At 44.6% G+C, this 285,409-nt stretch overlaps 15 protein-coding genes and 4 long non-coding RNA genes across 28 annotated transcripts in view; 8 read left to right on the forward strand and 11 right to left on the reverse strand.

Annotated features, from left to right (window-relative positions):
* LOC132461703 (uncharacterized) overlaps positions 1-68,246 on the forward strand; it is a 74,412-nt gene extending 6,166 nt beyond the window's left edge. The window contains exon 2 of the long non-coding RNA XR_009526660.1: positions 67,946-68,246. This is a non-coding gene — a long non-coding RNA (uncharacterized LOC132461703). The remainder of the gene's footprint in view (positions 1-67,945) is intronic.
* LOC132461700 (14-3-3 protein epsilon-like) lies at positions 35,419-43,432 on the reverse strand. Its single transcript, XM_060056991.1, has 6 exons — positions 43,221-43,432; positions 41,345-41,544; positions 40,678-40,784; positions 40,231-40,437; positions 39,639-39,775; positions 35,419-37,024 (listed from the first exon to the last, which is right to left on the reverse strand). Exons 1-6 carry the CDS (start codon positions 43,282-43,284, stop codon positions 36,969-36,971), a joined length of 771 nt encoding a protein of 256 aa, XP_059912974.1. The 5' UTR covers positions 43,285-43,432; the 3' UTR covers positions 35,419-36,968.
* LOC132461698 (adapter molecule crk-like) lies at positions 43,744-51,322 on the reverse strand. The gene is made up of 3 exons (XM_060056990.1): positions 50,748-51,322; positions 48,515-49,098; positions 43,744-47,651 (listed from the first exon to the last, which is right to left on the reverse strand). The coding sequence occupies exons 1-3, from the start codon at positions 50,965-50,967 to the stop codon at positions 47,517-47,519; spliced, it is 939 nt and encodes a 312-aa protein (XP_059912973.1). The 5' UTR covers positions 50,968-51,322; the 3' UTR covers positions 43,744-47,516.
* On the reverse strand, positions 52,086-63,341 carry LOC132461701 (fibrous sheath CABYR-binding protein-like). 3 transcript variants are annotated; one of them, XM_060056992.1, is made up of 15 exons: positions 63,122-63,341; positions 61,550-62,204; positions 58,757-58,838; positions 58,380-58,484; positions 57,253-57,432; positions 56,629-56,727; positions 56,291-56,464; positions 55,648-55,821; positions 55,338-55,511; positions 55,108-55,170; positions 54,810-54,870; positions 54,573-54,722; positions 54,044-54,164; positions 53,588-53,739; positions 52,086-53,341 (listed from the first exon to the last, which is right to left on the reverse strand). In XM_060056992.1, exons 2-15 carry the CDS (start codon positions 62,177-62,179, stop codon positions 53,215-53,217), a joined length of 2,292 nt encoding a protein of 763 aa, XP_059912975.1. In that variant the 5' UTR covers positions 62,180-62,204; positions 63,122-63,341; the 3' UTR covers positions 52,086-53,214. The 3 variants fall into 3 exon arrangements, with proteins under 3 accessions (XP_059912975.1, XP_059912976.1, XP_059912977.1); XM_060056993.1 differs by lacking the exon at positions 63,122-63,341 and having other exon boundaries at positions 58,389-58,484; positions 61,550-62,517; XM_060056994.1 differs by lacking the exons at positions 56,629-56,727; positions 63,122-63,341 and having other exon boundaries at positions 61,550-62,521.
* tlcd3a (TLC domain containing 3A) lies at positions 64,377-83,266 on the reverse strand. The gene is made up of 5 exons (XM_060056996.1): positions 82,926-83,266; positions 77,910-77,996; positions 76,020-76,239; positions 72,621-72,716; positions 64,377-72,044 (listed from the first exon to the last, which is right to left on the reverse strand). The coding sequence occupies exons 1-5, from the start codon at positions 83,045-83,047 to the stop codon at positions 71,715-71,717; spliced, it is 855 nt and encodes a 284-aa protein (XP_059912979.1). The 5' UTR covers positions 83,048-83,266; the 3' UTR covers positions 64,377-71,714.
* A 2,884-nt stretch (positions 83,267-86,150) lies between these two features.
* Positions 86,151-88,500, forward strand: LOC132461704 (uncharacterized). Its single transcript, XR_009526661.1, has 4 exons — positions 86,151-86,290; positions 86,728-86,797; positions 87,293-87,652; positions 88,055-88,500. It is a non-coding gene; the product is annotated as an uncharacterized LOC132461704 (long non-coding RNA).
* Positions 88,501-97,994: 9,494 nt separating this feature from the next.
* LOC132461705 (ubiquitin carboxyl-terminal hydrolase 2-like) lies at positions 97,995-104,892 on the reverse strand. The gene is made up of 12 exons (XM_060056997.1): positions 104,522-104,892; positions 102,204-102,251; positions 101,916-102,036; positions 101,295-101,406; positions 101,007-101,114; positions 100,655-100,719; positions 100,437-100,540; positions 99,877-99,957; positions 99,700-99,778; positions 99,265-99,372; positions 99,048-99,168; positions 97,995-98,756 (listed from the first exon to the last, which is right to left on the reverse strand). The coding sequence occupies exons 1-12, from the start codon at positions 104,669-104,671 to the stop codon at positions 98,660-98,662; spliced, it is 1,194 nt and encodes a 397-aa protein (XP_059912980.1). The 5' UTR covers positions 104,672-104,892; the 3' UTR covers positions 97,995-98,659.
* Positions 104,893-107,895: 3,003 nt separating this feature from the next.
* On the reverse strand, positions 107,896-125,503 carry tecta (tectorin alpha). The gene is made up of 24 exons (XM_060057004.1): positions 125,347-125,503; positions 123,104-123,168; positions 122,853-122,989; positions 122,466-122,753; positions 122,181-122,318; positions 121,895-122,060; positions 121,228-121,640; positions 120,569-121,139; positions 119,745-120,355; positions 119,039-119,609; positions 118,292-118,932; positions 116,764-117,433; positions 116,213-116,412; positions 115,179-115,559; positions 114,493-114,779; positions 113,725-114,005; positions 113,021-113,131; positions 112,622-112,824; positions 111,964-112,127; positions 110,718-110,966; positions 109,846-110,008; positions 109,588-109,672; positions 108,701-108,820; positions 107,896-108,321 (listed from the first exon to the last, which is right to left on the reverse strand). Exons 2-24 carry the CDS (start codon positions 123,165-123,167, stop codon positions 108,218-108,220), a joined length of 6,618 nt encoding a protein of 2,205 aa, XP_059912987.1. The 5' UTR covers position 123,168; positions 125,347-125,503; the 3' UTR covers positions 107,896-108,217.
* A 5,138-nt stretch (positions 125,504-130,641) lies between these two features.
* LOC132461708 (uncharacterized) lies at positions 130,642-131,592 on the forward strand. Its single transcript, XR_009526663.1, has 2 exons — positions 130,642-131,177; positions 131,286-131,592. It is a non-coding gene; the product is annotated as an uncharacterized LOC132461708 (long non-coding RNA).
* tbcelb (tubulin folding cofactor E-like b) lies at positions 131,402-142,522 on the reverse strand. Of its 6 annotated transcripts, none has more exons than XM_060057002.1 (9): positions 142,384-142,522; positions 141,595-141,663; positions 137,647-137,850; positions 137,116-137,255; positions 136,573-136,754; positions 135,967-136,223; positions 135,274-135,400; positions 134,879-134,995; positions 131,402-132,450 (listed from the first exon to the last, which is right to left on the reverse strand). In XM_060057002.1, the coding sequence occupies exons 3-9, from the start codon at positions 137,789-137,791 to the stop codon at positions 132,102-132,104; spliced, it is 1,317 nt and encodes a 438-aa protein (XP_059912985.1). In that variant the 5' UTR covers positions 137,792-137,850; positions 141,595-141,663; positions 142,384-142,522; the 3' UTR covers positions 131,402-132,101. The 6 variants fall into 6 exon arrangements, with proteins under 6 accessions (XP_059912985.1, XP_059912983.1, XP_059912982.1 ...); XM_060057000.1 differs by having other exon boundaries at positions 137,647-137,801; positions 138,226-141,663; XM_060056999.1 differs by having other exon boundaries at positions 137,647-137,801; positions 138,222-141,663.
* Positions 142,523-142,954: 432 nt separating this feature from the next.
* On the forward strand, positions 142,955-150,518 carry foxred1 (FAD-dependent oxidoreductase domain containing 1). 2 transcript variants are annotated; one of them, XM_060057005.1, is made up of 11 exons: positions 142,955-143,285; positions 143,438-143,658; positions 143,896-144,006; positions 144,365-144,483; positions 144,718-144,812; positions 145,097-145,198; positions 145,290-145,366; positions 145,469-145,629; positions 147,852-147,981; positions 148,076-148,180; positions 148,593-150,518. In XM_060057005.1, exons 1-11 carry the CDS (start codon positions 143,132-143,134, stop codon positions 148,845-148,847), a joined length of 1,530 nt encoding a protein of 509 aa, XP_059912988.1. In that variant the 5' UTR covers positions 142,955-143,131; the 3' UTR covers positions 148,848-150,518. The 2 variants fall into 2 exon arrangements, with proteins under 2 accessions (XP_059912988.1, XP_059912989.1); XM_060057006.1 differs by having other exon boundaries at positions 143,438-143,491.
* Positions 150,519-151,940: 1,422 nt separating this feature from the next.
* kcnj1b (potassium inwardly rectifying channel subfamily J member 1b) lies at positions 151,941-155,583 on the forward strand. The gene is made up of 2 exons (XM_060057007.1): positions 151,941-152,392; positions 153,826-155,583. The coding sequence occupies exons 1-2, from the start codon at positions 152,376-152,378 to the stop codon at positions 154,985-154,987; spliced, it is 1,179 nt and encodes a 392-aa protein (XP_059912990.1). The 5' UTR covers positions 151,941-152,375; the 3' UTR covers positions 154,988-155,583.
* A 2,316-nt stretch (positions 155,584-157,899) lies between these two features.
* Positions 157,900-181,679, reverse strand: vps37d (VPS37D subunit of ESCRT-I). 2 transcript variants are annotated; one of them, XM_060057011.1, is made up of 9 exons: positions 181,362-181,661; positions 180,652-180,769; positions 180,160-180,211; positions 179,442-179,515; positions 177,763-179,210; positions 173,553-173,724; positions 166,706-166,788; positions 158,974-162,315; positions 157,900-158,909 (listed from the first exon to the last, which is right to left on the reverse strand). In XM_060057011.1, the coding sequence occupies exons 5-8, from the start codon at positions 177,883-177,885 to the stop codon at positions 161,746-161,748; spliced, it is 948 nt and encodes a 315-aa protein (XP_059912994.1). In that variant the 5' UTR covers positions 177,886-179,210; positions 179,442-179,515; positions 180,160-180,211; positions 180,652-180,769; positions 181,362-181,661; the 3' UTR covers positions 157,900-158,909; positions 158,974-161,745. The 2 variants fall into 2 exon arrangements, with proteins under 2 accessions (XP_059912994.1, XP_059912995.1); XM_060057012.1 differs by lacking the exon at positions 180,652-180,769 and having other exon boundaries at positions 181,362-181,679.
* Positions 181,680-182,046: 367 nt separating this feature from the next.
* Positions 182,047-200,844, forward strand: rabep1 (rabaptin, RAB GTPase binding effector protein 1). Its single transcript, XM_060057010.1, has 18 exons — positions 182,047-182,203; positions 183,783-183,911; positions 184,297-184,500; positions 184,864-185,024; positions 186,613-186,732; positions 187,085-187,220; positions 190,411-190,589; positions 190,772-190,882; positions 191,607-192,068; positions 192,309-192,413; positions 192,907-193,023; positions 193,147-193,245; positions 193,844-193,984; positions 194,695-194,884; positions 196,029-196,084; positions 196,295-196,393; positions 196,652-196,768; positions 197,919-200,844. Exons 1-18 carry the CDS (start codon positions 182,170-182,172, stop codon positions 198,018-198,020), a joined length of 2,562 nt encoding a protein of 853 aa, XP_059912993.1. The 5' UTR covers positions 182,047-182,169; the 3' UTR covers positions 198,021-200,844.
* On the reverse strand, positions 188,846-189,204 carry LOC132461714 (uncharacterized). The gene is made up of 2 exons (XR_009526665.1): positions 189,023-189,204; positions 188,846-188,960 (listed from the first exon to the last, which is right to left on the reverse strand). It is a non-coding gene; the product is annotated as an uncharacterized LOC132461714 (long non-coding RNA).
* Positions 200,845-201,053: 209 nt separating the features above from the next.
* usp28 (ubiquitin specific peptidase 28) lies at positions 201,054-220,439 on the reverse strand. The gene is made up of 26 exons (XM_060057008.1): positions 220,236-220,439; positions 218,111-218,185; positions 217,842-217,956; positions 217,321-217,408; positions 216,800-216,962; positions 215,258-215,344; positions 214,505-214,642; positions 213,984-214,054; positions 213,787-213,863; positions 213,548-213,696; positions 213,300-213,427; positions 212,999-213,094; positions 212,308-212,490; positions 211,745-211,953; positions 211,010-211,080; positions 209,878-210,106; positions 208,807-209,205; positions 208,374-208,531; positions 206,928-207,332; positions 206,311-206,406; positions 205,736-205,914; positions 205,035-205,113; positions 204,337-204,416; positions 203,808-203,931; positions 203,019-203,217; positions 201,054-202,243 (listed from the first exon to the last, which is right to left on the reverse strand). Exons 1-26 carry the CDS (start codon positions 220,278-220,280, stop codon positions 202,068-202,070), a joined length of 3,819 nt encoding a protein of 1,272 aa, XP_059912991.1. The 5' UTR covers positions 220,281-220,439; the 3' UTR covers positions 201,054-202,067.
* Positions 220,440-221,217: 778 nt separating this feature from the next.
* htr3b (5-hydroxytryptamine (serotonin) receptor 3B) lies at positions 221,218-227,672 on the forward strand. The gene is made up of 9 exons (XM_060057030.1): positions 221,218-221,455; positions 222,011-222,165; positions 222,391-222,435; positions 222,824-222,933; positions 223,413-223,582; positions 224,063-224,220; positions 226,156-226,366; positions 226,725-226,946; positions 227,278-227,672. Exons 1-9 carry the CDS (start codon positions 221,422-221,424, stop codon positions 227,550-227,552), a joined length of 1,380 nt encoding a protein of 459 aa, XP_059913013.1. The 5' UTR covers positions 221,218-221,421; the 3' UTR covers positions 227,553-227,672.
* Positions 227,673-230,327: 2,655 nt separating this feature from the next.
* Positions 230,328-236,212, forward strand: htr3a (5-hydroxytryptamine (serotonin) receptor 3A). Its single transcript, XM_060057013.1, has 9 exons — positions 230,328-230,559; positions 230,657-230,820; positions 231,005-231,049; positions 231,182-231,291; positions 231,662-231,831; positions 233,337-233,497; positions 233,911-234,121; positions 234,824-235,099; positions 235,582-236,212. The coding sequence occupies exons 1-9, from the start codon at positions 230,490-230,492 to the stop codon at positions 235,938-235,940; spliced, it is 1,566 nt and encodes a 521-aa protein (XP_059912996.1). The 5' UTR covers positions 230,328-230,489; the 3' UTR covers positions 235,941-236,212.
* Positions 236,213-258,421: 22,209 nt separating this feature from the next.
* Positions 258,422-285,409, reverse strand: part of zbtb16a (zinc finger and BTB domain containing 16a) — a 94,558-nt gene continuing 67,570 nt past the window's right edge. The window contains exons 5-7 of the mRNA XM_060057014.1: positions 269,022-269,192; positions 262,337-262,507; positions 258,422-258,680 (exon numbers count right to left, since the gene is read on the reverse strand). Coding sequence (XP_059912997.1) covers positions 258,451-258,680; positions 262,337-262,507; positions 269,022-269,192 — 572 coding nt within the window. The 3' untranslated portion in view covers positions 258,422-258,450. The remainder of the gene's footprint in view (positions 258,681-262,336; positions 262,508-269,021; positions 269,193-285,409) is intronic.

Consider the following 285,409-nt stretch of genomic DNA (forward strand, 5'->3'; position numbering starts at 1 on the left):
GTGGCGGAGTCTGGCTCCGAGGGGTTTGATTGTTGAATTCACCGCTTATTGTTTATTATTCGTTGGCTTTCATTTGGGTTCCAAGCAGTTAAGCTTAATATCGTTCTCCAATAAAAAAATGTATTGGCCCTCAAAAGTGCTTAAGGTTTAGTTTGTCAGTCAGTCAAAAAATCCAAACCTGGAACGAAGAACAAGGGAGTTTCACAGCTTTAAAGGGGATGGTTATATAATGAGTGGAATTGAATTGGTTTTTATTGTACAAAGTAAAGCAGCATGAACTGAACAGATGTAAGCCATTTTCTGGTATTTTTCCATACAGTACCGTTTTAGGAAGCACCATTTTGGAAAACATCCCCAGGCTCAAAGACATTATCATTGTGTTACTTATGAGGAACCTGCTCTTTTCCAAAGTCTCTCCATCCATCTCTCACTCTCCCTTCCTCTCTGTTTCTCTGACACTCTGTCATCTGCCCCCCACCCAGTGAGCACGGCTGGTGTCTAATTGGTTCATCTGTCTGTTCGCGCTCGCGCGATTGGTGGATCTGGCCCGAAGCCCCGGGTCACCGGGGGATCTTAGTGACAGCAGCATTTCACACAAAGGGACAGCCAAAGAAATCAGTGAGTGTGTCGACCGTTCATCATGAGAAGAAACCTCTAATGTTTTAGATTCTCCCTATCGACTGCAACAAAACACCAACCAAGCCTTCCCATGAGCCTGTAAAACACGTCTCAGGGCGAATGTATGTCCCACAGAACCACGCTCGATCGATATCGAGTTGTCTCGCTGGGAACTTCTGATGTCTCTGAAACACTGTCCGATAAGGGTGGATGCTTACAGAGAATAGAACAAAGGGACAAAAACACTGGCACAACATGGGAGTGTTAAACGCACGTTCATCACGCCATGTAATGATACAATATGAATTAACTGCTGTGTTTTGTAACTTGTATTCCCCTCATCGTCATTTCGTTTGTTTTCCACGAAATACGTAAACGATGCAGAGGAGGTTCCTGGGACTCTAGAGAATGCACCATCTAACACCACCCTCAAGTTTATGCAGCGGGAACCATAAATAGAAACACGTGCAGGCCCTGTAGGCACCCTCCCCCCCCCACACATATTACACACACACACTCACCCAAACACACAACCTCCGTTTAAATTCACCACTCAGTCTAATCCCAGTGCTGAGCTGTGAGCGTCTACAGTTGGGAAATCTCTCTCAGGGTAAAGAAGCAGCAGCAGCTTTGATGTTTGAGGACAACAGCAAAATAGTGCCGGGGAAACGTGGCTCATGGCCTGTGCTTTTCTCTTTCTCCCCACCCAGTTACTCTTCTCCTCTGTCCACTCCAGCCCTGCTGTGATTGGTTGAGAGAGAGAGGATGTAGATATGAATGCGCAATATGGCTCTGTGAAGTTGTGTGCAAGCCATACACAAATAGGAGACGAGGGGCCATCGCTATGCAAGGAAACAGTGATGTAGCTACTGCATTAGTCATTTTTGTTTACATATCGTGTGTGTAGGAAGGTCTGTACCCGGTTGGGGTGTGCCGTTATTGAAAACTGGGGGTTGGTGGTGGGGTTGGTGATGCACCCGAAGTACACCACAGTTACCAACAATGATGACTTTTATTGACTTAATCAGCTGGAATATAAATATCATTTTTCTCCGCTTTGAGTATTTTGTCTTTGTGGGTAGGAAACATCTGGTTAATAGTTCTATTGTCACAGGCATTGTTGGACTTGTAGGGCATTTATGTGGAAATATTAAAAGGCAGTGGAGTCCCGTTATTGTATCAGGAACAATGAGTCAACAATGCTGTGGTTTAAGCATATTTGTGTTGGGTCTTTAAAATTGTGCATACAGTCAGACATGATTCTTTAGAGCCTGGCAAGTGAGTGAGAGTCACACAAATCGCAAGGAAAGGAGCTTTAGGAGCCCTTACCCCATATCTGACACATCCCTAAGATTCCCCCAAAAAAGAACCGAAAACGCCTCAAACAAACAGCGCCATGGTGACGCAGATATCCCTGCTTCTCATGGGCTTAGGCGTGACTGCCTTCTCATCTCGCAGCTGTCACACACAGACACACAGACACAGACACAGACACAGACACACACACACACACACACACACACACACACACACACACACACACACACACACACACACACACACACACGCACACGCACACACCATCCCCACTCCCCATCACTTACATCCACACTGGTCTGGCCTGCTTTGGCCTCGCATGCCTGCACCTTCCAGCCAGGGATGGGGGGGGACGGGGGGGACGGGGTGGACGGGGTGGACGGGGTGGACGGGGTGGACGGGGGGGACGGGGTGGACGGGGGGGACGGGGGGGACGGGGTGGGGGGGGTGGGGGGGGTGGGGGGGGTGGGGGGGGTGGGGGGGGGGACGGGGGTGACGGGGGTGACGGGGTGGGGGGGGTGGACGGGGTGGACGGGGTGGACGGGGGGGACGGGGTGGACGGGGGGGACGGGGGGGACGGGGTGGGGGGGGTGGACGGGGTGGACGGGGTGGACGGGGGGGACGGGGTGGACGGGGGGGACGGGGGGGACGGGGGGGACGGGGGGGACGGGGGTCAGAGGAGTCGAGAGATACAGTAGGTATGGAGTGCCGGGTCTCGCTTCGTGTCCAGGGGCTACTGGCCTCTCTCCGTGTGACTGGCAGATCCCCCCCTCCCCAACACACAGACGCACACCCACACGTACAAGCATGCACACACACCCCTGAGCGTGCGCTCAGAGACATTACAGTTTGTCTTTGCGGGCCACTGAGCTGTGTTATATATCTAGTATTACGCGCCCAGCAATTCGCTCCCTGGTTTCACCAAAGCCGTGTTGAAAATGAGAAGTCTCTACTCACACAAACACACACACACACACACACACACACACACACACACACACACACACACACACACACACACACACACACACACACACACACACACGGTGCAGAAGAGACAATACGCCCTTACAGTGTGATGACGTGAAGATCTTGAAGACGTTAAATTCGCATTTAAAACAGACTTGTCTTCTTGGCTTGTATATGAGGTTCAGCTGTCCTAAAGATGGAGCACTGGTACATAGTAGCCACGCTGAAATGATGTACCACAAAAAAGTCACGTAGGCAACACATTTTGATTATCAACATGAGGGGGCAGTAGGGGTGTAACGATTCATGCAATGCATCGATGAATCGATTGTCAGTCCTACCGATTCAACTAAATCGTTCTGCTAAAATAAATAAATAGAAAGAATCGCTTTGGCTTCACCAATAATCGATATAAATGCTTTAAATCGTATGAATCGATTATGATTAATGTTTTAAGACTTAGTTTACACGTTTATTTTTTGAATTGCAGCTCGGTAATCCGTTTTCACCTTTCAGAAGAATACAGAGAGTCTCACTCACATTATTGCATGTTTATTTCACGGATATAGAATTTTGGTTCAAAGTTATTGAATCGAATCGTGGTTTACAGAATCGAATCGAATCGTTCCAAAAAAAAAAATTGTCCTTGAATCGAATCGCCAACGACTGAATCGTTAATCGAATCGAATCGTCTGAAGCCAAAGATTCACACCCCTAGGGGGCAGTGAACGAAACTTACGTTCGGCTGACTTTCAATGATTTAGGCAGAGATGTCCTCAAATATTTAGGATTGGGAAATGAGCATGGGTGGAATGCCGACACCGTCGCTCGAATGTAGCATGAACTGAACCCCATGTGCGTCCGTGCGACCAGCACACGTCCACAGGGACTTGGAAGCTCTTTCCGAATCTCTTCAGATCGACAGTTTGGGCATCCAGTATTACTATCGGTATTGAAAGGTACCCAAAACCCTTATTAGGTGGCAGCATAATAGTCGTTGGGGTGGTTGACCCCCAGCATTAAGATGATGGGTTTGATACACATAATCTGCAGTCTACCTTTATGCATCCTTGAGCTTAATGCCTGACCCCTGCCACCTAATGTTGGCCTGTAGTCACTACGATTCTACATCCATCCACCATGTAGGCACAGATAATGAACATTGTGTGTGTTTGATGTGTACCATGCTACTGTGTGTGTGTGTGTGTGTGTGTGTGTGTGTGTGTGTGTGTGTGTGTGTGTGTGTGTGTGTGTGTGTGTGTGTGTGTGTGTGTGTGTGTGTGTGTGTGTGTGTGTGTGTGTGAGTTTGCGTGTGTGTGTGTGTGTGTGTGTGTGTGTGTGTGTGTGTGTGTGTGTGTGTGTGTGTGTGTGTGTGTGTGTGTGTGTCACTTGTGTAGGCATTTGTGCGACTGTCACTTGTGTAGGCATTTGTGCGACTGCAAGTCACTCCAGCACAGCATATGCTTTTGTCACCAAAAAAAATCTTTTTTGTTTGAAGTGACCAGACGGGGAGATGAACCCATTACAACACAGCCAAATACTCTTAGGCAGCACACGCACACCCAAACACACAGACACGCGCACACACACACACACACACACACACACACACACACACACACACACACACACACACACACACACACACACACACACACACACACACACACACACACGTCAATGCCATAAGCTAATGGGAAATCTGGGTCACATTTCAATCGGAAACTGGTAAGATTTATAAACGACCAGAAATCTAAATTATTTATGTATTTTTTACATTGTTGGTCGGTACTCAGCTGTGTTTCGCAGTGTGTGATCAAGTGAAACGGGTTGACATGAACCCACACCACATCTGTATCAGCAGTAGCACAAGCCGAGTCGACAGATGTGCTTTAAAGTGCTAATGCAGAGATAGGGCACGGAATCCTCATTTTTCCCCCTCTTTATACATGAGCGATATGAGCTGGTGTCAGCACATCCAGGGCCGATAACAAGCTTAGTGCAAAGTCAGTTAAAAGTCAATCAATGTTGTTCAGGGAGCTCGCAGAACTTTAAATGAACAGCGGGGGAGGAGGATTCACATCCGCAACGGGAAGAGGAGTCTCTCGGTGACGCTGGTGATTTCTGTTCTTGGGTCAATCCCAAAGTCTCAGCCAAAGAGGCAGAAGAGGGGGGAAAATCAGGCAGAGATGAATTAGCTCTTTGACTATAAACACAAAATATCCTAAAGCTGTGTGCAGTGTTGTTTCCCCCAGAAACATCGCAAAGTGCAGGAAGGATAGTGTCTAGTGGTTAGGATGTTGGACTCCCACGCCAAAAGTTTCTGTATTCGAAGTCTAATTTCCGTCCTAATTTTTAAGACGCACACCCCGCCCTGGCTCCTTATTGGAGTGCATCTGAGTTCAGCGTCGAAGGCCCGATAGTGAATGAAAAGTGGGTGTGGACGACTTATAAGGACAGGTATGGCGACATGCGTCTGTCTGAGAGGGGCCACACCGTCCCTCCCCTGCTGCTTCCATGACCGCTGCTCGGCCAGGCCAATCAGGAAGCCTGGGTCCTCAACCCGGGTTATTTATAGGATGTCCAGCTCAGCCCTGCATGCGTCTAAAGCTGTATTGATTCACAACCAGGGGAAACACAAGCTCCCACGTTAATGATCGCCCGCCCACTGGACATAGTAGCATAAAGTAAGGTAGCCGGCTAATGTGTGTGTGTGTGTGTGTGTGTGTGTGTGTGTGTGTGTGTGTGTGTGTGTGTGTGTGTGTATGTGTGTCTGTGTGTGTGTGTGTGTGCGTGTGGGAATATGTGAGTGTGTGTATACGTGTGTGCATGTGTGTGAATGTGTGTGTGTGTGTGTGTGTGTGTGTGTGTGTGTGTGTGTGTGTGTGTGTGTGTGTGTGTGTGTGTGTGTGTGTGTGTGTGTGTGTGTGTGTGTGTGTGTGTATAGCCAGTGATGCGTGAAGAATCCAAACCTTAAACTAGCCAGACGGTTACAAATAGGGTCCACACACACACACCCACACGTTTCCATATTTCCCATATTACTCCAATCTCCTGTTGGCTACTGCTGGGGTAGAATCACCATCACGCTCATCCTAAAAACAGGTCAGGCAGCAGCAGTCGGGGAGGAGTGTGAGTGGGGGGGGTCGTCCAGGTTTGAGGAGAAGCAGGTGAGTGGGTGGAGAGAGAGAGAGAGAGAGAGAGAGAGAGAGAGAGAGAGAGAGAGAGAGAGAGAGAGAGAGAGAGAGAGAGAGAGAGAGAGAGAGAGAGAGAGAGAGAGGAGAGAGAGAGAGAGAGAGAGAGAGAGAGAGAGAGAGAGAGAGAGAGAGAGGGGAAAGATATGGGGAGAGATAGGAGAGAACAAGAGGTAGCAAATAAGAGAAAGAGGGACATAAAAAAACACTTGAACAGATAGAGAGAAAAGGAGAGGGAGAAAGACGCTGTTTACCCAACCCACCCCCCACCCCACGAGGAGTGGGGGGTGGGGGGTGTGTTGTTGGGTAAACAGCGTCGGAGCGCCCCAGCCCTTGGTTCTCTGGGCCTCGACATGTGCCGTGCGTATTGATCGGCTCTGCGTCACACACCGCACCCAACCCCCCCCCAGCCCCCCCTTAAATACTTCATCTAAATGCCGCCCTGAGTAAATAACCCCTGGATTTAATTGTGTCTCAGGGAAATTAGAAACCTTTTTAAGAATAAGTCACGGCCCAGAAGGTACTTCTAAGGTAAAAAAAATTATAATAATAAAATGGACATGGACATGGTTGATTTCAAAGCCATAGACCGATTGATAATTAGTGTAAATGGATAAATCATGGTCCTCTTTACACACACTCTGGGCCAGCCACGTTCATCAAAGCGCTGCCTTAACATATTTCCAAATAGGAAGAGAAGATTTAAACCCCATAGCAATTTGTACAGTAAAAAAAGCTTTGAATCTTTATTAGCAATTGAAAACTTCCCTCTAGTAATTCACGAAGGCATGACAGTTTTAGAGGATCTAGCAAAGTCATAAATCAATAGTTATAGTAATGTTAATCCATATGGGCTTCTCAGTCCTTTATTGATTTAATTCAGTGTAAAAGAAAAAGTCCTAAAATATTTATGCAATTCACTGACTGAAGGTTCTGATTAAATATTTCAATGATTATGATTAAGCTTTCTATCATCCTACTCAAGGATAAAGAAAGTTAAAATATTTTGACAAAATCTGTATGCCATGCTGCTTTCCATTAACATCTGGTTTCTATTACATTTGGACATTTAGATGGGTCAGGTGCAACATTTAAAGCAAAGATCCATCAAGACCACAAGAGATATATCAACATGAAGAAGGGTTAGTCAAATATGAATTTGACCCTGTCTGGTTGGCCAGGGCAGCTGAATGACTGTTGTCTCCTTGTTTAAACCCCAGCACAGGCCAGGCTGCTGTCCACAGTACTTTGGTGTTAAATAATTATTCTGAAAGAAACAAAACAGACTCGGAGTCGGGTTGGTGGGGGACACAGAGTACCCACTTAGAACACAAACAATACAGATGCTAATTAGAGGGTATTTAGCCCAAAAAAGGAGGCTGGAAATGTCAACATGATACTTAACTACTGTTAAAATTATAAAAATGTGGATGTAAAATAAAGCTGTTACAAACGGCTATACTACAGTGTAGACACAATCCTCTGGGTTTGGGTGTTCCTCAAACTGTTTTCAAGGCCTGGACTACAGCAGCCTCTCCCCCCAGCCCGACCAAATTTATGAAGGGTTATGAATAATGTTTATGTATTAATCATTAATGTTGGGCCAACCACGCTGATAGACAACCCGTCCCTCTGGAAATTACAGGCACACCTCAGCCACATAAATAATCCACCGGTCGCCAATCAGTGGCCACAGCAAAACCAAGCCCTGCGAGAGACACTCGCAGGGCTGGTTAGGCACTAAGTAAGGACAAATGCTCATCTCTGTGTCACTCGTCACATCCCAGACCGATAAAATATATAATGACATGTAGACACGCTACCTGTACCGAAAGCATGATTATGAATAATGATCATCTTAACACCAGCAAACAACACAATGTATTGTGTTACCTACAAAAGGAAGCAGCTGATATGTTATTTTTATATTGCAACTTAGATTCGATTTGATTAAATTTATTGTCATTGCACAGTAACAGTGTAGGTGGGTCTAACCGGAGTGCAAACATCAGTTTGAGCAACATGTATAAATATATTTACAGTATAATATCTGGGCAGCAAAAGTTAATTACAACAGTTATACAGTAAAGTGCAGGTAGTGCAGAAAAGTGTGATTTAGCAGTAGGGACTAGGCAGCATGAGATATGGATGGGTATTTTGTAAGCAGTCTGACAGCTGAGGGGAAGAAGCTGTTTTTAGTCCTGTTAGTTTTGCCGGGGAGGCTGCAGCAGTGTGCCCCAGAGCGGGTGCCACGTTGAAGGGTAAACAGTCCATGGTTGGGGTGAGAGGTGTCCTTTATGATGTTGCATGCTTTTCGAAGGCACCTCTTCTCGTATGTTGAGGTTAAGTAGGGAGTGTGGTCTTGGTGATGCGTTGGGTGATCTTCACCACCCTCTGCAGTGATTTTTGGTCCTTGCAGTTGCAGTACCAGACTGTGATGCAGGTGGTGAGGATGCTCTCGATGGTACAGCGGTAAAAGTTCAGCAGCACTTGGGGGGACAGCTGGACTGTAGTTATTATTATTATATTAAGTTATTATTTTACTTACTTATTTTTCTTATAACTTCATTACATACACACTGTACATAAAAATAGTAATGTAATGTTACTCTCACTATGATATTATGAAATATGAAATATTTATAATTGATCAGACAGGCTAAACGCTTTCTGAATAATTAATTGTATTAAACAAATCATGCACAGTTAAACATTACATGTTTCAGAGTTTAGAAACAAGTTGTTTCGTCAAAGGACGCTCTAAATGTTGGCCTTTGAAGCCTGGGTTGTATATTTCATTACTGCTATGACAAGAAAAGTATGAAAAAGAGATAAGGCTAGCACACAGAAAATGTGGTTAGAAAATACAATTTGTATGGAAATAGGAAAATAATAAACATGCATGCCTTCATCTCTTCCTAGTTCCCACTCAAAACTCTGTCTCAATGTGGTCACAAAGCAACAACTATCGACCCTGAATGCATTCATACCAGAGGAAGACCGGATAAACCCACGAGGTTCATAGTCATACGCACCGTTTGAACATATAATTGGTATCGGTTACGATCCCTAATAGAAACATGATCACGATCAGACAACACCACAATCTCAACAAATCTCCACGTTTTGCTTTTGTTTTCAGATGTGCTTAAAGATATTTTGTTTGCACAAATAGTAACTGGTGTTTTTTTTCCCTGATATCAATTGTTACCACAAAAAAAAAAGACCACAAACAAGACCGCAATCGTACAAATCTCCACAAACGTTTTTTTTTTGCGTGCAGATGCGCTTTGAGATTGTGTCGCTTGCCACACCGGCGCGATGTATCCTATTAGGAACAGCCGTGCGGCAGCAGCAGCCACGCGGTAATTACTTTCCCAGGACTGGGAGCAGCAGAAGCGCTAGCAGAAGTCTGTTCCAGCACGATAAGCTGCTTTGCTGTGGAGTGAACAGCATTCATTAGCTGGGCTGCAGTCACTCATTATCACCTCACTAAAGCAAGCAGGCCTGGAGAAGAATGCAGGGGGGAAAAGAAGAAGCCGAAAGACGGCGTCTCCTACGTTCACTTCAAGGCTAAAGTAACAGTAGACCCGGAACTGAAACTGTATTTTGGTTTTGTTTGATTTAATAATGACGAGGTGGCCAAGAGGGTTTAATGACTTGACTGTCCTCCATTTTGACAAGCGAAAGGGCCTTTATTCGTCAACCTCTGCTTTGTAGCCGTCCAGGGTCACGGTGACATCGTGTTTTCTGCTCTCTAAAACAACAGTTGATAACTGCGCTTGAACAAGGTGCAGGGTGGCGTCAGCGGCACCTGGGAAAGATACATGTGTTTCATTTGGTGGTCCCCTAGCAAGACAGTCACCTACCCTGACTTTAATTGGATGTTAGGCGCTGTTTTTTTACCGCGCCAGTTGTTTTTATTGTTTATGAAAGGACACCTAGCTGGTGTTCGGCTGGCAGGGAGATGAAGGCCCCACGGCCCTAGGATTTTATGGGGATTTGTGTTAGTTGCAGCCAGACCCAATCCTATTGATCGGTCAATATGATATTAAACGACGGCGGTAAACAACCCGCTTCGCAAGCAAATGAACAGCATGTTGCTGCAAATGTAAAATATGGCAAAGAGATTTTTCTTGGGAGCAAATTGGAACAGAACCAAAGAGTGTCTGCTTGAGAAAAACCACTGCTGCAGAACAAATAAGTCCTTGGTGTGCTCTGCCCGCTCCCTGGCATATTCACAAACCGCTCCCTGCGCCGCGTTTAAACTCATCGGTCTTACTTTACCTGTGGACACACTTCTATGCCTCACACTGAAGTGGTGAAGAGGGGAAGGGGGGAAGGACATGTCAAAATAATCGCACCACACCCACAGAGATACACGACAGGTAGACGACACACATGTGCACACATACACACCAAGTGGGCCATGAAGTAATTTTCCCATCAGCACAAGGCTGTCTGGTGACACTCCAAAGGTTAGATTTGAATATTGTTCTGCAGGCAATCAATTCGTCAAGGCCCTCTGATCAGTGGTGGTGGGGGGGGGGGGGGGGGGGGGGGTGCTTTCATGAGGTATTAACTGCTTATTCCTTCATGCTTGCTGGGGGACAAGCCAACATTTCAATTTATATCTCAAAAAAAGGGGACAGCGTGACATTTCCGGAGACAACGATGACAATGACAGAAGGTATATAAAACCAAACACAGGAAATATCTATTCCTACCCGTACGATCATGTTTAGACAAACAGCTTCGCTTCAGTGAAGCTGAGCTCTAGGTCTCTAGAATGCAATAATGTAGTTTATTAAAACCGCAACAGTGAATTCTCATTTTTACGAATCCTCTCATGAATACCTTAAGGTTTCATCCGAGCAACACACAACCGTGATCCAACTGTAGGCAGGTATTTCGTAATATTTCTTAATGTTTGAAGGAAATTGCTCCGTTCTGCGACTTCACCGGGGGGTAACCCGGGTGGAGCCAAGGTGTCAGGTCTACGTGCTTAAACATCGTCATCTCCCCTTCTTCGCTCACTTCACTCGGTGACTCAAGTTCCATTTCAGTGTGTACTCTTACCACCCAACTCACACTGAGTGCCTGATGCAACGTTGCACAAACAAAACGTGTTACACGCATAAAAAAAGGACAATGCAAACACATTTCTGTGCAATCAGCAAGCTATCGTATTGAAGAGCGGAGAGAGGGTGCGTGTTCTAGTCTGTGGTAAAGGTAACAAATGACCACATCCATTTAATTCTGCAGTGTCAAGGGCTATTTTAAGAAAGGATGAGGACGATCATTTGGAGACATCATTGCGATGGAACAACTGTGCGTGCGCCGGTTTTATATTTAGAAACCGAATCCAGTGCTCTGGCTCTTCAGTCGGCCGGTCTTAATTAACAGTGTAGAGATTAAAAAGAGCGCGCTTGCAGATGCAGACTCAGTAACTCGGGCATTAGAATAATTCCCTTACTTCTATTAAAAGGACAAATCTAAATGGATTGCCTTTTCCCCTGCCAGGCCCTCACAGGATTAGATCATTCGCCAAACAAATGAGAATGCAGCTGCATGGCAAGTTGATTTTGCCCAATAAAATGAAGAACTATCTTATGTAACTTCTGCATGTGTGTTGGATTGTGCATGTATGTAATAATGCACTTACAAATGGACACCATTTGCTGTGGTGTCTGTTTTCTCACTGCAATGAAACTCTCAGTGTAACTGATTTAAAACGTCTCACGGTCTGTCCACCGAAGGTTCAATCATTTAAAACCCCTGCAAAACCAGACGTTGTGTGACACAGTATGGCAGAAAACCAGTGCAAAGCTACTCATTGAAAAGCGCATACAGCTCTACTCCAGCATACAAGCAGTGAATGAGAAGGTGCTCATGAATAGAGCGATGCCCAAAATGTGCATTGTGTGAGTGAGAGAGGAAGGATTGGAGAGGCTCAACAGAAGAAGAGGGTGCAGGCTTTTGTGTGTGTTGTGTGTGTTGCTGCGGACACATGCGTGAAAGTGTGTGTGAGCGTGCACATATAATCCAGTTATCCAGCCAGTAATTTATTATCCATGACCTTGGACGGGGTTGTACAATTTCTTGATTCTCCCAAATACACTGTGGCGTTAATAAGGCAAAGCCTGAGGAAAGAGAGGGGCCATACAACAGATTGGGGTCAGGGGGGGGTTCCAGAATGTCACGGAAATATCTGGTCTCCTTTTTTGTCTTCGGCACACAAGAGTATCAAATTTAATCCCTGGTTCCCCAAGCAAGAGGAGAAAAACAAACAAACGCGAGACGAAGGGTATGCAGGTCACCGACGCATGCCTCTTGGACAAGTGGGAGACTATAATAGGGCCGTTGCTTCAGATTTCAATGTGGTGCTTTTCATCATCACATGGTATATTTGAATGTTTAATCTATCTATTTTGGGTTCTTTGCTGGATATTTACACACTGGTCTGTGGCAATGTATTCCCATCATGCAGAGCCAATATGCTAGGTTCAGAGCCTGCCGTTGTAGGCTTGAGTAACATATAATGAGTGCACATGAGCAGGGAGGATGTGCAGAGTTGAAACGTGACAAGCATATATCAGCACATTGTCACGTTTCAAATAGGCAAAGATACCAATGAAGGAGAATACAGCCATGCATACCTCCTATGGATCCTAAATTATAATGTTAGGAGTAAATGTCTGGCTTAACGAACCCGTGGGACAAATTAGCACATCCTTAAACCTCTGGGAAGGAAGAGCGAACACCCTTGTGCCATTAAAGCCAGGGATGAGAAGCCTTCTGTTTAATCCCCTGATCAGCAGTTGCTGCCTCATTTGTCCACGTAGTAACTCGTCACCATGGCGATTATCTTGTTCCGCCCAAGTCATAAAGATTGGCCCTTGCTAAACGCTGTACTTCATCATTCATAGTCAAGAGGGCAGCGATGATGATGACTATGAGGATGATGAGGATACTACTGCATAGACACCACTAAAGATAGAACCACAAAGATTGATGAGGAATTTGCAATTAAAAGAGAGCGAAAATGCACTGTGAATATTTCCATAGAGAAGAATGAAAGTGAGTCAGCAGTCATAAAACATACGGTAAAGCACTGACAGGTTAAAATGCTTGCTTTATGCGAATCATTACGAAGATTACGTTTCCGCAGAGAGGTACACACCCACAGACAGATGTGGAGAACACGATGCCTCTCAACACTCAAATGCAGTGAAATAAAATGAATCCGATTCATGGTAAATTGTCAACTCCCCCCATCCTCCCCCCTCCCCCACCTCTTGGTTCAGTGCACATAAAAAACACCAAGCATGCAAAGCTGGGAGTTTTCCGATCAGCGGGGAGGACATATGGTGGTCTATATTTAAAAGCTATAGAATAGAGGCCTGCGGGGGGGCTGACACGCTTGGAGACCACCCCGGGTAACAACGGACCTCGCTATCCTGTCTGCCGGCTTGGCAAGGCTTCTGCTCCATTCTCCTCCACAACCCTCCTGGGCCTTGTGGGGCATTCTCATCCCAGTGCCTCCATCTCCAGGCCTGGGCAACCAGGAGCTTGCCTTCCCTGGTACTTCACTCCATGTTCAGCCAGTAAAACGTCCTCTCCAGCCATTTGCTGAAATGCCTTTTAGGCTGTTTGCTTTTTCTCCTTTGAATCACTGTCAATTCCAGCAGATTGGCTTAGGTCTCATTGCCTGCCCCCTCTCCCCATCTCTCTCTCTCTCTATCTCTCTACCTCCCTCTCTTATATCAGGCAGATATGAGAGATAGCACAGCTGTGTTCCAGTTAGTGATTCTGATAACGACAAAGCTTCATTCAAAGCTATCAGAGATAGTTGAGCTTTTAATTAGTTTTTTTCAAGTTCCCTGCAGGCACCAAGCTGACTTGGTTCAGTTGTTGATACATGTAATGCTGCACAAATGCATCATCTATCTATATTTACCAGGAGGTTGACAACTTGTCAGGAGCAAATTGATTATTCATTACTGGACATAATTAATTGTTCTTTAATGCTATGAGGAGGAATGTCCCTCCGTCTGTGTCACAACCAAAATCAGGGATTGTTCTCCATCTGCGCTCTGTTCTTTAACAGATGGACCAAATTTAACATTCTTCTGTTCAAAGTCAAAATGCATCATGCACAGACAGCAGTCAGTCGTATTCCGATCATGATTAAATACAGCTCAGTGGTCAGTTTCCATTAGGCACATTCTTTAGAAAGATGGCAACATAGAATGTTGCAGTGAAGTTGCTAGAAGGAATCATGTTTGAATATCTCCCAGAATGCATTAAAAAAAAATTGCAGAGGGAGGCGGTTTATGAAGTAATATTATTCATTTGAACCGAAATCGTTATTCACACAGTACCTTTATACCAAAGGAATACATTTGCCGCTGATACCATGGCTCATCCCATTTATTACAACCTGGCCTCGGGGAACCCAGCAACGCTCCACTGTTCGCACACCTGTGCGGGACCTGCATGAGCAGGGGCAAACGCACAGCAACTGCGGAGATAAGAGGGAAATGACATTAGCTCTTTAGCCATGGCTAGTTATGTTTCACCCAAAGACGGCTGCTGGTTTTGCAGCCATACTGCAGCCTTTGACTCGTGTGGAGAATGGTAGCGCTGCAGGACATGTGTGGAATGTCACAGCTTGCGCATAATTTAAGACAAAGAGGACGATGATGACCACGGACTATTATAGGCTTTTACTAAAGAGCTTATATCAAGCATGCTCTATGTGAGACAGATTGGCAAAAAGGGTAGGTGAGATGTCTTCAGAGTCTGACTCCTGCCTGGCCAGCTCATTGATCTGCTTAGCCCGGACCGTGAGAGACGGCTCGCTTCGGCTCCACAGGGGAAGTGTCAATGAATGAGTTCCTTCTACCTTGAACGGTAAGGGATCACCTACAGTCACACTACGTCACATCCACCTGCAATCAAATACCATTTGCGCCCAATATGTGCTCCTCTCTCTCTCTCTCTCTCTCTCTCTCTCTCTCTCTCTCTCTCTCTCTCTCTCTCTCTCTCTCTCTCTCTCTCTCTCTCTCTCTCTCTCTCTCTCTCTCTCTCTCTCTTTGCAATAGAGTGTACACGCCAGGTAATTCTTGCAGACAGATCCGTGGACATTGTCACCGTCTGTTGAATCTGTGAATCTGAAGCCGATTGATTCGCTGCGGCTTGGCGGGTTCCAGGAAGATGAAGAAGTGGGCAGGCGGATTACATCATCATTCGGTTAGGACAGAGGAGGGGGGAAAAGTCGGAGTGCCTTAAAGATATTTAATACCCCAATGAATGAATACCCTAAAATGGCGGCAAAGATCGACTCCCTCCACCTTCAACTCAAGTCTCTGGTGTGGAAGGCTTTTAACACCAACTTGTACATGAAGCAAAGGTCAGCTCTTGCTTCCACCCACATCCACGCCCTACACACGCCTTCCCCCCCATCCACAGAACACACAGACCACCACGGATATGGAGCCAGCGGCACTGAACCCGAGTGATACAGTACTATAGCCTTAAGCACGTGGAAAACTTTAGAAATGTCACAATGAACTCCCTGACCTTCTTCAGCTCAACTACAGGGAGAATTGTCTATCAAATTTGTCCATATCTGTGCACATTTCTACAGATGAACTTTGCAGTGCTTTGGGGGAAGCACCCTAAGCCTCTTTCTGGTATAAAGAATCCTGTCTCAGCTTTTGCAGATAGTCTATCATGTGTCCAGCTCGAATGTTCAATGAGCTGTAAGCATGAATGTATACCGTGTGTCGGTTGGTCAACGAGCCTGTTCTGTGGATAACACAGCACACCATCAGGTTTATAAAAAAGGAAGACTGTGCTTTGCGACAAGCGGTGTGCACTGAGGGGTGGCACGTTTTGCCCTCCTTGTCTGACATGGCCTTCTGGACCAAATGAAAAAATGCTAATACAATTTCAGGAAGCCATTTCGCTGCTGAATATTTAAAAAGGGAACTTGACACATGCCTGGAGTGCAGTGGTTGATTGTAGCCCTACGACCCGTGTGGTTTCATGTCCACTCAGGCATGAAGGAGGCCCCATCTCCTCCTTGATCCATGGCCCACCCTGAAATGCAAAGTGGCTGGATGTAGTGCACAAATGTAGCATTGAATTGAGATTGTATCGTAAAACTAAATGTTTCACGATGCGGCGCCTCCGTTTACATGTGTGAGACTGCAGGGATCATGTGTCTCGTGACAATGATACCGACGGACACTGCGCTGGTCTGTGACCTTTGGCCACACTCCCTCGGTCCTTCCAATGTGACTTCAGTGGACGTGACCCAGTCATCTGTGTGCATTGTTGCCCATATTGCCGTTCACACACCTATGAAATCGTTTCTCAATGGGAACATGAATAGCCGCCCGGAAGGAGGTCTGGCTCCAGGGATCGCCACGTGCAGCAGGGCCCGACGGTGAGCCTGAGTCCCGTCTTGTCAGGATGATGAATGTTGCATTCAAAACGACGAGGGTTTCCCAGGTCATGTTTACTTGGGGAGGTGAACACTGCACCTTTCAACTCACGCCAAGGGGGATTGATTATCAAACACCACCTCATGATCAGGTCACTCATTGATTGGCGGCCACTGCTGAGAAGAGAATCCGTAAGTCCTGCAGTAAGGCTTGCACTACTAATTTCACTGTCCACAAGAATAATACTTATAAAAAGAGAATTCAGCCACAGATGGTGTAGCTTTAGTCTGCTGTGGATAAGAAGATTTTTAAGATTTCAGAATCTAAAGAAAAAAAACGTACTTCAAGTTCATACTTTCCTCTGCCTTTGAAAAGTGTTCACAGATCTATCAATGCATAGGTTGCAAGATGGATTCCCTGAGCCAAACAGGTAAGCTATTAGGGATGCAAACAATTAATCGATTATCGATTAATTGTCGATAAGAGATTACTCGATTAAAATAAATTACTTGCAATTAATCGCATTTTTAACCCGTAATTTTCCAACCATCCACGTGAGGGCGCGCTTGACGCCAGGCGTACTTGACGCACACGTGGGAACACAAGCGGGAACACAAGCGAAGCAGAACAAGACAAACGAAAAGCGGGACACTAGCTGTGTTCGAAATCGTTCCCTATCCACTCACTCACTATTCCCTATATGGTGTTCATGATATAGTGCACTATTTAGGGAACGAACAAACGAGAATTCGAACACTACGCTTAAGATTTCTAAACGTCATTTGCGTCAGTAAATGCGCCGGGTATTTGTGTGACGCAGACAGATGCGCCCACATCATGTAAACAAACCGGGCACTCACGACGAAAGCTGGAGGTTGTATTGATGTTGAATGTTACATTTCCTTGTTTAATTAATTTTGAATGTTCAATATTTAATGTTAAACCCCAAATAAATTGTTGACATTTGTAAACGAAAGCCGTCATTAAATGTTATTCGTTTTCGAGGTTATTCAGCTTCTTCTTTTCCTCCGGGAAAACACGACCGCATTGCATTGTGGTATACGGGAGTATCATGTAGGGTACATCGTATGTACCCTATTTTAAGTCCACTATATAGTGCCCTATATAGTGGACCACTGAGAATTCGAACACCCTACAAAATGGCGTGCACCCTATTTAGTGCACCACATCCATGATAGGGAACGATTTCGAACACAGCTACTGACACGATGAAGAGGGCAAAACGGAGTGCAGTATGGAGCCACTTTAAGTTGGTTAATGACGACAAATGACAAATGTACTTATTGTAAGTCGCTTTGGATAAAAGCGTCTGCTAAATGCCCTAAATGTAAATGTATTTTAAAGTACAACAACTAAACAACTTCGTTGAATTATCACCTAAATGTGTCACATTCAGAAGGAAATTCAGCTTCTCAGAAGAATTGCCGCTTATCAATTAATCGATCATCGATCGATAAGATGAAACAACTATCGATTAATGAATTACTCGATAATTTGCATCCCTATAAGCTATGCTATGATTGGTCATAAATTAGCCGAGAGCAGTCTGAAATCTAAATTGGCTTACACAGAGGCTAGTACAGCCCACAGAGCATTTTACCTGCTTACAGATGAAAAAATTGCTATGCCATATCTAACAAATTGCAGTCGAAAAATGCCCATAGAGCACCTTCAAGGGAAAATAATACCTGATGTAGTTCTACCATCACCAATTCACATGGATAACTGACTAATGGTTTATTTGGTCAATTTCAACACACACACACACACACACACACACACACACACACACACACACACACCCATAGGCACATACTCTACACAGGGAGCTGACAGGTGTGAGCATGCATTTATAGGGAGCCCTGATGTGTACCATATTTTAGCTTTTTGTTTGTCAAATTGTGATCTGTGTAATTACAGGAAATAGTAAGGGGTCTTCATCCCTTTCCCACTGGCTACCGTCACATGTCTCACCCTCTCGCTGTAACCTTGTGAGATTTGCTTTAATATTCATGGTGATTGAACCTGGAGGAATTCGACATGCATCACTAATTTAAAGTGAGATTGCCTTCATTATTCAACTGCTGATTTAATATGCATTGAGTGTGTAGGTGTGTGTGTGTGTGTATGTGTGTGTGTGTGTGTGTGTGTGTGTGTGTGTGTGTGTGTGTGTGTGTGTGTGTGTGTGTGTGTGTGTGTGTGTGTGTGTGTGTGTGTGTGTGTGTGTGTGTGTGTGTCTATGCCTTTGTAATGGATGGAGGGAATAGGCGGAGGGGGGGGGGGGATTACAGTGAGGAAATCTAAGAAATCCTCATTTCGATGGCGTGCCTCTCCGAGGATAAAGGTTCAAACAGATGTGACCGATAGCACATCCCCACATCCCCACATCCGCATATCCCCACATCCCCTCGGGAAGACAACTCTGTTACGCCTCTGTGTATTTTCCCTCGGTGTTGTCATAATGAATTATATCTCCCTTCCCTCTCCCCCCCACCCCCGACTCATCTTTCTCCCTCGGTCAAATCACTCCCTCTCTCTTCATTTGAATTCCTTCCCAATTTGCGTCACACACTTTGTCACTGTCACTTCCGCCCAGTCTCTGCTCCGTGGCGTCCAGAACACACCGTCTCCGTCGCCTGGTACTCGGGCGTGGCTCGCCGTGGCGTACATCAGGCCGTGTTCGAGGTTCATATTCGGGTGGACAACCGGTCCCTCACCTTCCTCGCCATCCTCCCTCCCTCCCTCCCTCCATTCGCTCTCCCTCTCGCGTCAAGGCATTATCTCTCCGCTTCTGCCCGCCTTTTGTATGCTAAAGATGAGGGCCATTTGTATTCAGGAGTCATTCCGATTGGCGCGCGCTTATCTCCTCAGAGAAAAGGCCTTTAAAGAAAAGGGAGAGGGCGAGGTGGGTCCCGATTGCACATGAAAAAGATGTGCGATACGGCGGCCTCGTGACATCTTTGTGACACGCTCACAGGATTATGGAGCAGAAGGGGTTTCTTAAAGGGGACATATTATGAAGACAAAATATTTCCTGGGATTTGGGGTGATGTTTTGGGTCTTTGGTGCTCCCAAACGCATACAAACTTTGAAAAGGTCCGTGCATGATTTTTTGAGTGAGATATGCATTTCTGAAAGTACCCCGCCTACAGTTACCAAACAAGCGAGTCAGTTTCGGCGCCCCCTCCTACGTAGGAAGGGGGCACAGTTGAATATTACCTCCCAACTCCCCACTCCCCTCCAATCAGGGCATAGCTACGATTTTCTGGACCAGCGGACGAGCAGCTCCGGCGGGGGGGAACTCAAAGGCAGCTCAGCTCCGGGAGTAAAATCCCTTTCTCTGCCGGCGGCACCGCCGGAGCTGCCGGACTGCCGCCCAAGTTTTGGCGGCAGTCCGGATAATGAGACATGGAGAAGAATGGGATTGTACTCCTGGAGCTGAGCTGCCGGACTGCCGCCGAGCTACCCCCGCCGGACTTTTCAGCTCCCAGAGGACACCCGCCGGAGCAGCCAGAATGCTTCGGCGGCAGTTCAGCTCCCGGAGTACACTGCCGGATCTTCCGGACTGGCGGCCAGACGGCTTCGACGGCGGCCAGACTGCTGCTGAAGCTTCGGCGGCAGTCCGGCAGTCCGGCAGCTCCGGTGGTGCTGCCGAAGCTTCGCTGGCAGTCCGGCAGCTCCGGCGCGGGGAGCTCGGCGGCAGTTCGGCATTTCAGCTCCCGGAGTACAATCCCTTTCTCCTCCATGTCGCGGTTCATGGACTTCAGAGAGTCAAGGCCAGAGTTCCTTTCCCCCAATTCTTCTCAACCATGGCCGAGATATCCCCCACTACGAGTCTTTACTTGTTGTGAAAGTGCCAGAGACGTCAGAAGCAGTCTTTATGATTCATAATATCATCCGACGCGCACATAGCTTTTGGCCGTGATATTAGATGTAATATTATATAAATACTAGTGCTGACAAGCAATTAAAATATTTTATCGCGATTAATCGCATTAATGTCATGGATCGCATTAATCGCAAATCTTTTTTCTATGCTAAATATCCCTTGATTTCTTTGTCCCATTAATTGTTCTAATTTTAATGCTCTCATCAACATGGAGAAGTGCATCGGCTTGCCTTGTGCAAATGTTTTTTTCTTGATATAACATTGGCATATACTGATCAAAACAGGACGATACAAAAAAAAAGCCTATAGTGCAATTAAACGATAAACATACAAACATACTGCCCTGAACATAGCAGTCAGGCTACTGCTTCTTTGTTTTGAGCCAAAAAAAAAATTAAAATCCAAAAAATAATAATGATAAATTGTGTTAATCGCGCGATAAAAATGTTAACACCGTTAAAATTGGTTTGCGTTAACGCCGTTAATAACGCGTTTAACTGACAGCACTAATAAATACCCATAGATAATATTATTATTATTATTATTATATTATCCTATATCAGGGGTTTTCAAAGTGTGAGAGAGTGAGCCCCCCCTCAGAGAAGAAATTTCAGCTGAGCCCCCCCCCCCCCAATTTTTTTTTCTAAATACCTGTGTTTTGAAAGCTATCTTAATTATTTTACACATTTTAAACATCTCTGATCATAATTTTAAAACATTTGAAACATATTTTTGAAACATTTGACACATATTTTTTCAGCAACACGTCAGAATATTTTAAACATATTTCTGAAACATTACAACATCTTTGTGCGTTTTTAAAAACATTTCTTAACACAATTTAACAACTTTATCCAGGCATGTTTTAGCTTAACCTTTTTTAAATACATTTGAACATCTTAATCTGTGTAAACTGCCAGTTTACACAGATTCATTCAGGGTCGAATCAGATCTGCCTTTTCAGTCCAGAGATTCGACTATTCGGCAGGGTTTGTTTACCGGCGTTGCTATGGTGACCTAAATTATTATAAGCAACTGAAAACGATGCCGGTTTGAAACTAAAACTGTGATTCAGAAAAAAGTATAAATGCTATCAAAATTCCGTTTAGATAGTATTGAAGATACAAGTGTGTAGATTTGTTTAATGGTTTGAACGATGGTAAACGGTTGAGAAATGAATGAGTTACGTTACGATGTCTAGAAGTAGGTGTATCAGAATGGGCTGACGTCTTCAATGAAAACAGCTGAAAACAAAGCGGTATGAAACTAAAACTGATTCTGAAGAAATTTTAAATGATATCGAAATTCTGTTTAGATATTATTGAAGATACAAGTGTGTCGATTTGTTAAATGGTTTGCACGAAGATAAACGGTTGACAATTGATTTAGTTATGTTGCTACTACAGTTGAAGTACGACTGATGATTTGAATCATCGACTTTCAGGTTTTTTTTCGGGTTTATTTTTTTCTCACGTCGCGCCCCCCCTGAAGAACTCTGGCGCCCCCCAGGGGGGGCGCGCCCCACAGTTTGAAAACCACTGTCCTATATTATATAGATATAGAGCTCCAGGAGTCCACAAACAATCCCTTTTCCTCCATGCTGTGGTTCAGTCTGACAGCTCATTGGTCAATGGGCAGCAGCTCATTTGCATTAAAGCTACTGAAGCTTCTGAAGGGACTGAAACAGAGGAGAATAGCGGTATTTCCGGCAAACAGCTTCAAAAACATGTTTTCTGGAACTCAAATACTATGTTTGCTTGTTGTGAAAACGCCATAATATGTGTCCTTTAAAAATTATATATGACTTCGTCCTACACGGGATAGGATTACAAGGAATTCACCTGCTTGGCATTAAGGTAGATGGTGGATCGCAGTTCACAGTTGCAGAGCTATATTGAGAATTGCCTATGATACAAAAAACGAAAGAATACACATTGCCTTTGCTGTGTGCACACCTGCACACGTGAAAATGCGTGTGAAGAATGACTTGTGTCTAAAGGGTAGGGCGGTGCCTTGTTTCCACATACTGTATGTTTATGCTTGACATCAAGGTCCTCCTTATACTCACTTCGCTGAGAACAAAGATGTGTTGCGCTAGCCTAGACGTGAGTTAAAGCGACAAGTCTACCACACAGTAACACCTCCTTTCAGAGGGATATCAGAGTGAACACAGTGTGAGCGTACTATACATTTGTCATCTCTCATGCCTATATTCTCAGGGCTTATTATGACAGGAAATAAGCAATAAGCAATAAGAAATTTCACAAAAAATGTATCAGCTTTTTACGGTGATACACCCAATAAACCCAAAGAGGCATGCTGGGATTCGAGTTACGCAATGGCTGTTGAGAAACTACTCGGCTTCAACTGATTGGTTCGACCCTGGCAACGGATCTGCATTGGGGTGCTTGTCTAACAGTCGATGCGAAAAATTCCAAAGTGAATGGGGAAAGGCTCACTTCAATTGGCAGATGTATCAGTTGATGCAGATCGGCAGATAATTAGGAGGCATGATATACTTCGGTGAGCATCTAGCAAACTAGAGAGTGTGGGGGGGGGGGGGGAGGTAGCGGTCAGGGGCCTTTCACATCTCAGAGTATTCTTTGGAGTATTCTTCTGAAGACTACATTGAGGACGTGAAAATGGATCTTAACTGTCCTTGTCCCCTTCCTTCTCAAACCATAAGGGGGCAGTTCGATCGTCCTCAGGCCATGGCTATAGCCGTTATTCAATAATAAATGAAGTCGGTATAACATGAACAGCCATTCAGGCTGAAAGTGGAGGATTTCATTTAACGTTGCCATATTTTATAGAATGGTTTTTGCACCTTTGAAGGACCTCTTTAAATCGTTACATCTACTAAACTTGATGTTTTGATAGTTCACTTTCTCTACTCAATTTAAAATTGATGTTGAGTGCAGCGCTAGGCTGCTCGAATAGCTCATGACCCATGACACTCCTGCCGTACTTCACACTTCTACACTCCGGCTGCAGGCCCTGGTAGACTGAGGTCAGGAAATAATTGTTCCATAATCACATTGTTGAATGTGAAATATGAACAGTATATAATGAGACTATTAACTATTTTCTAATTGTCAATTTTTGGCTTTCAACTTAATAATTTAAGCTTTGGTATAGCATTAGAAACGAAAATATAACTCTTAGATAGAAATGTACATCAAGAGATTTTGTGGGCAGGAAGAAATGTTTGGCCACTGCACACTGCAGAACACCAGTGAAGAGAGCTGTTGAGCATTTAACCTCTATTTATTTTGTGGTATGAACGGATAGTTGAGGCCAGAGTGTGAAATGCAATGTGGCAAGAATATTGGAAATTACCCCATTGTTAAAGAACAACAAACACATTTGCCTAGCAAGGCCTCTGCCGGCTGTTTGATAGAAATCAAAGGCCACCATCTATCACAAAGTTTTTTCTTAACTCAAATAAAAAATAGGTCGACAACAATTTATTTTTCCTGCAAGTAACCCACCAGCAAAGAATCAGGAAAGATTGGATTTGTCGAATCACACTTTTTGTCTTTCCATCTCTTTCTCCAGTGAAGAAGAGCAAGACAGAGTAGCAATTGCTTATAAGTGTCACGGACGGAATGGTTTGACTCCTAGCTTTCACTCTGGGTTCTACGCAATCAAGCAATGGTCCTACTCTTAGCAAAAATGATGTTTTTTTACCATCTAATATTTCTCTGAGTGCTCGCTCCAAGGCATTTTCTTGCCTCTCTGTTGTTGCCGCTGCCGGGAGCATCGTCTTAAATGACGTCCCCAGATGACAGTAGGCTTCATGATGCGGCGATATATTGCGGATAGAGCCGCGGCGAATTCCCTGCTCAATTTAGAAAACAGGGAAGTAAGGGGGAAAGCCTTGGCAAAATCAACATTTATAACAGCCCTGAGACTGTGGAAAAGTTAATTTCTTACCACTTAGCTGGATTTAAACCTTAAATGGGCTAAACCTTCTTTATCGTTCTTGTTCTGCATTCCTGCATAATCGCGTCATGAGGGATCGCGGTTGAGACAAAGCATGGAAGAGGCGAAGACCTTACATGCATCTGCAGTTTTTAAGATTAAAGACAGACATGTCACAGTAGTGTGACATATTTTTCATATTTGTGACATATTTGTTACAGTACCAAGTTTTAATGTTAAGATGCCGCAGCACATCGCTACACCGAAACTGGCTTCCCACAGTTTTATACCACAATCAATTAGGACTGTTGCTAAATGATCTGCAGCCGGCATCTGTCTGATAGTGGGAACTTTCGTCTTGATCCGTACATCACAAGGTTGACTCAGTCATCTTTTTTAAATCTGCTTAGACACATAGCAAAGGTGAGATATGTTTTAAAATGAAAGATTACTGAGAAGCAACACAGAAACACCCACACCCACACACACACCCACATTATTGTCAACTCAGTAGATAGAAATAGGAAATGTGCACCAGCCCCACCCTTCAGGGTTCCATCTTGTTATTCTTCATTCCTTTACTGTACTTTGTTTAAACATGTTCACACATCCAACCATAACAATATACGTGTTTCTATGTACTATGATGTTATTCAAACATTCCCTTCACCTTCACCCTAGCATTGCAGGTACAGCCGTGCTCTGAGCCAAAGTGCTGAGCTCACCCGAACGCACTAGCAGGCAGGACACAGAGGATCTGTGGCGAGCGTGCAAGCTCATTCAACACTGGAATGCCGCTCACTTAGTATGCATGGGGTGTCGGTAAGAGCTTACAGAAAGTTGCCGTTTACAGTAGCCCATACTGGCACACAATAACAGCCCCTGGTTATGTGCTTGCCTAGCAGGCAGCGCTTGCTGTAGCAAAAAGAAAAAAAAGAATAAAGTAGAAGACAAATAATAGGAATTTCTGATGACACCATTGTATGTTATAAACAGTGTTTTGGGCTGTATCGTTTACATGCCCTCTAGTGATGTGTTCTAACGTCCGTAGGGGGATTGATTGTGGCGCCACACATCAGAAGAATCTAATGAGGGATATGGCCCCAAATACCAAATCCATGACCCTCTCGCTTATTACTTTCTTGTTTTTTTCAACCAGCCTTTACCAACTCCGTCTCTCTTGAATTCGGAAGGGTGATAGTATACTTATCACATTAATTATTTCAATTTTTGTATTCATTCAGGTATTTTCTTATTAATGACCTGGTGGAATAGAAAAAGGTTGACTGGAAACATTCAGGTTTCGATCCCAGAATCTTTCTGCTGGGACTACAACATCCTAACCACTAGACTATCCTGCCTCAGCTTCCATTTTTCTCCACCTCTGCACAACATAGGACATGTAAGGTAATCATCTGCTGATTAGTAGTCATCTTTCCTTGTTTTCATTTTACCGTCATTTAAACCTTTCCTTTTGGCATTGCAACTGAGTAAATGGCATTACAGCCGTGTACGTCATTCACTTCAGTCATCTAAAAAGGTGTTCAGTTGAGTCATGCACCCCCTATCTATGTTTTCTTTGCCCGGATTGAAGACTTGGTTTTAAGGACTGAAGCCATCCCAACTATTTCTGATTCTGATTTGGACAAATATAGCAAGATCCCCCTTTGACCAAGATCACAGGTGGGGCCTCTGGAAAGGTAGGCCTGCATGAGGCTGATCCCATCCTAATCTGCCCTTCAATGGCTCCATCTCTCCATTTTTTTTTATCAGTGCGGCGGGACGGTGGAGGGGGGGGGGGGGCCGGTGGGAAGTCCTGACACAGTTATATTCACAGTTTATCGCGCGGCTCTCCTACGTCTGACAGCGTCCTCGTGACTCGGGGGACCGGCCCCATGCGGCAGCAGTTAGGCTGATAACGCAACACAAACACAGTCAGCCTCTGATGGGCAAAATTAGCATCGTGCTAAAGTGGTAATTACTTATTATGATAATAGTGCCAAAATAATCAGGGGTGACGAGCACAGTGCTCCCCGACAAAGAGGAGATCGGAAGCCAGATTACGATAAGGACAATGATCCATTGATCCCTGGCGCCACCAGTCACGAACACAGCGGTGAAAATGCTTTGAAAAAGGGAGACTGGATTATTATAATGCCAATACATAGTTGTATCTGCTGCGTGCGCTCATCCTCCACTCTGATGGGCTAGCGCGAGAGGAGCAGCCGGATTATGCAAATGCTGCTCTCGCAAGGAGCCCTGAAATTTTTTTTCCCTCCCTGGCAGTCAACTTCAAAGAGTGTAGGACTGGAGATGGAATTAGTGCTCTGTCTAATCCCACTTGGGGAGGGAGGGAGGGAGGGAGAGAGCGAGAGAATGAGGCAGGCTGCACTTTATTAATGCACAGGCAGGTCTAATCACAAGTGAAAGAGCTAGAGAGAGGGGAGAGAGATGTTAAATTGGACAAGTACAAGAGAAAAACAGAATGGCCCCACAATAAGATAAAATAGTTGTGAAACGGTTGGCTGCAGGACCGGCTTCAGGGAAGAAAAGAGGACGGCAAGGAGAGGGGGAAGGGGACTAAAGGAAAGGAAAAGGGAAGGAGGAGAGTGGAGGAAGAACCGTTGTCAGGGTGACTTGAAATGAGGATGACGGGGAAGGGCAAAATAAATAAAAACCTGCAACTCGACAGAGCAGTGGATCAAAGAGGAAGACTGCTGTGTATACCAGTAACCCTCATTTCTCTTTTCCATAAGAACCCAACACAGATGGCAGACTACCTCTCCCATCACGAAACCCCGGGTGAGCTGAACGTAGAGATTAGGGAACTGTCAGAGAAGACCAAATAAAGAGTGAATCCCGCTGTATGAATCCAACCCCTGTCAGGATGTTGAATATGTGAGCGCAACACCACCTATCTAACACACATATACACACAAACATCCAGCAACGTGCACTTTCAATGTTTAATCTACCATCAATGGTGGTTTGCTTATGCAATGTGTATTCCCCAAGTTTAGACATTAAGTAGCAGTAGTTAGAAGGGTTAGGATGGTAACTTGTCTCCCTGCACCTATTAGTTCCGATTCATGAGAGATCAGCAGCCAGTGCCAAATATCTTACATTTGAACCGGTATTGAAAGAATAGGTTTGGTTAATGCAATGAGCAGTAATATATTCCAAGGAGTTAAACGGAAAGAAGCTGTTTGTAAAGAAATTTGCTTGCCTTTTTTTTTTACATACCATTTTGGGTTTAATTGATGCTCATATACATACACAGCAGACTAAAATAGTAGTTCTGCACAAATCACAGTGGGCATAATAGGCTAGTTGTTCTATTACCCCACTGCTCTGCAGATGCAGCGAGCTGCAGAGATCGAATAAAGAAAATGAGATACCGTTACCACTGGCACCACCATGTGGTAGTTTTGTGCTACTGTATGGCCGCCATGACTTATTATATTGATTGCAATGTTACGTTACAATTAAGAATCGCAGCATAACTCCATGTCTGAGAATTGTGTGGTTAATTGTATAATAAATGACCTTGTGAAGGAATCTTCTATGTTAATGTTTTTACCTTAACGTGTGTGTGAAAAAGAGTTTCCTCGACGCACAATGTTGTTAGTAAAAACATATTTTTACTTAACAAAGCAATACCACAACAGTCGAGTCACTTGCACAACTCAAGCCTCCCTCCAGTCTAGAACTCTGGCCCTCTTAAGGAGCACCAGAATGGATGTGGCTCAATTAACTTATGAGCCACAGCTGCAGACTATTACAGGGCTTACAGCCGGACAGGAACACGTGAATCTTTTTAAAACATGTTAAACACATTGAAGATGCCATTCACATCTTAACAGTGTGTCTTCTCCCTGAGGAGATACGTGGAACTTGAGAGGAAACTGTAGATCAATTTTAATCATCTGACATTTAAACCTATTTTATTGTAAAACACATTAAATTGACAAATTCCTTCCACCAGTGGCGTAAATATCGACGGTGCAACATGTCCAGCTGCCCGGGGCCCAGACGGCGTCAGGGGCCCATGGAGGAAGAAAAAAAATAATCGCCCAGGGCGGCAAATGTGTCGGGGGCGCCCTCTGGTGGCGCTCTTAATTAATTAACAAAATTATACGAAACCCTCACCGCAGTAACGCCCCGTGCCCACTACCTCCGTCAGTTGACCGTTGCCCATTGACTTTGAATGGGGACGGACGCGCAATGCATTGTGGATCCGTCCGTTCAGTTGGAGCGTTCGCCACCGTCAGAAAGTTGAAAAATGTTCAACTTTTTCGGCAGCGACGGTTCCGTCATCCAATCAGATCGCGTATGCTTGGGCTTGGCTGACGTATGCCTCTGCAAAGACTACTCCCCCATCCGTCAGCCACGCCTTCCCACGTCCGTTGACTGACGGTGCAGTGGGCACGAGGCGTAAGGCCCCCCGCTCTGAAGTCCTGTCGAGGACCACAGAGTAAACATTTGCACCCGGGCCGGGCATATCACCATGATGTTACGCCACTGCCTTCCACTCACCCAGATCCAAAGACACCAATGGGGTGTCAAGAACTGTAGGATAGCTATGCTGCTGCTGCTATGGATATACATTTATTGTACGCTCCCCAGACAAACAGTGGACAGTACCTTCCAGTCTCAATGTTCATGGCTGATGAAGGCAATCACTGGGTGGCCAAACCCCTGTTGATACACTCCATCGGTCCTCTTTCTTCCTCCCCGTCTATCCACTCCCCGCAATCAGGTAGAGAGAAAGCAGCTCGTGTCTGGATCCGCAGATGCTCTCGGACCCGGATGTGAAGTCCCTCCTCTGATCCCTATGTGGTTTCCATGGACATAAGCAACAATACCTCAAGTTTTGTTGCTAAACTTCTTATAGAAATGATATCGCTGCGATAGAGGCCTATTGAGTCTCAATCTGTGGTTCAAAGGTTCTAAAACATCTATTTTCAGAGAAAATAAGAGAGGAAATAAAACCAAGGTACAATTTTGGGCCGGACAGGTGGGAGCCCACGAGCCTACCAGGGGGCTCGTGGGCTCTTCCATGAGAAGTAAAGGGGCCAGCAAACTGGGGAAGTATTGGAGGTGGTGATGACATCCCACAATGTTGTCACATTTGCCAGGACTTATGGTTTTCTCTAGCAGCAATCTAGCGTCAATCACAGACCTGCAAGGTTAGAGGAAACCATTAACATCATTCATGAAAGGGTGGCAAAGTCAGGAGAGGCAGGTGCTTAGTCGACTCAAATATTGTCCCCCGTCATCTTGGCCATTTCACTTCACATACATTTGTAGCTAGCTGATTTAGTTCTTGAAACAAAAACCCTCATGTTGAGAAATATTAATTGAGGATGATCATGAGGGCGTCACATTGTTGGACAGTGGAAACACCCTAGAAAATAGAATATGGGAAAACAGAAAATATCTCTAGAAATATCAGGTTTCTGTATTCTGAATAAGCCTCAAAATGATCCAGTTAATGCTGCCCGTTTGATTCATCGGCACCTCACCTGTCTTTCACGGCATCCATCACTACTCGACCCACCCACCACCACCATTAGCCTATCGGGAGCGTGTTTTCCTGATATGCTAATAGCACATCACTACTGAATCCATCCATTCACTTTCAGTGGAGAACAAGCGACACGGTGGCGCGTACTGCATTACGTTGTTCAGTGAGTTGTATCCCCGACATTGACTATCATTATAATGAATATATATTACCCCAACCAGTGTTCACGCCTAAACAATTCGGCTTTCTCCTCGGTTGTCTCGAACGCAGTAAGGACAAAACGACGTGATGAATTTAGGCGGACTTCCCCAAGAGCACGTGCCAACCATTTATCACAGAGTTTTCTGAGGCTCGATGACGTAGAAGTATCAGCCCAATGTTCTTCTCACTAAATTCTCATTTTGACCATCTTAAACAAACGTAGGCTACATTCCACTTAACATGATACATCACTTTCTCCAGCTCAGCTCTCTGGCTGGCTGGCTATGGAGACTAGAGTTACTCACCTGGCTCAATTCAAACTTGAGAAACGGCTTTAGCTGCTGTTGTTTTAGTGTTGACATGCAATGTATCAGCACGTTGATGTGATGTCGGCCACCTTAACCCAAGTCTTGAAAGTCTGGTTAAGCTATGTGTGTGTGTGTGTGTGTGTGTGTGTGTGTGTGTGTGTGTGTGTGTGTGTGTGTGTGTGTGTGTGTGTGTGTGTGTGTGTGGGGGGGGGGGGGGGGGGGGGGGGGGGGAAGAGATATCATCTCAGTTACGTGTTTCAAATATTATATTGCTGGTGAAATTTACAATGATAAAAACAAACATTTATTTTCCGTGTTTATGATGCTGTTATGATCGCTCGGGGGATTGAAAGATTGTGTACACAGATTATAGGAAGCGACCGGAAATTGGGTTGCCTTATACGCGTCTCTACGTTCACTTTGTATGGGATCTTGTCGCCCCGTCGCGTTTGGTGTGAACACACAATGCGATTCTTCCTCGGCGGCGCCATGTTTGCTGCGTTCTGAACCAAAACAAAAGCAGCGTGTGTGTGACGTCATGACGCATTTGCCGCGACCGGAACCGATAAGCGGAATCGTTAAGCAGGCTTGCTAATGATTCCAAGGAATCGGTTGACTCGGAACCGGTTCTGAACAAGAACCGGTTCTCGATTCCCATCCCTAGTCGTTTCCCTCCTGCCAGAAAATGATCTCAAGCCGAATCTTGGTACTGAAATGTTTTATATGCCTTAAAATGTGTTCATAACATTCATGAGTATCACATTACATAGATTATATCCCATCCAGTGTCTATTACCAGCTGAAACACCTTCACATGGGCAAATATAAGACATTTCAGTCGTTTCCATCCTGCCAGAAAATGATCTGAAACCGAACCTTGGTACTGAAATGTTTTATATGCCTTAAAATGAGTTGAGAACATTCATGAATATCAAATTACATAGATTATATCCCATCCAGTGTCTATTACCAGCTGAAACACCTTCACATGGGAAAATATAAGACATTTCAGTCGTTTCCCTCCTGCCAGAAAATGATCTGAAACCGAACCTTGGTGCTGAAATGTTTTATATGCCTTAAAATGAGTTGATAACATTTATGAGTATCACATTACATAGATTATATCCCATCCAGTGTCTATTACCATCTGAAACACCTTCACATGGTCAAATTTAAGATATTTCAGTCGTTTCCCTCCTGCCAGAAAATGATCTCAAGCCGAATCTTGGTACTGAAATGTTTTATATGCCTTAAAATGAGTTGAGAACATTCATTAGTATCAAATTACATCGATTATATCCAATCCAGTGTCTATTACCAGCTGAAACACCTTCACATGGGCAAAATATAAGACATTTCAGTCGTTTCCCTCCTGCCAGAAAATGATCTGAAACCGAACCTTGGTACTGAAATGTTTTATACGCCTTAAAATGAGTTGATAACATTTATGAATATCACATTACATAGATTATATCCCATCCAGTGTCTATTACCAGCTGAAACACCTTCACATGGGCAAATATAAGACATTTCAGTCGTTTCCCTCCTGCCAGAAAATGATCTCAAGCCGAATCTTGGTACTGAAATGTTTTATATGCCTTAAAGGGACACTGTGTAAAAATTACTCCCATCTAGTGGTACAATTTTATATTGCATTCAAACTAATAGTGCTCGCTTGTCCAAAAACTACGGTGGGCAGTATGTGCCAAGAAGCTGTGACATGACACCTACTAGGCTACCTCATCGAGTCATTCGAGTGATGATGAGGTTCGTGGACAACTGGACAAATCAAATCAAATCAAATCAAATCAAATTTATTGTCATTTTGTTGATTGAACAACAAAACGAGAAGGCGTTTCTCACGGATCAAGATCAACATACATTTCAAACAAACAAACAAACAAACAAACGTCCCAATGATGAATAAATAAATAAATAATAAATAAATAATAAATAAAGTCCAGTGAGAAGATCTGGGACGCTGGTGCATTGAGCATCCTGACAGCTTGAGGTAGGAAGCTGTTCCGCAGCCTGGTGGTGGAGCATCTTAAGCTGCGATAGCGTTTCTTGGAGGGTAGGAGCTGAAAGAAGCTGTTCAGTTTGTTTACGTCCAACCCGTCTCTGCTGCTTCCTCCTCCGGGCAGTTGCGGGCACGGTGTCACAGTGTCCGTTAGTATCCTGTGTTTGCGTAGTATGTCCAGATGCCAGCGAATGCCAGTGATGTTACTCGCTCTCAATGTCCTAATGTTTAATATTGTTTCCCTGTCATAAACTACGTTCGTAGGACGTCTCACACATTCAATCTCAATCTCACAGATCTCAAGTGGGGCCGCTGCGACTGTACGCGCCGCCAGTTAGTCGCCCCAGTCGGCAACGAGTTTATTTCCTCGTCTCCTATCCTGTTCCTAATTCCTCCTCTCGATCTTCTTTTCCTCCGTATTGTCTTCTTTATCAGAGTTGTTGGTATGAAATCCAGTTGTTCGGGTGATAAATCAACTGTCTGGCAAGCGAGTTGAAGCTCCAGAAGGTCCGCTCTAGCGTAAGTGCGTCTCGGTGGATTTGGATACGTGGTGACCCCAGCAGAGAATAAACCTCCATAACTTGATGAAGAATGGCTTTTGAATTCCTCCAACGCATTTGACAGTATCCATAAGTCATAAGAATATTGTCACGATTTAAACTCGACAAAAATATGAAAAAGTATATTAAATATGTAATAAAGTAGCCTTTCAATGACAAGTCGCTCAAACATAGGAGCGCCCATCTCGTTGCCATGGAAAACCATGTTATACATGCTTACACATCGTCGTTTTTTTGGCGTCGATGATTCCTTCTCCTGTGGCGTGGCATAACTATGGTCTTTCAAACAAATGCGGTGCATGTTCAAATTTGCCGGTAAAACTCGTCTCGCTAAACTAAGCTCTGTTCCACCGTCACGCTGGCTCAGAGTGAAAACGCGTTTGCAATTCCTGTACGACGTAGTGCTTTTTGACCCTCTCGGCAGCTCATAGACCGGAAGAAAATGGAAGCCTCCATGAAGCTTACCCGTCCTATGTAACCATATTGATATTAATATTAATTATTCTTCGCTCAGGAGGATAAGTGAGATTTTTGGCAGAGATCATTTTACACCAATGAGGACTTATTTATGAATGAATATGTTGATTTGAGGTAATAAATTACTCAAAATATTACATAGTGTCCCTTTAAAGGCACCCAGTGCAACTTTCGAGGCTTAAAAATAAACATTCAATTTCTAGTCTTTTTTACACGTAGTAAGTTTCAATAACTCCATACCATTACATACCGACATTCAAGCAGCAAAGATGAGACGTCGTTGTGTGGTGAGAACTGATAGAAAATCGATAACAACAATGCCGCCATTTTCTTTATTTTTTGTAACCTACAATAAATAAAGCAGGCTTCCAGTCAATGGAAAAATGGCTTCTCCCCACCGGCGATTGTTGTTGTTTACGATTTTCTATCAGTTCTCACCACACAACGACGTCTCATCTTTGCTCCTTGAATGTCGATATGTAATGGTATGGAGTTATTGAAACTTACTACGTGTAAAAAAGACTAGAAATTGAATGTTTATTTTTCATTGAATGTTTACATAAAGTTGCACTGGGTGCCTTTAAAATTAGTTGATAACATTTATGAGTATCACATTACATAGATTATATCCCATCCAGTGTCTATTACCAGCTGAAACACCTTCACATGGGCAAATATAAGATATTTCAGTCGTTTCCCTCCTGCCAGAAAATGATCTCAAGCCGAATCTTGGTACTGAAATGTTTTATATGCCTTAAAATGAGTTGAGAACATTCATGAATATCTAATTAAATAGATTATATCCCATCCAGTGTCTATTACCATCTGAAACACCTTCACATGGGAAAGTATAAGACATTTCAGTCGTTTCCTTCCTGCCAGAAAATTATCTGAAACCGAACCTTGGTACTGAAATGTTTTATATGCCTTAAAATGAGTTGAGAACATTCATGAATATCAAATTACATAGATTATATCCCATCCAGTGTCTATTACCATCTGAAACACCTTCACATGGGCAAATATAAGACATTTCAGTCGTTTCCCTCCTGCCAGAAAATTATCTCAAGCCGAATCTTGGTACTGAAATGTTTTATATGCCTTAAAATGAGTTGAGAACATTCATGAATATCAAATTACATCGATTTTATCCCATCCAGTGTCTATTACCATCTGAAACACCTTCACATGGGCAAATATAAGACATTTCAGTCGTTTCCATCCTGCCAGAAAATGATCTGAAACCGAACCTTGGTACTGAAATGTTTTATATGCCTTAAAATGTGTTCATAACATTCATGAGTATCACATTACATAGATTATATCCCATCCAGTGTCTATTACCAGCTGAAACACCTTCATATGGGTTGGACCGGGATAATGCTACATTTCCTGACGCCCTCTCTATGCACTGGAGGGAACGCAGATTTATTTGCGTGATCTTTTAGGAATCCCCACAAATAGGACGCTCCCTCTGACATTTAATGTGATTCTCATTTTAAGTTATAGAGTATAATCGTGTTATCTACCCATCAGACCGCATCAACTCTATTCAGGAGCACCCTCCCATTCGGCCGCCAACCCAGAACCCTCAGATGCAGTAGGGCCCTTTTTAGCAGTAGCTTTGTGCCTTTTGCAATCCTTGCATTCAATTAACACTGTCCGTAGTCAAGCAATCAGTCCGTAACCCTCCTTTTAATGTGTCCATGTATTCAGGTCACGTGCGTTGTATTCCACTACTAATGACGACTTGTGGACCGCGTCTATGTACATGCGCGCTAATATTGTGAAAATGAGAACAATTCAATCAGCACTATTAATGTTATTCTGTCGAATAACACTCCTTAGAGTCCGTCGACCATTTTATAACTGTCAAACGGCAGTGCTCTCTGGTGGCCAGACTTCAGATTGGATGGGAGCAAAAATAATGTAGCAGACCTTAAATTTTTCTTTTTCAAGTTTATTGTTAATTTCCATGCTGTGTTTCAGTAAGAATACAGATGGTGCTTGTGGCTCCCGTCAGTAGTACAAATCAAGATTCACGTTACACTAACTGAGAGAAAACAGAAGTGAGAAACACAGGTCAAGCAAATATACGAGGAAGAGACGGTTCAAAACAGAAGGAAAAACGTGAAATAGCAAGAGTCATGGGAGTGGGATTTTCTGCAGGTCTCTTTCCCCCCCCCCCACCCCCCCTCCACCAAAGTGCCAATACAGAAATGCATTACACTAGTCAGAATAGTTCAAACTGGTTTGTTTGATATATATATCGTTGTTGTTTTTTTTACTTCCATCTAAACAAGTCATTAGTGAGCAAGCTGCCATAAGCAATAAGCGCAACAGCCTTGTAGTGAAATGCTTGACCCAGAGGTGAAACTCAGCAGCCACATAAGAGCAAAAGGGTAAAACAGTGTGGAGTAGGATACAGGATGGAGCAGGGGTGGAGGGTAGGGGAATACCACTAGTGTTATGAAGAATAAGAATCATTTCTATGCCAAGAATGAAAAAAAAAAAAAAAAAAAAGTTAGAATGGACAACCGAAGAATAAGCAGGGCCTTGGTTTACTTTACTGAAAGCTAAACGTACAGTGGATCCCTTTTTCTTTAATCAAACCACTCGTCACCTCTTTTTCCCCACATTCACCCCTTACATTTTCCAGAATAAAGACAAATGGTCTCGCCTTCTCACACATACACGTATATTTTTTTTTTCTTAGCATTATCTTTTCTTCCTCTTGTTGCGTACACACATGCATGATACAGGTGGACATAATTGGCAAGACATATTCAGCAATGTGAAAGCAACGAAGGGGTGTGTGTGTGTGTGTGTGTGTGTGTGTGTGTGTGTGTGTGTGTGTGTGTGTGTGTGTGTGTGTGTGTGTGTGTGTGTGTGTGTGTGTGTGTGTGTGTGTGTGTGTGTGTGTGTGTGTGTGTGTGTGTGTGTGTAAAGGGGACATTACAGGAACCCGGCAGGATTAAGCTGGAAACGACTCAAAGGGTAGAATTAAACAAACAAACTTGGGAGAGGACAAATATACCGTAACATTGATCTTATGATTTCCTTCCGTATGTATTTAACTGGCAGGTATACCAGTGCAATGTTAAAAAAAAAAGAAAGAAAAAAAGAAAAAGATACAAATAAAATGGAGAAGCCCTGAGAGGGGTAGTAGCCTAACGGTTGTTGGTGGCATTAAATGAGCTCTAAATAATTAGAATAATAAAAAACTTTTGGCATTTGGGCACCAACACAGCTAGAGTGAGCGAGTCCCGGTGGCATGCAAGACACCTGGCTCGGCCCTCTAAAGTCTGGCCCCCCGGGTGGATGGTGAGGGAGTGGAGGGGAGGAGGGGAACAATGTGGTGTAACACGGAAGGTGGCAGACATCTTGGAGGGACGGGAATGGAGGAGAAAGAAATCGATGAAAAAATTTAAAACAAAAAAGATTGGAAGGAATAAGGAGTAATTTTTTGTTTTGTCGTTGCATGTCGTCTCACTGGGCCGCCTCCTCCTCTGCATCCTGCACTGTCTCCTTGTTCTGTTCTTCGCCTGCAGGGAGAAATGGAGAAAAACAAGGTTCTCATTAGGGTCTGGGAAGACTTGCTTGTAGAGATAAGGAGAATGAGAGAAGGACACATCGCCCACAGATTGGACCTCAGAGGAGAACCCTGTACAAAGAGAGGCCCCAGGAGGGGGTCACGTCCCGGCTGAGGTGGGTACCGGGTGGAAACAACAAAGAGTGGAAGTAGCAGTGATGTATTGCATGTGGTTGGCTGCAGTCAGGAGACTTGGATTGTGAAGGGAGTGGGGCATATTATTCTAAATAAGTGGTTCGTCATCGCAATTCGTAGACCAGAAACCGTTGTTGGCAAACCAGTCAGATGCACTACGAACGTACAGGCGTTCATACCGTTCATGTTAAATGTCTCCATTAGCTGTGTGCGCTTGCAGTGCACAGCCATTTGAACCTACAGGAGCAGTTGCTTGGGTAACATTTCTACTGGAATGGCTCAGCCATCTTTGGATTAAACTAAACAAAAATGAGCCAGTAAACAGGCAGCTTTGACAAAACCAAAAAGGGTTTACAGTCCTATGAGGGGAACCACCACTGCAATCCACAAAGAAACCAGAAAAACCACAACGGTGTCAAAATGGCACCTGAAAAGCTGATGCTGGCACAGATTTCATTATGGATTTGGAGTGCAACACAACCTCAAAAAGGGTATTTTAGGTGCAACTTATGACTCTTCTGTGGATTTTATACCCTTTTCAATCTTTTAAATAGCAAGTGCAATGTCATCACATATGTCACACTTGAAGGTGTTAAAAATATAAAAATGCCTAAACAATATATGGTACTCATATAATAAGAACTGCTCCGACGTCATGCCATGTCTATTCTGCTAGGCCATTAAGTGAAATGAATCTGAGAATCAATAGATACTTATTCAATGTAGGACACAAAGTCCAAAGGTAAGTAAGTAAAGCCATGTTTTGGCACCAACTGTTATTTGGACATGGGCGTTGTGCTAATTAGCAGACAGTTGGCTCATCAAAATGGGGATGCCTTTTTCAACCCAACCTCTTGCAACACTGGCCAAGCTTCAAACAGTTCTGCCATCTTCAATGGCAATGATGAGTACAGTCAGCATCACAAACAACCCAAACTGCCCAAACTGCCAATTCTTTTTTTATTTCAGATTAGTTTGCATTGACCAGGAGCAGATGGTATACCCGTTATGCATCCCTCCAGCACGCTCTGTTGGCACTATATGCTCCTCTTGGGTAAATATACGGTTGGTTGCATTTACATCAAAATGTGATGAGAAATGTGAATAGATAATTCAAAGTTGGCGAGGATAAATTGTTACAACACATGTCACAGGGATAATACAGCCAACAACTGTTTGACTGATGATTGCTTTTGAATTTAAAACGTCTTGTTGATGTACAACACTGTCCTGTCTTTCTGATATGTGTAATAATGTACCATGTCGTTATTTTGCAAACTGTCGCTGATGATTGAGAGCTGGTGACTTGGCTAGGAGTAACTTCAGCTTAGCCAGTGGTGCATTGTAGAACACTGAACGGCAGTTTTGCGGTGCTGGATTTCGATCCAGTATCCCTCGCCTTGGGGGATAAGCTCAGTCCCAAATCAAAATAAACTACATTTCACAATAATTTGGTGAGCATTTCACCATTGCTGAGCCTCACAAGTTTATGCTCAAATAAATAAGGAATATGAATCACTGCCCGACTGTCCAGGGCAGCATGACAAAACCCGGGTGCATCGGTCACATCTGGGGCCGTGTTAACAGTGACTACCAGACTGTTCCCTCTTCAAATAAGTCCATCCCGCAGCAGTTGTACGTATATCGTTGTCACGCCCCAAGCCCGCAATGCCAAAGTGCATTCTGGACTCACAAGGATGCTGTGGAAGGCATGGATTCTGAGAGAACCCCTAATAGGTCACATATGTGGATGAAAATTACAATATACGGATGATGCCAGTGATTTGAGGACATGCTCTATTAACAGTATTGTGCCTACTGCAGCAATGTCTCCTTTCAGAGTAGTAGCGTCTTAATAAGCGCCGAGATGGGTCTATGAGCCCAGATGTAACGGCTGACTCAATCAAGACGTGTAGAGTCAATACGAATGACACAAGCCCATTACCGAGGAAAGCTGAATGAGGAATTTACAGAGGAAAGGGGAAGGGCTTTCCCCTCTGTAGATTCTTTCCAAAGAATCTACATAGAGGAACATGGGAGAACGAGAGATACATTTAGGAAGGAACGGAGGACAGCGGGAAAAATGCTCCCATCGTACGGAGTCAACAGGCTGCAGTGCAGAGCTTTCGAAGAAAGGCATCAATATAGGCAGGCTGTCTATGTCAACCCCACTGCTCAAGGCCAGATACCAGTTGTGACAGTCAAAACTAGTATTGTTCATCTTAAAATTCAGCCCAGGCAATTGGATCTCTTCAATATAGTATCTCATTCTGCGTGAAAATGGCTAACTGATCTAAAACTGAAAAATGAATGGCTCCCTGAATAGGCAAAATTCTTGTAATGGCACACAGAGAGCAAGTGAGATTCAGGGGATAAAACAATGGTTTTTATTAGTGCCCGGGGGTTGAAGGGTGCAGGTGATGCGTGCTTACCGTCTGCCTGCATGTCTGAGGTCCATAGTGTCAGGTTGTCGCGCAGCAGCTGCATGATGAGCGTGGAGTCCTTGTAGCTCTCCTCACTCAGTGTGTCCAGCTCCGCAATGGCGTCGTCAAACGCTGTCTTTGCCAGCCTGACAGGACAGACAGTTGGAATGTGTTCATTTCATTTATTTTTTAAAAAGGGCACTGTTCAGTGGGCACGGTTCATTGGGCACCGTTTTTCTACATTAACTGCGGGGGTGAAAGAGCTAAATTTTACTTTCACAGTGTTTGAGTTTGTCAAGCGAACCAACCAATGTATACATATGTCACACTGTTAAGTGGTTCACTAGTCTTTTTTGACAGAAAAATACATTTATAACAATTCAGGGATTCGGTCACTGAGTAATTTGAAAAAAGCATTCCGAATTTTTATAGAATCGCAATAAATATGACATCGACACTGAAGAACTGTGGGAATATTATAGTGTGAGGTCACTGCCGATTACCGTCCCTCGGGTGCACACAAAACCCCTACAATACAACCATTGCCCATAATCAACAAAATAACATGAAATGGGTGCAAAGAAAGAGGAAAGCCCCGTACTTGCAGGCGCGGTCAGGCGAGTTAAGGATCTCGTAGTAGAAAACTGAGAAGTTGAGCGCCAGACCGAGGCGGATCGGGTGTGTGGGTGGCAGGCCTTCTGCAGCGATGTCATTGGCAGCCTTGTAGGCCGCCAAGCTGTTCTCGGCCGCCTCCTTCCGGTCGTTGCCCGTGGCGAACTCAGCCAGGTACCTGTGGTAGTCCCCCTTCCTAAAAGGTCAAGAGGCGAACGTTTTTGTTTGTTTGATACCCTGTTAAGATTCCGGAAGCAGATCACCATCTTAATAATAGCCAAACATCTGCGCATTTGTTTTGTAGTGAGTTGATTTGATGCTGTAGTGACATCGACACTATATGCTGCACTGCCTTATCCGCAAGCCAGACAATCTTAAATCCATATCAGATTCTTAACAGAGCGTCTGCCTGAGTGTGCGTTTGGTTAATACGTACATTTTATAGTAAAAGACTTTGGACTCTCCCGTGTTGGCTGATGGAATGAGGTGCTTGTCCAGGACATCCAGGATGTCCTTGCAGATAGTCTTCAGCTCCGTCTCCACCTGGGGATGGAACACCACACATGAACAAGAAGAAACATTTAGATGCAGGCGTACTACACATCCAACCGTTAAGCTAAAAAGGTTGTGATAAGAGTAACCATTTAGAAGTTCCAAAAACATTGAAATAAATGACAAATAGAAATGTTTCTCATAAAAGGTTTTGAGGACGACAATAAAGGTTGAGAAAGGAGGTTTCAATGAATATTCCGGATTCTTTGTGCAAGAAATGAACACGATATAATGGAATGTTCTGTGCTCATTCGTTCAGTCAGTGTCAAGAAATTTGATACGAGAGGGATGATGGTACATTTTCCTGAGTCATGACAATACTGCAAACACGGAGCAAGCAGAAGCATCGTTCATCGAGCCAGGGTTTTCCCACTTCCTCCCAATTATAAGCAATTACCCCTTAAACAAATTAAAAAGAAAAATCAAGCAATCGCTGACCATACTAATGAAAACCCCAAAGTACTGATAAATGGAATAAGATCCTCAGGTCCCTCCCAAGCCTCACTGCCACCACTTAAAGCATATAGTGAGCATTGATCTCCTTCTCTTACCAATTGCCTGTATTCCTGGATCATCTTGATGATGCCCTCGCCCTCCTTGCTCTCCTCCTTCTGTTCCAGGCTGCTGATGATCCTCCAGGAGGCTCGACGGGCACCGATCACGTTCTTGTAGGCCACCGACAGCAGGTTCCTCTCCTCCACCGTCAGCTCCACGTCCATGCCAGCCACGTTCTTCATGGACTTCACCATTTCTGGAAGGGCGGAAGGAGGGCACACACACACACACACACACACACACACACACAGTTAGCTTATTATACACAGGAAGCTGTCCTAAAAAGGATGTTACCTTGCCATACCTATACGAGTACATCGTGTAAAAGAAAGCTTGGCTTAACTGACATTTAATCAAATTGTTCATTGCTATAGAATAGATCATATACCTCATCGCTCTGACTCCATTGAAATCTATTTCATTTGGTGCTAAATAATCACTGCAGAATGTTCTGCGACCACAGCATTAGTGCTTTGGACTCCTTATGGAGTATGCGCACTATAGATTGGCCTAATGGTTGAAACTTGGCATCCTTCGCGGTTTGCCTTCGCCTGAAACCATTCATTACACTATAGACTGGCCCAATAGAGTGAGACAAATCAAGGCTTTTCTTAAGGGGTATTGCTTCATAAAAAAAAAACATTCAGGTAAGCACATCGGAAAGATTCTGACATTATGCATTTTATACTGGCTTCATAAATCAATGTCAGCACCATGTATACACTCCATTTTTACAATTATGACTATTGGAAAGGGAAATCTGACTTTTCTGCAGATCCTGTTATTGAGGGCTGTTTGGGCATGCAGTAAGTTAGAAACACACCCAAAAAGCATGGGAAGTCAATGGCTTTGCAAACACAAACCATTTTTAGTTTGTCTGGATCTAGATGTGTGGCTCTTAAAAGGGTGAGTCAAAAGGTGTGGACACTACATACGCACACAACAGCCTTGCCAGCTATTGTCATCGCAAAACTCCTCCCATTGTTGAGGGCGAACAGGATAGATGTTATGTGAAGGTGTAGCAACAGTCTAAAATGGTTGCTTGTAACATACGTTATACAATTATTCTACATTTATACAGTAGCATTCCATCAGGGATGTATGATACAAACATGAACACTCATTTTTAACGTTGTGTCTTGAGGATCTATGGAGGGTAAACTGCATTTGTGCGCCGATGCCGGAGCAGCCCTACTGACATAAAATACAAATGTCCTTTGGCTGCCTATATGGTACAACATCTAGATAGACAGGTGTGAGGGACCACCAGCGGTCATACACCAACACACGTCAGGGATCTTACTCATCAGCACCAGTGCAGTCCTATCTATGGGGTGCAGGAAAGTTCTCCCCGGGTTGTGGAACAACTTTAATCCAAATATCCCCGAAAAGGGGATCAATTTCGGCGTCGGAATCTAGCTGAACTGTTAAAGATCGCACAGTAGATCACACTATCAAACCGTACACACCCGCTACGCCATTAACGCCCCACCTTGCGTTAAACTGTGGTGTGCCGTAGGGCGAATAGCATGGCGATGTGGTGGTGGCTGCTGCTGGCAGCGTGAGCAACGACCCACTAGCCTGACAGGAAGCCGTGCAGCTAGATGCTAACATCATGTACGGCTATGTTTTGTACTTTAGCCTGTAGCTAATGTCGGCAGCGGCACACGGTTCACCACCACTATATTCAATGCTTGATAAAAATCCACTGGCTGCTTTTCCGCCATTTTGTTTCTTGGCTGATCTCTGACAAAAGCGGATCCATCGCCAGCCACCACCTTACCTGCTGCTGCTCCTCGCAGCCCCCTGCTGAAGAGAGCGAAGGGGATACAGGCGGCGGAGGGGCTGACCGTGATATATTGGAGATCTTACCGTCGTATCTTTCTGCTTGCTCGGCCAATTTAGCCTGATATACTGCGTTTTCCCGGTCTGCCATGGCCGTCGGTGTTTAGTTATCGATAATGTCCTGAAACAGACGGTTTATCGTTGGTCGTAGGTCCCAATTGGTGATTCCTGGTGGAGCGATAGCAGCTTCCCCACTGTAACCAAATAGCCACCGGTAGCACTTGTGTAAAGATGGCGTCAGATCTCCATCCGGGAAACACAACTTTACTTCTATCCCCTCCCCCATCCTTTGATTTTAAATGTGTAAATCCTGATTATGAGGCATGCTGTAAGCTAAAAATACATTTCGAGATGGTGCAGATCATAGTGTCGGTGGTATCTAGTACATTTTATTGACGCTATCGATCACTGCATTACAGTATCAGTGTGATAAGATTGGCTTATGGTGGAATATGTACATATACTGACGTCATCATGCAATATCTATGGTGCGCAAATTGTTTTTTCTCATCCACGATTGGAATATATTATGAAAAGGACAATTGAGACGTTATACTGACAAATTGGTAGTATTTTATTGACTAGGTATTTTAATACATTACATGCTACAGAAAAATAAAATGCAAAAGTTGTAGGTAAAACTAGGGACGAATGCCACTAAAGGAAAAAAAGTTATGGAAATGACAAAAGAAAAACATGGAACAGAACACATTTGGCATGGCACTTTTTTTCCTGGGACAAAACAGAATTAAGGTGCATATTGTTACTGAATGGCATTACCTTGAAAATACACTTCTTTAGAATAATTTCAAAAGCAAATCATTGGTCAATCATCAACTCACTTCTAGTATATAACACACACTTCCAAATAGGTCAAAATAGTGTCTGTGGTTTGAAATGGGGCACTGGTCCTCTCTAAGAGGTAATAAGTGGAGGGAGTTTGGTGCCAGTTAGTTCTCGTGACAACATTTTCAGAAAAATAATGAATTTAATTGAAGAATAATTGAAATACTAACGGGTAACACAATACAAAAATGCGTATAACTATGAACATAAACTAATGCGATGCTCATGTTTTTCTATTTGGGAGAAAGACTTGTTTACACTCCTCCACCTATCAAGGGGATTTCAAGCAATGCAAAACCATTGGTAGTTTCTATCACATTTAAGTTGTGGGTTTTTCACAAATTTGTGCAAGCATTGTCATTGCATGATTAATAAAGCAAAATCTAAAAAAAATGGGCAAAAGGTCACATGTTGATGTGCTTTTGAATATGCTAATTCAATGTTAGTGATTTCTCTCAATGTTGCAAAAACATTCATTCTTTTTAAAAGGATAATACTCATGTGTATATAGCAATGTAATGGGTATCCATGAATGGCCATGTAAGGTGACATTTGATTTTCTTTTTAGGATATGTTCAATATTTCTCAAATCTATGGCACCAAATCAAGTGATCTGCTTTTCTGTATGCAGACAATGATGAAGAACATTGGGGCATAGCATTCACCATGGGTAATTTAATCAGCGTCGTAATAGTAAAGTATGTCGGGCTTTCCTTTTATCAAATGGTTAGAATTAGATATGTCAGCCCTGAGCATCACTTACAATGCGGTATTTCTTCCTAGAGTGTACATATTGTTCTTACATTTCACTATCAATGTTAAGAGACCAAGCCCACTACCAAAAACTGTACGTCCAATATATATATATATTTTTTATATCTTGTCTACGGACTGCTCCGGTTGTGACATTAAGATGGTAGCCAACAGCTAAATTAAATTATTATCATGGGGCAGTATGATGCACTTTGAATATTTTTCATAAATCATGTGATTCAAGATGAAATGCCATATAGATGAGAAAACATGGGTGCTGAAAAAAATCCAGAATGGCTCAATTGAGTAAATGGTGAAGACATTGACTAAAACCTTTCTATCCCAGCAATACTACAATCCCGCTGAACATCTTTCGAAAAGTTACAAGAAATAAGCAAAGTAAACGGTAGGACTGCGAGACAGTTGACGTCTGACTCAGGTCTTTGGACCCAGCTCTATTGATCTATGGTGAAATTAGATGAAGATGGGATATAAAAGTGTCAAATATTGTAAACTCAGAAAACTGTGCATGGGGCACTATCTCCTCTGAAGTTGCAAACAAGAATGCAAAACTGTCATAAAAACCTGCATGATTCACGGCATACGAGTATATGGGGGCATATTAGCGTAAAATAATATTTCTCCAAAAAAAAAAAAAAAGAAAGCATTGTAAAAAATAAAATAAAAATACTGATGGACTGAGTATCAACGTCCAGGCGTGTTAATATCATATTCAGAAGTCATCTTCTCTTACAAAACCAAACATGAGGTAGAGAGGACTCAAATAATTACACGAACAACAACAAAGTTCTGGCAATCCTCCCCAGTGATCGACATACAAACAGCCAGCATACCTCCCACGGGCAACTAGCTAAATTTCTCAATATTTCAATCTCCAACTATGGGACCAATATCCGAATAGAGGAATATGGCACCGCGGCACAGCTGTCGGTATTTATAGGTCTTCTTCAATAGCAGGGCCAGAGAATGAGAACACAACAGGAAAGAGTAGTGGCTTGGCAGAGATAATGTCGTACATTCCAATTAACCTTTAAAAAAACAAAAACATTTATTAAGTAAAAAAAATTGTGTTTTACAGAAGTATAACGCCGCATTTTGATTGCAACAAAGTATTCTAGAATCAGGTATCCAATTTCACTTTTCCGCAACGCTGTTCCATTCCAATATAATAGCAAAAGCAAGCCTTTATAATTAGGGCTGGGTAGAAAAAAAATCGATTTAATCAATTTTGGATCGATTTCATTTACATTTTTCAATATCGATTCATAGGCATGAGATCGATTTATTTTATTTTTTTATAGTTTTAGTTTTGTTACCATTAATATTATTTTTTGCCCTTTAATAAACAATGCCTTAATGCAATTTGCAGTGATGGAATGTTGTAGTTCAAGTACACTTTCACTTGCAATTCCTTTCTAATTTCAAAATTGCACTTTTGAGACTTGAGACAGTTTTGTTTACAGCTCAAGTTTAAACTGTCCAATTTACAAGTTTGCACTTAAAACCTGTTGTTTAAGATGAAGAGAAAAAATAAAGTATATTTCTAATTTGTAGCACAGTTCATTATGTAAGAGCAGATTGAATCAAATCGTGAATAATCGATTCAGAACTTTTTTAATCGAAATCGAATCGATTTAGGAAATTGGCCACGATACCCAGCCCTATTTATAATATTAAAGATGGATATAAAGTAGGTGCATACAGTGGTCACTTTCAGCGGTCAGTTCCTTGGTAGTGTGTAGGGTGTGCTAAAATGTTATTGAGCTCCTACAAGTATCTTACTAACAACATTACAACATATTCACATACATTGCACACACACATGTTCACGCACACACACACACACACACATGTCCAGGCATCGTCCAAACTTGCTTATAAGCAGCATCGATGAATCACATCACATTGCCCCTACAAGGGCAATTAAAAAATGACTTGCTCATTTTAAAGATTCATTCCCTAGTTTCTTACACTTGTCAACTGCTGCATAGCTATTTTCATTGACCATCTGAGTTGCCATCCAATAGTGTTTGGGAATAAAAATATAATGGACAGTCTGTAATAACTGGGAAAACAATTAAATATGGAAGAAATAACAGTTTACAGTATTGAGCATAAAATCTTTTTGATTACACATGTATATGGTCAGTTGTTATCATCACATTTCCCATTTTGTCTGAAAAATGGTACTTGGTTGTTTGTAGTGTGTGGGTGTGTGTGTGTGTTTGTGTACATCCCAGTGAAGTCTTTACCGTGCAGAGGCTGAAGCCGCAGGCACAACATAATTCAGCTCCACGAGAGGGCGCCTCTTGGGTTAAAGTATCTTGCACATGTAGCACAGCTTCTCACAAAGACCTATACAGTCTAGCAACGTGCAAACAATGAGTTAGGATTCTGTGTGGAATCTAGTGTTTTGTACTGGTTGCGTCAATCTTCCATCCGTGTATGTTTTCATTCAAATAAACAATGATGTGAGACAACGCTGCACTCATTTGGCTTTCTAGGCAGTAAGAGTCCAGCCCACTGAGAAGACACGAACACAGTCTGTATTCGGTGAGCTCTTCAGAGCGCGTGCGCGTATGTGGTTGTGTTTGGTAGTGGTGAGAGGGAACGGGTCTTATTGGTGGGTGTGCGATGACAGAAAGTGAGCGAGAGAGAGAGTGAGAGTGAGAGTGAGAGAGACGTGTGCCGGGTTCTCCTCTCTCAGCTCTCGTCTTCCGGTTGCTGCGGTACCAACAAGCGCACGTGTGTGAAGGGGAAGTGGCCACGCTTGCCCTTGCACTCGCCCTCCCACTGGCCGTTCACGTTAATCTTGGTCACCTCAACTCTGTCGCCCACCTGTGGAGGAAAAAAATAGCTCATTAAAGACCCCCACACAGAGGACATCATAGCTAAACACATACATACAGGAGGCCATGTCTACCTAATAGCGCTGTAGACTAGTAGTAGTAATGCCTGGTTAGACTATACCATGAAAATGCGCCTCAATATGGGACTGCTGGCGACCTGAAACTCCATTAACGCCACAGAGAGGGGCTGGTATTGATTGGTAATAGATTGACCCGACTCTCACTATGGAAATAGCAGCGCCACAACTGGTACAGTAACATGGTGCTAGTGCATCAACTTGTATATCCGGATAGTCTGCCGTTTGTGCCTGTTTAGACTACATAGTCTATTGGAGTTTAAATTAGTACCGATACAACTATGTTCATTGCTCGGGTTGACAGTTGATACAATTATTGACGACTAGCTTTGGTAAAAAATAACTGTTTTGGGAGGCCGGGAGGGTATGGATTCACCTTCTTGTGTACACTCAAGGGGCATTGAACTACAGATTGAGGCAGTTTAGAGCAACAGAGAGAAGGGGTAAATTAGCATCTTGTCCCTTTTTAGATGTGGGATAGCGGTTGCTCTGTGCTCAATAGTAATGAATGTAGAATGTCAAGCTCACATCCAACCCCCGAGAGCCACTGTGCACACCAACACAGAGCATTGTAAAAGGGCCCTCTGTGCCCGCCCTTTACTAGGGACTCCCAAGTGGTCTGTGTTGAGCCCCACACCAGTTTCTCAACTATACGCGTGTCTGTATTGGCATGCATGAGTTAAAAGTAAAAACAGGGTACCTGGCCCTGAGCCTAGTAAAGATATGGGGCACCCAACACTAGCCACAGAGAGGGGAATGGGGGGTTAAAACCTACCTCCAAAGCGAGCGCTGTCTTGTCATACGCGTTCGGCACCCTCTTCTGGATGGCCCGGGCGAAGACGGGCCCGTTCTGCAGGTTGGGCAGCTGGGCGTTGCTGACCACTGGCTGTGCGTACTGGCCGGGCGCCTCCAACGGCGGCCCTGGTGCGTCCGGGGCCCCGGCGCCGGCCCCCCCGCCGCAGGCCCCGCCGGCCTGAGGCCCTCCGGCCGCGCCGGGCGAGGCCGGGCGGAACTTCTCCACATAGGGCACGGGGATCATGCCGCTGCGGCCCTCCTGGTTGGAGGCGTTCCACCACTGGTCCTCGGGCTTCTCCAGCACGCGCAGCACGTCGCCCTTGCGGAACGGGAGGTCCTCGTCGTCGTTGCCGGGGAAGTCGAAGAGCGCCCGGACGAACTCCACCTCGTCCGGCTGTAAGGGCCCAGGGGCACTGGAGGTGCTGATGAAGCTGGCGTGCTTGGACCTACTCACGGGCTCTATGAGCGTGGTGGTGTCCAGGTAGTGGATCTTGTAGAACTCCAGCAGGGCTGGCAGCGCCTCAAACTCCTGGTCCCCGATGCGAAACCGAGGGGGTATGAGACCTGACGAGCAAGAGCGAAAGAGAGAGAAGAGTTCTGATTGTGGACATTTTCAGATTTATTCTGAAAAACAAACAATAATACTAGCACAACTGTACCACTTGGATTTGTATATGGTTTTAAGTATCGTCACACATTTTTTATTCATACAAACCAAACCAAGACCTCTTACAGTACTGCCAACCTCTACTTCTGCTAAATAAACATGTTTCTCCCAGACAGGCTCTTGCATTAAGCCTGCATATGTTCTAGTGGTGTCAATTTATATTCAAAATGAATACAATCATTCAAGCTTGAGCTGAGCATACTAGTCAATCGATCCGTGTCCGTTATAGTTGCATGCTATTGCATTTATACACTGAAAAGGAGACTGAATTCATTAAATTCAGATTTACTGTAAATTAAAGTCTGGGAGCCTAATATGTTCTTTATTACCCAACCACGTTCCATGCCCACTGCCTTGTTTCCCCTCCAGTTATACAATTTTGTATGCATATTATATTACGGTTTGAGTACAATATTGTGTCCAATATATGCCTGAGTATTAAAACATTTGCAGCATCAATAGCCTAGGGTGGCTTTTCAATTGCATGAATTTACAGTTTCCATTTTATTCTAAAACGTTATAAACCTGAGCATTGGTTTGAGATTCCCAAAACCAAGCCTGGTTTTAATTGTACACAGATGTAATATACACAAAAGGTCCTGCTCCTCCAAGCACTCGATCTTATGAAAATTGACCTTCTTTATCCTGTAAAAAATGCCATTGGTGCGAATCTAGATTGCACAAAGATACATCGATTAGACTACAGTTTGTAGTATATGCGGTTCCATTAACATCTACCAGTCCAACCCTGAAATTGCCCATCATTATCATTATCATGATAGTCATAATACATGTGGCCTTATAATCTGACCTCAAAGTTAGACTTTAGAGCAAGGATTATATCTAGATTCATACTAACCTTAAGAGAGGATATGGCTGTGTGAGAACGAGTGAGTAATACTCAACACCTCTGACACTACTTCAACTTTTATTTTGTTAAATTTATTTGTACTAAATTAACACTGTAACTATGAGCCAGCTACGTGTGCTATATGGAAGTGTAACACATACTATTAGGAGCAGTTATGAACGTAACCTCTTGGCTGTGATTGTCCAAATAAATCTGAATAAAGACAGTGATCCACCTACTGAAACAACCAATAACCAATGTAGGCAGACTGACTGACACAGGAAGCTACTAGTAGCAGCAAATCAGTGTGATCGTCTAAGTGCAATAGGCCACAATCACACACATTCCGCAAACACCATTGTTACTAGTCATATTCCAGTTGTGACAATCTACCCCACTCCCATTCAGCACACAAAACCCAACCCACCTTTCCGACTTCAGTCTACAAGGCCTAGACTCAAAGAATCAACTTACCTGCGAGACGCTTAAGTTACATCTCGCACATCTGTAACACTAAGGTCGATCTGTGAACATCCCATGTACTTACGTAAAACTGAACATGGTGAAATTATTTCTAACTATACGTGAAAGACACCGTAGCTAACGTTATATGAAATGGTTAACTAACGTGATAGCATCATATTGATACGTGCAGCCAGCTAATCTAAGTAAGTAGCAAATAATTCTCCACGTTACCTGGTCCCGATTGCCGGTTGTTACTGATGCTATTGATGATATAATGAGACACTTTGGAGTTCTCCGAGACAGACAGCACGTAGTCGCCGGGGCTGGTGATCGAGTCCCTGACCAGGAACACGCCATGTCTCTGTCCCTGCAGAAGGGAAACCGCTTCTTGACGACTTAACCTCCCCCAGTACCAGCTAGCACGGTCTTCAGCGTCAAAATTACCGGCCATGGCTAATAATCTAATCCTAGGCTCGAGGCCTTCCCGTTCACCTCCACTATTGGCAACTCATACAAAAACTTTGGTTTACCGTGCGACACGCTCGTGGAAAAAGCCCAGCATCGGTAGCGCTACACTCGCAAAAAAAAACCCGCTGTAGATAAGACACTATGGCCAACTTCTACAACAAATGTCGAGGCGCCGTAAATTCAAATATATGCTACGGCACGACAGAAAACGCCCACTTGTTTGACTTTGAGGAAAATTGTAAGAATTTAAAAGTAACTTGCAAAGCAAACTCGGGCTGAAATGGCGGATCTGGTGGGAAAGTTGACCTCAACTACCGGATGTGATGCCTGGTCTTTGGGAAGAGCGCATCATTGGTGGCGACTACGGCCGTCGCTGGAGATACCAATAGAAAATCAAATAAAAGAGACAGTGGGGCCTATCAGTGGGACAACAGCGGTGACCGAGTCCTTCAAATGATATGTATATAAATATATATTTATTTATATTTTTTCATATTTATTTTTATTTATTTATTTTGTATATTTACGATAATGAAGTACTTTTTGCAAGTATTATTTTTCATGAAGATACATCCGAACACAAAATATCCCAAATTGAAAGAAATCTCACGCACAGACGCACAACGTTAATTAAGGGTTAATAAATCACAGTAATCCGCAGGACAGAATCACCAGGTACTTGTTGTGATAGCCCGTCTGCCAGCAGATGGCGCGGTCCTGGCATATTTTAGAGGTTGAAACAGATTTCTTTTTTCTTTCAACTCACTACATATGGTATGTAGTGTGTCTAGTCTACTTGTATGAGATCCTATCTTCCTGTCCTATATTTTCGTCATCAATTCAGAAAAAGCTAACACATTGAATGCATTAGTTGATGAAAATTGTGTATTTTTTTAAAAACAGCATATTTGCCAATGTATCGAAGTCACTGTGTTCCCAATGGATCCCAACTAGTTGTGTTATCACCTTGTATAGCCACTATCATGTGTTAATCAATTTATTTGGATTCCCAATCACTGCGTGTACCAAAAGATCATTGCCCTCTGGGTTTGGGCGATGATACTTAATCAGAACTCGGAGGGAAACATAATTAATAATATGTTCTTTCAATTTTTCAATTAGTTTATTTTAAAGAATGAATTCCAACATAAGTGTTGACACAGGCTTCGCAGACACCATAAAAGTTTTGTGTATGCTTAAATACAAACAAGGTACAAATCGAAGATCATACACCACATTTTTTGAAGGGGGTGATGTGCGGGAGTAGAATTCCTGAAACCTATACTCGATATGACTACATACCTACATAGTCATGCATAACTACATAGTCATGCAAAATTATGTAAAAGTAAGAAAGAAACCCTAAAATCCTACACTTTTATATTCCTAGGGTTATAGATGCATTAGTGAGGATGATCATGGTAATGACTTTATATTATTACTATGCGGATATAATCTTCCTGTCTCTTTATACTGTATAACACCTATGTGAAATTTCACTGTCAATAAACTGGGGAATGTCTCCTCCATTGGCTGAAGCATACTAATAGATGAGAAATACCATAAACATACATTTTTCCAGCTCAGCTCTGCCAGAGTATTACTCCCCTCTCTCTCTCTCTCTCTCTCTCTCTCTCTCTCTCTCTCTCTCTCTCTCTCTCTCTCTCTCTCTCTCTCTCTCTCTCTCTCTCTCTCTCTCTCTCTCTCTCTCTCTCTCTCTCTCTCTCTCTCTCTCTCTCTCTCTCTCTCTCTCTCTCACTGGTACCATTGTATATGAATGTGCGGAGAGGAACACAAAGCATTTGTGTTTCACTTTTCTTTTAACCATGAATTATAGCAACTTAAGACATAACAGATTACATGTTTTATCGTAATACAATTGTATTTGACTAATGTGGGGAATTCAGTGAGAAGTTTCAGCTGTATTTTCATTCACCTCAGCTTTAGGCATTGTTTTCCTAGGCTTATAGACACGACGGCCCTTTCTAAAATGTATCAAATCGAAAAAGATTGAAGCAAACAGTAAACAGAGCAAAGCACATCGAATACACGAATACAGCTCAGTAGACGTTTCGCATAAAAAAAACAACAACAAAGTACGAATATCAATTCATGTATGCAACACACACAAACAAGTGCTATAATATCATTATTTCTCCAGATCTAAGATTGACATGGGGCTCAATGCACACAGCCAAGTGAGAGGGTGGTTGATGATTGGAGTGAAGCATCATTCAAAGGTCTTGAGGTGGTTGTAGAGAGACTGGACATATGTAAACACGCACATTGGGTCCGGTCTGTCTCCCATCTCCAACATGTCCTCCACCTCGATGAGACGCATGCAGTCAGCCTGAGATCTGGAGGACCGAGGAAAACAATAAAGTCACAACACCATCTGTCTTGGGCATTTAGTATTGTCACGATCTTCATCATCATCATCATCATCATCATCATCATCATCATCATCATCATCATCATCATCACCATTTCTCACTCTGATTCTTTTCAGGGTTCAGAAAATGTGTGTGTGTATATCGTTGAGGCAATGTTTAAAGTGACAACCTCCTGTGGTCCTAGCTCGTGGTCCTAGCTCGTATACGTACTCTGCCGTGGTGAAGGCCTGCTGCAGGTTTTGCTTGCGCTTGCCAGGGTCCAGCGTGTTGTAGTCAAAGTCCAGAGGGAAGAAGGAGTGGACCAGAGCACAGAACGCCATGCCGTCAACCCAGCTGGTAGAGAAGTTCTGGATGTCTATGTTCTGCCCATCGGGTGGAGTGGAGAGCCGTAGAGGGGTTAGCATTCACACGGTAAGTGTGTATTTTGATATACTGTACATGAAGAAACTCAACCTAACACCCATTGTAACTCATTTAATATTATGTTATATATTTCTGAAAGAAGCTTATTCTGCAAGTGCAGTCTTGTGGATATACACAGTGCTACTGAAGTATGAGGATGATCTCGGCCGAACTGGGAACAGTACCCGAGAGGCTTGTGGGAAAGGGGGCTACCAGGCGAAATTCAGCTGAAAACCGGGTTGGCCGGGTATTAACGGGGCCCACCTTGTAACCAATGGTTTTGGAGCGACACCACTCCAGGAGCATCTGTTTGATGCCGCTGGCGCTGGACACGCCGAAGCTCTGAGAACGCTTTAGCTTGGGTTTGCTGTCTGCAGACTTGGGCCTGTACCAATCACATGACACAAGAAATTACATGAAGTATCACCGGGTTAAACATATATGTCTCACAGGCTCTTTTGAGAGAATGCCTGCTCTGAAGATAAATTGTATAGGGTACCTATGTTAAAACATACAACCTAGTTGACATGCATTGTATTCATGGTAATCAAAAGAGCCTGTTCAGGTCAGTAGTGTGTGGTCACAACACACTACTGAAAAGCCACAAATTACTTAGATTGAAATTACAGTCCAGTGACGATGGGCTACATGTAGGCCTCTAGGAACAAAAGGCCCCAAACCCAACCTGGTCATTGAGGATGTGTCCCTCAATTCACCTTGGATAAAAGAGTGTAGTCAAAGACAAAGCTAGTGATAGTAATAGCTTCAGGGCAGCCCATGTAAATCATCTCACTTGACCGGGTCTGAGTTCATCCTCTCGAACATGGCGCGTCTGGCCTGCGTCCCGGCGTTCTGCGGGAGTGTCTGCGTCTTCCCGGGTTCCCGCCGTGCCTCTGTGAGGCCGCCCAGCCCGGCCCCGGGGCCCTCCTTGCGGCTTGCCTTCCTGTGGACAGCGGGTTAGCATAGCACACGGAGCCGTGTCAACGCTAGGCCATAGAGCGGGATGGAAGCAGCCGCAGTGGCAACTTACTTGTCTAAGATAGGAGAGAAACCTGTGTTTTTCACCAGGGTTTTGGAGGGAAGTAATTTTTCTGCCCGGAAAAAGAGAGACAGGAAAGTGAAGTGGGGATGCAGTAAACGGGTCAAAGGGTGACAGAAAGAAACAAGTGAGAGAATGATGGAATCATGGAAGGACCAGAGAGGCAGAGAGTCAAGACGAAGAAGAATTCAAACAATAAAGAAGCAATAAAGAACCTATAGATGAGCTGGAGAATCGTTTTGTGTACATTTGGTCGGTTGAAAGGAGACTGAAATGTGCATTGGCCTACCTGCGGACTGAGGGAAGCTTACACTTCTCTTTAAGCTGGGACTGGGAGTCTTTAGAACTGGTACTGGAGTAAGAAGGGACAGCATTTTATAAAAAGGTCAGATATCAGATGAATGGTGATGAAATCACTTATCGAAACCTACAATCTCTTCCATTCAGCATATTCAGCGAACTTCACCACTCTTCAAGTAAACATGACCGTATCCATTGATGGCATCCCACTTTACTCACGTCTCTTAAAGGGATATTCGCCTGGTTTTGCATTGGGGTCAGGCAAAGGAAACTGACTGGGCAACTTGGGCTCCAATATAACAGGTGGAGGCCCTTGAACAGCATGAGAAGACTCTGTGTTGGCTTTGGTCACAGTAGTAGCAATGGCAGTGGTGGACTTAGATTCAGTGACATCTGACACACAAAGACATTAAGGAAAGTAAATACAAATACATGGCTCATATATTGTTCCATCATTACGCTGCTCAGCTCAAATTGAATTATTAAATACGTTTTTAAGTAATTAAAAAAAAGTTGGCCTCCAAATTACCACGCTTGAAATGATAATCGCTCAGCTTGGCTGCAAGAGGTTCTGGAAGCGAATGGTTGGTCGCGGGTGCTGAGGAGGGAGCATCAGGACTGGGTTTGGAGGCTGCTGTGACAGGGAGATGTGCTGCCCTCTCCTGGCCAACCGGGGGACTTGGCATCTTAATTTCAGCTATGCCTGTCAAAGTAAATAAATTCAGTTGAATGTAATAGTTAATGTAATCAATTTAATATCTTAGCAATATGTTAAGATAAGCAGACAGTTTTCCAACCAGTAACAAAATGTAATCGACGTGGGTGAACACACACGGAAGTGCACAAGCGTGCACACACACACACTCACACACACACACACACACACACACACACACACACACACACACACACACACACACACACACACACACACACACACACACACACACACACACACACACACACACACACACACACACCTGACCAGCTCCACTGCCCTTCACCTCTTTACCCATATAATGTCTTGCTCTCTCTGTATTTACTGTATCATCTCTCACAACGGCTAGGGCGTATGCTTGTAATTGAAAGTCTGGCCACCAGGTGTCGATGATGTTCCCGTTGACAACAGTCCAGTCCAGCCAGCCTGAGTCACAGTATAGCGGTCCACTCACCTCGTCTAAAAGCATACTCCGCTGGCCTCTCTGCAGTTCCCTCAGTGACCAAAAGCCCTGTGGTTTTAGGTTGCGGCGCCGGGGACTGAAGCGGGCTGGCGGCTATCTGAGGCTCGGGATTAGGCCTGGATAGCATGGCGGAGACAGGTAGATGGGGCTTTGGTTCAGTGTCGTCTGGATGAACAGAAAGAGACGAAGAAAGACAAGACACACAGTGGGGATGGTCATTTTAATAATTTTAAAGGAACCTCATTGTTTTTGTATTTTAAGAAGACAAAAAATCCCACGAAAAACGATCTCACAATTATCACTTCCATATTTTTTTTCTAAGGACTAACCGATTGAGCCTGGTGATGTGAACTCTGAGCTGGGTTTGGTTGACGCACTAAGGGGGAGATATGCTTGAGTCGGGAGCTCAGAAGACACATGTAGGCCTACTGTAAAATGAACACATGATGTCACACACCAGTGACATTCATTAAAATATGACAAACTTTACATTTGTACTTTGTAAAGAAGGCAGTGGTGAGCGTTTACATTTGTTACCGGAATACAAAGTAAGTCAGGAGTAATAGCTTAATAGGAATAATACATTGTGTTCAAATATCAATAAAAGATGGGCTTCATATACAGCATTAGCACTAGCCGCTGAAACCACTTGAAGCACTTTGGAGGAAAACCTCACATAGCGACTAATGCTTCTTTCATTTAGAGAGAGGCTAAGCTACAGGGTGGAAACAGCAGATTGTCAGACATACCGCAAACATCCATTTGGAATTTCAAACTCAGAAGTCCATCATACATATTTTTCATCAGGCATTTACATCGCAAGGTGACAAACACAAAAAATGATCGACAAAATTAGGAAATGTGATTGGATAATCTGTGAATGGTGAATGGATGCATACTGACTGAGGCTATATCTTCTTCATAAACATCACTGTGTTTGTATTGGTAACAACCTGCAGGTAGGGTTGGTGAGCTTTGGAGAGCAGTTTCCTCTAAGGCTGGACTGTGGGCAGTTACAGTTGGAGTCAAACAACTATTCAGAGGAGGACAAGTTGAAGTTTGGGAAAGAGGCATCCAATTCCCCTGATCCGTGTTGACAGTATTGGCTTCCCTGAGTGGAACACCTTCGCTTCCTGGAAATACAGAAACAAACACGGTACTATTGTGTTCTCTTGTAATGAATGCCTTTGTGTCGAATAAGGGGGGGAGAGAAGCATTACGTTCTCTCCCCAAGAGGATTCGGGTAAATATATGAATTAATATAACAAATGTTGCATCAACCTAACACCTACCCAAGACAGGCTCTTACTTTATAGCTAAACTTACTCATCAATAACTTAAATACTTAAGACAATTTCTCACTTCATATTTGAACTTAACACCCCATAACTACTATCTAATCAAAACAATGTATTTCTTTATACCTTCACGTTTTCATCAAAACCCTAAAAGCTAAACATAACCATTTTTAACTTTGTACTTGTTGTTAGGTTACAACTATTCCTCGTCTGTTCCTGCAGCCGGAGCCACATAAACCCCTAACCTTAACGGCAGCATCAAAAGGCCAATGGAGGATCATTGTTTCCAACTGTTTGTAATCCATGAATACCTATCATACGTGTCCTTTCCACGTGGACTCCACCAACTGGCCTAAGGCGGTTCAAGGCTGGGGCTTTCCGATGAGGAACAAAGATAACTTGGTCCCTGACTTGACCCCACTGACATATGACGCTTCAGCCTTTTTGAGACAAGCATGCACTGAATTAGTAGGGCATTTGATAAACAATGTAAAGCAACAAATTTAACCTGCATTTTGTAACTTTTCTACTACAGCTTTTAACTCCATTAAAAACATATCTGAATGAGAAACTATATCTAAAAGACCCCCATCCACTCGTACATTTTTACCTTTGACCCCTTCCCCAACGGCAGGTAGAAATAGCTATAACTGTACCTAACACTCTAGTCACTTGACATCGCTAATGGAAAAACTTAAATAGTGCAGTTAGAACAAATTGTAAACACAATTCAAGACCACATCGACGTTGAAAAAGTATAATGGCCCCACCAACAGGCATACCCGACTGACCTTGGGGACACTGAACAGAAAATGGTGTGGATGAATCGCTGCTGGACTGGAGAGAGTCCCTTGAGGAGCAGTCCTCAGTCGTCTTCCAGGCCATCTCTGAACATATTGAAACGTGAAGGTAAGAACAAGGGGAGGGTTGGAGTTGAAGGGATACAATGAGATATATGTAAATTGCTGTTTCACCAAGATTCACTCAAGTATTTGGAACACATTGGAATTCTTTGGAAAGCAATTACAAGTGTATCCCCCTCACATGAACAGGAGCTATTGTAACTCTGCAAGTCAATGGAAGAGGCTTACGGAAAAGGTTTGAGGCATTCAAGTTGAGATATCAGTACGGTATTTGTTGTGGTGGGGTGTCCTTGTACCTTGTTCTCTGCGCTGGCCGTTGACAGATGAGACAGCATAACTTATCTGAGCTCCATCTCTTTCCAAGTTTGCATGAGAATCCTATTGAGCACAAAAAGAGAATCTCATGAATAGATCAATAAACGTCATAATGTTACATGTTAACTCTTGCACTCTTTTTTATGTTCCCTTTTTATTTCCGGGACGTGTATTTAAACAAAGGGATAATCTTTGTTACGGCATGCACAGTTGTCGTGGTAATCCTTTGTCCTTATGCCTAGACCAATCCTCATGTGTTTCACTCCAGCTGTCTACAGCCCCTGATGCTCCGTCTGTCAATGACAGGTGTTGTCAACAAACCCATCTATTTTAAATTGTGTAACGCTCCATCCCACGCCTCTTGCGTCCCAAAATAGCCCAAAGTCCTCCCTTCAATCTCTCTCTCTCTCGTTCTCTAAAAAAAAAGCTTAGGAAATTTGGAGAGTTTGCTTGAGTGGTCTAAACAAAGACCTAATTATATCCCAGTGGGCTTTGACTGTCAAAAGAACCACCACCCACCACCCCCCACCCCCCGCCCCCCAACTGACCGATAGCTTCCCCCGAGACACAAAGTACTTAGGCACCTTGGTAATAAAGAGTGGCGGCAAACCAGTCAAGCTATCATCTCCCAGGTCAGGTTGCGCGATCTGGGATTAGCTCTGTAATGATCTGCAAACTTTTTCTGTCGCTAAACTTTATGACAGGCTTACCCCACTCAAGCCCCTCCGTAGCTTTGAGTCAATTTCTCGGAAACATGCGTGTGTGTTGAGTGTTTTTGTGTGTTGCATCTTTGGCATTCAGAAAAGAATCGACGCATTGAATAGTGTTGTAAAAGGCCGGGTCGTGCGAAAAGTGTCACGCCTCGTCTCCAAAGGAGCCTTGAAGGGAGGAGGTGGCCAGGTGACTTCAGGGGAGCGGAATGCCTGGCGGGGTGTATGTTCCTCTGGGGCAACAGCTGGTCCTCAGAAGGGGTGAGTGATGGGGTGGTGGGGGGTTCAGGGCAGGCCCACTGGGGGATTGTAACATGGTCACACATTGAGGGTTCCAAGTTTCCACTGGGACTCCCAAGACAGTTTGCCAAGAAGGCATGCTTCCCTTAAGGATACGTCATTCTCTAGAGCAGAGCCCAGGGTATTCTAGAAGACCGCAAGTGGTTCTTGAGGAGTGATCTTGGATCTCCATTACATTATAATGATGCACATAAGGGGGACTGATACAATATTTAGCTTGCTCCCACGAGTGGAGGTTATTAACCTCCATGGTTTGCATCCAGTGGGTGTTGGGAGGTTCTGACACGTTCCTAGTGTCCCTATGAAGGTGACAATACTGGCATCGCAGAAGGTAAATTCTAGGCCTGAGGCAGTAGGCCTGTGCAGCTTATCAGAAGCCTCTTGAAAGGCATGACGTGACGAGAGTTAATAATAGAGACATTTACCAAAACAAACACTGGGATCCCAAGTAAAGTTAGTTAAAGACAAACAAATAAACAAACAATCAAAATGTATGCTTCCTCTTTGACCCTCTCACAAACATGCACGTGCGCATGCACTAACACACAGCCATGCCGTGTGTGAGGCTCCCATGATTGAATGTCTGAATCAGTGGAATATATCCCCCCCACCCCAACCCCCTCAGGATTGGCCGTTCAGTCTCAAAAGTCCAAAACGCCACGCACCAAAAATAAATGTGCCCTTTTGAGGCCCTGCTGATGTAAATTGGGGTCACAGGCAGCGAGAAACAGGGAGGGAGGTGGCTCGTGTTGCGAATAAGCCAAGCCAAGGGGTTTTAAACTGGTAATATTCGTACAAAAATAGAATTTATGAGGAAACACAACCAATTTTAAATGTCATAGTATTACTAGTTGAATCCTTCATTCTGTAGTTTGAATGGCTAAATACAGTTGTAAGTAGTCCGGATGTTGTCATGGGGACCGTGTTTGCATTGCATTGTAAACGAGAAAGACTGTGTCATAGCATCAATATCATAAAATAGGATTGTATGATATTAGATAAAGGAAAAGAAAACCTTTACACATTGTTCTTAACCAGGATGCTAATAGGAACAATTAAAACATATTTTTGTTTTTTTGTTGTTGCCTTTGTAATACGGCAGTTAACGATATTACCGGTACTATACATAGTAAACAGTACAGCATACAGCATACAGTTATATACAGTACACCTAAACAGTAGGGTAAACGTTATACGGTGCAGTAGAAATTAGGGAATATTGCACGTATACAACGGAAGGTGTAGTTTACAAGACGTCTCTCGGACACGTCATCTGTCTTCACACTGAGGTAATGCGTCACCACTTCATTAGTGGCTAAGGAAAGGCTACTCTCCTGGCTCTGAGTGCTAACAGAACGACCCGCTTGCCTAAGCAATCCTGGACTCCAAGCTCGCCGTACTACCTTTCACATCCTTAAAAGTAATAATCAATCAGAACAACGTTTTCTTTCCAAAATATCTTCAATATTAAATGCGTCGATTCTTGTCTGAATGCCAAAGATGCAACACATAAACACACACACACACACACACACACACACACACACACACACACACACACACACACACACACACACACACACACACACACACACACACACACACACACACACACACACACACACACACACACACACACACACACACACACACACAAACACCCAACTTTACTCAAAACTATAGAGGGGCTTGACTGGGTTTAGCGACAGAATAAGTTCTCTCATGGTCCATAACGAAATAGATACACATGGCACGGGTACTCACGTTGACGTGAGCCTGTCTTCTAGACCTCCAGGGAGCCGGTGCGGTGGTCTCGGCCGGAGCCGCAGGGCTCCAGCCAATCGCCTCCGACCCGTTCAAACCCTCCCGCTGCACCTGCGGCTGGCAAGGTTCATGTCCGTACTCCTCGGCCACACACGCCTCAGCCACCGCCACCCCCACCGCCACTTCCAGGGGACCGTTCTGGACCTGCGCCGGGACCTCGGCCGCGGGCGGCCCCTGAACCCCGGCCCCGGTCAGCCCTTGAAGCCCGGCCCTGGTCGGCCCCTGATCCCCGGTCAGGCCCTTCACCCCGGCCCCGGTCAGCCCCTGAACCAGGGCGGCCAGGGAGTCCAGCTGGGCCCGGAGCCTGCAGTTGTCCTCCGTGAGACTGGACACCGCCTCGGCCAGGCCGCCGCAGCCCCTGCACACCTCCTCCAGCCGGTGGTCCAGACGGGCCTCCAGGGTCCGCACCTCTCCTCGCACCTCCTCCACCGCCGCCTGCACGGAGGCCTTGAACCGCCCCACCGTCTCCCGGACCCCCCCCGTGTCCCCGCGAGGAGTAGGCGGTGCCGCCTCGGGCCCCGGGCCCACCGAGATCCCCTCGGGGGCCGCCGGGCCTGGGGTGGGCTCCATGTCGTAGCGGGAGTAGCTCCTAACGCTGGAGGAAAACCAATGAGCGACAGTGATGATGGTGAACGTACTCCTGCAGGGGACGGATGTTTTGAGCGCTCGGTCTTTGAGTTGTGTCCCCTCTGGCTCCCTCTTCTTATCACTGGCGAGGGGAGGGCTATCTCATCTGACACACACACTCTCTCACACTCTCTCTCTCTCTCTCTCTCTCTCTCTCTCTCTCTCTCTCTCTCTCTCTCTCTCTCTCTCTCTCTCTCTCTCTCTCTCTCTCTCTCTCTCTCACACTCTCTCTCTCTCTCTCTCTCTCTCTCTCTCTCTCTCTCTCTCTCGGCCTCGCACAACGTTCGCCTTGATCACACGGGACCCCTCCCATGTGTGTCGGCTCTGAGTTAAGGGGGGTCGGCTCTGGGTTAGGGGGGTGTGTGGGCAGGGGCGGGGGAACTGACTGTGAGGGGTTATGGCAGTTTATGGTAGTTGATGGCAGTTTATAACAGTTTCCCTACAGAGCAGCAGAGACTGCTTAGTGGGGTGTTTGGGGTGTGGGTGTGTCTGTTTGTGTGTGTGTGTGTTTGTCTATCTGTGTGTGTGTGTGTGTGTGTGTGTGTGTGTGTGTGTGTGTGTGTGTGTGTGTGTGTGTGTGTGTGTGTGTGTGTGTGTGTTTGGGGGGGGGGAGGCTGTACATAGATCCCTGTCAGCTCATTCAAATCCCATCCGTCTCTCAATCTCACACACATCCAAGCACGCACTCACACACACAGACACACACACACACAACCATTCATGTAGTATGAGCAATAGCAGTTATTTATACACCATGGAAAAAAAAAAGGATATGCATAATGATATCTCAGACTGGGGTGTGCGTGTGGGGCAGACATTCCAGCTCCAACACTATCAGGTCACTCTTACATGCAAGGAGTAGGAACATCAAACAACACTACTGACCTGCTAAAGGGCTGTAGAGGTTCTTTCTGGTCGAGTGGAATGGATCCCGTCTTATTCTCTCATGTCCACTGTGGGTGTGATACCCTATGCTCTTTCTGTGGGCCGTCCCTCGACACATATGGGGGCAACAGGTTCACCCCGGGGTTGGGAAAGGCAGGGGTGGTGGTATGGGGGTTATTGGAAAGAGGAGGCGCCGTGAGCGTCTCTGGTTGATGGCGTAACAGTAGTTGACGACGGTATGACGACCGCGGTAATGTTACAGTAGTAGTGCGTGAGGAAAAAACGGTGCCCGTGGCGCTGTGTGCATGCGTGGGGCGGATATAGGAGTATTTTTATATCTGTGAGACAGTGGGAGAAAAACAGAGAGAGGGAGAGGCAGAGAGGGAGAGAGAAAGAGGCAAAGAGAGAGATGGTAGATCCGACTCAGGTTGCAGAATAGCACGTATCACAGACTAGTTGTATATTCCCGTATCTCACCATCTCACCATCTCCCCACACACACACACACACACACACACACACACACACACACACACACACACACACACACACACACACACACACACACACACACACACACACACACACACACACACACACACACACACACACACACACAGTGCAGTGCAGCTCCCGAATTTTGGCACATCCCACACTCACCAGACTTGAACCATAATTAGCTTGTTTGGGCCACCTTGTGATAGAGTCAACAAAACAACACCGGTTATTACTTAGATAGCACAGTGATTTGTTTTTATGAAATGATCACAATCTATTATATTTGTTCAGGCCTGTCCTGTGATAAAAGGAGAAAGGTATATTACTTCTAATAAATAAATAAATGGTGTGAGCAGAATTATTATTTTCGTTGGAGTCCACTACATTTTGACTAAAATTATAAGGTTGTTCTTGATATGAATAAACTAACAGCTCCAGCAGTCTAGCAGGTTTGTTTTTTAGAAAGCTTGTCGGTAATTGTAAATGAAATAATGTTTGAAAATACTTGAAAATGATTTAATAGAAACAATAGAGAATTAATGGTTTAAACAGTAATCTGCATTTATGTAACAATTTTAGAGTCGCACCAACTGCAAAAAAGTGTCAATACTGCCATCTGCTGTTCACGGAGATGGCCTAACCCTCTGGCTCTCAACTTCCTGTTTGTGAGGTCAATGAAAGTCCCATAATGAACCAAAGACATGAGCGAATTAATGTGACAAAAACGAAATAAAATAAAAAAGACAAATTCCAAACAGACTATTAAATCAATTTATTTATCTTGAAGGGGTGCTCAGAATTCACTTTTTTTTTTCTTGCAATGACTAAATTAATCATTACCTCTCAATGAATGCCTCTTTTGTAAAAATAAGAGCCCAGTCTTTTTCAGATAGGAAATTTCCTCAAAAAAGGGTCATGCTAAAAAAAAAAAAAGAGAGAAAGAAAATAGATAAACGTATATACGTATATACCAAATCTGATATATAAATATACCTATGAAAAATCAGAAGGTTATCAAAAATAAGGTGGGAGGGGAAAGGAGGGGGGAGGGAGGGGGTGCAGGTAGCATTGGCGGTTGTGAGTATAGGCTGCAGTTATGTCGTTGACTCCCATGGTGTTGGGACATGTCAAGGGGAGGAAACGTACAGCAAACCGTCGAGCCAAACCTCGTCTCAATAATGGTAGCACTGCAAACTAAACAAATAAACAGTAACGCAGTCAAGGGGTTCACCACCAAATGTTCAGATGTGCATTCAGGGGGAAAGATCCATCATATTACGCTCATTATTTTTGAAAAACCAAGGGGACGATAACTTACTTAAAGCTACACCAGGTAGTTTGGACCCCTTTACATGGGTTCTTTTTTATTTGTGAAAATAAAACAGGAAAAACTTGTTATCATGTCACCAGACGTTTGCTTTTTAGAAGAATTCCCGCCTCCCCCTGAAGAATTGACAAATCAAGGCTCTTGAGGACATGTTGTCCATTTAAGCAGTAAACCAATCAAACCAAATTGTGCATGTCAGTGGCCAGCCACTAAGGTCTGACAGCAGAGTTGAGCGAGGCATTAGTTTTCCTCCACTTTCCTAGTGTAGCTTTAACATGCTAAAATTACACCTTAATATAATATAAAAAGGATCTGTATCTTTTTATCAGTAATAGTACAATATTTAACCATCTCTGCTGACAAGTTTAAAGTTATATTCTCAGGTGGACTTTCTCTTAATGAATCAAACTAAGAAGATTAAAAGCTAATGATTTTTTGCCAAAAATGTAAAATGCTAGCAGGGTTTTCTTGAAGAACTGGAGTGAGCTGTTCACCACTGTTGACCTTACAGTGGCATTTTGCCATGCATAGCTAAAACATGGTGAATGATACAGGATATGATATGCCTTAGGATTTAAAATCGAAAATAAAAACAACAGCAACCTGTAAACACTTTGACCTGTTTTAACCGGTTTTTCTATCATTTTTATTCTTTTCCTTTTTTAAACATGATAGGGTCACCACAAAGAGATTTTTCACAAGGCACTGGATACCATGTTATAGGTTCTCTGTCCCGAGTTTAAAATCAATCTTTGCAATCAACCTGCATTTTTACAGATAGGACAATCACTTCAAAATGAAAAATGATATGTAGACAAAAATAGTGTCTTCACAACAGCCTTTTTTTTTTTCTTTCTCATGTATTGCAGTAGCATCTATATCTATTCTCAAACTCTTGTCATCTGCACCAAATATGTAGGCTCAACTATAGTCCGGGGGGTGGGTGGGGGGAGTCAGGGGGTACATCTTCTAGTCGTCTAGCTCTGTGCACGCCTGGAGTCGTCGTGGCGAGTGCTGTACACTCCGGCTTATTCTGGTTCCAGACCCGTTGTCGTTGGAGACCAGAGTCGAGCCCTCTGACACTCACTTTGAGATTATCTTTAGTGTTCCCTCGGCTTGGGTTGTTAATGCGTTTCTTAAAATGTACTTTCCATGCAAGCGTCTATTAGGTTGGATAACCTCTTTGGGGGAAAAATAGATAAGTCACCACGTTTCTTCGGGTAGAGGCGACGGGGTCATGGATACACAGGAGGGGGGCATGCATTCAGTTATCATTATTTTATCGTTATTATGTTTATTTAGCATTTTATCTCAGCGTATTAAAACACTTGTGGTTGAAGGAATGGGGGAAAAACAAAACAAAACAAACCAAAAACCCAACAGAAACAAACCAAAGAAAAGAAACGTTCAACCGAATCGACAGACACATGCTGGTTACTTCACCCTAGATCGGACAGTCTCTAGATCTAACACGTCGCCCACAGAGTCGCATCCTGATTGGACACTTGAGGAGGAAGTATGGCGAAGGGACTTGAGGTGGGGGGTTCATCTATGTATGAACTATGCACTGCTCATGTGGTTCAAATGAGATGAGGTGAAAGATGGCACCTCTCGCATTGGGATGGTTGTGTTTGGGGAGGGGGTGGGGGGGGGTCAGAGCACCACGGGACGCGTGTCTCCTCGTCACCAGGTTTGCATGTATCGGCGATGTATAGCAGGTGGAGGGAGGGGTTGTGGGGGTAGTATACCAAGGTGGCTGATGGGTAAAGGCATGAGTCATCTCCTCTGCAGTCAGTGAGGAGGAGAATGCATCCACGAGAGAAAACCCTGGGCAGAAAAAAAAATCTATGACTAGGATTCTGGGGGGGAGGGGAGGGGGGAGCAATACGACCAGATGGAGAGAATCTCTGTGTTCTGGAATGGTCTTACTCGTGAGAGTCTGTCACTTTCAAGGTAAAACCCACTCAAAAAGTTCTGCTCACGTTGCTACAATTATTACGGCTTTAGTCCACTAAGGTGCCTGATATTCTTTGGTCTAACAACCAAGCTATAGAAGTTACACAAAAGATTGACCAAAAACGAAACATCAAAGTGCAGCGACCCCAGAAAGACCTCATCTCCATCATCTCTGCAGTTTGATTCTGATCTTTGGTTAAACTTCAATATGAGCTGTATCAACAAGCTAAGTGACAGGAAAGAGATAATTATTTCAACAGTATAGACAGGGAAGTACACATTCCAGATATCATCAAATTCAGAATCATCAAGTTTCCTAAAATGTCACAGTTTTAGTCTTAGAATTAACCTCTAAGTAGTAACGACATATGTTAGCATCTTCAGCAGACCCTGAGCAGAACAGGCTCACCTCCTGTGAGGCTGAGGGCAAGACTTGTAATATATCTCATATTGATCATCATTCTGAACTCAGAGCAGAAGTAAATAAATAAAAATCATGTTATTAGTATAAGTGCAGCTACTATGTGCGTATTTTTTTGTTTTTTGACCTTTGCTAAGCTTAGTGAGATTCTGAGGCTCATGGTTTTATGTTAGGTATGGTGGCGATTTTCACATTAAAAGCGATTAAAAACAACTCACTGGGATGTTCCACTCCGAGGACCTGTGCCTCACAGGAACAAAGATGGGCTGACAGTTAAACCCTGGATGAAAGCAGCAACCGCATTGGAGAGTATAATAGGACCACTGTCATAGCCGCTGTCATACCAAAGTCAAAAATAGCTACATCTTCGCTAAAAAACAAAAACTGAAATAAATCACAAACCAACTCATAGAATGAAAAGCTCAATAGCCGTCTATTGGTCAAATGAGTGGAGAACTACTTGCCTGTATGTGTTTGTGTGTGTGTGAACGTACATGTATGTATGTATGTATGTATGTATGTATGTATGTATGTATGTATGTATGTATGTATGTATGTATGTATGTATGTATGTATGTATGTATGTATGTATGTATGTATGTATGTGTGTGTCTGTGTTCAGTCACATATGTGCATGTCTATCAGCGCACGTTTATGTGTGTGCGTGTGCACGTATGTATATGTGTGTGTGGGTACACACGTGTTAGTATACAAGTGTGTGTGTTCACATATGCGCATGTCTATCAGCGTATGTATGCTTGTGTGTGTGTGTGTGTGTGTGTGTGTGGGTCTTGCATGGAAGGTGAGAGACACTCAAACCTCTGCTCCTAGAGACGAGGGAACCTATCAGACTGCTCCGATCCTCGGCAGGCCAGGATACTGCGGGCCGTATCCCGACCCTGCAGTCACCCCCCCCCCCCCCCTCCCTCCCCATAAAGGAAGCAGAAAGTAAAAGCGAGCCGTCCTTCATGGTGAGGTGATTGATGTGCACATTGTGGTTTGTGCGTGTGTGTTGAGGTTGTCCGATAAGACTCAACAATGCACAGACATGACGATGGCCAGAGGGGGGTGGTGGGTCATGGGAAGTGCATAGGAGTGGCCTGATGAGATAGAGACGTGGAGCGACAGCGAGATAAGACGGGAGGGAGGGACGCCGTGAATGGGAGCTTACGGGGCCAAACACTGGCTGACACATGTTCGGACACAGAGCCGACCGCCACCACCACCACCATCATACCCCCCCCCCCCCCCCCTCCCCCCACACACAAAACAACAAAGAGCCCTGTCACATCCACCTGCTGCTTCCTGCCCACTTCTCTGACCACCCTGCCGCGGCCGGTGTGTTAGCAGCCAGCCGTCTCGCTTGGTCTCAAGAGACGAGCGCGGCGGGCCACTGGCGGCCTTCGCCACGTGCACTTTGCCCACACGGGTCCTCGTTAGCTTGAGAAAGAAAATCCGCAAAGAATCACATCCAGCCAAAGAAACACTAAAGCAGTGTGGACTGATATGTGGAGAATATAATAATAAGATTAATAATCATAATAAAAATCATAATAATAATACAGACGAGGTGATATGAATGCTGGATATCGGCTGCTTACCAATATCGATGTATAGCTTTGACACGTTAATGTCATGCCCCCCCCCCCTCCTCCCGCCCTCGTCCTAAAAGGCGCCATTACAGTGGATTGATTCATGTTACGAGGTGCACCAGCCCTCCCTGGCCCAGTGGACTGTCTGCTCATCTGACCCCCCGTTGCCAAGTACTGCCGACTTTCCACGCACAGAGAGCACTTAATGCTAAATAATAATATAATCTAGTCACATTATCGATATTCATGTGTATGGATAAGTAGAACGAAAGAAACCGCTCTGCCTCACGCAACAGGGAGTGGAGAGTCCACGCAGATACTCCACAATCTACGAGCAAAAGTGCGAAAGAATACCCGGGTAATGTAAAAAATAATAAAAATGTCCAGACAAAGTAGCCCCTACATGAAAGACATAAATAACCCATAACCCTAACCTTTCTTTATGTCATCGGACATTGAAGCAGTGTAAAAAGGCATGGCTAGGACCTCCTTGCATAGATAACGTGTGCTGGGCCTTGACGAGAAGGGAGCAAAGACCCCTCAAGAGTCCGCGCACCGACTCTGAGGGTTCCAGAGATCCGCCCTACGGTTCCAGTGTTCCATCGATTCAACAAAATTAAAACAAAAGTTAACGTAACAGATTAATTCACATGGGTCCTAAAACAACATGAATTCATGGTTAATCAAATGTTCAGTGTGTGATAAAAAGACGTTGTCCCCAAAAGCTGCTCTCCTAGTAGTCATACGGGATTATGTGTTGCAGCTATGTTACTTAAGCGGTCTTGTGTTGAGAGCTAATGGAATTGAGCTTTTTTTTTTGCCATCTTTAATAATAATAATAATAATAATACATATAAAGATTTAGAACATGTATATATATATATCCGTAGTGTTTCTAAAAAAATTGTCGTGATCAGGTATGTACAGTGCGATATGCCGGGACCCCGCGACCACTTAAGCTAATCCACATCAACCAGATCAACTCGCCACTCAGTCCGCGTAATGAAATAAAAAAAAAAAAGCCATGGGACATCTGTGGGTTCAAATAAAAACCAAAATCAAACCAAGAATAGATAAAATCGCTTCACGTCAACCCTGCCTTTGTGTGCCGCTGCGTCGTAACGCTCTCCCCGGGCTAGTCCTCTCCGTGTGCGTTAGTAATGAGTGTGATTGCCACTGGTGATCAGCATTATTGCTCTTGTCTGTTGCCCTGAGTAAGACCAGGCACTTTACTATGTGACCTTAAAGGGACACCCACAGCAGGACATGTACGCAGTCCTCCCTCCGACCCCCTCCCGGTCGCCCACGCTGCGCAACCCCCCCGAAAGCCCATCCCACCGGCTGGGGTGGTCCGACAGGGAGGTCTGACCCGGTCAAGCTGACTTCAGGTAACCCCCCCCAAACCCCGCCTGGGTTCCCCTACGGCGTGGGGGCTAGACTGCTTCTCTGGGGTTACTGCAGCGCATGTGGTCTGTAGTGGCCTTTGCGTTGGATCAATGTTACAGATAAAACGGAAAAACAAAGACCAAACGGGTGTTAGCTCGTTGTTGCTATGACGATATCTGATAAGGGGAGCGCGTTGGGGAGCGAGGAGGAGGTGGAAAAGGCTAAAAGACAGTCAAACGGATAAATAACGGGTTTAACCGCACGCGGCCGGGCGCGTGCGGTCTCTCTCACAGGTGGCTCAGGTGACCACTCCTCTGGAGGTGGTCAGGTTTTCTCTTGTGTGTGGAACTTGAAACCCGACCGGTGCGACGCTGGCACCGACACGGCTGTCGTCTTCACTACCAGTGTTTTTCCTTGATAAACCAGGAGAGCAGAGCTGCTTTGGAGAGGCGTTAGAGGGGAGGGGGGAGGCGGGCGGGGCGGTCAACGTGGAATCGTCGCATATTTTACACTTCATAAGTCCCGATAAACCTAAGCATAAGGGAGATGAATAAACCGGTTTGAGGTGCGTCCGCACCGCGGCGGATCTTCGTAAAGGACCGGAGTCTGCGCACACAGAATGGTGGGGAGATCAAGAGATAGAGAGAGATAGAGAGAGAGAGGAGAAAGAGATACAGTCTTTCTTCCCGGCAACAGGAGATGATAATCGATGAGTTTCGAGGTACAGAACAGATATCGACGACGAAGAGGCCGAAGCCTTCGTCATCCTCACTCGCCCAGTGTTTTAGTCCTGCCGGAAGCGGTTAGGGTTGAGGTGACCTCTGACCCATAGTCCAGTGCAGTGGAGGGAGACGGGGAGCACTGGAAACCAGATTACGTCCAGTGAGGGGGGGGGGGGAACAAACAAAGAAAACCAACCCCAAAACAAAGTAAAGAAACAAACCCCAGAGGCCGAAGCTGAGTTCACCCCGTGCGTCGGGATGGATGGAGGAGCACTCTGCCCCGGGCGGCAGGCGGCAGAGTGAGGCGCTGGGGGGGGTAATGTGTGTTTTCAGGAGGGGGGGCCGAGGGAGGGAGGGGGGAGGGTTACGGATGCGAGTGCGCCGTCCTAACGTCCCTGCAACCAAACCACGGCCGTCGGCAGCGAGACCGACAACACCAGATGGCCGGCGGGAAAGGAGGTGGACCGGTGAAGGAGGTGACTGGGGGGTAGCGTTAGCTTCTTGACACGTGCGCCCGGTAGGAGTAGCAGCGACGGTGGCGGGCGGGCGGCGGCGGCGGTGGTGGTGGTGGTTGAGGAGGGGGCGGGAGGGGGAGGGGGAGGGTCGGGTGGGCGGGGCGGTTCGAGGTGGCAGCGGCGTCATCAGCGGAAGGCCGCCTCCCCCCCCCCCCCCCCCCCATCGCGCGCCCGCGTCACTCGCCTTTGGTGTTGTCCGTGACGGCGGCGGCGGCGGCGGCGGCCCGGACGGGGGCGGGCGCGTCGCCCCTGCAGCGGCTGCGCTGGTACAGGCGGAAGCCCTTGCGGCAGAGCAGCACGAACCAGTACACCTGCGGCGCCAGGATGCAGGAGTTGCCCAGGTTGGCGGCCAGCGACAGGTGGAAGGGCACGCCGTAGAGGGGGATGCCGTAGTGGCGGCCGTACATCCAGTACATGTACGGGAAGAGGGCGATGCGGCACGCGAAGAAGGTGAGCAGCACCATGCCGCCGTTGGCCTTGTGCAGCCGGCAGTCCTGGAGACTCAGCTGTGCGGGGGGGGAACAGTGTGTAGAGGGGTTGGCAGGGGATCAGATATTTAAGTTAGAAAAAACTGTTTCTCCCAGGATGTTCATTTTTCCCACCCATTTTTAGGGTTTCTGATCGAACAGATGGCTGCAGACAAACATTCCTAGTTTAGAGAGTTAAAATAGTGTCTGTTGTCTCTAGTCTCAATAGTGATTTCCAATTGCTGCTGACTAATGAGTTCTACTTTGTGTACCTGCCAAACAACGTTTGCACGCTGAATGATAGAGGTGTCAGTAAAGGGACAAAATTTGTAGCGTCAATGTTAAATACATTTTTTTAATTAATAAATGTTGAATAGACTCAAATACCCCTCAACGGATGCGTATTGTGGTACGTCTGTCCTTTGCATTGCTGGAATTGGCTAACTAAAAACATTAACAGGTTTGCATGATGGCATAAACCGGACAGCCCAGTAACTGTCGTTTTTCTAAAGTATTCCCATTGTGCAGGTGCCAATGGCCTGATGGCTGTACCCAGCAACCTGTTGGACCTGCATGTGTGTCATCGGCTCCGTTGGCTCGCTCACTCCAACTCACCTGAATGAGTATTTTTCCCATAGAGACGAAGGGTGTGCTGAGCTCTGTGAGGAACAAGCAGCCGACAAAGAAGTCACCCTGGTCCTTCCTGAAGAACTGAGGAGAGAAACACACACAGTCAGCAAACAGAACCCAGCAACCAGATATGAGCAGAGACACCCACCAGGACGTGTCCTGATGAGCCAATACGGACGGGTCTGCAATAGAAACAAACACACGTTTCACTTGGAACACCGCCTTGACTGGACGAAAAGGACAGGATAAAAACACACAACGATGACCTTATAAGAAGGAGGGAACAGCAAGCAGGAGCAGGGCCATAGGCCTACCGGAGCAATCAGATACATTTAAAATATTGACCAGGCTCATGACTCTGTGGTGGACGGATCCCATCAGGGGGGGGGGGGGGGGATGGGGGGGGGGGACTGAGGACAGACAATAGAAACAACAACAATCCAACAATCGACAAAACAAGGAGTTGTCAAGCCCTGCGAGTAGTTAGCTGGTGATGAATAAAGCATGAGGCCGAGCCGATAGGCCCCTGCCATCTGCCCGCAGAAGACCGTCTTAGACCACAGGAGAGCAACTTAACACCACAACGGCCCCGTCATCCCACACTCTCCCACCCCCCCGGGCGAGTGGGTGAGTGTCGATTAAACTGATGCTTGGGATTGTAGTCTGCTAGTGATGCAACACCTTAAAGTGGCAATTTCCGAAGACCTCAGTTGTCGTTGGGTGGGCATCTATGCCGAAAGAAATACAGTACGTCCAGCGCCACACACACACAGGTGAGTTGAGGAGCGAGTCTGTGGCGGTAGCTCTGCCACATCCTCTCTGGGGGATGGGTAACGCATCGCCCACGGTGCGCCGCTGGGGATTTGAATGCATCGAGGGAATGAGCCCACAGACACCCAGTTTGAAACATTCATAATACTGCAGATTCAAGGGCTTTCTTAAGTGGGCCATAGGCTCAATCACCATAATGTTACCTCATTCTAGCAAAAATATTATATGTCTAGAGTATTTTTGCTACATATTTAATGCAATGTTTTGTGCTGTGCCAGATTTGGCCACAAGATGAAATGCTGAAAAGTTAGTTTGGGGCGGATGCGGTGTGGCCTGGAGGTCACATCAACTCAATAACCATTAAAACACCCCACAGTTCCCCTTGAAATAAACACAGGTCTTTGGGTTAGGGTTCCTTCCACCAGCAGGCACACCTGAACAATGACAGCCACACCCACGTAGTGCTCCACGTTACATTGACTAAACCGTTCGAGGCGGTGGAATCAGCCCAAAGTACGTGGGCTCAGGCATGATGCTGGTGACAGACAGAAAGAGGGAGAGAGAGGGGGAGGAGGAAGGTAACGACGACGACGACGACGACAACAGCAGCTGGGCCTCAATAATGCAAGGTAAGGTGATGCTCAGTCACCATTGACGGCCACGGCAAACAAGGGGGCTCGGGTTTCCACTGCACCTGGCTGGGCTGGCCAACCACAGCACAGCAACCGTACAATGAAGCCGAGGGGAGGGGTTGTGGTGCAGGGCCTGGAGGGCTGTGGTGAGAGAGTAGCTGTTCGGTGACGGACCGCGTGTTGCAGTCTGACATAGCAGGTTCGTGTTGACACTGATAATATTGAACGAGGCTCCCCCATAGCAGACATAATCTGATTTGTTTTTCCAGCTAGGTGAATTTTCTTCTAAAATGAAAACGATCAACTTTACAGTTGAAGGGTATTCGTGAAAAACAAGAACATGGAGTATAGAAGTAAAAATGGCTAATAATGACTCAGAAATCACAATTATCGGCGGAAAGCTGTTGGAAATAACATCATGTTCTTGTTCTTTGGCTTGGACATTTTGTTTTTCTCCCATTATCTCCTTTCAGATTAAATTAGACCTTTAAGCGTCATTAGTATAGTCGGGCCTACAAAGCCCCGTCAGCTTTACAACTGGCTGGCTAAGATAACTAAATGTTTCGACCGGTGATCTCCCTTTTCCTTTTCTTGATCAAGTAGCCGTGACCACGATTTTAAGGGGTTTTATGAAGGTCTATAAGTGTGTAATAAACATGCAAATACACTTTAACAATGAAATTTGGTCAAAGCATTTTGCTCACAACTTCATAAATCCATTGTATTTAGCTTTAAAACACAGTGTGCGATTATCAGTGTGCGATTATCTCAAGGGAACAGTGCCCGGTGTTCTAGTCAAATGGCTGCCTGTGAAACAAAGTGGCCACTCTGATAACAACCACCAAGCAAGTCTTCATTTGAGATTAAAACTAAAACCATACCAACTTCAATTTGAATGATGTTGTAATAAAGAATATGGAAATATGTTGATTTGACGCTGCTTTCTAACGGTTTTATATTCCTATAAATTGGCCCAGTTACAAAAGCACATAAAAGAAATATACCAAAATACCTCCACCTCAGATAACAGACATGTTTTTTTAGCAACACTTTGTTCCTTTACACGAGAGGCTTCGTCATAGGACAGTTAATGGATAGTTTGATGGCCGTGTTGGCGGAACTATTTATAAAATCGGGCTCCGTTTGTAACCGTCATTGAAATGTACATCAAAAAAGGAGGACAACTCAAGGTCGAAGGATGACGAGATGATAGAATGGCGGGAGCAGCCTCTTAGATTAACCAGTGTATGATGATCAAAGGTTTCTGCACGTCAACGAAAGGGTATGACTGAAAACACAGCATTTTGTCCTCAAATTGAAAGCACATTGAATCTCCATTAAGAAAAATGACATTATGCGGTCAAATACCATTACAGCGATGGTGGACGTGGCTGATCACATTGTCGTTAAATTTGGCAACCGGCTGAAAAAATTAACGTCAGGATCATGAAGTACTTTCCATAGAAACCATAAAATCTGTTTACTGGCACGGTTTCTGCAGACTCTAACAGACCAGTTGAGGCCTGAAGTCAGCAGATATCGCAAGCTAACCAATATTATTAATACTGAAAATTGACCATTTTCCGGTCTATCTAGTAAGGCGTTCATGAATGAGTGTAGCCTCCCACTGTGGCTTTTTTCTATCTCGCCGAGCTGCATGGGGCTTTTAACTATTTTACCCTGCTTCTGATCATGAAGCATTTTTACTCCCAATCTATTAATGTGATCCTGTTTTGGCTCATAGTCTAACCTATTAGAACCCCATTGAGCATTGAGCCCGCAAATGTTAACATTGAAAGTTAAAGATCACTTTCAACCTTCCCCACCCCCCTATTCAGGGTTTAAAATGAACAAATCCAGGGTTAGAGATCAAATACATTGCTTGGCTGGTAGATTTTAACCCTAACCCCCCATTCATCGAGCTATGAAATGCTTTGATGAATGATATCTCCCTCCCTCTACCCGTCCCCCCATGTCTCACCAGAGTGACAGGTAGCAGAACAGTGAGCAGGGCGATATGGTGGAGCACCAGCAGAAACTCCTTGCGCACAAACGAGTTAACTGTGCTCAGCGAATGCCTCTTGTAGTCCTCGTGCCCTTTGACCTGGAAGCGGTAGTAGTGGCTGAGATACATGGCGTAGAGGTCGTACGCCATGTAGGGCACACCGTACCAGATGACAAAGTAGGGGGCCAGCCAGTGTCTGCAAGAAAGGTAGAAAATAGTGTCAACAAAATCGTTTCAGTCACATTCTGTACACTGAAAATTGTTCTCATGTTCCTTCACTTTATTGTTGTTCACCTTTGAGAAGGGATTGTCCCAACACACTGTAATAAGACTTAGGTTTAACACTTTAATCCATAAAATGGCTCATGTTCACCGATGCAAAGTTGCTTTCAACCGTCCTCGCGTAAAACATGTGAGCACTTCAACGTGCGGCTGCATGCAATTATTACAAAATTCCTGGACTTAATTAGTGGCGATTACTATGACGGTTAATTACGGGCTGGAACAAAGAAACAGCCACTGGAGAGGCCTGAGCTGTTGACCCTTGACCCTTGGCTGAGTCCCCTGTGCTGTAGCCATGCCACCTTTGCACTATTTTGCCTTACGTTGAAAGGTACATCGCTTGTTCAAGATTGGACCCAGTTCCAGGAATAAGAGTTGCCTATCAATCAGTCACACAGATATATAGAGAGAGACACACGCACACACACACACAAACACACACACACACACACACACACAGACATACACACACCAAATAGCTGTGCTAATGCTAATGCTCCAACTGTGCTAATGAGAGCAGCGATTTAAATAAAAAATAGTTCATGTCATGTTAATTGTGATGAGTAATATATATTTCTCCCCAAGGTTTATTCAGTTTATTTGTGTATGGACAGCACATTGGTGATGAAACGACAAGACAAGGGACCACATTAGCCGCCTGAAGGCAAAGCTCTTGAGGCAAAGCTAACGGTTAACCACAGCCTCGCATTACGGGGCCAGGGTCAGGCCATTAGAAATTTCCCATGAATCTGCATTGAGCATTGAGTGCTAAGGATGTTCAAGGTTTCTTATAAACAAATACTCAAAACCGTATAATAATGAGTAAATACAATGTTCGGGGAAAGACAATGCTTGACTCTTATACGAGTGTGACCTGCTAGCAGTTCAGAGGAGAACAGAATAGAGCAGTGTTGTAAACCCAGGCACTGGGGGAGGGGGGAGAGAAGATTAGCAGTCCAATGGCCCCGGGGAGGGAGGCAGGAACTGTGCTGGCCAGTAGCTCAGTGGGGGGATTAATACAGTAGCATTAGCTTAGCACGGCAACGTCGTTCCCGCATCGGACATGCTATTGCTACGCTAACACTCAGTGAGTTAAACGGTTGAAATGTGGCTCCGCAAGTGACTTTATGGCTCTCGCGGCCGGGGTCTGGGATCTAGCGCAGCCGGGGCTTTGGCGGCTGTGGAGCGCTAATGTTAGCGGACGAGAGTTAGCAGACAGATGGGTGGTTCACTGCTATCCTTGCTGGGAAAGGACAAAGAGGGCATAGGGATTGTTAATCAGGGAGAGATGGAATTGACGGAACCATTAGGGGGAAGCTGGAAGAGCATCAGTCAGATTCATGCATTTGATATATTCAGAGTGCTCCCTTTTTTTTAATTTATTAAAAACACACTTGCATTAAACATATAGCCTCGGATAATAGTCTTGTTAGATTGCCCGCTAAGTGTTTGACTCATAACCTTCAAAAAGATAGGTGGGTCCCTAGCGATTGGGGCCTTGAGATCCCCGGACCAAACTGACTGTATAGGCTGGAAAAGATTAAAGGGGGTCCCTGTGTTGTGATTGGCCGGCACTCGACTCACCTGTCACTAATGACATTGCCCCGACACGATGCCACCACGATGCACCCAACCGTGGTGGCCATGACGGCATGGATAGAGGACACCAGCCTGGGGAAGAGAAAGAGAACAAGAGAGAGGGATGGAAAAAAAGAGAGGGAGGTTAATATCGGCATGTTCTTCAATGGAAAACGTCAACATCACCTATTACATTATAGGTTAGAGATTCTAAACAGCGTTGTGTCAATTAGAGCCCGACCGATATATCGGTTGGTTTTGGCGGTATTTCTGTGCTGATATAAAGATTTTAGAAATGGTGTTGATTTAGAAATGTTATTGACTCTTTATAAATCCTATACTATACAACTTTTGTTAGATGTATCTGGAAGGACAAATCCACAGACTATTGGTTGTAAAAAATGTCAAACCACAAGAAAGAAGCTCAACCAGAGGAATTCTATGGGTATGCAGTGCACTGTGTAGTGCCAAAAAGTCACATGACTCAGCTTTACTGCCAGACCATGGCGTCAACGTGTTCCCTTCCCTGCAGAAACGTGCAAATCTTTCTCACACGTATCAGGGTTGAGTTTTATCCCAGGTTCACACCTGCATGAGCTCTTGCAGACATATATGATCTTCTTTGGTCTTGGGCAACTTTGCTTGATGGTTTAGTAAATTGGGTCTGCAATCATGGGTTTAGGTGCCAAACAGTGGCATGGGTAAAGCTGGTTGACACACCTGGCATAGCCTTTCAGAAAAGTGAGGTAATGGGCTGCCTGCCCACTGATTATCGTTTTTTTTTATGTACTTTCTTCAAAAGGTCAGCTGTTGGAAGTGGATTAGCAAGGGGCCACTTGCAACACACTCAAGCGTCAGTTGAACCTATGATTGTATGCAGTCTCTCACGAGGCAACCAAAACAATTGCATTTAATCACAAATCTCATTTGACCTGTAAATCATTTCAAACAGCACCCCACAGAAAGCCCCTTAACGCACTGATTGCAACACTGAGTAGCCTCCTGTTTGATAAAGACATTCTTCCTAACTTTGAGACACTATCTTTGACTAAGGAATGCTATTGTCCATCAGGTTTGTAGAACGAGTTCAGAGTCACAGGGCAGCGTTATTCAGTGATGCAAGACCCTTTGCAAAGCTTCCTGGGACGCCATGTAGACATGTGACTTATTGTGAGCCATTGATTAAGATCACAATCACTTCAGAAGAGTCGTGTTAGACATGTGTTTGTGTTATGGGTCCCTATGGGTCCCCCCCCCCCCTCCACACTCTCTCTGCGGGACCGTGGTCATGACACCAGCCTTGGCATGGCAACAGAGATCATGTGACTGGGCATCATGGAGAAAAAAGTCACACCATATTTTACTGTCTTCTTTGGCAATGTTTTGCATAGACAGATGTGTACAAGCATGCGAAGTGTGTAAGCCTTGCGAAATCTGCCCCAAGCCCCAGGCCTATGTTGCGTACTCAAGTCACAGGACCAGGGACCTACGGCCTTAAACAATGGATTTTTTGTTTGCCGACCAGCAGTTGCTTCAAAGGGAGAAAAAGCCGTCAAAAAAGGGTTGTTAAGGTGTACTTGGGAAAAGCTGACGGGTAGGGGAGGGTGTGAGAATGTGTTTTGTGTTCCCATGTTGTTACACCGGTGTGTGAATGCTCATCTCTGCTACCCCACCCCCACGACCCCTCACTTACTTTCTACTCACTGCTGCCACTCATGTGAGCCTCTGCGTGCAAACATAAATTTGGCAAATGCAGACGTATGCACATGCATGGGCACAGATACCCACACTCATACTGTATGCCAACACATTCACCTCTAAAATACATAGAAACACACGGACAGAAAATTACAACCCTGTCTGACAAGAGAATCGCTTCACGTTTCCTCTAGTTAATGCACTTTGTAATGCAGGGTTGCACAGTCCACTACAACGTTGTGGGTTGCTACAAGCAACCCTGGGAGAGACAGAGCGTAGACCCAAAAGGAAAGGAGCCAGCAGAAACGAGAGGAAGAGGGAAGGAGAAAAAAGCTAACTGAGCATAGCACATCCGAGGCAAAAAGGCTCACTTCCTTTCTATCTCTCCGACTCCCCTCACTCCCTGTCGGCTCATCAAGGGGATAGTCATGCCATTCACTATATTATCCCATCCAGCATATCTAAAATGAACTACGTAGATATGCGTGTGTGATAAGAGGCTGTATGTAACATGCCGAGGACAGTGTGACGGCCTCAGCTCGTTATCAGAGTTGGAGAGCCAGTCAGCCGTGATCTCGATGACCGTTGAGTCGTGAAGCATCCATCAGCCACCGACTCAGGGACCGAGTTCAGAGCATGTCCCTGCCCTTTGTTTTCCACACTTACAGTGGATGTCCAGGGCGAGAGCGCATTGGGACAACAAAATGGACATTTTGAGCTTTCAACTCGCACTAAACAGTCGTCATCATTCTTACTTGCTGCTGCCAAAAGATGAATGAACATATAATAAACAACCCTTGATTGGCTGCACCTGAGTGACACAATTCTGTCACAACCTATGACGGTCGAGGACGAGTTTGGTCACACTCTTGCCATGCGATTCAAATGGGACAGTTTGGCTTCACTGTGCACCAAGCCAAATATTTACTGACTGCTTCCTTTGTATCAGAAAAACAACCTTTTGAGCTCTTGATAGAGGGACTGTGCTATGAAACTCCAAATTGATTTAAAGGTGAATGATAATAATAGTTGAATTGCATGATCATTGATCAAGTATAAAAGGTATTCACGGGGCACAGATGACCAGCCCCCACAACCTGGGAGAACATTCTAATCCCATGTCACTGGTCTTTAAAACTAGGCCAGCACTATGCTTTAAGACACTTAAGTAACTGTGTTACCATTAAACATTGGCTGCCAGTGTTACGTGGAACAGATATCTACCGGTTCTCTAAACTAGGCCAGGGTCATGCTTGAGGTGTTCAAGGGAAGATATTGTAGCCAACGCTTGTAAGCCTTTTCCATGAAATCTCCAGTCAGCCTCTGTACAACAGAGCATGTTTGATTGGTTTGCATTTTTGCCAATCAACAGCAATACCCTATTCATATGGCTTTGTGACTTAAGAAATATTGAAGATGGTCATTTGTTAGAAAGCCAACAGAATATCTAATAAACCCCTTTTTTACCTTTGTCATGTTCTGACAAGATCAAACTGTAAACCGAGTCGTCTGCGAAATCCAGAGGGAAAGCATTTTGGTAATGGCTTTGGTTAGATTTGGGTGTGACACGCACATTACCCACATTATGGAGTACTGGGTTAGCATTGCTTGGCTCATTATGTACTGTCATGAGCACACTGAAACAAATCCCTAGCAACTTGTACAGAGTTGTATGGCAATAAAGTATTGAATCTTGAACCTGGATTCTAACGTGGATCCTAAACGCATAGTAAGGGACCAGATCCACTTGAAGGTTAGGGTGCTTACCCTTGAAAGGTTTTGTACATTAAAACACAATGAACTGGTACACTTGGTACACAGAAAGCTAAGGACGGGGTGTTTTATAAACATGCAGCAGCTGTCCTTTATCTCTATTGTGCGACTAAATTGTATTGTCTTCATTCTTAACCTGTGGTAGAACCAACTAAGCTATGCCTTCTAGCGTTAATACTACTCATAGGAAACCAGAAGACTCAGCTTGGTGGGGATAACACACCTATCATTCTCCCCAAACACACTGCATTGCAACAAGCATGGGTGAAGGCCAAACCAATGGTTCACTGGAACACTATGGAAGGAGACATCTTCAATTAAAGTTCTGTATTTCCGAATTACAATCTGTACTGCTTATAAACACTACGGCAGTGGAGATGGCCTAGTAGTCCAAGATGACATGCTAAGCCTTTCATTGTAAAAGCCTTTTTGAAAAGATTTTTCTCTTTTCCCACTAGGCTGCATTGAGGCGTATGAAATACATCGTTGACGCCATGCAGTTACAAGCAAACGAAAGTGTTTAACATCGCTTGCATTTGAAAGTATTCGCCGTTTACGTGATGATTAATTGTCACTCGACAGCATCGTTGTAATAGCTAAGTGACCAGCTTTACACAAAGCTAACTCAGCACTCTGCCGAGCTCATAGGCGGATTAGCAACAGTGACAGCGTTCAAATGAGCAATGGTTTGAACCCCCCACAGCACATGTGAGTTTACTGGTTTACACAGACCAGTAAACATGCGATATCGTTAGACATTAATCGTTCATCATGTTTCAATGGTATTAGGCATTTCACACGAGCGGTAGCTATAACGTTACTATGGAAGGGGTTTGTTATCGAGCCGGGTTACGTAAAACAACACAGCGCCTTGACTATTATAGTATTTTTCTTACTTCGATAGCGAGTAAGACCGCTATATACGTGTTCAAAATGCGTGTTGCCATTTAGGCCATGGATGTATGGGCCGATTAGGGGCCCCTAGTGGATAAATATTTCAGAATGGGTCCTAAAAGTGCCAGTCCCGGGCTACCTCTACGGCCCAACTTGCTGGAGACATGCCTGTCTAAATATAGGTGCTGAGGACCCATGGAGGCTCTGCATCATTTATGATTGCAATGTAAGACAAATAGTATAATGCCTTCACGGGATAGAAACATCGCCTCCCACACGATCAAACGATGGGTTAAAGTTAATGGTTTTTCCATAACAAATTAAAGGATGGTTAATGGTTTGTAATAATCGGATTAAACCTGAGGATAATTTTCAACTGAAAATGTATGCCTATAGAAATTCGATAACCAGTGGCAATAGTTGCGTTATTACTAATATTATACCGTATGACATACGTTACAAAATGATGGTGTATAATATAATAAGGAATCGATACATTTATATGGACACCGTAAGGTTATATCATTACATTCGGGATTGGCAGCGCTGTACTATAACGTTATTGTATGCTTTTGATGCGTTTCACTGCAAGAAGACTGCTACAATGAATGCACATTGTTTTCAGGTGGGCTATGTGATGAAAATGAATAAGCATACCTCTCACTGACAAGAACCACGTCTGCATCGGTCCACTGTTTGAAAATGGACGGGAGTATTCTCCGAAAGGCGAAGAAGAGACCGGGAAAAACTACGACACCGCAAGCCAGAACTTGCAACATCCTGCACTTGTCTCGGGAGCTGGCACTCGACCTATCTCCGTTTTCTAATCAGGGTCGACCTTTTGTCCACTATATTTTCCCGTTACACACGACGTTTACTCATTTTTGGTGGCCCGGAATCACCGTGCTTGCTGGATTGTTTCAGCGCTCACGCCACAATCCGGGCACCAGTGAGCGCAGCGTTTTAACGTTGCCTCAGCAGCACGGCACTCTTAAGTAGGGATGGGCGGCACACGAACGAACTGCTCAAACGGAACACAATATGAATAGAGACCATAGGTCGTGACTGATCATGCATCTTATAACAATTCAGTAGCTTACAAATCCGTAAACAATATTCCTAGTGAATAGTGTTGTCGTAGGCCTAACCTTACAACATAATATTATGCAACAAAATATGTTGGCATACAAAAAAAAAAGTATAGGTTCTAACTTATGTTGATATGTAACAAGGCAAATAATGCAATTGCACAATGATTGATTCGATTTTTTTCAGCTGTTTAAAAAAATAGTTTATTATGAGCTGTATACATTTTTGGGATCTGAATTGTTAATTGTTATGCTTTAATGAATATATTACAATAAGAACAAACAAATCCTTTTTATTCATTTTAATAATTATAAATATTGATGGTTTATGTTGGTCATATATTTTAGAATATTTTAGTTTTTACTGATTTTATACACTGAGGAAGTTCGAGATGTGCAACTTTTGTAACGATTTTGACTTCCCATCGCTACTATGACAAAAAATGATCAAGATCTTCAGGATTGATAGCTCTGTCGACGCAAACTAAGTCAGACCTTCAAGCTTGTCGCACGTTTAAATTAGCATATATCAGGACAGAAGCTTGACAAACAAGCCAAACTTCTGTAAAAGACACACCCTGGTAGAGCATGTGGTTACCTTGAATTGATACACAACCACGAAAACAAACTAATAATGGTTTCATATTATTATTTTTACTTTTTGATGTGGTTTAGGAGTAGGCTATGTTATGGACAGCATTTGGTGTTGTCATATGAGCATGTTTGACTATAGTGTAACATGTATTGAAAATGCATGTTTTATCTAAACATATGTGATCCCAATAACCCACAGTATATAACATTTGGGTCTGAGTGCATGATTGGTTGATGTAGGCTAAACAAAAAGTAGACCAGGGTATTGCGGCGTAGGCTCTCTTGGTTTGTAAATAGGACAGTTGCTATGGTGTTTGAGTGGTTGCTCTGGTGTTCTTTATGGTTCGTAGGTGTTAGCGGTCAAGGCTAGGGCATTGTCTGTTGCATCTAAGGTATGCTATTGCTTGGGTGTTTCTGGATTGTTGCTAAATGGTTGAGGGAGCTGTCTGGTCAGTAGGTGGTAGTCTGGAGCTGCGTACCCAAGCTTAGCCTGCAGCTAAGGTAAGGCGTGTCCTTTGTAGCAGTATCCTATGAAAGCTCCTAGGTCACGCATACTTTCAATGGTTAAACAAGGCCCGAAGGATGCAGCAGTTGTGTTCTTCAGAGTTCTCAGAAAGAAGGCTGCATTTATGAGCCTCATTCGAAGGATCTTTTGCATTGGGACAGCCTCTATGACGTAGCAGCTGAGAAATGCAGTCCACCAAGGCAGCAGCCTAAGCTTTGGGACACAGCTTAGAGGCCTACGATGGTCGTTGGGCATTCTTAAAAGTGAAAGTATAAAAAATGAACTCCTATAGGGAGACTTCTACAAATCTACAACGTAAACTATAGTCCAACTTAGCTAACCCAATGTGTTGAAGATAAGCGAGCGAGACAACAGTACTGAAATGCAAGACCAATATTTTCAAACAACAACATCGATCTTGCAGACAAATTGTATATCTGAAGTACCCAATGTATACATACTATGTTTAAGAACTATATAATATCGCCTGTCAACTATGATCGGCTTATATTATCATTAGTCTGATTTTGTTTTTTCTAATCAAATCCAAAACAGCAAAAAAACTAAAAAACATCTAATTTCTTAGAGATTGTTGACTATTTGTGTTTTCTTTCAATGGATGGTCCGGTTTACAAAAATCATATGTATCCTTCCAGAAATAAATGTATGGTACTTCCTTCCCAGCAACCTCCCTATGGTTGCAACACAATTTAACAGAGGAGTAATGTTCCAAAGTTCAGATGGATTGAGGGGGCAGCCAATACAATGTTATTGTTATCTTCTGTTTCAAAGAAAGGACAATAAATATGATCTGATTAAGGCAATTATTTTTCCCTTGGCCAAACACATAAAATAATGTACTGGCGTTAGGTTATGTTTTCCTAAATCTCCCCTGGGCAGTGGTGGTTCTAAACCATTTCATCTTGGGGGGCCTAGCAGGGGTCAGTTGCTATATTTTTCGATGGCCTCGGACCAGAACTAGGCTCATCTTTGTCATAGACGAAGGGTATGGCAATGTTTACCCATCTGTTTTAAGAGGTTATAATAAAGAAACATTTACCACCGCAGCCACATGGGTACATCCTTGAGCAAAGACCATTGAAATTATTGACCTGACTTTGAAATGAACTACAAATGTTTTGATAAACCCTTTAAGAAAGGACTTGAAAACTTGAATGGGAATCGTGAATGATTTATATTTCATCCGGTTTTTTTTCTATTATTACCATATCGACAGTAGCTTTTATGAAATAAGGTTAGATATTTTATTGATCACAAACATTTGGCATGATAAGTCTGTGTATAATGTGTGCAAAACCATATTCAGTTATAATAATTTTGAACTTCATGGCCACATTGGGGGCCAAGCTTTTTTTTTTTTACCTGCAGTGACTCAGTCTGCCCATTGGAAATTACTTACATGGGGCAGTTAGCCCTGGTTAGGGTAAGGGTTTGGGCGAAGGAGTGAATTGGGATCGAGCCAGAGAGTTGTTATATCTAATCTTGACTCGTTAAATTATGAAGTATTTAAGTTTGACTGAAACTCAAAAATATGTAATAGGCTTATCTGATCACCCGAAACCCACACATCCACACACACACAAATACACACACACACACACACACACACACACACACACACACACACACACACACACACACACACACACACACACACACACACACACACACACACACAGAAATATGGGAGGGCTACATGGGAAGCATGGTAGTAAAATTGGCCATAAAACAGGTGGTGAAAATATATATCCTGGTGTTACAGGAAAAATCAAATCGACACCGGACCAACATCGCATCAACATCTTAGGACTCAGGTAAGACATAACATTATTTTTTACCATATGTTAAACGCAACAAATGTTACTCAACACAACATCAGAAATGTTGTACAAATCATCCTTTTTGTAGGAAATCCTTAACTAAATATTGTAAAGGAAAATGGATATTTGACAAGCCACTCACCCCTGTATACAAATAACTATTTGGTTCTAATTATATTACAGGGTGGGATGTGTAGGGGTGTGCTACTCTGCTTGGCATATAGGTTTTAGATTGTCTTCTCTTTATTATACATAAATTAAACATTATTACATTAATATGTACATATCCTTTCTTTATTATTGTATCTGAAGTTTAAATGTTTGCTCCATCTGTGCTCTCTCCCTATTGTTGTAAGAAGTGTTTTGTGTACACACAATACAGATTCCAACTTTACACAATGCGATTGATAATGTGTTTCCCTCCAAATCAGTGTAACTTAACAACTGAAGAGATCATGTGGGGAAATCTGACGCCATTGACTGTTTGCCTTTTAGGCACAGGTAGGATTCCTCTTTTATGACCTAAGCATGCATGTACATCTTTGTTCTAATGGGGGTAAAAAACAGCTAACAATTATCCTTTTCCATTGTGAAAAGAAAATGTTTCCTCCCAACTTTTCGCAATCATAATATTGGTCTAACACTTTCAGGGGATCTTCACTATTTGGCTGCCTCTGAGAACACTATTCATTCTATTTATATATTATGTCTACAATTATCCAGTTTCCTCTGCCTTATAGTCAATGTAATCTTACTAATAAACTTTGAATTCCAAACATTTATGAAAATAGCCTACTTAAATGTGTGCTTGAGGGAGTTTTCTTAAACCTTAATCTATTTTGTCCAACCTCTCTACATTTAATCTGTGGCGGAAAATGTGATGGATTCAGTGGAAAATACATACAATATAGCGCCAGTATACGTTAACTCTGATATAGGCCTATATGTCATTATTTCCCTGTGAATCACTCCTTTGCCACCCTTTATGTGTGCCAGTATTCATATGTGGAGTTAGCAGCACTACTCCACCGACTCCAGCTACAACCCCGGCTCCAGGTACAGCGAACCCGACAACCATCGTTACATCAACAATACCGACAACAGTGAATCCAGCAACGAAAACGACAACAGAGAATCCAGCAACGAAAACGACAACAGAGAATCCAGCAACGGAACCGCCAACAGCGAATCCAGCAACGAACCCGACATCAGAGAATCCAACAAAGCCTACGATATCCGAAGGCACCCAGAAACCACACACCACCGACGCGGGGCCGGGGCCGGAGCCAGAGGTGCTGAGCGATGGGGCAATCGCAGGAATTGCCGTCGGTTCGATCGCCGGTGCGGCTGCCTTGGGTGAGTTGGATGCAGGATATAAATACTATATCTTGACGGAAAAAGTTTTTCCGATAACGTCAAAATTAGTCTGAAAGGTTAAGACCACTGTAATAAAGTAATACAATGGTTTAGTGGTTAATAATTTATTTCCCATCATAATAGCAGTTATAAAAAATAGCTTTCACCTGTTCCCATCGCCATCGCCACATCAGGTGGGGCTATAAATATCCACATAGAAAAGATTATAATGGATTGACATGATTGGAGTTAAAAAGTAACAGTCGATTAACTCTCTCTCTCTCTCTCTCTCTCTCTCTCTCTCTCTCTCTCTCTCTCTCTCTCTCTCTCTCTCTCTCTCTCTCTCTCTCTCTCTCTCTCTCTCTCTCTCTCCGTCTGTCTGTTTCTTTCTCCCTTTATCAGGTGGCGGTATCTTTGGTCTGCTGAAGTACACTGGAAAGATTTGAGGAGGGTTGATTAGTGTTTTAATAGTAGGTTTGATGACCTTGCTGTATTGTTCGACATTTCAAAGAGTTCAGTGATTTCCTACTATAAATGCCTCCCTTGAAGAAACATCTGACTTCAATGCCATACATTTTCAAAATATAATTTAATATATAATTTAAATAATACGCAAATACAGAGCTCGAAGGCCATAGTTTGAAAGGATGTTTCATGTCAATGCATGTATATATTAGTTTTTTATATCGTCATTTTTAATTCTCTTGGGTGTCTGGGGAGTGATCGATGGCTTATATTATTTCAGGGGAACATGTGTTTTAACGTTGGTTCTTACAGGCTACAGCTAAATATGTAGCCCAAATAAAATGTTAAAATATAATTAAAATGTTAATACAATGAACAACAAATCACCATTGTCGTCATCTGTTCTTATATACAATTGTATTAGTTTAGCAACAGTCAACAAACTCTGGAAAAAAGCACACAGGCAGTGCGTTAACCTTAGCTTCTTCTATCTTGGAATGGTTTATTTGGGACCATTAGGATATACTTCCAGTTTCCTTGGATACATTCAGAATTGATGGAATTAATTTGCTGGGAATATTAGATATTGACAGTTTGTGAGGCTCAAATAAAATGTAAAAATGCTCAAATGTAAAAGATCTCTCTATTAAATGGAAGATATACTTGGCACCTTGCTGTTGATGTTGGTTTGACGCCCTTCATCCTATCAAAGAGCCAAATAGCCAATGCTCTCTGATGCTCACTCTGGCCATGAGAGGCCGCAGGCGTGCAAAGTGACGGTGTCTCTTTAAAACTGGACTTTGGTTCACATCGACATACGATGAGGACATTTATGGTGTCATTAGCGATGGAACAGTCAACAATGGGCTCATAGGTGACCTATGAAGATTTATGAAGACCAACAAGGGTATCGCTGACAGAGACACAGATACATTTATAAGGTTATAAGCCTACCTCAGAGTTGTAAGCACAGACAATATGGTGAGTACAGAAGACTCAACTGCTGTAATAAAAACAATAAGAAAGACTATCAAAAGTCAGTATGGTGGTTTAACAACGGACCGTGTAGTCCCATTTCTCAACATGCTCATTGAAATAGACTGTGTTTGTGAAAAAAAAGCAATCCAGAGAAGCCCTTATTCTGTCACGGGATCCACCATGCACATTTAAAACCTTCTTGGCTGGAAATAGTCCAGCCAAGTAGGCCTGGATGAACAGGCTACATAATAAGTACGCTCAAAAGTAATCAAAGGCATGGGGGAAATGTATCTGCTTGTAACATTCAAAGACTACCTGACCAAACTAACTTATCTGCACTTTTGAACAGAAGCCGCATTTGTTGTTATATTTGAGTTGAACATGCTGTCCCATTGTCCAATTCCTTCTCAGCAGGCCCAGTATGTTCCGATTGGGATACCAGTTGGGTTTATAACTCTATCTCTTTTGTTCTCACAAATTAGACCCCACGCACTCACAGATCATGTTTTAGCTATGGAAACCTAAGCTGTGATAGTTGCTGACGGAGTGTGCACGGCCAAACACACAGACACACACATACACACACAAACACGGATCCCACACCCTAAAAAATCAAAAGTTGGGACAACTTACAATTTTCATCTTAACTTCTCAAACTTGCAATAACTTTGAAATATGAAAACTTTAAAGCCATACTCATAACTGAACTTCAACTTGCAGTAACTCTATATAATACATCATGCATGAAACAAATTACAGGTGCTATAATATCTGAATTCAAATCTTTTTTTATTGAACCCGTCTTGCATGTCTCAAATGCTGTGCAAAAGCACAGAAGACCAATAGCTCACCCGATCAGGTAAACATTTGCTTTCTTAAAACATTGAAATATCAGCACGTGCTGTATTAAAATCCTTTCTATCGAGTGTCAACGATTCAAACATTTTGAAATCCTAACAGGAATGCATAATACAGCATTATTTAACTTCTAACGTGCAAGATTCTTTAGGCACCTACTATAAGAGTCGGGTAGAAGGAAGGCATACCAATTTAAATGTAGAAACTGCTCTTCATGAATCAAACTAAACCAGAGAAATTAAAAAAATACCAGATAAAATCCTCCAACTCAGTACCTTATGTGTCATAGTGAGTGAGTGAGTGAGTGAGTGAGTGAGTGAGTGAGTGAGTGAGTGAGTGAGTGAGTGAGTGAGTGAGTGAGTGAGTGAGTGAGTGAGTGAGTGAGTGAGTGAGTGTATGTGTGACAGGAAGAGAAGAAATATATGGGGGACTGAGTAAAATAAGTAAATATACAAAAGGGCAGCACATTAACAATTTAAAACAAGCCCAACATTAGTAAGTTTGTTTTCAACAGAACTTGCAGCTCAACATTAGGTTCTGTCACAGGGTTACAGAAGAAGTTTGTTTTTGAGGGATCTGACTCTTGCAGAGAGATATGTCCCCAGCTCCAAGAAGAGCTTTTGAAACGTTTCAAAGGTGTATCGCAGTTCCTTGGGAAACTGGATGTTCAGGGGCGTATATCAGCCCAAAGAGCAACGCAAGGGCCGTTGGCAGGTCAGGGAGGTCTTGTAAGACGATATGTTCTTCTAAAACCACAGCTAAGTTTTGAAGTCTTGCAGAAGCGGAACTTTGATCCTCCATCACAGAAAGTATCCCCGCAATGAGACCCCTTGTCTTCTCCTCTTCTGGGTCAGTAACCTTGTGATGACAGACAAAGACAAATGTATGATTAATAAATGAAACAAAAGGAATGTCTTTAAATCCCTATGGCTCAGAATAAGCTCTTACTCTCAAATAACTATAAAAAAGATTACATTTATTTTACCTTGAGACACTTATGTTAAAAAACAGAACATTTCCATCTCGTAAGTTTGAGACTAAATAAAGTAATAGCCAATGAAGTACAGCTTTTTACGACACTTAATGCATTGACATTAAGAGGGCAAGGAGAATATTGGAATGGATAAACTGGATGAAAATAAAGGGCAGAGAGGTTAAAGTCAATAACAGAATAAACATTATGATCGAAGCAGTCTATTTTACAATATAGCAACAGTATAATACAAGTGACGGTTGCTACTAATGACCACTCACCAGACAATTCCTGAACAGCTTCTCGTGACTCTCACGGAGAAATAAAATAAGGCCCTTCAATGCTGCGGTCTGTCTGTGTGCTGTTATGCAATTTGTCTTAAACACAAAGATATGGATAAAAAACATTACTACAAAATCAAAGTAACATGTACTAAAGTAGAGAGCAAACAGGAAAATGTCAATGGTGAGTTTATCTGATATATTTCGTCCAATTTCTTAGTTTAATTCATTCGTTTTTATTCACTTACTGTAGGTAGAGAGTTCAAACAAATATAATCACGCAATTTACTGTATCACTGAGTGAAGAATATATACTATGGTGTGCCCGTATGCACGCGCCCGCCTCGCTGAACGGCTGAAAAGCACAACATGCCCCAGCGAAAAAGCTAGTATTAATTAATATCCAATCACTGAAATACAACAACCAAACAATAGAACGCACAAACTAACCGTTTATTTAAGGCAGCTGTAGACCGGTCTTATATGCCCTAACTAAAATCTGTTTTTTTCCACTGGAGTCTGGTGACTTGGAGCTTAGCCACCAGACTCAATTGAAAAAAAGTGTAATTCTACGGCGTGGAAAACCGTCCTACAGCTTCCTTAATTTAGTTAAACATAGCTAGAAGTGTATGCTACTGTATTCTTGCAATGACGAGACATGTCTAGTAGAATACTGAGTATTTGAACTTGCCAGTCTGAAAGGACTGCAGTGCCGTTCTCGCTCGACTGCGCTGCTTGCTGCTTGAACATACCGAGACAAGCACCGCAGGCCTCGTGCTAGCTTGCGATAAGCTAAAGCAAACGGCGACGGCGAGCATTATTTATTCTGTTTAGGGTCATACTATCGTCAGTGAAAATGCATACCTTATCCACTTATTTATCGTGTATTATATTCACATTCATGAAAAAACTCACACTTCAAGTCTAATTGGAAAGAAGGTTAAAACTTGCCTGTGTTGTCTCCAGCCCTGACGAAACACGACTCGTGTGAGTTCAGGTAACAAACCTCAACTCGGAAAGTTGGTATTCCCGCATTTTACGACAAGGACATATTAGTTGGCAGCACTTTTTCACTTGTTTGTGCAGGTTGTGCATCACAACTGAAGGAAATAAGTCGTGATAACTTACAAAATGCTGTTGAAACATAAAAAATGCATGGTTTGCTCGAATTACTTACATTTTGAAGTCAAATATGAATAAAAACTCTTAAATACTTTTTTAGGGCAACAATATTAAGTTGGAGTTTTTACAGTGCATGCAGAGAAACACATAAACACACAAAATTGACTCTTAGCTCGCTTTTAGCTGTACTTCTTTCTAATCTTAACATTTTCCAAGGTGTTAAAGGCACCCAGTGCAACTTTATGTAAACATTCAATGAAAAATAAACATTCAATTTCTAGTCTTTTTTACACGTAGTAAGTTTCAATAACTCCATACCATTACATATCGACATTCAAGGAGCAAAGATGAGACGTCGTTGTGTGGTGAGAACTGATACAAAATTGTAAACAACAACAATCGCCGGTGGGGAGAAGCCATTTTTCCATTGACTGGAAGCCTGCTTTATTTATTGTAGGTTACAAAAAATAAAGAAAATGGCGGCATTGTTGTTGTTATCGATTTTCTATCAGTTCTCACCACACAACGACGTCTCATCTTTGCTGCTTGAATGTCGGTATGTAATGGTATGGAGTTATTGAAACTTACTACGTGTAAAAAAGACTAGAAATTGAATGTTTATTTTTCATTGAATGTTTACATAAAGTTGCACTGGGTGCCTTTAAGCTGATATTCCAGTTCAAAGCATTATTTGACTTATGACCATATTAGTTCTCCTTTGTTGCTAGCTGGTGCAACCACCAAAAAGGGGGTTGTTGAGCAATATACATGTTTTACTTGGAGAGCCTCAACGTTTTAATATCACTATTTCCCAAACTTTCCCCGGCTTTCCAAGTGGCCTTTTATTTTGGAGAACTATAAAAAAAAAACAATGACAAATACAAAACAAAAATAAATCACAATGAAAGTAACTTTATTTTAAGATGCATCAAAGATAAAGGTCCAGGCAGCGATGTTTCATTTTTACAAGACCATTGACTTGTTTGTGTTGAGCCTTTTTACTAGGGGTGGGAAAAATAATCGATTCTTTGATGCATAGCGATTCTCTCTAGAATGAACCCATCTCGATGCAGATAAATTAATAATCGGAATAAAAAAATAATAATTGGTTCGCATGCTGCAACATTCTGTTCGCCAAAGAGGGATAATTTTAGTAATTTTCTAAATTATTAATTCATTTATCTTCAGTGTGTATTGGCCAATCTGATTTGTCTTGACATGATTGCGTTTCAGCCTACGCATAGCATGCATGCAAACTCACAGCCAGACACAAGCTTTTTCTCTTATAAAATACTAGATAAGTTGACTGTTGATGTCTTTAATGATCATCACAAAAGTAGGAAGTGATTAGCAAACTCTGAGTAGCAAACTAGGCTACTTATGGTAAGCTGGCCACAGGCTATGTAGGTGCATGCAAAATGGGCTGCTCGGCTGTGTTACAAAATAAATACGATGTTGATTACATGTCATATATCAAAATATAATAATCAGAGCAATGTGTTCACAATGGTTTCAGCGGATCAGTGAAAATAAAGGGCAGAGAAGAATAAAGAGGAAAATTCTGTTCAGGTTCAGAAAACCATGATATGGGAGGCCTAGAGAAAGTTCCTATACATCCTGGATGGTCCCAGACGTCTGTTTTATTTTGTTATTCTTTAATATTAAAGATGTGTTTATTTGTTCATTTGAAGGATCCCCATTAGCTGATGCCATGGCAATCAGCTAATCTTCCTGGGGTCAATACCTAACATACATACTGAACATAAAACTATACATGGTGGCATTAACGATGTCCCTTCTCTGTTATAAAAGAAAGATCTCAGTCATAGTTCATCCTGCCCACTAACTATTTGTTTTCGTCACAATCTTCCATAGTTTGCCTGCCACATGAAGGACTCTTCCTGCATGAGCCAAACAGGAAAAGACTTACACTTCTCCTGGTTGGAAAAAAGTTTAACCACATGATGAACAACAATTGCAATTCTTACCCGACAATAAAGTACTATCGTATAACAGAAGTGACATCACATGCCACCATTGTATGCCAATAAAATCTGTTATTTGAATAACCTGTTTTGTTTTTATACTTGGGGTTGTGCTGCCTGTGTTGTTTTCTTCTTTTCTCTGGAATTCCAGGGCCCAAGGGTTTATTATTTGCATAATGTGTAATTGGTATATTATGCAAACACTTTTACGTGCAGTGTACAATATAATATTATGTCCTTCGTCATTATTTGTCTGTAATGCTGCAAATTTCAGATGGGCTATTTCAGACACGCTCCACTGACATGCTCATGCTTCATGTTCCTCAAGTCAGGTCTGAGCTTGGAAAGACAGCTTTAAGCTTCAGTGCCCCTGACTCCTGGAACAACTTACAGCAACTAATTAGAATTAATACCTTCATATATCCTTTAACCAATTTAGGCATATTATCTTAATTCTCCCAAACTCTACTTGTAACTGTTGACATCACTTATTTCATTTTAATTCCAGCATGAAGAATTTAATTCTACATCTCAATGTGCAAATGTTCAAATGTTTTTTTTTCTCTTTATTAGTTGTTGTATATTTGAAGTATTTGCATTGTATATTGTGCATGTATTGTTGTTTTTGCTTTGCATTTGTTTGACTCAACATCATTGCAAATGAGGGTGGAGGGAAAAGAACGCTCTGCGCCAGTTGCAAACTAGCAACGACACATGCATCAGTGTAGAAAGTCAATTGCGCCGGATGCAAGATAGGGCCCCCTCTCTCTCTCTGTCTGTCTGTCTGTCTGTCTGTCTGTCTGTCTGTCTGTCTGTCTGTCTGTCTGTCTGTCTGTCTGTCTGCCTGTCTGCCTGTCTGTCTGTCTGTCTGTCTGTCTGTCTGTCTGTCTGTCTGTCTGTCTGTCTGTCTGTCTGTCTGTCTGTCTGTCTGTCTGTCTGTCTGGTGGAGGTATCTTTGGTCTGCTGAAGTACACTGGGAAGATTTGAGGAGGGTTGTATGTTTTAGCATTAGGGATGACCTTGTTGTATTGTTCGACAACTCAGAGAGTTCTGTGATTTCCTACAATATTGCCCCCCCTTCTTCCAGAATTCTCTGACTTCAATACCATACATACATACATACATACATACCTACATACATACATACATACATACATACATACATACATACATACATACATACCTACATACATACATACATACATACATACATACAGAGCTCAAAGGCAATAGTTTGACAGGATGTTTCATGTCAATGCATGCATATATTGCGTTGAGTCTGACATTTTTTTCATCTAAATTTTGAATTCTCTTGGGATTCTGGGGAGTGATTGATGCCTTTGTAAATTAATAGGGGAATTATATTATTTCAGGGGAACATGTGTTTTAACTTTGGTTCCTACAGGCTAGTTAAATATCCAGCCAAAATAGAAAATGAAAATAGAATTGGAAAGTGAATACAATAAACAAATCACCATTGTTGTCATCTGTTCTTATACACAATTGTATTAGTTAGTCAACACACTCTGCTAATATCATAAGTGATATCACCTTTTTAAAAACATATCTGATCTTGAGATGGAAGTGACTTTCGGCACACACACGATTATCCTTTTCTTTACAATTGATATATCAACTGATATATGCCCAGGTTTCACAGCATGTCCAGGTTTCACAGAAACAAGGGACATTAATGCCAACAAAAGTTCTGATTCTAAGTCCCTGCTCTTCCACCATCATCATGTGACCATATTTTCTGAAAGAATATGTATAGTTTTTATAAATTACAGTTTGATTGTGCCTTGAATTATATTATGATTCAAAGATAATTTTGCTTTTTGAGAATGATGCAGTTTGTGTTAAGTAACATTCATTTTATGTGAAACCACTCAGTGCACTACATTTCTCGTCTCATACAAAATATGTCACCATCACCTACGTTAATCTTACCAAGACGTGTTTTATCCAGCTGCTCCTTATCAGCCAGGATGCAAAAAGACCAGCAGATCTGTTGCTTGGGGACTATAGGTCCCGGTACAAAACACACAGGCCATGCGTTAACCATACCTTCTTCTATCTTGGAATGGTTTTGGTTTTTGATGGGATTAATTTGCTGGGAATTTCAGATATTGCCAAAGTACACCGTTTGTGAGACTCAAAATTCTAAATTTAACTGAAGCTGAAGTTAAATTTAAATGTAACTTCAGCTGAAATATAAAAGATCTCACTATTAACTGGAAGACTACACCTTGCTGTTGATGTGGTTTGTCGCTCTTCATCCTATCAAAGAGCCAAATAGCCAATGCTCTCTGATGCTCACTCTGGCCATGAGAGGCCGCAGGCGTGCAAAGTGACGGTGTCTCTTTAAAACTGGACTTTGGTTCACATCGACATACGATGAGGACATTTATGGCGTCATTAGCGATGGAACAGTCAATAATGGGCTCATAGGTGACCTATGAAGATTTATGAAGACCAATAAGGGTATCGCTGACAGAGACACGGATACATTTATAAGGTTATAAGCCTACCTCAGAGTTGTAAGCACAGACAATATGGTGAGTACAGAAGACTCACCTGCTGTAATAAAAACAATAAGAAAGACTATCAAAAGTCAGTATGGTGGTTTAACAACGGACCGTGTAGTCCCATTTCTCAACATGCTCATTGAACTAGACTGTTTGTGGAAAAACAAAAATCCATAGAAGCCCGTAATCTTTCAGGGCATCCTCCATGCACATTTAAAAGACCCTTGGCCTGAAGCAGTCCATCCAAGTAGGCCTAGACAGGCTATAAAATAAGTACGCTCAAAAGAGATTATAGGCATGAGGGAAATATCTGCTTGTAACATTCAAAGATTACCTGACAAAACTAACTATTCTGCACTTTTGAAAATAAGCCGCACTTGTTGTTATATTTGAGTTGAACATGCTGTCCCATCGTCCAATTCCTTCTCAGCAGGCCCAGTATGTTCCAATGGGATACCAGTCTGGTTGATAACTCTATCTCTTGGTCCTCACAAATTGGCCCCCGCACAAACTCACAAATCATCTGTCTTAGCTATAAACCTAAGCTGATCCCATGCAGATCCCATGCAGAGAAACACATAAACACAAAACAGACTCAGTTGACTCCTAGCTCGCTTTTAGCTGTACTTCTTTCTAATCTTAACATTTTCCATGGTGTTAAGCAGAAATTCCAGTGCAAAGCATCCCTAAGCTTTTTTGACTTATGACAATATTCGTTCTCCTTTGTGGCTAGCTGGTGCAACCACCAAAAAGCATGAGCAGCAAAGAAAGCATTGTTTTAAGTTGAAGGGTTTGTGGGAACTTTAGGTAGTTACTGAATATAGAGCACACCAACAACATCAGATATAATTTTAGCGTATCTTCGGATTTACCATGACATGTTCTAGGTTTTTCTAGAACATTTCATCAATATGGACATTTTCCAAACGTTTTCCATGACCAAATATTTTTAAAATCCAGGTTTTCCATGATGCATGGTTGCCCTGGATCAATAGAATCGATTTATTTTACCTTTTATTTACCTCAATGAGATTAAATAATTATCATGAATAGTTATTATATGCATAAGTATCATGCATAATTACCATGAAAAGAACGAAAGGACAACCAATCGAGGTTGTCAATCGAAAAAATTGAGACAAGTTGCAGGGAGGATTTTTGATCATACAACTTTATTACCATGGAACTTAAGCATCTCCACAGAGATGCGAAAAGTAACATTCACTAAGTTCTCAGTTCAGTGCAAGTTAGAAACACGTTTTTTTAATAAGATATTATTATTCCTCCATTATGTTGTTCTCAGGCGTGTGCGACAAATATCCAGTTTGGCCACTAGAGAGCGCCAGAAGTCCTGAGTTCGCAGGTGACTCATCCTCACTTCACCGAAACACCAATGGCTCTGCAGCAAATCAAACCTTCCGAGGTTGACGACCGATCTCAAGACACAGTCTCCGTTGACATACACACTTGCATGTGGGCACGCTGACAAACACACACATTTCCCTCTTTTCCACAGCAAATCCGAACGCACGGAAAACAACCCTTTTGCAAGGGGGCTCGCTTGTCGATTCCTGCAGTGACAAGGAATCCTGCGCCCCGCCCCCCAGTCAACATCGTCACAGGGTTCACTGCAGGGGGAGTCCAAGCAGAGCCGGTCTGCTGAGCTTTGCAGGTCTGCCGACACGAGGCTCTAGCGTGGCTCCGATTGCTCCGTTGCCGATGTGTGTGGTGTGTGGTGTGTGGTGTGTGGTGTGTGGTGTGTGGTGTGTGTGTGTGTGTGTGTGTGTGTGTGATTGTTTGTGTGGCGGCATTGGTGTCTACAGGCGCTGTGTCTGGTATTGATGCGGTGTCAGCTCGTAGAAGAGCACGTAGGCATCACTGCTGTGCACCTCGCTAGCAGACATGGGGCTCACTCTGCATGAGAAGAAAACAATGGAGAGAATATTTATTATTTTATAGTCACTTTGGCACAGAAACATGAATAACAAAAAAGTAAAGAAAAAATAAATACATATATATATATCGTCAATGTGGCGTCAGAGAAGGCTAGCACCTTTAGCAGGAAGAAATACTTGGCTTTTGTTCATATGTGGCTAATGATTAGCTCAGCTGCAAAATATTGTATTCAAAAACAGACACATTCATTATTCCTACTGATAATATTGAAAGAACGTATAAATTACAAAAAGAGTGTGCGCTGAGCACCTGGAGTCGTTGTAGCGGTACCACTGCTCCAGCGCAGGGTTCTTGCAGAAGGCTGTGTAGTGCCCCCCCAGGATGCTCCCCGAGTGGTTGGACACGGCGTACAGGCTGTACACAGCGTGCACTGCAGAGGAAACAAAAACCCAGTCTGTAGAACCCAGAGGCAGCCTGCTTTGAACTTCAACCTCAGTGTATTATTAAATCTATCCTTCTTGCTTACCGCCGTCTGCCGAGGCAAACTCGCCCAGGTCCAGCTCTGTGAGGGGGAAGTTGACGAAGGTGGTGAGCTTTTTAGCGTGTGAAGGGGGCTCGGAGAAACGCTTCAGGTCTGAGGGGAGCTTGTTAAGGTGAAGAGACGCGAATACTTGATACTTATGCAGCCTCTAAAACAATGCACAAATAAACACACACACAATAAATAGTATAAAATACAGTATAAAAGACACATTTAAAAAAAACATTGTCAAGGCAACATTGAGCTATAAGCTATGGAAAAGATATCCTTCATGGTGAAGGATATTTATTCAAAAATGTATTGAAAGGGTAGAGCTCAATAAAGTTCTCCTTCAATATATACTTGTTTCGATGTTTGTCTCAACCGAAAAGGCAAACACAGGTGCAGAATGATCTCCTCAAGCGTGTTAGCAAAGGATACGAAGCACGAGGACCTCTGGAAACTTCTGGATGGAAAACTTCTTGCTGCATTTTCTTCTGACTTTACATCGCTGGCAAGTCTGGATAGAGGAAGGCACAGTATGTTGATCCCAATAAGATTATTATTCAAAATATACAAATGCATGTATCACTGTTAGCGGGGAGAGGGCCTCCTTACAGGTCTCTCTTCTCCGTCCAACACGTCCTCTCTGGTCAAGAGCCGCATGCAGTCGGTCAGAGTCACCTCCTCTGTGTCTTTCTGAAATTAAATATAGTTCCCATCTGTTAAATGTGATCAGAATTCTTTACATGCAAAGTAAAGTACAAATACATTTAGACATGGATGTATTTGTGGTGAATGGGATTGCATTTTGTTTCTTGAACCTTTTTGTTACTTGGGCTGTCTATGGGAATCAACTAATCTGGCCCATTCTCTCACACACACTGACACACATTTACACGCAATTTAACAAGTTCCTTAACTATCCCGTCTGCATTTCTACAGTGAGAGTAAAAAAACTATAAAGAAGACGATTGACCAAAGAGATAAGTCACAGTCACAACTATATATGGGTCGTGTGTGTGTGTGTGTGTGTGTGTGTGTGTGTGTGTGTGTGTGTGTGTGTGTGTGTGTGTGTGTGTGTGTGTGTGTGTGTGTGTGTGTGTGTGTGTGTGTGTGTGTGTGTGTGTGTGTGTGTGTGTGTGACCGCATGTGGGCGTGCGTGTTCATAAGCTGACCTGTGCGATCGGCAGAGACAGGTCCCAGAAAGGATCGAACATTGTGGAGCAGAAGCCACACTCACTGCAGGTCAGGGAACTCTTCAGCTGCCCAACAAACAAATCTACACAAACCACAAAAACCAACACATTACACTCACCTCAGCTCACTTCTGTTTTCTTATCACAGTTTGTGTAAATTGTGTCAGCATGTTTCCTCTGCATGCAGGGTCACTTACCAACCACTTTGCTGTCCTCTGATTCTCTGTATCTGTTCCACATCTTTTGACTTTTCTCAGTGTCCCTGGAAAGACAAAGTCTAATTATTACTCTTTTTGCCAGTGTTTGGTGACACAATAGTTTCTTTGGGTGCAGCTGTTTGGCATTGTTGTGAGCTCTGGGTAGGTATAATGGGGCTTTATATTTGACAGAAGCAGAATTGACTTTACCTACTTACTTTCTAGCTCATGATGTTAACTCACTAACTTTTTGTGTGAAGGATTTTAACGATCAGACATTGGAGACATTGCACTGACTCAACTGTGAATTAGCTAACCCGTTACTGGGCTACTGGTAAGCATAAACTCTTACGATAGGTGGTCAAAGTCCTCTGTCACCCTGGGACACACCGTCGCCCGGTTGACATCATTGTGGAGTCCGTCCAATAGGAAGCGCAGGAACTCTTGGGCATCCTGCTGACTGAGATTGGTTGGGGGGTACAGGAAAAGGTATAGTTTCATAGATGCATCAATTTTTAGAACCCTATGTTTAAAAGGAAATATAATTGCAAAAATCACTTGCTGACAGAGTTTTTAGAGGAAACAGGAGAGACAATCGTTACGTTGATTTGAATCACCCAGACCGGTAAGTGGAACTCACTTGTAGCCCAAGAATTTTGGAGCATATTTCTGGATCTGGGTCTTGAAATCGGAGGGGCTGACCGCGTCACTGTTGACCGACGTCCACAAGGTCTTCGTTAGCTTAGCGAACTCTTAGGGTGAGAGAGATAGAGAGAAAGGAGAGAGAAAGAGAGAGAGAGAGAGCACGAGAGAGAGAACGAGAAACGACAGGATGAAGAGTTTTATTGTTAGAATCGAAAACCAACTCTCAACCAAGTCATTTGTTGTAAACATGGATGGGTGCGTAGAAACATGGGCCGATCATAGACACGATCCATCAGGAATACACCTTTGCACACAAACGTGTGTGTGTGTGTGAAAGATAAGGCTATTATCTCTGCTTTTAACTATAAGAAACAGGTACGGTCCTCTGGAGTTAGGTTCAGATCCAGCGATGTGTCCAGACTGATGTAGTAGGAATGCTTAGCCCAGGAGCACTGTCTGCAAGTATTATATTCCTGCCCACAACACTGTTCCTTTGCAGAGCAGAATAAACTAGAGACATTGTACACATTTCATGTGTATGACAGATTTAGTAGGGGTGGCACTTAAGGTCGCCAATCAGATATTGTTGACGCCCCTGGTCAGCATGAGGTCTTACCCTCCATTAGAGCAACTTGGTTCCCACATCGGCTGAGCTCTGCTGGGTGGATGTATCTGAGACAGAAGTCCCTCAGCTCCGGAGTGTTGCTCAGGCACTGGAGGATGGAGTTCATGAAACACTGTCCATCGAACAAGAGAAAGAACAAAAATAAAACATAAGGACATAAAAAGATGTCAAAGAATATGTGATGACTCGCTGCAGTTCTGGAAGGAGTGTGTTCTTGCGTTCTTAAAAATATGAAGTGCAATGTCTTCATGTGTGGAGTGAGGCACAGGGAACGCTTACAGTGTTGCCCAGGTTCCTTAGTCCCACCAGACCCTGGGAGCTCTTGTTCTGTTTCGATAGGGACCGTCCCGAGAGAGGGAGAGAACGAGGGAGAGAGAGGGAGAGAGAGAGAAAGAGAGGTGATCAGTTGACTGAAAAAAGGCAGGTCAATTGTTTTTCTTCAATTAGAACATGATTAGCGTAGATATAGCGGCTACAGGGTCATATTGTCCTGTTATCATAAAGGTTGAATTGGCCACTTTCCACCACAAAATCGGACAATCGCAATGGAAATGGACAGAGAGCCTACAATAATAGCATTAACAATAACGCAACTCATTGTTGTGCAGTAGATATAAAAGCTGTTCTTCCTGCCAAGGTTTGATGGACATCACTTTATATGTTATATCCAACGCAGGCTGCTTCATAAACACACCCCATATTAGTTTATTCTTGACTTCTGGTGAGTATATTTCAACTACATAACATAGACAAGGAGTGCCATGTCACCATTACTTGAAGTCAATGTGAAGTTAAATAGTTAACCACAATTGTAACCCAAACAGGTGGTCCTTATCGCATGTATCACTAGCCTTTCATAGCACGTGAGTGGAACACAGCCGTCATACTGAAAGTAGAACCTTCCGCTGTGTTAACAGAGCTCAGTGATCTATTGCCTCGAACACTCTTTGAATGATAAACTTGTTTTGATATGAGTGAATGCCTACATTCATTTAGCACACACTTTCATCTACCAAATAGCCCAGAGTGATTTTATTTAGATCCATGGAATTAATTGTTAATGTATGTAATCAATGACATTTATATGGTAGGCAGGGGTCACTGTCATACAGCTGTTTCAGCTTAAGGTACAGGTGGTAGTGCAACCCACAGTGCAGCTACACTTTGGACATTGGAGTTTGGCTGAGAGCCATTCAGCTGGGAGGCAGTCACCTGACCCACTACAAGAATGTCCCCAATTATTTCTATATCGTATAGAAAAATGGTATCGTAGATTTTGCCCTGTAACGTGTTGGCCTAGCAATCAGCCTTCATTCAAGTGAGCCTCCGAGGCTCGTTCCCACCCGGTTGACCTTGTAATATCATTGTAACAGAGTAACCACGAAACGTCGGTGTCGCTATGCTCCAATGACTCGTCTGACGCCTCTGAAACGTCATGTAGACGCACACAGTTATTCGTGGGCTCATACACATGTCCACATCCCCAAATTACTCAGTTATCCTGTCATACATTTGACTGAGTAAGGAGAAACAGAGCCAAATTTGGTGAGAAAAAACGCATATTGTGGAGAAGGGCGGGTAATCATTTCTTTGTGGTACGTGTAAGAAGTCAGACCATTGTAGGTGTACAGGTGGAGCTCATGTATTAGAATGAAATGCACCCATGGTTCAGTACAATATGAATTCATGTTCCCCAGGTAACATTATTTATTCTTGATTCATGATCTGAGTGTATAACATATTACAGGCTTTCCGAGGCCTCTATCATTCTGTCCATTTTCTGGGCCTGATGCAATGCACAGAAATCTGTGACCCAAAGCAGTTTTAGGAAGTGAGTCATTAGACAAACTGCAATGTAGTATGAGTAAGGTGATATGGGTGAAAGGAAAGCACTTGTCCGGGGTGTTCCTTAACATTATGTGTCGGTGGTTCTACTTAGGATTTCTCCTTGCATTGATTCCCCCTTGTTTTTTGTTTGCTTAATCATTTGAAAGTCAACCTATTCGGATAAGGACTGATAAAGACTGAATTCTCCAAATAATACCTGATAAACAATGCCATCAATAAACTATGGAAATGTGTAATTACCGTGTTTGGATAGATTGAGCAGCAAACTTATAATGTATCAGCAGTTTATTCCATGGCATTGGCCTACCACCATTAGATAATAAGGAATCACATGACAACCATAACAGCAACATGAAATAGTGTTGACATTTCATATAACGATGAAAAAGAATACATACTAGTAGTAACCATATATCCTGGATGTCCTTTAAATTAATGCAGTTTCTCTTTTATATGCTAAATGCTAGTTGAACTACATATTGTGTGGCAAACTTTTAATTTTGCCAAACTTTTAACTGACAGAGCGAATTGACACCGTAGGCTGCTATGTGTAGGTGGAGAATAGGGGGAATGTGCATCTTTAACTGGTCGGTAAAATCAGTTATCGGTAATTTGACCTACTTAAGTAAATCATTAGGTGTAAAAGTCAATTGCCAATGTTGAACTTAATTCATTTAGGCAAGTTATTCTACAGACTATAGTTAAATGTGGAGGGGCCAGTTGGTCCACTCCTTCCCTCCCTCTCTTACCTTGGCTTGGTTGATGAGCAGACCCATGAAGGTGGACATCAACACTGACCGAGACATCGGTCTGTTCTTGCGCCTGCTGTCCTGTCGGCCAAAGGGAAATCCAGTGACCGAGACATTATCCGGCTCCGTTAAGGTATACGACTGCCGCATGCTTAACTTTATAGTAAAACGAAAAAAAGTACTTCACTGTACTTTGGTCCAAATAATATAGGACCAAAGTAAATAGACGCGCTATTGCTGCCGGGTCGATGGCACAAATTGGTCAACGATATATAAGCCTATCGAATCAATTGTTACGGTAGCAGAGCCTAATCGATCTGCCGTCCTCCGTCGTAGTAGAATACAGACGAAGTGGGACTGTTGCGTTTTGACTTTACTCTGTGTACAACACGCCCCCATGTGCTGATCTGTCAAGCGGCACGCCGTGCTCATGCTGCGTTCAAATCGTGTGGGATTAAAGGGAGGAAAGATTCCCATCGTTAGAATTTCGCTGTTCTGTCAACACATCCACGGGGTGTATAAAAAATGAATCCGTAATATTTCCACTATATAAAAAAAGGTAGACCACCCTTTTGATTGGTATTTTTTTCTGGCGGTATCTGGAGTAGTGTGACCTCTGTGTTCATAATCTGACCTTTTCAATGGCTTTGTGTGCTCTTCAATCATGTCTGTATTATTTGCCTTGTCGATTCAATCAGACCTTTGCGAAGGATACCACATTCCTAGTTGTAATCCCCAGTATGTATGTATGTATGTATGTATGTATGTATGTATGTATGTATGTATGTATGTATGTATGTATGTATGTATGTATGTATGTATGTATGTATGTATGTATGTATGTATGTATGTATGTATGTATGTATGTATGTATGTACTGTATGTATGTATGTATGAATGCATTGATGAGAATGCATTGAATACATAGACATTTCTAATGACTGACAAGTGCATCCATTTAAATGTGGCTTTTGAATAACCTATGATGTTACAAGCCAGTTTCTGCAGAAAACCGCAGATGCCTAAACTGTTAGGTAATTCTATCTGAAAAGAAAGATGGAAGTCAGAATGGAGAAGTATAAGTTAGGATAGCTTGAGGTTGTTTGAGAGAGGCCAATGGAGAGCAGGGCCGACTTATCTTAAAATGCTAGCGTGACATAGTTACGACCTTGCCGTCCGATAAGCAGCCTTGGTGGCTTCCATAGTTAACTTTTATAACATCAATTTAATGCTCTGCAGTCTGAGGTGCTTTTATGGCCAAAAGTGAACTATTAGCATCTGTTGGGAGTCAGAGTCCACAGTCTACTGCACAGCCCCCTGCAGTATATCACTGGTTCACAGGTTAGAACCATTTATTTCATTTGATTGATTCCCTCCTCAACACCACCCAAATGCTGACACAATCATTAATTGTTAGGGTCTTGGATGTCTAGCAGAACACACACACACACACACACACACACACACACACACACACACACACACACACACACACACACACACACACACACACACACACACACACAGGCCACTGCTTGTACCGTTTGTTAAAGTCATCCATCCATAATGTCATCCATTATAGTTAATCATATTTTTTTTATTAGTGCTTGTGTGAGATCAGGACAGAACTCTAGTTTATAAAGGAAGGAGCAGGAATCAAATCACTGCACGCTTAAGTGTGGTAGGGTGAAAGAGCAACTTTCAAGAATGTTGTTATGCAACTCTTATCAAATCTTATCTCGCCACACGATACCTAATGAACAACAACATAAAGAGTGCACAGGGTACATGGTGTGCATTGGGACAAAATGGAAGAACCTCGTTATTAGCAATGAAGCATAACATCAAAGGCTAGAAACACTTGAGAACACAATCATTTAACTGTTCCCAAACCAAACAAAAGCCTGTGACCTGTGGCATCACGCCTACACCACAGAGACACACCCACTGCAGATACATATTGACTTACCAGAGCACACCCTAAATGAGTGAATTAGCTGCATTTAAACACACACGCATATTACACAATTAGGCAATCCCATGAAGTTCAACAAACAGTAACACTGACACTTAAAAGATTCACCCCATCAAGCCCAAGGCATGTGTCATCCAGGGAATACCATGAGCAAGCATTCTCCAAATAGTTCTGTGCAAAAGGATATTTTTGTCCCCACGTCATCATCCTCATGTGTCACTAGCACATCTGAATGAATCACTTTCTGCGTAAACAGAGCAACCGGAAGAATTAATCACCTAAAAATAGAATGTGGATGGAGCCAGTTAATGTAAGCGTATGATGCAGAGCGAATACAGATTTACTGTTGTCAGGGAGGGGTCCGTAGTTATGGTTCTGGGCTCATAGTTAGACCAGTTACTGAGTGAAGTTACTACTGTTCTGGATGCAGTGTTACTGTGTTAATAATATGGGGATTATTATATTTATGTATATTAAAATATATAAAACTATGGCAATGAAAACATTTAAATGAAGACTTAATGGTGAAAGATAGAGTAAAAGAGTGACACTGAATTGCAGTTAGTTTAAAAACACTTGATACATGTTGACTTTTAGGTTTTCATTTATTAAGGTAACTTGTCAAAAAAACAAGGGCACTTTTTATTTTTATTTGGGCACATTATAAAACTTTAGATTTTCTTAAATTACTGTTTATCAAAATCATACAAGTACCACCAACTGAGGACTGTACATTTCTACATATTAGGCAGTAACAGGAGCCTGGAAATGAGAAAATATTATGGAAGTTTGGCAGTTTTCACTTCAACATGCAACAAACACGTTGTTCTGTCACTTATTGTAGCCTGTGTTCAGTGTTTATATTCAGACATTGACATGTTACCTTATTGAGAAATAGAGAACATTTGCTGGCACTCATGCCCAGGTATCCATATAAAATCAACACATGCTCTATTTATCACCTTTTTATCAGTACATTTCATGGCCACCTTATTAAGCAGATAAGAACTTGGTTGCCGGCCAGTGATTAGTGTTAATGGCGTTATTGCTAGAAAATACCTGCAACGAAAACACTAGCGTAGCGTAACTGTTTGTTGAAAACTGTAGCGGAAGTATTAAAATGATTGCGAGACAAAAACAAATGTATTTCATACTAGTTGTTTGCATATTTAAAGAGATTGCTCACCCTGGCAGCTATGCTAGAACAGAGTATATAATTTGAATACACATTACATTACCTATGATGTATAGCCAGTTCATCCATCGAATACCCTTGGACAAGATAATGCAGGGACTAGGATCACAATGATGTGTCTCCTTAAAAAAAGTGTTGTTCCACTCATTTCAGTCATTTATGCTGAAAGTCTATCCATAACATCCATTTCATTTTTTTCTCATCTTTCTTATAAGTTATGGACATCAGTGATTTTTTTTGGTCTATTGTGAATGCTCTGTTGTAGTATCTGGTTTTCCAAACAAAAGATATTTCTTTGGATGTATTTAAATTATTAAAATAGTAAGTATTTAAATTATATTTTCCAAATGTATATCTGGGTTTATACGTGTTTCTCCAATTGAATACAATAATACACTCAGAAGGGTTGAATTTGAAATGTCTTTGATGGTGTGATTGGCCAACGTCTGGTCTACTGGCTGAGTAAGTCCAAGCAGGACTTATTTGGTTGCGTTTCTTCAAGTCTTTCACGGTGTTACCAGTTGGGTTAGCAGGTGAGTACAGTGTGCATGTGAACCAGGAGCCAGGCGACCAAGACAGTGACGCCCACAGGAAGAGCCTGGGCTCGAAGCATGGGACTCAAGTTCACGACTGAAATAGATCAGATAATAAAAGTCAAACTCATACATACTGCAGTATTGACTTAACAAGCAATGTGTATGCTTGTACCGTGTGTCTGTGTACTGTCAACATGTGCGTGTATGTGTATACTGTAAATGTGTGTACGGATGCTGGTGACTGTGTACACGGTAAATATGTATGTGTGTGTGTGTATGTATGCGCCCATACTGTTAATGTGTGTGTGTGTGTGTGTGTGTGCGTGTGTGTGTGTATGTGCGAGTGTTCGTATATTGTAAATGTGTGTTTGGGTGCATGTATTACTGTAAATGTGTGTTTGTGTGTGCATTTGCACATGAATATAATTTACATTTGTGTATGTGTGTGTGCGTGTGTGTTTATGTGGGATTACCCCGGCAGCTTTTTCCATCTCTCTGCAACATCCCGGTCACACAACTGCACACCGGCCCAGTCGTCTTACTGCTGCAGATCTGCTCACAACCCCCGTTGTTGAATTCACACCAGTCCGACTCTGGGGGTCAAAACCAAAGGCCTAAGACAACCTTTTAGAGGCACCCTTAGGTCAAGGCCTTCACGCTCCAGCAGTGTGCTAGGGTTTTCTTTGCTACGATGTGTCACCATTTAATAACGTCACCACCAGAGGCTATTATAAGCAAATGACCCAGCATTGTGTCACCACTGTTTATCACTTCAGTAGCCAAGTAACCAGATACAAAACAAGACAAGACTAACACTGGTTATTACAGTAGATGTTCATCATAGGCTGAGAATAGTGCAATAGTCAAAGTGATGACACAAATGGTTCGGACAGGGGTGTTAAAATGTAAGGAATTAGTTATTCACCAGGTCAGGCCACTTTATTTGTTGTAACCATTGTAATGATGGAATAAAGAAGTACAGACAAGAATGCTGCTTGAGAAAGGGCTCAGGTGTACTCCCCAACTCTAAAATGAGAGTCAAGACCTGGTTTAACCCTGCTTGGCAGCTCAGGTGTAGCTGATTCACCTAACATGTTGTCCTTTGTAGAAATGTGACCGGAAAGAAATACCCATTTAAACCACAACAATATATCTTTCTTATCTATATATCTATAGATCTATAAACATATCTATATATATTTATATGTATATTTACTAACTATGTTGGCCTTGGTGTATTTCAATCATATTGTGATACAGGTAATGGTGTCCACAACGGTGAACATTACACACAAACACACAACACACACAAACACACACACACACACACACACACACACACAAACTGAAGAGTGCCTACCTCTTCTTCTGATTGGCCCTACAGACAGTATGTGCTCCGTATGTTGACTGTCCTCCGAGTACATTCTCCTGGTGTGTGGGCAGTTCTGTTCACACAGTCGAAAAAAAACAAACAAACAAATGAACAATAAAAAAACAATAACTAACATAACTCCACAATGAGTCAAAGCACTCATCCATCATCATCATCATCATCCTCCAGCCCGGGCCCCAGAGTGGGAGCAGACCAACTGGTCAACGGGAGGCGGGTCTCTCTCACCACTTTGCAGGCGTTGGTCTCTGAGTCGCACAGGGACACATCGCAGTGCAGGTGCACCTCGTCGTAGTCGCCGATGAACTTGAACACGGTGACGTGGAAGCGGCAGGTGAGCGACACACCGTTCTCCGCCATGCCGATGGTGTTGTCCTTGATGTTCGGACAGCTGGACGGACGGACAGACACGGTGGAATGGTTGTTTAAAACAAACAACAATACAAATGTTCTGATGGGCCTATTAATCGTTGGCTATTTACACATGTAAGCATTATGTAATGCACATGTAACGTGTTAACATGGACGTATTGAAGCAGTTTTCAGGCACACGCTGCACCAGCCAAAACAAACAAGCACCCGTACACTGAGGAAAAGTACTGAACATCCTAGCCAATTAACAATAGGGCTTACATATTGTTACACCGCAATGACAGCCTTCATTTTGGAAGCATAGGAGCACCGGAATGTAAGTTTTTGGGTTGGTTGTTGGACAGTTCTTTGGGAAGTGTTCAGCGATTGATCGTGAAATGATTGGTCTTCATGGGAAGAAATTGTTGTGTTTGAAACTGTCAGTGTTTTCAGGCGAGATGTGGAAAAAAAATCATTAGCCTAGGTTACGGTATATTCACGTTAATTTAGGATTTGACAGTACTCCAAGTCACTTTAGTCCTCTCTCAATGGAGTATCGTCAATTAAAAATCTGATGATGCATTGTAATGCACAAGCCTATAACAAACACCTCACCTTCCGGTGGCACAACATTCCTACACACTGAATATGTGTCATCCACATTCCTATCGGCTGACTATAAGCATTCCTCCATTCCTATGGATCAGAAAGTACATTCCCATGATGCCACTGAATGGACGGTATGTTACCCCCGCTCTATGATGATGTAGCGCAGCCGGTCGCTGCTGTAGCGCGACGGCGTGGCCCAGCACATGTTGACGATGAGGATCAGCTGGTTCTCGTCGGCGCCCTCCACGAACACGCCCACGAAGAGGTTGTCCCGCGTGCTCAGCACCACCTCGCCCTCCCTGTAGGGCTGCCGGTACGAGCCGTTCTTGTACAGCGCCATCTTGGTGATGAAGTTGCCCTCCTGGGTGGGCAGCGTGAGGTTGATCACGCTGTAAAGGGCGGGGGGGGGGGCATGAAGAGGTGGCGGGGGATGGAGAGAAGTGATGTTGAGCGTTGTGGGGTGGTTTCAGTGTCAAGTTTTTGAACAATTCTTTGCTAATGGAGATCAGGATGTGTTACACACAACTAGCGACACTCTCCTACTTAGTGTGTCACTGATTAGTTATTTTATTCTGCTTTCTATGGGAAAATAAATCAAGCAATCTAGTTATGTAGGTCTTAGCTCAAATCAGAAATCAATACAATTTAATATGACCAATGTCGATCAATTCAATAATAATTCAGTGTATTTCTTTGAATGTTTAACTAAAGTTTAAATAGTGCTGGCAGTGCTGGTCGTTGATGCGCACCGAATGGACTACAGACGGAAATGAGTCCCCAGGATACAATCTGGCACATTTACGTGTACTGCTGTACATGTTCATCATTGTGCATTGTCTTGAAATAAATAAATAAAATGAATAAAGTAAACAAAGTAAACAACTGTTCTTCATTGGCGCAACTGAGCTTTGCGTAGTTCAGTCTTATCAACCTGTGGTATGCGTACCACCGGTGGTACAGGAGGGTACTGCAGAAGTATGTGGGATTTATAGAAGAAAATAAATATATTATAAATAAAGCCAGTAACTAGGCTTTAATTATTTCAAAATAGTTTCTTTGTGACTTCCAACATATGTTTTCAGTTGATGTTAACATCCAAAACATCCATTGATGTTTTGTGTTAACGTGTGTTTGCTCAATGAACACACGCGCTAAATAGAGAGCTCAAGTCTTTATCTTACCACTGTTCCTATTCCTGCGTTAATGATTGTGTGGAAAGGGGGCGCTGGCCGTTCTTGGTCATGCACTGCATGTTCATTCATGTATTGTTTACTGTTTGCATTTGATTCGGTCAGTTCAGGTCTTGATGACCATTGAGTGGTTCACCTGAGGTCAACGGTCAGGAACCACTAGTGGTTTGGTCCTGGTGGGCCCGTTCCATCTCACCTGAGCATGGGCTTCAGCACTGTCTCCAGGGAGATCTTGAGGTCCAGCTCGTAGGCGCAGGAGAACTCCACGTTGATGGTGCGGTCCCTGGTGATCACGTTGCCCGTGTTGTTCACGCTCTCGATCCACACCGTGTTCTTGTACATGATGTGCGTGCCGTTGGACTGCCGGGGGAGGAACCATGCGGAAGGAAGAAGGGTTAGGGTTTAGGGACGCGAAAAAAAGAACAAACATCTATAGATATACACCGTGAGTCAGTCCCTTTGGGTGCAAAAGGATTCACCTCCAGTTTGAGTGCAGAAGTAAAACAGTAAAACAGTCCAATATATTGTCCATACTTAGATAAAAGTGTTTTATTTTTTTATTTTTCATATCTATCTATCAGCTTTAATCTCTCTCTCTATATATATATATATATATATATATATATATATATACAGTATTTCATTAAATGTTTCTGTTTTCTACAGGTTAAATTAATACTGATATGTATGAGATGTACGAGGTTATGTGAATGTATGAACAAACATACAAACGTCTTTGTGTGGCTCAACTCGTGTGTGAGTCCTATCCTTGTTCTTAAGTCTGTGAGTCAGCCATTGAACGGCTCCTGACGTGTCTGCTCGGTGCGCCCTGAGGAGCGGGGGTCGAGGGGTACCTGCACGATGGAGCCACAGTGAGCCTTGGTGTTGTTGATCCGGAAGGAGATGAAGTCCTCTCCCTCGATGCCGGCGCAGTGCTGGTCGTTGATGCGCACGTCCTCCCTCTCGAAGCCCAGCTGGAAGAGCTTGCACTTGGAGATGGACACCTCCATCTGGGCGTGCTTGCAGGTCACCTCCGCCTGGATGATGTCATCGTCACCTTGGGGGAGAAGACAAAATCCAAACCAAAGACAATGAAGACAAAGACATTGTTTAACCGGCCTCATTTATGCATAGGAGTGAACAGAAAATCAACACTGCATCGACCAGCTGTTATGTATACTAGAAGCTGGCCGACTCTAAATTGAGTTAATCTTATCTCGATGAAGTTCCCTGCTCAGTGTCTCGTTACTCACCGCCGGGGCTGCTGGGTAACTCCGGGCAGCCGCAGAGGTCCCCCCCGTTCTCTTGCTCACAGGTATTGTTTGTGCAGATCTCTCCTGCACAGGGGTCATAGATCCATTCTGCTAAAGACAGGTCCACGCAACCATGTTAGCTGTCAGACTCAAAACACATTCACTGTTGCATTAGCATTTTGGCTAGTCCAAGACGTCATTCAAAATAAAGAGATTAAAATAACGTTAGTATTAATACCATGATTATACAGATACACAAATAGTTATTGTATTGATGCTGTCTTTATATATACACAACATGCACAAAGAGTATTCTATATGACGTCTCCCTCACATCTTTACACAGGTTGTACACTGTTGACGATGACATATGTGTAATATGACCATAATAGAGGAAAGAGGTTGGGTGTCTTGCTAACACCTTAACATTAAAAGTCTCAACCAAAGTGGATCAGATGGCTATCAGCCTCCAGCGGTCTACCACTAAAACCACTGTACAGTCATGGGAAGAGTTGGATCTAGCCTACACTGGATGGCCTCCCCCCCCCACGGCAGTTACCGCTCACATATAACCCATTTACTAGAACTGACGTGCAGGATGGGCTAGGCTAGGCTAACCACGCTTTCTTGTCCACCACTAGAAGGAAGAGGAAGGGGGGGGGGGGGGGGGGGGGGGGGAGGCTGCCGCCTGGCGGGGCCCTTACAGCAGTTCTCCTGGGCAATCCACTTGGTGGTGAGCGTGCCCATGGCGCGGCAGGCCTCGGCGTAGGCCGCCAGCGAGCCGCAGACCTGGGCCTTGCGGTGGTTGTAGCAGCCGTCCAGGTAGCAGGACTCGAAGAAGGGCCGGGGGTCCAGCAGGCCGTGGCAGGGCTGGAAGAAGCCCTTCATCTGGTTGAGCTTCTGGCAGCCGTCCTCGCCCTGGAGGCTCAGCACTGCCGTGTTGTCGCAGGACTGAGCCAGGGCCACGTACTGGGTCTCGTCGCAGCTGTGGACGGCGGGGAGGTGGGGGGGGGGGGATTCAGGTTTTTATTGGGGATCAGGTTTACTGAATGTAGTCCATAAAAATGGAAAAGTGCACTTTCAATTGGATTTTCATGCTCCACCTTGCTGAAGAATAAATGAAAAGAATAAACTAAATCGTTCCAAAGAGTAGAAAGTGAGAAACTAAAGCCCATATGGACCTTAGATCTATGAGAAACAATACAAGGACTATGGGCTCTGGACCTTGGTCCGATTCAATCGTTCCCACACTTTAATGACATCGCTGCACTGTGTCAGAGGCCATCATTTTCCTGAGCTGCCCAAAATACCAAGCTGGAAAGGTCTGCCAGCTTGTCATAATCTTGCAATGGCTGTTGTAGCCTTGAGAGGTTGATAAACTCACTAACGTTGTGTCGTGTACAGATAGATAACCCTTTAATCTTTTCCACTCAGTGTGCTTTTTCGGAGGCGGCGTGGGAGGACCTGCTCACCTGTTCTGCATGCCGTTGGTCTTCCAGCTCTGGGCCAGCTCCAAGGCGCTGACCGCTGGCTTGCCCCTGGATGTGATGTAGTCGTCGCTGGGGTCTCCGTTGAAGTTCCCGCACAGGCCGCACACCTTGTTCTGCAGCCGCTGGCCCATGGTGATGCTGAGGGTGTTGAAGCGGTTGTAGCGGATCTGGATGTCCTGGGGCGTGTCTATGACCAGGAAGCCCTCGGAGGTGGACAGGCGGGTCATCAGCCCTGTGACGAAAGGCACCGACACCGGTGTGCCGTTCACCTGGTGGGCAACAGCAACGGGCCGGTTACAGCTATGAGGCTGCACTCGACGATGGCTCACTTCCAATAGGAACTGCCTATTTAAGGATGGATTTCATTCATACGTGCGTACATACAAACATACAAACACACATACAGGCCGTATGCATGCATGCATACATACATCAATACATACATACATGCATAAATACAGACATACATTCATGCCTACCTATCTATCTACAGAACCTACATCCATCCATCCATCCAATCATCATCTACATAATATTGAAAAGCCTCAGGATCAACAAGACATCAGTCAGGCTGAAGGACACCTTTAGCCTTCAACTGAAGCCCCCCCCCCCCCCCCAGAAGAGCTCCCTCCCTGTTCTGCCTGAGAGCACCCCCCAGGGACCCTCACCTTGACCAGGCTGCCGGAGATGAGTATGTTCTCCTCGTTGATGTACAGGTAGACGTGGGAGATGGTGGTGAGGTTGGGCGTGCTCCACTTGTCGAAGTTGGCGATGAGCTGGAAGGAGAGGTCGGGCAGCTTGCGGCAGTTGGTGGACAGGACGAAGGAGCAGGAGGCGGGCAGGCGCAGCGAGGCGCCGTCGAAGGTGCGGAAGACGCCGCCGCCGGACGCCACGCAGTGCTGGGAGCGGCGGGCGAAGCAGCCGCGCACGCCGTAGCGCAGCGTGCACTCCTCCTCCGCCTTGCAGCGCCGCGGGTCGCACTGGATGAGGTTGCGGCCAATGCACTGGCAGCGCTTGGTGCAGTCGCTGTTCCAGAACAGCTGCTTGGGCTGGGGGGCGGGAACCAGGGAGACGGGCTGGTTGGATTTTTTTTTTTTTTTATAATTATGAAAAGTACTCAATACTATCCTCTCGGGAGTTTGGAGATGTGAATTGTATTTTATTTTTTACACTGCAGGCATTGCAGCACAAACAATAATTATGAAATATATTAATCTATTGAAAATAGTGAATGATGCAGAGATTCTAATTATTTTGTGTGTTTAAATAACACATAGCTAGAACATATAGTTAAACTTGCACCAGGTAAGAATTCCCATCAGCAGCCTCTTGAGGCTTGAGTCATGGCTACAGTTTTAGCAATGTTATTTTCAGATTTTCCCACTGGGGATGCAGTGTGGGGTTAAGGTGTACCAGAAAAAAACATTTCATATAATCCATACACGGGGAAGAACATCCATGAATGGATTGACTTGTGGATGGGTGTGGTATTGAGTTACATTCGCAAGAAACATTGTAGCTCTTATATATCGATGTATTGTCAGTAGATAACGACAGTGTTTTGGAGCTCATGAAAAACCTACAAAACCATCTCCACAGCAACATCCCATGCATCACTTTAATATTTCCTTCCCGGGATGAAACAGTCATGCATGTATTTGTTTAATCTCACTCGGTTCAGCCGAGACAAGGGTAAACTAACCTCGAAGTACTTGCCGTCCGTGTAGCAGCCGCAGTTCTGGGGCAGGAGGCAGCTCTTGCCATTGAGGACGTAGCCCTGGTCGCACAGGCAGCCCTCCACGCAGTCCTGGTTGCAGTCCCTCTGGCCGCGGGCCGGGGCGCACTGGGGCGGGCACACCGACATGCAGCTGGAGTAGTGGCTGTTGGCCGGGCAGCGCAGCACTGGGAGGAGCAGGCGACAGTTTACACCACTGAAAACCTTCCAACAGATGGATTGTTGGGTATGTTGGATAGATCTTTTAACTTTTTCCTGAAGCTTTGTGTGAATCGCAGAGGGTCATCCTTTTCAAAAGTTTTAAGTATATAATGAAAACGACATGACAGTTCCAGGAAAAGAGCCCAGAGTAAAACTTTCAACAAGGAAGCCACTTTGAACAACCAAACATTAATGTCTTTATCTATTTCTTTTGCATGTCATCCTGAACCACAGGCAGCAATATACTGCATCAGTTCTGCAGTAAAACCTTTGAAATCTACATCACAGAAAAAAAAACACGAGCATGCCAGCCTCACCGCAGGGGGTGTTAGACCTCCATCCAAAGATGGGCAGCCCTTGCGTCTGGCAGGTGCTGGCGTAGATCTGCAGCCAGTTGCAGATGGTCTCCGGGGCTCCCTGGTCCAGACAGGTGTCCTGCAGGCAGCTCTGGTAGAAGAACGCCGGCGGGACCTTGCTGTGGCAGCTGACGAACACGCCGGCGCGGTCCACGATCAGACCGCAGAGCCTCACCGCCTCGGGCTCCACGAACACGTAGAGCCCGTCCCCGATGTGGAAGCGCATGCCCATGTTGCGCTCAACGCCCTCCCTCACCTCCGGGTCGGCCGTGGCGCCGTCATAGCCCTCCGACACGGCGGCGGAGTCTTCGTTGCCGTGGCTCTTCTCGCCCAGGCCGCAGCGGGGGCAGGAGTCCCCGCAGCCCACCTGGCAGAAGGTGTCCCTCTCGGCCCACGCCATGCCCCAGTCGGCAGTGCTGGAGAGGACGGGCGGCGACGGGGGCAGGCCCTGGCAGATGCCGCAGGTGGTGTTGTAGATGGCGTGGGGCAGGCTGAGCAGGAGGAGGGTGTTCCAGTCGAAGACCACCTTCAGGCCGAAGTCGGACTCCAGGATCAGCAGCATGCCCAAGGTGACCACGGTGATTTTCCCCGAGCCCAACTTCAGGGGGAGATAGAGGCGCTCCTTGTTCACCTGGCAGCAGGGAGAGTATGGATCATTTATGGCTCTGTGTGGTTCTATTCTTTCCCATCATCAGGTCATTGTTGATTATGGATATCTTATTTTGCTTGTGTGTCGTTCCGATGGACACAAGAGACGGATTGGTATAGAGAGATTATTAGGAATTTTCTTTGTTTTTACCTGATTTGCAATAATTATTTAAAATTACTTTTGATTAAAAAGTTAGAATAATTACTGTATGAGATTTCCTTGAGCAAGGTTAGAAATTGCAATAAAACTTGTTGAATTCAATTTGAAGAGAAAGAAATCTAGTTATTTTTTTGCCATTCATACGCACACAGGTTGGTCTCAGCCTGCCTTGTGGGTTTGTATGTGTGTGTATGTGTGTGTAGATGGGGTCGGTTTGGGTGTGAAGCACCTGTTGGTGTGTAGTGTGAGGTGTGTGTGAGTGTTTGTGTGTGTGCCGGTGTGGTGTGTATGTTGGATTATGTGCGAGTTCTGGCTCTCTTCAGATCTTTTCAGTCAGTTTGTGAACCCATTCCAAATGTCGCTCAGGGGTCGGGCGTTTTTCTCTGAGCCAAATCCAGTACGTTAAAAGATTGAAATAAGATCCGCCTTGAGCCAATCAAAGAAGAATTCACCCTCTGCCTAGTTATTCTATCGGCTTGATTAGAAATAACTCACACTCACCAATACAAAAAGTATGACCTTCACAGGTTCTGCATTATCTTTCAATTCACATTAAATATGGGTCAAAGATCCCGATGGAAAGTGGAATAATATTCACCACAGGAATGAAGTTGACCATACACTCAGGACTTTCTGAGAAGAGAGGGGAAAAAAAAGACACAACCATGAAGTCTCACACACCGTGACTGTGTTTTTGTAGCTCCGCGACACTTCAATCTCGTAGCCGTAGACCTCCAGCACGAACCCACGGACCCAGATGGCTTGGCCCGTGTCGCGCTCCTCGTTGCGGGCGGCCATTTTGAAGGTTGGGAAGGTGTTTGAGGATCCCCCGGCGATCAGCTGGCCCGGCTCCTCGTCCCCCCTGCAGTTGGTCGTGGCCAGCTGCAGGGTGCAAGAGCTCTGCAGCTCGAACGGCACACCGCCGAACGGCAGGAAGTGTCCGTAGCCGGCGGCGGCGCACAGGGCCTCGGTGCGCGGCTGGCAGAAGTAGAGGCCGCCGTTCTCCTCGCAGTACTCCTCCGCGTGACAGGGCCCCGTCTGGCAGTACACGCTGTTGTCTGAGCCGTTGCAGTAGCAGCGCTCCAGGCACTCCCTGTCCCTCCAGAAGGTCTGGTTGGTGGCCAGCTTGCGCCCGTGGCTCTTGCAGCCGCAGTCGCTGCGGGCCACGCAGAGCCCATCGCGGAGGGCGTAGCCTTCCTCGCACTGGCAGCCCTCCTGGCACGGCAGCGGGCACGGCCTCCGGGGCTCGTCCAGGTTATCACAGGTCAGAGGGCAGGCGTTGGTGCACTCGTCAAAGTGGCCGTGGTCTGGACAAGGCAGCGCTGCTCCCAGTCATAAAAAAATTTAACAAAAAAGAAACAACTGTTAATCCTGTAAACGATGGTAGTCGCTAAAGCCCTACGAGCCATTTTAACGCTGTCTACTCACGGCAGTTGGTGGTGCTTCTCCAGGACGCCAGGCCCACCTGGGCGTCCTGACAGGCCGAGGCGTAGGCCTGCAGAGAGGAACACAGGGCAGAGCGGTTGCCTTCCTTCACGCACATGTTGTACAGACAGTTCCGGAAGAACGGCGAGGGGTTGATGGCGTCGTGGCACGCCAGGAAGGAGCTGTTCCCTGGGTCGTTGATGCTGCCGCACATGTAGGGGCTCTGGTAGACGCGGAGGTCCGTGCACATGCGGTAGAGGTCGTCGCAGTCGCCGTTGCAGGTGAGGTCGTCGGCGATGGCGCGCCAGCCCTCTGTGAACTGCTCGCTGGACTCTGCCAGGCGGCCGTTGGGCAGGCGGAGGTCGTCTGACGCGTTGCGGTTGAAGAAGCCGCAGAGGCCGCAGGTGGCGTTGTAGAAGACGGTGGAGAGGGAGATGTTGAGGAAGCCCTGGCGGTTGTAATGCACCCGGATCACGCCGGGGCACTCCACCACCGTGACGTTGCCCGGGGCTTTGTAGATCAACATCGTCTCCAGTGGATGCACGTACGGGAGGGGCACCACTTCAGCATTTACCTGGGATACAAGAAGGTGAAGAAAACAGTATTAAAAAGGATTAAATATCATTATTCTTTCTTTCAAATGGCATGGGTTGGGCCTTCATCCGACAAGTTACGGCCGGTTATCCTGGTGAAAGAAAGAACAACAAACCTTCACTATGTCAAAATCGGTGCCTCCTATCTGGGCTTCGATGTTCGCCACCCTGACCACCACAGGCCTCATCCAAGTCGGGCCTTTGTTCACCAACTTCCTGCCGATCTTCACCTCCACGCTGGAAACGTTGCGGGGTGCCGAGCCACACAGCTTCAGCAGGTAGTAGGAGCTGTCGTCAGGGAAGGACATGGAGACGCCGTCGAACGACGACGTCACCGTGTTCTGGGCGACCGAGCAGGTCCCCTCCCTCAGAGGGTAGCAGCCCAGCCGGCCCACCTCCGCCGTGCACACCTCCCCTTCGCGACACGAGTCGTTGAAGCAGGACACCTCCCCCGCGGGGCCGCAGACACAGCGCAGCTTACACTCGCTGGCTTTGCTGCTCGTGCCCGCCCAGAAGGTGTCGTTACGGGGGTAGTAGAGACCCTCGTGCTCACAGCCGCAGTCATCGAGATTCACACAGCGGCTGCCGCTCAGGATGTAGCCTGGGTCGCACTGGCAGCCCTCAGTGCATGGGTGGGCGCAGTAGAGGGCAGAGGTGAGGTCCGAGCAGGAGGACGGACAGGCGCTGGTGCACACCTGGTAGTGGCTATCCTCCGGACACGACAAGGCTAACAGTGAATGCAACGGAAGATAAATGTAGGATCCAAAAAGGTAAACATTTTTGGCAATTCCTTGCTCATTCACTCTTTGGAAAATACCAACAAATGCACATCACAAATAAGCAAACATATTCTGTAGTTACCTTTACCTACAAAATTACCTTTGGTTAAGGGTTGCTCTAGTCAAGGTATTCATTTTAATGTGTCAGATTCAGTACTTACCACAGAAGTTGCGGGATCTCCAGGGCCGTATAGTGACTCCCAGGGCCTGACAGGCCATAGAGTAGGCCTGGATGGCATGGCACAGAGTGGTGATGTTATCCCTGTTGCTACACAGATCATACACACAGCTGTAGACAAACGCAGTGGGGTCCACCACGGCTCTGCAGTCCCTAAAGGGGCCGTCTGTTTTGTTGATCAGCCCACAGTAGTCGGAACGAAAGTAGAAGGCCTCGATGGCCGGGTCACACATGCTGCAGTTCTGAGTACATCCGTCGTGACACCTCCAGTCTGTATCGTCTGCCCGCCAGCTACCCCCTAGCTCCACCACACTTTCGGCCAGAGACCCATCGGGCAACACTGGGTCGTCGGCAGGGTCATCGTTATAGTTTCCACACAGGCCACAAGTGTTGTTGAAGTAGGAGCTAGGCAATGAGATAGAGGCATAGTGTTGGCCATCGTAGGTAACTAAAAGGCCAAAGTCTGTTTCCAAGGCTATTGCAACTCCAGATTGGTAAACCCTTATGGCACCGAGTTGAAGCTGAACAGGTAAAGTCTTCATAAGACCATCCACCTGCAAAACGGATGAACGTTAGCCTATGATATTATAATGACAGTACTTACTCTCAATCATTACCTCAACAGACACCGGCTACCCTCACCTGAGCGGTTCCCAAGCTTCCCTTGGGCAGAGTGACTCGATGCCCGTACACCTCCACTGTCACATCTCTGAGCCAAGAGACGGAGGCCATGCCACGGTTTTCATTCTTGGCCTCCACGCTGAAGTAAGGCAGCCCTACCACCTCCCAGCATGGCCGCGCCAGCAGGTAGGAACAGGTTCCCTGGAAGTGATAGAGGAAGCCATCGAAGGTGTGGTAGTGTGGGTCACCGAAGACCACGCAGGTGCTGGTGCGGACGGGCTGGCAGTAGAAGGCGCCCTCCTGCTGCTCACAGGTCTCCAGCTGGCCGCAGGGCGCCTCCTGACACTGGACTTCGTTGTCCATGTCGAGGCAGCGACAGCGCAGAGAGCACTGGTCGGACAGCCAGAAGATCTCCCCCCGCCTGTAGAAGCGCCCTGAGGAGGGTTGAAGAGGAAGAAGACGATGGTCACGGTACGCTACAGTATCAGTCGAGTTGCGTCTTGCACCTATTTTGTGTTTTTACTCAGATTCTACAACTAAGAGTTACACAGTAAACTCTTCCAGAATCCAGAAAAAGAAGCTGCATCAGGATGAACATCGATGCCTTATATGAAGCCATGCTGACATATCGAAACACTTCTTCACAACGAAAAACAAATCAAAGTCTGCCTTCTTTTTATAAACTTGCCATTGTAGCTGCAGCCATTTGCAGGATCTATCAATTCAGTGTCCACCCGGAACACCCAACGCCCCGGCACATTTACGTTGGTTGTCTGCTCAATGTTCACAACGTCGTTGGACCGTGAACCTGGCAGGTTGAAGAAATGGCCAATGTCTCCTCCATTGAAACCTGACTGAATAGGGCAGAGGTGTGAGGGATTGGAGAGGGAAAGTCATATCATCTATACCTTCTTAAATATTGTGATATTTCTCCATGTGTTGTGGTCCCGTTGGGGGAATCATGACCAGAATACCTGTGCTGTCGTCCCACCCAATCCGGTCAGGGGATCTCCTCCGCTGGCGGTTCCTGTGCTCCACAAGACCTCTCCATAGTTGAATATAGAGAAGGATGTTGCGCCATCGGAGACGAGCACACACTGGAATGTATTTACCTTGATCAAGAGAAGAAATCAATTGAAGGGGAGAGAACGTTTAGGAGGATTCAAATATAAAAATAAACGGTATTATCTGAAACAACTTGGATCAATCAATTGGGAAAAGCTTCATGATGTACATTTACGCAATGCAAGTCGATTTACCGGAGTTGTCTGGCTGCCTCCATAGAAGGTGACCTGGTGCCAAGTTGCGATGAAAGCCCAGGCAGCAGTAAAGCCTGATATGTTTTTAAAGTACTTGCGTATGTCTTGCGTGGCCCGCTCTAGTATTTCGGGCTCGACGGTCTCACGGTAATACACGTCCCCTCTAATGCCATTGTGCACGTCCGCCCACAGTGGAGCAATGAATGATCTACTGTCACTCAGGGGAAAGGCTTCGGGGGTGAACTGGCTGACTTGCACATTGAAGGAGATCACGCCATTGTTGTTGACCTGCACGCAACAGAATAGGAACACCAATAGAAATTAGACACCCTGTAATATGTGGAGTTCCTTAATGCAGTTCCCGGGATGGATTAGAGTTGGGCTCACGTAAATGGAGCGGTAGGGGCCATTGAAGAAAACGAACGGGAGGAGCAGAACCACTTCTGCAGAACTCCCATCATCCATCTTGGGGGTCTCTTGATCTCGGCCCGGTCCGTAGGGGTACATGATGTCCTGATTACCAGCTGAGTAGGAGGTAAGAGTGGTCAGGAACATGAAGATACATTGAGAAATGCATTGACTTCTTCTCAATGGCGGATTTTCCTGGACAGGGCACAAATGGCAAAAAACATACGTACCTCTAATCTGTGCAAAGATGCTGAGGAGGTGCAGCACAATCACTGGATTTACTGGGCTGACCATCCTGAGGATTGTAGAGGAGATTGGGGAAGAGGAGGAGATGGTCAGCTCTGATAGCGTATCCCACAATTGAACAGGATTGTTACAACCATACTCATAAAGAAGAGTGACAATTAACAGATTAACTTTGGTAATGTATGGGCAAAGTTAATCTATTTCCTATGCAGCACCAAACAAGTTTCACCATCACCAATCTGGGCTTGTCCACTGCTGGGCAGAACCAGATGGTAGAAGGAACCTACCAAACTCTTTTTTTCCCTTTTTTTCGGCATGTTCTAACTTCTTTAAGACTCGCTCCCAGGTCTCCCCGGGGGAGCTCTGAAAAGGCCCCATTATGCCTGCCAGAACAATATGTCAGGATCACGTTCGCCTCAGGATCCCATGCTAACGGACAAACGGTGTACTCGGGGGCCTCTCTGTGTGTGTGTGTGTGTGTGTGTGTGTGTGCGCTGTGGGCTCCCTGTGGCTCGCCCCGACCCTGGCCCACTCCACTCACAGCGTCTCGCAGTCTGAGGCTGGGAGTTACTCAGGACCTCATTACCACTTCTGCTTGGGAGCAATCCATGCCTTGTTAGCTAAAGGAAGAGGGGCGTAAACACGGGGCTGCTAATGGCTTTAAGTGACCAGGTCTGGGGTGCCCAGGTCGCTGCGCTGGGCCCATGGGGCTGTTCCGTACCTGGCTTGGCAGGCTTTCAATTGCGAAACTAGCTTGCACTGCCAGGGCGGCAGATATCAGAGTTCACCCTATAGCACTAAGCACCGCTCTCACTTGACCTGGTACAATTTGACTTTTAGTAAAGGGTCGTAGGGTTTTTTGAGGGTCTTATTTGTCGATAGAATCGCTTTACTTGCGGCCTGCAGGATTCAGCACTTGAAAATGGAGGGTCGACTGGTACTCATTCAACTAATCAAAACACAACTAATGAAAAACTTTCATATATATTTTTTTTAAATAAAGGTTTTTGCCAGATTTGCTGGTTATCGGATACTTTTTATTATTGTCTTGAATGAAAGCACAGACTTCATACTTCAATCATTCACTTAATTCAATATCAAGTGTTTCAGAGACGTGACATCATCAAGGCTACATAAAGACAGCTAAACTCAGACTTAAATCAGTATTATGAAATTTAGAAAAAAAGATATCTAGATATAATATGATATATATCGAATAATTAAAACCAACATTTATTTTTTTGGCTCCAATGTGATAAAAATATAACCAGGATGTGAGTATCAGCTTTTATTAACTCATTTAATATGATCATAATTCATGATCACCAAATGGATTCATTTTTTGCATTCACGTCGGCTTAGCATTCATACAGCTCTCTGATGCTATTGAAACGTATAAACATTCCTCTGGATATGCGGGTCCCTTCCTCTCGGTTGAACTGCAGGTGGGCCGGTGTTAGTGGCCCCTGGTGAGAGAGGATTCATTGTAGTTTCACCAGCCTTTTGTCACACCTCATCATCAGCCGATGGGACAATTATGACGATTGTCATTGGTGAGCTCTGAGTCTCACAGCTCACCATCTCATCTGATCATTTAGACGATGTGCTCCTTGAACCAGGCCTGTTTAGGTAAGGCTTGTGGAAAACCTATGTCCACTTTTGTCGGTTGAAGGATGGCACAGACAATTGACGCCTGTGATGTATCACCCACATATGACAAGTCAGAGTTCCTAGGTCACTCAGAAACTGCAAATCGTTGGGATATTTCTAACATTAGTGTTATCTTTAAATTTTTCTTCCAGGACGCTTATGGGCATAACTTCTTATTCAGTTTAAATCACGTGAAAAAAAATAACAATGATATGACTTTTAGTTAGTTTTAGTATTTTGTATTCAAGTTTATCTAAACTACATCTTAATCTTGTATAAAAAAAATCCACCGTTAGTTTTTAAAATTGATGTCAATAGCCATGTTTTATCTTATCTGCTACTAGAGAGCATTATGGCATACATCCTGCTACAGTACACTGTATGAATCCCAATAGATGAAATGACTTGACACTTCCACATCCTTCCCGCCTGAGAAACAACAGCATCGCAGTAGTATTACAGGTACCTGAGCAGGTATCCTATTTACGCCAGACAATTCTAACCATGAGTAGTAACAACCACAGGACCAATTAAGGGTCAGAGGCGGTCTGTTGCGTCCAGAGAGGATGACACTCACCTGGCTTCAGAAGACTGACATCTAGCACCTCAGCTCTCTCAGCCCGGCTGCCTTCACAGAGCAGAGGACCATCCACAGGGCGCCGGCGGCTAGGCAGCGAGGCGGCAGCGTTAGGGTTCGAGACGGGGAGATGGGGGTGACTGGAGGACGGGAACGCTGCCTATGTGATGGTGGTGGGGGAGTGGGGAAAAGGGGGAGGGAGGGAGGGAGGGAGGGAGGGTGGGAGGGAGGCGTGAGACACGGATGCCCCTCTGTAGTCACGCTGCTCGGCAGATTCCCTCCCCTCTGCTTCGGGAAGAACAGACCTGAGCGTCCCGGCCGGGGAGGAATACAAGTTGTAACGTTTTAAAGAGGATAAAAAGATATCAAACCGGCAGGGGAATCCTTGGTGCCGGACCCGTGCTCGGTGAGGTTGAGCAGAAGAAGGATTCGAGAGTTTGGGGGAAAAAAGCAGGGGTAAAATAAAGCCCTTGTTGGGAGCTCAGTAAGGCGCAGCTGAACAGAGACGTAAGCTGAAAACTCGGATAGCGGATAGTGTTCAACTTAATCTGAGCTCCGAGTCTGGAGTGAGAGGGAGGTAGGGATGGAGGAGGAGGAGTTGGGGCGGCATGCAGTGGGTGTGGGGGGTCAACTGAAAAGCATGTGATGAAAGCGGAGAAAAAAAACAGAAGAAAAGTAAGCCGAGATCCGAGAACGACAGAATATTGGTCTGAGGGGGGGCTGACGGAGGGCCGGACATGGGGGGCTTGGGGGGGGGGGGGGGGGGTACTGGGGTGAATGCACCCAAAAATGAATGCGGATTGAAGCGAATGCACCCAAAAATGTCTAGTCGATTGAGGCCCCCCTGGATGTACCCTTCGCGGTCCTTCCTCTTCCCGTAGACCCTATGACTGGGTTTCACTCGGCACAGCCAAGGGTAGTCTCCGTGCACCTGAGCACTCACGATGAACCAAAGTAGGGGAGTCACACCCTGGGGATGCTCACAGACTGAACAAGACCCGAAGCTTTCCTGGTCCCCAGAGGAGGAGTTGGGTTACGGCATTAACATGACTCACTTAGGACTCACTATGCGCTCTTTTTGTTAATTACGAACAGCCTCATTTACAAGACGCTTTATTTCCACCGATCCTGGAGAGATAACTTCAGCATTGTGTGTGTGCGTGTGTGTGTGTGTGTGTGTGTGTGTGTGTGTGTGTGTGTGTGTGTGTGTGTGTGTGTGTGTGTGTGTGTGTGTGTGTGTGTGTGTGTGTTTGTGTGCGGGCCCGGGGGTATGTTGTGTTTCCAATCTCAGGTGGATCCAAGGAGATGTGGGCTGGGAAGGAGAAGACCTGCGTCAGGTGATCCATTGTGCAGGTGAAGGGACAGTGGCAGTAACAGGAGAGGCCGGGGAGCCGGACGTGTGAAAGGCTGAGGGACCGAGGGCACACCCCGGGCCCCCATTAACCAGCGAGCCCAGGCCCTCTGCGGAGGCCGCCATTGTGCGGCGGCCATGTCTTGTTGTGTAAATGCGCGCATACCCGTAGCCAACCTGTAAAAGAGCTAGCGAAGGGAGAGGAGCACAAAGACGCCGTGAACAAAACAACATACAACAGCGAGAAAGAAACCTAAACGAAACAACCCTAAGGAAACGTTTTTATTTTTGTTAAACGCTGGTCACTGCGTCTAGTGTTCCTGGGAATGTCTGGACGGCTGTTGGCCGTGTTGGCGGTGGTGAGGTAACAGCCTGACCCAGACCCTTGCACAGGTCTTCACACTTCGCCTGTAAGGGTGCGGAAGGTGATGAGACTGTGTGACGATCCCAGTCTGCTCGAAACCACTGTTGCATGGCACTCCTTTTCTTTTCTTGCTTAACTGAGGCTTTATGGTAGGAGCTGGTGTGTGTCTGGGTCCCCTTTAATGGCCAGGGGACCTCAATGTGAACTCTGAAAATCCCAGCCATTTCTTTCTTTCCTTATCAACATCAGCCCCTGTTCATAACAATGTCTGCACGTTATGCCATCCTGGCTACGAATCATTAGTTTTCCATACGGCGACATTAAAACAAAAATGTCCTTAAAAATGCACCATCATACAAACTATGTATCTATATGAGTAAGCAATGTCCTTCAACCTCATATGGATATCAGGCAACCCCTAACTGCCCTATGGGATCACTATATAAGAAACAATTGCAAACATGGGGCTCTGGATGTAATTAGTAGGCCTATCTCTTTACCCTTGCGATTAACAAAACTCTCCCCATACACGACCTGGGGATAAATGTGATAACCCTTGGCCACACAAATCGCTCAAACTGGCAGCCGGACTAAGTGGACTCGTTTGAGTGCGTATGTTTCCATGAGGTTGTGACGGCGAGTGATCAAGCGCTGTGAGGTTCAGGGCAGGAAGTGTATCGCTGATGTGGGTGCGTGGGAACTGCATGGATGAGTTCTCCAGCATCAGCGGATTGTTTCTGTAGAACCCTTCAAGCCTGACACCCCACAAAGAAGGTCCTGGTCTGGAGATCCAAGATTGGGCTCACTTGTGGTGGTCACCTTATCCCCACCCAACCAACCTTACGAAGGGGCCGCAATCGTACACTAATACCCCCGCCCCCCCCCCCTATGGCCATACAGCCTTTGGCCTTGACCTGCCCGCTTCCCCTCTCCCTTTCCGTTCACATTGTCCAATCTCCTACTGGTAACCTTAACCACGCTACCAATTCACCCCATCACACAATAGGCCTGTTCAGTTAACCTTAGCCCCCCGATCCGTGCTTCATAATGGAGTGGACTGGAGCATACCAGGCCTGGGATACCCTGGCCCAACTGGGTCCCGAGTATGGCTTTTGGGATGGACGAAGGTGCCTCCCAATATCTCTCTCTCTCTTTTTCTCTCTCTCCCAACCCGGGGGCTGACCTTGCGTTAGTGGATGTCTGGGTATTGCATGACGCTGCGTAGAGTCGGGTTGTGAGCGATGGCAGCGGAACTGAGAACCAAGTCCATGTGAGGCTGTTTGTATTGGATATAGAAAGGCTCTTTTATGCTAAATCAATACCGTTAAAGTACATGCTCCTCTGTTCTACCGTGTTCGGCATACTGTTTGAACTTACATCAAAGATTATTCCTGTGAACCCGAGTGTTAGGCTTTATTTCATTGATACCATTGAACTCTGAACCCTCATATGTTGAAATAAAAATCTAGCTGCTGAACAGAAGATTGCTCCATAGAGGAATCTGATTGCAACACAGAGGACATTCATTAATTCCAAGGAACCCGTCAGGCATACGTTTGTACCTATGGATGGAACTTTGGGGTCCAACAGTTATGCTGCTAACTATGATATTTAAACTTCACTTAGATCTTAAATCTTGAAAGCCCTGAGATGGTCCAAGAGATGCTAAGATATTCCAGCATTGCTGCACCCCTTTACACCACACCGAACCCAAGAGAGTTCTGCTTCCGGTGGCTGAGCGTGCATTCAGCAGCGCCGCGGGCCAACACAACCGTCCCAGCGAGGTTGAGAAACCACACTGTCGGTCTAGGGGGAAGAAGTGGAGGTGGAGGTGGAGGAGGAGAAGGAGGAAGCAGAGGGAAATGCCCCAGAAACACAACACCGCTTGACACGTATGGAATGGAGACCGTAGCAGCTTGGCGTGACGAACGCACGCCAGGTAGTGGGAATGAAATGAATGAATGGATGGGGGGAGAATGCTTGTCTGCCTCCACAGCCAGGTTGCTACAGGGGCGCTGTGAAATAGAGCCACGTGGACCAAACCATGCGAGCCACCACGCGCACCGGGTGACTGGCAGGCAGCTGCGAGTCACTCGTCAGAGGCGTCCCGCTCGGCACTCTGCGGGCTACAAGGTCGTTTCTCAAGGAGATCTGATTGTGGATTAGTGAATGAACACCAAACTCTGTCTGGTATGCATAGTATTAATGTATATCTTCTTTCCTGTGTAGATGACCATTGGGGCATTTTTTTAATTGAGGGCATGCTACTGTAAGAAACTGCATTATTGTTTTTTCACAGGGCGACATTTTAGTTGGGGAGCCAGTGAGAAAATATGGAAATTCTGATTGGAACATTTTTAGGATGACAATCATAGAAGTGATTTGATTGGTTGCTTCAAGTATGTTAGGATGGTCTGTAGACCATCTTAACATGGTCTACAGACCATGTTAAGATGAGAATCAGCTCAACATAGAAAGTATATAGAAGTAGTTCACTGATACAAAAATGTCTGCCTAATCTCTTTCCTCTATTGCTCAGTTCATTAAAAAGTTTGAAAAGTATAATATATCTTTAGATATTGATATTTTTTATTAACAATGAAAAATTTTCACATCCCATAGAAGTCAAGTATAACAATAAAATCCAGCTCACAAAAATAGTTGCAGTTCACTAATCGTAGGACAGCAATACAATATCAAACGTACTGTGTTTTAACACAGTGGAAGGCATACAGTCATTAAGATTAAGTCATAAACTATTCATAATCTAACAGGCGTTCATCTTCAGACAGAACACCGCTTAGCAAGGTGGGGGACTAGTGTGTAGTCCTAAAAACAATAAAGTCATAGACCCTTTTCAAAATCGCAATATATGACACCCCTCAACCTAAAATTAACAAACCAAAACACTTATTATTTTTCCTCAAATGCCCGATTCCCTTCAACAGCATCACAATCAAACGCAACGCATATCTCTTTAGGATGAAGAATTATTTGTATCCAACTACGTTCAGCGCAAGCACTCATTTGTATAAAACTAGGATAAAACACACACATATATTAAAAAAAAATAATAATAATAATAGAGTAGATTTCAGTCGGATGTCGCTAGTCAAGTTTACCACTATTATTTCAGTGCCTGCTGATTTAAAAACGGTGAAGGGACAATCCCGGAAGGCTGTGTGTGTTTGACAGAGTGCTTATATTTTCATGGTGTTTGCATGGTGCTTCGGTAGACAGCTGCCAGGGTGAACTCCTCGAACTCATTTCAAATAGGAAAACGCCTCAGCATTAGGACTCCCTGAAGAGCACCCTGCCACCAAACAGTGGCAATCTAAAAAAAATGGGATTATTAGTCCTCCATTACAATGCCATTGGATACACGGAAGTACCCGATCAGTGGGACAACTAAATTGCGTGTATTTGGGAATCAGATTGAATCTTAATCGGCATTGTCATCATCATCTGAAACTAAAACGGTCACTTTCCCAAATCCCACCAGCAGACATTTGGTGTCCCTGTGCAAATAAATGAGCATGTAACAACCCCACCAACCTGCAGCATCCCTCCCCCCTTCCAATTTCCCTCCCTGTCTCCCCATGACAAAGCCAACGTCTGACGGTGTTCGGTGATGGAATGGATGCATAAGAGTGAGAATAGTGATCGACCGATATATCGGCCGGCCGATCAGCGTTTTTTTACGTGTATCGTATCGGCCGATTATTATTATTTATTTTTTTGCCGTGATTTACAGACAATAAAGACAATAAATGTTAATTATTTTAAATTGAGACGTTGTAACATTTGTTAAACTCGAGGGGCGGCACCAAGCATGCAGGGGAGGCCCAGAATATACACAAGTATATTGCTCGTTCCCAGAGTGACTCGATGAGCAAATTCAAATTGTGCTCTCGCGAGAACTCTGGATTTCCAGGGTATTATCGGCTCTAGAAAATCTGTATCGGCCCTCAAAAATCTGTATCGGTCGATCCCTAAGAGAGAGACAAAGCCCGAAAGAATTAGACAGAAAAGAGTAAGTAGCATGAGAGAGGGAGATGTATATATAGGATAGTGAAGGACGTGAACCCAATAATGGGCTGCCCCACCATCACAGGGGTGGGGGGGAAGAGAGAGAGAGAGAGAGAGAGAGAGAGAGAGAGAGAGAGAGAGAGAGAGAGAGAGAGAGAGAGAGAGAGAGAGAGAGAGAGAGAGAGAGAGAGAGAGAGAGAGAGAGAGAGAGAGAGAGAGAGAGAGAGAGAGACAGAGAGACAGAGAGACAGAGAGACAGAGAGACAGAGAGAGATTCAGGGTGTTTTAGCCATATGGAATAGCTTAAATGAATTTGGACCTGGGGAGGCTGTTGCACGGTGGCTGCTGCACAATCGAGAGAGAGAGAGAGAGAGAGAGAGAGAGAGAGAGAGAGACCCTCTATTCATTGAGATGGACAGCGGTGGTAACTCGAGTGATCCGAAAGGCGCTTCGTTTTACCTTTCCTTCCCTCCCGGACCCCCGACAAGCTCACCACAGGGGCGGTCTTGTCTTTCCTGCTTGTGGGGGGGTGGGGGGAAGGGGAGTAGGGTGTCCTGACCGAGCCGTGTCCGTGTGGTCTGTGCGCACCGCTGCCATTATGCTCGACACGCCGCGCTCCTGATTGCAGCTCTATGGGGGGGGTTATCTGGGGACATGGTGCCATGCGCCGGGCGACGCTGGGCGGAAGCACCGCGCCGCCGCGGGTAGACCGCCACACAGAGGGGGGGGGGGGGGGGGGGAGAGGCTGTCGAACGCAAGCCTATCCCATTGAATTACACACCATTAAAACGTGCGAAATGGGTGGGAATCAAAACCCTTTGTGTCGGACGTCTTGTATAAAAGGTGTGCAAGGGCGCGATGCATGATGAGATATAGAAGCACTTTTCACATCGACGTTGAAGTAAAATACGAACGGAAACACAACATTGACAATAGATTGCACTTGGTTAATGCACGGGCGCAGCAGACGAGCCAGGGTTCCCCCCCGGGCCGCGGGGCCGCCCCGAGGCCTCAGCTCCCCGTGGAGTGGCAGCGGGCCTTGTCCTTGGGCACCAGCAGGATCTCGTCGCCGTCGCGGATGCTGTAGGAGTGCAGCGCCCGGCCCGGGTACTGCATCTCCTGCGACAGCGACGCGGAGCAGGGCTCGGTGTGGATGACGTGGAAGAGCCGCACGCCGCTGGGCGGCAGCTGCAGCAGGGCCCGGAGCTGCTTCTTCAGCGCGCCCACCGTCTGCTCCATGGTGAGGGTCACCACCTCCACCCGGTCCCCGCAGCGCACCTCCACCGTGGGGCCGCGGGGCGTCAGGTCCACCTCGGCCAGCGGCGCCAGCCGGCCGTACTTTGACACCAGGATGTGGTATCTAAGAGGGGGAGGTGGTGAGAAGAGAATAAAAAGAAGAGACAAGAGAGGCAACGGGGCATCTAGTGAGTCATCGCTGCATACGTTTGAGGGAAGCTGGCGGGAAGAGGTGATAGAAGGGCTTCTAGGGAGGTGTAGTACGTGGCCCCAATGGCCCCACTGAGGGAGCGCGCTGCTGTTTCGGAGGCGCATGCGCGTTCCAGGGACCGGCGAGAACAGACCTGGGCTTACCTGCCTCTCCCCTGCCGTGAGAAAGCTCTCAGCCACCTGGGGGACCGAGGGCGGGAGATAAGGACCGCGGGGGCGATTAAATAAATCCAACGAGTGAAAGGCTGTGCTTTCAAAGCTACTGTAACAGCTGGGCCAATCAAAGCAATTTCCCTTCCCTCCCTAAATAGTTCCTCAACAAAGCCAGGACCCTGGCCCGCACTTTCAAGCCAAAACTCAAGAGTCCACCCTGGGAATTGTGCTCCGAGCTCCCGGTGCACAAAGTGCTATTCTATTAAGAAGCCATTAAGTTAAAGCTTTCCTTTTATTGGAGCGGGGAATGCTTTAACAAGGCACAAATAATTGGTGAAATAATAGCTGGATTTTATACAGAAAAAAATGGCTGCCATTAGCCGTTGGTAATGGTGAAATGACTGTCATCCTTTTAGCTGTGCCAAAGCATCTTAAGGCTAATGCTAACCGCTCTGTTCACTAAACCTCTTACCTTACTTCTGTGGAAAGGCCCGGCAAAGGTCTAGCCAACATAGTCAGAGTGCAAGTGGTTTATTTACCTGATTAGGCTCCGTTTTTATAATCTGAACTACGGATGGATTTCACGCTTGAAGTATGTATTTTACAACCATATTGTTACGGGATACATCCGTTCTCCCCTTTATCTACAGACACTTGACATCTTCAATTATATTTCATAATCCCCTTAATTGACTGGGGCTCGGTAGCTGTCTTTTAGCACCGCCATCTTATCCTTTTCCCTCCTTTACAACGTCCATCCACCCCCAAACCCAAATTCACTGTTCGTTTGTTTCTGATTGTAGTCGGAAATCTCACCTTCTCTCCTTTCCAAGGTGAATGAACCAAAGGCCTCCCTATCACTAACATATTATGTAGTCTATTGATTGCTGAGCCTGTCCAGCAAACTTCCCAACCAATCATCATGCAACCCCCGAGATCGCCATGATCGTGTCTTACTCGCCCATAACAAAATATATCAAGATAAAGACAGGGGAGGAATCTGTCAAGTGAAAAGACTGAGGGGGACATGGGCTGACGATGGCTTTGGATCAGAGCACGAGCCTTAAACAAGATTCTCCCGCTGTAAGAGGTGTGATGCTGTTTTTTAGCAAGTGAGAAAAATACTAAAATAACGCAATAATAATAAAATGTCCATGCGTCTTCCACATTAACTGGTGCAATTTCTAGTCTTGTCCCAGGGCTGGGGCGCTTTGCTCAGAAACTAGCTAGTGAGAAACAACGTCTCAGGAGTCCCAGTGACATCACCAATAAACACAAAAATCTCTCATTCCAGGATCAAGGTCTGGACAGAGAGAGATGTCAACGAGAAAAATAATAAGTTTAAGTAAAAAAAATAAAAAAAAACATCTCACTTGCTACCTCGTGTATCGCTTTTCCCAATCAGAGAATTCCCGGCACAAAGGAGTCATTGTGCGGAGAGAGACTAGTGGCATTGTCTTCCAAAGGTTAGCCCCCACCCCACCCCACCCCACCTCCCACCAACACCAACCTCCCACCGCCACCGCCACCCCCAGCGCACACCACCAGTCCGTGGCCGCGCCTACCCCGGGCCGGACCTCCCCTGCATTCTGGGGAGGTTAAGTGGAATGCGGTGGGTAAAGATAGGTAGAGCCTGGGCCGGTCTTTCTGGAGAAGGAGAGACGGGGGCAAGAGAGAGAGAGAGCCCTTCGGAAATTCTTCAATCAAGTCCAAAGCTGTTTCGGAAATGTCACACATTTTTTTAAATCCTCATTTTTTTTCTGTGGATCATACAGATTGAGTATCTTTGAGTAAAACAGATTATAACCGGCCCTCTACACCTGTGTTGACCTGCGAATTACTATCCATCAGTGAGAAGTGAGAAGGTACAAGGCCGAATTTCATGGGTCTTTAGACAGGCGTTGGGTAGCAGGTGAAGCGTCTGGCTCAGTCATTGGGGATCGAACTAGGAACCTTTAGATCAGGGACTCTCACACCCTAGCCACTGCTGACTAACCCCTTCCTACTCCTTAACGACGTGTATCAGCATTCACTGTTAGTCGCATTTGGATGATCCTGACCCTGTAGTGACATAGCAGGTGGATGTGGCACTGGACACATCTGGGTGGACCCTCCCACTTGATGTCCCTATAGGGTAGATATCGAGGTGGATAACCCCGGGCCCACGGTAAACAGCAGAGGGCTCTGACCTCCTGGGGAGCTCCTCCTCCGGACGGTCCTGATGGTGGCGGATGAAGAAGCGCTCAGCGTCCTCCCGCTCCCCGTCCGTCACCAGGCTACCGTTCAGCACGGAGACGGAGGGAAGCCTGCACACACACACACACACACACACACACACACACACACACAGGAAGGACATTTTGCTTGATGATTGGTAAGGTGGAGCTTGTTTTGAATACACTCAAATGGCTTTGTGTCGTGTGTGTGTGTGTGTGTGTGTGTGTGTGTGTGTGTGTGTGTGTGTGTGTGTGTGTGTGTGTGTGTGTGTGTGTGTGTGTGTGTGTGTGTGTGTGTGTGTGTGTGTGTGTGTGTGTGTGTCGTGTGTGTGTGTGTGTGTGTGTGTGTGTGTGTGCAGAGAACTCACTGTGCCACTATGAGGCTGCGTCGCTGCTGGTCAGTGTATGGCTGCAGTAAGGGAATGCCCATCACTTTCACCTCCGCCAGTTTGGGGAAGAAATTCAGACTGTCAACGTCCTCCCATCTGCTAAGCCCTGTGATGGCATACACATGGAAAACATGACTTTTTGGAGAGTTTGTTGGTGCTTTAGTTGAGACATTGAACGATGAAATGACTGGTGTGAGACATGAGTCCATATCACAGAGAAGACCGGACAGCAAGAGCAACCGCCATCCTATCCACCTCCAACATTCGAGTGTATGCTATCATACAGCATACACTCCATTACAGTAGTATAATACAAGCCTCTGAAGTAAAGAAAGCTGAATTAGAAAATTTACATTCAACATCATTCATAATGTCCTAATGACCACAAACGAGTGGTACAGCTATAGAGCGCCTCAAGGGCCGAGGCCACATAGCCTCGAACCCATCCAGAGATCATGATACTATCAATGCCAGTCGGAGCGGAAGCCGATAAATAAATAATGTAACCTTCCCCACCAACGAAAAAATAACTAATGTTAGCGGTTGTTAGTGGGTCTCTGGTTCAGTGGTGAGGGGGCTACAGAGGAACCTGACCCACCATCAAAGGCCCTTAATCAAACTCCTCCTACCTAGCCTAGCCTATCCACTTAGTCAGTTGGGCTACGTTCAGACCTGAGTTATTGAGGTTGATGTAGCGCAGCTTGGGGAAGAGGCGCTCCAGGGTGTCGGGGGGGTCCTCCACAGAGCCCAGGCTGTTGTTGGCCAGCACCAGCATCTCCAGACGGGGGTACATGGCCCCCAGCTTGCGGACCTCCGCCCATTCCTGCAGCTGGTTGTCTGTGATCTGGAGCAGCCGCAGGGACGGGCAGGGCGTCCCGGACTCCACCACCTCCTCGTAGAGGTTCAGGCACAGGAACAGCTCCTCCAGTCTGGGGGGGGGCGGGGGTGTGTGTGTGTGTGTGTGTGTGTGTGTGTGTGTGTGTGTGTGTGTGTGTGTGTGTGTGTGTGTGTGTGTGTGTGTGTGTGTGTGTGTGTGTGTGTGTGTGTGTGTGTGTGTGTGTGTGTGTGTGTGTGTGTGTGTGGGGGGTAGAGAGGGTGTTTGGAGAAGATCAGTAGAAGTGGAAGGGGGTATTCGAAGAACTGATGACCAACAATACCCAAGCCATCTCAATAATCAAAGGGAATCATATGACTAGAGTTCAGAGGTGACCAAGACTCGAGGGTAGATCAGAGCAAGGAACAATCGTTGGAACACGGTTGCCATGGGGACTCTCTTACTCTGGGGTGTGGCTGGTGAGCGTGTGCACGGTGTCCCATGTGATGTGCGTGTTGATGAGGACCAGCCGGCGCACCCTGGAGAACACCTCGGCCAGGCTGGGCTCCAGCTCCACGCCGCTCAGGGGGTTCCTGCTCAGATTCAGGAAGTCCAAATGGGGGACGTTGGAGACGATGGTCCCAATCTGGCAACCCCAAAATATAGATGGTGATTGCGTCGTTGACACATCCGTTGTCAAGAAACGTGAAATTGGTAGGATATCAGTACAGGTAGGAGGTTTTGTGCATTGTATAATGATCGATAATGTATAGATTCAATAATATAGCATATATACTCAATTATATCAAGTATTTACATCTAAAATACTAGTACTCTAGTACTTGTACTCATTCCACTATTTTTTATTTTAATCTCTTTGACCAACTGAAATAAGTGCCTTATATACAATTTCAGTCAATAACCAAGAACTGCAGTAACACCTGCAACACCAGAGGTGGTGCTGTTGTGCCTCCAGCGTTCGGTTACCCTGCCGTACACACACACACCTCTTCCCAGTCCTTGAGTTGGTTGTGGGACAGGTCCAGCTCGACCACGTGGGCGCAGAACGTGGCCACCTCCGTCCTGTCACCGGCCTTGGTGATCCCGCAGTCATTCAGCACCAGCACACTGGGCAGGTTGAGCCGATCTGAGGCCACCACACAGGAAAGTTACTATGTGTCCCTGTTGTAATAATCTAGGGAAGGTCACACATGTAAACAAGTGTGTCTACTGCTAGAAAGTCGGTTATATACAAAACTTGTCAATCAGACAAGGTCTATGAAAACAGACAGCAAAGAATTTTTTAAATGATCGCCCTTCGCTCTGTAGATACACGATACACGCCTGATTATATCAAATAAACACTGTAGCTGTCAACATGCATTGCTTAAAAACTCCTTATCCTTGCACCCTGTCCTCGCACTCCTACAAAAGAGTGTGAAAGATAACCACTGGTGTTAGCGCAGATTGGGGGGCCCACGGGGCGAGACCCTGGGGTCAACTGGTGAGAGGGGAGGGTCCAGGACGCCACGGCTCACCTTTCACCGGGGAGCCCGGGGGGCTAGGCAGCACCACCACCCCCATGCCCGGGCCCCGGCAGTAGGGGAAGTTCTCCGGGTTGTACTTCTCACTGACCACCTGGACGAAGGAGCGCCCCTCCTCCTCGTCGGAGGATGAATCCATGGCCCCGGGCCTAGCGCATCGAGGCAGGGGACAGAGGTAGCAACACGGACACCGTTAGCCTGGATTGGGTATCAACATGGCTGTAAACGAGCCCAGAAAGGGCCCCTTATGGACACACGATGTCTCATGCAAACATTAAACAAATAACGGATTCAAACCTGATTCAGTGCATACTTATCTAATGGTAGAAAGTACTCTATAGTTTGAGGAAGAATCCATGTGAGACTAGTAAAATACCAACATAATAGTAGGCATTTTATAGCATTCGAAATGGCTAAGAAAATGGTATTGCATCATACAAAGTATTTACTGTAGACCTATCAATTAGTACAAATAGTATTTTAATGAAGAGCATCACGCATTCACACTTAAGATGTGAACGTGAATACAAACTTAGTTTCTTAAAAAGAACCGTGAGATACCGTCTTACCTACAATAAGTCAAGTCAAGCTGCCTGTTGATATGTGCTCTTTCTCTCTCTAAAGCGTGCTGATAAAAGTCTGTGCGGTTGCTCCTCCCAAGATTCTGAGCCTCTCTCCAGAAAGCAAAGATAAAAATGTCGCAGCGGCACGTGTCCAATAGAACACAACACACACAGAGCCAGCTTTAAATCCTAGTCACTCTCTAGGAAGAAATTAATACAATTTAATAAAAAATGTCTTGCACCGTGAACCACGAAATTCAGGTCATTTGTAGTTCTTGGCACATCCAAAATGATGAATAATAAATAGTCATTATTGATCCTCCATTTCACAATGTGAAAATTATTCACAACTTTTTTTCTGATTCACAATTTATTTCAAAGGACCCAAATCAGTAAAAGAAGAACTAAAATATATTTGCTAAAAAGCTACGGTTTTAATTTGTGGTGACTTTATGGTCATTGCTTTTGATCACCGCCTTTCTTTTTCAATGTCATTCAAATTATGTTTTGCTGAAGTACAAGGTGGGTGTAATTCTATACATTTCTTATACCAACTGACCCAACAGACGCTGAAAGCGCCAAAAGTTTAAATAAAGTTAGGCATTACCTAAATGTATTATACATTTTCTATGTAAAATGCTGAAAGCTCCTAGAGTCAAATAAAGTTACGTTTTATATAATTGTATTATATATTCACACTATAGATGTACTGCCAGAGCATAAGGTTGGATAACATATGGTTACTTTGTCTATCAAAGTACCCTGGCTAGATAACTAGATCCAATTACTGTTATGAGCAACACCTGTGTTAACTTTACGATAATGCCGTTACAAAAAGGTGCAGTTTTGGATCACCATTTCTGTCTGCCTGTGTTCATCACAGGAATTTCAAACTGTTTTTTTTCTACATGAATATTATATATTTATACCAAGTCAAATTAATCAATAAGGCTTAGGATAACTTGTCTTGACTTGTCGGTTACATAAACTCTGCATGGGACTCCCAAACCCAGCCTATTGCTTAGTAACACGTGACTTGAAACGATGGCGTTGGCCCAGCACTATTACATCAGTTGCTCTGCTGTTTACCGCCTTTTTCCCCGGGTAGAATAAAAGGTTTAACTGCCCGACCTATCAGTCTGCCATCACAAACAAAGGTCCAGGCCTGTACATGTGACGTGACGGGAAGTTGCTATTGATCTTATTAGGCTGGTTATTCTGAAGTTGAAGGACAGGTTGTACCACACTTTCACTCACACGTCGGTCAGCATTGACCTTGAGCCTACAATGAATTCAAACACATAATCCCATTAGATTGTTTTATTTTTAATTAATAAAAGTGTGGGGTCCTTTCGTTGCCTCCATGGGAGAAATATTTTGAAACTCTGAATTGTAAATTTACAATATAAACACAAATATAAATTCCGACACAGGTTTTCATGTACAGATATTCTTTCTAAATCACTAAATTGTTCTTATTCCCTAGATTATTTAAGACTGTATTGAAGTGATTTAATTAAAATGTTAACATTTAATTAAATGTGGTTAATCTCGGTGCCAGATAGCTGCATACCACCGTGCTACCAGGGCCTCAACATCCATTACCCCACATATAGAAGTCATCATGACATTAGCTTATTTAGTTAACTGTGACTCCAAGAGCTGTCCATTGTCTATTGTCTGCTTCGGTCATAATCTCAAAGCATCCTCTCAGTTAATGATAGCATTGTTGTAGTCTTTTGTCTATTTCTTTCATAATCATGATATCCTCGCATTGTATCAACAACAATAACACCAGGTCTATTGTCTTTTTCTGCGGTAATCATGATACACTCTCATTGAATCAGCAATGACACAAAGGCTTGCAATTGGTATGATTGTGGTGTCATTGTTAATTAAATGATGTCATCATGTCATTGAAATAACGATAACACCGAGAGATTATTCAGTGTATACTTCGTAATTGGATGACAACTGTAAAATGTATTCATGCAATATATTTAGTGGTTAACATAATAGTAGTCTTAGTTAATACAGCTAATACAGCTGACATTGGTCACATTGTGGGTCAGCTGATCATATGACCTATATATATATCCCCTCATCAAATTGGTCTCACCATTTGCCTGAAGAAGACCCAACAGGGTTTAAACGAATATATGGGAGCTTAAGCAGTGCTGCAGACAATTAATTTCTTTCACTTAACATATTAGGCCTACATTTTAGAATGTGAACTAATATTTATGTCTCTTTATTTTGGGCAAAACATAGAATACATCTCTGTTGCCATGGTTAGATTGGATATTTTGGATGGCAACGTGACAGCCCAAACCAGATTATCCATGCAAATTATAAGGTGGCTATTGTGCTCCCTAGTGGTGGGCGAACTGAACAGCAATGTGTGATAGTCCAGACAGGATGAAGCGACATTTGGCTGTAGTTTTAAACAACAAATAAATGAAAGGGATTGATTCCATAAAAACTGACAGGAAACTTGGATAATACCATTTGAATGTTTATAAATCGTATGCTAAAGAATCCCCATTCTCAATTAAACATATACTAGGGGTCAAATTGGATTCAGCTACAAATCTAAAGACATAGATTTGAATCAATAATGAATAGGCGCTATAAAAAAATATATGAATACAGATCAATATAGTACAATACAAATATGTGGGTTAACATTTGCCCCAAGAGATGCTTTAGAGACACAGAATTGTTGTTACAGCTGCACAAAAAATAGACTGTATATTGAAAGTCAGAATAAAGGTAATCACTTTAGCGGAATTCTACAGGTTATTAGGTTAGTCGGTTAGTAGGTTGGTTAAATAAATAAGGTCTCTTTCTTTGTCTCTTCTCTCATTTAACGCCGTAACAGGCAAAGGGAATACATCAGTAGGATATCCCAATGGATTTGCAGAACGGCAGGATTTAAAGCATTCCGTAATACTGGTAGATGAAAACATTTTATCAAGATTATAGAATAGAAAAACACAATTTTCTACCTAGTATCACTTTCAACCATAGAAGGTCGCACCTTCACCATCTGTCTAGCAGAAGAGAACGTACATCCATTCCATTTCAATAATTAAAAAATAAAATAAAATTGTACAACAATGAGGGAAAATAAAAGTTTTTTTTTAATAGTAGGTCTACATAATTAATGCACATGCTCATGGTAACAACAACACAGGACAACGTGCTCCTAACACAAAGACTGAGATGGTCGTTGATAGGAAAGTTAGCAGTGGCTGTGCTATCGGTTTCAGACAGCTGGGGCTTGGTTATCAAAGAGACGAGAGCACTTTCTCTGGAAAGGGTTTGACGTTTTCTGTCACAGATGGTTTCCCATATCAGAGACCGACCTGATGCTTACCTCTGATGTGTGAACGACCAAAGGAGAGACCTTTTCAGCACATTTGATGATTGGAGGTCTGTTGAGAGCCTGCCGAGGGAAAATGCTGATGAGCACTTGGTTGGTTGATTGGTTGGTTACATGGAAAAAAAACCTGCAAGATCTCACAGCTAAAAAGGCGAAGCTCAGATATGCAAACAAAAGCTATTGCCATACTCGTGACCAATCAAGATTACATTAAAATGGTTGACACAATTGGAAACTCAATATAAGTGGGTCTAAGCCATACAAACAAGACAATTGACCAGCTGGGGGTGCACTGCACTGCCTTTAAAACTGCCATGACAAAGGACATTTTGTACAATATGCAACGGCAAAGAATGAATTCAATGACTTTTAAATGGGGCGATACATTTTAAAATGGAGTAGACAAAACCACAAATAAACGTAGGCCTAGACCTACATGGTAAGCGTATACAGACTAGTAGGAGGTAGATATTTCTTCAACATTGACAGTTGTGTTCAAACTGGCAAGAAGAACTCAGTAGCTTGCCTTGTGAATACAAAACACAGATATTTTAAAACAATAATAAAGAAGTGTGCACTTGAGCAGCCTTGGAGTAACAGGTTGTAGGCTACGCAGGTTGAGTATGACGTAAACATCATAACATCGCGTATGGGGCTTGTTGTGACATTAAAATACATGTTCATAAAAGTCATAACGTTCTCACATCTGAACAAAAGCGTTGACCCAATATATCACTTGTAAAAAAAAAACCTTGTCATGAAGTGTCATTTGTTTGCACTCACCGTGGCGAAAGTATTGCACTTGCAGTACCTCTGTTTGCTGTTGTTCTTCGGTTTGATGACAACTGCCCCCGTAACCGGAAGTGACGATGTTCAAAAAGTAAATAAATCCAACCTCTTTTTAACTCATAGCACTTTTAGGATTTAACAACGTTTATGAAATTACATCAAACATTTAATCACTAAAGGAAATGATCGTATCTTTATGTCAAATACATACACCTAAATATCGTATAGAAACTGAAACGTTCTTATTAGTTCAATATTATAATGGTTTAAAAATATGTTTAATTATTTCACTGAGACACATTATAGGAATGAAATTCGATTATATTGTATTCAAAATAAACTGAGAGACGAATAGACAGAATAGAGTGAAAGCGTAGGACACATTAAAATATGTAATTTCCCTCATAGATTTATAATATTAAATTAAAGCGTTTTAATTAAATTGCATTGATGTCCTCAAAGGTGGTTATGTTTAATGACATAAACACATATGTATTATCGAAGGGACATTTTTAGCGATCGGAATTATTTTCATCATTCACCATTTGCTTCCAGGTCACATGCACTCTGTGACGCGCAACGTGTGTAACGACCTCTACATGGACAGGTTTATATTCGCTAGTAACACATTAGTATGTCACTGTCAGTAGGTAACTTGTAACATGAGATGGCTGTGCGACTTCCATCAGATAGCACTCGTATTCAGGGTTGCATGAGCGATTGAAGTCATCCGGTCCTAGCCATGTTGACCTGGCGAAATATGCATGTTACAGTGCGAACAGTATCTGGACTTTTAAATTCCTATCGGGTGATCCGCAGCCGAGAATGCATGTGTGCACATGGACGTATTAGGACTTTCACCACCGGTAGAATTCTACACAATAAATTCTTTAAAGGTAGGCTTTAAACATGCATTGTATTGATTTTACAACACATCATGCCCTATAGCGAAATATACGCATACACTCCGATTAAAAGTGACTGTTTTTTTATTCTGTCACAGTATGCGCGAAGTTAAGAAGTTTGCTATTTTCCCCATATGCATTAGACCTGGAAAACCAATTTAATGCTGCGAGGGACAAGGTGGCGGATGCCCTGCCAGGTAGCCAGTGGAGCCCCTTCGAGATGAACCCCAACCTTCCCCCCGAGAGGGCGGACATAGTGATCATCGGAGGGGGTGTGATTGGCTGGTCGATAGCCTATTGGCTAAAAAAAAAGGAGAGGGTGCGGGATGGAGTGAAAGTGATAGTGGTAGAAAAAGACCCAACGGTAATTTTCTCTGCCCTGCATTCAAAACATTTAATTTTCTTTCGCTAAATTATTATTTATTATGTAGGCTCCCCCTTGAGTATATAAAGATATGCTCCTTGTATTGATAAAAAGCCTGGGCATTCAGAGAAAAACAACTGAAAGAAGTTAGACATTTCTCTTTCTCGTCTAAAAATAATAAACTTTTGTGTCTATCATAAATACATGTCATCATAAAATATCTTCTGCTTTTTCCAGTATTCCCAGGCCTCCACAGTGCTCTCTGCAGGGGGCATACGGCAGCAGTTCTCCCTTACAGAGAACATACAGCTCTCTTTGGCCTCAGCAGACTTCATGCGGAATATCAACGTAGGTCTCTAACCCCAAAACATAATGTGCAATCTAAAGTGGGCTGTGGAGTCAATCATTCCTTGGGTGACTTTATATAGCTCTGCTACTTTCAAATATAAGATAATACTCCTTCATACACGTGTTGGGAAAAAATGCAGTATGCAACATCAAATCAATTCCCGCCACAAAAGTTCTGGATATTTTTTACCATTAACCTTGTTCTCACATTTGGGTTCTCGAATCGTCATCGGTGGTCAAACTGATGGGCAGACTCTTGAGAAAATAGCGGAGCGTGATTATTCCTCTTTAACAATGGATCCGTTTTCTTTGGGGTTGAGAATGAGAACCTTGACGTTGGCCGCTCTCTCTATCGTAGGAGCACCTGGGGGTGTTGAACCAGGAGCCGGTGGACCTCCAGTTCAACCACTCCGGCTACCTGTTCGTGGCCAACGAGAGCGTGGCCCACATCATGGAGGAGAACTACAGCACACAGAGGTTTGCCTCTCAGTCCCTCTTAAATAATAGTTTTCATCCACTTTATTTGAATACAAGAGCGCGACAAGAAAGAAAGAAGAATTGGAAGACAGAGAGTGTCTTTCAATCTTTATTTCTTTCCTTCTTCAAAATAAATAAATTTAATAAAAGGAAATGCTATATAAAGTGATAGAATTGCATTTCATGTTACTGTGATGTGGGTGAGCCTTGACCGGGGTTATGCTGGTGCTGCAGGTTCGCCGGGGCCAAAGTGTCACTCCTCTCGCCTGTGCAGTTGAAGGAGAAGTTTCCCTGGATCAACACCGAGGACGTTGCGCTCGCCTCCTACGGTAAAGCCAAACTGCTCAGGAACACGGCTGTAACGGTCGAGACGGCCACGGCTGCCATAAAAACAATTGTCAAGTTTTAGCCACTTTAATTGAATACAAGAGGGGTATCATAGTTTTTATTCACTTTATTAGTGAATACAAGAGGGCTACAATAGTTTGTAACCATTTTATTTTAATACAAGAGGGGTACCATAGATTGGTCCTGAAAAAATAAAATAAAACCTAAAGCATATCTGATTTTAATTTGGTGTTTCTCTGTTCCCCAACCTCCCCGACTCCACTAGGGCTGGAGAACGAGGGTTGGTTCGACCCGTGGACCCTGCTGAACGCATTCAGACAGAAGGCTATTTCCATGGGCGTCATTCAGAGCATTGGAGAAGTCACTGGTTGGTTAAAGGCTAAACGCATACGCTTGTGGTTTTCAATTGATTAACCTTTTTTCTATCGTTGACATTCTGTTTTCATTCATTATTTAAGGTTTCAACTGTACATTAAACAGAATGGACACTGTTGACGGCGAGACGGTGGACGTCAAGAGAATAAAACATGTGAACGTAAGTGTAAACTGTCATGCTGACACTTCCTTCAAACAACAGCGTTCGTCCTCATCTGTAGAGTGACACCGGGGGGTCGGATGTTTTGTTGTCGTCGCTCAGGTTCGGATGCCCAACAGTCGGGAGTACCAGCCGGTGGAGTGTGCCATCGTGGTGAACGCGGCGGGGGCCTTCTCTGCTAAACTAGTGGACATGATGGGCATCGGCACTGGTCCCAAGGACACGCTATCAGGGATGGCCTTACCGGTGGAGCCCCGCAAAAGGTAGAGGGATGGATGTGTTGAATGGTAAATGGTCTGCATTTATACAGCGCTTTGCTAACCTTTGTGTGGGGTGGGGTTGGGGGGGGACTCAGAGCGCTTTACAATCAGTCAACATTGAGTCATTGATGGACACATCAATTCAGCAACCGCAGGTGTAAACCACGCCAGAATATAGAACACATTTAATATTTAGGACAGCTGAGCAGTTTGTTATGCCCCCTCAATCATAATGTATCAATTGAGAATATATACGGGAAAATGGATAACAAAGCAGAGCCATTCTATTTTTGTAATAATAATAAGCCATAATAATATAATTACTATAAAATACTTATTTTAAATGAGCATTATTATTGACCATCAATTTGTCTATTTTAAGAATAATATCCCACACACCACGGCAGTTACCTCCACAGGTTTAAAATGTTCCTGTTCCCTGAGAAGGGCCGACCTGCTATGCCCAAAGTAACGTAATGTGCTGCACACAAACAACAAGTGACCAATTGTCAAACAACAAGACTATATGACTGAGTCATTAAAGTTGGGACTGACATATTGACAATCGAGCCATCAGCCTAAGCATTAACGTTATCTTTTAACCACAGTTAGTTTTTCTTTGTTTCTATGATGCCACATTGCATCAAACCCATTTAAACAAACAATTATATACATTTTAAATGGGTTTGGAATCGGGTAATCCTGTGCTAGCCAGGGTATGTTAAGGTGACCTTGACCCAAATGGTCAGGGCCCACTGGGTCAATCTGTGAAGCCAAATGTATGAAAGGAAACTTGGGCCCTACAAATGCATTGCTCCTCCCGTCCGAAACAACTCTGTTTCATCTCATTCTTCCTTCAGTACTAAAATAACTTGTTTGTCAATGAGTAGTAGCTATTTGGTGGTATTATAATTATTATGGCAAAATAACGCTGTTTCTTTTATTCAACGTGATAATTTTGATTATTATTATGATAACTTTGCTATAGCTGAGGAATATGAACATGAAAATCCATGTCAAGTTCATGGCCTGCGATGAATAAACAAACTTTGTTTGATTTGTGTCGCGGTTGTTTGATTTGGGTGGCAGGTAGGACCCAATAGCAGACAGTTCAGGTAAAGGATAATTTATTAACGCAAAAGGCAAGGAACACCGAGAACACAGGTGACGCAGGGAACACAGGGAACACCGGGAACACAGGGAACACACATGACACAACTCACCACAAACTACAATGATCCGACAAGGAACAAAGGAAAGACAAGGGCTTAAATACTAAACACAGGGCATGCAACGAGTAACAGCTGAAACACATTAGGGGAGGGGGCAGTTATTTATTTTATTTTATTTAGAAGTTTATTGAGCAGGGACAAATACATTGTACATTGTTTCATACAAAATATAAAATAGATGCCATGCATACTGGTTTCTAGTCAAGACTAATTTGCAACCCCTGTCCCTGGTTAGGCCTTTGCTAAAAGTTACACATGAATAAAAATACAGAAGACATCATATACAGGAGACATCAAGACAAAAACAAGGACAATGATTAATGCGTGGGCATGCGTGCGTGCCCATGTGCGTGCGTGTCAATGTTCACAGGGTTTATTCAGTTTCAACCATTGTTGTGTGTGTTAAAAACCTTGAGCTCTGTCAATGTTTTGATTTCTGATGGTAGTGTATTCCACAGTTTAGTGCCTATTGCTACAAACGATGAGTGTCCGAATGTGGTTTTGCGCTTCGCTGTTCTACAATTTCCGCTCGTTGCACCCCTAGTTCAAATTCTACTGTTCAGTTTGTTTATCAATTGGGGTATTTCTGGAGCAAGGTTGTTCACACACTTGAAAATTAATTTTAAAAATGAAAAGTTTACAAAGCTGTCAAATCCCAGTAAATTGTGTTTCTTTCAAATTTGGCCATGATACCATCTAGTAGGTTTCTGATCCATTATTTTAAGTGCCTGTTTGTGCCTGTTTGTAATGACACAGGAGGGAAACTTGACCGGACATGGGGAGAAACAAGACAGAGATACCAAAGTAAAACAGGAAACACAACAGAACAAGACAAGGAAACAGACGGACCATGACAATTTGTTTCCCATTTTTCTATTGATCTGTGTCGATCACAGTTACTGGGATTTAACTAGTAGGCCCTGCCACAAATGTCTTTCAACAGACTCTTTACATTCATATTTGTCACTTCACTAACTACTGTCCCATCACCAGGTTTATCTATGTATTCAACTGTCCGGATGGGCCAGGGCTGGACTGTCCCTTCCTGGTTGACTACTCTGGTATTTACTTCAGGAGAGAGGGCCTCGGTGGGAACTACATCACTGGGACATCCCCAGAGGAGGTTTGGAAATGCGCTGCTTGGCTTTGCGTACTTTTTTGCAGGAAAACATATTTGTGTTTGGAAACGTTTCTTTCTTATGCGTGCCTGGCTGTAGGATGCAGAGCCCGATGTCAGCAACCTTGATGTGGACCACGAGTTCTTCCAGGAGAAAATTTGGCCTTCATTGGCTCATCGCGTCCCTGCTTTCGAGAAACTTAAGGTATGATTAGAGAATCCATGTCCTTGTGCCACCAAAACCAGATCACAGGGGTTGTTGGCACGTTCAGACCAAAAGGCATGTTGGTTCAAAGAGTAATAATGAGATTTATGGGCTTTCTGACCTTGTCTGACCCTATGAATACTGCTAATACACAAACATGTAGATGTTTGACACTAGAGTTCTCAGTTTAAGGCATGATAAAGATTCTATGTCAAAATCAAAGCGAAAGTATTCTTGTTTTACAATAATATCTGAGCAATGCAAAAAAATTGCATTGTGTGGTTGGATGGGGATTTAGGAATCCCCTCAGCCCAAAGTATGACAATACCAGTATTTATACGAGCAACCTTGTCGGACGCCACAAACACTTTGGCTCAAAATAACCCCCAACAACCCCTCCTCTCTCTCCCAGGTGACTAGCGCATGGGCCGGCTACTACGACTACAACACCTTCGACCAGAACGCCATCCTGGGCATCCACCCGCTGGCACAGAACATGTTCTTCGCCACGGGCTTCAGTGGGCACGGCCTGCAGCAATCGCCCGCCGCTGGGCGGGCGGTGGCGGAGCTCATCCTGGACGGCAGCTACCAGACGCTGGATCTGAAGGGGCTGGGCTTCCAGCGCATCATGGCCAAGGAGCCGCTGCTAGAGAAGAACATCGTCTAGTTGTGTGGGAGTAGCATGAAGACAGAAGGTTCACGAACTGTTGAACAATGCCACACTCGCCCAGGGATGTAGCAGGAGACCCTGGAGCATAAAGTATTCGGCTAGTTTGATAAGACCCCAGGTTATTGGCAAACCAACAGAAAGCACTGTTTCGATAAGTGGACCCCAGAACAACAATTCAATAAGTTGCCAGGATAAGTGTAGGAGGGGCTGTTTTAAAACTGATTGGAAAGATGCCTTCGTATTTGCTTAAGTTCTGAATCAAAATCAAGTGCTCAGTTCCCAATTGTTTTAACTTACAGTTTCAGTCTTTGAGCATGCACTGTGACATGTAAAGAAAAAATCTGAACTTGTGTTTTTTCTTTTGATTGTGGGCACTATTTGAGAAAAGACCTAGCAAGGGCAGTTCATATGCAGTTACTTATGTCGTACAAAACAAACATACAGCTATGGGAGCGGCTAAACACCAATTTGGGATAGAATGGATGTCAATGGCTCATCGACTGCCCAATTTTGGAACAATGAACAATGCCACAGCGAGAGCCTGAGTTGAACCAATCCCTTGGCTGATTTTAATTCTCGACATAGAAAACGTCTTTACTTAACCCGTGGTCTCAACAAAATGTCCAAATCCTTGAATGAAGCCTGGTGTCAGTCTCACGGAAGAATCAAACACATAAATCATTAAGCAATTGGGAAGTGGAAGAGAATGGAGGGGGACAACATTACCTAGACACCTACTCTGTTGCCTTGGGATAAAATTCGTAAACGCTGACTTGTGATATTGTCACTCAAACTAAATAACTATTGTGTTTTACTCTGTCATAGTTATTCTCACCAATCTACTGGAATTATTTTGTCGCAAGCATTTCCTAAAACTCTTTCTAGAGGGAGCCATTACTGTAGTTATTTCAAAGTAAGAGTCAGGGGCCCCTCTAATGGGGTACCAGGCCTTAGTTGGACTAACATTTATCCACAGCCCAGAGAATAATTCACTGTGCATAAATTTTTTTACAGAAAAGATATATACTTATATATGTGAGTCGCTTTGGATATAAGGGTCTGCTAAATGTAAATGTGTGCATTAACTTGCGTAGGCACAGACTCAAGCAATTGAACAGCCAAAGCTTTGTATTAATGATTGAGTTACTTGTTAGCCAGTGGTGAATACCTTAACCCAACACCGACCCTAAAGCAATTGGCCCTACTATTCAGAGTAGTTAAAGGTTCAACAGGGGATGGGGGGTCAAGGCAAGCTGCTGAAACCTTTTAAACAAACAGTGAGAAGGAATGATCCAAGGAATGAACAATGCAAAGTCTTACTTTGACATATGTGTATAAAGAGAGACATATTTGTGTGAAATATACATTTACATATTGTCTTCTGTTAAGATGCTGAAGTCCTTAAAATTCAGCGAAAACTATTTTACAATCAAGGTTGATCTGGAGTTTATTTTGTATCAAAATGTTTTAAAATGAAGGTAATGGCAGAGAGCATTTCATATTATTGAGGCCTGTATAATGTCCTATTCCGATTGGAAAAGCTGTATTTTGCGTTCACTTTTCCAATTCTATAGGCTCATCTTTTCTCTTATTCAACATTATAAATTTTGCTGGGTTCTTTGAGTATTTGTATCTTCTCTGTGGTTAATTATATTTCATTATACAACACTATAGCTGTTATTTCTGTCTGAAACCCAAATCATTGTTTGAGGTAGCTCAATATAAGGGAGCCATACAAAAAACATAAATTCTGCAATCCTAATATGTTAACCAAAGCATGGAATCCATGAGACAAAGGTGTTTTATGCCTTGCATATAATATGAATCTGTTAATTCGATCAGTACAATGAACCTGATGTAGGTTTATAATGACCTACATTAGGATAACAGATAGATTCTACCAAAGACATGTATGCATATATGCATAATGGATTTACATTTATTTGGAAATAAATCCTAGAAAGATTTGCCAGGTTGGTTAAGACCCCAGGTTAGTCACCCAAGGTGAAAATGTCTTTGTTCACATGTCAACTGATACTTGTGTGGTGTAGGAGCGTTCTGAAAATGGGCCCTTGGCAATCCAATGAAATCCATTCTATTCAAATCGAGTGTTTAACAGCTCCTTAAGCTGTGCTTTTCTTTTGTCCAACACATGTAAGCCCATAGAAACTGCCCTGGCTAGCTAGGTTTCTCCAATAGGGCCCACATAGGAGCCAAACCTCAAGTTTCGGTTCTGTGTTTTAACGCCACTGGACATGCTCAGGGACTTGTCTCTGAGTCGGGCACTGTCGCAGAGCCACTACCTCAGACTCCCTGAGCGAGTGGGGCATGCACATAGTCTAAACAGAGAACCGTACATTTATGGCTCACCAACATGCCACCATTCATAACACGCCTGCTGTGAGAGGGGCTGAGATGAATAAGAATTGGGTTCATCTCGGCATAGACAATGACACCAATTAACCTGGGGTCTTAACAAACCGGCCAAATCCTTTAACCTTCATAAGCGTGACTCGTTGTCTACTGGAGATACGTACATAAATATATAGTCTGGAAGTTGTGGGGGGAAGTGGTGCATATTTTGTGGCATTTAAAACCGCCATTAAATGTCAAAATGTGCTACTTCCTCCAAACTGTGTGCATGCCAGGATACACATTATACTTGCACACTGCACCCTCTACATGTGCAGTGCAGGCCGTACCTGCTCTGGTCCCAGACGCTGAATCCCACCCTGATAAGCCTACAGTCGGCCTACTCTTCTTGCTGCCTCTGTTTGGCGCCACGTCTCCATCTTGCATATCCAAAAACAACAACAAACAAATTAAAATATGCTTCACATATATAAAAACTCGGCCATGACATCATGGCATGGAGGCACAGGAGTTTGCCTGCAGCGTTTCATTTTGATGCAAATCTCCAAGGGCCTTGGAGGGGTTTGGTAGTGGGGGGAAGGGAGGGTAGCTGAATCAGGGGCTGGTGGTGGGGGGGGGTTGTAGCACAGTTGAAAGATTTCTTTGTGAGGTCTCAAATGTTGTCAGGGGCTTGAAAACATGAGCAGCATGGGCTGCAGCACTGGCCGTGGTCAATAGATAGGGCCTTCTGCTGGTCTGAAACTACCGGCTCAACTGAAACCAGAATATTCTGCTTTCAGAAGGAAAGGGCCCCTCACCCCCTACACGCACACTCATCGGGGACCTCCTATCTTCTGTGTGAGTTGCATTGGAGAGGCTCTCCAGGGGCCAAGCGGGACTGCCAAGGGACTGGAGAGAGAGTTGTTGTGGCTCTTGGGCACAGTGGACTTTTCATGGTTGGGGTACACTGAAGGGTGTCTAACAGAAAATAACTCAGGATGGGAGCGTTCCGGTCAGCCCCTGTGTCTGTATGGAACCGAGCGCACATGGCGGCATGTGGCTGGGATTAGGAAATTTCATTGTGGATTAAAATCTTTTCAAGGCCTTGATGGCTGCTGCTGGGTGAAAAGGAGGCTGAAGGACCAGAACACTTTCAGTCTGCAGTCCGGGCCCATGGTTGCACTGAGCAGGTAGGTGGGAATTTCCTGTACATTTATAACAACTATGTTTCAACAAAGACAATTGTTAAGTGTATCTTGAGCCAGGGTTTGGTGTTTGGTGTTATAGTTAAATTGTGTATGGGGATAATGTGGAGTCCTGTTGTATTTGTTATTGGCTGTACTTGGCTGTACTAAAATGCACACAAGATGAATGAGGCTTTCCTTCATCACTTCTGCTGATGGCTTATGTAACGGTGATGTTTTAGATAGGATGAAGTTATCTGAAGATCTTCCGGATCGTTACGTTATAAGTTTTACCAAGTTTCTCTGTTGTGGTTCTCAGCAGACTGTGTGGTGGCTAGATGGCTTGTCAGTTACATAAGAGAAAATCACAAAGGACACGAGAAGCGATTTCAAACAATGAGCTCAATGAAAAGACCCACACAAAAAACATTCCTCACAAAATATTCAGTGTGCTTTATATGCACGTGGCAAAACAGTTGCTGTATGGGATCATTTAAGGTTGTAGACAACATTTTGCATTCAAAAAGATAGCAAACAACCAAAAATAAATCAATCTACACAACGTTTCCCCCACGTCTATTTGCCACCTGTTCATCAGGGGTTATTATAAATAGAAATATATTTACAGGGGATTTTAAGCACAACTACTTTAGTAAGTTAGGGTTAGGGTATTTTATCTTAGCTTTTATCTTTCTGCAAAAAACAACTGCAGCTTTTATGATGCTGTTGATCATTTGTGGAATTGTCCAATGAATTACTTAAAAATTGACCTCTATTGACCTAAGTTGTGTTATCACTTTTTATTACACTTAAACACTAAAACACTTTATCTCTAAACAGTATTATTTAAAGAGTTAATACAATCCATATGACTGGCATGGTTTAATAACACAGGACTTAATGGGCCGAGGGACCACACAGAGGATAAACCATGTTGTAAACATCATTATCCATGCCCTACTGTTAGCAGTAGCACTATACCCATATCTTCGCAGCGGGGCAGTTATGGACAAGCAATGTTCATCATCGTGCTCTAATATACTTAGTACTTCAAAACAACTGCTTATTAATTAAGATCGAAGTAATAACATTGAATAAGTAGTAATATTCTTGATTGACATTAAATGTGCAACCTATTATCATAGTCGTCTTTTCTTTAAGAATTATTGGGGGGTTTTCAGGACGGTATAAGAATATCTCTTCCATTATAATTGCCATTTCTATGAAAACAAGATTCAGGCTGCCTTACTCTGGCACATTTACATAATACACTGCAGGATACCATGTCATTTTTTTTAGCAAAATGAATGGAACACAAGGCATTTAAAGGGCTTATAAAATGGCTTATCAAAGTCTACAGCCTAACAGTGACAAAGGAGTGTGTGACCCAGTATGATCTGATGTTCAGATGTGTGTGTCTCTGTTTTCCGTCCTTACAGCCACAGCATGTTCCAGATGATTCAGAGTCCCAAGCATGCCCAGCCCGGCGCGAACAAGAGCCACCACACCCGGTTGGTCACAAAAGACGGCCACTGCAACATCGAGTTCGGAAACATTGAGTACGGTAACCACTTTTCCTTCGTCCTCGACTTCTGGACCACCTTTGTGGAGATCCGCTGGCGCTTTGTCCTCCTCTTCTTCGTGGCCTCCTTCACCGGCAGCTGGTTCGTCTTCAGTCTGCTGTGGTACTGGGTCGCCAAGAGCAACGGTGACCTGTATGGCCAGAACCGCACAGAGGAGCATGTGCGCTGCATAGACAACGTGAACGGTCTGACCACGGCCTTCCTGTACTCCCTGGAGACCCAGACCACCATCGGCTACGGGGGCAGAGCGCTGACCGGCCACTGCGTGGGCACCGTGGCCCTCATCATCGTGCAGTCGCTCGTCGGGGTCTTCATCAACTGCTTCATGTGCGGGGTGATCCTGGCCAAGATCTCCTTACCCAAGAAGCGGGCAAAGACCATCACCTTCAGCAGCACGGCCGTCATTTGTCTGAAGAAGGGCAGCCTTTGCCTTCTGATCCGGGTGGCCAACTTGCGAAAGACCTTACTCATCGGCAGCCAGATCTACGGCAAGCTGCTGAGGACGACGGTCATGGCCGACGGCGAGACCATCATTTTGGACCAGGTGGATATCGACTTCACGGTGGACGCAGGCAAGGACAACTTGTTTTTTGTGTGCCCCTTGACCCTCTACCACGTGATCAACAGGCACAGTCCATTTTATGAGCTGTCAGTGGACAATCTGCCCCAGCAGGACTTTGAGCTGGTCGTGTTCCTGGACGGGACGGCAGAGTCCACCAGCTCCTCCTGTCAGGTGCGGACCTCCTACGTCCCACAGGAGATCCAGTGGGGCTACAGCTTCCTGCCCATCATCTCACGCACCAAGATGGGGAAGTACCGGGTGGACTTCTCCAACTTTTCCAGAAGCGTGTGCGTAACCACGCCTCACTGCGCACACTGTTTCGAGACGGACGTGGACCAGCGTAACCATAACAGCCAGAACAATCCTGACCACAATCAGAGTGGGAAGCAGGGAATTGACAACCGTGGGTTCCAGGTGATTGACATTCAGGGTACGATGGACATCACTAAGATGTGAGGCTGGTGGAGGTACCTCGAGGAAAGATGTGGGTTCATCCCTGTGTTTGCACAGGTTGTAAACTGTAACAGCAAGGTGTTGTGTGGAGATGTTTCAATGAAGGAGCCGAGTTCTAATGAATGTTACACCACAGTGCCCTTGTTGCAGTGCAATTACACATGTAATAAGCAACGTAACACCCTGTATATCATGTTGTGGAACAGACTGTAACTACCCAGTGTGGGTCTGGTTAGTGTTAGCCTTTGCTATTTTGGCCTGAGCAGGACCTTTGCCAAGGTCTTCCCTTTGAGTAAGAGATGGAAATCAGGTAAAGATAGAGTGCCTCCTAATACAGCTGTTACGCCACCGGTTACATGCTGTTCCATAAAGTTATTAAATTGTAGGCCTACATGCTGCTACATTGCTTACAGTACTTTAAGGTGCTGTATGTAAGATTTGAGAATTGTAAAGAGAGGGGGGGCAGAATAGACCGCACGAGGAGTGCACATTTTTTAAACTAAACCAATGAGAAGGGTTGAATTTCACGCACCTTTGATTGACCTGCAAGATGGATTCCCCAACCAATTGCGGAAAAATTCCCTGATTGGTCATAATTGAGCCTTTAGCTCAATTAGCACTCTAACTCTTTAGCAATTTAGCACTCTAAATTGGCTCTTGTCACACCGCATTTCCCTAACTAAGAACTGACAGATGGCTATGCCATTTCTAACTTATCTTGCCTACAGCACCTTTAAAACACTATGAACAGTAAGTAACCTCAATAATCACTTGAGAATTAAAAAAAACATCAAGCTGCGTCAAGTTGTTTATAGGAGCTTCTCATTACAGTAAAAGTATTTTGTGAATTTGAGGAGGGAAAAGGGTTGAGACCGGCAGAAAAGGAGTAAAGAAAGCATTAGAAAGCATCGGCTCTTTGAGAAGATTAGGAGCTAGGCCCAATATAATGAAATTCTGAGAATTTTGCAGGTTGAGCAGGAGAAGCGGAACAGTGCCTTTAGGTGTTTTAAAATTGTTCTCAAAGGTTGTTTGGTTTGCGAAACCTACAAAATGTAGGCTATGAAGAACTAGTTTTTTCGCCATGTTGACTGGTAATTTAAGCGCTGATAATTAGGAAATGGTGAACATAGCTGCTAACTTTAATGTCTGTTGTTGTTGTTGTTAATGTCGTGACCTACTCTTTGTAGATCATATTATGTACTGATCTCAGGGAAACGTGTTAGCATAAATAAACTATCTTTGAATGTTTGAAGACTATGTGCGTCAACTTAAAGCATGAAATATGCAGTCAGTGTATGTTGGTATTTGGATTTATTGTATACTTTAATAATGTCCTTTGGTAGAACCTGAGAGTGAGAGAGAAAGTGATGGGATTAAAAGAGTTTGAACGAAAAGCCTTCTTACACATGAGCTGAGCATGCTCATGGACTGGCACGGTTGCACCTAATGAACTACGTACCACCTATAGCTTATACGCATTACTAGTTCATTATACAGAGGAAAAGTCTTAACATGTCAAAAAAATGCAATCCATGAAAATGGGAATTAAATAGTATCAAAGCGTTTCAACATCCCAGAGCACTAAACCAAAACATATAATTGGGAAACTGCCTTGCATCGTCGAGTACAGAAGCGTGAGCTGAATCTTTAACCTATATCTTAACAGGGGGTGTTCTCTATATATTTTAACTGTCATTACGTTTTTAAACTGCTGTGGCTATCTCGTTAATGTCCAAATCGCAATCCCTGGCCTATGCAAATTCAAATAGGCCCATATATGCAAATAGTATAGGTTAACGACAAGCTGGGACTGATTTTCCAAGGGCAAGTCACTTCCAAACATGCTTGCAGACTGGAGGTAGGCAGTACACACACACACACACACACACACACACACACACACACACACACACACACACACACACACACACACACACACACACACACAATGATCTTCCTACTCAAACCCCTCATTTAACGCTATCATTGCGGTAAAAGGTGTTACCATCATAGGATAATTGGCTGAGGTTTAATAATACCCTACTATTGTGTAGCCATATGGCCCCAGGGCCCCCTAGTGGGGTAACCTTAACTTCCTATTGGATGTTTCCAGTGCATCCCGCCGCTTACCAACGACGGCAGGCCACGAAAGGTGACTTTGTGTGTCTTTGTGACAGAATTTATTTTACAAGAAAAGGCGGAGGTAGAAGAAACTGGCAACGAAACAGACAACAAACCAGGTGAAGGGGATTTGCAAAAACTGTGAAAACCATCGGTATGAAGTGCAACGGTCCCATTCTAGCCTAATCAAAGTAGATAATAACATCATATTGTGAGTAAAATATTTAAATGACCATGAATAACTATTTGGCCACTAGAGGGAACACTTTGACCTCTAGAAAGCTGTTTTAGACTATAATAGCAATTTAATTCATACAATGAAGGCGACCAATAGGCATCTCTTCATAAACATGGACTTAATGTAATGGTTGGATACCGTTGTCCATTAAGACATATGTTTCGATATATCACACCTTTGAGTGTAAAAAATGATAACTGAGTAGAATTATTGGTCCATGGCATCCTGACCCAATAGGCTTAGATTAATTGGTAAAAACATGTATTTATGGAAACTGTTTTATATGGTTGGGATTCAAAATGCAGCCTTCAATGAGATAATTATAGTGTGCCTCATTTATAGCATGCCTCATTCATCTTGCAAAAAACATTATTGGGTCAACTCCATCAAGGATTTTCAAAACATTTGTATTTCTCCTTATGCTGATCAAATACCATTTCATGACTGGATCCACACAACAATGAATATTAAACACCATCTATTTGATTTGAAAGGGAAGTCTCTGGTTTAAGCTGCAATATCTTCATCCCCCCTCTCACACAGAAAAGGAGATGGAGAGGGTTTATGTTAATTTTATTCACAGCCATTCACATTGACTACGATCATCACTTTGACAATGCATTTTATTGACGTGTGCTTCTATGGAAGAAAAAAAAGGTTATTTCACATGTAAACACATTTCATAAGGTCACTTAAATGTTGCAAAGAGTGTAGCTGAATGCACAGCAACAAGGTTTTTCTCCACTTGATTTCATATTTCCTCTATTATCTTGCTGATACTTTAATGTAATTCTTATGGTTGTATGCAGAGAATGCCTGAACAATTCATAAGCATGCACATGAACGTACCCCCGCAGCCTCCGAGACGTTTCCTCTTTAAAATAGGCCTAAGGCAAAGCAAGATGTGTTTTAACTTGTCAATAAAGGACAAAAGCAATTGAAAGAGAACAAAACAAGTCATTCTTTGATCTCTGTAAGGCCAAACCAGAAGCACTGAGCAAAGATACTGAAAAAAATGGAGAATTAGGATCTAGTGTAAAGAACACATGTTGGTTGATGTCACAAGAGATAACTTTGCTTTCTTTAGCTGTAACTATATTTGTGCAGCCATCGTATGGCAAAAACAAATGACTCAATTAGTTGAAGCACTTGAAAGTATTCTCTCTTTGGATGAGGACTATTTTTGGCCCACATTGCATAGTTTATCTTATATCATCAAGGGGATTCCAGAGAATTGATCATCTCATTCATGTGTGTTTTAAATTTTGTTTTGATACTTGGATAACGTCACCTTCATTACAACAGCCGGAAGGTAACCATGACCAAATCACGTGGGCAGTGGTCTTCGTTACACCACATTCACATCACATAGCAGTCAGAGAATTCATAGCTACCAAGTGCTCTTGTCCTTAAATACTTCATTATTAATATACTTAGATCAAACTAGATCAAATACATGAATACACAATATGCATTTGCATATACATGCAATGAAATGCATACACACAAACATATGCATCCATGACCCAGGACAAGTGAGAAAGCAAATAGGTCAAACAAGTGGTCCTTTTGCCATTATACTAATCTCCTAGTTGCTGAAGACCTGCTAAATGAAATGTGCATAGGCTACACTAAGCCTATAATAGAGCTGGTCTTTCAGACTATGATGAAGTATAACTGAACCATCCCCCACTCAAACAGAGTTAGGGTTACAACAGCTGCATTTCTTTCATTATTTTGTTTTATCACCATTAACAGGGACAATGGTTTTACATTATCACACTAAGTATAGTGATAACCCATTTGAAAAACATAAAATATAACTTCAGTCACTGAACCACTACAGGGTGAAAAGTAGTATGTTTAATATTTTGGATTTAATCGACTACCATTACTTTAACAACGGGGGAAATGCTACTCTTATATGAACTAGTTTGGACCAGTTTTCCTGATTGTAGAGTACCGACATCTGTTACTTGTTGCGTGACCGAAAGTAGGCAAGAACAAAACCCCAACATTTTCTCCATCATAAAAAAAATAACCCAAATAATTCAGCTGAATATCAAATGTTCCATTAGCTGTATAATGGCGTGCGCTGGCTGGGTGAAGGCTCAGGTCTTTTCCAGGCCGTCACCATCCATGTCATCATGTCAGTACCCACTTTGCAGCAACATTTATCCTCAGAGGCCCGGGAGGTCAAATTCAGAAGGGTCCTGCTTAGGGGGCACTACACAGATGCACATAGTTTAGCTGCCATGGGGGGGGCCACACACACACACACACACACACACACACACACACACACACACACACACACACACACACACACACACACACACACACACACACACACACACACACACACACACACACACACACACACACACACACACACACACACACACACACACGGGGGGGGAACACGACCGCTGCCATCCATATCTGGCTGGACAGGAATATTATTAGCTTGTCGTCACTCGTGGGCAACACTGATATGCTCTGACACGGTGCGTATTCGTCTCACATCAGCGCCGGCACTCACACTAAGAACACGCGACGGTGTTGCCAATTGACAGAGACGTCAAGTGTATAGCATCTGGTTATTTGGACGGAGAGCGTATTATCAATGTATTTCAGGCCCTATCAGGAGGCTGCTGGGAATAGCCGATTCTTGATATGACACGTACGGTGGGCTTTCTTGGACTGGGCCGTTGTGAAAAGATGTCCCCACAAACATCACTGTAATGGCCACCAGCTTCAAAACAATCATCCATTTGAGAACCATCAGTCAAGTTAGGTCAAGTCAATTGAGGACGTTGTATTGTATTGAATTAACAAGTTCAGTCCAAAAAAAGATTATCTCCCCCCCAGAAAAGATTTATGAAATGAAAGGCCGATTAAAGTTTTGAATTGTAGCAGTCAATCCCTGTATTAAAAAAGAAACAAAAAAACAAACACTTTTACATCAAATTATTTGAGGCAAACACGGGCATGCACAAGCATGAATGACCCTCCCTGGGCACAATTCAACCCTTTAACCTGGGTCTCAGTGTGCTACAGGGCTTGGTAGGAGCAAACGCATGATACATCATTCAAACGAAATGCATAGGAAAAAATACATTTGTTTCGTTTTTTTGTAAATGACCCTGAGTGGACAACAACATGGCAATGTTTGGTTCGATTCCTGACCTGCACAAGGCAATTATTTTTCTTGACGTATAGCAGACCAGATTCCTGGTCTTCTATAGTACAGACATGCATTCAGAGTTAAATATTTCAGAAAGAAAAATTGTAAAAAACTAACTGGATCCTATATGGAGATGAGTACAAGTAACCGCCACAACTGCACTCGGATGCATTCCCTTTCAAAATAAAATACTTGAACCGAAGATTGACTTGAAATGCTTTCCTATTCTTGAGATGCTTTCTTATAAATCACAACATAAGGCTTTTGAAATAACGGCACCCTCACTGCAATGATACACAGACACATTTCAGGGTCTGGAAACACTGAAAGACTAAACATTTAACAACAGAAAAAAATGCTGCTTCATGTTTACCACGGTACACAAGAATCTTTGAAGCCAAGCATTTAAAATAGGATTTACATGAATAAATAAAATCACTCCCTTACAGACGTGTTACCCAGCACCGTTCATCAAAAAGCCAATGGCAGACTATTTTGGGGTACTCCTCTAGTGTTGCATTTGTGGTATTAATCTACATTGGACAAGAAAGAAAAAAAAATCTCTTTGGAAGGCAGTCTCAAAAGGATAAAAAGTGATGCTGCATACATCGCTGGCCAAAGAATATCACCGTACACGCCCTATATCAGGTTAACAATAAATACCATCTGCTATAAATACAAACATTTTCTCAATTGAAACCTTAATTTAGACAACTGTATCTTTACCCATTTTGTAATAAGGAGTGTAAGACAAATGAACAACAATGGCAGTTTGTCTGATGACAATTGCATTATGGTTTGGTGAAGCCACATGGACGTTGGCGTCTCCCAACCAACTATTACAACCATAATGCCCGCCGTAGCTGTGCTTCTTAACCCAACGTCACGCTCAAATGGTGACATGATTAAAAATAAGATTCTCTAAAACTCCCAATCGGGCGTCATTTGATGCATCGCTTTCCCTTCCCATTCTCTCTCTAGCAATAAAGTGGGATGGATCCCTGCTCCCCGCACCACACCTCTTCATCTCCGTGGGCGTGTCATGGATGCAGGACCGGGGTCTGAGGAGTCTCCAGCGCGAGAGGAGAGGATGAGAGGAGGGGTGGGGGGTGGGGGGCAGACCGGTCTGCTCACAGTTTTATCGGTTTCACCTCCTTCCCCCATGTCTGGGTCTTTTTTTTGTTCCGAGCCAAGTCTCCCCTACGTGGGGGGGGGTTACCGGTAAGGGGTCTCGGTCGGGTGGGGGCTCGGCCTGTAGAGCTGCTGCACCCGCACGGGCCTCCCCCCCACCGCCGCCGGCCAGCCCCCGGCCAGCTGTCCGATGACGCGCAGGCCCACGGGCTGGCCGTGGCCGCTGGGGCTGAGGAGGTGGCCCTGGCCCGGGCTGGGGAGCTGCTGGTCCAGGTGCAGCGGCGGGGGGGCCCCGCCCTGGGGGCTGAGGGCCTGGCTGGGGCGCGGCGCGGCGGAGGGGCAGTGGGGCAGCAGGATGGCGGGCGTCAGGCCGTAGCGCAGGTGGAAGACGCGCAGGGGCCCCTGGGCCACGAAGCCGTTGGGCCGCACCAGGGCCTCCGGGGGGGCCGTCTCGGGGTCCTTCCTGACCTCCGGCACGGCCTTCTGGAGCGCCGGGGCGGGCTTGGTCTCGCTCGAGGGCCGCTTGGCCCGGCACAGCTCCTGGACCTTCTCCACCTGGGCGCGGCGGACGTGGTAGGTCTTCCGGGAGCTCTGGAAGGACTCCAGGAAGGACTCCAGGTTCACGCTGCCCTCCATGAACCTCTCCAACAGCTCCTGTGGAGGAGAGTAAGGGGTCATCAGAGGGGGACGACCGGACGCAACGAGACCACAGGATTTGTGAAACCACCTTGGAAGTGAGAATGTTTTTACTCTTTGGTATAAGTGGCTGGAAGGTTTAACCGGCGAACTCTCCCATAGTTCAGGAGTATTATGATTTCAGTGAGTCTGGCTGTGGTCTGGGGAGACTGGGGGAAAGCCCGTCGATGAGGGTGGCCCCAGGATGGGGAGGCCTGGCACGGGGCCCAAGCAACACTGACAGATTAAATACTTCAGTATCATGTTCCTGGCCAATTTGTGCATAATCATTTATTCTTTAAACAAGTGGTTGGATAACTCATTTCGCATTTACCATCTCCCACGGACAATGATGAAGGTTTTATCAACACATTAACACCAAGACACTACACTCCTAGCCCTGCGGGCTGTTGTCTAACACGGCCGACGCAAGCAACATGTGCTTGGAAAGCCAAAGGTAGTAATTAAAAGGAGTTTGCGGGAAATGTAGTAAATCATTACTCTTGGTATAGAGTAGGCAAATAAGTGGAATATGCACACTTTTGGCAGGGTAGGAATGTATTTGAATAAATGTTGGCATGTAAAAATATGCCTGTGATGTTCAATAACCTTCATAAAACGTTAACGGCTAAAAATCAAGAAGGCTAGCAAGTCTTTGATCGTAGAAGTAAGGTGTTTAAATGCATTAATAGGATCCCAGATCCCAAGTAAGCAGACTTTAATATTAAGGCAGATGGGCTTAAGAAAGTATGAAAATCGTTAAATACATATCATTTTCCATTGCACCAGGATCCCTATAAACCTTGGCCTTAATCCCTCCAATATTCAAATGGTTCTGCCCTAGCAGAACCCCACTGTCAAGTCTTTACCTCAAACAGCGCCAGTTGGCTAAAGTTACAGGGGTTGAGGTGGGCCCACAAAACTATTCATCTCACGTATTGGCCTGATTCGTATGCACACTGTTGCATTTTAAAAGTCAACTCTCTAGAGGATGTTTATTACAACGCAGAGCTACCATCTGCATGTCTGTCTGCATGTTCATATTCAGCAAACCGTCCTCCTAACTCCGTTATCCAGGAGGTTGGAACACATCCCAGATTACTATGGGCGTGAGGCGGGGAGACTCCCTGAAAGGGATACTAGTAATTGACAGATCTTTTAGAGTCTAGGGCCTAGAGCACCAGGGTGAAACCCACGTGAAATGTGATGCAGATAGGATCAGGGTGCAACTGAAAGGGTGTAGGAGGTGTGGGCCATTTGGCCTTTGCCTTCGGAGATATGTTGGTCTCCTTGACAAAAGTAACGCACAATGGTCACCAGGCAAATGCTAGTGAAACCAAAAGTGATCCTAAAAGCCAATTCATACAAGACCTTAGCATAGAGTACATTTGTTTAAGATTTCAGGTTTGGATTCATAGCTGTATATGAAGAGAGAGTTCTCACGCTGCCCTGAAACCTGATAGCGCTTTGAACATTTTCTATCGCCTGTACCCAGGGACCAAAATGAACAAATGCCATCAGCCTCTAGATTGAACCATCAGACCGTTTTTGCAGGGTACCACTGTTTAACATTACAAATGACAAAAATAATGAATTCAACAAATCTGCCGAGCTTGTAAACAGCTCTCCCAGCTTGTGAAATGGCCCCTTTAAACCCCAGACTGTATATGGGTTGAATCCCCGGGACACCAAAAGCAGTGTCATGATAATCATCACAAAGAAAAGGAAAAGTCGGCAGCAGGACCGCCATGTCTGCTGGCGAGGCAACACAACCCAATCCTGGCTACAGCCTTCACATCCTGCGAGCCCTCAGAACGCACCGGACTAATTTCCCAGAGCTTAATGAGCGGCTCAAGCTCGACATGGGGAAGGGATGTCTCAGAAATCCAACAAGATTTATGTGGAAAACAGTTGAGCGAGGCAGAGCAACATCCTGTGTTGTTACAGCCCGCCGTGGCGTGCTATAGTCCGTGATGCCTGACCCACGCACGTCGGAGACAGAAATCGGTCGATTTCGGTCTGCTTTACCCAGCCCCTCAGTCCCCGGAACGGCAACAGGCAATCGACAGTTGCTTTGCGTCCTGCATATTTTTGTGAGCAACAGGAAACGCTGTACACACATCTGCAAAACAATTGTCCAGATGTTCTGAGCTCGTGGGAGCAGCAGAGCCAATTAAGCGCATCCCGGACGTGGCTCAGCGTTGGTTCTATCAACAGGTTTACAAAAAAAATTAAATAATGGTGAGGCGTCAGCTTTGCTGTCAGGAGACAAACAAGGATTTATTTAATACACATTGTAAGTGACAGGCCTTGTATAATGGTCTTTGTTGCCGTCAACCACTTGCTGTGTGAGGAAGCAAGAGTGGATAAGGAGACATCATTGATGAGACTTTTGCATTTGATCCTTGTTCTGCTAATGGACAACCCCCTCCCGATGATGAGAAACATCTCCTAGCGCACCCCGCTGCCATCAAATGGCAGCAGTTTGCTGTTAAGTAAACCTTTGGTTACGCGGTTACCTTGGGTTCCGACTCCACATTCCTTGCTGTGGGAACGTGTTCCCGGAGATCTGCTAGATATTGGTTTGAGGGAAACGTCCACTCGGGAGCGTTTCGTTGGCAGGGTTTTTAGTTGAGGGGCATTAAAAGGGTCTTGCTTAATGACTGCCAACTGTATATTAATTAAGAAGAGAGATATGGATGGATGGATGAAAGAAGGACTGCATCTTTTATGCATCCAATCAAATATACAGTAATTCTGCTTGGGCCATCTCTGTAAACATTAGGTGTGGATAAGGGTGGGGGCTGACTAGGCTGTGTCACGATGCCAGCTCTATGGCTCAACAACATCAGTATGGGCTCCAGTTCGGTCCAGATTTTCACAAGCTGAGTTTTTTTTGTTCCCTGGTCCAATACGAATCTGGCAAAGCAGGAGACATTTCCTCGCAGATTTTGCAAACGATTCCTGTAAAGACGTGACCCTAAAGGAAACTGCCAACCGTTTAAAGGCTTTTTGGGGGCTTTAAAATGAAAGCACACATTTAATATCATAGGATTATGGCCTTTGAGGTTGATATTTAATAGTAAATGCAATTATTCTGTAGTATGTGCTGCCAAGTGCATATCATTTACACGGTGCGTGTGTGTATAGGAAGAAGAACTACATTTGCAGTGTGCGTTCTTCAGTTTAAGAGGGCTAGTTTGGACAAGTATAAACCTAACATAGATTTGTTATGATGTAAATCCACAACATTGGGATTATGTGGAGGTGCTGCTGGATTAAGTCATGATCGTAAAACAGACATGAAGCCCTTGGGAAGAGCAACACCAACCTGCCTTCTGTGTTTATGGAACATTTCCTGTATTTTTGTCTCGCTGCAAGATATGCCATCCATCAAAGCAACATCTGTTTCATGTGATGTCCCTTTTAAAATCTGCACTCGCTATTTCTTACTTGAAAATGCCAAACTTTGTCTGTTATCTTTTTTAAAGAATGGGGATATAATATCCACTGAATGGCACGGTAAATCGCCTCAAGCATCCCCATGTGATCCTGCTGCGGCTAGGGCCCCCATGGTGGTGCTCACTGTCAAGTGTCAATCAATCTCTGGACAAGAAGGTGTCATTCAGAGACAGTTCAAGCTATTGCTTGTGGCACTTATGAATCAAGCGCTTGAGCATGACACACAAGGGCAGCTGGGCCTGGAGGCTCCAGGGCGATAACAAACCTTCCAAGTTAAACTCAGCTTCTTTTCCAGCCCTCAATCAATGTTTCGCAGAATATCGTTTTAATGGAACTCCCAATGCTATCCCTACCCGGCTCTCGCCTACAGTGTTTTGTATTTCACTGTTTTCTCGTATCTTACGGTTTCAGCTAGCTGGGTCGATGTTATCAGATGCGGCAGGGCTATTGAAACAGAGCACCATATCGCACTTTTAAACACACTGTTCGAATGTAGGTCTGTCATGCATCTCTATTATTTATACCTTGTTGTTTTTTTTACATGCCTTATCTCCCTGATTAATTATTTATAGTATACCGCCCGCCTTCTAATGTTTAGTTTTATGCCAAACACATTGGATCATTGCACTTATGTTGTAAAGAGCCAATAAAAGGGCATTTATGGTTACTTATTGTTGACAAAGGCAGAGCTTGTAAACAGTGTTCTGCATCAGTACCACTTCTAGGAAGTTATCATAACAAATGCCTCCAGACCTCAAACGGGAAACCGCTTCAAGTCCGTTTTGAATACCTAAATATTGTCGGATATAATACTCTGTCAAACAAATATGAATAACGGATATGTAAACGGACTGTAATCACATGTGCATAACATCTGTAGGACAGTTTTTTGTGTTGAATCCTTCACCTCCGATTGCTCCTCGGCCTGCGCCACCTCTTCCCGCAGCAGGGTCTGGGCCGCCTGGGGGCTGCTCCTGGGCCCATGGGTCTCTGCCAGGACAAAGAGAGAGACCACTGATTCATCTGATAACATGGGATAGGGAGGGGGGAGAGGGGGCGGGGCGGCTTGGTCGTATTTGTCTTGATGCAAGTTGTGGAGGGGTCGAGGCAAAAAAATAATAATGCAAAGCCAAACGGTCCAATGGATGGGAAAAGAATAGAGATGATAATAAGAAAAGTTCTAGGTCAACAGTTGCATATATTAGGTACTTCTTTCACAGACCACGTGTTTCTCACATCCAACTTATTTTTTCACTCCTTTATCCGTCTTTCTCACTCTTGACTTTGATGTACACATTGTCTGGTTGTATCCTCAAACAGGAGACATCCTGTGTTTTCGATGAAACAAAAGAAACCAGTGGAAAACGCCCTAAAGCCTGTCTAGGCGAGGATTTCCGAGACACAACACATGAACATGCATGCCCCCTCTCAATTATTTATTTCCACAGCAGTGCAATGGGGGGGGGGGGGGGGGGGGGGGGGAACACGGCCCACTCATAAAGAAACTGGTCACAATCCATTAGCTCCATGCGGCTGGGTAAAAAGGTGTGGCGTGTGTGGGGAGGGGATGGCGAGGAACGACAGTCGTGTTCCTCGCTGCTGGCTAGGGAAGGGTTCACTCAGCAGTGAGGGGCGACCAGCGGGCTGCTGCGATGACACCGACAGCTCCCGTGCCTCCCAGGGATGTGTGCGGACATGTGTGCGTGTGGGTCGCTCCTAGCGGTGCCTCTCAGGGGACGACACACACTGCCGTGACGCTAATGCGACCTAGCATTCAGCGTGGACTAAGCAAGTAGCCTCTTGAGAGTTTGGGCACGGGGCCGTAAACAAAATAAATAGACCAAAAAAATAAAAAAGTAAAGCCGAAAGGGTGCCACCCTTTTTAACGAGCCTTCGTAGACGCGCCACGCCCACTCCTGCCCCCTGATTGACCTGACCTCCGAGACCTCGCCGCCAACAATAAATAAACCAACACCACTCCACTTCCAGGGGTCTAGCCTCTTGCTTGTAGGCCTCACTCTGCTTATGTAGATACGATCAACGTTCGCTCATGCATGATGAAATCGCCTCTGGTTTGACCACCCCCCCCCCCCCCCCCCCCCCCCCCCCCCCGATCCTGATGTTAGAGATCTAATGAGGGCTGACAGACAGGCAAACCGTGCGTATGTAGAGGCTGTATGTGACCTAATTTCCATAACTGGGGGGGCGGGGTAGGGCAGGAGTAGGGTAGGAGTAGGGTGGCAATTGGTAAAGATAACTCGGTCAGCCCGGGGAGCTCATGTGGTCGACTACAGCTCAGCGCTAGGAGGATAGTGGCGCTGGGATGAGGGGTGACACCACAGAGCGGACTGCTGGAACAGACTGCGCTCCACAAGCCCCGAGCGCAGCTGCGGTCAGGGCGGGGAAAAAAAAAAAAAGCGAGACAGGGAAAGGCAGGACCGTGGAGACCGCATTATGTGGAGGAAACACATGATGGGGAAAATGATGACGCCGTTCAAATGTAACAAAACAAAAATCAGAACTCTCGTTACAAAAAGAAAATAAGGTGCGATAAGCCTCGGGGCCTTGGGCTGACGGGCCGAACTGCAGCGCGGGCGAGAAGAGAAACGCACTGACATTTTGCTCTACGTGGTCACACACTCCTCCTGTTGTCTATGGTGACCGGTTCCCCCGGATGAGTCAGTGGGTGTGCGTGTGGCCTTGCACAGGAGCACGTCACGCCCGCGTGGTTTGGTGTAGCTGGCCCGTTGAGGGGGTGTCGGGTGGCGTGCAGCGGGGCCTTGGCGGAGCTCTCGTGGCAGACGACGACACTCGAGGTGACCGATATGAGGTGACCGTACCAGAAGTGCAAAGCCAAAAGCATCAAACACAGGTCGAGGCTCATTCAGGCAGCCGGGGACGTGTTGCCTAGTTGGGTCATTGCATTTCCCTTGCTAGACTGAAATCAAGGGAAAGGCCGAGATGGGAGGTACTCAGTTTCGCACTGCTTCCAAGTTAAGGACTTTACAACTGTGGTATCCAGGCAACATGCTTCGTGAAGCCCCACGCAAGGACACAGATTGTGGGGGGGGGGGGCGTCCGCCACAAAAAATACAACGTGACCCTGCTGTAGACTGACAGTAGCATTTGTTTTCCAGCTAAGGAAAAAAAAAGAAGTAAACTTAAGCTGTTGGTGTCAGCATGGAACACTCTTTATCAATGCTAACTGGCAGAGTGGGGCAGAGGAAGTGTAAGCCAAGAATAGCCGGGAGATGTTCCTGTGAATGCCGACTGTACACAAATAGGTCACCGTACTGTAGACGAGTCTTTGATGTCCACATTTGAGCGGTAATTGAGGGGTAAGTCTAATCATGAATTATGCATGCGTGGTAACATCAAAGGGGAGTGGTACCGTAATGGTCACCACAATTTTAAACTACGGCAGACGTGATATGAACCGAAATTCGGGTGGCAGGTGGAATAGGATGGTGCCAAGTCGCCTTTGAACTATTTCTGGGTTATCTCTTCCAATGAAGGGCAGGCCCACAGCTAGTGGTGTAGGGTGGATATAAATACCAACTGAATTTTAAATCTGAAAAGTACTGAACTGAAGGAAAGTCAGTCGGAAATGGTGCCGCTTTGACGATTCTCTGAAAAAAGACACCATGGATCCGTTTTCCCCTTGCTAGCTCATTTCCATAACCATATATTATTCACCTGTTCAACAATGTACACAAAGAAAATCAACCATTTGACATAAAACAGAAAATCCATGCAACCGCAGCAAAGACAATTTTGTGATGCAGTTCACATATGCTCTCAAGGAGAATCCGCACCTCAACCAATAATATCTTCAAATGTTTCTGCCCCCACTAATCTAAATGCTGAGTGTGTTTCGTCAATTTCAGATATAATCAATTTGAATCAGATACCGCCGACATTTTTCCTGCCGTCATGTCCTGTTTAACTTGCAAATAAATTCAGCATCTTGGCATCTCACGACAATACAATACTTAATTTTGTGAACCATTATGTTCCAATCCAGACTTGTATGAATAATTGAAAACGCACCGTTGTATGTATTAAAGGTGGGTAAGGGAATATGAAATGTGCCACCACACACATTTCAGTCAAATTTCCCAGCGAAATAACACTGAATGGGAACACTTCCCCCAAAATTAACCGTATGCTCAACCACATTTCATTGCGTAAAAGGTGTGCGCCTAGTCCATGGGTATTGTGCAGTGCGTGTGGTGTGCACAATAAAGGCCCCCCTTCAGCCATACATAAAGGGACTTATGGCAGTGCTGACACAATAATGGAATGAACACATAGTTATGAGAAACATACACTATGTTTATATAACTTGGAGGCAATCATTGGGCAGTATAGGAGGACTTTAACACATGCATGCACAGCAGCCGCTGTAGACATGAAATGCCCCCGAAACTGAAAAGGCTTTCTCCTTTTGTTTGATGCGGGGTGATGGTGATGCTACTGTAGTATTAGACATTTCATTAGCCAAAAGTAGTCCTGCACTCTGGTTGTTGAACAAAGCAGAAAATGTGAATGGGGGCCCAAAAATCGTTGGGTTGAAATTACCTCATAAAAACGACAATCTGGAAAGTCCATGGACCTCACAGGTTTTTTTTAATGTTCATGTACAAAAGCCGCCATTCACCAGTAATGATTCAATGAGACAATAAAGAAAATAACTTTGTGGCTGCTGCTTCCTGATAGAACCAATGTTCCCCTTTTTGAAGGGATTAAAATGGCTGAGGGGAGTCCTTTGTTCCCCGGCTGACAAATGTGTTGGTTGAATACCCAGGGAAGTTGAGCATAAAAGTCTTGCCTAACGGTTACAGTTGCCTTTGTGAGGTGAAATCAACCATAATCCTAGTGCGAACACCACACCCAGCGTCGACGCTGTCAGACTGAAGACGGCGTAATAAGCACAGTCGTACTCCACACTGGGGTGTTATCATCCTCGTCGACCGCTCAGCTCCAAACGCTCGAGCTGCAGAACCTAGTGTTCCTCCCCTCCATTCCTTCAAATTCAATATATTGAATTAACATCAACGCTCCAATGAGAGTAACCATAAAACCAATATATCGCCACGAGGCCACTGCTGCAACCTAGGGTTTTAGGGAAATAGCCCTAGTTGTTTTGTGCATTAGATGAGGGCTTAGGGAAGAGGACTGCCCCTTATTGATTTAAGGCCACTTTATAATATGAGTCAACGGTAGAAAATCCAGTGGGGGACCGATGTAGCGCAACCACCACGTGTCAGCATTAAGAGTAAATGTTCTTAAAACAAGTAGGAATGACTCAACATAACAAGTCCAGAACCGTTAATGTTCGAAAACTGAATGACCATATCCACCAGAAGGAAACCGCTACTGCTCCACAGATGTAACCATAGACTAGGGAGATCAGATAATCATTTTCTTGGGGGAAACGGGGACACCCAGAGGGGTATGCATCAGTGGAGCTTAGGCGCAGCAACAACAGTACGGAGAAAGATAACGCTAAAACTCGCCTGGAATGATTCCATTACTCAGGAATGTAAATCTGTTTCACACTTTTCACACTTGAGAGCAGGGGGGGAAAGAAAGAAGGGGGAGTAACGGGATGGTGGGATGGTGTGCTTGCGTGTGTATGTGTGTGTGAGGGGGGGGGGGGGGGTTCACGTTTTACTCTCAATAACCTAGCTGACCAGCTGGCTCCATCGGGCCAAAACCGTGGTCTGCCTTCATGCCACATCATCGACTACACGTCTCTCCGCTGGAATGAATAGCCTGGAGAAATATGACGAGCCCGTGCTCCGCGCGGCCATGCTGCGCCAAACCAGAGTCAGATGTTCAGAGGAGGAACACCAGCCTTCTTCGCTGGGGGGAGTGCATGGGCCATGTATGTGCTCACGGGTTGGGTGCGGGCGTGTGTGGAGCAGGAGAGCAAGGGGTGGAAGGCTTTTTTTTTTTGTGTGTGTCACAGGAAGTTTGACATTCCACCCAACTTCCATCGCTGGACAGCAGCAGCTGCTGCGGCACTGAGGAATTGATTCAGAAAAAAAAATAGACACTTTAAAAAGGGTCAGCTTGAACTCGAAGAGCGCCATCCAAGAATGCGTTGAAAAGATAGGAAAAACAACATGAAAAACGGCCAAGATCAAAGCGGCGGATTAACAAGCAGTTTTTCTTTGTATGAGGTAGGATTTATCCCGCTCATTTTTTTTTTCAAACAAGTTCATGGAAAAAGGCATCTGCTGCTAATGCACCGCCGTCTGAAGAGTCTGCCGTTTAATACCAGAAATGTAACGAGGCTGCCAACACGTGTGGTCCTTTATGTTCCTGATGTGCGAGGGTTGCAGAAGACCAAACCAGCATACTGTATCAACACAGTTTGCCCACATCACCCCAGTCTTAGTACAACAAGACTTACTGGACGTTGCTCCCCGGTCCCCAAGCATGACTTGACTAAACAAAGACAAACCCCTCTTCCAGCCCCCCCCTGGCTCTTTTCTACTCTTGCAACAAATTCCTTGACGACTTCTGCAAACTCCCCACTGGCATCCGATACGTTCCCATGACCGCCAGTCAAAGCTATGCTGAGGCTTACTCTGAGCAGTTGGAGAGCCGCGTCTCACTGGGGGAAAAAAATGTGTAACTGAAGCAAACACTGAAGAGAAACCCACTGCAACCACCGCCGCCTCATTCATTGGCTTTTAATGAAGAAACTAGCAGGGAGGCTAGCTGGGAGACGAGACGGGCCTTTTCAAATGTCAAGGTTTCAATGTTGGGAAAGGAGACGAGAGAGAGAGCCAGTAGAGTTAATAAAAAGTCAATGTGCCCCTTGTCCAGTTTTGAGGATAAGTACAATGGGCTGTGGGGTGGCGATGAACTGAGAATTGGGCTTACAGGGAAATAAAGACAGGGGCGAAACAACGAGGGGCAGTGGGGTCCCTTTCTTGTGTGCGGTATGGTCACTACCCATATCCACCATAATATAATCCCCCTCAAGCATACAAGAATGCAGGGCAAAAATGGGAAAAAATAAATAGGAAATGTGAAAGTCTCTTTTTCAAAATTCACAGCTAAAAGGCTTTTATATCTTAATGGCAATTAGGCTGTGAGATAATGCCAGCTACTCGGGGGATATCGGCTGCCTAATTACTTCTACCATTGCATGAGATTCAAGCCAAAAAAAAAGGTGGTATTTCATCCAAGCTCCTCTCATGTGCCAAGTGGTCACTGGAGACAGAATCCAAGAGCTTAAAAAAACGGAACCGAGAAGACGGTTTGCATTTGGCGAATTAAAACGGTCGAGTTGAAAAGATAATGAGCCAGTAAGGCCTTTTCTCCCTACAGACGCACTAATCTCCCTGTTGGATCCCAATAGGTGGGCTTCTCTGTCTGCACAGGTGCAGACAGAGGTCTACAGTCCAAGCCCACTGGTTCTCACCTGCCAGGGTCGGGAGTTTAAACGGATGCAGCCACAGGTCCGCTTAATATTGAGTACGTCTTGGGTCTGGGTATGGATAAAAACCCATTAAAGCACCAAGAAGTGTATGCAGTCAAGGTGTTGTAAGGAATGAACCTTTTCACCACAGGCTGTCAGCCACACTGATCAAATGTACTTGATCCTTTTAATGGATGATCCTTGAAATCCCCATGCGAACCCAGAGGCGTTCCAACTAATCTGCCGCCATGCCACTCAAACAAATCAGCCTCATGCAAACCCTCTCCGAGGTTGCTCCTCGGCGCTTCTTGCTTACCCAGCTGCTTCCGTTTCTCCCGGCACACGGTGGTCAGGTCGGAGAGCTGGCGGTACTTCTCGGCCAGCTGGAGCTTGCCGGTGTTGAGCGGCGGCCGGCGGGCCAGGCTCTCCTCGGCCAGCCCCCGGTTGGAGGCGAGCAGGGACTCTCTCTGCAGCTGCAGTTCCTGAAACTGGAGGAAGGCGGAGGGCGAGCTCATCATTGTGTTCGCTGTAGAAAGCCAAGAGGAGATCCCTTAAGAGGCTTTGACCAAAAATGAAATGGGTTGTCCGATGTCTTTCCGACGTCATGGATTTTTTGGGGGGGGATTCAGGTATCTTTATGTTACATGACCGATGGTCTACCAGTAACCTGTATTGTGAAATGATTGAAATGGATTGGTTATTAAAACAAACGGTACTTTGAGTCCTTGCGTGTACTTTTTTCATCTACATTTCACTAAGTGTCAGCGCCATCAGTGAAATTGTCCGTGATGAATTGCACAGAGATCCATGCTTCACAGTCAGAGCTACAATGTATTTTTTTGAAAAAGGATAAAGTATTCGACATAAAGCTAAAGTACATAGATATCACAGCAATAGCAAAGTAATTATAAATGCAAGATTAATTCTGTATTTAGTCTTATGAAATGACCTTTCATATATGCATTAATTAGGCTCAAAGAAGCAAAGCATATACCCCTGAGCAGTACTCATTTGCACAGGCTATGCTGCTAATACATATATTTTCTCTCATGTCCTTGCTTCATAATATAACACTTCAACCAGAAAACGAAAGTAGGATTTAGAATATAATGTGGCTAGTTGACCCAAACATTATTCCCTTGTTCGATTTGGTCTGTAATATGTATTCCATTCAAGTTCTGAACTAAATGAATGCAATAAACAATTAGGCAGGCTCTGCTCCTTCTGGATCAGTAGAGAAACATCAGAGTGCACAAGAGCTCATTTAAAAAGCGACCATGCTGCAGTTACACCCTGCAGAAAGCCCAGCGCCTCGCAGTACTGACAGCGCTGCCACGTCAAATCACTGGGACTAAAACCAACAGCTCGGGCCAAGCAAGCGAAGCTCTTTAAACCGCTACGAAGATGACAACAGAGGAAAACCTCCTGTCCACTCAGATAAAAAGCAAAAAAACGCAACAAGGGGCTTCTTCACTGGATGGGGGGGGATGTCCCGTAACACGTTGTTGGTGCTGGTTTGAGCACGTCTGATCCTTCCGACAGGAGGACACCGGCCCCGTCCCAGGATGCATCTGTCCCATCTTGCCTGGTGTCTTCCATGCACCGTGATCACGGGAGGAAGCCGCCGCATACTTAGCTCACTTCCCACACTCTGCGTGTACGAGCGTAGTGGGGCCCGTGCACAAAAGGCACGGCGTGCACGTCTGACAGCTGCTTCACTCACAGCAGATCTCACGGCTCGCACCGCGGAACAAAACAGCATAGAGCGGGGAGCGCTTCATTTGTCAGAGCATGCCGGGGTGTCGGTTTTGACGCAGAACATCAAACAAAAATGGAATTATACTAGACTTCCGTTCTAACGGCATTCCTTTAAGAGGGTCCGAGGAGGTCTTTATGAATCGTGGTGACTAATATTGCATTGCATACGTGATGCATTGTCTGGCCCCGGCATGAAAGAGAACAAACACTATGTCTCAATGAAGATCCATCAGAGCTGATTTTATGGGGATCTCAGTGCACTTTATTCTTACCAAAGTCTGGCTTCAGAGCTCACCAGCTTGTAATTGAAAAAAAAAAAAGGCCTACAAAGAAAAGGTTATCCGCTGCCCCACACATTGACAGGATTGTAGTAGATCAGAAGGAAACGCAGACAAAACAATGAATTCCCAAACTAAACGACATTGACCTTGAAGTGGAGCCAAGCTTTTCTACATCTCAACAGGAAACAGCATCAAGGGGGGGATTCTTTTAAGCCCCCAGGCCCCAGCACACGAGTGGGCCCGACTGTCACTTTCAGAAAGAACATAACTCCAAAGCTCCCTTCTGGGATTTTATTGGTCTGTCTCTGTTCCATCAATTCTGCAGAGTCAGACACTTCTTGCCATATCCTTCTTTCCAGACAGTGCCTGTCTTCAGAGCCCAAAAGGGGCATTTTCTCTGCAGTGACCACACCATGTCATCAGCTACTTGAGCAACCAACCCATTATGAAAAAGAAAAAGGAAGAAGAAATACACTCATAAATGTGAGCCTATGTATCTCCCATATATTCGATCAAGGCATTGCATTTCTTGCTGCATGACCTTGCGATGAGTCATGGAATCGACATGCGGCTTCATTGACCACACTTGGCCTTTGATAATACAGCAGGTCCCCTCTCCTGACCACAACACCATATTATTCTCTCTGCAGCACTCCATTAAGCCCACACAAAGTGTCTTTGTTCCATTGCCCCCCCCATCCCCCCCCACCAAGAACCCCAATCAATTTCCCCTTATCATTTTACGACCTTGGTCATGCTGTACGCCAGAATGCTTGCCACTGCTGCATTCTCCTTATCCAGAGAGAGCTGCAGGATGCTTTATGAATGTACCGCTCGTCTCCACGTGGCGTGTAACAAATGCCCGTCGGTCACAGAACACCCGGGTCCGTTTAACCCATATTCAAACAAAGGTTTTTTTGTAAATGTATGATAGAGAAAATAATGTAATCAAAGAAAGAAAAAAGGGAACATCCTGGGGGCACACAGCACAGAATAAGTTATCTTCCTGCGACTCTGCAAATGATGACGGATCACCTTTAGACAGTTGAGAGCTGTAATTTAAAAAGAAAGAATAAGCACCCCTCACCATGAACCGATTGTGACCCTTCCATTCCACGCCTTTCTTTGTCCCATTTCGAATGTGTTCGGTCAAATTATGCCTTCTGCTAGAGCTTGCATTTGACATTTGGGGTACTAAAAAGTTCAATCACAATGATTCACCATCACGGACCAGACATCCAGGGAGCACTATGCATTTAAGGAGACAACAACGTCAGCAAGTCTACCCTCCCGGCGAAGAGAACAACCCCACTGTTGTCTTCCCCGGGAGGACATGTTTGACCACATTCAATTTGGTAAACTGGTATTTTGCTGCTCCACCTTTGAAAGCTCAAATATATATTGTCCTCACTGAGATCCCAGGCTTATTAGGTCTGTGCAACCTCAAACCACCTTCTGGAGACACATGGCTCCTTGCGAGGCTAGTGGGATTCGGGGATCCACTCCCCGAAGGGGGAATCCATGGTTTCACTGGAAAGTTTGACCGATTTGAAGGGCCTGTGGAGGACACTGAAGAAGTTGTCAGTGAACCGGCTGACATCTTCACATACAGATACAGCGGGTGTGGACAAGGGACAAGGTAGAACCTAAAATGAAGACTCCACCAGAACCAGTCCAATGGGTTTTAGAGAAAGTTACTATCAAGGTTATCCATGTGAAAAGCAGGGGGTTGGGAAATGCTATAGGACAATGCTGTGAGTCAGCGACCAACCGCAGGTGCCTTTAAGAATGTGTTAGATGACCCAGAGACCCCCATAACAGGGGATGTGGTGTGTGATGCGTTTACCTTTAAATCCCACTACATTACTCAAACCAGTTATATGGTGTAGGCGTTTTTGCACAATTGACAATCGGCATATACTGTAGTCATTGTATACGAATGACGTCTCTTTTGGTATGCGTTGGATGCTCGTTTGTATTCATACGTGCACTGAGATCCAACGGCTCTCTGTAACATTTACAAAGGCAGTATACTCAAATGTAACTTTGATGGAAGGTGCGCGTACACACACACACACACACACACACACACACACACACACACACACACAGTGGCGGGATAGCCTGTGCTTCCTATAAGATTGTTGTTAGAGCACACACATGCAAACAGTTAAAATCCCGGGCGAAACGTTCTTATTCACACAGACAATAACGATGGCAAAAAAGATGCACAGAATGAAACGGATCGCCACTCAAACGCCCATTGGACGAGCCACACATTGATGTACACACATTGCACATCGCATCATGTGGAGAAGGGATATTAACATCCATTTTTGGCACTGGCCATATCAAATGCACACTACAGCAATGTGTCCATAGAATCCGTTAAGAATGAATCACACACTTTAACGTTACCTGGAATCACGAACAACACGTTTCAGTTTTTTTTAGTTAAAAGAGAGGACAGAGGAGAATAAACGATACCTTTTCATTGAGATTAATGATTTGGTCCATTTTGTCCTCATTTTGTAGAAGCTCTCGGAGTTCGCTGGTGCTCAGAGCCCTGTAGCCGTCAGGGCAAGAGTTTGCTTCCTTTAGGTTGGACATTGTATTTCTTCCCTGCGTTTCGGACGATTTGAAACATAAGCCCGCTCGGTTACATTTCGTTCACGTCGGAATGCGAAGTGTGCTCCGACCGTAGACTATCTGAGAGACTGGCAACCCCATCAGAAACCTGAGAGACAGCTCCCACTAGTGTCCGTGCAGCATCCGGTTCCATATGCACTTCCGTCTTGAGCGGTTTTTTCTGTATACGTTTTGTCAAAACAAGGGTCTTTTTTGACACACGCAAGCCAGACATTCGGAATCGAAACGAATGAGAGGACTGACGTGAAAAATGATACTTTTAATGGCATTGCTAGATGGAGGATCGGTATGACGTTTAAGCGAAGTTGCAGGAATGTAACCAGTGGAACTAAAACCTCTGATAACAAGCGAGCCTGCTGTGTGTTTATGACTCTTTTGTTGGTTTTTACAGTCAATGGTTCCCAATTAAAGTTACTCATAGGAATACCTTTCCTCTGTGCTCAATGAGTTAACTAAATGAACCTATCCAGATGTTATTTAATTGCCTTCCTTTAGGGCAGCATAGACTTTATCACAAGTGTGTTCACATCACACATTTAAATTGTATCTAATTAATTAACAAAATAATATCTGTCAATTAGTATCACTATCTCTCCATTCATCTGCTCATCCATCCATCAATCCTTTAGGGCAGCGTTCGTGATCATGTGTAAATTCACATGTCTCCACACATTAAATGATATCTATCAATGTGATGCAATAGAACAATAGAACAAACGCATTTCCTAAAGCAGCTTTTATTTTAATGAAGTAGGCTACAGAGGAAATTGTTGCTATTCATATGTGTGAGCCACAGCAGAATCGACAAAAAAGCTTTAAATGATATATTTAAAGCTGCTGCTCATATACGGTACATTCAAATGTGCTGCAACACAAACTCATGATAGACCTTAATGCAGTAGGCTTATTCATACGTTGAGCATTTTGAAAGGGTAAAAAAAGGGAGTCAATGGCAATATTGGCTTTACTCAATCAATGCCTTAATTTAAAGCACTCCCTTAGTTACGCACAGATCTAGGTAGGCTATTAAATAAACGTTGATACAAACATTCTGTACGAACTCCTTCATAATCGAAATCACATCCATGTCTTCCCTCTAAATTATCCTACGTCATCATAATCTTCTCCCTGGTTGTGGTTTTCCTCCCCAATATCGTCGTAGTCCTCCATAGACAAGTCAACTGAAGGACAGCTTTGAGTTGTCTTTGTCGGTGGTGGAAGAACCATTGCCTCTTCTTCGTCCACCTTAATATACTCGGGCAGTTCTGTGATGCTCTCGTAACTATCTAAAATACAAAAAAGACAAACTATAAAAGGCCAAAGTATAGGTACTGAAGCTGTTTATATAAAAATAAGTATCTCCAACATTTAAATAATATATTTCAATGTGATAACATGGAAGCAGTATGATAGGACAAAGAAGATACAGCTTACAAAAAAATAAAAAACTGTTATAAAATAATCCATATTCATAATTTTCGAAGGCCTTTCCCTCAAGATGAAATGCCAGTTCTTACCACTATCAAACTGAGTCCTCGGTGGTAAGGGAGGCACAACCTCTTCCAGCTTCTTTGATACATATATGTTGTTTCTGGAAATGCAGAAAAGAGGGCATTAGTATGTATAAGCATTCAAACATAATGATGGATTGCTTGATTTCAAACTTAAGTCTTTACTTTGCAAGTTTTCTTAAGATTAAGAGAATTGTGTTATTACTGACTATATCTCAAAATGATATTTTACCCTAAATAAATCGTTAGATATAGGTTCACAATGTTCATGCACATGACAGCAAGTTTACCTAAATTCTGTTAGTGTAAACCGTAACATCATTTATTTAAAATACATACACATAAATAAATGCATAAATAAGAAATGGCCAAATAATGAAACAAGAATAAAAAAAGTTGACCTATATAACACATGCTGGAAGTCGTATAGTCAACAAGTCTGAAAGACACTACAAAATAAAAGGGCACCTGCAGGATGCTATGCCCTGACTAAACCAATTCGCCATACCCTGCGCCCCTGACATCCCACCCCTAACTCCCGGAGGCGAACCAGGCCTAGCACTGCAAAAGACACCTCAGCGGTCAACCATCATCAATAAGTTGGGGTTAAGGGGACAAGGAGGGTTCATTGTAAGACAAAGCAGCTTCTTAAAAACAGAAGACGATGACAGAAGGGGCATTTATAGAAGAGGATAAGTGATATGAGAACTTATGCATATCTTACTCGACATTCAGTACAGGGGGATTGCAGGGTTCGAAATATCCTTTAGATGGACCTAGAAAAGCAAAGAAAAAAATTGATGAAATAATCACAAAGACTTTCTTTAAAGTTAAATATACAGGTAGAAAAATACTTTAAAAGGTATGGTTGCTGCTCATCTCAAAATGTATTTTCATTTTGCATTAAGGTCATTTCAGAAAGAGGAAAAGGCACAGCTGCATGACATGACACAATTTGGAAGAACAAGCTTGAGACCATTTATTAAATCACCAAAGGACAGCAATATACTTAAATAGTAAAGTTTATGAATAAAAACACAGGATGTTCACTTGCTGTGTAATACAAATCAATAACAATAACAAAGGAACATATACATGCCTTAATGTTGTGGTTATTACATAGATAAGTAAGTGCAAGACAATTACATAAACATGTAAAAGGGGATTCAATTAATAATTAACTCTTGTAACACCAAAGGTAAGGCATCCTACATACCTTTACGGATTATATGCTTGTTGATTAGAAAGAAGATGAGGATTATCACCAAAGATGCCAATAGTATACCTATTAGCATCCATATCAACAAGTGTAGCCGCCAAAAGTCCATTTGGTGCTTTAATCAAAACAAAAATAGGCAAAACAATTTTCTCATAAAACATTTCATTGTGATTTCCTTTTATTACATATGTGACTCTGTTCATAAGTATAGTGTGAAATAAATGACCTGCCCCTTCCCTTTTTTGTCAGCTGACTATGCTTCAAGTTTTTTTTAAGCTTACTATTTTTAGAAGAGAAGATAAAAAATAATGTACATTTAATTACGACTGTCAAAGTTTCGACAATGATTTCTGGTGGAAATCCAAATAATTGAAATTGTAAAACCCAGAAAAGGCACTGAATGGCAATATTATAAAAGTTCCTGTCAAATGTATGGATTTTCAGCTCTAAGGTGTGAACTACACAGCAGTGGACCTCATTGCTCTCAAATGTGAGGAATGACACACAAACACAGATGCATTTAAGACAGGGAAATACACTATGCACTACATCCTCTAGCAGCCGATTCCTGTGAAGTTCATGTTAAACTCTCACATTCTGCTCTAAAAGAAAGAAGTCCTACTAATTCACCTCGACCATTAGTTTTACATTATTGTTAGGTTATTATAATATTATCATTGCCGCATAATCTCTTTAAAATGGCTTACCTTTTCAGTACAGGGATGCCTGGCTTATTATCACATCAACCGATGATTTTTGAAAGTAGAAGTAAGAATTGAAGTTTTCATGGTTGGAGACCGGGGTTCTGAGATCTGATCTTAGCCTAACTGTTGGCTAATTTCCGCTGCGAACATAAGGAACTTCAAGAAGTTCCCCCTCCCGCCCCCTTAACACGCTCCAATGACTTCAGTTTATGTTTGGTGTTTTGTGTACCGTGTGTGAATGTTTGAGAGGTTAAACGCAAACAAGCTTTGTCACATGCGCGCGTGTGTGTGTGTGTGTGTGTGTGTGTGTGTGTGTGTGTGTGTGTGTGTGTGTGTGTGTGTGTGTGTGTGTTTGTGTGTTTGCGTGTTTGAGAAAATGTTTTAGGAATTATATATTCATTCATATAGATGTATATATCGTGTATTTTCATGGGTAGTAATTCATATTTAAACAAAAGTGATTTTCCAATCTAATATAAGAAGATAAGCAACTTACACTTATTCGTTTCATTCAAATAAATAAACATGCACACATACACACATTACATATTCATAAAGAAATCGGATACGGCATTTGCTCGAACAGAACACAGTTTAATCGAATAAAGCAGTAATCAGCAGAATTTTTGAGAGACTTTTACTCCCGCTCCTTTACGGTGAGAGACTTTTACTTTGAAAACTGCTTTCAGGAAGTCAACTATTCTGCTGTTACATTGATACCCTGACAGTGGTAGTGATGTTAGCTTGTTTTCCTTGACACTTCTAGCTCATCCCTTTGCATTGGTTATTGCCACCAAGCCTGTAAGGAACCATGGCCGAGCAGGCCCCGGGATCTCAACCTGACGGTAAATTATTTTTTAGATTCTGTTTATTATGTTGCCATGGTCTTGAAGTGGGGGAGACTAGCGGCCTCGACATCCACCGCGTCTCATCATTAGTTAGCATCCTCAGACGACGTGTCACTCTTGTCACTCACTATTGTTGTGTTGTCTTCATTGTGTCCTGACCATGCATTTGGACCACGTCTTTATTTTTGAGTCTTTGTTTTGGCAACCAATGTACTCGGTCTTGTCCCTGCGCCCAGTGAACGTTGTTCTCGTGTTATTAGCAGTACTCGTACTACTGACGTTAGCCACTAAATATTGTTAGCTCGTCATGCAGGACGGCTAGCAAAAGCACCAATAGCCACCAAGATCCTCGATCGTCTCGGGCTTGTCATTAAGCTCACTCCAAGCCATGACGTTAACAATGTTGAATCAAAAGCATATGATATGGACCCAGTCCAGACATTTGTAATTTAAAGCTCAATGGCGCTCTACTTTGGCCTGTAGACTTTGCGGTCCCCTCAGCGATGGAGTTGTATCTCCTGTGTGTCTATCTGAGAGCTCCACTGGCAGGCCAATATGGAGATGATTCATTAGCTTGAAGCATTCGAGCTCAAAAACGTTCCCTCTAAGGTCCCTGTTTTGTGGACCTATTGATGAGGAAATCCATGTGTAGATAAACAAACATTGGGTTGAGCTTGAGAAATGACCATGCAGATTTTGGTTTTATTTTGCTTTGACATTAGACCAAATACTTGACTGGATTGAAATTGGAATACAAGTTTTTAGACTTTCCTGATATGTTGGCACATTTTGTACTAATTCAATGGTTGTTATATATGAGTAGAATATTAGAAGGCGTGGATGGAGCTCACAGACACTCGAGAAAGATTACAACTTTTGTCATTTAAAAGCTATTTCACCAGGTTAAGTGGCATCTGTTTCTTGTAGGGTTGCAGACAGCAGTTGTATATTCTTTATGCAAATCTCGAGCCATAGTAGTGTGGAGACAAGAGCTCAGACTACTTTTCACATTCTTATCTCCCATGTTAATGTGGCTATCATCCTTATCCAAAGTATTGTGCAATATCAGCAACATTTTGAACAATGTGAATAGTCTCACTTAACACAATGTACCTCTTGGTACAGAGGATTCCTGCAGGCAGGAGGTTGGTCTCTGGTGGGATGCTCGCATCCGATTATATGATGGTGCAATAAAATAACACACACAAACAAATGTATTTCATTTTATGTGCATTTAGTACAGTACAAAGGTAACAAAGCGACTATGTTTGTAGGTATGAATGACATAACGGTACTGGAAGCCTACCCTATGGACGATTATGATAAAACTTTGAGGAGATGTTTGTAATTAGCCGATATTCATACGCTGATGATTATTTTGACATAGCATTGAGTTTAACTACATTAAATATAAAAAAAAATCATTGTTTCATTTAACCTAGATTCAAAATCAAATTTTTTGTTTGTGTATCACTTTACCCCCAAATGCAGACCTTCATTTTTAGTTTCGTTTTTTGGAGCCATGCTGGTCAGATATTTACATGTGTTGCTTTATTTTGTTCCATACATCAAACAGGGGCGCTCCAGCAGCGAGTAGCCATCCTGGAGCAGGAGAGAGCTGAGTTGATCAGGGTCAAGGAGAAGATGGAGGCGGAGTTCAACCATAAGCGAGCCAAGATTAAGGAACTCTACCTTTCCAAGGAGGGTGAGTCGTAGTGGTACTCTGTTGAACACACACACTTACCCTCTCTCTTTCTTGGGAAACGTGTATTTACTAGGTCAGACCAGCATAGGTGCTGATTGGCAGCCGCTTCTTTTTTCCTGATGGGCATTATTTTTTCCTCCCCAGTTTCTCGTTTAAATTCCCCCCCCCCCCACACACACACACATCCTACTCCTGTTTAATTTGTACGCCTCACCCTTCTCCAGTCCCATTTCTCATTTGAATCACGGCACCGTGTCTCAGAGGGCCTCTTAGGCCCAATCCCATTTCTACCCCTTACCCCTTCCCCTTACCCCTTCAAAACAAGGGGGAGAGGTAAGGGGTAAGGGGTAGAAATGGGATTGGGCCTTATCTTCCCTCTCTGCAGAGGAGTTGCAGAGGCAGAGGGCCTCCCTAGACGGGGCCCAGGCGGACCGGAGTGCCCTGCAGGTCCAGCTGGCCCAGGCGCAGGCCGACATGGAGAACATCAAGGCGGTGGCCACCGTGTCGGAGAGCACCAAGCAGGAGGCCATCGACCAGGTCCGCAGCCAGTGGCAGGAGGAGGTGGCCTCGCTGCAGGCCATCATGAAAGGTAACCCGCCGGGGGCTGTGTCTGTGTCCGAGTCTGCTTCACACTGCCCTATGTCTTCCAATGTGTAGCAGAGGTCACAGCACAAGCAGTGCGCGAAAGGTCAAGTGCCGCCTGTCTAGTCAAATTAATTATTGAAGTCGGTGGATTCATTGAGTCTTTTTTTAGAATCAGCGTTTAGAGAGCTGCAGGTGTAAAGACTCACACATGTGTTTGCTGGTTTTCAAACAAATACGGAACTGAGCACTGCCAAGCTCACCCTCTCCCCGTTCTCTCCCTTCCTCCCTACCTCCCTCCCTCCCTCCCTCCCTCCCTCCCTCCCTCCCTCCCTCCCTCCCTCCCTCCCTCCTGCTGAACCTGGTGCAGATACGGTGTCTGAGTACGAGGAGCAGTTCCACCAGCGTCTGGACCAGGAGCGGGCCCAGTGGAACCAGTACCGCGAGGCGGTGGAGCGCGAGCTGGCGGAGCTGCGCAGGAGGCTCACTGAGGGTCAGGAGGAGGAGAACCTGGAGGACGACATGAAGAGAGTGAGCTGCCCTTGATACTGTTGAAAACAGCGGATGTTATTACCCTGGTCAATTGTTATATGTTTTCAATTTGTGTAGATCTAAGACCTTAATTATCCTCCACTAACCACTGGCAATTTTATAATAGCATACAACAGTATGTGCAAAGTTGAAAGTAAGTATGAGCCAAAACGTAGGTACATTTGTTGAAGACGGTCTGGATCTATTTGAGCCACGCCTTGAGAAGCAGAACCTGCTGTCTCCCGATGGGTGAGCTGGAACTACTCATACAGAGGGTGCTGGGAGTCTAATAGAATAGCCTAAGCAATTCCAGCGCACCATAAATGATCTGGCTGACTTTCACAAGTTTGTTTCTTCTTCAGACCGAGTCGGACAGCCATGTCATAGGCTAAATGAATACCCTATGTCAAAATGTACTTTGCTCATGTGTCCCCCCCCGCCTATTCTGTCAGACTTTTTAGAAAATGTTCAAGCGAGGGTCAATCATTGAATTCAGTAGTAGGACATGGTGGAAGGTGCATCTAAAAATAGGAGGTCTAAGTCTAGTCAAAACAAAGTTTCAGTATCAGTTCCTTTATTCCTTACAGCTATTCTTTGTTTTCAGAAATGTTAGGTTGGTAATAAACGACAATAGCAGAAGTACACACTTGACAGAAGGATCACTTCAGCCTGCAGAGTTTCTAGAAAAACTAGCCTTAGAAAGAAGAGGTTAAAATACAGGAGACTCATTTTAAAACAATGTATATTACCCTGCACATTATGCAACATTTTTATGACCCAAATTGTTAAGCCTCGACAGCTGTAAGCTCTTTATAGCCAACATAAACTGCTTACTGACTTGGGACAGTATCCTAACACACCCAGTATTGTATACCACACATTTGTACCTTGTGATTGATCATTCTTTTTGTTCAGGTCCAATTCCTATAATATGACCATTGCAATTTTAGTATCTCAATTAGCCAAAAAGGAGGGCTAGCATGGTAGGGTCAAGACAATGTTATACATCATTCATGCCCACTGTAGCAACTGTTTTGCGAATTGTTGAGTTTGTGCCAAGCAAGGTCAAGGAGCACATATTGTCTGGGCTATGTTGTTGTTCCTGATGTGCGCTTATCATTAGAACAGCAAATATAAATATCCAAGAAATCAAATGGCAATAATCGTGTGTGTGTGTGTGTGTGTGTGTGTGTGTGTGTGTGTGTGTGTGTGTGTGTGTGTGTGTGTGTGTGTGTGTGTGTGTGTGTGTGTGTGTGTGTGTGTGTGTGTGTGTGTGTGTGTGTGTGTGTGTGTGTGTGTGTGTGTGTGTGTGTGTGCCCGTCCCTCCCAGAGGAACGACCGGATAAAAAAAAAATAGTAGTTAGTAGTATTGTGAAGAAGACACCCACACCATTGTAAGATTGCAATGAAGAAGTGTCTCTATCCGATATTGGCTGTTGAAATGGGTCTCCCGCCCTCTTTTCTTGGTTGTTTACTGCCACAATTTAGGTTTGCAGAACAACCCAGGCGTGCCAAATATAACACAACAATTGTTGTTGCCCACGTGGTGTTTTTCCCAGCACTAATGCAGGCTCCCTCTCGTTAATAGGCCCAGGAGGATGCAGAGAAACTGCGCTCGGTGGTGATGCCAATGGAGAAGGAGATCGCTGCTCTGAAAGCCAGGCTAGCCACCTCGGATGAAAGGGTGAAGGAGCTGGAGGCGTCCAAGGTCAGTGACCCCCAGATACAAAGGTCATTAAGATCATTGAATGACCCCCAGATTCAAAGGTCTTTCAGGTCAGTGAGTGACCCCCAGATACAAAGGTCATGAAGATCAGTGAGTGATACCCCGCTATAAAGGTCATTAAGGTCAGTGAGTCACACCCAGATATAAAGGTCTTTAAGGTTGGTAAGTGACCCCCAGATACAAAGTTCATCAAGCTCGATGAGGGACCCCCAGATACAAAGGTTGCTGAGGGGCCCCCCCAGATACAAAGGTCATCAAGGTCGGTGATGGACCTACAGATAGAAAGAAGTAAATGTTTGAGACAGATCTCTTTTCGTCTCTTTTTTTCCAACAGGTGAAAGAGCTCAACCACGTTCTGGAGGCGGAAAAGTCGTGTCGCACGGACCTGGAGATGTACGTGGCCGTCCTCAACACTCAGAAGTCAGTGCTGCAGGAAGACGCTGAGAAACTACGCAAGGAGCTCCACGAAGGTGACTGAGGCCCATTTCATAGCTTATATAATAAATGCCATGCCATGTGTCGGCCTGCTTCGCGTCACGGCGACTATAAATTACGTTCTAGGATCAATTCAATTTTAGTTCGTTTTTAGTACATCCTAAATACTTTAGCATTTGCTTCAGCGTCAGTATTAGCATCAGCATCTGGGTACCTGCTTGGTTCCAGATGGTGATCGGGAGTCTGAAAGAACGGTCAAACTATCAGTGAATGTATTACATGATGTAGAAATATATTGGCATTGTGTGTAGCAGTATTGCTAGGCTACAGACAACAGACCACATTTCAATAAGCTTGCCTTTCAATAAACAACAAGTATGCCAGATATGATTTACACAGATGTTTTGAGTCATATGGGAGATTTGTTGACAACTTGAATTCCAGCATAGTTATTTCAAAAGACCAACAATTAAAAGTTAAGGATTAACCTTCAAATATGTATTTTACAAAGTACCAATCCCTCGGATAACTAATCTTTAGTACTGCGGGAGCTGGTTATTCCCTTTGGCTCTCGTTCAAGGGGTTGTAAGTAAGACTATTAAGGTATTTACATGTAGATGTAAGACCACACTCATTTGTAGCTAGATGTTTTTTTAGGCCATACTTACTTTACAGCTTTTTGTCCCTTTTATAATAATAATCATTTGTTAATTAGGACTACAAATATGTTGGTTCTATGGTTTGTCGAGAAAAAAAATCGAGAAAAAAGAATAGGAAAAGAGTTCATGAATTGAGTAGACTATGCAGTCTATTTAATATTGTTTAGTGTCAAGGGAGTGACACAGCACAGATCTGAGAGTCTTCTATCGGCTCAGCCATATTCTGTCAAGAAGACGTTGGTTAACATTTGATTTGAACATAGTAATCATAGGTGATTGTACATGTGGCTGTATCATATATCTGCATTCAACATTTAAATCTGGTTAATGTCATCCAAGTGCCTGGTGATTTAAGGTCAGGAATTTGAGTAGAATGATTGAGGTGACCACTTGAATACTTGTGTATGTGGCCAACATGTTCTTGCCTCGCGGTTGTTTTTCTTCCTCGGCCATCTGCCTCAACCAATCAGTGTTTGGGATGTCATTGAATTGAAGGACCACAGCCTGCTGGTTTTGTGTGGTTGGATAAGCCAAGAGGCTTACAGTTAATCAAAGGCCTCATGTCCTTATGATCATGATGATGTTGACGTTTAACTTTTTGGGAAGATTCTTATGTTAACCTTAAGTGAGAGAGGTTTGATTTAAGGAATTTCTTCTACAAATTCTGTGTAAAATAGCTTTTTACACAGATGGCTTTTATCTATGGCTTGATGCGTCTTTCAGAGACGGCTCCCCTTTAGAATAGTTCCTGTTGCGGTACTTTTGAATGGAGCCAGTATCCTGATCATTTTGTGTGCAATGTGTGATGTTTGCACATGTGACCAAAGCCCTTTGAGACTCTAACTGTGATTAAGGGCTGTAAAGATCCAGTTGACATGACTTGACCACTGAACTCTCCAACTACAATAGAGCTGCACGGGGCTTGGTCTATTGTACTGCACAGTGCTTTAGAAAAATGTATTCACTAGAGATTCAGCAGCGTACAATGCAAACAATAACAGATATTATTCTCAAACTTAAACACATTCTCCAACAGCGTCCCTCCCCGCCAAACGGGTTGCCGCAGAAGACCGTGCTGTCTCCTCAACACTCGAATAGAAAAATATGATTATTTATCTGATGGTCGAAGTTTAGTTAACTCAATCGACCTTGCATTCCTTATCATAATTGCAAAACACCAGCCCTCCCTGCTTTACTCTATACTCTGCTTAATATATACTCTATGCTTACTCTACTGTCACTCTTCCTGTTTGTATGATTACTTAGGGCTGGGCGATAACTCGATTACGATTATTAATCGCGATAAAACTCGCGTCGATTACGACGATAGGCATTAGACATAATTGCTCGCTATAAAAAAATTAAATAAAAACGTTTCTGATATGGATTTACCTAACAGCCAATCACACAGCAGAAATAAACACAATAGTCAGATCACAGTTTTGCGGGTTAATGTCTAAGTACACGCCCATTTCCTGGTGCATGTTTGAGCTTCCGTTCCAGCACCGCGGAAAGGAAAGACGAGAGGAGAGGAGCGTTTTGCGACAGAATAAAAATGAGGGGAACAACGGAGGGTGAAGTAGTCGATAAAAAAAGGTTACAAGACGTCCATTATTTGGAAGTGGTTTGGCTATCTCAAAACTGAAGCACAAGATACCGTCTGTAAATTATGCCGTCGGTCGGTGCCAGCACGATTGGGGAAACACAACTAATTTATTTCAACATCTGAAAACATACCATCCCAGCGACTACGCAGAAAGTATTAAAATGAGCGCAACAACAAGTTTTGCCCGCTGTCCTACCGCAGCTGGCAGCAGCGCGAACGGGGCTGCTCCCAAACAGCAGTCTTATCGTGTCGTCTTTTGGGGCAGTTGTACCGTATAAAGAAGCAAAGATATAACACACGCAGTTTCTTATTGTATAGCAAAAGACATGATGCCCATGAGCACAGTGGAAAAAGACGGGTTCAAAACACTGTACTCTCCTCTAACCTTACTGTCTGTTGTCCCCGGGTTGAACACTGTACTCTCTAACTCTTACTGTGTGTTATCCCCGGGATGAACACTGTACTCTCCTCTAACCTTACTGTCTGTTGTCCCCGGGTTGAACACTGTACTCTCTAACTCTTACTGTGTGTTATCCCCGGGATGAACACTGTACTCTCCTCTAACCTTACTGTCTGTTGTCCCCGGGTTGAACACTGTACTCTCTTACTGTGTGGTGTCCGCGTGGTGAACACTGTACTCTCCTCCAACCTCACTGTTCGGTGTCCCCTGTGTGAACACTGTACTCTCCTCTGACCTCACTGTGTGATGTCCCCTGTGTGAACACTGTACTCTCCTCTGACCTCACTGTGTGATGTCCCCTGTGTGAACACTGTACTCTCCTCTGACCTCACTGTGTGATGTCCCCTGTGTGAACACTGTACTCTCCTCTGACCTCACTGTGTGATGTCCCCTGTGTGAACACTGTACTCTCCTCTGACCTCACTGTGTGATGTCCCCTGTGTGAACACTGTACTCTCCTCTGACCTCACTGTGTGGTGTCCCCGGGGTGACTCGGCCAGTGTGTCACAAGCTGGAGCTGGAGCGGCAGCAGCACAACCAGCTGAAGCACACGTGGCAGCGGGCCAACGACCAGTTCCTGGAGTCCCAGCGGCTGCTGATGAGGGACATGCAGCGCATCGAGAGCGTGCTCTCCTCCGAGCAGCTCCGCCAGGTGGAGGAGACGAAGAAGAAGGACCAGGTGTGTGTGTGTGTGTGTGTGTGTGTTCAGTTGTTCAGTTGTTCACACACAGGCGCACATGGAAACATTTGTTGATGATGTTTTTTCTTTTTAAAGAAACCAATGAGTTAGTCTCACACATCAGACTTTAGAATTAATTTGGCGGTGAGTCAAATAAGTGTATGTGTGTGTGTGCGTCCCAGGAGGAGGATGAGATGGAACGTCTGAGCCAGGCACAGGACCACCAGGATGATGAGGGTGGGGACAACACAGAACCTCTGGACGACATGAGCCTGGGCCAGAGCCACGAAAAGGTACCAGGACATCTCGTAACTCCACCCTAATGCCCGTCCATATAGGGTTCATTAGTAGGCCACAGAGGATCTTTAATTGGGAAACATGAATCTGTACAATTTTAATTTTACTATTATTTTCAGTATTGACTCTCACTTGAGGTGTGTGTGTGTAGGTGTGGGTGTGGGTGTGTGTGTGTGTGTGTGTGTGTGTGTGTGTGCGCGCTGCTTCAACACAAGTTCACTATTTCATAATAGTTTTCATAAGAAACCTCAAACACTTTAGGTTCAGCAGAGTCATATACTTGCAGCAAATTGACCACAGGAGTACACTTCTCCAGCCAGGGAACAAATCAAATCTGCTAGCTCATGTTTTATTTGTCGTAGGATATGCGTCCGGCCCACAACCCATTCAGACAGATTTAGCCTGAGTCGTGCCAATCACAACCGTTGATCTTTAATTGGGTTGGTTTTGAGACCGTGACTGAATGGGAACGCCTTTTGAGTCATCTGGCTAAACAACCAAGATGGTTGCCGCAGATTTGTAACACATTTCATTGCTCTGATTAGTTGGCCTTATAAATTTAATTTTTGTGCGCCGGTTAATAATGTCCCATTTGAAAACAAAAATGAACGAGAGGTTCAAACCTCAATATTCCTGAATTGAAAGCGACTGCTGTATATTCCTCTCACATCCAGTGTTGTAACCTTCCTCTAAACCCCCCCCCCCCCCCCCCCTCCCCAGTACCAATCCAACCACAGCACTCACGGCTCCATGCACTCACTGGACACTGAAGTGGTGACCAGTGCTCCCTCCGACCCCTACTGGGACAGCCTGCGGCGGGTCCAGTCCACAGACAGCCTGGGCTCCTCTCTGGGGGCCCCGCAGGGCCTCGGGGCCTACAACCACAAGGCCAAGTCGGCCAGCCACCTGGACTCTGAGTCGGACTTCGGGCCCCTGGTGGGCGCCGACTGCGGGGCCTCGGACGGCTTCAGCGACGCCCTGTCGGTCAGCTCCATGAAGCTGACGTCCAGCCACTTCCTGCTCACCAAGGACCAGGAGAAGGCCATCAAGGCCATGACCCCCGAGCAGGAGGAGACGGCCTCGCTGCTGTCCAGCATCTCCCACGCCCCGGACACCGCCTTCCTGCCCCCCTCCGGGTACCGGCTGGTCAGCGACAGCGAGTGGAACCTGCTCCAGCAAGAGGTTCACTCACTCGCTCAGTCAATCACTCACAAGCTTGGTTAATACTGTTAAAAACTGTTATTAATTATTATACACTGCACTAAACATTACATACATACAAAAAATACCCTACAGCTTTCTTTGATTTGAAGGAAAACTGCATCATTCCTTTCTGAAGTTTCTTGTATGCATGAATCCATGTCACCTGATGCTAGTGCCCAGTGCCGTGTGTCTGAGCTTCTGACGGTGTGGTTCTGCTAGGTGAAGAACGCCGGCAGGAAGCTGGGCCGGCGCTGCGACATGTGCTCCAACTACGAGAAGCAGCTGCAGGTCATCCAGGGGCAGGAGGCGGAGACCCGGGACCAGGTGAGCCGTCCTGAGGTTTGGACTCTGAGGGAGGGGGGCGTTAGTGATCCCTGCATCCGTACATGGATCCCTTTTAAAATGGTTTGTCCTTTAGTGGCAGCCTGCGAAATGGACTTTTCCTATTCTTAAGTATCTTTTTTTTCTTATTTAGTGATCAATTATTTTTTCTTAACTTATAAATAGAATCCCTGCCACATCTGAAGCATATGGCCACCTGTACTGTTTACAACTGTATTGTTGGAGGTGAAGTCATGGATTATTTGGGGTATTTGCTTCCTCCTACGGGGAAGTCTAGGCTGAAGAGAACAGTCTAATGGCCTTTACAAATGGGTTGTTCTAACAGTTCAGTTCCCTCAACAATTGGGACATTTCTACAGCTTTACAGTTGCCTAGGTTCATTTCCATCAACAGGATATAACTGTGTGTGTGTGTGTGTGTGTGTGTGTGTGTGTGTGTGTGTGTGTGTGTGTGTGTGTGTGTGTGTGTGTGTCAGGTGAAAAAGCTGCAGATGATGCTGCGCCAGGCCAACGACCAGCTGGAGAGAACCATGGCTGAGAAACAGGAGCTGGAGGAGTCTGTGAAGCTGGTCAACGAGGAGTTCACAGCCAAGGCATGGAATTCAAATTACAAATAGTCAGTCTTTGGTCAAACGGCTAAGAAGTCCATGTCAAAATACCTTCTTTTTTTTTTAATCCATAACCAACAGCGACATGTTTGACTGTTTGTGTGCTAGGTGTCGGCCCTGGTGCAGAGAGTGCAGGAGTCTGAGGCGCTGCTCGCTGCTCTCCAACAGGCCTTCGGCCAGGCCAAGAGGAACACGCAGGAACAGATGGTCAGTGACGCAACTATGGGTATTCAGTATACTTACCAATCTAAACAGGAAACGGAAAAATGGTGTGGTTTGTGGTCTTCACCATCAATGCTTAATCTGATATAAAAAGGATGAGGAAACTGACTTATACAGTATAGTAAAGAGAAGTTGTTAAGGAGAAGTAACCCCTCTATTTGACATCTTCGAGCAGCAACCAAAGATGCCTCGAGATTGATGATGAATTGTAGTTTGAATCATCTTCGGTAAATGTCATTAGGAAGCAGATATGGATTTGGCAACTTGCTCGAGTAGGGTTTGAACCCAGAACCTTTTCGTCTGAGAGTTCCCCTCGAAGCCTGAACTCTAGACCAGTGGTTCCCAACCTGGGGGGCGCCAGAGAGCCAAGGGGGGGCGCCAGAGAGCCAAGGGGGGGCGTGAAGCCTCTGAAGGCTAGAGGCAAAGTGATGTGTGAAAAAATTTTTTTTCCATCAGAAGGGAATTAGGGGGGCCCTGGAGAAAAAAGGTTGGGAACGACTGCTCTAGACCATCCCGCCTTTCCACTAAATATAAATACCTGTGTGTATTTCCTGGTACCGCTGTGATGACGGTGTTTCCCAAGGCGGTGCTGATGCAGTCCAGGGAGCAGGTGGCGGAGGAGCTGAGCCGCCTGCAGAGGGACAACGACAGCCTGAAGGGGAAGCACCGGCTGCACTCTGAGCTGCAGCAGGAGGAGGGCTTCCTGATGCCCGGCACTGTGCAGGTACGACCCCCCCCCCAGCTCACAGGACGTGGGGCTCAATAGGGCACGCTAGGCGGTGGAACCTGAGTTTCTTCGGTCTTTCCAGGGTAACGAAGGAAACATAAAATATAATTAGTGTGTTTTGATTTAAATGTAAAAAAGGCGAGGTATTACCATTGCCCCACTAGCCAACGTTAGATCAACACCTGAAGTCCGATGGCAGTATTCGATCAGTCATCTGGGTGAACGGGGCGTTTCACTCTCATCCGCCTCGACCCATCCTGCTGCTGAAGGCTTGGCTTGGTAAAAAAAAAGAAAAACTTGCACAGCAGCAGTTAAAACTCCTCGAAAGGCTTTGAATCCACACTGTATAGACATGGAAACAGGAAATAAGGCTCAACTCCGCCTCTTGCAGTGTCTGGTTCCGCTATAACATAGGACTTCTTGAAGTGAAATGACCATCGAGCTGTAACATTTGTATACTATATTCTACCATGTGTTTCAGGGGATTCTTTATTTATGGCCTCGTAGGGTGTTACAGGGCTGTGGGTGATATAATACACCATCATATTAGGAGTTTGAATACATAACCCACAGTGCGCTCTTCTCCCTGACCTGACAAAAACAATCCAGTCTTTTTGTTGCATGATCTAACACGATTTGGCCGTTCCGCTTCCATCCGTCTCTGACCCAATTCTCATCCCCCTCCCTCCTGCCCCCCCCTCGTCTAGGAGCTCCAGCCCCTGGTGGCGCAGTTGCGGGAGGCGGTGGTGACGGAGCGTACGGCCTCGGACCACCTGGAGGAGCGGCTGATGGCGGAGGTGCTGTTCCTGAAGGAGCAGATCCAGGCGGAGCAGTGCCTGAAGGAGAACCTGGAGGAGACGCTGCAGCTGGAGATCGAGGGCTGCAAGGAGGAGATCGGTAGGTCCTGGGTCCCTCCCGGCGCTTTGCGCTTTAACCGTCTCAAAGGGCCCCCTATTGTACCTCCCCAGGTGGGCTGGAGGCCCTTGTGACATCCCAAATGGGCGTGTCCCACCCAGAGGTCTGGTGTCGATGGATAGATGGATGGATGGATGCTGTAGATGAACTGCAGTCCATCAGGGGGCAGGTGACCGAACAGCTTTTCTATCCGTCTATCTTGTCTTTCTGCCCTACATCTGGGTGGACACTCACAGATGTTAAAACGGCTTGTGATGAGCCTCCCACCTGGTGGTGAGATGGACTGCGTTCATCTAACTCTGAAACACCTGTTCCTGTTCGCTGCGTCATCCCAGAATGTTTTCTGGCACAGAGGAAGGAGACGGCGAGTTGGGACTCTGCGCGGCGATGATTGAATGCCTGTGGATGCCTTTGGTAATAGCTGCACTTGTGGTCCTCCGCAGAGAGCTACACTCTAGTTTTAGTTTGTATTGCTGAAGAGCCGTGGCTTTTCCTCACGGCATCCTTCATCGTTTTTAATGCATTTCTTTACTCTGATTCATGTTGTTCCTTCAGACATCTTGGAAGGTACGGCACGCAATGCAAACCAACTTTCTAGCTGTGTGTGTGTTGTTGTTGTTGTTGTTATTTTCCCAATAACCTGGACAAAGGTCCTTTATAGCGAGAGCTGCCAGTGTTTCTTGTTGAGAACAACTTTCTCACGCGTTGTGTGTGTGCGACGCAAACGGTTAGCATAATCGGACACCTTATTTTTAGACCCTACTCAGAATCTTCTCATGTCCAACCGGAAGTGTGTGTGTGTGTGTGTGTGTGTGTGTGTGTGTGTGTGTGTGTGTGTGTGTGTGTGTGTGTGTGTGTGTGTGTGTGTGTGTGTGTGTGTGTGTGTGTGTGTGTGTGTGTGTGTGTGTGTGTGTGTGTGTGTGTGTACATTCTCTTGCTTTGGTAAAAATGAACCCACTTACGATGCCTAGCTGCTACAGCACAGCAGCTATGCCTCACGTGCACGCACACGTGCACAAACGGCTTTCTGCATCCCTGTTCCTGGCAGCCTGGACTGGGCTTCGGCATGCCAAGTGTCTTCAGTAAGCATCCCATAATGAGTTTCCACCTGCTGTTTCCCCCCCAGCATCCTGCTCCAGCCTGAAGACGGAGTTGGAGCGAGTCAAGAGGGAGCGTGAGGAGGTAGAGCTCTCCATACTGTCTTCACTGTCTGTTATTAGCGCAGTTTACTATAACCACAGGTGCATCATGCTAAGGGCAATGCTGAGCCTAACATTGTGTGAGTTTGACATACTCTTAGAATGAGCTTTACAGTGGAAAGCTAAAACCAAGCGTTTTCTTGGTGCAATGTACAAATTGTGTGTGTGTGTGTGTGCGTGTGTATTTGCGCAGCTCCAGCGCAGTCTGGCAGAGAAGAGTCAGAGCCTGGAGCGCCTGCAGTCACGCAGCTCCAGCCTGGACGACCAGCTCAGGGAGCTCACCAGCACCAGGGTACACACACACACACACACACGCACAAGCACACGCACCTGCACTGACACAGACCGTCTGTAACACATCCCTTTGTCTTGGTAATAACTCTAAGTGACATGTGTTTTTTTTGTGTGTGTGTGTGTGTGTGTGTGTGTGTGTGTGTGTGTGTGTGTGTGTGTGTGTGTGTGTGTGTGTGTGTGTGTGTGTGTGTGTGTGTGTGTGTGTGTGTGTGTGTGTGTGTGTGTGTGTGTGTGTGTGTGTGTGTGTGTGCTACAGAGCTCCATGGAGAACCAGATGCTGGACGAGAGGGACAAGGCCCAGCGTCTGCAGACGGAGCTGGACGTCAGTGAGGCGGTGCAGAAGGACTTTGTCAAGCTGTCCCAGAACCTCCAGGTCAGTCCTGCCCCCCGCCTGCCCTCACCCTGACCCTTTCTTGTGCCGTCACACAGCGACGACAGGGGAACCGTAACCTAAAACCAACCCGACTGGTTTAAGCTGTGAACTCTATACGTTGTGACGTTTAATATCAGTTCATTCTATTTTCTTCTATTTACTCAAATCCCAGCTTACCACAGCGTCCCACGTCACTGATAACAATCACATAGGCTGTGAATGTGTATGGATACATTCTGCTGTTTACCTTGAGTTGGAACGTCGGATTCTCAGACGTTCCAATCCGCTCCAATCCGACGTGTCCAATACGTTGAATCCATTTTGTTTTTTTGGGCTGAATCTCAATGGCATCATTGTGGTGTGTTTTAGCCTAGAAAAGCAGTTGGCCAAGTGGGCGACCAGACAGTCGTTGCACTGTTCTGTTCTGGTATGAGTTGGCGCACGCTGCCTGGTTTAGCACAATGAAAGTACAGCGAAGAAGGCTAGAGAAACCGTCTGGTAGATCATGTTCTTCCCGTTGGCTTATTACGGCTGTAACTCAGTACAACGACGCGTCATAATGGCTCATCCCACGGTAATTACCGCACGTGGGATTCAGTATATTAATGTCAACATTCGATTTACCAACGCCTTTAAAAAACAACTGAAACGAATAGCGCTGATTGGTTTACGCCACTCATTGTCCTGGGATAACCTCTCTTGTATTTTTGAAAATAATTTACATGTACCCTATCACCATTAGTTTTTCTGCAGAAATGGCAATAAAACACTGACATTGACCCTGACTTAAATGACCAAGCCACTTGGTTATCCTGCCCCTATTGCAGCTTGTCCTGCTGTTATGGCTAGACGGCTCTTGTAGTCTGCATTACTTGGATGAATGGGAATATTTCATGGGGAATACTATGCTTACTAGCTACTATACAATCATCAGCTTGAAGCTGCTGTAGGTAAGCTATGAGAGTAGTAAAGAGCAGGAGCAGAAATAGCATGATTTTGAAACTAAACTAAACCCTCCCTGCTCCCCCCGAGCCTACGTTTCTTTGCCATTGAAACTTGTTGCATTTCACTCGCCTGTGTTTGACCCGATGCATTCCCCGAACCAATCGGGAAGGACCAACATTGTTCATTTCCTTCCCTCTGTGCTCAGATGCAGATGGAGCGGATAAGGCAGGCGGACTGCTTGGACCGCATCAAAGTTATTCTTAATGACACCAACTTGACTGACATCAACCAACTCCCAGACACATGATGCCGTTGATTGGCCTCAAACTGTCCCCGCCCACCCGCCCAGCCGCCTCCCGTCCCTGTCCCCTGTGTCTGTGTCACTGACCCAATAACCCCCCCGACCCGTCTTAAGCCCCTCCTCCCACTATGATGGGGCGGGCGGTACTGGGGGCGGCATCAACAAAAAGTAAGCGAGACTTATCGGAACACACAGAGGAAACTGCGGGCAAACTCTGCACTTGGGGGGTAATCGCACGTGCGCGCGTTGCTCACGGACTCGCGGAGACGGAAACACTAACAGGAAAACTGTAAATAACCTGAGATACTGTCCGTGACAGAAGAAACTTAAGGCCCCTCTCCCTGTGTGTCTGTCCACTCCCCCGTCTCTCTGACCATCTCTTGTTTCTACTGTAGATGTATATATAAATATATGACTGTATGTATTAGCTCTACCAAAAAAAAAAGGAGTTTATTGTCTTCTAATGCACTTTTCACCTGCATTTTCTTTCTTCAACTCATCTTTTCGGTTTCCCCTCTTGTATTAACATTACACCAGGTTCCGCTCTCGCTCTCTCTCTCTCTCTCTCTCGCTCTCTCTCTCAAGGGAGTTGAAGATGGCTTTTCCAGCCCACTGTTCCGCTGTTTGGGTCTTTGTTCCGATGTCTCGGCTAGGCTTGTTTCTGTGATGTTTTTTCCCGACTCCTCTTTATGGTAATTTTAATCACCCACCCCATACCCCCCTAACCCTTCATCCTATTCTGTGAGACCCTACGACAATGATTTAATGAAGGAAAAATGGATGGAAAGTATTTTCACATGATTCAACAAGGGTAAGAAGAAAAAGGAAATAGATCATGATGTGAGCAATACCTTCCATTTGTCTGTAAAGATGTTTTTTTTCAAACCACTGAGTCCTATTTTTATCCTTTCGTGACTGTCTAGTCAGAAAACGAGATGTGTGTGCATGAAACTCAAGTCATGCTACCCCAATCTCTCTTCAAACAATATATCCTCCTTCTTTGGGATACAGTGTGAATCCCTACACTTTTTTCAAGGAACTAATATAATTATCAAGCCACTCCTATCTGTACTAGCAGTAAATAAATAGGTTAACATGGTTGAGCAGAAGGACTTCAACATAGTGTGTCAAAGGAGACCTTGATCTTAGTATTACAAAACAGAGTACTATCTTATATCTTGAGTTCATCTTAGTGTTCCTCAACAAAATTTTATTTTTGTGTAAGATCTGACAAAATAACAAAACACATAACAAAACGATTGGTCCTTAGAATAATATGCAATTGGCTGTTAATAAAACACGTTTTTAATCAGCATCACAGCACAGGGAACATAGCAGAGATTGAGCAGAGATTGAACTGCACGGTATCATAATAATATTCAAAATGAGTATCTGGAGAATGGCTCATCAACTGGTTGGGACGCTGTAACAGGCTGGATGCAGTTCCCTCTTTCTCCGCTAGGGAGAATGAGGCTATGGTTTAAAATACAACTTTTATTTTAAAAATCCTACTCATCCTGCTTTGTGTCCTCTTTAAAGACTAACTACTAACTAGACCCAATTTGTGAATTTGCTGCCATCTTAAATGCCTCACACATCTTGAAGTACCAACATAAAGTTAAGGATACACTTCAATAAATGGTTATTGGATTTTAACGATTAGATGGCAGCAAAAGTAGTCTGTTCTGTAGTTGCTCTTTAAACTTCAAGCTCCTATTCTGCTATGACTAATAGCCATAACTGTTGCCCTAACTTGGGACAGATGGTTTCTTGTTTATTTTGAAATCAGTTTAACACTTTAAGCAGCTTCTAACCCGTGTTGGCTGTAACCTTATAATGAATGAGCACAGTAGTTGAATCATGCCATTAAGGCCTATGGCCTTTCTACATCTGCAACCGCATTAGATTGAACACCACTCTTTACACATGTTTATTTTCTTCCCCTAAACTCTGGCAAGCCAAGTCCCCAGTAGGATGACGGATGAGTTTTAGAAGTGAAAATGTGAACCAACAACCAGTCTAAGATTAATACGCGGTAAACAATGATGACTTCTAAATTTTTGAGTGGGCAAGGGTTCAACCTACTCTGTTGTTACAGCTTGTCTCTGTATTACGTGGTTAAAAGAGGAACTTGCACACTACACACGCTACAACCCACCTGGCCAACCTAACCAGCTTTTTAGGCCGCCGTTTCTCGTGATTATTCAATTGAAACACAGGTAAATGTCAAACACTGTTCAAATAATTCTTCGTTTTTATTCTTTCAATATTGTGAACGCACCTTTTTAATGATTCAAATATTTCCAGAAAAAATTAGTTCCCTCATGGAGTGTGATCATGTGGGTCGGTAAAGTGTCCCCCAATTCAAAGTGATCCAGGTGGATTTACGTTGGAAACACTACATTGCATCTGTTTGGTTATAAAAAGAATATTAGCATGACTAATAATGTCTGATGTAAAACATAGAAATATCATTTAGCCAGCAGTTTTTTTGCTGTGTGTGTGCGTGTGTGTGTGTTTGTGCGTGCGTGTGTTTGGAAGACATTAAAACATTCATGTCAAACTGTTTTGTTTGCAAGTGTTACATGTTCTACGGGTTCCATATGTCCACTCATATCCTTGATTCATATTTATCACAGAATTGTATACGGTTTGGCTAGGTACGAGTGTGGGATCAGTTGCACTGATAAAAAACATATCTTGGATTTGTATGTTCATGACCCGGGTGAATGTTTTTTGTATGCGTGGCACTTCAATGAGTAACCATCTATTCACACTTCTGTATCAAATAACTTATTGCTTAAAAAAAACGATATACATTGACATTGAATTATGTTGTCGCTTGAAATCCTTGACCTCACACACAACAGTGCATATTCATGAAGGTTATCCGCTTAAACTTGAAATTTTGTACATGTTCAAGTCACATCATCTGCTACTACAGTTTGGACTTTGTCTATGGAATAATATTGACAATGTTTGTAGAATACCCCTAGTTTACCACCAATTTCAATAGGAAATAAAGGAATGGGTCACAAGGAATTCCAACTGTTTATTAAGCATCATCACAGGCTGTGAAGTGAAAAAGCAGTGTGAAATGGAGGGTTTGTGTATAAACAAAGTACATTTGTTCATCACCTACAATCCATAATCTATATACCATATTCTGTTCACTGCAAGTCTTGATTTTGAGAATTCATATAAATTGTGCGGTAAATAGACAATTTTATTCCATTCGAACTCTTGTTCATCCTCCCCAAGTGCGTTTACCCCCTAAATACCTGAACCATTTATGGTGCAACTCATGTTATAACGAAAGCTTCTTGTGATTGGCTTAATTTGGTGGAAGGTGATGGCTTGCAGTGTTTCCCCCAGAAAATGTCTTAGTCAAGGGGCGGGCGCGGTGGGGGGGGTTGTCTCGTAGCCCTGCAGTCTTCAGTGAGGGTTTCAGTTCACAATAATGTATACACCCACCTGATGCCGCCGATTCAATTCCATTAAAAAAAAGCTTCATGGCACGACTATTGTTGTGAACAGTATTACCGATGCATTATTTATCTTTTTTTTTTGTACCTGATGGAAATATGTTTTCTTTCCCTACGAGATTATTATTTCTTTATACATTGGTAGTCAAGGCGGGGCCCTATTGTTGTTAATGCAGCCGCCTTAACCATACAGTGCTGGGGGAAAACACTGCCTTGGCACCAGGAAGTGTCCCCAGGCTCTATTTTGAATCAATCAGAAAAAGCCATTCCTGTGTCGAATACGATCTTTGCACTATGCATTGTAGTGTTGTTTCCAGTGTTACTCTCTGCAACTCTCTCTCTCTCTCTCTCTCTTTTTAACTGGGCTACGGCTCGATGTTTCCAGGTGAAATAAATCCTGTTAAAAAGTTATATAAAACAACATATAAAAACACATATCACAGATATGACCTGTTGCTATGCTACACACGTCTAGTGTTTGCCAACCCTGAACAGGGCGCCTCCAGGTTGTTTTGGGCAGGGCGCTCCGCTAAGGGACCCTCTGGATCGTCGACCTTCCCTTCTTCCTTCACTTAACGACCACGATGGACGTGTTGCGGATGGACTCCATGGCCGCAGCCAGCCGGGTACACAGGTCATTGGGGAAGCTGCCGTGCACCTTGGGGGGGTCTTTCAGCACCACCATCTCCGCTGAGCTGTCCAGGACTCTGGGCAGGATCTCGCCGAGCTTGACCTGCAGGGAGTCTGCGGAGCGGAGAGGGAGAGCAGAGCATGAGGATTCGTTAGACACTTCTAATGGATTCTCTGGCTGGAAGATCAGTCATTTGGCGCCAGCCACGTTACAGACAACGGATGAGACGTTTTGCAGCTTCCCTCATATTTGTTTCCATGGCCGGTGGGGGACATGGGGTTTTGTTGGATTAAAGCCGTGTTTCCCAAGAACCCCTAGGGGTACTTGGAACGATTGCAAGGGGTACTAGGAACATCTCTAAAAACCTTCATGAAATGTAGTAAATTTGAATAGTAACAAATTCTTGTAATCTTTCCCATGAATTACAAAAAGGGAAAGAGTATTCACAGCCCCCATGTCATGTTCATGTTAATAAATCACATGCTCATACATTATTTATGTTCAATAATATATTTTTCCCTCCTAAAAATGTTAGATGCTGGTGAACAGGGTAATTTGCTGAAATAAATATAGGGGATACATTGGTAAAAATTGCTTGAGAACCAATATAATTTAGAAATAAGAATATTGCATCATGGCCTGTACTGCAAAACGAAGTACAGCATTTCTATTTATGGTTAAATGAGCGTATTAAGGATCTATTTAACCTTATCTTCCAAAACACATTACTAAATGCTTATAATTTAAACAATCAAGCAAGTACACGGTAGTGTGTCCTTTCTGAAAATGGCTAGTTTGAAATTTACAGTGTTCTTCACTCCACAACTAGGTACTGATAGTGGAGGTAGGTGTAATCACTTCTACCCCCCCCCCCCCCCCCCCCCTCACCATCCATGTCGGGGCTGAGGCACGTGCACCAGTGGTCGCGGATGGTCTCCATGACGTCGGCGTCCTCCGGGGCCAGCGTGGCGTCACGCGACATCAGGTGCAGGCAGGGAATGATGGCCTCGTTCATGATGGCCACGCCCTCTTCCACCTCCGTCTCCTCGCCGCTCCTGAACAGCTGCGACGCGCTCTCGTTGAGCGCCTGCTCAGGTGAGAGGAAGGAGATGATGTCAGACACACAAGATGCAAAAAACGTCATGTCCACCCCACCAGGGTCGGTGTCAATTGCTTATACATAAGATGGATGGAGCCTATCGTTAGCCTCGCAGCATAATTGCCTCAGGCATATTTTGGCCAAATTGTAATATCTAGCCTAACTCTGCTGATTCACTGTGCCTCATTGGCTTTATCCTATGCCAATCACAGTGTTTTGAACATTCCATAACCACTATCTGCGTCATCTATTTGACTTAGGCGTCATCTATTTGACTTGACACTAAATACAAGATGAACCTTTAAATATGACTTAAGCAATAATGCTGTGAGGCTGACAATATGCAAAAGATACTGAAAATGAACGTATCTGGAAAACAATTATGAAAACTTATTTGCTAAATATTAAATGTTTCTGAATAATTCTAATTAGTTCCATTCCATGGCATTACCATCGGTTACGTGAACTGACTTGACAGCCTGAATCACATGGAATTGCAATGACCCGATTGTCACCATAGATGGCGCTGTTGTTACAATTTAAATTGGCCCACTTATTCTCCACTGAACGGTGCTCACCGCGAGACACTTCCTCCGGTAAAGTGCAATGACGGACTGCTTTACGCCTCGCCTCTCGCCCTTCTTCAGCAGCGAGGCGTTGCTCTGGTAGGCGTGCGCCAGGTAGATCAGAGCCTCGCGGACCCTTCCCACAGGACACAGAGGTGACAATGCAACCACGTTTACACACTCACACATGCACGCACACACAAAAACACACAGACACACACTCACACACAAGGGAGGCTGGGAATTATACTTTTCTTTTTAATTAACTTGGGGGCAACAGGTTTTGGCAGGAATTATTAATCATTTAATGACCCTGGCGACAGACAAACCATGGCCACTTGCCATACAGGAGGAATTGTTTTTCTAATGATTAAAAAAGCAGACACAATTTAAACAGTCCAATACTACAGTGGAAGGTAGAAACTAGATTTCACAGTACACATTGGTGTTTGTTTGCATATTACGACTGTGGAACTCAAGCGCACATAAAGAAATGATGAAGAGGTGAGGGAGACGTGGGGGTAGTCATGACAACACCTACTTTCCATGCTGGTACTGTTCAAGCCCCGTGAGAAGGTAGATAAACACGGTCCGAAACTGTCTGTAGTCATCCTTCCAGTCCTGCACAATCACAACAGCCAGGTCACAGAATAATCAACAAGAATTATAGCGGAACATTATTTGGAGTCAGATTACAATCGGTTATTTTATGGCGGCATTAAGAGTTGATGGCAAAGCGGCAGGTAGGTAGATTTCCCCACACTTACATCGACATTCAAAACCCTCTACCAATGCCTTTTTGTGATACATCACACACGATTACTTTGCCTCTCCTCTGGTGAATTTATGTGCAGAAAATAAAATGAGTAATTTGGTAAAATAATGTTTTGCCCATCTGGTGATGTATGAGTCCTTCTGCAGCCGTGTCCTTATATGGTCTTCAAGAGGTGGATATTATTTAATTCATTTGTAACTGCCCAGGGAATGGCTGCTACGTGTTGTCTAGCATTTGGAATATTTAAAATCATTGTCGTTTCAGCCATGAACTCAATAATGTTAACACAGAAAGATGCAGCTGTAATAACTCTCATAATGCTTACTGAATCTTCAGTGTGATTAAATGAAAACCCCCTCATTGCAAAATATTAATAAAGTCCTCAGCAGGCCTTTAAAACGGTGAAAAGCTCTTTAAAATGCACCAGGAGCATTATGTGTTTGGAGGTAGTAATTGGTCCATACCAAGTACTCGTCCATGTCCATGTCCTCCGGCTTGATCAGACGCAGCTTGGACCGCGCCTCCCTCATGATGCTCACCGCCCTGCAGGCGGCATGGACAATGTCAGCTCCCAAACCCCCAATTACACATCACACCACGTATCATCTTTACCAGAAAATACTCCTACTGATCCGTCCGAGACGAAACTGTGGAACTACGTGAATGATGAGAATAATCAGAAATACTGCTATATTTTAAACCTCAAACATGGTGTATTCCTCAGATCTCTCCGACATGAGAAGCAGCAAAGGGCCCTTTGGCGTTCAGTCCAACCGCTCCCAAAACCTATTCTACTCATACGATCCACGCAAATGGTAAACATTAAAAGGATTTATATAGCGCATTTCTAACAAGGGGCCACTCAAAGCGCTTTTGCAATATTGCCTAACATCCCCCCACTCACACACCAACGGCGGTGTCAACCAAGGCAACAAGCCAGCTTCTGGGGAGCAGTCAGGGTGAGGTGTCTCGCTCAAGGACACCTCGGCACACAGCTAGGAGGAGCCAGGGTTTTGAACTAGCAACCTTCTGGCTACCAGTCAACCCCGCTCTGCCTTCTGAGCCACATGCCGCCCAGACTTATGTCAGGTGGACCTCGGGGGGGGTACAGAGAGACAGACAGAAATCCAAAGTCACACGGACGGGTAGTCCCAGGCTCCAGCACCTGTCGTCGAAGCTGAGGTTGCGGTCTGTGAACGTCTCCAGCAGGGCCCTCTCGATGATGCGTCCGGGGGCCTGGTTCTGGAAGTAGTAGACCAGGGCGTGGTGCAGGCGCACGTCGCTCTGCAGCGTGCTGTCTTCCTGGGACAGCTCGAAGAGCCGCGCATACTCCTCGTGGAATGCCTGCAGGCCGGTAAAGGGGGGATTGTGTTGTTGTAAGGGTTTAAAAGCGGGGTTGTCTTCCAACAACACTGATCTGGTCCAAGGCAAATATACATCTAGAATATACTGTTAGTATAATGACAAATAGGCAATGTATGGACAGTACATTGGAAACCATTACATAATAACAAATACAACATCATACTAAGAATTGTGTGAATTATTTGGTTGCATCAGTTTCAATGGTCCCATGTGTCATAAGTCAGCTCCATTTAATTTAAAAGCTGCCATAGGGCATTTTTAACATTTGCCATCTATCAGACAGCTGATATGATAGGGTTATATGTTATCTACTATGATGACAGTTACTGTATTTTAGCCCCACTGTAGCGAAGGGGAGGGGGGGGAGGGTGTTACCTTAATGAGACCAGCCTCGGGGCCGTCCGCGTCGAACACCTGCCTGGCCTTGGCGATGGCCATGATGACACCCTGCATGGCTGGAGTCAGCATGCTCTAGGACAGCGGCACACAGGATCACACTGGATTAGTTCAAAGGTACCCGCTGAATGGATACATGATTAGGCTCTCTGTTCGCTTCCCTTCCGCACAGGTTGTGGTTAACCTGAAAGGCTGGGAAACTTTATTTGGTTACCATACTATTGTCACTTATCGAAAACCTTTGTTTCAATGTAATGGGAGACTGTAATGTACACACTTATTGTATGCTGTATTTTTGTTATAGTACTTAGATATGTCGCATCTTATCCTAGCTTTCTTTGTACACGGGGAACGGGTTTACCGAGTGATTATTAGTGCTGTGAACTTGGTTCTATGAACATCCTTGCTGACTGTACCAACAGCGATATATCTTTTCACTTTCCTATGACAAATGTACGGTAAGTCACTTTGGATAAAAGCGCCTGCTAAATGCCCTAAATGCAATTGTTAATGAGATCTACAGCTCACCAGCCAACGATCAGCAGCCAAAGGACTGTCGGTCCCCGGCTGGTGTCCTTAAAGGTTCTCCCCCTCACCTCTTCGTTGTAGCCGTCGGCGTCGGCCCGCACCGTGATGCGGCCCACGTTGGGGATGTCCACCTCCGACACCTCGCTCTCAGACGCCTGCTGGCTCCTCCTCTGGCGCCGCCGCGGCTCCACGCCCTCCTCCCCCTCCCCCTCCCCCTCCCCCTCTGGGGGGTCCTCCTCCACGTCGCGGTGGCTCCTGGGCGCGCGCGGCCCGGGTTCTAGGCGGCCCCCGGGTCCTCCGTCCTCGGCTCTCCCGGCCTCGGGGCTTCCCTCGGCGGCTGCGCTCAAGATGGCCACCTCGGCGTCGTTCTCGTCCCCTTCCTCTTCCTCCTCCGCTGATGGGGATGATGCTTTAGCGGTTGCTGGGGCTCTCTGGCTGCCTGGGTCTGGAGTGGTACTGGGGGACTGAGGGGCCTGAGGGGCCCCACGCACACACAAACAGGAGAAAAGGTGAGCTGACATCTATTTGTCGCATTTATTCCTTAACCATATCATTTGCTTATTCCAATGATTTAGAAAATTGAATTAGCTTAATTCCTTTATTTTACTTTTTATTATTGTATTTCGTAAACGCTTTTTCTTATTCATATAAAATGACTAAATTAATAGTTTACATGCAATTCCTATATTAGCCACTAGAGGTCATATGGAGAGTAGACTATTTATTAAGCTGGAGATGTAGCTTTGGGGTCTAGCCTGTCCAGGGTACTTCTACATTTAGACTTGTCATTGCTCCTTAATAGCCATGAAATGAATGCGTCATATTTTATCCAACCAGCACCTATATGTTGAGCATTTGATTATGCTATCTTATTTCAACAAACATAACCGGACAATACAAGTAAAGACTATAGCTTAACTATCTTTAGTCCTAATTGAGTCAGTGGTCAGTTGCCTGGCACTTCTGAGTCACACAAATGCACCCCAACTATAAATACATCTTAGAAAGGGAAGAGGAATGTTCTATTTTGAGACCGTAGTCAAACAAAATCCCTGCCTCCCCAAACGGTGAAGACATCAAAATGGCAACCATTGTTGTCTTAATTATCGGCTAAATATAGGCTACTTTTAATAAGTGAAGAAACTACTGATAGAAAATAGACAATCAAACTAGACCTAAATTAAACGATTGCAATAAAATGCATGAACACTGACCTGGATCATCCCCTAAATCATTGCCACATTTATTTATAGTCACAACTGTCATGGTGGATATAGAGTTCCAATAACACGTTGATCAATTTGTGAACAGTCATTAATACGCCCTCTGCCAGCCTGCGCACCACCTTCAACATCCCTGTGTGGACCCCGGAAAGCCCCTTGGTAATCAAAACACTGAAACAGAAGCTCTGACCCAGATTGCCATGTTTATACGGCCCAGTATCTCTGTCCAATAATATCCCCTGATTGGTGTGGAGGAATGCCGTTGGGCCAGGCAACGGGTCAGCCACGCACCTGATCCCTCACTGGAGCAACCTTATCTTCGGGTTCACTGGCTGCCTCTGGGTCTTGGCTGGGACTGACTGCCGGGGGTCTGCTCGCAGTCGCTGGCTTATGGCCAGAGCCCTCCCCCTCTGGCTGGGAGGACACAGTAGCCGGGCTGGAAGATCGTTCTAGAAGACGCCGTTGTCGAGTGACGGACAGCAGGTGTGGAGGAGAAAGATGCCGATTATACAGTCGCTCTCAATGGGGTTGTTTGCATTTGTACGTTTTGAGGGATGTTTTTTAAATCCTTTGCCATACACTCTACTGTGTCTCTGCTCTGGAGGTGCTTCTGGCACTAAATAAGTTAAATTCCTTGTTGTGGTGATCAAGGGGCTACTTAATGAGACGTAATGACTAAGTACCCCCAAACCCCTTCATCCTCCTTTCTCCCATCACCACCAACCTTCTTCTGCCTCCCGTCTTGCCGGCTCCTCCTCCTCCACCTCCTCCTCCCCCGCTACCTCCTCCTTCTCCTCCTCCTCGCTCCGCGTCTCCAGCCGTGGTTCTGAACCCGTCGGCTCCTCCGTCCCGGGCTCCCGCTTCACGGGCGTCTGCTGGGCAGCCTCTGGGCCGGAGCCCGGGGACGTCTCCTCTTCCTGGGGCCCGCTGGCAGCGGCGTAGGCGGGCTCTCCGGCCTGCGAGGCCTGGCCCTGCTGGACCTGTTGACTCTGGCAGAACTGCTCCTCCCACTCGCTGATCTCCTGCTGGAACCAGCAGTTGTCGGCGTGGACGTAGCGCCGCAGAACGGGGGGCAGGGAGTCCATGCCGCGCAGGACCTGCCCGGTCTCGTCGTCGGTGTCCTCTGAGAAGGGGGGGATGATAAAGGGATTTTATGAATGAAAATACACGTATGAGGAATGTTAATGAGGGTAGTCCAACACGTATAGACTGGAGTTACTATCTCAGCTATATGAGTCATGTTAGATCCTTTTATCCATATCGGCGTACAGTGAATAGATGCTTCGATCCATATCGTTAATGCCGGTAGACACGGGGCCAGGGCGTCTCAGCTCAGGGATGCCTGTAGGCAGACTCCCCATATTGTGACTATCAGTCATTTCTGGCTTCAACGAGAATTGAAGATAAATTCAGGGTTCACGTTAAGGCTAAACACTGTCTGTTCCGATTGAAACAGGGACTTCAGCTAGCCTTCTGAAGTCAGGATCACGTCACGATTACGCGTCCTAATGGTCTATAATGTACGCAAGATGATTATTTTCTGAATCATCCACTTTGAGCATCGTTCACAACCTCAAGTTTTAACAAACAGGAACACAGTTTGAAAAGAAAACACAACTAAATCGGTTTCTATTGCATCTGCACTAGCGTGGGACACAGAGCGAGGTTGACTGGTAGCCAGAAGGTTGCTAGTTTGAACCCCGGCTCCTCCTAGCTGTGTGCCGAGGTGTCCTTGAGTGCAGATGCAATGGAAACCGATTTAGTTGTGTTTTCTTTTCAAACAGCGGCGCCGTACCTGCGACGAGCTGAGGGATCCGCTCGTCCACGTACATGAGGCAGTAGGCGCTGGCGTTGGTCATGCCGCCGTACGAGTCCCTCATCAGCTCCTCCCAGGACGACTCGGTGACAGCGATGTCGTTGTACTTCATCCAGCGCTTGTTGGCGTGGTCGTAGATGTAGGCCCAGTAGTGGCCCGCCGAGGCCTGCCCCTCGTGGACCAGCACGGCGTGGAGTCTGTACGGGACCTGAGCAGGGGGGGGGGGGGGGCATGGGTTTAGAGGAGAACAAAACCCGCCTGAAGGCACCTTTTAGATAAGGCTCACAGGTTACAGGTTCTCCTACAAACGCCCATTCCCTTTAGTGTCAATAAGCGGAGCACAGCTGTGGCGCATCAACGCTTAATGAATAAGTACCAGGGTAGCATATCGAACAATAATAATAGGACTAGGATGGGTTCAACCTAGAGAGGTCATCTCCTGCACACCAAAGTGGTGGGGTATGGTTCTCTTTAAAAGCACTTATGCATCGCCACTTAATTAATATATTGTGAAAGAACGTAAAAATGTCGATTTCAAATTATCACTATTTTGGAATACAGTTGGACTTGTTTTTGTAACGCAACGTCCATGAACAGACTGAAAGGAAAACGCAATAAAACTTTTGGAAACCAAGCGCTTGAGTGAATGGCAAGTGGAATTGCGATGTGGAGAGTGCTGCTGAGCCTCTGACGGATTACATTCATTCTCTTGGTGGCACACTTGCTCGTGGTTCGTTGGCTGTGAAATATTCTAACAAAATCATAAGGCCGCGCCCCATTGTTCATGTTAGTAAAAGGGTTTTTCACCTCATCGCTCAAAGGGCTCAGCACTCTCAACATTCAGTTTGGATGTCGTTCACAGCTCTAGCAACTGATGAATACAGGTAAACACACTTTAACTGTGGTTAACCTTAGAAAATATCCTACTTATATCCCACAAGTTAGATATGCAATACAAATCGGTGATGGTTTGTGTTCATTTTCAGTTACATGTCCATGACAAAGCTAACATCCAGTAGTTGCATGAGTATTCCCCAGGCAGTAGGGTGTGAGTGGCCATTGATTTGCTATCTGCTGCAGTAGGTTAGCAGAGGGCAGCTCTTGAGCTCACCTGACACAGACTGTTGTCCCTGTACATGCCCTCCAGCACCTGGCTCACCCGCTCAATGTTGACCTTTAACTCTGATATACACACACAAGGGAAGACAGCGACACACACACACGCACACACACACACACACACACACACACACACACGCATACACACACACAAGGGAAGACACACATGCATACACACACACAAGGGAAGACAGCGACACACACACACACACACATATACGCACACAAACATTCATACACACACACAGATAAAGACAAACACACACCAACAAACATGCATACTCACACATAGGCAGAGACACACAAGCACGCAGGCAAAGACACATTTAAATGCAGCAAATACACACATACATGTACACACAAACAAAATCACACACAGACAGACACACAAAAACACACATAGGGATACATTATTATACAGAGATAGATAGATAGAAACATAATAAATCGCGTTTCAACTTTAGCTTGGTTTTAATCAATACAAATGATCAATACCCAACCGATACTACCAATTTAGTTGATCATTGAGCGGGCAAATAACGCCTTTGTCTAATGATGAGGAGACGCAGGGACATGTGAATGTCATTTTCTTGTTGTCCATTGGTTTTAACGAAAAAATATATACATGTGATGCCATAAGGTGTGTATTTATAAAATGTCGGGTCTGGGCTGGTGGGTGGGTGGGTGGGGGGTTAGGGTGAGGCTAGTGGTGGTTGGGTGGTCCTACCGGTGATGCTGCTCTCCACCTCGGACCTCCAGCGCTGCAGGCAGGCCCTGACGTGGTGGAGCTCTTCCTCGCTCACGTCGTGGGGCGCGGGGTGGGGCGGGCACTCCATGGGGGGTCTGCACTGGGTGAAGGGCTTGTAGATGGGGGTCCGCTGGCAGTTGGAGGCTGACACACCCTCCGACGCCTCCGCCTCACTCTGATTGGTCGGACTGAAGGAGGGTTAAAGGTGGAGGGGATAGAAAGAGAGTGAGTTGTGGAGACCTCCGAATTTTCAATTGAAGGAGCTACAGTTGTGTTTCTATTCAGGGACATATATTCACTTCAAGCCGTGTACTGCATGCCTTAACTAGAATCCTTGGTCGGTTCCTCTTCAGCTCTACGTTCAAACAACTCAGCTATAACAGCAGCCACAGAACTGCAGAGAATGGGACTGCCGTCATGGAATTGTATGGCGGAGAGGCCGAAAGGCTGGACCTTGGAATGAGGACTTCACAATCCGACAGAAATGACATAAGGAGAACACACACACGATGTGATGTAACACCACCCTTTGTCGTCCGTACCTCCCGTCCTCTGACGCGGACTCCGCAGGTTGGTCGCTAGGGGGAGGCGTTGCCGGGGAGCCGCCGTTCCTGGGGTCCTCTGCTTGGGATGCACTGGGCGGTTTGGTGGTGGCGAACTCCAGCACAAACTGCAACATGTCTGCCAGGGGATACTTCAACGGGCCCGAGCCGTAGTTCTTGTAGCTGCCAATTGGAGGGAGACACATTAAGATTTGTAGAGTCAGAATGTGGACTACAAAAACTGCGACAAGACGGGAAAACGCAGCCTCGACTTGATTTACGAGTATTGGCCATGAAGAGATTGGAAAACGCTGCATTTTTTGCTGTTCTACTTTGACAAACCATTGGATTTAGATGTACTGAGAAAAATGACCTGTTTCTGGCAGGTTTCAATTCTTTCTTTGTATTAGAATTCATTAAAATCTGTTTGAGGGGTGAGTCAGAGTTGTTCACTGTCTGATAAAAAATGATATATAAACTCAAACTTTTGATCATCTAACCGTTTTCCCTTCATGTGTATCTTTTAAGCTTGTTTAACCTTTGAGAAGAAGTCCAACAAAATAACTGAGGTGGACCTCCGATTTCAAACATTAATGTAGCATGAGTCTATGAATACTATGTGAGGCGGTGGAGCTCCACTTAAGGCCAGCGCTGTAGTGTTGTCCTCACACTCTCTGGCGTCAACACGTACCACTCAAGTTTCTGCTGAAGGGTGGCGAGCTGTTCTTTCAGTCTCTTCACCTCGCCCCTCCTGCCGTGGGTCATCGCAATGTTTTTGTGAAGATACCTGTGAACAAACCGGTATTTGACTTTTTCTGAACAACCGGCATGAGATTTATTTTGGAAGCATAGCAGTTAAATGGACATCTGTTTCCGGGCCTTTCTGCAAATGGAGAAGATTATTGTAACTTTGTCCTGGTCGTAAGCCATTTTTGTATGCATTGAAGCAATAATGTGAGAAGATATCGCTGACAGTGTCACCTGGACCTTACCTATCCATGTACATGACTTGTGGGAATTCCAGTTTCTTGTGTATCTTCTCGGGGCGTCCAAGCTGGGCATTAAACTCAAATCTAGACAGTTCAAAGGTCAACACGGGTGGCAGCTTTGAAAACCATCTCTGAAAAAGATAGCACATATTATAGAAATAGAAATAGAAATGCAACAGTAAGAATCTATTGAGAAACACAAAATTAATAAATGAATCCATGGTGACAATTTCTATATTTTTTTGGTTTACCTCTCGGTTAGAAGTGATGGTTTGATCCGGATGCAGCGATTCAATCTCTCTCTCTACCATGGCACCTTCCAGACACTCGTCCAGGTTGTTAAAACCATTCACTTGCAGGGGGTATTGCCCAAACTGCTCGATGTTTGACAATATTTTTCCTACATTGAAAAATAGTCTACATTAATAGAGGCTTATTAGGTGGTCAAACTGATTGTCAAATTTAGGACGGAAAACCCCACAATATATACCTTCATGTTTTCTCTCTGTCACAAAGTTTCCATAGAAAAGTTGGACCATGGGATTTTTTTTCTTGTCTTCTTCTGACCTGAGAAAAACAGTTCTCTAATCAGATACCAATACCACTTTCCAATACCCTATCCCTATCAAGAAATGCAGACAAACCAACGAATAATAATGAGTGCATAACTGTTAGTTCCACACGTACTTCCCAGTGGCCGACAGCTGGAAGGCGTCCTCCAACCAGTCCAAAAGTTTGTGGGTGAACTCACTGACGTCCTGGAGGAAGCAGGTCAGGGGGCACAATGAGCATGGGAAAAACTGCTGTTTACCTCACATTATGTGTAAAAAAGGAAATACATTAATAATACATTAATCAATACACTTTTATTCCATTAATGTCACATTTTATTCCATCAGTTATGGATGTGAGTTTATTGTATATATATATGTGTATATATATATATATATATATATATATATATATATATATATATATATATACATATAAACAAGTTATTTTAAAGTACAAGCTGAAATGTTACACATTATGTCTTAAAATTATTTAGGTATTTTATAGTAGCATTTGGTGAACTATTCCCTTTTCAAAAGACATTATCTCAGTAAAAAAAAAATCTCTTTTTAATTCCAACCACATTGGCCATTATTGATTATAGTTTGTGTGTATTCCAAGGTTGCTTGTCAGCGGTCCACAGCCAGCGGTCCTACCTGCTGGGCCTCACTGGACCTGAAGGCGTCCCGGAGGAGCTCCACGGAGGCGGACGGGTCTACAAACTTACAGGTGGAGCCCACCATGAGAGCAAAGAGACAGCGCAGCTCCTGCATGAAGGCCAGGTTCCTCTTGTCCTGTGTAACACAACGCACACACACACAACAACACACACACACACACACACACACACACACACACACACACACACACACACACACACACACACACACACACACACACACACACACACACACACATCCAGTGAGTTTGTGTGTGTGTAGGTCCTTGTTTGTGAGGACCCTACCTAGTACCTAATGGACACTTCCAATTCACCAACTTGTTGGCATGGAACCGGATTAGCTAGATAGAAGGCACACCACCACAGGGATAACAGCCACTCCACGAGCAGAGGCTCTCTCCATTCAGTTCTGTTGTAAAAGCGCTTACTTCCGAAACATGTCAGTGGTGGCGGTCATTCAAATCTGGTTGAGGAATAGGGTTAAGTGGTCCTTAATAATAGTAATAAAGGAATGTCCAGATTCACACTAAAACATTCTTTCAAGGCCAGTGAATTCAACACAGCTAAGAGGGAGAGGGAGAGAGTGAAAGAGCGAGAGAGCGAGTGCAAATGAGAGAAACATTATTGTTATAATACAAACTGTATTATACTATACACAGAAACGATCAATGTCAACGAATCTTCTACCGGCCGGCTTCTACCTTAACACCACTGCATGCAGTACTCTTACCGCGTTGCTCTTGCACTTCTCCAGTACACGCTCGGAGATACAATAGTTGAGCACCAGTCTCCGGAATTCAGGCAGATGGAACAAGGACTGCAAGAGAGAGGTAAAAACTCGAATGATAACTTCCATTCAGTGAAAATCTAATGGAAGTTTGAATGAAAACGTACATTGTGCAAGTCTTGATATCAGTGATTAAAATAAGCAGAAGTAGTCAAGTGCTCAGGAGATATGTTTTTCTATAGGATGAAAAGTATATAGAAAAGGAAACTTGTCCGAGGCACTCTAAAATGATATCGTTTTATTCCCAAAAGGCAGCTCTACCAGACACAGTGACGTGATGCTGCGTGGAAACACGGGCAGGGCTTTGACAGTGATACAGTGTCTAATGCACCAATTAGTCTTATGTGTCATGTAGTATGTTAAGCTCATAAGCCTCTCTGAATACCTTGATGTGCAGACTTCCCATCTCCTATCCCATCTAATACAATTACCACTCTTTCCCTCTTACTGTTATTGGCACCACAAACGATAACACGGGATATCTGAGCCCACCCGGCGGAGCTGGCGGTCACTTTGCCTCACTCTGATAGGCTAATTGATTTACACCAAATTTGAGTTTGGGATTGAAATGGACACAAATTCATACAAATGGCATTAACATCGAATGCATACAGTAACGAAAAAACAGGAACATTAATAATAACATAAATACACAAATAAACAAATGAATGCCAAAGGAGATGACGCCTAAGAGCTTTTTGCATTGCAGAAGATACTATTAAATTTGCCCTTTCCCGTTCTTGTATAATGGTTGTATAGCCTACTACTATACTATTCTGTTATGCGAGCAAAGATTCCAGACTGAAACACAGACAGGCATACAAACATACCCTCTCCCATTTGCTAATCAACAGAGGCAGTGAAAAGAACTGAAAATACCTATTGGTCTCTGCATCATAGCAACACCAAGCTATTTAATTATCGCTACAGCTTGCACTCTCTGATGAAGGCTCAGGTTGCTGCAAAGCCACTTGATAGGTCTGACTAAATTGTGAGTCTGCGATGGACTTTTAATAGAGTTTAGGGTGGACGTGAAGCCCCTCATATTTTCACTGGGAAAATCATCCACATGCTTCATCAGTAGCTCTAACCAGACATAAGGTAGATGGAGATCCATTGGCTGCATATGATTCTTAGTGTACACTACTGATCTCTGTGTTCCAGGTTCTGCGTGGACCGGGCGCATCTAAACCAACGTGATCTTCAGCCTGTACGATCCCATAGGCGGGGTACCTTAATTTGGTTTGGATCACATTTCTAGCGAGAAATGTGCATTTTATTTTCATAATCTTCATTCAGTGACAACGTTGCCATATTATTGGAGTTGGAATATGAATTAACGTCAGAAATGTAGGTTTCGAGACAGGATGGGAAGCTTTCGTCAACAGGGGACCTGTGTGATTAAGCTCAGATGTACTGTACATCGGTGATCCACTATGGTGCGGCACCACCGAGTCTCACCACTAACACACCAACAGTCCCTACCTGGATGACAGCGCTGAACCAGCAGGTGTTCCCCACGTTGCGGATGCCCACGGGCCAGTCTTCCTGGCGGATCCAGTCTGTGGGGCTGCAGGCTTCGCTGGGGGCCTCGCACCTCTTCCTCTTGACTCGGGCTCCGCTCTCCTCGGCACTGGCCTCCAGAGCCCTGACACACACACACACATCTGATCAAACACAAACCAACAGTCGGGGCCCTCAGCTTCCCTCGACCCCCGTTAGACCTGGTGAGACTTCAGCTCAGGGGTGATTGGCTTAAATTGGTGCCAGGTTATGTTCTACAGCACAAATCTTAAATTAAAAATTGGTTTGAACCAATCAGGGGGATCAATTGCGTAACCTTTGCTTTATTATGGTCGCATGGAATTGGGTAATTCGAATGGGTGTCTGATTGACATACGGAGTGTCAGTTGCCACCATAGGTGAATAAAACCCATTGGTTGCCATTCATGGATGCTAACCATGAGAGGAGAGGGCAGAAATACATGAGGATAATCGCTTTGTACCTGGTGAGTTCCCGCTCTTCCTCCTGGATAGTGTGGGATTCCTGCAGACTGAGCTCAATGGCAACCTCCAGCTCATCTTTAGGACCCCCTGTCAACAGCACACAGCAGCAGGGACACAGTGTGGTGAGAGAGATTCTCCCAGAAATACTAGAAGTTGCACATTAGTTCTAAATTTACTTTAATGAACATGTCCAGGTTCCTAGGATGATTCAAATAATGCAATAGCACATGTTGTGTGGATTGCGATAGTACTTTATATGACAATTAATAGAGATTGTCAAAGTCGATTATTTTTAATTAATGTCCGTTGTTCTGTGGTAGATTTATTCCACTAATGTTGACTTACTCATTCCCCCCCCCCCCCATTCATTAACATCGCGGCACTCTGATAGCACTCTGCTGAAAGTTATGTAAAAATAATAACCTAACCCTAACCTTGTGATGAAATTCACCCAATAGTCAAAGGCAAAATCGTGGTCATAATCAAATTTAATGGTAAACAGAAACACACAGCTGTTTACCTTTCTGGGCCTCCCAGGCCTGGGTCTCGGAGTCTGGGTCCTCCCCAGCATCGTGGACCTCAGCAGGCTTGGTTGTCAGCAGTCCAACCGCATGGCCAACGTCTCCCTGACTGGCCTTCAAGTCAAGAGATCCAAAAAGCAAAGGATAAGGCTTTATTCTACTACTGTGAGAAAAACATATATTTCGATATTGCAGCCTTGTGTTAGGATGTTTATCCTCCTACTCTTTTTACTCTACTCTCTCTGACTCGAGGAGTGTGTTGTCTTACGTTGAGGGCTCTCTGGAGGATCTGGGCATCATGGATGCCAGTGATCTCCTTCAGCTGGTTGAGGAGAAGCTGAAACTGTACAGAGAAGACAGAAGGTTGTAGATGCAACAAAACTTTGTTATTGAGACCCAAGCGCCAAAGAATATTTACATCAAACGTATTTCATAGTAATTCAGGAAAATTGCCTTTTTCTTTTATCCATGTTTAGTATATTAACTTGCAAAACAATAATACAAACAAAGTATTATAAAAAGGTTTGTAGAGAATGAAAAAGTGGAAACGATAACGTCAGTGTCCAGTTTAATACCTTAACCCAAACCGGAAGACAAAGCACTTTGGCTTTGGTTTGTTTGTTTGTTAGTTGTATTGCTATATAGCCTAGATGTGTCTTGTTTGAATATGTTGCTGGTCTTAATGGCTTTATTGAATCAGATCTATCTGCTACCGTTTGGAAATTCTTAGCCATGTTAGGAAAGATAGCTTCTTAAATGTTGTTTTATGTGCCGTAAATATTGAACATATAGTAATTAATCTTGCCATTGATAATGAGGAGGTTGCACAAGTAACATTACGTATTTGGAGCAAGAAAGAGGAATATGAAATGCATGTGTAAGGTCCAGGTAAGCCGGGACTATGCTACTATTAAATACTAAGTGGTCTACTATACTTCTCTGACACAGAACAATGCAGTGGTTTTCATTGACATTTCCCCAGCAAGCCAACCTCTTAACCAAATACAATCCAATGTCAGAAAGTTCAACGATAAGTTTATCACAATGAACTATGAGTCCTCAAATAAAAAAATAAGAGAAATGTAGAAAATAAATGTGGATTCAATCAGAAATACTTTAAAAGTCAAATAAAAAAGGTATTTCCGGAAAACGAATAAGACTGTAGAATTATAAACTGAGGGTGCATGGGTTCCTTTGCCAATGACACAGGCAGAGTCATGGTACGTCATGAAGCCATAACACACACATTCTTATCACTCACTACACTTGGTAAGAGGAGCTATATTAAGGCTATACAGCAGGTGGACAGACTGAGAGACACACATGCACACTTTGAAGACATGCAAACACACACAAAGACAGATTATATGTAATTATTCATTGAAACATATACACAACTAGAAATACACTTGTACTTTAATAACCCGGATGGAATAGCCTAGTTGGGTAGTTATGAGGGCCTACAGCAGAATAGTTGAGTAGAGAACAATATATAGCCGTGTTTCTACTGTCAACTGCACCCAATATGACATGAATCCGTACTTTCACGAATATATTTATATCATAGGAGCCCCTCAAGAAACACACACACACACACACACACACACACACACACACACACACACACACACACACACACACACACACACACACACACACACACACACACACACACACACACACACACACACACACACACACACACACACACACACACACACAATCCCAGGTTGTTGGAGAGCAGAGAGCACGGGGCGACCATACATATATGGAGAGCTGGGGCGCTATCTGAGACGCGGCTCGGTGGCTCTCTATTTTAGGCCCCTGACATGAATAGCAAGGGCCGCTGTTTATCACTCCACTTACCGCCGCGCCGCCACCGCTTGAGTGACAAAGGCAGTGGGTGTTTCAGTCGCTGTCGCGCGCGGGCGTCGATACACGTACGTGCGCGCGCACCAAAATACGCGCGCGTACACAAGCGCACACACATGCACGCACGCACGCACTCACACACAGTAGTAGCAATAAACCTATAATTACACAGTAACACCTAAATGCCATACCTCTTTATCAAAAGTGGGGCAATCTAACAAGGTGAAGCAGCTGACCTTGGCTTAAAATATATATTTAATATACTTTTTAGGCCTCCCAAGTCACTTGAGTCATTGCGTCAGGAAAAATGAATATGTATTAGAGCAATAAATAAGATATAAAAAGACAAAATGTAAATGTCACGCTGTAAAACAAACATTTTAGTCAGTTGCCAGTGCTTTAATGTATTTTAAGGCTATTTGTTGGTGTTTAATGTAGCCTGACTGCACTTCTTGTGATGGAATGGTATTAAATATGTTGGGCGGTTAGTCGTTTTAGTATTTCATTTCCATTGCGCTCACCGCGTTCGTTGACTTATCTCCATTTCCACTCTGTTCAACTCTCATGGCTGTGGAAGCCGGGTTTCTTGATGTTTTCCCACTAATGTCTTTAGCTGTTTTCGGAGTCAAACCAACCCCATCTGTCAAACAGAGTAGACCCCCAAACGAGCAGAGCAGCGGCGCGTAGTCGTCCAAAAAAAATCTACGTGCGCGCAATGGACGTGCGCGGTCCCGTGACAGTTGCAGCGGTGAACGATTGTGACAGGGTTTGAGGACTTGCGTTAAGTGTTTCACGGTGTTGAACTACACTTTTAAGACGACTACAATTTGAAGTTAGGTTACTTTTAATGTACACTCACACCTTATACTTGCTTTATTTTATATATTACTAACAATATTGAGCATCCAGTCCTACACACAACAAATAAATATAAATAAATAAAATAATGATGACAAACAATTCTGATAATAATAATAATACCAATAGCCTATTATTAAGATATATGGTCATTATGATGTATGATTTAATTGCTCAAACAAGAACGATCATTATTCACCCCAGACCATCTTAACATAATTACATTTTTAATGTTTCAATGCTGCATTTTTTTTTCCAAAAGGTGAATGCATTTTACATGTGTGCAGTGTGCACCTGCATAAGAAAATACCTGCAATCTTTTGTGACAAAAATGTTCCATTGCATCTACCTCTACTACAACTACTACTACTACATAATGTATAATTGACATTCCATCCATAAATAAGATGCATTGAAGGATTATCCAAGTATGAAAAAAAATATTAAAAATAGTGTAAAGATTCGTTGTCTTTATTGCACGTTGGTGTAAATCATTTTCATATTTGGGTATTTAATGAAAAAGAAAATGTTCAATCCAGTTTCATCATCCTTTGCTATGATGAACCAACAGAACAGCATGGCACAGCCTCTCTGGGGGAAAGAATTGTCTCCTTCCCCACTCATAGACGTACGCATCAAGTTACTCCATAGCATTGCAAAATCAATACCAGCAGTACCAACTTTCATACGCAATTCCATCTCGCTGTACCTCTACGCAAACTGCTCCTCAAAACACAATGTCTTTTGTGTTTTGAGTATGCTTAGTGTTTTTGTTTTTCAATCGTTTATTTATTTCAACTGGACCTGTGAAGACCTGGGCATACGCTGTGAAGGCACTTGATAGTGACCATGACATACATCTGGCTGCTGCTGTTGTCTTCAGGTAAGACGCTCTATATGTTGTTTTGAACATGATAGGGATGTTTCAGGAGAAGACTCCTGTTCAAATATAAAAATAATTGTGACATATGTGACAGACGTGTTTCATATTTTTTTGGTCATTATTTTTCTTTGTTCTTAATGCTGCTTATGGTAATTGCCTTAATCCCTATAGTTGTGTACTGTTGTGTTTCTGCCACAACAATGTATTCATTCAATGATAGAATTCATTTTAATATTATTTATCTTCGCATCTTCTTCACCTATTATCAGTATAATTGTTTGTTTGGTTGTTCAGAGAATGAGAGTATGGTCGTCATATAATATCACGCGTATTTGGTCTTGACATTGCTGTTTTATCCTTACTTAAATTGTGTTCAATTGAGTGGCACATTTTTGCAATTCCTCATTTCAAATGTTCAGATGTTGTCATGGTTGACAACAAATGATAAATGACGTTTTCCTCCATATCTCACTTTACCGGAAAAAAAAGTGTTGACAATGTTAGCGAATGAATAAATCCTCAGATAACCCAGGTCTTGTTACCCTCCTGCTGAAGTGGCCTGTGTACCCGAGAAGCACAAGAGGTCCCCCCTGAACCAGCTGACCCGGACCCTGCTGCGGGGCTACGACTCGGGGGTCCGGCCCGTGCAGAACTGGACCAGCCCAACCGTGGTCTACATAGACCTCATCCTGCAGTCCATCCTCAACGTGGTACACACTTAAACAGCTTCAGCATTGACAGATTCATGTTTAGAGATTACAATTCAGATTAAAAACTGTTTCATCGCTTCAATACATAAAGAGAGACGTGTGCCAGAACCTTATATGGCCTTGTAGGATTGTAGTACTGTTATACACTTATTTAATTCTTCCTTTCAATCATTTGTCACTTGATCCATTCATCCAGTCCTTCCTTCTTTACTTCATTTTACCTAGGATGGAAAAACCCAGAGCCTTACCACATGTATTTGGTACAGACAAGTAAGTGTATTCTAAATTCTTATTCTAAGTTATTTCTCTATCAAATATAAGACTGTTGGAACTGCAGTATGGTGGGGCCTAATGGAAAATGATTGCATTCAGGATAGGTGCCTTCATGTGTGCATTGTTGTGCGTACAAGCCTTTCGCTGGGAGCACAGCATTGGTTGCGCTGACCTTTTCAATAAGAATACCTCTTTGAAAATGGATGTTTGCTTATATGCACCGATGCAAGCATGTGCATGTTAATGTGTATATCTATCCGTCTCAGTCACTTTCCATTTGAGTCTAGGGAATATAAAGACTGTATTCTTTCCTTACAGATTGCTGTCAGCTCTCCTGCTGAGATATCCTTAGATATCATTGTGTGTCTTTCTGTGCTGCTATCAGATCTGGACAGATGAGTTCTTGGTGTGGGATCCTGAGGAGTTTGATGGAATCACTGAGATCTCGCTGTTGTCAGATGCCATCTGGGTCCCTGATGTTATCGTCAGTGAATTGTAAGGGGAAGAAAAATCGAATAATAATTGTAAAGTGGGGACCCATGCATGCAAATAGATGTAAAAAATGCCTATTTTATCATACAGCTGAATCTGTATTTCAATTGCAGGATAGACATTAAGAGGGGCAGCACACAATTGGTGTTTCCAAGTAGCTTGTATATGGCGTGACCTGCATACAAATGCAGTAACCTTCTTTTCCTATGTCCTGAATTCAGGTTTTAGTGTTTAGCGTTACTCTTCAATAGCAATGTCCCAATTTAATGACTGTGTAGCTGCAAAGGTTTACAAATTCAAGGCCAGCTGAATGTTCTGGGTTGCATTGTCCGCACTCTCTAAGCATCCTCAACAATGATGCCAAACCTTTACCTAGCTCCTGAATGACATGTGTCTATACGCATTATCCATCGCTTTGCATGAATTGCGTTGGATTAATAGTAAGCCATTCAATAACGTTCTCCTGGTGTATGTTTTGGCAGCGTGGATGAGGGAAAGTCCCCTCCTATCCCCTACGTCTACGTCAACTCCTCTGGGCTGGTGAAGAATTACCGGCCCATCCAGGCTGTGCTGGCCTGCAAACTGGAGCTATACGCCTTCCCGTTCGACAAGCAGAACTGCACCCTCACCTTCCGCAGCTGGCTCCACTCAGGTCCTCTTTTCAAGGCTTGTATTTTTAGAGGGAGAGAATTGCAGAGGGATTTAAGAATAAATTCCACACAACGGACAACTCACACACTTTTAAGTGAAAGTCTTCATGTGAGACCAGAGGGGGGGGGCTCAATTCTGATCTATTTTTTCACCAGTCTTAGTTTTACTGAGGTGTTGGGTTACTCTTTAAAGTGACCGAACAAGAGGGCACGTAAGCCCAATCGCGGAACACACAATCATAAATGGTGTAGATCTCACTCCCTACACGGCTGAACACAATGTGTCCATCCCTCCTCCAACCCACTTTTCCTCCATCCTCTCTAATCCTGTGCTTCTGCCACGACCTTCCACCATCCCTCACCCCCACACACTTCTATCATGCAATTGAGCAGCCGCTTCTCACTGATTTCCTTTCCTTTACGCCACTGTAACTCCTCCCCTTTCACCTGATTGGCCCGTGCCTCCCGTGTCCCGCCTCCAGTGCAGGAACTAGACCTGGCCCTGTGGAGGAGTGCCGAGGCCATCGCCAGCGAGCAGACAGAGTTCATGAACGACGGGGAGTGGGAGCTGCTGTCCATCCCCTCTCACTACTGGCAGCTCCAACAGGCTGGGGAGGAATACGCTCACATTCAGTTCAATGTACGTAAGGTCTGCAAACATTTCATGTTCCCTCTTAGTAGTGTACACGCTTTGTCCGCTCATGCAGAGCACAGGGGGGAGAATGTCACTGAGTTAAGTGTTTTCCTGATGTCGACTCAATCTACTGTATATGGGGCCTTAGTTGACTTTGAAAATATGCATTTAATAATTTTACATCACACACCCCCTGGATGATTTTGTGTTATTAATGAGAATGAGGTTTGGTCTTTCTTAAGATTCATCATTGTTTGTTTTAGCTGCTGATGCAAATTACATTAACAAGTGAACATTTAAGCTTCACATTAAAGCATGCCTCATACATCCACTTCTGTTTTTTTGATCCTTCAAATTAAATCCTCCACTGTAATCTATTTGCACTCCCAATAAGTCTGTAACTGCCTTGTGATGAATGTAATTGCTTATCGATGGCAATGTTAAACCCCTGGCCATCTGCAGGCCTATCTCTCTCCCTCCCTCCCTCTCGCCCTCGCTCTCTTTGACTCTTTCTCACACTGTGTAGGCGTTTAAGCAATTTGCTGCGAACCCTCATGGATTCTGGTAGTGAGCTAATGCTAAAAGATGGGACTGGGGTGGTCTGGCTTGTAAAAAGGACAGTGTTTGTGTGTGTGTGTGTGTGTGTGTATGTGTGTGTGTGTGTGTGTGTGTGTGTGTGTCCGTGTGTGTGTGTGTGTGTGTGTGTGTGTGTGTGTGTGTGTGTGTGTGTGTGTGTGTGTGTGTGTGTGTGTGTGTGTGTGTGTGCGTGCGTGTGTGTGTGCGTGCGTGTGTGTGTGTGTGTGTGTGTGTGTGTGCGTGCGTGCGTGCGTGCGTGCGTGCGTGCGTGTGTGTGTGTGTGTGTGTGTGTGTGTGTTTGAGAGAGAGACAGAGAGAGAGAGAGCAAGAATGAGACTGAGGTGGGTGGGGGGTTAAGAGAAAGAGAGAGGGGCTATAATGAGACTGTCTCAGTGGCTGGCTGATCAATGGACTACTTGTTAGTGGCGAGGGGAAATGGGCTCACGGCCCATTGCAGGTGGAGATGTAGTGAGGGAGGCTGCGGAGCTGAGTGCGATGGCTTGGCAGCTCTTTACTCTGCTCAAAGGGCTAAAGGCTTTCAGTTACAGTCCTCTCCCTTTACTCTTCGCCGGGAGCTGGCCCACTGGTAAAACTATGCTGATTGCGTGGAGATATTTGGAGGACTGCAGAACAAGGTCAGTCATGGGTGCTATCAGGCACGGTGACACCAGTGCCCAGAATGAGGGATATTATTGTCGATGTTCAAAGAGCCATAGCACACATCTCTTAAAATGATGAAATACGGCAGGACACAGAGGTGCATAGGGAAATGGTTGTGTCAGTCCTGTCATGTTTTTTGCCCAAACCATGCACTTAGCAGCTGGTTTCAATCATTATTTGCTCCACTGGGCTGCTATCTATTTGCAAAAATCAAAAAGGGGTGACTGAAAGAACAGGTAGACTATTACTTTGCAGTCATTTCATTTCGACCTCTACCTTTTTGGTGTATGGGTTTTGGGTTTAAGTTTTCGTATTAGGGTTCGGTGTTTGACTTTAGCGTATGGTTTAAGTGTTTGATTTTAATTCTAGGGTTTGGTTTGAGGTCAAGGGTTTGGTTTAGGGGTTAGGATTTTGGTTAATAGGGTTTGTTTTTAGGGCTGAGGTTTGGTTTCAGTGTTTAGGGTTGGGTTTTTTGGGTAGCAGGTCAGGGTTAGGGTTCTAATACAGAACTCAATACAGGATTCTGTATTACGGTTTAGTTATGGTAAAATTGTAAGGTTAGGGTGTAAAAATAGCAGATTATTAAGTAAAAGGGTTAAGCCCTAACCCTACTATCAATATTCATTCTCAGCAGGACAGTCGAAGATAATACTGCACTAGAAGAATTGTGCAGTGGTCAATGCTCATTTCCAGGGTCACTTTCAGGTGCTGATCAGGCGACGGCCGCTGCTGTACGTGGTGGGTCTACTCATCCCCAGTCTCTTCCTCATGTTGGTGGATGTCATGAGCTTCTACCTGCCCATCAACAGCGGCACACGCGTCACCTTCAAGACCAGCACTCTCCTGGGATACACCGTCTTCAGAGTCAACCTGATGGATGAGCTACCTGCCACCGCAGTCACTACTCCGCTCATAGGTAAGCACTTGGCATGCTGTCAGGGCTGCTTTTGGCTCGGTACGTCTCGTAAATCAACCAGAGTTCCAGTGTTTTTTTTGTTGCATTGCTTGTTTGTCAGCGAGGGCCCCATCACTTACCAGGATGGATGAATGGACGAATCGGCTCATGTGATTAGTTCAGCATTTATTTTAAACATTGCTCTTTCTTATTTGTTGCAAGTAACAAGTATATATATATATATATTTTTTTTTTTTCATGAACATTATTTTATTAGAATCGATTCTACAATATATAGAATCTATGCACTGTATATATCCAAAGAACCCAATGCGAACCCAATGCCCGGTTCTCTTCCTCCTCACCCCCTGATTCCCAGGGGTGTTCTTTGCGGCCTGCATGGCCTTGCTGATGCTGAGCCTTGCCAAGTCCATCCTGGCCATCAAGCTGCTGCACCACGGGGAGACGGAGGTGCGGCAGATGTCGGTGTCGGCCCAGCTGCTGGACCGCTACGGCTCCCTGGGCCAGAGCTTTGCCGAGAGCATCTTCACCACCGCCTCCACCAGGACGCTGGACGACCTCGCCCTGCAGGCGTCAGGAAGTGAGTGAGCGGGAACAGGAACACAAAAAATGAACTCCTTTACATTTATTTTTTATTCGTTTTCATACATAACAATTTTCTCAGATTGACTTCTCCACGTAAGTGTGTGTGCAGCTCTACATTCAGCGTGAGAGGGGTGTTAATATACAACATCGTAATTGTAGTTATAATGCGATGCAACGTTATTGCAATCTCAACACATTGGCTTTGCAACTACAGAGCCAACGTTTTATAGTGTCGAAGATCCAGACACTCAAAACAAGAAGAAACAAACAAAAAACGTATAACAGTTTAAAAATATTTTTTGTGTTCCCCATCTCTATTACGCTAGGCTTTGGTTTCGACCGCCTCCCGCCCCGAGAGAGGCCCGTGCTGTCCCTGGAGGATCTGTGGGACGGTCTGAGCTCCAGGCTGGACTGGATCCTCCAGGACCTGCTCTGCCTGCGCCTCGCCCTCGCCGAGGGGGAGAGCGAGGACGTGGCCCAGGGCAAGTGGCTGGTGCTCTGCTCCAAGGTGGACCGCGTCCTGTTCCGGGTGTACCTGTTCATCCTGGTCCTGTACACCTCCACTCTGGTGCTGCTCTGGCTCAGCTGGGGCCTGGCCTGACAGGTGTTTAATGCAAAGACTGTATGAGGATTTAAAACATAGACACATGTGTAAGTGTTTAAACCTAAGACTGTATAAGGGTTTGAATCATAGACTTCATAAGGATTTGAACCATAGACTGTATAACGCCTCGTTTCCACATACGTATGTTTTTCGTATCCGTGCTTCCGTAAATTTACTGAAGGAGTCGCTAGTGTTTTACGTACGGACATGAATTTATTTACGGACAAAAGATGGGGGAGCGTATGATAATGGCCGTTTATAGGAGACCGGTACTTTGGAACATGAGGATCGACATATACAGAGATAAAAACAAAACCAACCAGGCTTGGAAAGAGATCGGCGAGGAGTTTGGCCTGCCAGGTACTTACATGTTTTGTGAAAAACATAAAAACTTTCATACGGTATCTCCGTAAAACGACGGCGAAAGTTAAATTTTTTGAACGTATATTACAGACATACCGGACAGAAATTTTACGGAGGGGAGGAGTCTCGGAGGAAAAACGGACATTACGGAGAATCACATAGGAATGAATGGACTTTCGGTCGGAGACGGTTGGATCGCATACGAGAATGTACGTATGTGGAAACGAGGCGTAAGGGTTTAAACCATAGACTGTATAAGGATGTAAACCATAAAATGTATAAGGGTTTAAATCATGGACTGTGTAAGGACTTAAACCATGGACTTTATAAGGATGTAAACCATAAAATGTATAAGGGTTTAAATCATAGACTGTATAAGGATTTAAACCATAGACTTTATAAGGGTTTCAATCATAGACTGTATAAGGATTTAAACCATAGACCTTATAAGGATGTAAACCATATACTGTCTAAGGATTAAAACCATAGTCTGTATAATGATTTAACCCATAGACTGTATAAGGGTTTAAATCAGAGACTTCATAAGGATTTGAACCATAGACTGTATAAGGATTCAAACCATCTACTGGATTGTTAACAATGTTACAAGCCCCACTTAAGCCCCACTTCGCCGCTTAGTTTAACCCAGCGTTCACCACAGCTCAAACCACCTATATATCTATGTCCCTGGTGCTCTCTGATATTGTGACTGTATCTATTTATGTCAGAATTGTAATGCAAATTATATTCTTTCCCTGATTGTTAACAAATCTGTTAATAAAACAGTGTCATCTGTATCTGTGATTATTATTGTGTTTTGTGGTAGCCATAATAAATGTGTTTTATAAATTAACAGTTTACCTCACTGGAACATAACAAAACTTGAGGACGGAGACTTCAGCATATAAGGGTAAACATGTCGTCATATGTAATCCCTAAATAAGAAGTAATAGACGTCTCAATGCAGTGTTTTACAAAAGATAAAACAAACACATTGCTTTGGGTCCAATCTGCATAATACATAATTAATAAATCACAGCCACTCAAGTGTGTGCCTACCCAACCTCTGCCGGCCCCCTAAACCAATCAATAGAGACCATTTGGAGCACTGGGTTCGTAACATCCTACCCTTGTGGCTTCCTAATAGCTGTGAGAAATGAATAAAAAGGCACTTCACAGTAGTCTCCCCCTGTGGGCCTATAATTTTTCCACATTACCGGCATACACCTCCAGTGGATTGTGTTACATAGTGTAAAGTTATCTGGCAGAGGAGACCGCGCTGAAACAACAGAGGTACTTCCCGTCAGTGCAATTAATAACTTTATTAATTAAGGGCTAAGATGTACATTCATGAATAGACTGTGATATAAATCGGCCCATTAGCCAGACAGATTTGCCATGTTTCTCGTTTTGCCACAGAAGTGTTTTTTTTTTAAGTGTACTAAAATTGTACGCGGCTTCAATACTTATATATATATATATGCACATATATATATATATATATATATATATATATATATATATATATATATATATATATGCACATATATATATATATATATATATATATATATATATATATATATATATATATATATATTTATATTTATATATATATATATATATATATTTATATTTATATATATATATATATATATATATATATATATATATATATATATATATATATATATATATATATATATATATCATAAGGACTAGTAGTACAAGATGTAGTATTTCCCCAGCAATAAAAACGTGTTTCCACCTCGTAAAGCATCTTAAAATGTACAATTTCAACATTTGAAATAGATTTAGGCAATTGGAATTTAGGTCACTTAAAATGAATGACAAAAGCTCTAACAGGCAGAGGAATTACATTTTTGGGATAGGGTTATGATGCATGCATTATACACATATTCATTTTATTTCAAAGGTTATCAAAAGGTTTCAAATGGGACTTGTATCCTTGTCACGCGTCCCATAAGAGCCATCTTTACCTTTATATTTAAGAAAATTTTCCTACCAAGGATATAAGCTGGCCCCATAGGCCTACTATAACTGTCACTGAATGGGAATCAAACTACCAACCTTTCACCTGGGAGTCAACTATAGAGGAGACTTTTATCTTAAATTTCAATAAAGAAGGAAAAAGCACAAAAAATATAACATTGTGCTTTTATACACAATTATAATACTATTCAGTCTATGCTGCTGCCCTGTCAGGCTTGAACCTAGAAACATATCAAGGTTGGCTTTTGTCTTTTCAGACTAGGCCTATGATTGAAGTATATTTCCCCACAAATATCTTAACATATAACAAGAATAGCAACACTTCCGTACGCTTACAAACTATCTCAAGCGGTGAGTCCTGCCTTGAGGAGGACACACCCTCGTGGGTCCAACGACGTCACATGGTTTTGGACCAGCGAGCCAGCAGCACAGAACAGCAGCTTGATGCTTCTGTAAACACAGGTAGGCTATAGATTACAAAGTGTATAGCTTAGAAACTTTTAACAGCAAAGAATCAATTTTTCAAACTCGTTCGAAATACGTCAAACCAACTCCAGAATGAGACTTTCGGTACCATGGACAGCTCTTGTTTTCCTCCTCGTTCAGGGCGTCCTACCAGCTTCTCCAGGTACGATAACCAAACCAACACTGGGGTTGCGATGCATTTCCAATACTTTTAAACCTTCATGCATGCCAAATACATCCCCTCTACTACTTTCCAATAGTTAAAAAGATTGGCAACAGCATGGGACGATTTGCCAATGCCACCTTGGTGCGTCTGTCCGAGTTCCTGAGCGCTGGGTACAAGAAAGGGGTTCGACCCGTGAAGGACTGGCGCGACTCCACCTCGGTGGCGATCGACCTCATGATTTACTCCATTCTCAACGTGGTAAGTTTTTATCACTTCAATGCTGTCAATGTTACGATTATTGCACGCTACATAAGTTAGGACACGCATACCCGTAAACCCAAACACGTTGGGATCTATGTCGATAACGTATGATGGATTAACACACAAACACGTTGTAGGAACTTTTATGTCTCATTTTGGTTTTTCGACCCCGTTATTTTAGGATGAAAAGAACCAGGTGTTGACAACGTACATCTGGTACAGGCAGGTAAGTTATTGAAAACAATTCCAGAATACCAATTAAAAAATGTCCAAGCAATAATGAAATCACATTGCAAAACAAAGTATGTATTTTCATTCCATACGACTACATACTTATTTGTTGCGTTGCATACATTAGGCATGGACTGATGAATTCATGGTCTGGAACCCAGAGGACTTTGATGAGGTGAAACAAGTCTCTATTCCAACTGCCAATGTGTGGGTGCCGGACATACTGATCAACGAGTTGTAAGTATCCTGTGGAGAAGTTTAGGACCAAATATAGACCATCTCGTTACAGTACCAGGTGTATACTAGTGTAGGCAAATAGATGAGTAACATACTAACATATGTATATTATAACAATTATAACTACATATATTTACAGTATAAAATAACAGCTGACTATTTGTACAAACTGTTGAAATGCTGTAAATCAAATAATAGATCAATTGTGGGTGCGGAATGTCTTTTTGAATAATATTTCATAGGAATATTCAAACACAGATTGAAGGGTACAGCCAGTAAAATGTCCTACCATGTTGTAATTAGTCACCTGAATGTCCTTTACACTCTGAGAAATCTCTTTGCGTGTGTCGTTCTCCCTCTCTCTCCTCAGCGTAGACGTGGGCAAGTCCCCGGATATTCCCTACGTCTACGTGACCCATGAGGGCCTGGTGAGCAACTACAAGCCCATCCAGGTGGTCACCGCCTGCACCCTCAACATCTACAACTTCCCCTTCGACGTCCAGAACTGCAGCCTGACCTTCCAGAGCTGGCTCCATACCAGTACGCTCATTACCACTTTCATTCCATTTATATTGTGTTGAAGAGTATTTTTTCTATCAATCCACCTATTTACCATAGAGTGAATACCATGAAGTCCCTGGAACAAAATATAAAACTATAATCAATTTTAAAAAATCTTTGTGAAATCCCCCAAAAAACAGAATTTCTCTTGTAATCTAGGCGTATAAATAATTACAGCAGGAGATGTTAAATTATATAGATGTCCCAAATGAAGTCCAATATGGATATTTTTTTAGATTAGGGAGTTCCTAACCTTATTGGACTGGACAAACCCTGTTATGTCAAACCCTGTGGACAAACGTTTGAGATCTGAGGTTGAAAGAACCTCTTTCAGGACGGCTACTGGGCAGCAGCGCAGGTTGTGATCAGCATGCACGCACATGCACATTCATCCATCTGGGCCGTTGTTTTGAAGTTTATTTGAATCTGGACACATATCATGTATTTTGATCAGTGAAATAAGAATGGGGGGGGGGGGCGATATCCAAAAGAAGACACAAGGGGAATACTGATGTTCAAAGATGTTCAAAATACACAAAACTCTTTTGTGTAGGTTTACAAATTGTCACAAATGTTTTGCACAGGAATATTGTAACCATTATGATAATTCCTTAGTTTCTATTTGTTCCCATATGATAGTGAGGTCTGCTGCCCACACATAGCTCTGTTGAGGCGCCTCTCTCTGTAAAAGAGGAGAATCAGAACGCCAATCTACTCTGTCTGTGAAGTCAGATGAAAGAAACAACAACGGTTTGATGTTTTCTCGTATATCATTCCAAAAGAAAGTCACGTTTCGCTTGACTTATGCTATGTCAGCACTGCTATGTTGACAAGGTTACATATTGTGAATCTGATTATGCCTGGTGTGCTTTTAAAATTGGGTTTAAATGACATCACATTTTTGCCTACCTACAGATCTATCCAAGTATTTTACTGGACCCATCTATCTGCCTCAATATATACATATTCAGTGTCTTGTACGAGGGGTTTCAGAATATAAAAACAATTTGTCAAAAAATCAATACTCGATTTCAGGCCTAAAAATATAGGGAAAAGTGTTTCTTTACTAAATAAAGTCAAGGCAACAAATTCATGCAACCAACCACATTTTTTTAAGCGATTCATAAATTACAGTTTTGATTAGCAATAGAGAAAAACAAATATCAGTATTTTTTCCTAACAAACTGGCTTGATTATAAACGTCATTAACTCTGCCTATTGCTCTCTCACTATTGGCCTTATTCATAGTAGCCAGTTGGTTTCAGAAACCGTCTAGAATCTTTCGGGAAACCATGGAAACTCAATCAAAATGCATCTAAATGCTGCCTGGGGAAATGGAACGCAGAACTAAAAACAATGCATCAATTAGTTCATGGTTCACCCAAAAGATTCAAGAAGGTTTCTCCAACCAATTAACCAACATGGCTATCGGTGAATAAGGTAGGTTGCTTCGCTGTCTGGTCGCTTGTGCCTCCCAACTGCAGTCAAAGACATCAACATCACACTAATGCGGAGCCCCCAGGAGCTGAAGGAAGACCACAGCCTGTTCATGAACCAGGGCGAGTGGGAGCTGCTCCACGTGCTGTCCGCCTACAAGTCCTTCAGCTTGGACAACGACGACTACTACGCCGAGATGAAGTTCCACGTGAGCTCTTTGATAATCAATTTATTTTATTCAAACTATTCCGCCGATTTCGCTGCAGAAAGACAGAGCATAGCGACGCTAAAGCTAAAAAAGTGTGCCACTTTTTGAGAAAATCTGCGCCGTTGTTTTGAAGTTCATTTCAAAACAACGGTAGGTGCTAAGGCAAAAAAAAGTGTGCCACTTTTTGAGACAAATCTCAAGAGACATGCTTTCTTTTACATCTAATGCTAAAAAAACAGAACTTAAATCTTCTAAACGTTCTTTTAAAACACAAAAAAGTAAATGCTATGGCACGTGTTTAACTTCAGAAGGGCAAATTCACTCCATATTGACCTCCCTCCATTTATCGTCTGATTTCAAACCCTTTAAATACACAACCCCAACCATGCACAACCCTTGCCTACCCTGGTCAGGTGGTGATCCGGAGGCGGCCGCTCTTCTACACGGTGAACCTGCTGCTGCCCAGCATCTTCCTGATGGTTATGGACATCGTGGGCTTCTACCTGCCCCCCGACAGCGGGGAGAGGGTCTCCTTTAAGGTGACACTGCTGCTGGGCTACTCCGTCTTCCTCATCATCGTGTCTGACACGCTGCCCGCCACCGCCATCGGAACCCCCCTCATAGGTACGGGGAAGTTAAGCCGTTAACGTCACATAACGCAGAGTATGATGTTCGTTGTTTTCCAACAACGGGACACCCGTTTATGCTGCTTGTACCACAGTTACCAACAATGATACAATATTAGTTTTTAATTAGTTTGAGCTTAATAATCTAAATTAAAACTTGTTTCCACAGTGCATTGAGCTTATTGTTGTATTTGCAGTACATAACAAAGAGCTCTTAAAACGCAGCGGTTTCCTGTTAATGAAAAATCAACCAATTCACAAACCGATTAATGTTGTTCTGTGTGCTACCTCTTTCCAGGAGTTCTGTTACAGTTTCTTTCCACACAATATTTGCACAACGGGAAACAACACTGTCTTCGCCAGATAATATCCATAAAATGTACACTTGATTTTTTTCTGTAAAGAAAAATGTAGAAGGCACAGCTGTTGTGACCTGTGATTATACTAATTTAAATGAGATTAGTATGTCTATCAGAGCCACACGATAGGCACTCTCTCTTGGCTATGGAGAAATTTTGCAGACACTAGCAACCAAAGCGATTAACAGTGACATTTTCTATTCGATACATTATAATTAATGCTCACGGGTTTACAATGCAGTTGCATGTTGTATCTAACATGGCCCCAGGTACAATGTGGACCTTTGGGTCTGACTCCCAGTGTGAGTCAGACCCTACCTGCTCCCTCCTGCCTCCTCCAGGCGTGTACTTCGTGGTGTGCATGGCGCTGCTGGTGATCAGCCTGGCCGAGACCATCATCATCGTGCGCCTCGTGCACAAGCAGGACCTGCAGCGGCCCGCTCCCGACTGGCTGAAGCGGCTGGTGCTGGAGAAAGCCCCCGCCCTCTTCTGCATCCACACCAAGCACCGCCTGTGCTCCATGCTGTCCACGCACTCCTCCTCCTCCTCCTCCTCGTCCTCCTCCTCCCAGGCCGCCTCCGACCTGGAGCGCTTCAAGGAGCCCGGCTACGGGAGAGGTGAGCCAGGGGGCATGATTGGAGGGGTCGTTTTGTTTTAAAGGGACTTCAGAGTGAATTGAATGGTAGGGGAGGTGAAGAAAAGAGAGAAGAGACGTTTTCGAACGTTCAGTCCTCCACCCTTATGATACACGCCTGTTCTCTGAACTGGCAAGCTCGCCGCTCGATTGCCCTGGAATGATCCACATTTCATCACATTGGCGCAGAACTGCAATCGAGCATGCAATGACCATGCTTGCAGCCCTTTGAACCTGAAAGTGACTTTATTTACTAATAATTTAATAACTTTAAAACTAAACATGACTTATTTGTTATTTTTAGGATATAACAATCATCATTTTTGTTTTATATATGCATTCTGAATTTTTTGGTCAGGGTAACCATTTAGTCATATCTGAAAAGAAGATATCCCCTAAGAGCGTGGTTAATCTCAGTCCAACTCCGGCTCAACAGACGACTGGTCTGCTCTCCGTGTATTCCAGGGCCCTGCTCTCTCCACCACACCTGCGAGATGGGCCACACGGGGCTCGTCGGGCTCGACGGACTGGGCGGCCCCCCTCACCACCAGCACCACCACCACAACCACCCCCACCAAACCGAACGGGACGGGGGGGGTCTCTTGGGGGGCCTGGGCGTCCCGCCGGTGGTGGACAACATCCTGCAGGAGGTGACCTCCATACGCCACTTCCTGGAGAAGAGGGACAAATGCCGGGAGGTCGCCAAGGAGTGGCTGCAGATCGGCTACGTGCTGGACGTGCTGCTGTTCCGGGTCTACTTGGTTGCCATGGTGGCGTACAGCATCACGCTCGGCACCCTGTGGTCGGTGTGGCAGGTCGTCTGAGGATTACGACTCTTTAGCGCGCCGAGCCGAAGCGCCCCGCTCCGCCGAGGTTGTATGGAGCAGCAGGCCGACCGTGTAGCGCTTGGGGAGCCCCAGGGGGGGGCGTCGGGGGGCACAGCGGTTAGAGCGTAAGAGGGGGTCATTACGGCCGCAGGCTGCTTTACTTAGTCATGCGCACATGTACAGTGCTCTAAGAAACAGGGGAGGACAGATGGAGACGTGGGCATCCAGGTGGGATGTTAGTGCGTAGTATACTCGTCTTCACCTATTCTTGTATATTATTGTTGCCGCCGGATACGCTGATGTAAGATACTGGGGTTGAGCATAACGACCTGTTAGATGACTGGATATCTCAACATTAACAAAAAAGCAACCGCAACGATATTCCATAGGAATTGTTCTGCTGGGTTAGCAAACAGTGTTTGGAGAATGATACACACTGTACATAACTAGTCTGACGCTCAGGCTGGATTAAGCTCACTCTGGATATAATTCATGCTATTCATTAACTTGATCAACCCGGTTTACCTATTAAAACCAACAAACCGTATTTTAGCCTACTATTCAATTTTGAAATCAAGAGAGAAAATTGGTTGTAGAAGGGCAAATGACGTGTGTACTTATTACCTACTTAACTTAACAGTGTTGTGTTGATACAATCCATATGTTAATCCTGGATGTGAGCCTTTCTATTGTGCTGAAGACACAGCCACAGCCTCCTGTGTTCACAAAGAGTTGTACAATACTCAATATATTCTTAAAAAAAATAAAGGCTTTTCTTCCCCAAGCTTGCTGACATGCTTCCAAAAAGTCAAAACACAGGTCAGTTTCATTACTTCGAATTAATTAACATTCAAAAATACTTAGTTGAGGAAAAAATAACTCTTGATAAGCCATACTTATGTGTCCCTATTGTATCAAAGACTTTCTGGATATTGGTAATTAGCGCATAAAAGAGCAATCATAATGAGGCACTTTTGACATGGCTGTCAAAAGTGTATCATTATAAGGTACAATGACTTTCAATTGCTTTTATAATTTTTGCATAGCAGTTTCTGCTGATTTCCTTTGTGAAAGCTTCCAGTAAAGTGTGTGGTTAGGAGTGTATGTATGCGTAATCATGTTTTGAATGAATAAAAATACATGAATATGATTCCATGCCTATGTAAGTGCTTACGAAGTCTTTCTTTGTAGAAGCCAATCATGTGTTTTTACGTTGGAGGTCATTCACCGGAGAGAGAGCGAGAGAGCGTGAGTGCGCGAGCGAGAGAGAGGCAACAAGCACAGGAACGACATAGACGGACAGACGCAGAGAAAAAGTAATCAACAACAATACAACCTTAGTACGTTTACACATGGACCCAAAACATTACAATTCATAACACATGACACCAAGGACTCTGTCTTCCATTTGGCTCCAACCTCTGTGTGTCCTCCTATTAGGCCGTATCCTACACGCGGCACCCCATTCTGGCGTTGTCATTTATAAGCCATTAAACGCACTGCAGCTCTCCACACCAGTGGCACGGCTCACCCACCCACAGCCTCATCCATTTGCCGACTCCAATTCCCTGCTAACAACGGCCTTGCCCCCGCACACAACGCTCACATGAACTCACAGTAAAGATTAGCATGCAGCTCTGAAAGCATTACGACGGGCGAGACGCGGGATTCGTTAAACCGTATTGACAATTCCTCTACATAATTAAAGTAAAATCTGCTGTGCAGTAAATGGGTGCATTCATCCCGAAAAAAATCCATCGGGGGCTCCACAGGGCATGGAGAGGGAACACGGGCCCCATGGTTTGAAGGGTAACGGCCATTACGCCGACGCTTTAATGGATCCAGGACCCTGATGTTGCGTTGTGTCGTAAATGCAGGGACGCGGGAAGTGGGGGTGCTTAGGGTGCTGCAGCACCCCCCCCCCCCCCCCCCCTGGCGGCCTCTGGCTGTAACTGCAAGTGAGAAGGTTTTCTGAACAAATCAATACTTTTTTCTTTTTTTTATATAATTTTATCATGCAACATGATTTTTCATTTAATTATTGACATCCACCCTTTTTATGATATTTATCATATTATCATTTCATTTTATTTAGAACATTGTCTGACGCACAACGCAGAACTGTCGATGGCTGAATATCGAACTATGCTGATTTTACATAAGCATGTTGGGTGTTCAACATCTGTTGTAGTGAACATTCTAAAACTGGTGTAAAATGTTGCTGCCATATTAATAGACACGTTGAATGTCATCGTTATGATTCTGGAATCCTGCACGTAAACTGGTTGGCAAAAAAAGAGCAAAGACGGGCGGTTCACTTGACGGAGAAACCGTCACTTTCCTCATATCAGACAACTCGTAACTCTGGATGAAAATGAAGGCTTTCTTTTATTGTCACTCTCCTTTTAAACCTTTAGAAATACCCTCCTGAATCCTTGTTCTAACGCTGTGTATAATCCCGGACCGCAACAGCTTGTCGGCATGTTGTTAAGTGTGTGAAATTCAGCCCAGTAGGCCTATCAGCCGAGTTGACTCTAATTTCCACATTGTTTACTTGCTGACGTTTGTGAATAACAGTGGCTAGTTGGCATAACTCTTTTTACACACATACAGTGAGTGTTTATCAGAGCGGAGCCCTGAATGTTGCGCAGCATTTATTATGATGTCATTATATAGACTCTCTCTCAGCACCCCCCCCCCCCCCCCCCGCTTGGACTGACTTCCCGCGTCCCTGGTGTTACCCCCTATGTTTTATTCGATACTTTTCAACAGTGTTATACCCCTTATATATCGTGGACCTACGGACTTCAGTGAGGGTTTTTATACTGCTTGTGACATTTATAGTCAAATATGTTGTTTGAGTTATGTCAATAAAATGACAATAGTATAATAATAGTCTGATATATTTATGTATTTATTTTATTTCCACGGGGGTTTTTGCATTTCACATTCAGCCTCTCGCCACCAGGGGGGGCTGCAGCCCCCCCAGCCCCCCCACTTCCAGCGTCCATGCCTGAGAGCTGTGTTGTCTGGAGCCTTGTGCTCCTGGTAGGGTCTCTCATGGCAGAGTGGTCTCAGGTGAGGGGCCAGACTAAGAATGCTTCAAAAAACTCCAATGAATAACGAAAAAAGAGGAGATGTGACCCGGCCCGGAGGAAGCCCGGGGCCCCCGTCTGGAGCCAGGCCCAGACGGAGGGCTCGATGGCGAGCGCCTGGTGGCCGGGTTTGCCACGGAGCCCGGTCGGGCACAGCCCGAACAAACTACGTGGCACCCCCCCTCTCTTCATCCCATGGGCCCACCACCTGTGGGAAGACCCGTTGGGGTCGGGTGCGCAGCCACATGGGTGGCAGCGAAGGTCAGTGGTCTCGACGGACCAGACCCGGGCGGCAGAAGCTGGCTCTGGGGACGTGGAACGTCACCTCGCTTTGGGGAAAGGAACCGGAGCTTGTGAGGGAGGTGGAGCGCTATCAGTTAGATCTGGTGGGGCTTACCTCCACGCACAGTCTCAGCTCTGGTACCGTACTCCTGGATAAGGGTTGGACTCTATTCTTCTCCGGAGTTGCCAAGGGCGTGAGGCGCCGGGCGGGTGTGGGGATACTCATAAATCCCCGGCTGAGCGCCGCGGTGTTGGAGTTTACCCCGGTAGACGAGAGGGTCGCCTCCCTGCGCCTAAGGGTTGTAGGGGGGAAAACTCTGACTGTTGTTTGTGCGTATGCACCAAACAGCAGCTCAGAGTACTCGGCCTTCTTGGAGACCCTGAATGGAGTCCTGTATGGGGCTCCAGTAGGGGACTCCGTAGTTCTGCTGGGAGACTTCAACGCCCACGTGGGCAACGATGGAGACACCTGGAGAGGCGTGGTGGGGAGGAACGGCCTCCCTGATCTAAACCCGAGCGGTCGTTTGTTATTGGACTTCTGTGCTAGTCATGGATTATCCATAACAAACACCATGTTCGAACATAAGGGTGCTCATAAGTGTACCTGGTACCAGAGTACCCTAGGCCGAAGATCGATGATCGATTTCGTGATCGTGTCATCTGATCTGAGGCCGCATGTTTTGGACACTCGGGTAAAGAGAGGGGCGGAACTGTCAACCGACCACCATCTGGTTGTGAGTTGGATCAGGGAATGGGGGAAATTTCCGGATAGACCTGGTAAGCCCAAACGAGTAGTGCGGGTGAACTGGGAACGTCTGGAGGAGGCCCCCGTCCTAGGTATCTTCAACTCACACCTCCGGCGGAGCTTTTCTGGCATTCCTGTGGAGGTTGGGGGCATTGAGCCGGAGTGGGCGGTGTTCAAAGCCTCCATTGCTGAAGCTGCGGTGGCTAGCTGTGGCCTCAGGGTCTTAGGCTCCTCAAGGGGCGGTAACCCTCGGACACCGTGGTGGACTACGGTGGTCAGGGAAGCCGTCCGACTGAAGAAGGAGGCCTTCCGGGATATGATATCCTGGAGGACTCCTGACTCGGTTGCAGGGTACCGACAGGCTCGAAGGGCTGCAGCGGCTGCCGTGTCGGAGGCTAAGCAGCGGGTGTGGGAGAAGTTCGGAGAGGCCATGGAGAAGGACTTTCGGTCGGCACCAAAGTGTTTCTGGAAGACTATCCGGCACCTCAGGAGGGGGAAACGGGGAACCATCCAAGCTGTGTACAGTAAGGATGGGACTCTGTTGACCTCAACTGAGGAGGTCGTCGGACGTTGGAAGGAACACTTTGAGGAACTCCTGAATCCGAATAACACACCCTCTATGTTGGAGGCAGAGCTCGAGGTTGATGGTGTTTCGTCGTCAATTTCCCTGGTGGAGGTCACTGAGGTAGTCAAACATCTCCGCAGTGGCAAAGCCCCAGGGATTGATGAGATCCAGCCAGAAATGCTAAAGGCTCTGGGTGTTGAGGGGCTGTCATGGTTGACACGCCTATTCAACATCGCGTGGGAGTCGGGTACAGTGCCAAAGGAGTGGCAAACCGGGGTGGTGGTTCCCCTGTTCAAAAAGGGGGACCAGAGAGTGTGTGCCAATTACCGGGGTATCACACTTCTCAGCCTCCCTGGTAAAGTCTACTCCAAGGTGCTGGAAAGGAGGGTTCGGCCGATCGTCGAACCTCAGATTGAAGAGGAACAATGCGGTTTTTCGCCCCGGACGTGGAACTACGGACCAGCTCTTCACTCTCGCAAGGATCCTGGAGGGGGCCTGGGAGTATGCCCATCCGGTCTACATGTGTTTTGTGGATCTGGAGAAGGCGTATGACCGGGTCCCCCGGGAGAAACTGTGGGAGGTGCTGCGGGAGTATGGGGTAAGGGGGTCTATCCTCAGGGCCATCCAATCTTTGTACTCCCAAAGCGAGAGCTGTGTTCGTGTTCTCGGCAGCCAGTCAGTTTCGTTCTCAGTGGGTGCTGGTCTCCGCCAGGGCTGCGCCTTGTCACCAATCCTGTTTGTGATATACATGCACAGGATATCGAGGCGTAGTCGTGGTGGGGAGGGGTTGCAGTTCGGTGGTCTGAGGATCTCGTCACTGCTTTTTGCAGATGATGTGGTCCTCATTGGATCATCGGCCTGTGACCTTCAGCACTCACTGGATCGGCTGGCGGCCGAGTGTGAATCGGCTGGGATGAGGATCAGCACCGCTAAATCTGAGGCCATGACTCTTAGCAGGAAACCGGTGGATTGCTTACTCCGGGTAGGAAATGAGTCCTTAGCCCAAGTGAAGGAGTTCAAGTACCTCGGGGTCTTGTTCGCGAGTGAGGGTACTATGGAGCGTGAGATTGGCCGGAGAATCGGAGCAGCGGGGGCGGTATTGCGTTCGCTTTACCGCACCGTTGTAACGAAAAGAGAGCTGAGCCGCAAGGCAAAGCTCTCGATCTACCGGTCGATCTTCGTTCCTATCCTCACCTATGGTCATGAGGGCTGGGTGATGACCGAAAGGACGAGATCGCGGGTACAAGCGGCCGAGATGAGTTTTCTCAGAAGGGTGGCTGGCGTCTCCCTTAGGGATAGGGTGAGAAGCTCAGCAATCCGTGAGGAACTCGGATTAGAGCCGCTGCTCCTTTACTTAGAAAGGAGTCAGCTGAGGTGGTTCGGGCATCTGGTAAGGATGCCCACTGGGCGCCTTCCTTGGGAGGTGTTTCAGGCACGTCCAGTGGGGAGGAGACCTCGGGGAAGACCCAGGACTAGGTGGAGAGATTATATCTCAACACTGGCCTGGGAACGCCTCGGGATCCCCCCGTCAGAGCTGGTCAATGTGGCCCGGGAAAGGGAAGTCTGGGGCCCCCTGCTTGAGCTGCTCCCCCCGCGACCCGACCCCGGATAAGCGGATGACGATGATGATGATGATGAACAGTGTTACCCCTTATGTTTTTTTTCATGACGACCAATAAAAAACAACAGTGTTACCCCTTATGTTTTCTTTCATGACGACCAATAAAAAACAACAGTGTTACCCCTTATGGTTTTTTTCATGACGACCAAAGAAAAACGACAGTGTTACCCCTTATGTTTCATTTGATAAAAACGACAGTGTTACCCCTCATGTTTCATTTGATAAAAACGACAGTGTTACCCCTTGTGTTTTTTTTCATGACGACCAAAGAAAAACAACAGTGTCACCCCCTATGTTTTATTTGATAAATATCGACAGTGTTTTTCCCTTATATTTATTTCATGACGGCCGATAAAAAACGACAGAGTTACCCCTCATGTTTTCCAATAAAAAACGACATTGGCACCCCTGACGACGTTTTTGCAGGGATCGGAATATGAGCTGTTTAGAGTGTTAACCTCCGAACTTAACAATGCACCATCAAGACACCGGTTAAAGTCATCACAAAGGGTTATACTTGACTTTATAATTCGCATGAAATAGAGAAAAGAAACTTCCAACAGAGGTCATCAACCGGACATGAACCCCGGTCTCCAGGGGGTTAGGCATAGTGCACCCCACTGCACCACTGAGGCGATTTCAATTCACAAAAATCAATCATCAATAAAGAGGACATTCATGACATTAAAATGTATGTGTGTGTTTCTATTATTTCCCTTATGTTTTTTTTCAAGACGACAAATAATAAACAACAGTGTTACCCCTTATGTTTTTTTTCATGACGACCAAAAAAAACAAGTGTTACCCCCTTTATGTATTTTTTCATGACGACCAATAAAAAACAACAGTGTTACCCCTTATGTTTTTTTTCATGACGACCAATAAAAAAAGGAACAGTGCTACCCCTTATGTTTTTTTTCATGACGACCAATAAAAAAAGGAACAGCGTTACCCCTTATGTTTTTTTTCGTGACTACCAAAGAAAAACGACAGTGTCACCCCTCATGTTTCATTTGATAAAAACGACAGTGTTACACTGTCGTTTTTATTGGTCGTCATGAAAAAAAACATAAGGGGTAAGACTGCTGTTTTTTATTGGTCGTCATGAAATAAACATAAGGGGTAACACTGTCGATATTTATCAAATAAAACATAGGGGGTAACACTGTTGTTTTTCTTTGGTCGTCATGAAAAAAACCACAAGGGGTAACACTGTCGTTTTTTATTGGTCGTCATGAAAAAAAACAACAGTGTTACCCCTTGTTTTTTTCATGACGACCAATAAAAAACAACAGTGTTACCCCTTATGTTTTCTTTCATGACGACCAATAAAAAACAACAGTGTTACCCCTTATGTTTTTTTTCATGACGACCAAAGAAAAACAACAGTGTCACCCCCTATGTTTTATTTAATAAATATCTACAGTGTTTTCCCCTTATATTTATTTCATGACGGCCGATAAAAAACGACAGTTACCCCTCATGTTTTTTCCATGTTGACCAACAAAAATCAATCATCAATAAAGAGGATATACATGACATTAAAATGTATGTGTGTATTTCTATTATTTCCCTTATGTTTTTTTTCAAGACGACAAATAATAAACAACAGTGTTACCCCTTATGTTTTTTTTCATGACGACCAATAAAAAAAGGAACAGTGCTACCCCTTATGTTTTTTTTCATGACGACCAATAAAAAAAGGAACAGTGTTACCCCTTATGTTTTTTTTCGTGACTACCAAAGAAAAACGACAGTGTCACCCCTCATGTTTCATTTGATAAAAACGACAGTGTTACACTGTCGTTTTTATTGGTCGTCATGAAAAAAAACATAAGGGGTAAGACTGCTGTTTTTTATTGGTCGTCATGAAATAAACATAAGGGGTAACACTGTCGATATTTATCAAATAAAACATAGGGGGTAACACTGTTGTTTTTCTTTGGTCGTCATGAAAAAAACCACAAGGGGTAACACTGTCGTTTTTTATTGGTCGTCATGAAAAAAAACAACAGTGTTACCCCTTGTTTTTTTCATGACGACCAATAAAAAACAACAGTGTTACCCCTTATGTTTTCTTTCATGACGACCAATAAAAAACAACAGTGTTACCCCTTATGTTTTTTTTCATGACGACCAAAGAAAAACAACAGTGTCACCCCCTATGTTTTATTTAATAAATATCTACAGTGTTTTCCCCTTATATTTATTTCATGACGGCCGATAAAAAACGACAGTTACCCCTCATGTTTTTTCCATGTTGACCAACAAAAATCAATCATCAATAAAGAGGATATACATGACATTAAAATGTATGTGTGTATTTCTATTATTTCCCTTATGGTTTTTTTCAAGACGACAAATAATAAACAACAGTGTTACCCCTTATGTTTTTTTTCATGACGACCAAAAAAAACAGTGTTACCCCCTTTATGTATTTTTTCATGACGACCAATAAAAAACAACAGTGTTACCCCTTATGTTTTTTTTCATGACGACCAATAAAAAAAGGAACTGTGTTACCCCTTATGTTTTTTTTCATGACGACCAATAAAAAAAGGAACAGTGTTACCCCTTATGGTTTTTTTCGTGACTACCAAAGAAAAACGACAGTGTCACCCCTCATGTTTCATTTGATAAAAACGACAGTGTTACACTGTCGTTTTTTATTGGCCGTCATGAAAAAAATATAAGGGGTAACACTGTCGTTTTTATTGGTCGTCATGAAAAAAAACATAAGGGGTAAGACTGCTGTTTTTTATTGGTCGTCATGAAATAAACATAAGGGGTAACACTGTCGATATTTATCAAATAAAACATAGGGGGTAACACTGTTGTTTTTCTTTGGTCGTCATGAAAAAAACCAACAGTGTTACCCCTTGTTTTTTTCATGATGACTGATAAAAAACGACAGTGTTACCCCTTATCTTTTATTTGACAAAGACAACAGTGTTACCCCTTATGTTTTTTTTCATGACGACCAATAAAAAACAACAGTGTTACCCCTTATGTTTTCTTTCATGACGACCAATAAAAAACAACAGTGTTACCCCTTATGTTTTTTTTCATGACGACCAAAGAAAAACAACAGTGTCACCCCCTATGTTTTATTTGATAAAATATCGACAGTGTTTTCCCCTTATATTTATTTCATGACGGCCGATAAAAAACGACAGAGTTACCCCTCATGTTTTTTCCATGTTGACCAATAAAAAATGACAGTGGCACCCCTGTCGACGCTTTTGCAGGGATCGGAACATGAGCTGTTTAGAGTGTTAACCTCCGAACTTAACAATGCACCATCAAATCACCGGTTAAAGTCATCACAAAGGTTATACTTGACTTTATAATTCGCATGAAATAGAGAAAAGAAACTTCCAACAGAGGTCATCAACCGGACTTGAAGCCCGGTCTCCAGGGGGTGAGGCATAGTGCACCCCACTGCATCACTGAGGCGATGGCCATACACAATAATCAATCATCAATAAAGAGGATATACATGACATTAAAATGTATGTGTGTATTTCTATTTCCCTTATGTTTTTTTTCAAGACGACAAATAATAAACAACAGTGTTACCCCTTATGTTTTTTTTCATGACGACCAAATAAAAAAACAGTGTTACCCCCTTTATGTTTTTTTATTCATGACGACCAATAAAAAACAACAGTGTTACCCCTTATGTTTTTTTTCATGACGACCAATAAAAAAAGGAACAGTGTTACCCCTTATGGTTTTTTTCGTGACTACCAAAGAAAAACGACAGTGTCACCCCTCATGTTTCATTTGATAAAAACGACAGTGGTACACTGTCGTTTTTTATTGGCCGTCATGAAAAAAAACATAAGGGGTAACATTGTCGTTTTTATTGGTCGTCATGAAAAAAAACATAAGGGGTAAGACTGCTGTTTTTTATTGGTCGTCATGAAATAAACATAAGGGGTAACACTGTCGATATTTATCAAATAAAACATAGGGGGTAACACTTTTGTTTTTCTTTGGTCGTCATCAAAAAAAACACAAGGGGTAACACTGTCGTTTTTTATTGGTCGTCATGAAAAAAAACGACAGTGTTACCCCTTGTTTTTTTCATGATGACTGATAAAAAACGACAGTGTTACCCCTTTATGTTTTTTTTCATGACGACCAATAAAAAACAACAGTGTTACCCCTTATGTTTTTTTTCATGACGACCAATAAAAAACAACAGTGTTACCCCTTATGTTTTTTTTCATGACGACCAATAAAAAACAACAGTGTTACCCCTTACGTTTTTTTCATGACGACCAATAAAAAACGACAGTGTTCCCCCTTATGTTTTTTTTCATGACGACCAATAAAAAACAACAGTGTTACCCAGGGACGCGGGAAGTGGGGGTGCTTAGGGTGCTGCAGCGGCCCCTGGCTGTAACTGCAAGTGAGAAAGTTTTCTGAAAAAATCAATACTTTTTTTTTGTTGCATAATTTTATCATACAACATGCTTTTTCATTAAATTATTGACATCCACCCTTTTTATGATATTTATCATATTATCGGTACTATGCTGATTTTACATAAGCATGTTGGTGTTCAACATCTGTTGTAGTGAACATTCTAAAACTGGTGTAAAATGTTGCTGCCATATTAATAAACACGTTGAATGTTATCGTTTTGATTCTGGAATCCCGCACGTAAACTGGTTGGCAAAAAAAGAGCAAAGACGGGCGGTTCACTTGACGGAGAAACCGTCACTTTCCTCATATCTGACAACTCGTAACTCTGGATGAAAATTAAGGCTTTCTATTATTGTCACTTTCCTTTGTAAACCTTTAGAAATAACCTCCTGAATCCTTGTTATAACGCTGTGTATAATCCCGGACCGCAACAGCTTGTCGGCACGTTGTTAAGGTACGAACACACCAAACGCGTACCCGCGTATAGACGCGTATAAAATCGGCAATTTTTCCATAGGGAACCATTGGTTTACGCGCGTATGAGGCGCGTACATGCGTTACATGCGTAAAAGCAACATTTTACTCGCGTCAGCGGCGTATGAGCTGCGTATATATACGCGCGTACATATACGCGCGCGTAGGCCTACGCGAGGAGTTCAAAAAATTGAACTTTCAACGCTCATACGATACGCGTGATGCTTAGCCGCGATAGCCAATCAGCGTGGAGCTTGACCCGACGTCACTGGCAGAGAGTAGTGACGCTTGCACAGAAGCATACGGCCGACATCTTTCTTTATTCTGGGGTGGAAATAGTAACATGGTTACGCCATTAAATGCGTTTATGGAAACATTTTTAGCGAGAAATGTGCATTTTACTTTCATAATGTTCGCTCGGTGAATGTGAAGGATGTTTGGTTTGATAGTTATGACGAAGAGTGAACGCTCCGTTCACTTGCATGGACAGAGTCTCTGGTTGCTAAGCAACCTCAACGTCTTGGCGGACTATTTCTCTGCTGATCAACACTACGAATGCTGGAAACACACCAGACACACCATGTGAAGTTATTTAACCCGATTATTGTTATTTATATCCGAGATTATTTAATCTAACCCGATCCAAGCTCTATCATGCACCCAAACACGGCGGCGTTTGGGTTTCCTTCCTCGGACTCCAGCGCAGCCACAGGCGTGTAGCTGCGTACGTAGGACCATTTTTGACACAAAATGGTCAAGCAACATTTTAGCTGCGTTACGCGCGTAAATCTTAGTGTGTGAAATTCAGCACAGTATCAGCCGAGTTGACTCTAATTTCCACATTGTTTACTTGCTAACGTTTGTGAATAACAGTGGCTAGTTGGCAGAACTCTTTTTACACACCAGTAGAGTGTTTATCAGAGCGGAGCCCTGAATGTGACGTCACCCGTCATCTCGTCTCTGTAAACAACGGATGTTGCGCAGCATTTATTATGACGTCATTATATAGACTCTCTCTCAGCACCCCCCCCCTCGGACTGACTTCCCGCGTCCCTGCGTAAATGTTCACTTATCGTAAATGTGAACTTATGATATGGTTGGGTTTAGGTTTGGACGGGTCCAACTTAGTTAGGGTTAGGTTAGGGTTACTATTTTTGCACTCCTGAAGCAAGAGAAGGTCAAATAAAAAATGTAATGTAATATACTACACAAACACATCCAAAGGGGTGTGCAGCCTACTATTTTATTGCAAATAGACAAACAGGCCTCCTTACTTTCAATGGCTGCTTAACACATTTCACCATCAACAACAAACCCTTTAATTTATTGAAAATGGTGTTCAGTTTTATTTTTCTTCACTGGAAGATTGCCACCCCTTTCGTTGGATAAGTATAGGGATAATATAATTGTTTCAAAATACAGAGGTATTTATTTTAAACGTGCACATATTTGTTATTCTCTCACTGTGGTAGCTCAGCTATCAGCTGCACACCAATAACAGATAGGTCTTTGATGCTGCCATGGTCTTCTCCTGAGTAAAACAAGTATTGCAAAGAAGAATCCCTGTTGAACATGTGAGAGCCTTTATATTATTAATACTCCGAATAACTTGTCATTATGCTGCTACTAATTGTATTTATATTCTAATCCTACCTCTTGTGTGGGGTGCTTGGTGGGTGGAATGAAGGAATAATTCCCCAGAGTAAACAATTTAATATTTTTTCACTGTAAGACACTTCCAACCTGTTTCACAAATCATAAAACAGGTTGCAGGTTGATGAAACACCCAAGAGAACAATGCAATCGACCTAAAAGAGACAAGCAGAGGAACCGGTTGATAGGTTAGTGCCGCGGAGAGCCGCTAGATGGCGCCCTCACCTGAGGATGGTCTGTTGTTATTGTACCACTGTTTTTTATACACTAGGAATACGCTCAATTCTTTCCAGCTCTTGTAGCAGGCAATATCTTAATGCCAATCATTGTATATCGGACTACAGAAAACATCAACAGTGAAACAAAACAAAATAAATGCAGTTCATCAATAAAGAAATCGAAATATTGATTTGTAATACTATTAATAATAATACACATATTATATATGATCTTAATTTTTCCTTTTTCATTTTCAATACTGAAACATGAGTTGTGGAACTTTCATAAGGCTACTCAGACGGCAACAGAAGGGACATGGCTTCTTGCCAGAAGACAGAAAGCATCGTTATCATGTATTACAGTAACAAATCCCATTTACCCTAAGAAATTGATGATTACATGTTGTTCGCCTCTTCTGAAATGGGTGATTTGATGAGAGGGGTGTGTTTGTAGAAGGGCTGGACATTGAAGAATCCAATCCAAGGGTCTGGTCTGGTTATGCTGTCAACTAAGAAAAGAGACAATAAGAAAAACTACAAATCATTAGAGCCGCTCAAATTAATACTTATTTAAGCCAGCAGTTTGTGTTTGTCTGTGTGTGCGTGTGTTTGTGTATGTGCACGCGTTTGCGTGCGCATGTGTTTGTGTGTGTGCATGCGTGTGCGCGCGTGTGTGTGTGTGAAAGCCGGCTACCCCCTACAGATCCTAGCTTAGCTGACATGACAATCCGAGAGGAATTTGGACACGACCGGACACCACCCCCTACCTCTCTGATCACCTCCCCCCCCCAAACACACACATACACATACAACCCCCCCCATCCATCTAGTGTGGTCTCTTTCACAAGGGCCCAACTGCCTTCTCTCTCTCTCTCTCTCTCTCTCTCTCTCTCTCTCTCTCTCTCTCTCTCTCTCTCTCTCTCTCTCTCTCCCTCTCTCTCTCTCTCTCCCTCTCTCTCTCTTTCAGATCATATCTGGGTCAAAGAGCAACTAAAGATGGGACCCCTGGGTTCCTCACAATGGCCATTCAAAACACACACACCCGCACACACACACACAAACCCACACACACACACACACACACGCCGGACACACTAGCCTACCAGTGGTCAATGCAGTTACCCTTTTTCGTGCAGGACAGGAAAACCATCTGCGGGAAAAAAGAGAACAAGGAAGTCTGCAGGACATCAGACAAACCTAAACATCCTCACAAATCACTTGTCTGTTTTCCTTACACTCCTCTTCGTTCAGCTACTGCTTTACTCACGCAACAGCTGACCAATCGGGGGCAAACGTGCATTTCAAGAAATATTAGTGCAAAGGTTTCATGACTTTTGACCAATCTCGCGTTTCCTCCCCATGTGTTTCCATGTGACACGCGGCAGGTCCGAATGAAAGGGAATACTAGACATCAATATTTATAAGGTCGTTGGACGTGGATATGAAAAAACGCTCTGGCCGGGAAATCCCCCATTGGGGACTTTTTGGTTGTATGGTGGGCTGCCAACAGTCTGCTGCCCACCATGTTCCTCTGGGTCTCGGTGGTCGAAGGCATCATGCCTTTCAAACGATCCAAATATGCGGTTTGAAACGTTCAAGAGGAAGGAAAGGTAGTCTAAGTCCGATACCATACTTTAAACCCCCATATTGTCAGCCTCACAGCCTAATTGCCTAAGTCATATTTTAAGGTTCATTTTGTATTTCGCGTCAGAAATGCATAAGTCAAATAGATGAAATAGGCAGATCATGATTATGGAATATACTAAGCACTCGGATTGGTTTAGGATATAGCCTACGAGGCACAATGAATCAGCACTGTTAGGAGAGTAGAGTCGGGTTAGCAATCTCATTTTGGCCTAAATATGAATGATGATATGCTTCAATGCAAAGTCTCTCAGATAGACTGAGAATGGACTGGAATGGCATTATGAACTTGAGCCTATCCTGATATCTTGTGAAATTCCCCATTGTTATGGTGCTAATCTATCCATGTCGCCCATCCCCACCCGTCCCCATCATCACCCCTCACCCCTCACACATCACCCAACACACACAGCACCCCGGTGACACCCCGGCTCCCAGCCGTCCCCCCCGCTGCACCCTGGATCGTGGTGGCTCCCATGGGGATCAGAGTGTGAGCGTGACGACTCATTGTACCTGACGCGACTCCACGCTTCGGCCAGGTTAGCGGGGCAACAGGGGAACACACGCACTGCCACTTCATGTTAAACACTGCATATAGAAGGAGGAGATGAAGAGAAAGAGGAGGAGTAGGAGGATGAGAGAATAGGAGGAGGAGGAGGAGGAGGAGGAAGAGCAGGGCGTTCCTCAGTACTCCATCCAATGCTTAACCGCGCAGGGCAGGCTTTAGGGAGACTTCAATTTGACTTAAAGGATATCTCTGCAGCGCCTGCAATATCCTATGCTTTTCCTCCTCAATTGCAAGTCGTTTCGAGTTAGGCCAAGCAGAGCAGAGTGAGGAGGAGCAGGTCCATAACTCTGCCGGTATTGAGTTCCTCAGAAATCAAGTGTACATACACAATGTTGTATGGACTGGAATGCTATGTCGAGGAATCTCAGCGGGGGACGGTTTGGTGTGTTTATAAACAGCGATGGTGTTTACAAGCCCAGTCAAGTGTCTACATATTTTGGTGTGTGGATGGGAAGCAGTGAGTATAGTGCAATCTCTGCTAAGTGTTTTGAGGTCACGGCCGCCTATTTGTCAACCCGTGCGCCGATACTGCTCAGGACTCTGGGAAAGCAGCACAGTTTCCAAGGAACGTTCTGGATTATTTAAAAATTCACTGACTGACCATAATTATCAATTTATTTAAAGATTTGGTAAACATCTAAGCTCTGCTTTCTTTGCTCCAAAATGGATTTAAATGTATGAGTCATTATAGTATTTTTATACCGCTTTATAGCTCATTGAAATATTAAGAAGAATTCCGACATGTTATCAGGCCTTGATCAAATCCTTTTGTGCATTGATAATGATGCTGTCTGTAAATCAGCCTTTTTATTTGGTACTTCACCCACTTCAATCTTATAAAAATTAGGATGAACCCTAGATGGATTTGAATAAACCTCAGGTATATACACATATGTTATAGCAGCATAATTTTCCTGATATTGATGAACAAATCATTTTTTATTTTTCATTATATTTGTTCATGTTATGAATATTGTACATATAATCATTGTTATATAAAAGCTCTATAAAAGAAAGACAATCAACTAAAAACCAACGGGAAACTAACTCATACAAATACAAAAATAATAAGAATAATCATATTAATACAAATAATTAATTATATCACATGATTGCTTTGGCAAAATGTTTTTTAAATATATTTTGTACCGGTATGTTACATGTTTATATTTAATAAGTAGCCCTGATTTGGATGATGTACACTTAAAAAGGTTATTTCATAAAAAGTCTTGATGTTTTTATTTTAATTGCAGATACTGCAAGCTGCATCTAAATGTTTCTGGGATTAACCAAAGAGCAGCTTCAGTTCAATGTTGTTCATATGGATCAGACTGGATTTCCTTTAATAGCCAGAGGAAATGAATATCGCAAAAACTAAGCAACATATTTTCAATGATTATATTTATATTATCATTAGTGCAGATGTTTCGATTTTGTGAATTATTTAATTGAATTAAAAAACGTCAACATGTTTTTAGTGGAAATGAACACATATCCACAAATAGAAACTTGACATTGAAGAGAGGCGATATGTCTTGCTTCTAAAACTTTTATACGCTATATCTGAATGTGCAATAGCCTACTAAAAACACTTTTTGTTCAAATTTCTTGGAGCCCAAATAAAAGAGCCAAGACAGACAATCTGAAGTCTAAAGAGAGCACAATAAGACGTTTTGTATTTGATATAATGAAGATATTGTAGTACGTGAAATTCGTGAATACATAAATATATCAACCGCAACAGGATAAAGTGTCTACAAATACAACTGATCTACAGCTAGTATTCTAGAAGATTAAATGGTGTATGTGTGCTTATATTCAGTACCGAAGGCACAACAACATTGACGACAGAGAAGAGAACCTGCAGCATTAAATCCTTTATTTTTCCTTTTTTATTTTTTTTTTCACACTCCATCAGAGAACACTGAAATGTTACAAAGAGATGTGTCTTACTCTACGTGGAAAGAAAAAAACAAAAAACAACAGATCATCCTTTTCATTATCAACAGACATGGATGTTGCCATAGATTGGTGGCACAGCTTAACAGGAAACAAACTGCCACAGAAATAGCATTGTCTCTAGAAAAGACACAGGACCTTTGCAAAGCTCAAATGCAAATTTAATACAACCAAAAATAAAAATAAAAATGATAACGGGCACCTTCTAAGATTAGGCTAAGATTAGGTGCTGAGGTAGACGAAAACTATAAAAATTCAAATCATAATAAAAACACTATTTTTTTTACAGAGCAATTTTGACTGGCACTTGTGCTGTCACAAAAATGAGAGGGGGAATATAGCACAGACAAGCCAGAAAAAAAGAGAAAGAGAGACAAAGAAATAGATACGAAGCTTTGTTACATAAAAAGCTGTGTGGCGCTTGGTCCGATAGGGCAATTGGTCCTCAGTGCTAATATTTAGAAAAATACAATGTCTTAGTGCTTTACTTACTCTGTTTTTTGTCTTTTTATTTTTTATTCCTTTTTTTCTGTAGACCTCAAATGGCACATGCATGGCAACACGGCATGAAATGGCTACTTGTTCTAGAGACATCAACACCAAAACACAAAAGTGCCAGCTCCAAGGGATGCCAGGATTACCACCAGGTTTTCACTTTGTCATCACAATCTAATTGTATTTTTTTTAAGAAAAGAAAAGCACTTTTACCAGCAAGAGAGTTAAAAAAACAAGCAGAAGGGAAAGTTACTCCCCTGTGCCAACCTGCCGAAATTGAGTTATTTTTCAATTTTGTTTTCAAGAGCAAGCAAAAGTTATAGTCAGCAAACCTGTTGCTGACATGGGGGCTTATAAATGTTAAAGAAACATACAAAATTATGCTAGACTTACTCAGTCAATATGCAAGCAAGCCAGCCAATATCAGTGATAGGGCATAAGAAAAAGAGAAATCACAAATAATTTCTTTACATTTTTTTGAAAACATTCTCCATGTTGTATGCTTTTGGTTTGGTTGCCAATACTAGCCGAGACAGGGCGGGAAAAATATGGTATACAGGATTTTTCCACCACAATCCCAACGTTTACGGTGGGGAGGTTGGAAGGAGGGGCAGTGAGAAAAGACACTGAGACTCTTTCCAGATTACCAGATCAGGTTATTTTGCATGGTTTCTTTTGTAAGAGCGTCATGACATCCCTAGGGTGGCTGGAGACACCGTTAGTCTTTCTTCTGAAGATACAGAAACTAATATAGATGGACATTTTTGAACAATTTCCATTTTTAGGCACAAAGATAGTACATAAACATCAGAGAAAACACTGAGGGAAGAACTATAGAAATGCCAACGCACTATGTATAGAATAATCTTTTTTTTCAGAGGAAAAAAAAAGTGGCATAGAACATCATTTTATTTTGTGTCTGATCGGATTAGTGCATTTTTCACTAATACACACACACACACACACACACACACACACACACACACACACACACACACACACACACACACACACACACACACACACACACACACACACACACACACACACACACACACACACAGACACAGACACTTTTATGCACTCGCCCACACAGAGAAAGTAGAAAACATTCATAGAATCACAATAGGAACAACTGATCAGCTCTTGATATATAGTGGCTTTTACACTGGGACCCGGACACAACGTACTATTACAGGATGGATAGTGTGTGTGTGTGAGGGCGGAAAGAAAAAATAGACCCTAGTCATCACAGTGTTTTGAGATTTAAAAATGGCAAGACGCAATAGGAAAAAGCATCTCCTTACTTTTTTTCAAATACAAGAAAAAAAAAAAAAAAGTAACGCTGACAATCAAGTTTGATTGAAAAGTCGCAAATGACAAGTACTTATTGGTTGGCCGGTAGCAATGGCTCCGCCCACCCCTCCCTCGCCAACCAATCGAATGTCTCCCCACCTTCCCTGCCCTGCTGTCATTTGAGGAGCTTTTTTATATATTTTTTTTCCTTGAATGAAAAATTGATATTCCTTTACACTTTACAAACACACACACACGCACACATACTCACACAGTTGTGGCGGATAAGACGTTAGTCCTTCATCTACAATGCGATTGACATCCAGGAAAAGCAACACTCAAGTACAACATGTTCCACGCACATACATTGGGTTATGTCCGACAATATCAAGGAGGAGCAAGGCTAAACCATTTACACCCAGAGGGACCAAAAAACAAGAGACATTATAGGCAATAAAAAAAAAACAGGAAATACAAATATTTGTGCCCTGCTGATACCCTCAACAAATGGGGAAAAACAAGAACCGACACGGAATACAAAAATATCACAATATTTTATAATAGCTATCAAATTGCCTCGGTTGGCTCTCTCAGGAATGCTCTGTTTTTCAAGAGCACTGGTCAACGAAGAGAATCTTTATTCTTAACCGTGTCTTTTTATTTTTTCTTCTTCTTCTTTGTTTTGATTACGACTTGCAGGTCCACTTGTCCGACACGCTCCCCAATCGCTGCGTCATGTGACCTGTCCTCGGGGGCAACGACAGCGGCGAAACTCGGGCAGTTTTTTCCAATAACTTTTTTTGTCTTTTTTTTTTTTGTCTTTTTCAGCTTTTTCACATTACAAAACTACAATTCTATTCACATATTTTCAAGTTTAATTCTTTTTAAACCCTCTTTAAAAAGTTATTCTCCCAACCTCCTCTTCCTACTCCACGTTTAAGGCTTCGGAATTGTTCGGAATCTGCTCTTCTACAATGGCAGGGTGGGGGATGCGAGAGGATTGGATTTTAAACATCCGTTTGAAAGATCTGTTGTTTTTCTTTTTTTAAACTCTCCTCAATACTTTCTTAGCCTTTTCTACTGTTGCGATAAAAGTATGTGCGAACAATCATAAATCAACGTTTGAAAGCATGAGATGAAGTCGACAACAACAATGACGACAAAAAAAAGCAAAACACAACACACAACGAATGCAACATGGAACAAAAATGTGCTTTTTAAAATGAAAAAAAAAAAACGACAAACAACTTAGAGGTAGCTTTCATAACAAATGACCAAACCTTCTCGGCCTATTCCCCAAGCAGAGTTAAAACAATACCAAATTTGGTAAACAAATAATGCACAAAGAAATATAAAAAAAGAAAACACGGAAAAAGCATCTTCTTTTCGTGGCACTTAACATTTTTCCGTGTACGCACATTGCTTTATCGTATTGTGCAATGCATCTCTCTCGACACATACCGAACAAAACCAAACGTTTGCCGATGAAAAAAAGGTTAAAGTAAAAACACAAAACAAAACCAGCACATGAGGTCACATAAAAAAAGGAGGTAATTCAAGTACAATGTGTTGAGATTTAGCTCAAGACAACGATAGGAAAAAACAAGGGAGCCAAAGCGCAAGGCATGGAACCACATACATGCAGAGTAGAATAATGCTGTCCTCTTACTGGTCAATCCTCGGCCCCTCCCAAACAGGCCGCGCAACATGTTACCCCTCGCTCTGTGAACCAGCGCTCACCGCAGACCTGATTTCGATATGTATTTACCCTCGACATCAGCGCTGTAACTCGCAGTGTTGCTTGAAATACCTTTTGCCGCGGTCGACGAGGCTTGGCCTTTATAAACCAGGTCTAGGTAATCCTACATCCCCCCCACCCCCCTGTCCCCGCCTCCCCCAGTCAAATACAAACAAAATCAACCTTCTCTGGGCTGTTCTTTCACATTCATGGTGTACAGTGAACAAAAAACGAAATTGTCCGTGACCCGTCTCAACGGCCGCGCACATTTAACCGACAATGTGGGGGTTGGGGGGGGAGGGGCGCGTCACGTGCATTTCAAGCATGTCTTCTCTAAAACATTCACCACTGTTTTCTCACAGTTCTAGCAGATCCTCGTCCTGCCCTCCCTCCTATTTTTTCTGTTAAGCAGCCATCTTGGTTGCATGTTCCACGTCCATTGTTGTGAAGAATGGACCAATCGGATGAGTTCTCTTGAGAAAAAACAACAACCTCTTTGTCCGTTTGGGTGCCGGTCTGTCTTTAGTGTGATGAGTTGATAGGCGTCTTGTTACATCGTACAAAGTACTACACCGATAGTTTTGGAAAACAGACGAAAAAAATAGAGATAAAGATAACACGAAGAATGACATTTGTAGACAACTGTGTTTTTTTTGTTTTTCTATAAAGGACAGATTGAGCGGTGCATTATAATGTTGTGTTATTGTAGTTGCGTATTTTGTAATGCTATTTTTTCTTTTTCCCCCAGTGGCCTCTGTGAGGATGTACTATGAGACTGAAGCTTCGAACAGAAACTGTTGTCGTGAGGGGTTCTAGATGTGCAGTCAAGCCGTGAAAAACGTAGGATTGCAGCGACCTACCAAAAAAACAACAAAAAAACAAAGCATCATTAATCATGACGCGTCGGGCGGCCATTGCTCTTCAGGAGGGCCCCCCCGGGGTAGTAAATTGACCCCCTCCTCCCAGCCCTTATGCAACACAAGATGGAGGAAGGAAGACCAGGAAGACCAGCAATGACCCCCATAATAACAACAACCCCCCACCCCCTCCCAATTCCTCTCCAACCGTAAATCCCACAGAGAGGAAGTGGGCGTCGCTGCCTGAAACAATACCAGCGGCGAAAAAGTCTCTTTCTGCCGCCATCCGACGCCGCCGCTGTGCCCTTTACAAAACGTGGCACCACGAAAATAAAATACTCACGGCTGTGATCGACCCGGTGAATCCGAAAAGTGACTGAGAATATCTCTCCCTCTCGCTCCCTGCTCTCGCTTCTCCCTTGCACGTCCTCTCCCTCATTTGTTGTAGCACTGTTCGTGGCACGGTGCCCTGCGAAACCGCTGTCCTCATACCCACGTCGTTTCTTGCATGACTATGGGACAGCAACAACAAAAAACGTAACCCCCCCACCCCCCCAACAAAAATAAACGACGCACACCGGCGAATTTAAAGTCTTGTTTTTTTGTTGTTGTTGACATTCCAGGACTTCTAACCAGCCCTCCTCCCTCTTGCCACCCCGATATCCATAACCCCCCCCACACCCGCGACCACCATCACCCCATCACTCCCCCCCACCCACCCAGCCCCACCCACAAACTCACCCTCAGGCCAAACGCTGCACCCTTTCTCTGGTGTCCCCTCCATCCTCCTCCTCGCTTCTCCATCAACCCCTCTCTCCTTCCCCCTCTCCCCTCCTCTCCGCCCCCCCCCCCCGACGGCTCCGCTAGACGTAGCAGAGGTACAGGTAGGTCTTCTCGATGCGCCAGTCCGAGGGCACGTCCTCGGGCTTGTGGGCCTTCATGTGCTTCTGCATGCCAGACAGGCTGGGGCAGTACTCCAGGCAGATGGTGCACTGGTAGGGCGAGGCGCCGTTGTGGGTGCGCAGGTGCTTGATCATGGCCGAGTAGTCCCTGGACCGCTGGTGGCACAGCTTGCACTCGAACGGCTTCTCGCCTGGGTGGGGTCGGGGAGGGGGGGGAGGGGGAAGGAGAGAAAGAACACTTGGCATTGGTAAGCAAGGTGGGACATGACAGAAGAAAATATACAAAAAAGATACAAAGAATAATCGAAACCGTTAACAACGGCAAACAATTTTGAAGGCTGAGGTTCTGTTTGTCAGTTTGTACGCGGCTACGGTATTCGCAAATCATTAAAACAACATGACCTGTTAGGGAGAGGGAGAGAAAGAACACTTGGCATTGAATGCAACCTGGGCTTGTAATCAGAAGAAAAATGTACAAAAGAACTCGAAGAATGTCGAAACGGCTAACAAACGCAACCCCGTTCCATTTGTCAGAAGGCACGCGGCTGACAAGGAACCAAATCAATGGACGCCACCTTGATTGGATTCAACTCGGTAACAAGAACATAGACAAAAGACTTCCAAGACCCCTCTCAACACTTTCCATTGGACATGAAATCAGAGCGATTGGCTGTAACCCAATCAAATCCGCAATGTATTAAGCTAGAGATGCTAAACTCTGGCAACGGCAGGTCTCAGGTCAGCGCGACGCTGAAATTCGTGTCTCACTGGAGGCACGGCTCAGAACGCACGCTCCTGTACTGACCGCCGTAGATGTGTGAGCGGTGGAACTCCTCAGCCAGGTCTATCAAATATGCCCCCTCTAGTGTGAAACTTAGCTCTGCCCCAATTAAGCGGCTAGTTAAAAGGGATGGCAACCCTTTGTGTTCAGTCATTATCAATTCTCATTAGAGGCTCTGAGAGGCAAAATCAGGCCGCCACTGTGGAGATGTTTAGGCGATGGCATTCTGTCACACGTCACCGCAGACTCGCGCATGTATAAATGAAGCGAACTCCAAAGACAAACGCTGAAAAAACACTGATGAAAGTACACAAACGCTCCGGCTTTCAGGGGCCACTTGACAGATGCGTTTGTATGAAGGGTATTTTTTTATGCGTTTTTATTAGTTAAACATGAAGCAAACGCTGTTCCTCTCATTCAATGTTTACCACTCCCTCTGGTCTTTAATGCGCTACGGATATATATTCTAAACGGATATATTTTGATTGGAAGAGACAAACGTTGCCACCCGAAAGGCACTTCCCTTCAGCGCGGCGTCGACCCGCGTCCCCCCTATAGCCTCGGATCAACACCGGCGGGGCCGTGTTTTCCTTAATCCCGCCTCACCTGATTATACAACCCATCAATCACCACGGCAACGGCGCCCTTTGAAGCGAGGAATCACGCAGGTGCCGCATGTCAAAGCAAACCGGCCGCCTCTCGTCGTCGTGGGAGGAGGGGGGTAGGGGGTTGGGGGGGCCGGGGACAGAAGGGTGTCGATGGCGGTAGAGGGGAGGGGGTGGGGGGCAGGCCATTCAGCCCGCCTGCCCGGACGCACACACCCGTGATTAGAGCGGTGGAGGGGAATAATCCGCCTGTGCTCCGCCGCGACAGACACAAATTAGACATGTAAATGCTGACCTTTACCGGTGGCATTTGAAATGAGCTGTCGGAAGCCATCTTGCCGTCTTAGCCTGTCAACTTTACACTGGTGTGTGCGTGTGTGTGTGCTTGCGAAAATGAGCTTAATTATCACTGGTTAGTGTGTGTGTGTGTGTGTGTGTGGCGAGGCTGTTTGGGGGGGGGGGGGGGGGGGGGGGTAAAGGTGCAAGAGTCAACCTTTACCTGGGTGAGGTTATGGTAGCCGATGCTGTTTAGCCCACATGATGCAAATGAGGGGGGGAACGCAGGTGTGACTCGCACCCTTCGTCTATAACAGAGAGCCAGAGAGCGAGAGAGAGCGAGAGCGAGAGCGAGAGCGAGAGCGAGAGCGAGAGCGAGAGGGAGACAGAGAGAGAGAGCGAGCCTGTGTGTGTGGCCTGCGGCGGTGACGGCCCGCCAGCACAGAGACAATAAGCACACTGTAAACAGGCCTGCCTCAATAAGCAGCCAATAATGAATTGCAAATGGGACTGAGGTATTGATCGGCCGTCGCCAGGCGCTGGTGGAGGCCAGCGGCGGAGGGGGGGCGGGGGGATCTGGGGGGGGGAGGGTGGGGTGTGGGGGAAGAGGGGTATTGTAGCTGCTTGCCAATGTCAATGATTCATCAAGGGGCTCCATTTTGTGTGCGGTCGGCCTTTGACTGTGAGCTTGTCACTCGTTCCCGTTATCTGACGCTACTCCCCCTCCCCCCTACCCTCCCCCCCGGCTTACCTCCAAGCCACTCTCCCTCTCTCTCTCTCTCTCAATCCATCTGTCTGTCTCTGTCTCCGTCTCTCTGTCCCTCTCGCTCTCTTTCTCTCTCTGTCTGTCTATACGTCTTCCTAATTTCTATCTATGTCTTTCCCTGTCTAGCTCCTCTCTCTTTCTCCAACGTCCTTCCTCTAGGTGTCTTTCTCGGTCTCTCTCTCTGTCTGCCACTAATTCGTCGAGTCTCTCTTTCTCTGGATCTCTTTAAGTCTCTCCTCCTCTGCCTCTTTCTGTGTCCGCACATGAGCCATCCCCCAAAATAACAAGGTGATTGTTTGGGATGATGGGGAGCCAATTTATTTGACATGGTTGCCTTTGATAGTGCATCGCTGCTCCTCTGGCTTAGTGATAATGGGGCTACGGAAGCCATGGCGTGCCTTTTGTGCTCTTAGTGAGGGAGAGACGAGTAGAGAGATGTATAGAGTCAGGGAGACATCAAGTGACACATATGGAGTTTCAGTCGTATTAGGTGAATTCGCACAACAACAACGGCAAATACGAGAGAGAGAGAGAGTGAGACAGAGAGTGAGAGATTGAGAGAGAGAGACAAAGCGAGAGATTGAGACAGAGAGAGAGACAGAGACAGAGACAGAGACAGAGAGAGAGAGAGAGAGAGAGAGAGAGAGAGAGAGAGAGAGAGAGAGAGAAACCAGAGACAGTAAGAAGGGAGACATCAGGTACGATCGGCCACACGACGTGTGTTTGGTGGGGGACAAATATATGAAATAACAAGATATACGTAAACCGAGCTTTAAGAAGCACTGGGATCAAGGTGACCCCTTACGCGCCTCTATCTATGTCAGCCGACCAAGGGCAGAGAACTGAATCGAACGGGCGGCTTTATGTGAGGTTTTGTTGCGGTCACAAAGGACCCCGTACTGTACGGTAACGCAGGCAGAGCGGACGATAATGCTGTGTGAGTGGATCAGGAGGAGAGAGGGGGTGCAAGAGTACAGCTCATGTCCGAGGCGGTCACGGCCTTCTATTGTGGACCACGTGTATCGGCCGGGTCTGTACTCTGTTTGTACTCGTGTGTGAGGTAGTGTTTACTGAACCGCATCGCCGTTTGATTCTCCACCGAGGCCCTCTTTGGTTGTTGCTTCTGTTTACTGTTCAGCGCGCGGACAGGAGCGAGGGTCCACGTGGGTGGGATCCAGCTCAAACACTGCTTTGGTTTTCCCTCTAATTGCCCCCACCTTTCAAAGCCGCCCCCCCCCCTTCCCTCAAAAGATAATTAGATAACAGACACAAATAATTCAACACCAAACAAATGACAGACAGACAGACAGACAGACAGACAGACAGACAGACAGACAGACAGACAGACAGACAGACAGACAGACAGACAGACAGACAGACAGACAGACGTGCCCGGGGGTCTCCGCGCTGGGGTCCTACCTGTGTGCACGCGGTAGTGGGTCTCCAGCTGGTGCTTGAGGCTGAACTTCTTGCCGCAGCCGTTACATTCGTAGGGCTTCTCGCCCGTGTGGATGCGCTTGTGGCCCTTCAGCGTGCTCTCGTCGCGGAAGCAGCTCCCGCAGAACTCGCACTCGTACGGGTGGTCGCCGGCTGGGGTCAGCGGGAAGCACAGGGAAACAACGTTTACATTCACGTGGAGGGCATTCAGCTGACGCTTTCATCAGAAGCGACTCACAATAAAGTACACTTGACGGAAGGAAGAGAAGCAATATATCGCTGTCGCCTGTCGGTACAGCAAAGATGTTCATGGAAACAAGTAAGTGGTTACAATTGCTAGGTTAACTCATTCCCCGTATACAACAAAGATAGCTAGGAAAAGATGCTACACAGTGCAATAGGTATTATATACATGTGTTTACAGAGATAACGTTAAGAATGGCCATGGCATGTAAATGAGGCAATATAGATACCGGAAAATATCACAATGGGTCACAGCAGGAAACATACAGAGTGTGTGTATATACACAGCGATTTAGAACAACCCTATTTTCAATGAGACTTGCATTCAGATACAAGTCATCAATGAGCAGGTGGGAGGTTAGAAGCATCTTGCTCTAGATTGCCTGGAGGTTACACTTTAGAAATGGGGGGGGGGGGGGAATCAAACCCAGCACCTGATGGCTGGGAACGGCCCACCGAAGCAAAGCCTACTCTGTCATGAGAGCAGATATCCAGCCCTGGTGCTATCGACGACCTCCCTGCCTGATGTGTCACGTTCACATCCACGTCACCCTTGCATCATTATTGCTCACCCTGACAGCAAGCCAGGGAGAAAAAAAAAAACACCCTTCCCGTACTGTCTCTCTCTGCCAGAATCACATGCCACCTCTCTGGGTCTGTATTCGTTTTTCATATTTCCAGCGGCATATCCCCCTAGTCAGTGGACGTGTATCCATGTCTGCGCAGGTTTGCTTTCTATTCAGGAGGTAGAGAAGGGGAGATGGGATACAGTAGCTCCTGGCTACGATGCCCCACCTCCACCACCTCCACCACCTCCACCTCTCCCAGGAGGCAGGGCATTTCCCCGGGACACGTCATGTTTCAAAGCTGGGAGGACAGGTCTTAAAACTAGAGATAGGAAGATAGATAGGTAGTAAGTAAGAGTGGTAGGGGGAATCAGCAGCCCAGGGGACAGAGTGTGTGTGTGTCTATGTGTGTGAGTTGGATGTGTGTGTGTGTGTGTGTGTGTGTGTGTGTGTGTGTGTGTGTGTGTGTGTGTGTGTGTGTGTGTGTGTGTGTGTGTGTGTGTGTGTGTGTGTGTGTGTGTGTGTGTGTGTGTGTGTGTAAGTACGCATGACTGTGTGCAAATGTGTGTGGGTGTCTGCATATGTGTGTGTTTGTGTATTTGTGGGGACACGTTTATGTGTGTGCGCCGTGTGTGTGTTTGTCGCAAGCGAGTGTAATTTGTGTGCGTGGGTTGGCGTGTGGGGCCGGGGTCTGGCGGTAAAAATCGATAAAAGTGGCAGACTTTATTTGTCTGCATGAAGTTATCAGAGGGCTCCTGCTGTAAGATATTGTGCTGTTCCCGGCGTCTCCGACCGCCCCTACAGATCACACTCCATCATGGGCCGCCGTGCTCGCCGCCACACCGCAGGAATAATAATCACAGCCCCATTCCACTCGCCTATTAATTAGACGCCCCGATCACATGTGCAAGGGGGATGGCTAGCGTGCTCAGGCAGGCACACAAACGTGGACAGACGCACTCACGCACGCACGGACACACACATGGACACACACACACACACACACACACACACACACACACATGCACACACACACACATGCAAACTTAAGCACGTGTATGCACAGACACACACCTTAATGCACACGCAAGTGCTCACAAACACACACACACACACACACACGCGCACGCCCGAAGACACACACACACACAAGCGGAGGGGGGGGGGGCTGTTTTTCTATACCTTCTCACTTCCTGCTGGCCGGACCACGCGCTACAATCGGACACGGCGTCGGCTTTGATGGCGGCGGTTTAAATTAGTCTGCGGCCTAAGCTACGGTAGTTTGCGGCATTTTAGCAGCGCACGCAAGGTCACTGTTAAATAAATAAACCGTAGACTGCTCGGATATATATTCAAACTGCAGGCGAACGCCCCGAACGAGCAGACAGGTCTTAATTTTGTCGGGGGAATACATTACGCTCGCAGGCACAAGAAGATATGTGTCCTCCATAAATCAAGAGCCTGTCACCGGGTTTTCTTCTTTCGCTTCATCGTCCGTCTCCCTCAGTTCTTTTCCTTTTTTTCCCTTCTCGTATACGTGTTGGTCACTTCCCCTACCCGTCTCTCTCCCTCTCCCTCCATCTCCCCATCTCTCTCACTCTGTCTCCCTTGCTCCGTCTCTCGCTCTGTCTTGCCTCATTACCATCCTGTTTTTTTCCTTCCCTCCTTCTTCTCCTCCTCCTCTTCCTCTCCTCTCCCTCCCTACATCTTGTAAACTGCATGGCCGCCTCCTAATGCATGCTGGTTCCACAGGGGATGACCTGTGCACGGAAGTGGAATGCTGAGGAGGAAGCTGCGTGTGTTTGTGAGGGAGAGGAGGGCACATGCTGGCGTGCATCGTCATAATGTCAGGACAGTCAGAAAAATAACAAATACAGTAAGCTCTCTCAGTGCCAGTGCCCTCACTTCATCTCTCCCCAGTCTCTCCCTCTCTCTCCCCAGTCTCTCCCTCTCTCTCCCCAGTCTCTCCCCAGTCTCTCCCTCTCTCTCCCCAGTCTCTCCCTCTCTCTCCCCAGTCTCTCCCTCCCTCTCCAGTCTCTCCCTCTCTCTCCCCAGTCTCTCCCTCCCTCTCCAGTCTCTCCCTCCCTCTCCAGTCTCTCCCTCCCTCTCCAGTCTCTCCCTCCCTCTCCAGTCTCTCCCTCCCTCTCCCTCCCTCTCCCTCTCTCTCCCTCTCTCTCTCTCCCTCTCTCTCCCCAGTCTCTCTCTCTCTCCCTCTCTCTCTCCCCAGTCTCTCTCTCTCTCTCTCTCTCTCTCTCTCTCTCTCTCTCTCTCTCTCTCTCTCTCTCTCTCTCTCTCTCTCTCTCTCTCTCTCTCTCTCTCTCTCTCTCTCTCTCTCTCTCTCTCTCTCTCTCTCTCTCTCTCTCTCTCTCTCTCTCTCACAGCTGCGGACACACAAAACACTCCGCTACAGCAGACAGCAAATTGGGCGTGAGTTAGAGACATGCGACGCGCACGCACACGCAAGGATGATTCGGAGGAGGAGGAGCACGGCTACAGAATATTAATGGAGGAGGGAGGGCTGGGGGAGGAGGGAGGGCTGGGGGAGGAGGGAGGGCTGGGGGAGGAGGGAGGGCTGCCTGCGCCGTCACTGTGAGTCCACCTTGTACAATACACTGGACACTGTGTGTTTCTGTCTGGGGGATTGTATAGTGCGTGTCATTGCGAGAGATTAGAGATAAAGAGCATAAAGATGGAGGGACAGAGCGAAGAGGGGGCGGGGGGAGGGTGGGTACAGGAAAAGGAAAACAGTGAGCTACACATACGAGACAGGGGGAAGGCATGAAGGAGGGGCAGATGGAGAGATGGGAAGAAAGGAAGGCAGAAAGAAAGAGAAAAGAAAATAGAAGAAGAAAATAGCAGGGGTGAGAGAATAGAGACGAAAGGGTTCCCCCCTCTATGATTCTCCTCTCCCGCCAGCCAGCCCGGCTGGGGGGGAGGGGGGGAGGGAGGGAGGGAGGGAGGGAGGGTGGGGGTGACGAGGAGATTAAAGATGCCGAAATAACCACTGCCGTTAAAACTGTTTTTTTTTTTTTCTTGCGTGCTCACAAGCGCACGCCGACTGGCTCAGCGGTTCTGTTCTGGTTTTGTACCACCAATTGGATGGACAGCCCCAACAACAGACAACAACAGATGTGGGGACTAGGGTAGAGTATGTGGTGGTGGTGGTGGGGGCTACAGTTAAAAGCCCATTAGGACATGGTTCAGTCACACACTGACTTGACTTTGTCGCTGGATGGTAAGTTTAGCGCACGTTTTTATGACAAATATGGAGGGAGGACACAACAAATTGCACAAAGCACATTTGTAATTTGGTGAATGTTATTGGAAACAAAAATACATAGATGCTGTATTTGTCTTTATTTATTTTTTATATATATTTCATTCATATTTTATGAGGGAATATGTAAGGGGAAACTTTTGTTTGCTCTACTTTTTATAGCTGGTGTTAATCAGAGAAAATAAATGTACTCGCAATCGCGGTAATGGGAGTACCTAAATAATCGTCACCCTCAAGACGTCACCCCGAAAACACAGAGCAACGGTGCGAACAATTGATGAGCTCCACGGACGAGGTGAGCTCCCACCACCCCCAGTCTGCACATCCAGCCGACCCCAGATCACTTTCTGTCTCGTTATGGAGGAGATCAGCAACATCAAAGGACAGGGAAAAGGTAAACATCTCCCGCTGTATGCCTCCGCTTCTCCCCGTTCACAGCAGAGAAGAAAAAAAACTAAACACTAGAGACTTATTTTTGGCCCAGTGATGAATACCAAGCTACTGACTTTATAATCCCCCCTCCCTCCCTCCCTCCCTCCCTCCCTCCCTCCTAACCCCCCTCCCCTCTCTGACAAAAGGCTCTGCGCCGCATTTAAATGATTGCTTTTTTCACGGCCACAGCTTCATTGTTATTTAACACACGCCTACATGAGATCAGCTTCAAGTTTGTGCGTGTGTGTGTGCGTATGTGTGTGCACGCATGCGAGTGTGTGTGGGTGCGTGACGTTTTTTGTAGGGTTTGTAGCTGCTGTTGATCACATCTTTTTGCAAAAGGTGTGTTTCGGTTTCTGCGTGTAAGAGGGATTTCATGTTGTCCCCTGCAATGCTTTTAGTGTGTGTGTGTGCGCGCGTGTGCGTGCGTGCGTGTGTGCGTGCGTGCGTGTGTGCGTGCGTGCGTGTGTACAGAAGTACAAGAAGCAGCCACAACAGCCCCCGCCCCTCTTGCCCCCCCCCCCCTTTCCTTAACCAAAACAATTCTAATGATTAGTGTGTGTGCGCGCGTGCAAGTGCGTCTGTGCGTGTGTATACGGTGGTACGTGTGTGCCTTCAGTGTGTGTGTCTGGCTTGTAAATAGGGCTTGGCTGCTCTCATCTCGCCGCCTTTCGTTTCAATATTTATCTGTGAGCGGGTGAGCTAAATCGGCCCCGACAGTGAGACTGTTATTTAAGGTCGCAGACAGCCGGTAGAGCGAGGCAGACCGAGAGGCAGAGTGAGAGAGAGGGAGGAGGCGGGGGGGGTGGGGGTCCCTTGTGAGCAAAATGGGATTCATTTCCATGTGTTCATATGCTGTCACGGCTATGGCGGGGTTTTTTCACACCGGGATGGCTGCCTCTGCCAGCCTATCAATCCCCTTCTCCTCCTCCCCCCATTCTCTCTTCCTCTCTCTTTCTACCTCTTCCTGTTTTTTTTCCATCTCTTTTACTCTGTTTCTTCCTCTCCCTCCATTTCCCTCTTCCTCTGTCTCCCTCTTCTTCGCTCTCTCTCCTGCTCATGCATCTCTTCATCTGCTTCTCCCTCTCTCTTCCTCTCTGTCTAGTCTCTCTCCCCCCCCCCCCTCTCTCTCCTTCTCTTTCCATCTCTCTCCTCCACTCCATCCATCTCTCTTCCCCTCTCTATCTCTCTGCCTGCCACTTCTCTCTGGCTCTCTCTCTCTCTCTCTCAGTGGCTGGCTCCCTGGCTCCACAACAATGTATTAGTATGATTGTCTTGTCTCGGCGAGAAACAAGCACAGAGAAAATAACAAAACGGGGGATTGGACAAAGAAATAGACGGACGGAGGCTAAGAGAGGGAGACAGCAGGGGAAAGAGAGAGAACTAGACTGACAGTACATATAGAGCTTTTGTTGGAAAAAAGTCAAAATCATTCCTCAAACGACTGCAAATGGGGCGGTTCCAACAGGATCTCTGATATGGGATTTTTACACACCGCCTAATGAACTGCGAATGTTTATGATCTATTCAGGCAACACGAACATCTGCATGTTCGCATGTTCAAATAACCTTTGTTCACATCAGCTTCTTATTATCCATCTTCGAGACTTACTATTTTTATATGACCAAAAATCCTCCAGCGAGCAAATGGAGTATCAAATATTATCCAATACACAAACTGCTTTTAACAATGATTACACATGCATTCAACATACTTTGTCACAAAACCATCGGATCACAAGAATGGTGAATGATATAGAACAATGATGTACAGTAACTAACCTAAAATGACCTTGTGGTATTTAGGTTTATGTGAAGACCTGTATTTAAAGAGGAACTGTATTATTGTGATTTTTTGCAAGCCAATGCTTTATGAACCATATGAAGGTTAAGAAGATACTAGATAAATGTCCCGGAGGTCCCGGTGGTAATGTTTACCATGATGCAGCTCAAAACACGACAGCAATCACGATGTCACTTAATTCTTGTTACCGGGGACCGGCATCAGTTATTGGTTACAGGGAAGGCTAGTGGGAATGGTTTGGGATATGGTAATGGAAAAAACAAAACAGAAACCATAGCGGTAAAACAATGGACCCGCAGATATGTAAAAGGCGAACTGCAAAACCCCCCCCCGGCCCCCACTGACCTGTGTGCGAGCGCAGGTGGCGCTTGAGTGCGGTGTGGCTGGGGAAGGTGCGGTTGCACTCGCTGCAGATGTAGCTCCGGACGCCCGCGTGCACCTCCATGTGCTGCTGCAGCGCCGGCTGAGCCTGGAAGCGCTTCCCGCACAGCAGGCAGAAGATGGCCATGTCCGAGCCTGAGGGGAACACAGCACACGCAGAGACAAGGGTCAGGATCAGGCTGCCGGGTGAGCAGTAGGGTGGTTCGCCCTGCGGGGGTCAGCTGAGGTCAGATAATAAAACCCGAACGGCGTAGAAAGGCGTTGGGGAACGGGTGTAGCGTGTCTTGAATGGCCGTTGATATGAGACCGTGGATGTCAGAGCATTCAATGAATCGTTTTTGTTGATTTTTCACAGCGGCTCCTGGTTAGTCACCGTGCAGTGCACCGCATGGGATGCAACAGAACAGACCCCGCGGAAAATGGATGAATCACCGTTTGTTGACCTTGTGTGTTTCGTCGACATTCTGTGGCTAAATCGCCAAACTAAAGCAACCGTGGCTCATGGCTGGAAAGCTGTATTCAGCACACAGCCGCTGCCTCGTAAACACTCTTCAGACACAGATATCTCCTCCCCGACACAGCGAGCGGTTGACAGTTTGTGAAAACGCACTTTATACTGAGGTTGGTGTGTGTGTGCATGACCTGGTTGTGTGTGTGTGTGTGTGTGTGTGTGTGTGTGTGTGTGTGTGTGTGTGTGTGTGTGTGTGTGTGTGTGTAAATCGCCACAAAGCCGGCAGGCTCTCTGATTGGCATCAGAGTGGACCGAAGGCCCAGAGTCTCAGGGTAGCTTTGTTCACAAATGCATTGAGACACACACCGAGGATTGTAAACACACACACACACACACACACACACACACACACACACACACACACACACACACACACACACACACACACACACACACACACACACACACACACACACACACACACACACACACACACACACACACACACACACAGGTGAGCATGTCTGACAATGGGGGGTCTTTTCTGCACGTGACTTCTCAGCTGGAGGGCTTATGTGAGGTGTACAAGACATGAGGCGTACTGTATTTGTGGGATTGCTGGATGCACACAATGATCATCTTTCCTTGAGCATTGAGAGAGGTAGAGATCTCTTGTTCTGTGAGGCTGCAGTGAACCTCAAGGTCTAGTATATAAATACATATATACACGCAGACGCGCACATGCACACACACACACACACACACACACACACACACACACACACACACACACACACACACACACACACACACACACACACACACACACACACACACACACACACACACACACACACACAGGGTCCACGCATACATCAACGCACACACTGTCTCTTGCGCAGTTCTGGAAAAAACACTCCCCTTTGCACTTTTTCAATTACCACCCTGCAGGAAAACTCCTGGGAGGGAGCAGAGCGTTTCTATTTCATCAGTCAATAACACATCTTTGGGGCAAAGCTGACACTAATTTAAAAATCTATGAAGAGCTGCAAGCCTGCCCTCATGTTCATAACCAATGGCGGGAGGGAGGGAGGGAGGGAGGGAGGGGAGGGAGGGAGGGAGGGAGGGAGGGAGGGATGGGGGGGCAAGCCGTCAGCCTCTGCATCAGATCAATCATCATCTCTGCTGCAAAACACCCCGAAATAAAAGAGGGAGACAGAGAGAAACTAAGAGAGGAAGAGAGAAAGAGAGGGATAAGGGTAAGGACCGAGGGGGAGAGAGCGAAAGAGAGCAAAAAGAGAAAGGGGACGGGTGAGAGTAAAGTGTAGCATCAGAGAGAGGGTGGGTGTGAGTGTGTGGGGATGACAGAAAAAACAAAAGGGGTGAAATGAAGACACAAAACGCATCGGCAGAGGGGAAGAGGGAACAAGTGGAGGAGAAAGGGATGAAGAGAAAGAGAGAGAGAAAGACAAATACAATAAGCCTTGTCTGGGCGGCGGGGAGACGGTGAATGTGGCCAAGAGGGCTCCTTCTCTAACAAGTACAGACAGAGCCTTCCCTCCCTCTGACTTCACATCGCCTTCCGCTCTCTCTCTTAGGCTTGTACTAATCTGGGATCCCGCAGTCCTTCTCTGTGAAAGCAGCACCGCCGGGGGGAGACGGCGCGGAGCCGGGGCCGCAAACCCGCCATTGAAAGGGGCGGCGCTACGCCTGGTTTCCTGTTCTGTTACGGAGATTTCTCCTGCAGAATGTTCATTAAGTCTGTTTCAACAGTGGCCTTTTATCACAGTGTTTATTTGTAGCTTTTGCTGTTTTACTGCTGGCTAACTTTGTGTTTGCAAATTATGCGTTTACAGTTGCACGCTTCAAGCAACATGAATGATCAAAACAAATAAGAAGCGAAAGAAAAGTGTGAATGCAACAATCTCTCGGATCGGAGGATAACAAAACGGGGGATTGGGGGAAGAAAAGATGGACAGAGACAGAGGGTCAATGGGGAGATGTAGAGTGACAGAACCTGAAGAGGGTTTGTTGGAATGAAGTCAAAATCATTCCTCAAATGATCAAAGCTGTGAGGGCAAAACATGACCTTTGATATGGAATTCTCACACACCGTCTAATGAGCTGTGAATAGTTTATGATGTATTGAGGCAACGCGCGGGTGTGCGTGTGCGTGTGTGTCTCTATCTTTGAGACTATTTGGTTCCACAAAGATCTGCAGCTAATTACACTCTTCACACTTCTTAGCAGATGGATTATCAAACATAATACATAACATAAGCTGCAGGTAACAGGGACTACACATGCCTCCATATTGTGTCGTTGAACTGCTAGCTAAAAAATGCAAGCCTACTAGCCTATAGATGTTCTAGACTTCTTTTTCAGACATTATGAACAAAATATTAATCGTTTGGTCAACAAAGTCAAGTGCGGTTACAATTTCCTGATGAGTTTACTGACAACTTGGAACAAGCTAATCTGACCATCACACATTTTTTTCTACGATTAGCGAGGCATGCAGTGATTGGTGATAACTACAATGTCTGTGTTAACGATCACCAGTTTGCCGCTTACACTCTTACAGTGCGCTGCCTCCAGCCACCGGGAGTGGTCAAAACAAGCATGAAGCGAAGGAAAGCGAAACAAACTGTTTCTGAGCCATTTTGGGGTATTAATCGAATCAGACTTTAGACTAGGTATGCACCGAATATTCGGCCACCGAACATGTTCGGCCGAAAATGGCCCAAAACATAATGTTCGATTTCGGCCGAAGGAGTAAAAAGGCCGAACATAATAAACCAAACTTTATAAAAAAAAATAATAATAAAAAAAAAAAAGTCTAAGTTTTACTCATTTATTTAAAGGTACATTGTTCTTGAATTCTTGCTATAATGTCTGCTGGAATGTTAGAAAACGTTCAGTATTAAATACATATTTTGTATCAAATTTGTAATTGATTTTTTTTATAGAAAAGCAAGACAAAAAAGTTTATAAAGGACATTTAATTGTTTGATTTATGCAATGGTGAAAAATAAGCAATTAAGCAAAATGAATGAAAAACAGCAAAAGCCACATTCGGTATTCGGCCAACTGTTTCAGTATGTTCGGTTTCGGCTTCGGCCAAGAATTTTCATTTCGGTGCATCCCTACTTTAGACATTAACCTTAATTCTTTTTTTGAGTTAAATCCACGTTTTCCATCGCTCAGCCCTGCCGCCTTAATACCCCCTCTCCCCCCGCCTGCACCCCGCAGCCCTCATCATCGATCAGAGTCCATTGTCATTCGAGATGCCAGCATCGAAGTGCTTAAATGGCTTTGACTGACAAGCATGCCCTCCCCCCTAATAATCCCTTCTACTTGTCATGCACCCCCTTTTTCCATCTGTCCGTCACTCTTACTTTTGCTCTTACTCAATGAATCTCTCGATCGCACTGGACTTGGCAGGACAGCGGGATCGAACTAAATGCAGAGAATGCCGTCTGGTAGAGGGTTGAATCAGTGGAGAAACACAGGGCGAGAAAACTAAACCAAACACAATAATGACCAGGGACATTCTCTTAGAGAGAGAGAGACACACACACACACACACACACACACACACACACACAGACACAGACACAGACAGACAGACAGACAGACAGACAGACAGACAGACAGACAGACAGACAGACAGACAGACAGACAGACAGACAGACGGAAACAGAGAGCAACAGAGGTATGTCAATGGAATGCAAAAGGTAAGCCGACCTCTGACCTCAAGGTCTTGGGAGACTTTTCTGGGGACGTTTAAACCCCTTCGTTTCTAACACACACGCACAAACACACCCACACACACCCACACACCGTGTACAAACTCTGAATACAGAGGATACAGTAACAATAAATCTCCTAGGATCGGCATGCGGATTTGTTCACCTGAACAAATACGCACTTCCGGACGCCGAGGACAGTCCCCGGAGCCAACCTTTCTGTGCGCACAATCCCCGGCTCCTTTGTTCCCAGATTGCGGCGGCCATCCACCCACACGGCCGCGGCCATCCACCCACACGGCCGCGGCCATCCACCCACACGGCCGCGGCCACAATGGAGTCGCATAATTGACACGCGGCGTCGACTACACTCCTCCGGCCTTCACTGCTCCTTAATGCGCCTCGACATTGTGAGCTGAGCGAGGGACAAGATAAATAAACTCGTCCTTGGTAAATAACTTTGTTTGGTTCACAAACGCACGCACGCACGCACGCACGCACGCGCACGCACACACACACTCACACTTGCACACAGACGAACAAACTAGAGAGAGAGAACGAGCCTCACAAAGCAGATTGTGTGGATGGCGGTGAGGTGTATATGCAGAGGCGTTATAATATAATTTTATGTCAATGGCTTCAATCGTGTTCAAATAAAAGAATCAACCATTGCGTACTTTTTACGATTCTATTAAATCGTAACCAAGTGTAACCCTACCGTCGCGGGATGAGGAATTATCTAACGACATCTCTGCAAGTTCCTAAGCGCAGGTCAAGGTGTGTGTGTGTGTGTGTTTGTACAGCAAATACATGAAGATAGAGGCTCTTATGATATAAAAGCTGGGTTGGGCGGAGCCAGTGGAGTTGACCCCATGAAGGTCCATTACAGTGTAGAATAAAGTTGGCCAGAGGGCGACCGACCACGCTAGGATAACTGGCAGTGGAGGGAAGGGATGGATGAGGTGGGAGAGAGCGGGACAGAGAGAGCGTGACAGAGAGAGCGGGACAGAGAGAGCTCAATCACATTTTTTTAAATAAAATAAAGCACTGTCCCATAATCCTCCGAGGCCTGTGCTACTGCTGGGCCAAGTGTGTGTGTTTGTGTGTGTGTCTGCCGATGTTTGTGTGCATCCTTAATAGGCCCAGAGTGGTGGCAAGGCTGCTGTTATTTAAGTGGGGTACGGATGGGCTGGTAATGGGGAGGAATGTTGGCCTGATGCAAGGTGACAGGGCCGGCAGGACTGGAGGGGGGGGAGGGAGAGAGAGAGAGAGAGAGAGAGAGAGAGAGAGAGAGAGAGAGAGAGAGAGAGAGAGAGAGAATGTAGAACTACATATTCAGTCCACCATCCAAAGAAAGAACGAGGTCTTTCATTCCAAAGTGCCGCACTTCACGGGTCGGAACATGAGACTGAGCAAAAGTGCGGAAGTAAAGTCCAGAGTCAATTCTTGAGATTCAGCAATGGACAGCTGCCTTAACCCCCTCATGTTGACACAAGTGAAGATTTAACCTGGTGAGATAATTGTCAAAATCATGTTGAACTTATTCATTTGACGTTTTCACCACAGCAACCTATCAATGTGGCGACACATCTAGTCCACACTGACTCCCCATGTAACATCACTCCTCACTCACATCTGACTCACGTGCAACATTCAGCCCGAATCCTCACACACATCTGACTCTGAATCTTCATGTGGCTGCAGTCAGTGACCCTCCATTTTATGTGAACTATTTTTACACCTGTACGGCATCCAAGTCCGGGCCGATATCAGAGAAAAGTCTGTCGGTCCGCATAACATATAAACACAGCCTCTGCATTGGTTAACAGAGAGGGGCGAGGGCTGGGTTGAGGTTAACATTACAATGGGGTAGTGGCCATTTACTGAACACATTTCACCTCTCTCCTTTACTGGTAAAAAGGAGAGGTGTTGTACTACAAACTACTTAGAATCCCCCCATTGCGTGAAGAGCAACGTGAATGACAGCTGAGAGATAAGCTAGTGGACTTGCCCCTCTGTCTCTGAAGGAAACAGCTTCTCCCTCGGCCGCCGAACATACACAGATAATCACAAAAGTAAAGCCGTGCTCAAGCTAGTGTTCTCTTGAAACGGTGCGGGGTGCTGAAAGGGCAGCCAGTCGCTGAATTTCTTGTTTTGTTAAGATGGGCTGGTACGCGATTGTGTGTTGACAAATGCGAACAACATCAGAGAAAGGAAAGAGTCTCTCTCTCTCTCTCTCTCTCTCTCTCTCTCTCTCTCTCTCTCTCTCTCTCTCTCTCTCTCTCTCTCTCTCTCTCTCTCTCTCTCTCTCTCTCTCTCTCTCTCTCTCTCTCTCTCTCTCTCTCTCTCTCAGCTAAACGCGGCGTGACCGAGCGCTATGCAACGCTGCGCCAACGCACGTGGAAAGCAGAGCACCTGCTAGAGTTAATGAGACATAAAGGAGTGGGACTTTAGCGTGTGGTGTTCAATTTTAGGCCATTACCAAAGTGTTTCCCCCCCCCCCTCGCCCAGCCTGGCTACTGCGTGTTGCTGTTGATGCCAGTCCAATAAGCCAGGCTCCCTCTTGACCTGCCGCTCACGATGAGCTACGAAGCAACATGGCGATGATGAAGCACATACTCATCTCACTTCACCCCTATACATCTAAAGCCAAAGCTGGATTTAGCTATTTGTTTTCGTCTAAACGCTTAGTCATAATCTGCAAAATATACTTATATTTACCGGTAACTATACTTATAGTAGTGTAATGCTGAAAATACTTATCTTAATACAAGTCGATGGAGCTACAATGTAAAGCTGGTGAGGTATTGGCATTTGGCGTTTTGCCCAAACGAAAAAAACCTTTTACAATAAAAAAATGTGGTGGTCCAATAGGAGCGCAGAACCTTCCCCCCTTCAGAACAAATGCATTGAATAATGCATTAATGTGTGTGTGCCGTTTATGTATGGTGATGAAGGGAAAACGCATGGGATCCGTGGGGGTAGCGAGAGGTGAGAGTGTATGCACCCAGGGGCGAGGGTGGAAGCCGGGCTGGGTGGAGGTGGTGGTGGTGGTGGTGTGGGTGGGACCAGGGCATCCCCCTTTAGCATATCCCTCTGTGGCGGTCGGTAGGCCACAATGGCCGCCCTGCAGGGGGCCCCTGCTGAACGGGGACAATGCTGGCCTACGATCTGCCAAAAAAACGACGACCGCGCCGCTGGCTGTGGTGTGAAAATGCAGGATGAGGGGGGGGGGGGGGGGGGGGGACCTAGGGGACCTTTTCCAGAAATCCGTGGGGTGGGAACTAAGTGTAAATAACAATAGACATTTATAGACAGCTAGTCCCCCCCCCGTTCCCCCGCTGCAACGCGATCCATTTTGGCCCCAGCGGCCCCCTGCGGAGGGAGCGTCCACAAAGTGCCGCTCTGCGACCTTTTCAGAGCGATGGTCGACCTAACGCGAGGCGAAGCCGTGGTCTGGGGCCGGCTGTGGGAATAACTGATGACCGCCACTTGTGTGTGAGATGGAGAGCGTTTTTTTGGGGCAAAGGGGGGGCTTTTATTGTCATTCTCTCGAGGTTTTAGGCGGGCAAACCTCCAGTCCGTCCAGTCAAATTTCCGTTCCGTTTGTTCCTCTCCCCTCGGAGAGGGTGACCGAGGAAAAGGAGACGAGGACTGCGCGCGGAGGACGTTCTGTTTCGGTTGTGGATAGACGGTCCCGATTCAGAAGGTTTGAGAGTCCCGTCGCGTTGTCGCTCCGACCGCGCACTGAGACCAACTGATTGGCCTCATTAATTCTACCTCGGAAAAGTGGGTTTCTGAACCCGGAATGTCACGGACTCCGCGGGTACATCTGCGGAGCGTCACTCATGTTACAAATACCGGATGCGAACACAACACAACGTGTACGTCGAGGACCCGAGCGTGGGCTGATGCTATTCAACCCGAGCTAACCCACCATTTTAAAATTAGCCGCATTGGGTTAGCTCCGCGTGTGACATAGCAATCACTAAAACGTCTGCCTTTCTTGGCTCACGTTGGCAGCCGGTTCCCTCCCACCCTCCGCACCCCCACACGCCTCCGCCGTACGGACGCTGAGCCCAAGGACGAGCACAAAGGCGGGTTTTTTTTTTTCTTTCCCGCCCAATTTGAACGTCAACAAAGACACCTAGACATGTACAGTGGTGGGGGGAAGGGGATGGGGAGAGGAGGAGGGGGGGGGGGTGTTGCATAAATATGCAACACGGAAGGCGGAAAATTATAGCCCGTCGTAGTAGGCATCGGCTGCGCCGGTTGGCTTTGACACATGCTTATGTTTGCAAATGTGCGCGTCCGGGCGTGCGTGTGTCCATACGCCGAGACACTAGGGAATTAGCATAGTACATATGAGGTGAGCGCGGATGTAAGTGGAGACTGTTTGAGAGTGCGAGAAACAGCTGCTAGGCTGATAATAGCGCTACAGTTTCACTTATTGCCGATTCATTCATGAATTACTCAATTCTCGCTCGGAATTGGGAATGAAAGAAAAAGAAGCAAAGAAATAAGAAGAAAAAAAATTATTTGGTTTGTGCACTAGTTTGGGAGCACAAACCAAAGGAAATGTTTAGTTTCGGTGGTGCCTTTTATCTCCGTAATTAAATGTGAGAGTTGACTAGCGGGGGGTGGGGGGGTACCATTGTGCGAGGGGCTGAGAAACACATAACACACTGTGCCCAGCAAGACCGCTCGAAAACAGACGTCAAATCAAAAGTCCACGGTGCATTTATCATTCTCCGATATGGTAGAATTGGAGTTCACCCAACACCATTGTTAAATTACCACTTCAATAAATATTTCATATGTAAATATCATGTAAAAATGTATCCATTTAAAAATATTAATATATTTTTCTTTAAATATAGATGTAACTGTAGATGTGTAGATGAATCTCAGTCCTGCTGCTATATATTTTAAGACAGCAAATCCGCCCTTATATGCGGTGGGAGGCGAATCAGCCAACCGAGCATCAGTCAACAAAAGGGCGACAGCCACTGTAGACGGCAATCTCCATTAAAACCACACAGCACCGACAAAACAAGCAAACAAGCCAACCGCACAACTCGCTCGCTAGGCTAGTGTGCAGGCACTGCCAACGCCAAGGCCGGTGATAACTCACGTCTGGGTGGGTGGGTGTGGGGGGAAGGAAAGGGCGGGGCGGGGGCGGGGGGGGGGGGGGGGGGGGGGGGGGGGGGTTGGGCCCGCGGCAGGGGCTGACGCTGTCACGGAGACGGCGCGCCGGACGAGATTAATGCCACCAGATGCCAGGCGAGATGCCATATTAATTACCCAGAGATAATGTCAGTGCAGCCATATGGCCGCGCAACTGCCCATTTAGTTGACAGGGAGAAGTCTTTATAGCAACCCCCACACCCTCCCCCCCCCCCCCCATTCCATCCGACCGCGAGTGTCATCATCATCGTCATGATGGTTGTTGTGTCGCAATAAACGCCCCCCCCCCCCCCGCAAACAAAAAAGAAATGACTTCAAGGCGGTGGCCGCAAGGGTTTTACATGATTTACAAATACCGGTGATCAGCCGTACGCCTATCCGCTCGATGAAGCATAGGACAGAACTCACAGGATCACAAAGGACGGAGAGCATCGTGTGTTCTCCACATGAGTGGATCGAAACATGTCTGTAGTGCGAGGCATAAAGCACAAAGGGCCATTCTGACGTGACCTTGTAAGCCGAAGCCGTGTACATTACAAAACATACAGACCTAAATATGTCGTGATTTGCATGCACGCCGTCGTGTGTTACGAGTACATCACTGCGCACCCCCCGTCCCCCTGCCCCGTCCCACCCTCCCCTCTTCCATGTCATGACTGCTCGTTAACTGGCTCCGAGCAACAGATTACAAACGTCTCGCGCAGCCTCACAACAAAAACAGGGCGAGGGCGAGAGAGAGAGAGAGAGAGCTGAACGAGCACCCTTATTAACAACGTCAACTTTTTTACAGTGGCACCACCGGTCAAGCTCAAAGGGGAGGTGGGGGGGATGTGATTACAAAAGAGCCCCCCCTACCACCACCTTCCTCCATCCCTCCCTCCCTCCCTCCCTCCACAACCTCATCCCACAATCCCACAAATCCGATTTAATCAGACAACTTGCGCAGGGGTGGCTGGGAGTAAGAAAAGGGATAATTAGTAAACAGGGGAGCTGCTCGCCGCGGCCTCATTGGCATTCACGCCGGGTTACTGTGTCGCATTTAAAATGCAGCCTGATGAAGTCTACAGAATCAAACCATTTGTTACTCCCATTGAGGAGGCTTCGGGCTACTGGCAATTAAATTGGAATTAGCGCCCGGGAATGAGATACAGCAGATTCATACGGAGGGGGAAGGAAGATGGAGAGAGAGAGAGAGAGAATTGGGGAAAGAAAGAGAGAGGGAGGAGAAGGAGGAGGAGAAACAGTAAAAGGTGTTTTCTTGACACTGTCTGAGGCTTACAGGGGTTTCAAGAGACAGTCTAAATTATTTGTTTTCTCATCCGGCCAAGGACACACACAGAGAAATGATCTTTTAGAGAGCCCAAATAATAACTATGGTAAGAAATATCCAATAAATTCTGAAAACAAAGATTAAGGAATTCACAATCGATATCAGCTAAGCGTTCACACGATTCACCTTGACAGGGTTTTGATAAGGTCAAAAAAACAATTAGTGAAAATTTAACAAAGAAGACCCATATATTGGCTTGTGCTTGTGAAACCACCTAAATAAAGAAACAAATACATTATTGACACTGAATGTCAAGCAGTATTATCCTTGCTATGCACTGAGTGTGTGTGCATGCTGGCCATCAGGCTGCTTGGACTTCAGGTGGGTGAGGGGAGAGTATTGGGGTGAGGTGTGATCACTGGTTGCAGTGCTGAGAGACAGCCAGCAGGGGCCACTATGACAAACAGCGGTTTGTTACCCCCGCCAAGAATCACTCAGACCACTCAGAGTGATATAAAGAAACAATCTTTTAACCTAATTCATATGAATCCATTCATTTTTCTGTGCGAGCCCGATCCCTAGGTCTGTGTTTTTGCTCGGTGTTGCCGGGCCAACAAAAGCCATTAGACTCCAGAAATACAACATTTGTGATGTTTCATTAAAATCAGGGATTAAGCCGCTGTCACCAATGGTCCTCACGGCACGACGTCCGTTTTCCCCACATGCATCTGGGTAGTAGTTATGCTGCAGTGCAACCTCCCCAACACATTTTCTCATGTCAAATCCACGACAAATTACTCATTCCGCTACACTCAGGCTACTTGACAAATAAAGCGATTGTGAAGTACTAACTCCCGCGGTTGAGAAGAATGCCTCATTTTTCCTCAGCACTCAAAAGATTGCATTTATGCAAAGCAAAAGGGCCGATAGTGGGGGATTTATCAAATAAAATTACAACAGTGATTGTGTGTGTGTGTGTGTGTGTGTGTGTGTGTGTGTGTGTGTGTGTGTGTGTGTGTGTGTGTGTGTGTGTGTCTTTCAAGCTAAGTGCACAAAGGCAGTCATATGACTGACTCCCCAAGGTCAAACACAAAGATGCTCTTCCAGTGAAACGTCAATTAAGGCGGAAAACCAATGAAAATAAATGACAGGACACAGAGACAAAGTATGTGGAGGAGATATGTGCGCAGCCATGTTGTTCGTATGTGCTCCATTTGTCCCACTTAGAAACGCTCCATTGTTTTACACAAAGAACAAAATAGCACTGCATTTGTCTGCTGCCTGCCTTTTTTTCCCCTTCTCTCCCTAAACAAGGAACCCATATCTATTTGAAGCATAATTATTTATTTCAAGGAAAACAAAATGAGCACAATTTTATTAGAGTGAAGCTCACCATGTTCATTGAAAATGGAAAAAAATTCATTACTTGTCTAAATAACTAGTTTTACTTTCTAAATGCAAATTAGTATTTTGGAGAGAGGCAAAGAAAGACGCAGCGACTGACTCAACAGGTGTTGGATCTGTAACCCTTCGCCTAGTTTTGATGTGATTACTGGGTTCCCTAAAGTCGAGTCCTATTTATAGTAAAGGCCGAGATATGCTGATTCAGGAAGCTAAATGCTGTTTAACACGTGCAGTTTCAGCTCTCCCTCAGGTCCTCGTTCACTTCTTTGCGCACACACACACACACACACACACACACACACACACACACACACACACACACACACACACACACACACACACACACACACACACACACACACACACACACACACACACACACACACACACACACACACACACACCTCAACTGAAAGCTTCCGACACGTTTCTAAACTGGTCCGACTTCCGAAAACTGGTGGTCACGCTTCTTAATCCGGATCGGACGGTGCATCTAAACTGGTCCGACACCACATCTATAAAAGGTCCAACCCAATGCTGAAAAGGGTGCGCTACCTTGTCGCTAATCTGTACAGGTCAGGGATTTGATGGATTCTGATGCATTTGTACATGGAAACTTTAACGTACTTGCAGCTTCAAAAGACTTGACACAATTGAATAACAAGTTAAGAAATCTTTTTAAATATTAGCTGCACCTAGGAAAATACTTTTCCAAGATGCTTGGGTTTAGCATTCAGCAAAATAGGGGTTCACATTTATTTGAGCCTATAATTGAATAAAACAATAATAATAATAATAATAATATGCTTGAATATAATATGTGGCAGATGTTTGGTGGCTGAAATCTCACATTCCCCCAGGAGTTTAGAGATTTTTCTTATTTCTCTGTCAATACATTTTAAAGGGGAAACAGTAAGGATCGTCAGTCCTCTCTTTCCCTCTATTTCTCCCTCTCCATCTGTCTCTCTGTTTCTCCTCAAGCCAGCTCTCTGTGTCTTTCGCTCGGTCTCTCTCTATGTCGCCGTCTCTCTCCTTCTTTCACTCATTTCTCTGTCTTTAGCCCCGTCTCTCTCTCTCTCTCCGTCTGTTTCTCTGTCTCCCTTTTTCCCTTTCTCTCGCTCACTCTCTCTCTCCCTCCCCTCTTCCCTGCTGTAAATGCTGCAAAGAGAATAAATGCTCAGGCTTCCAAGATGTCGCACTGCTTAGCGGCCATATGGGCAGGGCTGGCAGACAATGTGAATGGGGAACCAGGAGGGTGTGACCGGACCCACATTAGTCAAACGCTTTAAGGTTCCCTAGACAGACTGTGTGCGTGCCCACACATTCATGAATGTACACATGCGCGTGAACAGACAAATACACAGGGGTAAGACACATACACACACACAGCCATGCAAAGACATACCACAGACACACACGCACATACACCTGACCAAGGGATGCATTACGAACAAAATACCCAAGCTCCTCACTTTAGTCCCCACTTCCTCACACCGACCTGCTAAAAGCAGGCGCAACACACACACACACACACACACACACACACACACACACAACGAAACATCCCGACACTGGCAGACAGACAACACACACACACACCGAAACATCCCGAAACTGGCAGACACACACACAGACACAAACACGCAAAGGAAGAACCTTGAAAAAACCCAAATTGGGCTCTAGAGGTTCATCTTGTGAACTACGGTTCAACTAATACATTGTTATTTTCAAAACAGTTTTACAAAATCACCTCACCTTGCACTTATAATGCGCCTCTGTTTTGTCATGCTAATGTTTCCTCTAATTATTCAGATTAATGTTACAGGTTTTCATTTAATTTCATAATGTATCTATTTATTATCATGATTATACTCTTGGTAATTTTGTACACAATTGGTCCTCTCCCGTTCAGGTGACATTTTCTTTTATTCCTCCATCTTAAGCTATATTTCAGTGCTTGTCAACAGTGCGGTTATATGCTGGACAGGATGATGCTGAAAGATGGGAATTGAGAGGGACTTAACTTAAAATGTGTTAGTCATTTATTGTACTTCAGTTTACTTATATTGCATTTATCCATGTTTTTTATTTTTATCCTACTGTAGTTCAACCTTCCCAGAATATATACATAAATGCAAATGTTAAGAAAGTTCAGCTGGAAAATTAATCTGATTAAAAAGCTCCAAGGAGGAGTGATGGGGGTGGGTAGGCTTCATTGAATGCGATCATGGGATGGGGGGGTGCAGGCTGATTGGAGTGATGGAGCCATGTATCGTTTGGAATTCACTTCAAAGTCCTTCTACCCTTGTATAAAGCACAATCGGGCTGGGACCAGCCAACCTTACTGACTCGCTGACAGCCTATACGCCCTGAAGAGTACTCCTTTGCGGCTGGCCTATTGGAGGGGTACCATCAAAACCCAAAAACAAAGTTGATGATGCTGCATTTACTCATTATGCCCCTTTACGGGGGAACATGTTACCTAAAGAAATCAGGGAAGCAAGCACAAAAAACACCTTTAAGCTCCTAAATGTCTCTTGAAGGTAGCTTTTAATTGGCATTTTATCAGACAAATAAATAGCCACTAATTAGCATTTTGTCGATGCTGTTTTCTCTGTTGATTTTATTGTACTGATTTATGTTTTAGTTTTTTAATCTGCAGTTTCCTTTTCTTTCTCTTGCACGGTATTGTACTTGTAGCATTATTGTAGTATTGTAGCACTTTGTTGATGTTATTGTTGCCTTTCCTTTTAAAAAGGTGTATTTTGTTTTGCGCCGTATTGTACAGCCCTTTGAGCTGCATTCTTATGCATGCTAGGTGTTACATATAAAGTGTATATGATCATCATTATCTTCAAGTGGGTAACAAAAATAACATTTTGATATTGTTTTTTGTTCAAATATCCTCAAATAGTTCTAATAGGAGCTGTTGGTAAATGTTTAATGAAAGACGGGGATCTGAGATGCAGGTGGGAGCTCTGGGCTCCACGCTGGCTGTGACCTTGGAACCAGAACACGCAGGGACCAGACCATGTCTTTGTGGTCTGCTGTAGAAGTCTTTATTTATAGATCAGCAGTCTGTCGATAATAAAAAAAAACCCAGCTGGGGAAAAAGCACATTGCCCTCTAAGAGGTTGGATTGAATGTGTGCATGTGTGTGCGTGTGCGTGTGCGTGTGGGAGAGGAGGTGTGGAGGGGGGCTGTGTCTTTTGAAGACCTAATACAGTGCTGTCCCTCAATCTCTCTTAATTCCATTAGAAAGGGAATTGATTTTGGGTAAAGGAAGTTTGCTTGTGTGTGTGTGTGTGTGTGTGTGTGTGTGTGTTGTGTGTGGTGTGTGTGTGTGTGTGTGTGTGTGTGTGTGTGTGTGTGTGTGTGTGCGCGCTTGCGTGTCTATTCCCACATACCTACTCCACAGTCCACACACACACACACACACACACACACGCACATGCAGACACCACACACACAAACACATTTTTGTTCAGTTGATGCTCCTTGCTGGTCTTTTCTTGCCAATGCTGGTTCTGCTTTATTCCAAGATGGCATCCACTTTCACATCCCTTTTCCCTTTCCAATGGAACCCCCACAGATGTAAGCAAACCAAACCGAGAACATAAACAGGAAAGACCGAGCTTTGGGAAAGCAAAGAAATACGGCCTAACAATAATCTTTGATTAAGAAGTGCCTTATCTCAGTAAATTGGACATAATGTGGCCGTTGATCCTTATTAACCTAGTGGATACATAAAGATATATTCTTATCTCGAATACGATCCATTATATAAAATACGACTTATTATGGCAAAATAAAACAGCTGCTTGAGAGGAATGTGCCATAGTTGAAGAAATGTCAACCTACTGTGGAAAAAATATAACCACTACTCACTGACAAATATTCGAACAAGAAATGCCCTTTCGCTGGCCCTAAAGGGAGTTCCAATGCCGGGAATAACTTGCTCATCTGTGTTGATGAATGAAAAAAAAAAAATCAATGGCAATCATACTAATTGGCCATGGATTCATTCCCCCCAGCAGGATAAAATACCATTATACCAAATGTAGTACAACCATTTAACCTTAACATTTTCTAAATCACTGTTAAATAAGCCCCATCTTCAAACCTTAACGGTGGAGGGCAAGAACAAGAAGTCTGGTGACCTAGATAGCAGAAGTAGTCCTACGCAGTTATCAAAACATTGACTTCTTTCATTCAAAACAAAATGGCCACTGCCTGGCTGCCCCATCGGGAAGAGAAGCAGAGGAAAAATTATGGACATTATAATGATGAG

This window comes from Gadus macrocephalus, chromosome 7 (genome assembly GCF_031168955.1).
Source record: "Gadus macrocephalus chromosome 7, ASM3116895v1".
NCBI lineage: Eukaryota > Metazoa > Chordata > Actinopteri > Gadiformes > Gadidae > Gadus > Gadus macrocephalus.

What these genes read in the sequence shown, in the direction of transcription:
- foxred1 (XM_060057005.1), top strand. Translation starts at nt 143,132, where the DNA reads ATGTTGACCTGGCGAAATATGCATGTTACAGTGCGAACAGTATCTGGA. An exon ending in ACTTCATGCGGAATATCAAC is followed by an intron (nt 144,007 to 144,364) that starts GTAGGTCTCTAA and finishes TCTCTATCGTAG; the next exon opens with GAGCACCTGGGGGTGTTGAA. An exon ending in AGAGAATAAAACATGTGAAC is followed by an intron (nt 145,367 to 145,468) that starts GTAAGTGTAAAC and finishes GTCGTCGCTCAG; the next exon opens with GTTCGGATGCCCAACAGTCG.
- vps37d (XM_060057012.1), bottom strand. Translation starts at nt 177,885, where the DNA reads ATGTCCAACCTAAAGGAAGCAAACTCTTGCCCTGACGGCTACAGGGCT. An exon ending in GGAGAAACGGAAGCAGCTGG is followed by an intron (nt 166,789 to 173,552) that starts GTAAGCAAGAAG and finishes TTGTCCTGGCAG; the next exon opens with AGACCCATGGGCCCAGGAGC. An exon ending in AGGCCGAGGAGCAATCGGAG is followed by an intron (nt 162,316 to 166,705) that starts GTGAAGGATTCA and finishes TCTCCTCCACAG; the next exon opens with GAGCTGTTGGAGAGGTTCAT.
- LOC132461700 (XM_060056991.1), bottom strand. Translation starts at nt 43,284, where the DNA reads ATGGCAGACCGGGAAAACGCAGTATATCAGGCTAAATTGGCCGAGCAA. An exon ending in GCAAGCAGAAAGATACGACG is followed by an intron (nt 41,545 to 43,220) that starts GTAAGATCTCCA and finishes CCGCCCTTCCAG; the next exon opens with AAATGGTGAAGTCCATGAAG. An exon ending in TCGCCTGACCGCGCCTGCAA is followed by an intron (nt 39,776 to 40,230) that starts GTACGGGGCTTT and finishes CTGTCCTGTCAG; the next exon opens with GCTGGCAAAGACAGCGTTTG.
- LOC132461701 (XM_060056992.1), bottom strand. Translation starts at nt 62,179, where the DNA reads ATGGAGCCCACCCCAGGCCCGGCGGCCCCCGAGGGGATCTCGGTGGGC. An exon ending in CTCACCAACCCTACCTGCAG is followed by an intron (nt 56,728 to 57,252) that starts GTTGTTACCAAT and finishes TTCATTTTACAG; the next exon opens with TAGGCCTACATGTGTCTTCT. An exon ending in AAGCTTCCCTCAGTCCGCAG is followed by an intron (nt 54,871 to 55,107) that starts GTAGGCCAATGC and finishes TTTTCCGGGCAG; the next exon opens with AAAAATTACTTCCCTCCAAA.
- LOC132461705 (XM_060056997.1), bottom strand. Translation starts at nt 104,671, where the DNA reads ATGCGGCAGTCGTATACCTTAACGGAGCCGGATAATGTCTCGGTCACT. An exon ending in TGTCTCTGCCGATCGCACAG is followed by an intron (nt 99,958 to 100,436) that starts GTCAGCTTATGA and finishes ATTTAATTTCAG; the next exon opens with AAAGACACAGAGGAGGTGAC. An exon ending in TACCGCTACAACGACTCCAG is followed by an intron (nt 98,757 to 99,047) that starts GTGCTCAGCGCA and finishes CTTCTCATGCAG; the next exon opens with AGTGAGCCCCATGTCTGCTA.
- tecta (XM_060057004.1), bottom strand. Translation starts at nt 123,167, where the DNA reads ATGGTCAGCCCAGTAAATCCAGTGATTGTGCTGCACCTCCTCAGCATC. An exon ending in GCCCCTACCGCTCCATTTAC is followed by an intron (nt 122,754 to 122,852) that starts GTGAGCCCAACT and finishes TGTTGCGTGCAG; the next exon opens with GTCAACAACAATGGCGTGAT. An exon ending in ACTGTGGCTCCATCGTGCAG is followed by an intron (nt 112,128 to 112,621) that starts GTACCCCTCGAC and finishes CTCCCCCGGCAG; the next exon opens with TCCAACGGCACGCACATCAT.
- rabep1 (XM_060057010.1), top strand. Translation starts at nt 182,170, where the DNA reads ATGGCCGAGCAGGCCCCGGGATCTCAACCTGACG. An exon ending in AGACGAAGAAGAAGGACCAG is followed by an intron (nt 190,590 to 190,771) that starts GTGTGTGTGTGT and finishes TGTGCGTCCCAG; the next exon opens with GAGGAGGATGAGATGGAACG. An exon ending in GGGCTGCAAGGAGGAGATCG is followed by an intron (nt 194,885 to 196,028) that starts GTAGGTCCTGGG and finishes TTTCCCCCCCAG; the next exon opens with CATCCTGCTCCAGCCTGAAG.
- tbcelb (XM_060057002.1), bottom strand. Translation starts at nt 137,791, where the DNA reads ATGGATTCATCCTCCGACGAGGAGGAGGGGCGCTCCTTCGTCCAGGTG. An exon ending in AACTCAAGGACTGGGAAGAG is followed by an intron (nt 136,755 to 137,115) that starts GTGTGTGTGTGT and finishes TGGGGTTGCCAG; the next exon opens with ATTGGGACCATCGTCTCCAA. An exon ending in CATCAACCTCAATAACTCAG is followed by an intron (nt 135,401 to 135,966) that starts GTCTGAACGTAG and finishes ATGCCATCACAG; the next exon opens with GGCTTAGCAGATGGGAGGAC.
- tlcd3a (XM_060056996.1), bottom strand. Translation starts at nt 83,047, where the DNA reads ATGTTGCAAGTTCTGGCTTGCGGTGTCGTAGTTTTTCCCGGTCTCTTC. An exon ending in TTCTGCTACCTGTCACTCTG is followed by an intron (nt 72,717 to 76,019) that starts GTGAGACATGGG and finishes TTCTCTCCTCAG; the next exon opens with TTCTTCAGGAAGGACCAGGG. An exon ending in TGGGAAAAATACTCATTCAG is followed by an intron (nt 72,045 to 72,620) that starts GTGAGTTGGAGT and finishes CCCCCCGCACAG; the next exon opens with CTGAGTCTCCAGGACTGCCG.
- usp28 (XM_060057008.1), bottom strand. Translation starts at nt 220,280, where the DNA reads ATGAGAGTTGAACAGAGTGGAAATGGAGATAAGTCAACGAACGCG. An exon ending in CAAGTCATGTACATGGATAG is followed by an intron (nt 213,095 to 213,299) that starts GTAAGGTCCAGG and finishes GTTTGTTCACAG; the next exon opens with GTATCTTCACAAAAACATTG. An exon ending in AAGACGGGAGGCAGAAGAAG is followed by an intron (nt 208,532 to 208,806) that starts GTTGGTGGTGAT and finishes GGCGTCTTCTAG; the next exon opens with AACGATCTTCCAGCCCGGCT.
- htr3a (XM_060057013.1), top strand. Translation starts at nt 230,490, where the DNA reads ATGAGACTTTCGGTACCATGGACAGCTCTTGTTTTCCTCCTCGTTCAG. An exon ending in TTTACTCCATTCTCAACGTG is followed by an intron (nt 230,821 to 231,004) that starts GTAAGTTTTTAT and finishes CCGTTATTTTAG; the next exon opens with GATGAAAAGAACCAGGTGTT. An exon ending in GACATACTGATCAACGAGTT is followed by an intron (nt 231,292 to 231,661) that starts GTAAGTATCCTG and finishes CTCTCTCCTCAG; the next exon opens with CGTAGACGTGGGCAAGTCCC.
- LOC132461698 (XM_060056990.1), bottom strand. Translation starts at nt 50,967, where the DNA reads ATGGCCGGTAATTTTGACGCTGAAGACCGTGCTAGCTGGTACTGGGGG. An exon ending in CAACCGGCAATCGGGACCAG is followed by an intron (nt 49,099 to 50,747) that starts GTAACGTGGAGA and finishes CTTGCTCGTCAG; the next exon opens with GTCTCATACCCCCTCGGTTT. An exon ending in AGACAGCGCTCGCTTTGGAG is followed by an intron (nt 47,652 to 48,514) that starts GTAGGTTTTAAC and finishes TTTCCTCCACAG; the next exon opens with GTGGGCGACAGAGTTGAGGT.
- htr3b (XM_060057030.1), top strand. Translation starts at nt 221,422, where the DNA reads ATGACATACATCTGGCTGCTGCTGTTGTCTTCAG. An exon ending in TGCAGTCCATCCTCAACGTG is followed by an intron (nt 222,166 to 222,390) that starts GTACACACTTAA and finishes CATTTTACCTAG; the next exon opens with GATGGAAAAACCCAGAGCCT. An exon ending in AGTCACTACTCCGCTCATAG is followed by an intron (nt 226,367 to 226,724) that starts GTAAGCACTTGG and finishes CCTGATTCCCAG; the next exon opens with GGGTGTTCTTTGCGGCCTGC.